A 288,358-nucleotide genomic window follows, 5' to 3' on the forward strand; every position below is an offset into this window, starting at 1 on the left:
CCCTGCGGTGGGGGATAGTGTTGTGGCCCCGCCCTCTGAGCCTGTCCCATCGGAGGAAGAAAGCTCCGAGCATGAGGAAGAGGAGTCAGCCAGGCCTCCCTCTCCAGGCCCCTCCCCTCTGGCATTGTTTCAAGTGCCGGCTGAGGGAGAGGAAACAGCTGATTCGAGTCAAAGTGATAATGAAACATCATTCCTGGACGCACGCCTCCGAAGGCGTGATAAACGTTTGCAGCAGCTTGGGAGGCGTGCTAGGGATTAGAACTGAGTCACTGGACCACACCCCAGAGACTATATAATAGAGGGTAGTGGTCAAAGGATCCTTGTGACGAACAAAGCAAAACCTTGGAGTCACTAAAGCCTCGTCCGGAACTGCTGGGAGGAATATTATTTCTGTTTGGACTTTCTTGAACGTTCGTATCTTATCTGTCTGTTTGTGAAAATAAAGACCCTTGGCAGACGGTGTGTCTATCGCTGCCAAGTCGGAGATAAGACCTGGGTGCGTTCCAAAGTGTTTCCTTAACCCTCGACTGGCTGTGTGGGTGTGTGTGTGGGTACGGGGACAGATCAGCCTCTGGCACCACATCTTCTCCAGCCTCCTCATTGTCTGACTTGAGTGCCAGCTGCACAGGCTGCTGGTGCAGCACCACACCAGCCTCCTCACTGTCTGAATCAGCTACTAGCTGCACAGGCTGCATACGGGCCACAACAATACCAGAGAATTTAAGAAGAAAAAATAACTTTTTAAAATAAATAGAAATTTGGATTCTCAAAGTTAAAAGACATGGTATCAAAAAGACTTTTTAAAAAATGCTGGAATTATAGTCCCAAATTCTTCTTTATTAATATTGCTTACTTACTGGATTTACAATTTAAAATAATTGAAATCGGACTTGTCAACAACATTACAGAGAGGCTGAAGCAGACTGAAGCAAGAGCGCCATCTGCTGATGAAAGGGGAACTATGCAAACTTGGAAATAATCATTTAAAAAGACTGGAAATATTTGCTGGACATGTATCCACTCTAAGACCACTAGAGATTTGAATATTAAATAAGAACTTCAGTTAAGAGACCCCTGAATATTACTGAATATATAAAAGTGACTTGAAGAGGTGTGGATAATCCCCTGGTGTATTTCAATTGATTGGACTGATTATTGATAAGACATTTAAAATTGTGATCTGGAAGCTTTGTTTTGAATCAACGATTCCTGGACAACTGGCCAAAAAGGAGACCTATTAAATACAGACACAATGCAAGACAGAAGTGAGGGGAAGCTAAACTGAATGGAGCTGTTTCAAAGCATTGAGGAAATATTTGATCGCATAGACCAAAAACTGGAATATATAATACAGATAATGGGCAAAGACCAAGACAATGAGGAAAGAATGGAGCCATCAGAAGGAATGGAGGGGAAAGCAGAACTGAGAAACCAGCAAGAAGAAGACAACAAGGAGGAGATATTACTAAAATTAATAGTGATTAAGGAACTAAAAGAGGAGGAAAATACTGTAAAAGACTTAAAAAGGGAATGGGAGAAGCAGGAGGAGAACGGGGGGAAAGAGATGGGGCCTGGAACAGATAGTTCTGAAACTAGACAGTGGGAAAGGGTAGAGAGGGGAGAAAAAGTTAGATTGCATAGTCAGAATATAGAAGTAGATGGAATAAGAGATTTAAAAGAAGAATATGGGTGGCAAGCCAAAAAGAAAATAAGATCAAAAGTTCGGATGTGGGCAAGAGATGATGGATGGGGGGGGGGGAATTAGAATTAGAATTATATAGGTATGATAATTAAGAGAACACCTGTCCACCCCAGACAAGTTCAAATCACCAGGACCTGACGGATTACATCCCAGAGTTGTGAAGGAGCTGGCAAATGTGATCTCGCAACCATTGAACCATATCTTTCAAAGTTCTTGGAGCATCCCAATCAAGGAACTGCCAAACAAACCAACAGTAAACAGCCCAACCAAAGAACCTCTAAGAACACCCCCACCAACACTGACAGGGCAAGCCACTATAATATAAACTGAGAACAAACCTCACTCCTTACTAGTACTGATGATGTTACCTAGTTTGGGTAATGAAACATCTGCAAGAAAACAACCAAGCTCAGAGAGCACCAAGGACCCCTTTCTAGAGTGTCAACTTATTTTTTTATATCGTGGCAACCAAAAGTGGATACAATATTCCAAGTATGGTCTTTGTTGCTTTTGTTGTTGTTAGTTGCAAAGTCGTGTCCGACCCATCGCAACCCCATGGACAATGTTCCTCCAGGAGCCTTTCTGTTCTCTACCATCCCCCAGAGTCCATTTAAGGTCACGCCTACTACTTCAGTGACTCCATCCAGCCACCTCATTCTCTGTCGTTCCCTTCTTCTTTTGCCCTCAATCTTTCCCAGCATTAGGCTCTTCTCCACTGAGTCCTTCCTTCTCATTAGGTGTCCAAAGTATTTGAGTTTCATCTTCAGGATCTGGCCTTCTAAAGAGCAGTCAGGTTTGATCTCCTCTAGGACTGACAGGTTTGATCGCCTTGCAGTCCAAGGGACTTGCAGGAGTCTTCTCCAGCACCATAGTTCAAAGGCCTCAATTCTTTGGCACTCAGCCTTCCTTATGGTCCAACTTTCACAGCCAGTGGTGGGATTCTACCGGTTCGCACCGGTTCGGTAGAACCGGTTGTTAAGTAGTTAAGTAGTTAAGCAGTTCGGAGAACCGGTTGTTAAAAGAAATCTCCTTTTGTGAAATGAGTGACATGGTTGTTAAGAATGCTGCAATGGGCATAAATGTGAGGATGGTCATAAGTGTGAGGACCAGTCAAAAGTGTGAGGACCGGTCAGAAATGACTTTTTACAGCCCTCTGAGTAGTCCCTATACACATAGCCACGCCCACCCGGTCACATGACCACCAAGCCACGCCCACAGAAATAAGCCACACCCACAGAACCTGTTGTTAAAAATTTGAATCCCACCACTGTGCTTATCCCTTTGTAGGGCTTCTGCAATAATCTCTGTCATTACTTGTCCAAGGTCTTCCTCTTTTGCCTCAGTCACATTTTGGAATTGTAAATAAAATGCTGCCGTATCCATTTCGAGTTGGATTACTGAATCTTCGAGATCCTTGTTCCATGCCATCATCTTTTGGTCTACCTGTTCCAATTTTCTTTCGTTTTGCTCCGCCTTGGCCTCTACAATTTTTATCTTTTGTTCGTTCTTCTGGATTGCTTCTTGTATCCCATTCATTTTGCTGTCTAAATTCTGGATTTCTCAACTTTCATCTCACTATGGTTACTAGACATCATTTCCTGCATTTTAATCATTGTCTCTTGTATTAGTGTTAGGGCGGCCTGCATAGTCTGCATAGTTGGGGCTGTGGTGGATTTTTCCATCTTTAAAGACCCTTCAATCGATCTTTGATTCAAGGGAGACGCCATTGTTATTGTTGGGTTCGAAGCAGTTTTCTTCCCTGCTTTTAGGGTTGTAGTAGTGAGACTAGTAATTTCTTTCAATAGTTTCCTCTGCTCTCCCAAGATCTTATAGATATTTTTCCACACTATCATCCACTGTTAATTTCTTGTTAATTTGTTGTTTTTCCTTGTTATTGTTTCTCATGATTGTTTTTGATATCACATTAAGGAAGTGCCAATACAATAAAAAAAGGAAAAACAGGTATCTATACTCTATATATTCTATATTAATATATTAAATTAATCATGATGTCTTAAGTCACTAAACAGATCCATCTGTATCACAAACTCAAAATCACTGCTGACAATATTAAAATTCCTATTAACAATCACATAAATCTGTATCTCAAATTAACTCAATCCTCTGAATCTCAATTAATACTGTAATAGATCTGATAGATAACAATTAACAATCTCTATTATCTAATTTTTATGTCTGATTATTGTTACCTAATATGAAATTATTTGTTAAATCCTCTTGATTACTTCTTAATTATTTCACAATCAATTACTTAATCACTAAAACATTAGAAAGAGAATACACAATTAACAATCACATAAATCTGTATCTCGAGTTAATTCAATCAATCACTAAGGCATTAAAAGAAAAAAGTACACTATTAACAAACCTATAAATCTGTATCTCAAATTAGCTCAATCCTCTGGACCTCAATTAATACTATAATAGGTCTGATAGTTAACAATTAACAATCTCTATTGTCCAATTTTTATGTCTAATTATTGTTATCTAATATAAAATTATTTAGTAAATTCTCTAAATTACTTCTTAATTATTTCACTATTAAATGCTTAGTCACTAAGGCATTAAAAGGGGAATACACAAAATACACGTTAGGATTTAAACAGCCATTTCTTAGAGGTGTGAGTCGTGTATCCTCTCCAGAGCCTTCTTTCGGATGTAACTTTTAACTCTTAACTCCTTCCAAGTCTCTTATGTCTCAACGATCTTTAAATCCTCTATTCAAAAGGTCAATTTAATTTAATTTAATTTAATTTAATTTAATTTAATTTAATTTAATTTATCACATTTCTATGCTGCCCAACTCCTGAGGGACTCTGGGTGGCTAGATTAAAGCAATTAAAGCAATTAAATTAAATTAGATTAAAGCAATTAAAGCAAAGAGAAGGATCTTTCCTGTCCTTTACAAATCAAGCAGTCTTCCTGTCTGCTTCTCTCATTGTTGAGTCATGGCAGTGCCAGTCCTCACTCCTTCTTCTCCTTTCAATCCTGTTCCTCTCCCCTTCTGTCTCTCTGCAATGTCGACTCTCTCACCTTCTTCGCCTTTGATTTCTTTTTAATTCTCAGTTTAACAAGGAATTGTTCTTGTTTTGTGGGTTTGTCTTCCCATAGGTATGCATGCCATCCCATTATCAAGTCGAAACCTTCCAATGTTAATGTTTGTCTGTTCTTCAATCCAATCCAATCCTTTATCCATGTTAATGCTGATGCTTTATAATAAATCTGCCAATCAGGAAGTCTCATTCCTCCTCTATCTCATTTATCCTGTAAGTGCTTTAATTTGATTCTTGCCTTTTTTTTCTGCCATATGTATTTTAATATCATCCTGTCCAAATCTTTAAAGTACGTTCTGCCCGGGTTTACTGGAATCACCCTGAATAGGTACAGCACTCTTGGTAAAATATTCATTTTGATAGTGGCAATTTTACCTAAAAAAGATAACTGCAGTTTTGTCCACTTTTCCACGTCTTTTTCTACTTGTTTAGCCAGTTTAGTATAATTGTCTTCCTTCAGCGTCAATATTTTGTTGGTGAGCCACACTCCTAGGTATTTGACCTCTTTTGTTGTTTGCATTCCTAGCATATTTTCCAACTCTTTTTCTTGATGTTTGGTGAGATTCTTTGTTAAAATTTTAGTTTTTTGTTTGTTGATTTTCAAGCCCGCCACTTCTCCATATTGCTGTATTTTAGTCAGTAATTTTAGTCCTGATTGTAGTGGTTTTTCTAAGATAAGTACTATGTCATCGGCGAAGGCTTGCAATTTATATTCCTGATTTTTTATTTTTAATCCCGTTATTTCTGTATCCTTTCTGATTTCTTCTAATAGTATTTCCAAGGTTAATATAAACAATATGGGGGATAGGGGGCATCCTTGTCTCACCCCTCTTTTTATGTCAAATTGTCCTGTTGTCTCACCATTAATTAATATTTTTGCGGTTTGGGTACTGTATATCCTTTTAATCATCTTTACAAATCTTTCTCCAAATTTCATCTTTTCCAGTTGTGCAATGAGGAATGTCCAATTAAGGTTATCAAACGCTTTTTGTGCATCCAGGAAGATTAAGGCTAGCTGTTTTTCCGGTCTTTGCTCATAGAATTCAAGGGTGTCCATAATTGTTCTTGTGTTATTTTGGATTTGTCGTCCGGGGATGAAGCCATTTTGGTCAGGATGTATATAGTGTTTGATAAAGGTTTTCAGTCTTTGTGTTATGATGGATGTATATAGTTTGTAATCTACATTGAGGAGGGAGATTGGTCTGTAATTTTTGATTTCAGCGGGGTCCGAATCTTGTTTTGGAATTAATGTGATTATTGTCTCGTTCCATGATTGCGGGTTGCAGCTTCCAAAAGTGCATCGTTGAATACTTGTAGTAGGATACCATCTAGCGATTGTTGAAATGTCTTGTAGAACTCCGCTGGTATGCCGTCTGTTCCCGGTGTCTTATTGGTTTTTTTTTTGTTTCTTCCTTGTTTCTATTAATTCTAACATAGAGATCGGTCTGTTCAGTAATTCAATGTGGTCTTCTTTTAATTCCTGTATTTTTAGTTTATTTAGATATTCTCTCGTATCCTTCTCTCGGATTTCTTCTTCTGCGTATAAGTTTTTGAAGAATTCCTTTGCAATTCGTTTTTTGTCTTCATTATTCTGGTATAAACATCCGTCCTTGTCTTTTAATTGCATTATTATCTTCTTTTCTTTTTCTGTCTTCAATTTGTAAGCTAACCACCGTCCAGTTTTGTTTGCGTGCTCGAATTGATTTTGTTTGGTCATTTTTATTTTCCTTGCTATCTCTGCATTTGTGGTCAAATTCAATTTGTGTCTTGTAAGGTTTATTTTCTCTTTAATTTCTTGGTTATGTGGGTGTTCCTGTAGTTCTAATTCATATTGTTGTAGTGTTGTCAATAAGCTTTGTTTTGTTCGTTGTTTGTCTTTGTTTTTTTGTGCAGTATAGGCAATTGTTAGGCCTCTAATGTATGCCTTAGTTGTGTCCCATAAGTTTTGCAGACTGGTGTGTTCTTTAACATTTGTTTGGAAAAATAATTTCAATTCCTTTTGGATCATTTCCACATATTGCTTATCATTCATAAGGTCTCTATCCATCATCCATCTTCTCAGCGGTTGGTGGCCCTTCCATATTATTTCAATCGGACTGTGGTCTGCCCATGTATTAGTTGCTATTTCTATTTTTTTGATGTCTGCTCTAAGTTCTGCTGTCATCCAGGCCATGTCAATTCTGGACCACGATTGGTGCGGGTTTGAGTAGAATGTAAATTGATGTTTATCATAGTTAATTTCCCTCCAGGCGTCCTTTAGTTGAAACTCTTTTGCCATATCGTAAAATGTCTCCGAGAGTAATTTTTTCCTAGATTTATTTCGTTTGCTGGTCCGATAGTCTTTCTCTGTATTTACAATTGTGTTGTAGTCTCCAATGAGACATATGTTTGAATAGTCCAGTTCTTTGATTCTGTTATGGTTCTTTTTGAAATAATCACTTTGCGTTCTGTTCGGTGCATAGAGTGACACTAGTAATATTTTTTTTGTTCCTGTTTTGATTTCAACCATCAATGTCCTGCCCTCCTCGTCAGCGTATATTTGCTTTGCTTGTATATGATTTTGAATGTACATTGCTATGCCTTTCTTTTTTTGTTCTGATAATGCTGTGTAAAGTGTTCCTAGCCGTTTGTTTTCTAATAATCTACGTTGTTGATTTTTGATATGAACTTCTTGTAGTGTGATAATATCCATGTTCAATTTTTGTAGATTCCTGAATGTGTGTGATCTCTTAGATGGAGTGTTAAGGCCATTTATGTTTATTGATATTAATCTTATTTCTTTCTCCATGCCACTCTTCTATCTCCTTGTTGTCCTGAGTTTCCTAGTGTTTTTTCCAGTAATTCGTATTTTTTCCCTTGCTCCCTCTCTTTCCATCCTTTCTTTCTCTCCCCTTGTTCTTCCTTCTCGTTGTACTTCTTCCAATTGGCCCTCTTGATTTACAGATTCTCGCTGTGTTTCGGATTCTTGTTCCTCTTCTAAGACGAAATTGCTGTCAAAAAACTGTTGTGCCTTCTGTAGCGTATCAAGTCTATGTTTTTTGTCTTGCCAAGATACAAGAATTCCCTCAGGTGTTAACCAGCGGAACATTATTTTATGGTTGTTTAATTCTGTTGTCAAAAAACTGTAATTTTTTCTTGTTTCTCTTATTCTTCTTGGTATTTGTTTTAGTATAATTATTTCTTTGCCCTTATAAGTGATTGGTTCCTCTCTCATTATTTTGTATATTTCCTCTTTCGCAGATTTTCTTGCAAACTGAATGTGAATCTCTTTAGGTAACTTATTCCTTCGGGCATAATTGGTAAATACCCTATAGACTTCATCAATTTCCTGATTTATTTCTTCCTTATTCTTTTGGGTCGCCTCCGCTAGAATTCCCACCATTAAATCTCTCAGATCTTCTTCTTTGGTCTCTGCGATATTTTGGAATCTTAGATAAAATGACGCCTTCTCCATCTCTAAGAATGAAATTGAGTCTTCCAGTTCTTTATTTGTTGTTATCTGGTCACATTCTAGATCCTCCAGTTTTTTCTCTGTTTGTTCCATCTTTACTTCAATGTTTTGGATTCGTTGTTCGTTCTTGGCGATGTTTTGCTGAATTTTCTCCATTTTATCGTCCATTTTTTTTAGGTTGTCCTTTATTTCTGTTACATCCAACTTCAATTCTTCATGGTTTTTCTTGCTTTCTTGATGGTTATTGGCAATTGATTCCTGTGTTCTGTTCATCCCCTCTTGTATCATTGCTAGTATTGAGTGTATATTTTGGATATTAATTGATGGGGGAGTTTTCTCTTTTTCTGCCAATAACATTGTATCTATCGTTTTCTGTTGTGCAGGTGATGCAATGGACGATGTTTGGCTGGTGACTATTCTTTTACTAGTTTTAGTCGTTGCGGATGGGCCAGTAGTTGTCATCTTGATTCTCTGGTTTAGCAGTTCCCAAATTTTCATTCACAGTCTATATTGTATAATGGAATTTCTCTTCTGTTAGTTGCAGGAGCCAATTTCTGTTATTCAAATTTCAAATCCACTCTAATTTCTCAAATTCGGCTAATATCGTTATATAAGGGATTAATTTAATCTTTAACAGGGAGTAGGGAAAAAATACGACGTTTCAGCAGGTCATTTGTCAATTTCTATGTTAAATATTCTATTTAAATATTCTATTAGCTCTATTTAATTCTATTAAATTCTTAATTATATCTCTATTCAATCTATTAACTCTTACCAACCTCAATTCCTCACTTAAATAATATAATTAATTATAAATAAGATAATAGGATAATATATCAATCACTTAAACTAATATTAAATTATAGCACAAAAACAATCAAATAAATACGAAGAAGGTACAAGTAAACTATTTGTTATAATATTATTCTTATTCAAAATCTATGTTTCAATCAAATTACTTTCTTAATTTATATTCCACTTCCTCTTACTTATGCTTAAATTTTGTATTTTAAATTTCAACTTGAAACGTTCCAAAACTATGTGTTATATATACTGTAATCTTCTATATAGTATACTATATATTAAAGTGTTAAGTATTGCTAGTAGAAAAATTTAAAACAAGTTAGAAAAGGTTTGATTGGATTAAGTCTCAAGCGTTATATTTAGCTCCGGGATTATAAACGTTGCAATCCACACTCAATGTTGCATCATTCAAACCATTCCTCCTGTGGTTCTTATCAGAATCCTTCTGTGTGCCTCCCAGGGATGCTGCTTCTATAACTCCAAAACTTCAGTGTCTTTTAAAATGTTATCTCTTTGCCGTCGATACAAAGTCTCAAAGTTCCTCCCGATCGCTCTCAAAGTTAATTACCATCTGTTCTCTGTCTCTCTCGCCTCAGCTCCACTTCTGTTTATAATAAATCCAACACTTGATCTTATATTCCTTCGCAAATCAATTAGTCCTTGCCAATTCCAAATCCAAATCCCAGTCAATTTTGTAACAATGTATTTGATATTCAATCCACAACTCTCCAGTATTTCTCTCAGTCCACCTTAATTCCGTTGTCTGTCAGCTCTGCTTAGTCACCCTCTGGTTGGTCTTGCTGATTCGCTCTGTTTGCTTTCACTTCGCTGCTTCCTTACAGCTCAGCCTTGCCGATCTGTTCGGAGTCTCTCTCTTAATTATATTTTCATCACTGTATGTATGTACCTTTCACAGTCTTATTCTTTGTTGATTTGGTGATGTCTTTATTCAATCTTCGCTTCCATTGCTGAGACGGCAGTCAGCGTTCCGGCCAGCCCAGAAAGGGCTGGGGTTTTTTCGGTCGGAATTAAGAGGTTTTCCCTGAACCTTCAGGGCGATTGCTGTCATCTCTGAGGTCCTTGGGATTTCCCCTTTAATCTATTGACCTCTTCGTGGTCAATAGTGCCAAAAAAGTGGCTCCCAGATCGAAAATTGGAACTTAGGGAATGGAGCGCAGTCCCCTTGGTCCCTGACACGCTGACGTCACCACAGGAAGTCCCAGCCTTCCATCCTTTCTAAGGTAGGTAAAATGAGGACCCGGTTTGTGGGGGCAATAAGCTGACTTTGTATAAAATATACAAAGGTATGAAGGCTATTGCTTAACGCCTTGTAAGCCGCCCTGAGTCTCCGGAGAAAGGTGGCATATAAATCAAAATAAATAATATATATATATATATGGATTTGACCTACACTGTTATGCAGTTTATGGGTAATGATCATAAGCACAAAAAGTCTTTTTGTCCTCTGGTATGAGATACAACAAATTGACTTTGTCTTCAGCCTTGCAAAATCAAAGGGGGAATGAAATGTACATATACTGGTGCCCTCTCCACTCAATTGCATAAGGAAGCTCTCATATAATTCAGGCAGAACCAATATCCACTTTCTAACCATTCACTGGACACACTGATGTTTGATATAACAATCTTCTTTGACAATGATCCTTAATTTGAATGTGGTATCATTTCTTGCAGTCCCCTGAAGGCTCTGAAATGAAGCCAAAACTTCACCCTGAGATATTATGTTTATGTTTGTTTATGTTTTATTTGATTTATATACCACCCTACTCCCGAAGGACTCAGGGCGGTGAACAGCCAAGCAATAAAATACATAAATACAAAAATTTAAAAACCAGTTAAAATCAAATTAAATCATTTTGGCCCAGACAAATTAAAACACCCCAATAATTTAAGAACAGATTTAAAATTTATATATTAAAAGAGGGAGGAGATTAGGCCAAGCCTGCTTGATGGAATAAAAGAGTCTTCACAGTGCGGCGGAAGGTGCGCAGATCCGGGATCCTCCGTATCTCTGGGGGGAGCTCATTCCAGACGGTAGGTGCCCCCACAGAGAAGGCTCTCCCCCTAGAGGTCGCCAGCCGACATTGTTTGGCTGACGGCACCCGGAGGAGTCCCTCTCTATGAGAGCGTACTGGCCGGTGGGAGGCTATTTATTTTATTTATTTATTTATTTTTATTTTATATTGGATTTCTATACCGCCCTTCTCCCTGAGGACTCAGGGCGGTGTACAGCCAGATTAAAAAACATGCAGAACAAATATTAAAAACAATTAAAAGATATATAAATTTGGCCCAATTAAAACTCATTTACCAATTAAAAACGTTTAAAACATTTAAAAAACAGTTAAAAATTTCATCTTAAGCCAGCCCGGCTTGTTTAAATAAATGGGTTTTAAGGGCGCGACGGAAGGCACTGAGGTCTTGGATTCTCCTTATCTCTGGGGGGAGCTGATTCCAGAGGGTAGGTGCCCCCACAGAGAAGGCTCTCCCCCTGGGGGTCACCAGCCTACACTGTCTGGCTGATGGCACCCCGTATTGGTGGTAGTAGGCGGTCCCGTAGATAACCAGGTCCTAAGCCATGGAGCGCTTTAAAGGTGGTAACCAAAACCTTGAAGCGCACCCGGAAGACCACCGGGAGCCAGTGCAGCTCGCGCAGGAGAGGTGCCACATGGGAGCGCCATGACGCTCCTATTACCACCCGCGCGGCCGCACTCTGCGCCAGTTGGAGCCTCCGGGTGCTCCTCAAGGGGAGCCCCATGTAGAGAGCATTACAATAGTCCAGGCGGGAGGTGACGAGGGCATGAGTGACTGTGCGTAACGAGTCCCGATCCAGAAAGGGACGCAACTGGCGAATCAGGCGAACCTGATAGAAAATCCTCCCGGTCACAGCCGTCAAGTGCTCTTCTAAAGACAGCCGTGAATCCAGGAGGACGCCCAAGTTGCGAGCCCTCTCCGTGGGGGCCAGTGATTCGCCCCCAATAGTCAGAGATGGCGTCAACTGACTATATCGGGACGTCGGAAACCACAGCCACTCGGTCTTGGATGGGTTGAGCCTGAGCCTGTTCCTCCCCATCCAGATCCGTACGGCCTCCAGGCACCGGGACATCACTTCAAGGGCATCGTTGGGGTGATCCGGGGTGGAGATGTACAGTTGGGTGTCGTCAGCGTACTGATGGTACTCCACCCCGAAACCACGGATGATCTCGCCCAGCGGCTTCACATAAATGTTGAACAGGAGAGGCGAGAGGACCGACCCTTGCGGCACCCCACATATGAGGGGCCTCGGGGTCGACCTCTGTCCCCCTGTCAACACAGACTGCGACCGGTCAGAGAGAAAGGAGGAGAACCACCGCAACACAGTGCCTCCCACCCCTAACTCTTCCAACCGGTGCAGCATGATACCATGGTCGATGGTATCAAAAGCCGCTGAGAGATCTAACAGGACCAGGACAGAGGAGCACCCCCTGTCCCGAGCCCTCCAGAGATCATCAACCAACGCGACCAATGCCGTTTCTGTGCTGTACCCGGGCCTGAAGCCCGACTGGAACGGATCCAGATACGTTGTTTCATCCAGGTGCTGGGGGAGCTGTTTCGCGACCACACTCTCAACAACCTTCGCCACAAAACGAAGGTTGGAGACCGGACGATAATTTACCAACATTGCCGGGTCCAGGGATGGCTTCTTGAGGAGAGGCCTCACCACCGCCTCTTTCAAGGCAGCAGGAAAGACACCCTCACCCAACGAAGCATTTATAATCCCCTGGAACCAGCCTCGTGTCACCTCCCGAGAAGCCAGCACTAACCAGGAGGGACACGGGTCCAATGAACAAGTGGTCGCGTTCAGTCTACCCAGAATCCTGTCCACATCCTCAGGGGTCACAGGATCAAACTCATCCCAGATAACATTCTCAAGACCTGCCCCTGTCCCTCCTCCTGAGACTACCCAGTCGGAGTCCAGATCTTCCCGAATCTGAGTGATTTTGTCATACAGATATTGAACAAAATCCTCGGCTCTACCCTCCAAGGGGTCCTCCCGCGCTTCCTGGTGGAGCAGGGAGCGGGTCACCCTAAACAGGGCGGCCGGGCGATTATCTGATGACGCAATAAGAGCAGCAAAATAGCTACATTTCGCTGCTTTTATCGCCACTAGGTAATTCCTAATATGAGATCTTACCAGTGTCTGGTCAGATTCAGAACGGCCACTAGGTCTCCAGTCGGGGCGTGTGCCAGAGCCTCAGGGAATGGCCCAAGCTCCATCTGGAACCTATCAGGTTCCATCAGGCGCCTGGGGCGGAACCATCTTACCGGCTCCGCCTCCCTGCAGCGGGGTGTAGCGGTTCGAAGGTCGAGACGAAGGAGAGAGTGATCAGACCATGACAAGGGCTCGGTGACTATATCCCCTATCTCGAGATCACTCAACCACTGTCCAGAGACAAAAACCAGATCCAGCGTGTTTCCCCCCGTGTGAGTAGGGCCATGAATTAACTGGGTCAGGTCCATAGCTGTCATGGAAGCCATGAACTCCCGAGCCACCTCAGACGCCTCGCCCACGGACGGTAGGTTGAAATCCCCCATGACCATAAGCCTGGGGCTATCAACCGCCACCGCGGCGATGACGTTGAGTAGCTCAGGCAGGGCTGCTGCCACGTGGCAGGGAGCCAGGTACGTGATCAGCAAACCCATCTGAACCCCGTGGCCCCATTTCACAAGGAGGGATTCACAGCCGGTCGTCTGAGGGACAGTGGCCTCCCTCGGTTTCAGACCTTCCTTAATGATAACCGCTACCCCCCCCGCCCCTCCCCTGTGACCTCGGCTGATGGAAGGCAAGGAAACCTGGAGGGCACATTTCAATGAGGGGAACCCCCCCCTCATGGCCCAACCAGGTCTCCGTAACACCTGCCAGGTCCGCACCCCCCTCCTGAATAAGATCACAAATGAGGGGGGCTTTATTTACTACGGACCTGGCATTGCACAGCATCAGCCGAAGGCCCGGGCCCTGAGGGTCTGTGCAACCTGGAAAACGGGTGGAGCTTTGGGGGCCGGAGCACGCCATCGCTCGTAAACAGCGAGTGCGCGCTCCCCTAACACGATATGGCCCCCTGCTCCCGCCATATCTACCCCTCCCACCCACAGTATTGATATTCAAAACACTATCCGGATGAGCTCTAATCCCCCCCTCGATCCCGGGCCCACCCCCCCCATCGTGCTTCGCAGCCAGACCCGACCCCGACCCTCCCCCTTGTGGGTTTTCCCCCAAACCCACAACCTGAGTTCTAATTTGACCCTCCCCCTCCCTGAGACCCCTTAAAAATTTAACTAAAAAATTTGATAAAAAAGCCCTCAACCCCCTAGTTTTCACATGCCACCTCTCTGGGTCCCAAAGCCCGTCATTGAGGTGGGCCCTCGATAACGATGAGGGCCACATCTGCGAGAGGGGGGAATCTCGCAGCGCAAGCAAATCCGCAGTCGTGTACATCTCCCAGTGCAGCGATGGAGGAAGGGAACTTAATCAGGGGTCTCAAGATGTACCATGGGGCCATATTGTTCAACGATGTACCATTGGTATCTCTACTGTCCTCCCACGACAGTAGGAGGGTTCTGACAATTTCAGCCAATGGGAAAGCGTCCAGTCCGCCCTCTCACGGTGGGACCCTCAAAGGGTCATAGATCGAAAAGTACTTCTCCCAGTGGCGAAAGTCCTGATGTGATAAAGAACCCCTCAGCAGTTGCATCAATTAACTGACCCATGGACAGAGGGAGATAGTTTATCAGTCAGTCAATCCGTGAGTCACGCCAGGGGCAAAGACAGAAATCCTTGGTAAAGTTTTATGCTCCAGATCGTATCCTAGTCAGTCCCGATGAAAGAGAAAAAAGAAGGGAAGGGGAAGGAGGGAAAACGGGGTGGAGAAGGGGGCGGACTTCTTCAGTCAGGGCGGATAACAGGCCCTTTATTTGGCAAACAAAGTCCCAGGAGGGGGTAGGAGGAAGGAGGTTGGTATGCATACAAAGGGGAAAAACCCCTCCGTTGCCCACCAACCCTATCTTCCTCAGATTCTTCCGGGATAACAAGCTGCTTCCGAGCTCCAGCCCCCATTAGATGCCATAGGGGGCCTCCAGGTCCTCTGCAGCCACCACAGTATCTTCCAGGAAGGAGTCTCTCATCTCCGGACTCAGCAGACCGCTTATGCCCGCTCCATTCTCAGTTCTCACCCCCCAGCAAGCCCCTTCCGCCGGCAATGGAGATGAAAAAACAGCGTCCAGTACTTCAGTGGGGTGTGCCACGGCCCAGTTTAATATCAATTATGTGATGTGATGTATATTATTCTATTCTATTCTATTCTATTCTATTCTATTCTATTCTATTCTATTCTATTCTATTCTATTCTATTCTATTCTATTCTACTCTACTCTACTCTACTCTACTCTACTCTACTCTACTAATATTATATACAAAAAGAAAAAAGAAATTTAGAGTTTTGTACAACTGTGGATTTGAGATTTGCGCAAACAAGCCAGGGTTCATTTTCTTTTTTTTTTCTAAATTTAATGTAATTTTCTTTTCTCTTAAATGTAGCAATAGCAATAGCACTTAGACTTATATACCACTTCACAGTGCTTTACAGCCCTCTCTAAGCGGTTTACAGACTCAGCATATTGCCCCCAACAATCTGGGTCCTCATTTTACCAACCTCAGAAGGAAGGAAGGCTGAGTTAACCTTGAGCCAGTGAGAATCAAACTGCCAAACTGCAAGCAATTAGCAGTCAGCAGAATTAGCCTGCAATACTGCATTCTAATCACTGCACCACCACAGCTGTAATTTGATTATACACTGTACGTAGTCTTTTAGTTACTGCATAGTATGTAATCTTTTAGGGACTGAACAGTATCCATGTAGGAAATCACCAGGCTGAGCCTGAGGGAGGGGTCATATGTGTCATCAGTCTCAAGTCACTTAGCGCCCACAAGAGACCTAAGTCCAGCCCACCTTGAATTTGATTGACTCTTATCTACCACCTATTTGCTTTGAACATTAGTAGCTCAGATTCTTGTAGAGAGCATACACTTGCAATAGACCTTTTTATTCATTTGAACTTGAACTACCATGTCAGCAATGGACAATCCTGAATAGGATTTGCATCTCACACAGTGTCTGCCAGGACTCTCTGTATAAATGGGGCATAGTATCTTCTCATCAGTGTGACTGCAAGGTCCCACGTCAAACTGTAGATCACATCCAGACTGGCTGTAAGCTAAGGGCATATACCAGTCCAGTATCTGATTTTTTAAATATAAACGATGCTGCGCTTCAATGGTTAGATGGCCTAGACACTGGTATTTGAACACAGTTCTTTTTAAAATTTATATTTTATTGTGTTTACTAATCTAGGTGAAATATTAATATATATTGCTAGTCCATGTACAATATGCCATACGCCAAATAAATAAATTCATTTGAACTGCCTGGACTTCCTGATTTTCCCACGCTTGACATTAATCTGAATTACACACTCTTCACCAAAATTTTCACAGACTCTGGAATACCCTAGTCATGGCTTCAGTTCCCTAACCCTAACCCTTGCTATTAAATCAGCTATCAACCGTCCCACTAGGTTTGACAGCAAAAGAAACTCCTGGTACATTTTTTTACCAAGAATATAATTTTACTGAAGATTCCATGTAGTTATAGAAGAAGAAAAGCCAATTTTAACATTTTCCCATCTAAACTTTCCCTTTGTCCCCTGGACCTCCCACTGTCCATTGTCCACCAATCATCTGCATTTACTTTGTTTTGGGAATGATCTGACCGCCTCAGACTTTTCCAGCCAAATGACCTTGTACTTTAGGGTCTGTCTCAGGCTTTCAGCTGACTAACTTGCATTCCTCATTTTCCCCCAAAACCTCCCTTACATTCCAATGCCTTCCCTTCCCCTTCCTGTTACATTTATCTGGTTGCAAGCAAAGCTGCGTAGCGAGCAAATGATGACATCAGCATTCCAACACTGGAGACACTTCCTAGAAGGTGCACACTTTCCTATAGAAGTCAACACAGACCACAAGAACCTACATACTCTGCAACAAACCAAACCACTTTCACCCAGACAAATCAGATGGAGCCAATTCTTCTCATGTTTTGATTTTTACATTAAATACTTCCCAGGCTCCAAGAACTTAATGCCAGTTGCATTCTCTCACAAACCAGAATATTCCCCTGTTCAACAGAATCCAGCACCAACAATAATTCTACAACCTTCAAATTTCTAGCTTCAAGAACCACCACCAGCCACTGAGAGGTTGGAAGCTACCCAACTGCACCAGAACTTGATCACCCGGATAAAGATGCATCAATGACTAGATTGCTTCTCATGGGCCAGGATAGATGACCTTAAGAGGCTTTTGGTGGCAGAGGATGGCAGCAGACATCAAGAATATGTGGCCTCTTGCCATACATGCAGGAAGGCCAAGCCCCTCCATCAAAAACCTGCAGGGCTTTTGCAGCCACTACCAACCCCCCACCCACCCACCCATGGCATATAGTTTCTCTGGATTTCATCACTGATATACCCCCTGTCCAATGCTTCACTACCATTCTGGTGGTGGTAGATCTTTTCACCAAGATGGCTCATTTCATATCCATGCCAAAGACACAGCCCAACCTTTTCTAGACCACTTCTTTCACCACCACAGCATGGTCTCAGCACTCATTTCGGACAGAGGTGCACAGTTCCAATCTAGGTTTTGGAAAGCACTTTTCCAGCTACTAAATGTCAAGGTCAACCTCTCCTCAGCTCATCACCCTGCCATGAATGGAGAAGCTGAAAAAATGAACTGGCTCCTCCAACAGTATTTGAGGTCCTATTGCACCTACAACCAGGACAATTGGCCATTGTTACTGCCACTGATTTTCTTACAACAATTCATTGCACTGATTGACTTCAATGACACCATTTCAAGCCATGTATGGCACACACCTAAAGTGTTGCCAGACCACCCTGCACTGGATTCAACTGTCCTAGGGCAGTTGACTTCCTACAGGAGCAACTTGCTGCCTAAGACCTTTTGAAACAGCAACTTGAGCAAGCAAAACAGGCTTACAAGAAGGCAGCAATTTGGGGGGGGAAATTTATCAGTATGATCAAGGCAATATACACCAAACAGACTGCAAAAGTGTTTGTGAATGGGGACATAACAGAAAATATAAATATTAAAAGAAACACAAGACAAGGATGTCCATTGTCCCTCCTGTTATTTATTTTGACTCTGGAAATGTTAAATAGAAATATCTGCCAAGATACAGAAATAAAAGGCATGGAGATTAAAAAAGAAAAATACAAACTACAAGCCTTTGCGGATGATCTAGTTTCCATCATAGAGGAACCGCAAGAAACGAGACCCAAACTAATAAAGAAAATAGAAGATTATGGCAATGTTGCAGGATTGAAAATAAATAAAGAGAAATCTTAGTCAAGAACCTAACGAAGGAACAAAAAAAAAGATTTAATGGAAAAAATAGACATTCAGATAGTTAAAAAAGTAAAATATTTGGGAATACATCTATCAGTGAGATGTGTAACCATAAAAGAAGACAATTACTCAAAATTAACACAGCAAATTAAATTGGATCTGGAAAAGTGGAAAAACATGCAATTATCACTATACCACTATCAAAATGAATATCTTACCGAGACTGTTGTACCTGTTCCAAACAATCCCAATAAAGCTAGAAAGGAAATATTTTGAGGAACTAAATAGAATGGTAACCAAATTTATATGGCAAGGCAAAAAGGCAAGAATTAGGCTAAAATTAATGCAAGACGCTACCAATAGAGGAGGTTTTGGGTTGCCAAATTGGGAATTATATTATCAAGCAGCTGCCCTTACCTGGCTAAAGGAATGGATAACTCTGAAACATAGACTACTTGTATTAGAGGGACATGATTTACAACTTGGATGGCATGCCTTTCTATGGTATGAGAAATACAAAGCACATAAATACTTTCAGGGACACTACATTAGAAATGCCCTACTTTCAGTATGGACAAAAATCAAGGAAAAACACTATTTGAAAATACCAGTCTGGCTCTCCACTATAGAGACACTAACATACCCAAATGTGATGGATATGGGAAAAATAGTGAGATACAAAGATATTTTAAATGAGAAGGGGGAATTGAAAATCAAACAGGAATTGAATAGCCAAGGGATAAATTTAGCATGGTGGCTGCATGCACAGATTCAATCTAGATATCATAAAAATGTTAAAACATATGGTTTCTATAAAGAACCAACAGAATTGGACCAAATCTTAACAAGACCAGAGGAGAAACTGATTTTAAAATTCTATAATTATTTACTGACTATTAGAATGGAAGAGGAGCAAGTAAAAGAAACTATGATAGCATGGGCTAAAAATTTTGGATACTCTATAGAATCGGACAAATGGCAAAAGTTGTGGGACAGAAACTATAAATTGACATTGTCTACTGCATATAAAAAAAACTTATACAAAATGTTTTATAGATGGCACTTCCCTCCAGCAAGATTAGCTAGAATGTTCACTTGTTCGCATGTGGTGGACATGCCCGAAAGCAAAAAAATACTGGACCAAAGTACACACCTGGCTAGAAAAAATGATAAAGGAACATATAGATTTTAAACTGGAAATATTTCTGTTGGGCATCATACCAGACAAATATAGTAAAAGAAATGCATACTTAATAACACATGTGTTAACAACAGCCAGAATCGTGTTTGCACAACATTGGAAGAGCGAGACGTTCCCCACAGAAGAAAAGATAATAACAAAAATTTTAGAATGTGCAGAAATGAATAAACTAACATTTGAAATTAAGGAAAAGGAAGACACTGAATATTTTTAGGTATGGGATCTGTTCTATCGATGGTTAAATAAGAGAAACGGGAGTTAGAACCTCAAAAACCATAAGTGAAAGACTAATCTTATTAGGATTGTTTACAGTAACTTATTAACTTTGATTAATTTTGATTAGTATTAACAATTAACATGTATTGATGTTATGAGGGAAAAGTAAGAGAATACTATTATCATTACTGTGATGCTTATTACTCAAAAGAACTGTAACCAGACAACACGCTGTCTATATGGATTTTGAATATGTTGCTCTTTTTTATTTATATTAATAAAAAGAAAAAGAAAAAAGAAGACAGCAGATGCCCATCAGTGGGAGGGATACCCATAGCAGTAGGAGACAAGGTTTGGCTCTCTACCAAGTTCTTAGAAACTCCCAGACCTTCCAAGAAGTTACATGCTAAATTTGTGGAACCATTCAAAGTTCTCTGACAAATCAACCCTGTAGCATTTAGCCTCCAATTATCCCCATCAATGAAGGTGCATCCAGTATTTCATCAAGTATTACTCTCCAAAGATGCTCCCCAGTCATAGTGGAGGGAGAACCAGAATACAAGGTGGAAGACATCCTAGTCTCTAGGAAAAGAGGAAAAGGCATCCAGTATTTGTTTCATTGGAAAGGCTAGCCTGTTGCAGATTGGGAAAATGCATGGTATGTTCATGCCCCTGATTTAGTTCATCAGTTTTACTAGCAATTCCCTGACAAGCCATGACCAACCAAGCTCCCAGACCCCTACCCCGTTTCCCCTGAGGAATCTGTCAAGGAAGATGTTAACCAGCCCCTCTGGAATGCTGCAGGAAGAGGCAGGACACTTGCCTATGATGGGCCTTCCAGATCTGGCCTTCAATTCCCAGGAAGGGGAGGGAAACTTTAAGAATGTTTTTGTGTTACAGCAACCACCACCTGGCTCACTAGCTACTTCAGATGAGGGGGAGGCAGATTCCTTTAAGACTGCTTCCCTTCTGCCCTTGCCAAGTTCCCATGAGAACTCAGACTTCAATGACACAATGCAGGAGGGGGAAAGCAGCATAGACGAACCCATGGAAGAAGATGGGCACCAGGGTGGAGGGGTGGGTGATGTAGGAGATGACCAGGCTGAGCCTGAGGGAGGGGTCATCAGTCTTGAGTTACTTCATGCCCACAAGAGATCTAAGTTCAGCCCACCTTGAACTCCATTGACTTTTATCTACTGCCTATTTGCTTTGACCGTTAGTAGTTCAAATTCTTGTAGAAAGCATATGCTTGCAATAGACCTTTATATTCATTTGAACTGCCTGGACTTCCTGATTTTCCCACACTTGACAATCCATTTTTATTAATTAATAGAATATTTCCTAATTAAGGAGAAAATCATGTGACCATGATGGGCTTATGACATGACTTCACATTTGGTCATTAAGTGAAACATCATGTGACCAAAAGTTATGATTTTACTTCTGTGTTCTCCATGAACTCTGATGTTGCAAGCCAGTTGGGAAGTATTGTATGTGAATGGTGATCATGACAGTCATAAATGGGAGTATTGGTTGCAAAGCTGTTTTTTACACCATTGTAACTTCGAATAGCTTTTGAGGCAGTAAGGGAGGACTACCTGTAATGTCTACTTCAGGCACCCAGCAGCTAAATATTCCTTTCCATGGATCCTGGTGGACCGCTGCAATGTTACTGGAGAGTCCCCTTGAATTGGAGTATTGTCCATCTCCAATTGGACAGAGCCTTGATGGCCATTTTGGTCGCCCATGAGTTGCGGCGGCTCTATGGTCTTTGGTACCTCCGTTTCTCCAGAGGTGGCCACGGGTGGTGTAGGCAGACTTGGAGGAAAACAGTTTTCTCTTGGGTGTGATAAAACCTTGGGATCCTCATCCAGGACTGGCTCAGCGTGCCGACGCTGTAACTGATCAATGTGGCATCTGATTGTACGATCATCCCCCAGAGTAACCTCATATGACAAAGGACCCGTTGGACTTCTGGTTGGTGACTTGCGGCGATATGGTGTCGAGTGAGTGATCGCTACTCCTCAACACCTTTTGTCACCGTGTTTTGGGGATCTCTTTGGGGGCGCAGGACCCGGAGAGCCCTGCGGACAAAAGAGAGAGCCAGGCGAGCGAGAAAGTGGGGCGCAACCACTTCTCGCAAGACCGGGTGGCTCTGTCGATCCAACGTGGTGAGCCGGTCATTTGATGGCAGGCCTGAAGCTGCAATAGCCAGCAAAAAAGACGGGAGCTAAGAAGAAGATCGGAGGTGCCGTGTCAGATCTGGAATCACATTTCCCATACCTTGGAGTGATTTAACATCGAGAGAGGAGGTCGGTGGAGTCGGGAGAGAAGTGCTCGGAGCGGTGAGAGGCGGCGACAGAGAGTGTAGAGCAGATCGTAAAGGCGGAGACCCGACAAGCTGACATGAAATACGGAGGGAGCAGATCGTTTGCATAAAGAGCTCTGGAGGGCACGGTGAGAGGGAAAAGAAAACGAATATTGGTGTGGCTGGTGCTGTGATTGATAAGCGAGGGGGAAAGCAAGCAGGAGATTGAACTATTGAACTATCTTTGAGTGCTTCAGCGAAACAGGAAGTGTGGCCATCATCGAATCGAAGAAGTGAGACAGCAGAGGACTGACAAGGAGACGATCTAGCAGCGAGATCCACCATAGAGTAGTGTCGGAACTCATTAGGAGCGGAGAGGAGAAGACTCACGACTTCGCGAACACTATCCTGTACATTTATATACTCATAATCAAAGGAAAAAAGAAAGAAAAAGAGAAGAAGAAGAGGATCTCTATACCCTTACTGTATATATAATTCTGATACTCTGATACTTATTCCTCCTCCCCTTCCTTTGAGTAACTGGGTTTCTAACACTCGAATTTTGGTTTCTTAAATACTATTATTAATAAGAACTGCTAATTGTTAAGGAATATAGAATATAGGAATATAGAAATTAAGTGCTGATTCTACCTTGTTGTCATCAGGCATATTTACATATAAGGATTTAGATTTATAATTAACCAATTAATTATTTTATCATATTTATTCATATCTATTTAGTCATATTTATTTATTTCAGAATATTTATTCTCACGGGCAGTATTTATTAACTTATTTATTTATATCAACTTTTCATATTAAGGTTCGAATTTAGCTATATAAGAATCATAATATTTATTGGAATATATAGGTATAAAAATCCTGGTTCTGTAATTATATGCGAGAATTAATTTGGAATCTGGTAACGTGATTTAACTTATAAGCTTTAAATTATTAAGGAAGTTTGAGAATCTTGGTGTGTTATAAGGATTTGATTTAAGAAAGAAACTTTGATGAATTGATCCCTTCTAGTTAAGATAGCAAATTTTTTAAATAGGAACTTAAGAAGTGGAACTAACAGAGGAAATAGGGGCAAAGCCATTGAATGATCATTTGGAAAAATATTGAGAATATTATAAGAGAACAAAAGCTAACTCTGAAAGAAATGGCAACAATAACCTCAACAATCTTGAAATCTGGCAAAAAGGCTCCATCTAACCCTACTTTAACAACGATGTCCCCTGTGATTCAGAAGTCCTTAGAAGGCATACAGAAATTAGACAAGCCACCAACAACTCCAACTCTCCAAACAGTACAATCTTCTTTGTCGTTAATCCAAGAGACCATGCTAGCAATGCAGGAGAAACTGCTAAACAGTCATTCTGAATTAAAAATGGACATTCATGTTTTGGATTCAAAGATGACTGAGATTCAAGCCTCTATTGTGAACAATGAGAGAATAATTCAAAATGTAGAACAAAGGATGGAACAAAGCGAGAAAAAATTAGATATGGTGGACCAGACCTTCGCGATACAGAATAAAGGAATCGAAGAGTCTCTGATACAATTGGAAATGGACAAGGCTTCATACTACCTTCGCTTCCAAAATATCTGCAAAGAAAAGGAAGAGGATTTAGGCGACAAAATAGCTGAGCTGATAGCGGACGTCCTTCAGCAAGATAAACAAGACATTATTAAAGAACTTGATGAGGTTTATAGGGTTCAAACGAATTACGTGAGAAGGAACAGGCTCCCTAGGGAGGTACACGTGAGGTTTGCCAGAAAGAAAGTGAGGGATATTCTATATAACATAGCGAGAGAAGATCAGATTGTATTCAAAGGAAAGGAGGTGAATATTCTGAAACAAATACCAAGAAGAGTGAGGGAAGTGAGGAAAAATTACAGGTTTCTGGCGAGCCAACTGAACAGAAGAAATATCATATTTAGATGGATCCTGCCGGAGGGGATGCTAGTCTCATGGCAGGGAAGAAAAATTAAAATTGATAGCTTAAGTGTAGCACAAGATTTTTTAGACCAATTAAGAGGAGGGGAAGAAGAGCAAATTAGCAAGGAAGAGATTGATACAGTAAATACAGAAGAAGAAACCTCACAAGAGCAAAGTACAAAGGAAGAAATAGAGAAGGAGAAGAAAAAAGAAGAAGCAGAAGAAAAAGGAAAGAAGACTAGACCAGTAAGAGCAGTAACGTTAAAGACAAACAAGAACTAGAAACCGAACATAACACTAGGAATGGACGGCTTAAAAATCTTATCTTTAAATGTTAATGGTCTAAATGACCACAAAAAAAGGAAGATAATTCTATCAAAACTGGTAAAACAGAACCCAGATATAATTTGTATACAGGAGGTTCATATAAAAAAATGTCACGAGTGTTTCCAGGATTGCTGTGGCTACTTGCCTACTCACAAACAGTATGGTTTTAATCAAGCCATCTCCTGTTTGTAATTACCTGCAAGCCTTCCCCGCCCTAGTTAATTGCAGGTTAACTCCCCATATAAGCAAGGACCTTTTCGCTTGCTACTCGGGCCTAGACTCCTGGTTTAGGCCTAAATGCACAGCTCCTGCAGGAAGCTTAGTGCAACGCCGCAGATGGGAGAAGAATGCAGATAAGGACTCCAGACGCCATTGCAGAGAAACTCCCACGGATGCTTGCCTTTTGCTGTTTTGTAGCATGCAAGCTATCATCGGGACTGCTGTTGCTGGACCTTTTTCCTCCCACAAGCTTCAAGCAATGTTTGCTGTTTGAACTGTTTTTACTTCAGGTGACTTTTAGCTGTGAAGTTTGTGCTGCCCCCACTTGGATTGCCTTGATGATGTATCGACGCCGAAGCTGCTTACCTTCATGCTAGCTTTATTCTCTTGTGAACTGTTTCGGTATTGTGGAGAGGGATCTAGGCAAATTGTCTAGAATTTACTAAATTTGGCAAAGTATTTATGTCATTAGCAGAGAAAAAGAAAAGGGGAGTGGCTATGTATGTGAAAAAAGGAACTGAGGCAGAATTAAAATATAAAGACACCAAAGGGAGAATTCTAATGGTAGAAATTAAGAGAGGTAACTCAAAAATGATGTTGGTGGGAGTATATGCCCCGAATAAAAAACAGGGACAATTTTACAAAAAATTACATGAACAATTAGGAAATTGGGCCCACGGGGAAATATGTATGTTAGGTGACTTTAATGGTATTGTTAACCCAGATAAAGATTATAAAAGTGGGGAAAGGAAAAAAAATAAAAGGTTACCTCTGCCAAAAAGTTTTTTCGATCTGGTGGATGAAATAAATTTAATTGATATGTGGCGTACTCTACACCCGTATGATTCCCAATATACTTTTTACTCAACTTCACAGAACTCTTGGTCTAGAATTGACATGGTATGGACCACTAGAAAATTAGGTTTAGAAATTAAGAAAGCGGATATATGTACAAATACCTGGGCAGATCATAAACTTCTTGAAATAAATTGGCATTATACAAATAAGAGAAAGCAACAGAGATGGAATCTAAGGACTAACCTTTTGAATGAAAAAGAATTTATACTAAAATTGAATGAAGAAGTCAAGCACTTCTTTATTGAAAATGGCAAACAAGGCACGGCGAAGGAAATTGTATGGGATACCATGAAAGCGTATGTGAGAGGAGTAGCGATATCGCATATGGCGTTCAAAAATAAGGAAAAAAGGAAAGCTAGGGAGGCTTATAATAGGAAGCTAGAAGAAGCGGATAGTAAATTACAACAAAACCCGGGAGACGAGGTGGCTAAACAAAAATGGATGATGGCAAAGCATAATCTTAATATCCTGGATCAGGAGGAGTTAGCACAAAAAATTAAAAGAATAAAACACTATCATTTTGAGAACGCTAATAAGTCTGGAAGGTGGCTGGTTTATAGATTAAAAAAAGAACAGGAAAAAAACCAAATTCTTACATTAGAAGATTTCAAAGGTGATATTTTGACAAAAGAAGAGGATAAATTAGAAAGAGCGAGAGAATTCTATGAAGCCCTATACAAAGAGGAAGGGATCGACCCAGACAAAACTGAACAATACTTGATGGAAGCTAACCTGCCACATATAACGGAAGAAGAGAAGGAAATGCTGAACAATAAAATTACAATAGAAGAACTCAAATCGGCCCTTACAAAAATTAAAAAAAATAAAACACCAGGCCCAGATGGTCTTCCGGGGGAAATATATACAAAATTTGATGAAGAATTACAATTAGAATTGTTAGAAATATTTAATGAGGTTTTAGTTGGCACAAGAATCCCAGACTCTTGGAAGGAAACATACATTACACTCAAATTGAAAGAAGGTGCTGACCCAAAACAAATAGCAAATTATAGGCCCATTTCTTTACTAAACTCAGATTACAAATTATTTACAAGCATAATAGCCGAAAGACTAAAAAAAATTCTAAATGGCTGGATTCATAACGATCAGAAGGGATTCCTCCCAGGGAGACAATTGAGAGATAATCTGAGGACTGTAATAAATGTCATAGAATACTATGAGCAGCACCCGGAAAAACAGCTGGCGTTAGTGTTTTTGGACGCCCAAAAGGCGTTCGATAACCTGAACTGGAATTTTATGGTCAACCAAATTAATCTAATGGGATTTGGAACAAATTTTAGAAAGATGATCGAAAATATCTATCATAAACAGAGGGCGAGCATTCTAATAAATGGGGACAAGACGCGGACATTTTGGATACAAAAGGGAGTTAGACAGGGATGCCCCTTGTCCCCTCTACTTTTTTTTTATTGAAAAAGTTTTTCAAATACAAGTTTCCCCCCCTTTTCCCCCCCTCCCCCCTCCTCCCTAACCCCCCCTCACCCTCCCCTCCCCCCATGGCTTCTTCAAAACAAAATCATTAATATCAAGTTGAATAATACTTTACCATCCTTTTGCACCACCCCCACATGCTGACCATTTCTTTCTAACATTGTTATTATATCCCCCTTATACTATACATTTCAAAGCAATCTTCAGCTATAAAATTTTATAATAATTCCTAATTTGGCATTTATTCAACTCATAATCTACCCATTTCCTCCACCCCCATAATTCAAATCTTTTACATATATTTATATCTAAACATAACATCCCTTTTACTAAGCTAAACAATCAGTAACCTAACCTATCTCCACCCAATTTGCTACAGGTCTACCATACATGATATTTTAATATCTTCGTTCTTCTGCCCACACCACACCACTAAAAATATTTCCATATATAAACAGAATCCTCAAATGACTTTAAATTTGTAATCCATATAATATCTTCTGTAATGTCTTTCAGCTAGATTGTTAATTCCATCGCCCATATTAGGGTAACATCCAGTTCTGTTTCCAACAGTATATTCAGTATCTTCGATTACCATCTGCCCCCATCAGTAATAAATGTTGTCGTATATAAAAAACCACCCGAGTGACTTTATATTTATATTCCATATAATATCTTCTGTAGTGTCTTTCATCTATATTATTAATTCCAACCACCGTGTTAGGGTAACAACCAGATCTTCTGCATGCCCCACCATAATTCTCGTGCCTTATAGCTCAACATATACGTAATCCGTTTTACAAAGAGTACAAAATAGAAAGTTCCAATCCACTCAGTTAGAGGCCTTCTTCCACATCCCTAAGGCACAGCACTGCAGAGATCTGTCATTCTTCTCAAAATAGTACAAGTCAATAATTTACCTCAGCTATATTTTCATTTTAATCGTCTCTTAAGTAACTGGCATTAGACTGTTGTTTAGTCTAAGATTTTTTAGTTTTGTAGAACCTGCTTCTTCTTTTCTTAACTTTTTGTGGTTTAGATCTCCATCCTGGATGCCTTTCTAGAACTTGTATATCAGCTGATTGATTTCCATGCTGGTCTGTAACTTGATGCAACATCGCATTAAAATCCAAAGCCGCCTCTCTTGTATTTGTAAGTAATCCAGCTATAACCTTTAAAGGAGAATCCAAAAGCGGCTCGTCCAAAGGAGCCTCTGTGACTTGTTGTTTTTCCATTATCTCCATCTCCATCTGCTTAGCCTGGGTTTCAGTCTCTTGTTCATTTTGCATTTCTTTATTCCCCTCCTGTGTTCCTAACACTGATGGCATACATGGAGATGTTAAATCCATTTTAAGAACCTTGTAGTAAAATTCTTCCGCTTTTTCAACAGTATTTAATTGATATCTTTCTCCTTGGTATCTCAATATTATACCAACTGGAGCATCCCACCTAAATGGGATGTTTTGTTTCTTTAGCTCAGTCACCAAAAATCCAAATTGCTTTCTATCTTTTAACATCTTGGACGGCAGCTCTTTATATATCCAAATCTTTCTTCCATTCAGTTCTAAAGTAGAGTTAAAAGATTTTTGCACAATATCATTTCTTGTTCCTTTATCTGTAAAGTAAATCACCACATCTCTAGGCAACTGCCTTTACTTTGCAATCCAAGAATTTACTCTGTAGGCCTTGTCAATCTTACAGGATACCTCTTCAGGACGAACCTTTAAAATTACAGCCAGAACTTCAGCAGACATCTTTCTCAAATTATCTCTATTATTATTTTCCTGTAATCCCCTCATTCTGACCACAAATTCCATGGACCTGTATTGCATCATTGTAACTTCTTTTTCAATCCTTTGTTTTATATTATCTGCATTGTAAGTCTCGTGATCAGCTTCCTTTTTAGACTTTACTTCTGAGCTATTGTCTTGAATATTTATCAAATCATTTTCAATTCTTTGTATTTTATTGTCCAAATTATAAATCTTATGATCAACTTCCTCCATTTTAGACTCTAGTTCTAAATTAGTATCTTTATCCATCTTTATAACTATTTCTGAAAAAGTTTTCAAAGCTGTTACAAACTGTTGTTTCAAATTGGCATATTTTTGTTGTACCAACTCTTTAATTTCCTGCCTGAATTTTTCAAGATTCTGGTTCACAATCTCATCATGTCTTGCCATCTCCTCCAAGACAAATTCTTTTAGGTTAAAACCATTCTTCTGAGTCTGCAAATTCAAAACTTGTTCATGTGGTTTGTAAATGGGGGAACCCCCCCCCCCGCTGCTTGTTTGTCTGGCTTTGTCAGTTTTAACGCCATCCTGCCACACAGACAGACTCTTTTTAAAGAAAAAGACTTCTCTCCAAACAATATCAATATCAAATCTCCAAGAAGAAAGAAGCATAAAGTAGAAATGTTTCTTTTCAATTCTAGCCAGCACTATTATTTCTGCTACTTTGTAGCTTGTTAAACTATTCAGGCGGAAGGACTTTCGCTTTCAGCTTTCTTCTTCTCAAGCCTCAGCCAGTCGCCATTTTAAACTTTTTTTCCTTCGCTTTTAAGATCGCTTATAAAATTGTTAGAAATACTTGCGATTTAGGGTCCAAAGTCCGGATCTCATCCTATTTGTTTAAACAATCTGTTGATTTTCATTGAATGGCTTGGTCCCGTCGCCTGGCTCTGCAAAAAGCAGAGTTCTCCCGAAGCCCAGAGCAGCGGCGAGCAGAATAGGGAACCTCATCCTGCTTCGTCCCCAAGAGTAAAACAAAAACTCTGGGGACTTCGCAGAGGGCTCTACCTGCCCTCGCCGGCTCTATCTCACATTTCCTTAAGGAAATGGAGTTTTTCGAGCCGCCTTTCAGCTGTAAAGGCGGCTCTTTACGGGCGACGGGGCTGGCGGTCTCGAAAGACCGTCTGACGGCCTCGAAAGACCGTCTGACAGCCTCGAAAGACCGTCTGACGGCCGTCCCCTCTACTTTTTATAATGGCACTGGAAATCTTACTTAGAAAGATCAGAGATAATAAAGTAATTAAAGGACTTCAAATCAAGAAAGAAACATTTAAAACACAAGCCTTTGCAGATGACGTGGCCTTAATAACAGAAGATCCCTTGCAATCTGGCCCTAAATTACTTCAGGAAGTACAACAGTATGGAGAAGTTGCTGGCTTTAAACTTAATAAAACAAAAACTAAAATATTAGTAAGAAATGTGACAGAGGCAAATAAGAAAGAGCTAGAAAAGTCCTTAGATCTTCAGATAGTGAAGAAAATAAAGTACTTGGGAATATGGATTACTTCAAGATATTCCTCTTTAAAGGAGGATAACTACATCCCATTACTACAAAAAATAAAACAGGATATAGATAGATGGAAGAAGTTAAAATTATCCTTTACAGGGAAGATTGCAGCAATTAAGATGAACATTCTCCCCAAAATTATTTTTTTATTCCAAACTATACCAGTGAATCTCGACAAAAAGTTTTTCTTGGATCTGAATAAGAAGGTGCGAGACTTTTTATGGGAAGGGAAGAAGGCGAGGATTGCATATAAGACACTGCAAGGGAAAAGAAACATGGGTGGCTTTGGATTACCTGATTGGGAAGTATATCAGAAGGCGGCTAAACTAGTATGGATTAAAGAATGGGTCACATTACAAAACAAGAGAATCTTGATGTTAGAAGGCCATGATCTACAGGAAGGCTGGCATGCCTATCTATGGGATTTAAAGAACAAAAAAAAATCATATTTTCATAAACACAAATTAAGGGAGACTCTTATTCAAACATGGGAAGAAATTAGGCAACGATTTTATGTGAAAGTACCAAATTGGCTTTCAATTATGGAGGCCCTGACCGCCTCAAATAAAAGAGATATTCTAAAATTTGGCACGTATAAAGACATATTAGATGATAACGGAATCCTTAAATCTCGGGAAACATTAAGAAACCAAGGTTTTAATTTAGACTGATGGAGCTAAAGAGATATCTTTAGCTCCATCAGATAAGCTCAAGATATCAAAAAGATAGGGACCAATTTGGTATAGAGGCGAAGCACAACAATTTGGATAAAATTATGTTGGGGATTGAAAAGAAAATGTTAGCGAAATTCTACAACTTTCTACTAGGCGAGGACAGGGCAGAAGGAATAGCAAGAAATCAATTAAATATTTGGGAAAAAAAACATTGGTTATAGGTTAAATTTCAATGACTGGGAGGAGGCCTGGAACAGAAATTACAATCTGACTAAATCAGCAACCTATAGGGAGAACCATTACAAAATTTTCCATAGATGGTATCTAGCGCCAGCTAGATTAGCAAAAATATTTCCCAGTGCTTCAGCAACATGTTGGAAGTGTGGAAAGGAGGTTGGCACCTTCTATCATATGTGCTGGTCCTGCCCCAAGACAAAAAAGTTTTGGACAAAAATACGAAACTGGTTACAAGAAATAGTGGAAGAAGAAATAGAATTATCCCCTGAAATCTTTTTATTAGGAATGATCGGAGATGGATTTTCTAAAGATAAGATACATCTTATAATACATGTTACAACAGCGGCCAGGTTAATTTTTGCTAAGTATTGGAATGACAAATCAACTCCTTCAGAGGTAATACTAATAAACAAAATTTTAGAATGTGCAGAAATGGCAAAATTAACAAGTGATCTTAATAATGATGTGAATTCAAAATTCAATGCAGTATGGGAAAGGTGGTACAAATGGTGGAATAATAGAATGAGATTGTAAGGTTACGTTTATCTTCAATAATGGTAGATTCGAATGTACTTGATATGTATATAATGTAAATATGTAAATACACGACACCTCAGATGTTAACAGAGATTTGATGTTTTTTAATATTTTAAAATCAATAAAGTATATTAAAAAAAAAAGGACCCGTTACCTTAGTTACTTTTGCTGCCACCCAAGGTGCCCCACTCCCATAATTCCTGGTCCAGACCAAGTCACCCAGCTGTAAGTACTTGGGGGGGTTTGGCTGAACCGTCTCTGCTGCTATTCTGTCTGGGTGAAGTCGGTCGAGCTTCGTTGTGAGTAAGCGGCCCAACCTCAGCTCCGCTGGGCTGTGACCTGTTGTACAGGGAGTCGTGTGTTGACACAGGAGGAAGATCACCAGGCGGTGATTCCAGTCCCCAGTCGTCATCCGCTTGACCGCCTCCTTTGTGGTCCTGACCATTTGTTCAGCCTGACCATTGGTCATGGGATGTAATAGAGCTGATGTTACATATCCCCTGCGCATGCTCCAAGATGGCGACCCGGCTCTAGGCTCGCTGTGATAGAGATGGGGTCTTGGCTTGTGAGGGTCTCCGAGGGGGTCGTTTGACCATCTGGGACCCCCTGCCCGGCAGGCGTGCTTCTAGCCGGTCGATTGAGAGCTTTTTGGGCTCTCTAAGGTGCCGATAACAGCGTGGCACTGACGCTCCAACGCTCCGACGAACAGCTGTTCCGAGGCCGCCATGAGAAGGGCGGCGTTTGTGATCCATGGGCGGCGGCGGCGGCGGCGGCGATGGAGGAACAGAAATGGCCAGCCTTCGGCTATGTTTGGATGGTTGGTGCGACGGCTGCGGTGGGGACGCTGGCGTCGTCGCGGACTGCACCCCCCCCGCGTCGGAGCAGTGGAGGTAGACGCCGGGGGGAAGGAAGTGGACGTCGAAGGAGGTGAGGGTGAATGGAAGATGTTGGTGGTGCCCGCGATGATGCCAGCGCCTCCGCCGACGCCGTTGTAGCAGCCATTGGGACGGCTGGAGTCGTGTAGCCGAAGAAGAACGCGAGGGGGGAGCCTCCATCTCTGAATTTTAAACCTTGGCAACTTCGGGCCGCCATGGGGCTCTGGGGTAATTCCCAAACTTTAGCTCCCATGGCGAGGCCTCCTTCATAACCATCTCGGGGGGCTAGGACTGGGCATATAGGATGGTTGGAAGACCTGGAAGACGCGAGGGGGGGTTAATGAGGGTGGAGGGGCTGTTGGAGTTACTGTGCAGCCCTGGTTAACCCTCTCTCCCCCCCCTCCCCCCCCCGTCCTAGTTGGGCCATTCTCAGGCCCTATGATTAACATGTTTGCCCTGCCGGTTTCTGCTCGATGGAGGTGGCTCCCACTTATTTTCCTCTATCTGCTTGCCTGTATTATCCATCTATACGCTACCTGTATGAATATTGTGGACAGCTTACTTTCTTCTGGAGACTTTGGACCTGGCTCTGTTTGTTATCTAGCACGCTGGCTGTATGAAAAATGGCAGCTTACAGGAGGACGAACGGAGCCGGTTTCTATCATTGTTTCACTACCGATGGGATGTACCATCTTCCCCATGGCTAGTTGGCTAACCATCGTGAGAGGCTGGTTGGACGATTACCCTCGAATTGGTTGGAACATTGGACTCCCCCACTGCCGTGAGAGGACAGTGGAGACTCTTCCGCTTATGGTCAACCTGCCTTTTTTCAGGACAATTTGGACTATCATGGAGCCCTGGGCCATACCTTATCACTACCTCAGAGCTTAGATGTACCGAAGGGCACAGCTTCTTGCATTGCGAGACTCCCCCCTCTCGCAAGCCTGGCCCTCCAAGTTATCGAGGGCCTACCTCAATGACGGGTCTTGGAACCCAGAGAGGTGGCATGCGGCGAAGAGGGGGTTGAGGGGTTTTTTAAGGGGTCCCGGGGGGGGAGGTAAAATTGGAACTAGGGTAGTGGGTTCGGGGGATAACCCACCAAGGGGTAGGTCAGGCCTGGCCACTATACGCGGCGGGGGGGGTGGGAGTTCCGGAGGAAATGGGGGGGGGTCGAGCTTGTCCAGATTGTGTTTTTACCATCGGTACTGTGAGGGGGAGGGGGAGATATGGCGGGAGCAGGGGGCCATATCATGTTAAGGGAGCGCGCACCCGCTGTCTCCATGCGGTAGCGTGCTCCGGCCCCCAAGGCTCCACTCGTTCTCCAGGTTGCACAGACCCTCAGGGCCCGGGCCTTCGGCTGATGTTGTGCAATGCCAGGTCCGCAGTAAATAAAGCCCCCCTCATTTGTGATCTTGTTCAGGAGGGGGGAGCGGACCTGGCAGGTATTACGGAGACCTGGTTGGGCCTGGAGGGAGGGGTCCCTCTGGTAGAAATGTGCCCACCAGGCTTCCACGCATTCCATCAACCGAGGTCTCAGGGGAGGGGCGGGGGAGTAGCGGTTATTATTAGAGAAGGTTTTAGGCCGAGGGAGGCCACTGTTCCTCAGACGGCTGGTTGTGAGACCCTCCTTGTGAAGTGGGGTCATGGGGTTCAGATGGGTTTGCTGATCACGTACCTGGCTCCCAGCCCTGCCTGAGCTACTCAACGTTATCGCCGCGGTGGCGGTTGATACCCCCAGACTTATGGTCATGGGGGATTTCAACCTGCCGTCCGTGGGTGAGACGTCTGAGGTGGCTCGGGAGTTCATGGCTTCCATGACGGCTATGGATCTGACCCAGCTAATTCATGGCCCTACGCACATGGGGGGAAACACACTGGACTTGATTTTTGTCTCTGGACAGTGGCTGAGTGATCTCGAGATAGGGGACATAGTCATCGAGCCCTTGTCATGGTCGGATCACTCTCTCCTTCGCCTTGATCTTCGAACCGCTGCTCCCCGCCGCAGGGAGGCGGAACCGATAAGATGGTACCGCCCCAGGCGCCTGATGGAACCTGATAGGTTCCAGACGGAGCTTGGGCCAATGCCTGAGGTCCTGGCTCACGCCTCGACTGGAGACTTAGTGGCCGCCTGGGATAGGGCGGCTGCTGGAGCTCTGGATCGAGTCGTGCCTTTGCGGCCTCTGACCCGGCGCCGATCTCTCCTGGCTCCTTGGTTTACTGAGGAGCTGAGGGAGATGAAGCCCCGGAAAAGATGCCTAGAGAGTAGTTGGAGGGCCAGTCGCACTGAATCTGACCGGACACTGGTAATATTAAGTAATATAATTCTCATATTAAGAATTACCTAGTGGCGATAAAAGCAGCGAAATGTACTCATCTTGCTGCTCTTATTGCATCATCAGATAACCGCCCGGCCGCCCTGTTTAGGGTGACCCGCTCCCTGCTCCACCAGGAAGCGAGGGAGGACCCCTTGGAGGGAAGAGCCGAGGACTTTGTTCAGTATCTGTATGACAAAATCACTCAGATTCGGGAAGATCTGGACTCCGACTGGGTAGATCCAGTGGGGATGACGGAGGCAGGTCCTGAGAATGTTATCTGGGATGAGTTTGACTCTGTGACCCCTGAGGACGTGGACAGGATTCTGGGTAGACTGAATGCGACCACATGTTTGTTGGACCCGTGCCCCTCCTGGTTAGTGCTGGCTTCCCGGGAGGTGACGCGAGGCTGGCTCCAGGGGATTATAAATGCTTCATTGAGTGAGGGTGTCTTTCCCGCCGCCTTGAAAGAGGCGGTGGTGAGACCTCTCCTCAAGAAGCCTTCCCTGGACCTGGCAATATTGGCTAATTATCGTCCAGTCTCCAACCTTCGCTTCGTGGCGAAGGTTGTTGAGAGTGTGGTGGCACGACAGTTTCCCCGGTACCTGGATGAAACGACGTATCTAGATCCGTTCCAGTCGGGCTTCAGGCCTGGGTACAGCACGGAAACGGCATTGGTCACGTTGGTGGATGATCTCTGGAGGGCTTGGAACAGAGGTTGTTCCTCTATCCTGGTCCTATTAGATCTCTCAGCGGCTTTTGATACTATCGACCATGGTATCATGCTGCACCGGTTGGAAGGGTTGGGGGTGGGAGGCACCGTATTATGGTGGTTCTCCTCCTTTCTCTCTGACCGGTCTCAGTCTGTGATGACAGGGGGGCAGAGGTCGACCCCGAGGCCCCTTATATGTGGGGTGCCACAAGGATCGGTCCTCTCGCCCCTTTTGTTCAACATTTATGTGAAACCGTTGGGCGAGATCATCCGTGGTTTCGGGGTGGAGTACCATCAGTACGCTGACGACACCCAGCTGTACATCTCCACCCCAGACCACCCCAACAATGCCCTTGAAGTAATGTCCCGGTGCCTGGAGGCCGTACGGATCTGGATGGGGAGAAACAGGCTCAGACTCAACCCATCCAAGACCGAGTGGCTGTGGTTTCCGACGTCCCGATATAGTCAGCTGGTGCCATCGCTGACTATTGGGGGCGAAGCATTGGCCCCCACGGAGAGGGCTCGCAACTTGGGTGTCCTCCTGGATTCACGGCTGTCTTTAGAAGAGCACTTGACGGCCGTGACCGGGAGGATTTTTCATCAGGTTCGCCTGATCCGCCAGTTGCGTCCCTTTCTGGATCGGGACTCGTTACGCACGGTCACTCATGCCCTCGTCACCTCCTGTCTGGACTATTGTAACGCTCTCTACATGGGGCTCCAGTTGAGGAGCACTCGGAGGCTCCAACTGGCGCAGAGTGCGGCCGCGCGGGTGGTGATGGGAGTGACGTGGCGCTCCCATGTAACGCCTCTCCTGCGCGAGCTGCACTGGCTCCCGGTGGTCTTCCGAGTGCGCTTCAAGGTTTTGGTCATCACCTTTAGAGCGCTCCATGGCTTAGGACCTGGTTATTTACGGGACCGCCTGCTACCACCAATAGCCTCCCACCAACCAGTATGCTCCCATAGAGAGTGGCTCCTCCGGGTGCCGTCGGCCAAACAATGTCGACTGGCGGCCCCCAGGGTGAGAGCCTTCTCTGTGGGGGCACCTACTATCTGGAACGAGCTCCCCCCCGAGATACGGAGGATTCCGGATCTGCGTACCTTCCGTCGCACACTTAAGACGTTCCTATTCCAGCAAGCCGGCCTGACCTAAACTTTTCCTCTTTTAAATGGGAATTTTAAATTTGGTTTTAAATTATTGGGGTTTTAAAATGGTTCAGCCAAATTTATTTAATTTGTTTTATCTCTATTTTAAATTTTGTATTTATATGTTTTATTTTATGGCTGTTCACTGCCCTGAGTCCTTCGGGAGTAGGGCGGTATACAAATTTAATAAAATAAAAATAAAATAAAAATAAATAATAAAAATGTCAAATCATGTTGGCATTGAGGAATGACTAAAACTCTTCTGCCATGAATTGTGCCCCATTGTCGGACACGATCACATCTGGCAGACCATGTGTGGTAAACAGCTAGCACAACTCTCAGATGACTCTGGTCATTGTCATCAATGAGACCGGTGCCACTTCCACCCACTTGGAATAACTGTCCACTACTATCAGGAACACCTGCCCCTGGAAAGGGCCCGCAAAGTCAATGTGCACGTGAGACCATGGGGCATGTGTGGTCTCCCAGTGGTGCACAGGTGCTTGTGGCATCTCCAGTCGGGGTTCTTGGCAGGCCTGGCAAGTCCTTACTTGATTCTCAATGTCTTTGTCCACCACAAGTAGCTCCTTGCTAGAGCCTTCATCCGAACAATTCCTGGGTGCACTTTGTGTAGGGAATCCAGGACCTTGGAGCGTAGGACCATTTTTACTTCACAGAAGCTAAGGGGAGGAGCTACTTCCTGTGAGGGGGGAGTCTGAGTGAGTACAGAGAAAAAGCAGAGTGAAACTTGCCCTCATTACATTTTCACTTCACAGAAGCGGGGGAGGAGCTACTTCCTGTGAGGGGGGGTCTGAGAGTGAGTACAGAGGAGAAAGGTATCTGCAAATCATATATCTATAAACCAAAAATAGCAATAATATATTCAGGGTTAATGAACTTGAGATTGTGATTTTATTCTATTTCAAAATGACCAGCTTAGTTCAGTGTAATACTTGTTTTGCAGCTGTCTTTCGCAGTACTCTTGGCACAAATGATCTGTCCCAAAAGGATGTACTTTCTGTGCAGAATGATTTCCAGAGCTTAGGGTATGAACTTAGTAGTATAGGTTGTAGGCTTATCTTTTCAGAGGTTTTACCGGTATATAAGGAACAAAAAGGGAAAGGCCAGCGTGTAGTGGAGTTTAATGTGTGGCTAAAGGAGTGGTGTAGAAGGGAAGGCTTTGGTTTTATTAGTCATGATGTCTGCAACTGGTCCAATGAAAAACTGTACAAAAGAGATGGATTGCATCCATCAAAGAAAGGGACTGAGTTACTTAGCAATAAATTCACAGATTTTCTGGATCAACATTTAAGCTGAACAGCGGGGACAGAGAATTAATTGATACAGAACATTTTTGTCCCCAGCAATCCAAAATTAATAGGGCTATCAGTGCATGTAACATAGATGTCTTTGCGAGTAAGATTATCACCCTTGCTGTCAACCAAAACCAAGCATTTAATAGTGAGTGCCATACCATGTGCATTAATCAAACAGGTGGTAAGAAAGTAGGGGCAGTCAGGCATAACACAGGTTATGTAGACAGTAAACACAGGGTCAATCAAAATGGGCTCAAATGTCTATACACCAATGCACAGAGTACGAGGAATAAACAGGGTGAATTAGAAATTCAAGTAAATGAGGGCAGATAAGATATTGTTGCCATTACGGAACCTTGGTGGGATGAAACCCATAAATGGAACATACAGCAAGAGGGATATAAATTATTTAAAAGAAATAGACCAAATAAAAGAGGAGGTGGAGTTGCACTATATATAAGAAATAACTACATCTCTACAGAAATAGAGCACAACAATGATGAAAATTATCTTGAATGCATTTGGGTCAATATTAAAGGGGGGGGGGGGAAATGACATTGCCATAGGTCTATATTATAGGCCACCCAACCAAACGGAGGAAGTAGATGAACTTTTTGCTAGTCAGCTAATTAAGGTATGTAGGAAGCACATCACAATAGTAATGGGGGACTTTAACTACCCTGACATCAACTGGGAGACAAACTCTGCACCAAGTGGAAGATCCAACAGGTTCCTAACAAACCTAGCAGACAACTTTGTTTCCCAAAAAGTAGAGAAGGGAACAAGGGGAACAGCCATATTGGACTTAATTCTCACTAACAGAGATGAAATGATAGAAGGTGTTGAAGCTACAGGAACCTTGGGGGCAATGATCACGCAATATTGGAATTCAACATTATGCAAACACAAGTAGTAGAACATAGTCAAACTAGTGTCTTGGACTTTAAGAGAGCTAATTTCAATGAACTTAGAGAGAGCTTGAGAAGGATTCCATGGATGAGAATTCTCAAGGGAAAAACAACTCAAGAAGCTTGGGAAATTTTGAAAAGTGAGATCATAAAAGCCCAGTCTAGCACAATACCAATGAAGAAGAAAAATAATAGACCTCAAAAGAAACCAGCATGGCTGCATAAAGAACTCTCTAACAAATTGAAAGACAAAAAGAACAAGTATAAAAAGTGGGAAAAGGGGCAAATAACTAAGGCAGAATATCAGCAAATAGCTCAAGCCTGTAAAGATGAAGTGAGGAAAGCTAAGGCTCACAATGAACAAAGGCTTGCGACTAAAGTAAAAAATAACAAAAAAAGCTTCTTCCAACATATTAAAAACAAGAAAAAAGTCAAGGAAACAACTGGCCCATTGCTGGGAGAAAGTGGCAAGAAGGTGACAAGCAACAGGGAGAAAGCAGAACTACTTAACTCATTTTTTGCATCTGTCTTTACACAAAAGGAAAAAAACAGTCCAACCTATCAAAAACAGCACCAAAAAAAAACAACAACCCCAGATTAGGAACAGAAGTTAAAATAGGGAAGAAAATGGTAAGTGAACACCTGTCTACCCTAGACGAGTTCAAATCACCAGGACCAGATGGATTACACCCTAAGGTTCTGAAGGAACTGGCAGACGAGATCTCAGAACCACTGAACTATATCTTTCTTTTTTTTTTTAATTTTTTTTATTGAATGTTAAACAAAGATATAAAGACAATACAAAAAATACAAAGACATTACAAAGACAAACAAATTCCCACCACCAACCTACCCACACCATACTTTACATATATGTTTTGATCATCATCAGAATATATAATGCTTTATAAGTTAATATATAAATGATACATTGTCAATTCAGGTGTTTTAAATTAGAAATAATCTTGCATCTCCTCTTTATTCATTTCCGGTTTTAATTTTTCTACCCTATTCTCTTTCATCTATATTTGTACTGATTTTCTTTTCCAGCCATTGATACCACTGGTGCCACACAAGATAGAATTCACTTTCTTCTTTATCCTGGAGTTCTAGTGTCAGTCTATCCATTTCGGCACATTCTGTTATCTTTGAGATTAGTTTGTCTTTGGTTGGGAGTTGGTCTGATTTCCAATTTTGCGCGAACAGTAACCGTGCTGCTGTCAAAATGTGTATGATGAGGTATTTTGTCTCTTTGTTGTGTTGTGTTGTTATCATTCCAAATAAAAAAAATTCTGGAGTGTTTTCTACTTGTTGATTTATTATTTCTTCAATAATTTCCTTTATGTCCTTCCAGTATTGTTGGGCCTTTGTACATTTCCACCAGGCATGGTAGTATGTCCCCTTTTTTGTTTTGCACTTCCAACAGTGTGGGGAGGCGTTCGGGTATATTTTGGCTAATCTGGCTGGTGCTAAGTGCCATCTGTAAAACATTTTTATGAGGTTTTCTTTGTAGGGTATGGCTCTTGTCATTTTGATGTTCTGTTTCCACAATTTCTCCCAGTTTGCCAATTGAATGTTGTGCCCTATGTCCCTGGCCCACCTTATCATATTTTCTTTTACTGTTTCTTCCAATAATTTATATCTAAGAAAGTAGTTATATAATTTGGTTATCATCTTTTGTTCTGGGCCTTGTAAAATCTTGTCCAATTCGTTCAAATTATTCGAGATTCCATATTGCTTTTTATCTGCTATGTGTCTTGAGTGTATTTGAGTATAGGGCCACCAATCGATATTTATGCCGGAGTTTTGGAGTTGCTGTCTTGGGATAAGTTCGCCTTCATGATTCAATAAGTCTTGGTACCGCATCATTTTTCCTATTTCGAGAGTGTTCGGGTATATCAATGCTTCCATCGGGGACCACCATTTTGGTATTTTAGTATAGTGAGTTCTCTTAATATCCTGCCAGATCTTGAATAATGAAGCTCGAATTATATGACGTTGGAAGTACATGTGTCGTTTATCCGATCTGTCCCATAGGAAAGCGTGCCATCCTCTTATTAAGTCAAAGCCTTCTAAATATAAAGTTCTTTTGTTGTCCAGTTCCATCCATTCTTTAATCCAGGTCAATCCTGATGCCTTGTAGTAGAGTTCCCAATCTGGTATTGCTAGGCCTCCTTTGTCTCGTGAATCCTGTAGGGCTTTGATTTTAATTCTGGCCTTCTTTCCCTGCCATATGTAATTCATTGTTGTTTTGTTGAGGTTCTTAAAGAAATCTCTTCCGGGGTGTATTGGTATCACTTGATATAAATATAGTACTCTTGGTAATATATTCATTTTTATTGAGGCAATTCTGCCCATCAATGACAGTTGTAATCTACTCCAAATTTCCAAGTCTTTTTTGATTTGTTTTAACAATTTGGTATAATTATCTTCTTTGATTGTAGTTGCTTTTGCTGTCAACCAAATACCTAGGTATTTTATTTTCTTTACTATTTGAAGTCCTAATTCTTGTTCTAATTTCAACTGCTGTGTTTGGGTCATATTTTTCGTCAATACTTTCGTCTTCTGCTTATTTATTTTGAGGCCCGCAACTTCCCCATATTCCTCTATCATTGTCATCAACCTGGTTCCAGATCGTATTGGGTTTTCCAGTATGAAAATCACATCGTCTGCAAAGGCAAGTAATTTATACTCCTCTCCCCGGATCTTAAGGCCTTCTACGTCTTCCTCCTTCCTGATTTCCGTTAATAAAACTTCCAGTGCGATTATAAATAATAGAGGTGACATGGGGCAACCTTGTCGTACTCCTTTCTGAATGTCAAAAGTTTGTGTCATGTCACCATTTATTGCAATTTTGGCTGTTTGACAGGAGTAAATCTTTCTTATCAATTTAAGGAATTTCTCTCCGCAATTCATTAATTCAAGTTGTGTTGTAAGAAAGGACCAATTTAAGTTGTCAAAGGCCTTCTGGGCATCGAGAGATATTAAAGCTATTTCCTTGTCTATCTTCTTATCGTAATATTCTAGTATATCTATAATCGTTCTCAAATTATTTTTAATCTGCCTCCTGGGTATAAAGCCGTTTTGGTCTGTATGTATGTATTTATGAATTATTGTTTTAAGTCTCTGCGCTAATATTGACATGAATAGTTTGTAGTCCACATTGAGTAATGAAATGGATCTATAATTTCTAACTTGGGTCGGATCTAAATCTTCTTTGTGTATTAACGTAATAATGGGTTCTGTCCATGATTTTGGGATTTCAGCTGTCAATAATGCTGCGTTGAAGACTTGTAGCAATATTTCGTCTATTTCTTGTTGGGAGTGTTTATAAAATTCAGTAGGAATTCCATCTGGTCCTGGAGTTTTATTGTTCTTTTGTTTTTTGCGAGCTTCAGTCAATTTCATCAGCCGAGGGCTCAGGGCAGGGGCGGGGGGGGGGGTGGCGGTTATTATAAAGGAAGGTCTGGATCCAAGGGAGACCACTGTTCCACAGATAGCCGGATGTGAGTCCCTCTTTGTGAAGTGGGGTCGTGGAGTACAGATGGGCTTGTTGGTCACGTACCTGGCTCCCTGCCACGTGGCAACGGCCCTGCCCGACCTGCTTAACGTTATAGCCGAGGTGGCGGTGGACACCCGCAGACTTGTCATCATGGGGGATTTCAACCTGCCATCTATCGGTGAAACGTCTGAGGTGGCTCGAGAGTTCATGGCTTCCATGACGGCCATGGACCTTACTCAGTTAATTCATGACCCCACTCACACAGGGGGACACACTCTGGACTTAGTTTTTGTCTCTGGTCAGTGCCTGGAGGCCGTGCGGGCCTGGATGGGGAGAAACAGGCTCCGACTCAACCCCTCCAAGACCGAGTGGCTGTGGCTTCCGGCGTCCCGATATAGCCAGCTGATGCCATCGCTGGCTATTGGGGGTGAATCACTCGCCCCCACGGAGAGGGCTCGTAACTTGGGCATCCTCCTGGACGCACGGCTGTCTTTAGAAGATCACTTGACGGCCGTGGCCAGGGGGGCTTTCTATCAGGTTCGCCTGATACGCCAGTTGCGCCCCTTTCTAGATCGGGACTCCCTACGCACAGTCACTCAGGCACTCGTCACTTCCCGCCTGGACTACTGCAACGCTCTCTACATGGGGCTCCCCCTGGGGTGCACCCGGAGGCTCCAGCTGGTCCAGAACGCGGCCGCGCGGGGGATTATGGGGGCGACGAGCCGCTCCCACGTGACACCTCTCCTGCGCGAGCTGCACTGGCTCCCGGTGGTCTTCCGGGTGCGCTTCAAGGTGTTGGTGACCACCTTTAAAGCGCTCCATGGCTTAGGGCCGGGGTACTTACGAGACCGCCTTCTGCCACCAATAGCCTCCCACCGGCCAGTACGCTCACACAGAGTGGGCCTCCTCAGGGTGCCGTCCGCCAGACAATGTCGGCTGGCGACCCCCAGGGGGAGAGCCTTCTCTGTGGTGGCGCCCACCCTCTGGAACAACCTCCCCCCAGAGTTACGTACAATAACAGACCTCCGGATTTTTCGTCGGGCCCTGAAAACCCATTTATTTCAACTAGCTGGGCTGGCTTGAGTCAAATTTTAAACTGATTTTAAATTGGAATTGTTTTAATTTACGGCCAAAATATTTAATTATTTTAATCAGTTTTTAGATTTTGTATGTTTTGTATGTATGTCTTGTTTTTACTTTGGCTGTTCACCGCCCTGAGTCCTATATTGGAGAAGGGCGGTATAGAAATTTAAACAAATAAATAAATAAATAAATAAATAAATTCAATCATTGTTATGGGGCGGTTCAGGGTCTCTCTATGCTCTTCTTCGAATTGTGTAATATTCACTTTACTAAGATATTTTCGAATTTGGTCTTCCGGGACATCTTCCTGCCGATAGAGATTCTGAAAGAATGTTTTGACTATGTTTTTCTTATCTACGTGTGTGTGGAATAAAGTTCCTGATTCGTCCTGGAGTTGGTGTATAATTCTTTTGTCTGTTTGCTTTTTTAATTTATGAGCTAACCAGCGTCCAGTTTTGTTTGCATGTTCGAAATTGGTCTGTTTTGCCATTTTTATTTTTTGTGCCAAATCAACTTTTGTAGTCAAATTCAATTTGTGTTTAGCCAAATTAAGTTTTTGCTGTGCTATCTTATTATTAGGGTGCTGTTGTAATTTAGTTTCCTCTATCTTGATTTCTTCCAATAAGTCATTCCTGATTCTTTGTTTCTCTTTTTTTCTTTTTGCCACGTATGCAATGGTTAAGCCCCTAATATATGCTTTCGTCGTGTCCCATAAATTTTGTAACGACGTTTGGTCCTTTGTGTTAATTTGGAAAAATATCTTAATCTCCTTTTATATCATTTGTAGATACTCTTTTTCCTTTATAATACTTGTGTCCATTTTCCATCTTTTTTGTTTTCGGGAGCCTTTCCAAATTATTTTAATGGGGTTGTGGTCGGCCCATATGTTAGGCATAATTTCTACGTCGTGTGTTTCTTTACTTAGTTGGGGTGTCATCCAAGCCATATCCAATCTTGACCACGATTGATGTGGGCCAGAAAAGTATGTGTACTGTTTGGTTGTAGTATTTAATTCTCACCAAGTGTCATGTAGACTCATTTCTTGTACCAAATTCTTGAATGTTTGTGGCAGTGTCTTCCTTTTGATCTTATTCTTCCTGTTACTGTAGTAGTCTTCTCGTGTGTTGACAATTGCATTAAAATCTCCGACAATGCAGATATTTTCATAATCCAACTCTTTTAATTTATCGTGTAATTTTTTATAAAAATCTATTTGGTTTTCATTTGGAGCGTAGATGGCTACTAACAGTATTATTTTTGTTTCCAGTTTTACTTCTATTATTAAGACTCGACCCTCTTTGTCCACATATATTGGCTTTGTTCTTATATGGTCTCTAACATATATTACCACTCCCCTTTTTTTACAGTCGCCTAAGGATGTGTACATTACTCCTAATTTTTTATTTTCAAGTAATTTTTTCTGTTGTTTTTTTATGTGTACCTCTTGTAACGTGATTATATCTGCTCCTAATTTTTGCAGTTTAGTGAATATCTGATGTCTTTTGCTTGGTGAGTTTAGACCATTTATATTTATAGAAATGAGTTTTAGTTCTTCTTCCATTCCTAGTGTTGTTTATTTGTCTGTTATTTTAAGTTTTGTTGTGTTTCTTGTGACTCTTTGTGTAATCCCCGTCATTTCCTCCTTCCCTGGTTTTCCCTTCTTCCATTCCTTGTCCTCCTTGTTTGTTGGTTGCTCTTCTTGGTCACTGGGGTTTGAATCTTCTCTGCCTCCTCTGCTCTCCTGTTCTCCTTCATATCCTAAATGTTGATCTGCGAAGTCCTGAGCTTTTTCTATGGTGTCGATTCGAAATTTTCTTCCTTCCCAAGAAATGAGTACTCCTTCTGGTATAAGCCATCTAAATTTTATCTTGAGTTTATTTAACTGTCGGGTTAAGAAGTTATATTCTCTTCTCCTATCCCTGGCCCTTCTCGGTACTTGTTTTAGCGTTAGAACTTCCCTCCCTTTGTACATAACTGTCTCCTCTCTCATCTTTCGGTATATTTCTTCTTTCATTGTTTTTTTCATAAATCTGATTTGTACTTCTTTAGGGAGTTTGTTTCTTCTGGCATAGTTTGTGAAGGCCCTGTAAATTTCATCGATACCACCTCTTATTTCATCTTTATCTTTATGTTTCGCCTCTGCCAAGATTCCAACCATAATTTCACCCAAGTCTTCATCTCTCTGTTCTTCTATATTTTGAAATCTTAAGTAGAAAGATGCCTTTTCCATTTCAAGAAATGTCAATGCATCTTCTGTGTCTCGACTCCTTGTCGCTTGTTGATTCTCCATCTGTTCCAACCTGGTAGCTGTGGCTTCCGCCTTTTCCTCAACTTTATGGATTCTCTGTTCGTTTTCGGTTATATTTTGTTGAATTTTCTCTATTTTCTCATCTATATTTCTAATCTCATCTTTAATTTCCCCTACATCCAATCGCATTTGTTCATGGTTCCTTTTGGTTTCATCATGATTCAGGGTCATCTTATCTTCCATCCTTTTCATTCCCTCCTGGATCATTGCAAGGGCAGCTTGGATGTTTTGGATACCTATGTTAGTCTTTTCTTTATCTGTTGTTTCCCCTGTCTTCTGCTGAACCGGGGAAGCCACCAATAGTGTTTGGGTTGGAGATATTTTCTTGGTTGATTTAATAGTAGTTGGTATGCTTGAGGTTGCCATATCTATTATGCTTATTATTTTTGCCCACAATTTCATAAAATTCTCACATATAGTGTTTATAACCTGGATGCAGGATTATTTTTACAAGGTTTTTTCAGAATATTTCTAATTAATAATACGATATTGGGAAAAGAGCAAAAAGGAAAGCGGGGGGGGAAGCAAGAGAAGGGGGGAACAACGGGGAAAATGTAAGCTTCTAACAATTCATTAATTACCTTATTCTTCAATTACTTACAGAATAAAATGTATTTTATTATAATAGTTCTAAAATAGTATCAATATCAGTTTAATTATTATAGTTCTATCTAATTATTTAAATTAATTTACTGTATATGAATAAATTGATTAAATATAATTAAAGATAATATGCTATAATTGTTTGATTAATTTCGAATAGACAAATTAGACAAACTGCTTAAGAGAAAAACTAATAAGTTATTAAAGGTTATTTTCCGGGTCTAGTATCTTATGATATATAGTAGAATAAACTTAAATCATACCAAGTATATATATATATTGTCCATTAACTATAGTCTTTTATCTTTCTTGGTGTTATGTAAACTTATCTTTCTTCCAACCAAATACGGTTCCAAAGGTCTGAATCACCCTGTTCACTTTGATTATTCCACCATCCAATTTAATCTATAATCCTCTGTGTTCCTATTATTTGAATCCACATCCGGTCCCAAGGGTGTAATGTTATATCCTCTATTTAAGTCCTTATTGTCTGGTTCATCAGCTATTAGTCAATATTTAAATTGTTCAATCCAAACAGTTCAGTCTCTGGTAGTCAAATAATCAAAGTCCCTCACACTTTGTATCAGTTTTGTATCCTAATCTTCGCAAGAAGTATCACTAAAAGATAGTTTGTATAAATCCACTCCAATCAATTTTACCGGAGTTTGTCCCAACTCTCCGCACTCTCCCACAAACTTTTTCTTTCTCGAATTATCTAGTTCAATCCACTCTGGCAACTCCTCATCAGTAAAATCCAATATGATCAGTATATAAAGATCCGTCCAGGTTCCTCTCCTCTCCTCCGATCTCCGGCACTCCACACTGCACACGCTCTCTCCGCTCACTCCGGTGCTGCACGGTCCGTTCTTATTTTATTTTTTATCCAACTCTCTCCGCTCAATCCAGTCCACACTTATAAAATCCAATAATAATATCCAAATCTTTTTAAATTATTCACTATTCTCGTCGCAGTATTCATAGGAATTACCTTCTTCCGTTCTTCCGCTCTCACTGTACACTCAGCTGTTCAGATTTTTGCGCTGTCACTTTGCTTTCAAAATGGCTCCGTTCCGATCTATCTTCCGTCGCCGCTTATCCTCTTTCTTTTTTTGGGTTTCTCCTCCACCAGCGCTGCTTCTTACTATCAGGTAGTTTTTTGGGTTTTTCTAGATAATAGTCTTCTGTTGATGACCTCTTATAGTTTTCAATCTTCGCTTCCCTCTTATACAGTTATCAGCGCCTCCGGCCAGCCCCGTAAGGCTGGTTTTTCCTCACTCTGGATTAAGGGCTTTATCTTGTACCTTCGGAGAAGTTGCGATCTCCTCCGAGGTCCTAAGATGTTCCCCTTTAAACTATTGATCACTACGAGATCAATAGCGCCTGTTTCGGCTCCAGATGCGGGATTGTTAGGGACTCAGGAGCGGAGCATCGCCCCTTTCGTCCCTAACACACTGAGATCACCGCCGGAAGTCTGAACTATATCTTTCAAAGATCCTGGAGCACAGGGGAACTGCCAGAGGACTGGAAAAGAGCTGATGTAGTTCCCATCTTCAAAAAAGGAAAAAAAACAGATCCAGGAAACTACAGACCTATCAGCCTGACCTCAATACCAGGGAAGATTCTGGAAAAGATAATCAAGCAATGAATCACCGAACACCTAGAAGCAAACCAAGTAATAACCAAAAGCCAACATGAGTTTGTCAAAAACAGATCATGCCAGACTAATCTTATTGCATTCTTTGACAAAGTGACAAAATTAGTGGACCAGAGGAATGCTGTCAATATAATTTACTTGGACTTCAGTAAAGCATTTGATAAAGTAGACCATAACCTACTACTAGATAAAGTAGAAAAATGTGTGTTAGACAGCATCACCACCAGATGGATTCGTAACTGGCTGACCAACCACACTCAACATGTAGTCCTCAATGGAACTGCATCTACATGGAGGGAAGTATGCAGTGGAGTACCCCAGGGCTCTGTTTTAGGCCCAGTGCTCTTCAACATCTTCATCAATGACTTGGATGAGGGGATAGATGGGGAACTCATCAAATTTACAGATGACACCAAGCTGGCAGGAATAGCCAACAATCCAGGAGATAGGCTCAAGATACAGAAGAATCTTGACAGACTTGACGCGGCTAAGTGTTTTGTCCGTGGTTGTTTCAGCTGCAATGTCCCCTGCATGTAGGGGTGCTTCAGACAGGTCCTGGATTGCCAGAATACAACAAGCTGGGGCCATATCCGGCTCAGTCTGCGTTAGAGGCAATCGGCTAAGAGCATCGGCATGGCCCATTTCCTTGCCTGGCTTGTGGACTAGCCGGTATGAGTATGCAGCCATGAAAATGGACCATCGTAGCATTCGCGGTGACAGGACCCGCTGTGTCTGTTTGTTGGCTGTGAAGAGACTGAGCAGAGATTTGTGGTCTGTAAAGATGGTGAATTTTTTTTTTTTTTGATTTATATGCCGCCCTTCTCCGGAGACTCAGGGCGGCTTACAATGCGCTAAGCAATAGCCTTCATTCTTTTGTATATTTATACAAAGTCAGCTTATTGCCCCCACAACTGGGTCCTCAATTTACCTACCTTAGAAAGGATGGAAGGTTGAGTCAACCTTGAGCCTTGGCGAGATTCGAACCTGCAGTAATTGCAGACAGCTGGTCTTAATAACATAGAATTAATATCTATGTTGTGACTCCGACCCCCGAGCCTGTCCTAACAGAGGGAGAGGACTCAGAAGGTGAAGGAGAGGATTTGGCAAGGCCTCCCTCTCCAGGACCCTCCTCTCTGGCAATGCCTCAGGTTTCCTCCGAAGGCCAAGAGATATGGCAGGAGCAAGGCACTTCGGAGCAGCCACAGATAGAGAGCGAGGGGGATGAGTTTTGGCTGGATCCCAGACAGCGTAGGAAGGATAAGTGTGCGCAGCAGAGAAAGAGGCGTGGGAGGGCCAGAGATTGAGCTGAGTCACTGGACCACACCCCACAAGGGATAAAAGGGGGTGTGTCAGCTGTTCAGGCCTTGTGACGGACAAATTGAAAAGCTCGGAAGTCATATCGTGTTTCTAGAACCCTGTTAGAATCTCTTTTTGGATTTCTTCAGACTGGACTTTGACAATTCTTTGCTTTGTGGAATTAATTTCGTATATCAGACTGCGGAGAAAAAACCTCCCTTAGTGAGGAAAATCTCTTGGCAGGCAGTTCATGGTTCGCTGCCAAGTCTGTTATCTTAAAGAAATTCCTAACTGTTTGATTCATTAACTCCTGGCTGTCTGTTTGTGTGTGTGCGTGCGACGGGGACAGAACAATCTAAAATACAAAAGTTTGATATAGAAACAAGCACATGGGCCAACCACAATCCAATAACAATGACATGGAAGGGACAGAAGGAAAAAAATGAGATGGACACTAAATCAAAAATTACTAAATGAAAAAAAATTCCAACAATATATGGAAAAAGAATTGACTTTTTTCTTCAAAGAGAATAGGAAAGAAGATACATCAATACAAAATGTGTGGGACACTAGCAAAGCATATATTAGAGGATTAACAATGACATATTTAGGAAAACAGAATAAACAAAATAGACAAATACAGAAGAAACTAGAGGAGGAGTATAAGAAGTTAGAGATGGGGGACTTCCGGTTTGGCGTTGCAGCGATGCAGTCGGGGAAATAGCAGGGCTCTGATGAGCCCCGCAAAAACCCCGACTGGCAAACCGCCGCTGACAGGTCTGAGGACTTACCCTGCCCTGAAGGGACAGGGGAAAGAGAGGGACCCCTTGAGCGGCCGAGAGGAACGGGCAAGTTCCTCAGAGGCCGGAGGCAACCCTCTAAGTCAGTGGCGGGGGATGGCAGCCATGGCAGCTGCCTCGAGACCGCGACAAATCGGGACAAACAATGTGCAGGAGGAAGGAAGAAAGGACGATGTGCTTTGGTGCCGGGTGAGTGACACCAACCCAGGCGAGAAACAATGTGTGAATAAGGATATTTACAAATAAGACCCCCAGCCTTACCTAGCGGCTGAAGATCTGAGGGGCTTGAAGATTTTGTAAAATAAGGAAAGGAATTGAAGACCCTTTAAGAATTTTACTTTAACACTTATTGATTGGAATGAATTGCTTATTAACCAAATAGAGTTGGATATTCGAATTTTCTTGTTAAAACTGAAATGGACTTGACTTTTGGAAAAGAGAAAAGCGTAATTAAGGATTTGTCATCTTTAAAAGCCAGACAAAGAGATTAAACGGATTGCTACATAAATGTTTCAAAATGGCGATTGAAGCTGTGACTAAGTGAAAGTGTTGATTGCGGAAACTTGTTTTTTTTCTGAAAAGAACCTATTTGACTCGTTACATATTGTGGATTACTTTGAAAAGAACTATGGTTTTTTGAATTTTGGAGATTCCTATTCTGTCTTCTAATGGCTCTATAAAGAAAGAAGAAACACAATGACTAATAAACTTTTAACTAACTGGCGCAGCAACAAAAGGCTTGGCGCAGGAACGGAAGTGGAGAAGCTGATGGATTTTACTGGAAACAGATTCTACAATAGAATTAAAAAGGATATGCAGAGTTTTAAGCGTGGAAGTATTGACTTTGAATTGAAATGCTTATAGACAGATAAGGAAATGAAGAAGCAAAATAGATAACTAGATAGCAATGTCTGAATGCTTAATTGTTTAAATGGTTCAAAGTTTAAGTGAGCTTTAAATAAAAACAAGATGTGCTTATGGTAAAATGAAGATAGAAAATTAAAAATAAAAGATAATTAAAATAGAAGTGGGAAGCTAAGGTGACTAAAAGTGATATTTTCATAAAAGCATAATTAGATGTAACATGTTTTAGTTTTAAGTTGATAAAGTGGTGGATGCTAATTATAATTAATTGTTAATGATTATAGATGATATACTAAGGTACACAGATGGAAGTCATAATTGAGATTGAATTTAACACATGTTGGAAATGATTAATATTAAGAAATAGATGGGGATACACCCTGGAAGAGTATAGTTGGAAACAGTGGACAACATATTGAAGAAGAAATTTTTAAAATAAGTTAGCAGAATAGTAGTTGGACTTAAGGAGGAGAATAAGCTGAAAACTCAGCCAGAATAATGTAATGCTGGAAATCAGCCAAAACAATGGAAAATACTGGTAATCAGCCAAATAATAGTTGGAGTTATGGAGGAGATTATGCTGAAAACTCAGCTAAAATAAGAAATGCTGGAAATCAGCCAAATAATAGGTGGAGCTATGGAGGAGAATGCTGGAAATCAGCCAAATAAAGCATGCTGGTAATCAGCCAAAATAAGAGAAAATGCTGGAAATCAGCCAAATAATAGTTGGAGTTATGGAGGAGATTATGCTGAAAACTCAGCTAAAATAAGTAATGCTGGAAATCAGCCAAATAATAGGTGGAGCTATGGAGGAGAATGCTGGAAATCAGCCAAATAAAGCATGCTGGTAATCAGCCAAAATAAGAGAAAATGCTGGAAATCAGCCAAATAATAGTTGGAGTTATGGAGGAGAATATGCTGAAAACTCAGCCAAAATATGTTATGCTGGAAATCAGCCAAACAACAGAGGGAGTGATGGAGGAGAATGAGGAGAATACATTGAAGAATAATTATTAATAAGGGGTGAAAAAGAAAATGTTGGGTGATAATTAAAATGAAATGGAAAATTTTGAGATGTCTGTGTAAAAGTTTAAGATTAAGATAGGATGAATTGGGTCTAGAAAATGAGAAAAATAGAAAGAAATTTTGATTAATAAATTGAAATAAAAATTGAGTTGCATACATTTGGAAATTAGGATTTGTGGTGATAAAATTGTAAGGTAAATATATAGAATAATAGATTAGACTGTTTTTGTGCTTAATGTTGATGTTAAAAGGAGCAATGGAAAAAAAATAGAGTGGTATTGAATTTTGATTTATAATTGAATTTATAATTGAATATAAAAATGAGCTTTGTTTTAGTAGGAGATTAAGATGTATGATGAGATAATAGAAAGATTTAAATTAAGATGTTGGAATTTATGTTAAAATTATCTGTTTTCATTTGTTAAATTAGTATACCCATTTGTGACCGGACCAAGACTTCGTTCTTGAGAAAATTTTTCTTTTTTATGTTTATGTTGGAAAAAATAAAAAAAAATTACAAAAAAAAGAAGAAGAAGAAGAAGAAGTTGTTAGAGGTGGATTTACAGAAAAATCCACAAAAAGATTAAGAATCTGATGGACTTGAAAAAACATAAGTTGAACTTAATGGAAAATGAAGAGCTGGCAAATAAAATAAAAGCTACAAAGCAAAACTTCTTTGAAAATGCAAACAAACCAGGACAGTGGTTAGCATATAGAATGAAAAAAGAGAAAGAAAGCAACTTAATAAGTCAACTAGTGGACCAAGATGGAAATTTATGTTATAAAAGTGAAGAAAAGAAAAGAATAATTGAGAAATATTATAATGGACTGTATCAACAAGAGAAAGTTGCAGAGGAAAAGATAGAACAATATTTAGAAAAAGCGGAGATACCTAAGTTTCCGGAAAATTTTTTAAAAATGTTGGAAGAAAGAATATCAATGATGGAACTAATGGAGGGAATTAAAAGACAAAAGAATGGGAAAACACCAGGTACAGATGGGTTACCAGCAGAGGTATATAAAACATTACAAGATGTATTAAGCAACATAATGCTGCAGGTATTTAATGATTTACTACTAAAAGCTAAGATTCCGGGGGGGGGGGGGGCATGTCCATGGCTGTGGCTTAGAAGACATTGTCTTCATCTCTCTGCGGCATATGGAAAATTGAAAGTGGATGAAAATAAAATAAACAGCATTTTTGAAGTCCGATAACAACTAGGTGCGTTATTGAAGAGTTCCTGTCTTGGTTGGATTAAGATTGATGTGGTCAGCCACCCTGAACTGCTTTTAATTGAGGTTTTCTTTTAAAGTGCTTTCCCTTCGGGGGATAAAAGTGAGCAGAGGGGGTGATGAAACGGCGAGACGATGATTTAAAGAGGTCTGAAAAACAATAAATTAGAATTTAATTGTGAGCTGGATCCGCAAAAAACGTCGGCAGGGCGAAGGGCAGCAAATTAAGTTTTATGGCTATGTTTGAATAAGATAAAAATAAGATATATGAGAGCTGCCTGAATGTTGGAGTCGACATAAACGTGGAGAACAGGAACCTTTTTTTGGAACAGCCGAATATTTAAATGGCTTGTTTGTGGGATCGTCTGAAAATTTGAAAGCAATTATCCTTTTTTTTGAAGACGCTGTGAAAATTGTGGACTAAAAGTTAAAAGTTTTAAAGTAATCTAAAGCATGTTTGCTGTTTGAAGTTCGCAGCGGGCAAAATGGCGCTGAGGAGTGTAACTGATCTTGATTAACGTGACTACAGGAATTTCACTGTTTGTATTTTACACTGCCTCTGGCGCAAGAAGCAATTGTAAGTAAGCCTTCAATGACTTGGACTTTCAACTTTTTTTAAATTTGGGACTCTTTAATGCTTTATTTGTCGTCTCTGGCTTTTTAAAGTGAAAGTAAAATATGCCCAAGTCCTTCTGAAAAGACCCTTCTGAGTATCTGTGGTACAGAATTGATGATTAAAGATTTTCCTCTACAATAATTTAACATCTTAAATACAAGTTGATGACCCATTGATTTTGAACTGTGAATAAGGTTATAGAAATATTTGGTCAAAAATTATAGGAGTTATTAAGATGGATCCATCTAAAGATGAATCGGTGTGATCTAAGGTCAAACAGATTTCTCAAGCTAGTATTGACTCAGCTCAAATTGTGTTGGCATTAAACAAATTAAGTGATAAAATTGAAATAATGGATACAGAATTTCAAAAAATACATTTAAAAATGGATGAAGAAAAGAAGGAAAGATCCAATCAGCTGGAACAAATTGTTCAAGAAATCAATGTTAATTTTGCTAAATACACAGCAGAAGTAACAGTGATAAAAGTTAATGTAGACCAACTACAAGTGCAAACAAAAAAAATTGATAAGCAAATAACTGAAATCTTTTTTAAAAATGAAAAACAGGATAGAAGAATATGTATTTTGGAAGAAGAAGTTAGGAAGTCCAACATTGTTATAAAAGGCATAGTGGAAGAAAAAGTGGACAATGTTAAACAACGTGTTTTGAAATGGCTTAATGAACTTGGATTGGATAAAAATTTTACAACTACAGATTTGATAAGTGTCTATCGAATTGGATTTAGAAGACAACGTGAAATAATAAGAAATGTTTTGGTGAGATTTGCAAGTGTTAATGATAAATTATAAGTAATGGCAAAAATTAGAGAAAATGGTGATGCTGTGCTGAAGCTTGAGGGAAAACAGGTCCAAGTCTTTCAAGATATCTCAAGAGAGGAAAGATCGTGGAGATATTATCTGAAGCCAATTACTAAAATATTAAGAGATAGAGGTATTAAGTATAATTGAAGACCACCACAGCGAATGAAATTTTTCTATAAAAATAGAATGCATATATTTACAATAGAAACGGATGTGGTCCAATACTTCCATGAGCTTGGCTTTTTGGAAAAAGAGGAAGAACAAAGTGAATTAAGATCACAATTACTCAAAATGGGTGGAATTGAAATATATACATCAACACCAGAGGAAGAAGGAGGGGCGGTCGGAGGTTTAGGTCCAAAACCAAAGAGGAAAAGAAAACCAACGAAAGATATTTCTCCATCTTTGGCGGAGGTACAGAAGAAAAGTCGAGATCTTACTGGTGAAGGAGTGGAAAGGATGATTACATTGGACTCTGAACATAAAAGGGAAGATGAGCCCGAGTGCGGGGATGAAGAACCTGTAGTTGTTCAATTGAAACCAGAATTATGCCAATGAAGAGACGACCCAGCTGATGGACGGGGTCCCCTCTCCCCAAATCTTGGAAATGAGGCGTGTCTTAATGAAGACGGTGGGAGATGAAGATTTTATGTGGTTGTGTGTTATGTTAGTTTTTGGTTTATGTTGTTTGTATGTTTTATATTATTATTATTTTTTTATTATTTTTTATGTTATGTGTTGTCTATATATATTTGTTTGGGTTTTGGGTCACGGAAAGGAAAAAGAGGGAATAGTTAAAATTAAAAATATTAATGGGGGTAATTAAGGTAATGACTTGGAATGTTAAAGGTACTGGGAATCAGATTAAGAGAAGACGTTTAGAATTTAAGATTAAAAAGAGATTCTCCTGACATACTTTTTATGCAAGAAACTCATCAGAAATCTGAGGATATAAACAGGATGTATTTAAAAGGGATGCAGGTTTATGAAAAAGCTTTTGGGTCCTCAAAATTAGAGGACATTGCTGAGCACATTGTAAGCCACCCTGAGTCTTCGGAGAAGGGCGGCATATAAATCAAATTAAAAAAAAAATAATAAAAAAAAAAAATCTAGAGGTGTTGCAACATTAATATCAAATAGAGTCCAATTTGAAAAAAACAAAGTAATAGCAGATATTGATGGACGATATTTGATGATAATAGGATGTATTAACGAGGAAAAAATAACATTAGTTAATTTATACGCACCAAATGTGAATCAAAAAGATTTTTTGAATAAGATTATCGATTTGTTGTAAACTGAAAGGGTAGGGAAGGTAATTATTGCTGGTGATTTTAATTTAATTAGAAACCAGATGGATAGTACCAATCCTACCCGATATGGTGGAATAAGAAAAATGGGGATACTTGATAATTGGATGTTGCAAATTGGTGTAGTAGATGTTTGGAGGGAGATTAAAGGTAATGAAAGAATGTATACTTTTCACTCAAAGGTATTTAATTCATATTCAAGAATTGACTATATTTTTGTATCCAAGAATCTGATGGATAACGTGGATAATATGGATGTTGGAATATTTAAAGACTCTGACCACGCAGAATTGTTACTAGAATTAGATATGTTTCTGGAGAAAAAAGAAAATTGTTGGAGATATGATGAAAAATTGTATAAAAACGAGGAAGATAAGAATCGTATTCTTAAGAAATGGGAAGAAAATTGGGATTGGAATGATAATGGGGAAGTTAATTATGGAACAGTTTGGGACACAATGAAAGCAATTTTTAGAGGAGAAAGTATTAAATTATCAAGTAGGAAGTATAAGAATTATAAAGGAAAAATAGAGGAAAAGAAGAAATTGATAAAAGAACTGGAATATAGATTTCTAGAGACTAAGGATAGGAAATTATGGGAGGAACTTAAAAAATTGAAAAATAAACAAATAGCAGAAGATACAGAAATAGTTAAAAAAAAATTAAGCCATTTAAAAAGAGAATTTTTTGAATATGGTAATAAAAATTCAAAATTATTAGCAAGAATGGCGAAAGATAAAAAAGAAAAAAGAGAAATAGGTGTCCTAATAGATGAAAAAGGTAAGAGATGTTATAAAAAATTAGAGAAATGTGAAATTGTTAAAAAGTTTTTTCAAGAATTATATCTTAAAAAAGAAATTGATAATTGTAAATTAAAAAATTTCTTAGAAAAATATGGTCAGAAGAAAATTGATAATAAATATAAAGAAAAAATGGAAAAGGATATTACCTCTGAGGAAATTAAAGATGTGATTCAGAAGCTAAAACTTGGAAAATCTCCAGGTGAGGATGGGTTACCAGCAGAATTTTATAAAGAGTTTAAAGAAACTTTGATCCCAAAATTACAGAAATTGTATAATAAGATATTACATGGAGATGATATTCCCATGTCCTGGAATAGAACAATTATATCCTTAATCCCGAAACCAGGTAAAGATTTAGAAAAAATTGAATCCTATTGGCCCATTTCCTTGATTAACCAAGATGCTAAGATATTTACTGCAATTGTAGCAAATAGATTGAACAATTTTATAGATAAATATATAAAACATAATCAAGTAGGTTTTGTTAAAGGGTGTTATATGTGTGATTTAGTTAGAAGAGTATTAAATGTTATTGATATTGCTGAGAATAATGGTGATAAGATAGGTATTCTTGCCTTGGATATTTTTAAAGCCTTTGATTCTATACAATGGGATACTATAAAAGAAATGATTTCTGCATTAGGATTTGGTAATAAATTTATTCATATTATTTCCAAATTGTACCAGAGGGGTACGGCAAGAGTGAAGGTAAATGGTATATTTACACAAGATATAAATTTGGAAGCAGGGACAAGACAGGGTTGTCCTCTGTCTCCGACCCTATTTTTATTAGCAATGGAAATTTTAACAACTTTGATTGAAGAGGATTCAGAATTAATAGGTTATAAAGGCGTCAAAGTTAATTTATATGCAGATGACACTCTTGTCATTTTAAATAATATTACAAATGATATAAAAAGAGTTCAAATACATTTGGAAGAATTTGAAGATATGACTGGTTTGAAAGTAAATTGGGCAAAATCAGAATTATTAATGGAAATTGATAGGGAAAATAAATTAGAAAAATTACAAAATCAATTTGGAATTAGGATAAAGGATAATTTAAGATATTTAGGTATTATACTTTCACTTAAAATTAAAAATTTAAAGAAACTAAATTATGACATAGTAACAAAAGAAATTGAAGAGAAAATTGGGAAATATAAAAAACTTAAGTTATCTTGGTTTGGTAGAGTAGCTTTATGTAAAATGATGTTACTTCCTAAATTTAACTTTTTATTCGAGATGCTTCCGATTTTTTTAACTGAGAAGGACATTGAAGTATATCAAAAAAAATTAGATAAATTTTGTAATGGGGATAAAAAACCAAGATTGATTAAGAAAATGTGGTATCAGAACCAAAAACAAGGTGGTTTAGGAAGTCCAAAATTATTAAACTATTATAGAGCATTTAATATAAAAACAGTAGTAAAAATTTTAAAAGGAGATGTTAAACTTTGGGGTAATTTGGAAATGAAGGAAATAAAGAAGTTTGGTTACAAATGGTTTTTGGAAAATTTTAAAGGTAAGGTTAAAATTTGTAATTATTGGTTAAATAGTTTGACTAAAAATTGGGACAGAGTAGCAAAAAAATTAATACCAGACGTATTGTATTTAGGTAAACTGAAAGAGAATTGCCCACTGAACTTAAATAGTAACAGAGAGAGGATTATAATAGAAGAGAAAGTGGAAACAATTAGTGAATGGTTGAAATTTATAGAAAATGAAATGAGGAAAGAGGAAATTTATGGAAAATTAAACATTAATTGGTTTGAAAGAATTCAAATGAATAAATGGAATAGGAAATGCAAAGAAAGGAACGATGAGAGTAGAAAGGAAACAGAATTTGAAAATTTGACATCTCGAATAATAAAAGATGAAATTGGGCCAAAGGGATTAGTTAGTAAAATTTATAAAATTATTAACTTTGATAATAATTCACAAAGGGTAATGAAAGAGAATTGGGTAAAAGAACTGGGTATTGAAATTTCTGATCAAAATTGGAATATGAATTGGGTTAGCAGAATAATGAGGACATTATCAATAAGGATTAAAGAACATAATTATAAAGTTATTTGGAAGTGGTATTTGACCCCAATAAGACTTTTTCACTGGCGGCCCCCAGGGGGAGAGCCTTCTCTGTGGGGGCACCTACTATCTGGAACGAGCTCCCCCCCGAGATACGGAGGATTCCGGATCTGCGTACCTTCCGTCGCACGCTTAAGACGTTCCTATTCCAGCAAGCCGGCCTGACCTAAACTTCTCCGCTTTTAAATGGGAATTTTAAATTTGGTTTTAAATTATTGGGGTTTTAAATATGGTTCAGCCAAATTTATTTAATTTGTTTTATCTCTATTTTAAGTTTTGTATTTCCATGTTTTATTTTTATGGCTGTTCACCGCCCTGAGTCCTTCGGGAGTAGGGCGGTATACAAATTCAATAAAAACAAAACAAAAACAAACAAAAACAAATGGATAATAAAGTGGATAAAATGTGTTGGAGATGTAAAGTGGAACTCGGGACATATGTTCATATGTGGTGTAAATGTAATGGGGTTGAACTTTTTTGGTCTAGGATAGAAAATGAAATATTTGAAATAATTAAGAAGAGGGTCAAATTGAAATTGGAAACCATATTATTATTAATATTGAATGAAACAACATTAACAACTGGAGAAAGAGAATTGGTGAGGATTTTGGTTATAATGGGGAGAATTATAATTGCTAGATATTGGAAATTAAATGTTGACTTAAAATTAGAAGAATGGTACAATGAAACATGGAAATTTGCATTAAATGATAAATTGACTTGTGATATTAAAATTAGAAATGGTATATATAAAGAAAATGTTTTTTGGAACACTTGGCAACCATTTGTGGACTTTGCACTTGGGAAATTGGATGAATCGGCACCAGTACCTTATCAAAGAGATTTCTGGAAGAATTGAAGACTTCAATTTCCTAAAACTTCCTTTCCGTTTGTATAGCACGTTGGGGGAAAAAATTTTTTCTTTCCTTACTATTGATTTTTTGTATTGATTTTTTTTCCTTTTTGTTATTCTTTAACAATAAAAATATAATGAAAAATTTAAAAAATAAATAAATAAAAGCTAAGATTCCGGACTCATGGATGGAGGCATATATAACTTTGATACCAAAATAAGAGGCAGATTTACAACAAGTAAAGAATTACATGCTGATATCTCTATTAAATGCAGATTATAAAATTTTTGCATCAATCATGGCTGAAAGATTGAAAAAACGTTTAAATGAATTCATACATATGGATCAAAATGGTTTTTTTACCGAAAAGGCAAATTAGAGACAATATGCGGATTATATTAAATACATTAGAATACTATGAAGCACATCCAGAGAAGCAAATAGCGTTGTTGTTTTTAGATGCACAGAAAACATTTGATAATGTGAATTGGCAATTTATGGTAACACAGTTAAAAATGATGGACTTTGGGGATAGATTCATAAATATGATTAAAACTATCTATAAAGACCAATCGGCAAAGGTGATGGTAAATGGTGAAATGACAGGAAAAGTGGACATTGGAAAAGAAACAAGACAAGGATGTCCATTATCTTCGTTGTTATTTATATTGACATTAGAGATTTTAAATAGAAAAGTGAGACAGGATAAGGATATAAAAGGAATGAAAATCAAAAAAGAGGAGTACAAATTGCAAGTATTTGTGGATGATTTGGTGTTTATTATGGAAGATCCAATAGAGACAGCGCCAAAACTGCTTGAGCAAATGCAAGGATATTGACGTTGGCGGGACATGATTTACAACTAGGTTGGCACGCTTTCCTATGGTACGGGAAACAAAGGATACATGGATATTTCCAGAGACATTATGTAAGAAATGGTTTGTTATTAGTGTGGGAGAGAGTGAAAGAAAAACACTATTTGGAAATACCAATGTGGCTTTCAACAATAGAAACCTTGACACATCCAAATATTGTGAATTTGGGGAATATTGTTAGATACAAAGATATTTTAACGGAACAAGGAGAATTGAAACAAAAGCAAGACTTAGAGAAGCAAGGGATTGAGATAGATTGGTATATGAGAGTACAAATACAATCAAGATTTGAAATAGATCGCAGACAGTATGGTTTTAATCTGGGGAAATCAGAAGTGGATGAGATATTGACAGGAACAGATGAAAAAATGATTAAGAAATTATATAATTATTTGTTACAAGTTAGATTAGAAGATGAAGAAGTAAAAGAAATAGAGCCAAGACCAGAGACATTTTTATTGGGAATATTATCGGAGAAATATAGTAAAGAAGATACATATCTGATTATTCATATAATAACTGCGGCTAGAATAGTATTTGCAAAAAATTGGAAAGCTGATAAAATCCCATTGGAAGGTGAGATAATAAAGAAAATTTTAGAATGTGCAGAAATGAACAGATTAACATTGAGGATAAAAGATAAAGAGGAATCGATGTATTTCAAGACATGGGGAAAATTTTATGATTGGTTAGGAAAAAAATATGAATAAAGGTATAGAGATAAAATGGATAGGGAAAAGACAAATAAGAGAAAAGATAATAAAAAGAATAGAAACCCAGATGATGCTTAGGTAAATGAAAAAGGGGGAAGGGGAGGAAGGGAAAAAGTGTTGCTATAAAAAATGTACATGAATGATGAAATAGTTGTAATTATTAAACAAATAATAAATTGAAATTAAGATGTATATAAATAGAAAATCAGGACTGCTTGATACCATTCTAGATTGAATTAAAAATGGAAACAAGGGAGTGGGAAAAGAGAGGAATAGAGAAAGGGTAGGAGGGGGGAAGAGAGGAAAGGAGAGAGAGGGATAGAAAAGAGAGAAAAGGAGGGGGACTTCCGGTTGACGTCGCAGCGGGAATGAACTGGAAAATAGCAGGCTCTGATGAGCCGCGCAAAATCCAGCCGGATGAACCGCTGCCGGGAGGCTTTCAAGCCATAGCCGTTTTGCAGGGACGGTGAAGAAAGGAGAGGCATTTCGTGGACTGCAAGGAATTGGCAATTTCCTCGCTGGAACAGAAACAGCTCTGCCGAAGCGGCAGCAGGGGCAGCGGCCACCTTATGGTGACCGTCTTGAAACTGGGACAACCGGACTGAAGAATTATGCAGGAGTGGCGATTGGACGGAGTGCTAGAACTGGGTGAGATAAATGCCAATTTATGCTTTAAAAAAGGTAGAAATCGAAGTTTTAAAAGCATTCCTGAGCTTGGACTAGCAGCTATCGGGCTTTTGGGGGGAAAAAAGCGCACACACACGGAACAAAGAGAAGGCGTGGATTGTGATATAAAAAATCTAAGAGAAAGTTTTGGATTTGGAAAATTGGGAAAAGCAAACAATGTTAAAAGAGCCTTGGTAGTACAGTGGTCTAAAGCACCCTGTTATTAAGACCAGCTGCCTGCAATTACCACAGGTTCAAATCTCGCCAGGCTCAAGGTTGACTCAGCCTTCCATCCTTTCTAAGGTAGGTAAATTGAGGACCCAGTTGTGGGGGCAATAAGCTGACTTCGTATAAAATATACAAAAGGATGAAGGCTATTGCTTAACACATTGTAAGCCGCCCTGAGTCTCCGGAGAAGGGCGGCATATAAATCACAAAAAAAAAAAAAAGGAAAGGAAAAGATTTTTGGAAGAAAATAATAATTTATAAGAGAAATTTGAAAAAATTATTGGACATTTTGACAAATAAATGGATAAAAGAGCCTGCTTTGTAACAGAGTAGAAACAGAGAGTGCCATCTGCTGGAGGAAAGAAATTGTAATATTCTATCTAAATAGACAAAACAGAAGAAATAGCAGCTGGAAATTTCGACCTTGGGGGTATAGAAGAAGAATTGTATACTGTATGAAAAATTAAGGAGTGACTGTGTTTTACATCTGGGTGGTTGTTTTACTTTCCTTCTTTTCTGGAAGATAGTTTTATATTTGGATTTGACTGTTGCTGAATTGAGATAACAATAATTGAGAAGAACATTTTAACTTTAAAGAATAAAAGAATAATTGAAGCATAAAAGAAGAAAAGAAGAGGAGAAATAAGAAAATTATACAGATTTAAAATTTTGACTAAGTGTATAGAGATATAATTGGGGGAGGTATTAGTAACCTTTTAAACTGTCACAAAATGGAGTTGCAGATGTATGGAGAGTTACTTTTGATGCTCAAGAGCATCTCAAATTCAGTTAAATATATAGAAAAAGAAAATGAAGAGAAGCTGGAAGAGGGAAATTTGAATGAGAAACAAGAAATTAATAATGGTGAAGAGAACATATTAAAAAATAGAAATCAGACAGAGAGCACCATAGAAAAGGTTGGGAATGTAAAAAGAGCAGAGAGGAAAGGGGGTAACTCCTCCTAAAAAAGAAACAGGCAAAAGGAAAGAAGGGGAAAATCTGGAAGAGACAAGGGAAAGCCTTGGGGAGGGAGGTTCAAACAACACAACAAAAAAAGAAAAATGGAAGCCAGAAGATGAAATGTAATATATATATATAAATAAAAAAGAAAATTGAGAAGTTAGAGCGAGATAAAGGGTCGTGCAAAAAATTATTAGAAAAGAGGATGCTAAAAAGATTCAGAGATGATGGTTAAAGATGAAGAATGATGGGGTAAAAATAGGCAAATATAAATGAGGTAGATTAATAAATGGGAAGGGGAAAGTAGACAATATAATAACAATAGTATTTTTGGTAGTTTTTAAAATTAGAATTGAATTTTAATTGTTATAGTAGTGGTAAGAGAGAAGAGTTTTAGGATATACTGTGATATTAGCTAGATGAAAGCATTGAAAATGAAATGACAAAGAAATATGTAAGAATAATATGGTAGAAGTGGAAAAAATAAGATATGGTGGAAAATGATTATAAGTGAATATATGATGAAGAGGAATTAATAGAGTTTGTCTACATTAAATTTTAATAGATGGAAACATGAAAATAAGTAATTTGATAATATTAATCTTGATATCAATGTAAAAAATGTTAATTGTAAAGAGAAAAATAAGGCTGAAATTATGAAAGTGACTATTTATGTAAAAAAAGAAGGAATAGAATATGTTTGTGACAAACCACAGCAGATGGAAAGGTGAAAATAAGTAATATAAGAATATCATTAACTTTGATAATAATGGAAATTAAGATGAATATTTTATTGTTTATGATTGGGTAGGGAATTAGAGAGACACTTCCGGAAATGAAGGAAGAAAGTAAACAATAGGAGTGATTGTAATAGAGAAGAAGCATAAGGCGTAAAGCAGGGGTGAAATCTAAAATTTCTTACTACCAGTTCTGTGGGCATGGCTTGGTGGTGGTGGGGGTAATGTGACTGGGTGGGCGTGGCCAATTGTTTTTTTTTTTACTTTTAAAACCATTTTTTCTACAACCTCTTTGGCTAAGAGGTTGTAAAAAATGTTTTCAAAAGGCTCTGATGATCCCAGCTGAGCTCCCTGATCGGCAGAGGCTTTTTTAAAAAGCCTCTGCCAATCAGGGAACTCAGCTTGGATTGTCAGAGCATTTAAAAGAAAAAAAGGGTTTTTTTCTTTTAAATGCCTTTGATGAGCTGCACAATAATCAGAGGCTTTTTTTTTACTTTTAAAAGCATTTTTTCGGCCGTAGTTGTAGAAAAAATGCTTTTAAAACTAAAAAAAAAGCTCTGATGATTGTGCGGCTCAGCTGGGCATGGGGGGAGGCGGGGATTTTTCCTACCAGTTCTCCGAACCACCCTCCTCCATCGCTACCGGATCGGGCGATCCGGTCCGAACTGGGAGCATTTCACCCCTGGCGTAAAGTGATGTTATTTAAAAATAAAATTGAAAAGGATAAAAAATGATGGAAAGAAAATAATATGGCAAAAGTTGAAATAAGAAGAGATGGAGAAAAATTATAAATTTGTAATAAAGGATGTATAAAAGAGATAAATATTGGAAAAACAGGAAGATTTATATATATATATATATATATATATATATATATATATATATATATATATATATATATATATATATATATATATATTGATGATTTTGATTAGATAGAGTTATATAAGACGTATAAGATGTGACCTGGTCAGCACTCTGTTCATAAAATATGTATGATGAAAAGAAATTTTTTTCAATAAAACTTGTCTAAAAAGAAAAAGAAAAGAGAGAAAAGGAGAGGAAGAAAGAGGAGGGGGAAAAAGAGTAGGAGAGAGGGTTAGAAAAGGAAGAAGAAGAGACGAGTGGGGGAAAGGAAGGGGAAGTAGGAAAGAGAAAGAGAGGAGGAATGAAGAAAGTAGAAAGGATCAGAAAAAGGAAGAGAAGGGAAGAAGAAGAGGGAAAGTTGTGGTAAAATAAAAGAGAGGAAATGGTAAAAGAGCAGTCCCGAAGAATTAATAATTAATAATTAAAAATAGTTAAAAGACGAGACGAATGATTAATGATGGATAAGAGACTGTACATTTAAATATGTTTATGAGAAATAAAAACAAAAACTTTTTTTTTTTAAAAAAAGATGGTGAAGGTTCGTCCATATAAGAAATTGTGGAACTTCTTAATGCCAGCCACTATGGCAAGGGCTTCCTTGTCTATCTGGGCATAATTCCTTTCAGACGATGATAATGTTCTAGAATAGTATGCAATGGGGTCCTCCCTACCATCTGGCATCCTTCAGTGTTCGTTCCATAATACTTTGGAACAACCCTGGTGCTACGCTTACCCCAAACTGCAAGCGGTGCACTCGGAATGCACCTCTGTGTGTGACTATTGTCTGGGCCTCTGCGGTAGCGTCGTCCACCAGCAGCTGCTGGTAGGCCTGGGCAAGGTCTAACTAACACCGGCCTGAAAGAGGAGGTGGTGAGACCCCTCCTCAAGAAACCTGCCTTGGATCCAACCATATTGGATAACTTTCGTCCGGTCTCCAACCTTCGCTTTGTAGCGAAGGTTGTTGAGAGCATGGTGGCACGGCAGCTTCCATTGGCCCTGGAGGATACAGACTACCTGGATCCGTACCAATCGGGTTTCAGGCCAGGGTACAGCACAGAGACAGCATTGGTCGCACTGGTGGATGATCTTTGGAGGGCTCGGGACAGGGGATATTCCTCTGTTCTGGTCCTCTTAGATCTTTCGGCGGCGTTTGATACCATCGACCATGGTATCTTGCTACAACGGCTCGAGGGGTTGGGAGTGGGAGGCACCATTTTACGGTGGTTCTCCTCCTATCTCTCGGGCCATACGCAAGCGGTGTTGGCAAAGGGGCAGAGGTTGGCTATGAGGCCCCTCACCTGTGGGGTGCCCCAGGGGTCAGTCCTCTCGCCTCTCCTGTTCAACATCTATATGAAGCCGCTTGGGAAGATCATCCATGGTTTTGGGGTGCGGTATCATCAGTACGCTGATGATACCCAGTTTTTTATATCCACCCCAAACCAGCCCAGTGATGCCCTCAACGTGATGTCCCATTGCCTGGAAGCGGTACGGACCTGGATGGGGAGGAACAGGCTTCGACTCAACCCTGCCAAGACCGAGTGGCTGTGGGTACCGGCATCTTGTTCCGATTGAGATATTCCACCGTTGACCATCGGGGGTGAGGTGTTACCCCCTGTGGATAGGGCCCGCAACTTGGGTGTCCTCCTGGATTCACGGTTGTCTCTGGAAGACCATGTGATGACCATGACCAGGGGGGCATTTGCCCAGGTTCGCCTTGTGCGACAGTTGCACCCTTACTTGGACCAAGATGCCCTACGCAGCATTACTCATGCGCTGGTCACCTCCCGTCTTGACTACTGCAACGCTCTCTACCTAGGGCTGCCCTTGAAAACCACTCGAAGGCTTCAGCTGGTGCAGAATGCGGCCACGCGGGTTGTGATGGGAGTGTCCCGACACTCCCATGTTACACCCCTCCTGCGCGGCTTGCATTGGTTACCGGTTGCCCTTCGGGTGAGGTTCAAGGTGCTGGTTATCACCTATAAAGCCCTTCATGGCCTAGGCCCGGGATATCTGTCTGACCCCCTGCAGCCAGCGACAATCCCCAATCGCCCGGTGCATTCCCACAGACAGGGCCTCCTCTGTTAGGGTTTTGATCGATCCCATTTTTGGCTCTGGGATAATCTCACCATTAATTAGAGGATGGACCGTGGCTTTCTCCAAGTTGCAATATTCTGAAATAAAACCCGAAGAAGTATTCTCTAATAAAACTCTTTTATTTGTAAAAGTAACAAAACATCTATCTATCTAATTAGCTACATCTTGGCAGCATTCCTCTGCCGGACCATTCCTGGCAGAGCGAACAAAGGAAAGAGTAGTAATGAAGGAATGGAATGTAGGACATGCGCAGTGAAAATACTGATAAGGAACTTGGCAAACTACAGCAAGTCTATTAGTCCAAAAATATGAAGCTCAGCTGGGAAATACAAGAACGCAGTGACAATCCCCTTCTTTGCCAGTTGAGTGAACATCAGGTACATCATCAAATAAGGCACATCTTCTTACGCAGATACTCGTGTTGAGCTGCTGGGAGTGGTTTGTTGAGCATATCAGCAATTTGATCATGTGTAGATACATATTGCATTTTGACAAAACCTTTTTTCACTAAATGTTTTATGTTTTGATAACGGATGTCAATGTGTCTGGACCTAGAATCTGTGAAATGAGATTCAGAAATATAAACCACCGATTCACTGTCTTCCATCACAGTGATCGGTCGGATCGGATGTGTCCAGATATCTGTGACTAAAGCATCAAACCAAGTTAGAGAATTACATGCATCTGAAACACAAGCATATTCAGCTTCAGTAGATGAACAAGAAACAAAATTCTGTTTACGCACTTGCCAATAAACAGGACATCCATTTAAGAACATCATATAACCTGAAGTACTTTTATGTGATTTCTTATCACTCGCCCAATCAGAATCTGCATAACAACATAATTCTGCATAATTAGTATGTGTTGGTTCTAACAATAACTTCAAATGTTTGGTGTATTGTAGGTATCTCAATAATTTCTTAACGCATGTCCAATGAAACTGTTTTGCCTTACCTACGTGTCGAGATAAGAGATTAACACTAAGTGCAATGTCGGGTCTGGTCCAACTACTAATATACAATAGTGACCCAATAACTGAACGATAAAGTGTTTGATCCTCGAACTCAGGACTTGCTTCTTGTGTCAAGTTATGAAAATCTGTTTGCATGGGTGTCTTTGTTGTGTTAGCATCTTTCATGTTGCAATGATGCAAAATTTGTTCAATTTTATCCTCTTGTGAAAGACTAAACCCCTTCTGTGTTTTTTCAACCTGAACACCTAAATAAGTGCTAATATGACCTAATGATTTCAATGTGAAGTATCTCTGCAAAGCTTTGGCAAAAATTTCACTCATCTGCTTATTTGGACCAATATAAACAATGTCATCGACATAAACAAGAACTATCTCATATGCATTGTTAGATCTTTTTGTGAACACGCACTCATCAGTTTCGGACTTAATAAAGCCCATTGAATTTAGTTTGTCAGTAAGACATAAGTACCACATTAAACCAGACTGTTTCAGACCATAAAGACTTTTGTTTAGAAACCAGGTATCCCCTTCTTGCTGTCGGAATCCTGGAGGACTTTTCACGTAGATCTCTTCATCTAGGTCTGTATGTAGATAAGCCGTGTCAACATCAAACTGGAAAACTTCTAAACCAAGGATAGTTGCAGTTGCTAAAGCAATTTTTACACTCTAAGTTCTGACTGTTGGTGAATAGGTATTTGTGTAGTCCTCAGGATAACGTTGAGCGAAACACTGAGCTACAAGTCTGGCCTTGTACAGTGACTCACCATTTGGTTTCTTTTTGATTCTGTAGACCCATCTAGTGCCAATGACCTTTTTGTTTGCTGGAGGTTTTGCAGGTGTAAACACTTTAAGTTTCTTTAGACTGTCCATTTCAACCTGCATTGCATCATACCATTTGTCTTGCTCTGAATCAGGAAGCTGCTTGATTTGTGTGAAATTATCAGGCGGAAGTGTAACATTGCAAATCAAAATGAAAGGGTGCTTTTGTCAGTTGCCAAGAATATTGTTGTGGAGGGATCCCTTTTGTGGCCCTGTTGGAACGTCTCGGGACAACTGTCCAGTCTTCTTCTGCTTCATCCTCGTCCTCACATTCGTCGCTAGCGTCAGCATCCGCAGCTTGCGAAGACGGAACATCAGGTTGAGAAGAACCAGTGGAATCTTGATCATCAATCTGCGTGGCATCAGCAGTATCATCTCTAGGAAAATAAACTCCAGGATCATTGGAATGAATCCTGGACCAGTCAATATCTTCCGCAAAATTAGCAGATTGGGAAATCACAATTACATGTTTAGAGTCAATAAATTTGCTCCATTTTGAGATACCCATAAATCTCAGTCTTTTTGCTGTTGGACCTCCTTTTCTTCTTTGAGCTAAGGGAATGTTCACCATAGCATATGAACCAAAAATATGGATGTTTTTAAGATCGGGCTTGTACCCATACAATATGAAGAAAGGAGTCTGATTTGTTACACTGCTCCAAGTACGGTTCACAATGTAATTTGCATACTTGATAGCTTCACCCCAGTATATCTTACCAAGGTTGGCGTCTTCCAGGAGACAACGTATCATGGTTTGCAGTACCCTTTGTCTTCTTTCTATGACCCCATTATGAACCGGTGTGTAAGGGGCCGACGTCTGATGAATAATTCCATTCTTACGCATCCAGTTCTGGAAACGCTGAGACATGAATTTGGCACCACGATCACTCTGGATTCTGGCGATGCGAACTTGGTGTTGGGTAGAAACAAGGGCTGCAAAGTCTTTAAAGATCTGAAAGGTCTCAGATATTTCTTTCATAGGATATACATATCCATATCTAGAGTAATTATCAACAATTGTTAGAAAATATTTTCTACCACCAAATGATGGCGGAAAAGGACCAACTATGTCAGTGTGAACCAAATCAAAAATGCGTGTTGACAGGCGTGTAGCGTGTTTGGGAATGGCTGCTGCTTTGGATTTGGCCTTTTTGCAGACAGCACAATCCAAAAACACCTTACACCCCTTTAGATCCAAACCTTTTGCGAACTCCGGCATCTTCATAAGAACATGGAAACTGCCATGTCCCAATCTTCTATGCCATTTATGGATACACCTAGAATGCAAAGGTTTACCAGTTAGTAAATTCTCAACATTAACAGTTTTATGAGGAACCTCAGGCTTGCTCTGAGCAACCTGTTTACCAATTCTATTTTTGTTGGCTTTAGGACCCTTTGGAATAGCAACAGGATCTCTCTCTGGAGCATCTCTCTCTGGGCCTGTGCTCTCCCTTTTTGGAGTTTGTATACTTGCCTGTGTTTGTGTTTTAGGCTTTGGCTTTAAGTAATAAACACCACCAATTAATATGGCTCCAGCAACAATATCTCCATCTTTAACTATGTAACTTGCATTTTCAAGGTGGTGAACCTGGAATTTTAACATTCTAGACAAGTGACTCTGACTAAGCAAATTACTGGTTGCTGTTGGTATATAATAAACATCAGGAATGAATGCATCGAGCTCTTCAACATAAACAGTTCCTTTTCCTTTGACCTGACAAGGATGATTGGAAAAAGAGTAAAGTTCACGTAGTTCTGGTTCAGGCTCGTGCATCTCTGTAAAAAGTTCCTTTCTGTAGGTAACATGCAATGCTGCACCACTGTCCAAAGTCCACAGGAGTTGTCTGTCGTACTCTGGTTGAAGTTGTGGATCATTGGTTAAAGCCAATGTGGCGAGTGGAGCTTGTGCATCATGCCGGGGACCACAACGACCTTGTCTTCCACCTCTGCCTCTGCCTCTGGAATCTGCTCCTCTGGGCTGGTATGAGACAGGAGCTGGAACTTGTTGGGGACAATCCCGGGTGGCATGTCCCACACGATTGCAGGTGTTGCACCTTGGCATCCTTGGAGCGTAGGCTCTTCCTCGGAAGGGGCACCTAGGTGGGGCTCTTGATGCGGGTGATCCTCTCAAATGTGGCGTGGCCAACATGAATGCCTCTTCTTCAATTAAAAGTCTACAGACATTGTCCACTGTGCGTTGAGCAATTGGGACTTGGTTAATTTTTGTAACAGCATCTTTCCATTCATAATTCAATGAGTTAACGATGATGCTGATCATTTGAATATCTTCAATATTATGGCCTCTTTCTCTCAATTCTGTTCTGATTCCTTTCAGTTTGGTCAAATGCCCTCCAATTTGTTCACCGGGTTTCAATCTCGAACCGTGGAGTTCAGACATGAGTAAACATGAAGATTCAATTGAGACAGGCCTGTAGCAATTTTCCAATTCAGCCCAAATTTGTCGGGCTGCTGTATTTGGTGGAAAAGTGACCTGCAGTTCAGTATCCATGGACATCAATAATGTTGTGCGAGCTCTAATCTCTAAGTCTCTTATTGCAAAAGTCCATGGCTGTGCAGGAGGATTAAAAATCATGCAGTGAGTGCCTTCTCTAAGAAGCAATAGTGTAATCTCACTGACCCAGGCTTTATAATTATGTCCTGACATTTTTAGTTTTGACTCACCAGTTAGTGGAGAGACAGAAAATGCCTGGTAAGGAGCCTGCATTTGGTATGCTGGCTATGCTGGCAGAAATGCCTGTGGTATTTGCTGTGCCTGTTGTGGACCTAAAAATGGTCTTGGTTGTGCCATTGGAGGTGGACCAGGAGCTGGCCCTGTTTGCACTTGTGGCTGTGGCACATATGCAGGCATTTGTGGCTGCTGTTTCATTGGAATCTGCTGTATTCCAGCTGCCATTTGTGCTTGAGCTTGCCTTTGCTGCATTAAGCTTTGTTGTGTTCCATCTAAAAGGACACCAGCACCACCAGGGGGTGTTGGAGATGGGGTCTGTGGAGACACTTGTGGCATTTCAGCTTGAATCTCTGAGTGAGTTAGAGACAGGTTTGCCAGGGTCTGGTGCAACAATTCAAAGTGCTCATCTAAGCTCCGTTCTCTTTCAGCTTCCTGTAGTAAATTACTTTCGCCAGCAGATGGTGCTGCACCTTTAGCTTCGGGCAGCCCAGTTACAAGAAATGACTGCGTGGCAGGTTTACATGTAACTTGATCAGGGAGACTTTTATGTGACGTGTGCACTGCTCTCTGTTTTAATTGGCCTGACACAGAATCCACCAGGGGGTGTGTCTTTGGCTCTGAGGAAGAAAGCAAGATGGCGCTTTTAGAGATTCTTAAGTCACGAGGCTCTGTCTTATCTTGCTCAAGCACAGACAAATCCGTCTTAAACCGAGACAGTTCATTTTCATAATATTTTACGTGCTCATGATAGGATTTGATGGCCATCTCATGCCGAGTGAGTTCAGGGCTTTGAGGAGGATAGTAAATTACTTCTCTCTCTATGTGGGAGGAAGAATGCTCGGCAGTTTGTGAAAACGTTCTTGGGCTAGCACCAAGCACATTGTAATCTGAGGGCTCCGGGAGGATAGATTTATAGCATGCAAATTGAGAAGAAAAAGCTACCGACCTCAGTCGCAATTCATTATCTTCAAAAGCAGCTGTTCTGTTATCTCTCCCTTGACGCATTTCCGAAAGCATTTTTTGATCTTCCTCACCCATGGCCCCTTCTTGTTCAAGTTGCGTGGCTGTAGCAAGGGGCTGGAAATCTGAAAATCTTCTTTCTGCCTCCTCTTCAGCAAAATACATCTTGTATTTGTTTTTCTTCTTCTTCTTTGGCATCTTAGCAGATAGATTAATTAACGTTCCTCAGTCATAAAATCAATCATCTAGCTAATTAGCCTAGGCGGTCTTATCAGAAATAACAAGCAAGGAAAAAACCATAATTTCAACCGTCCGACTGCTACCAGGTGTTAGGGTTTTGATCGATCCCATTTTTGATTTTGATAATCTCACCATTAATTAGAGGATGGACCGTGGCTTTCTCCAAGTTGCAATATTCTGAAATAAAACCCGAAGAAGTATTCTCTAATAAAACTCTTTTATTTGTAAAAGTAACAAAACATCTATCTATCTAATTAGCTACATCTTGGCAGCATTCCTCTGCCAGACCATTCCTGGCAGAGAGAACAAAGGAAAGAGTAGTAATGAAGGAATGGAATGTAGGACATGCGCAGTGAAAATACTGATAAGGAACTTGGCAAACTACAGCAAGTCTATTAGTCCAAAAATATGAAGCTCAGCTGGGAAATACAAGAACGCAGTGACAATCCCCTTCTTTGCCAGTTGAGTGAACATCAGGTACATCATCAAATAAGGCACATCTTCTTACGCAGATACTCGTGTTGAGCTGCTGGGAGTGGTTTGTTGAGCATATCAGCAATTTGATCATGTGTAGATACATATTGCATTTTGACAAAACCTTTTTTCACTAAATGTTTTATGTTTTGATAACGGATGTCAATGTGTCTGGACCTAGAATCTGTGAAATGAGAGGCCCGGGATATCTGTCTGACCCCCTGCAGCCAGCGACAATCCCCAATCGCCCGGTGCATTCCCACAGACAGGGCCTCCTCTGTTAGGGTTTTGATCGATCCCATTTTTGGCTCTGGGATAATCTCACCATTAATTAGAGGATGGACCGTGGCTTTCTCCAAGTTGCAATATTCTGAAATAAAACCCGAAGAAGTATTCTCTAATAAAACTCTTTTATTTGTAAAAGTAACAAAACATCTATCTATCTAATTAGCTACATCTTGGCAGCATTCCTCTGCCGGACCATTCCTGGCAGAGCGAACAAAGGAAAGAGTAGTAATGAAGGAATGGAATGTAGGACATGCGCAGTAAAAATACTGATAAGGAACTTGGCAAACTACAGCAAGTCTATTAGTCCAAAAATATGAAGCTCAGCTGGGAAATACAAGAACGCAGTGACATCCTCAGGGTGCCGTCGGCCAGACAGTGTCGGCTGGCGACCCCCAGGGGGAGAGCTTTCTCTGTGGGCACACCCACCCTCTGGAACCAACTTCCTTTGGAGCTCCGGATGGCCCCTGACCTTCGCTCGTTCCGCCTCGAGTTGAAGACCTGGTTGTTCCGTAGCCTGGACTGATGGGGGGTTTTTAATGAATTTTAAACTGTTTAAAATTGGGTTTTAATTTTATATTGTTTTAATAAGGAACTATGCATTTTACCGTTGTGAGCCACCCTGAGTCCTCAGGCCTCCGGCTAGAATATCGAAGATGTTCCCGGGAACCTCTCCGGTTTGTTGGAAATGCAACGCCGCTATGGGAACTTATTTTCATAGCTGGTGGACCTGTCCCCGAGCAAAAGAATATTGGGCTAGAATTCAAAAATGGATTTTAGAAATCACAGGATGTAGGATAGAATTGAACCCGGAAACGTTTTTACTAGGCATGAAACCAGAGAACTTAAACAAATCTAATTGGTATCTCGCTCTCCACATCATCATTGCAGCCAGGATCTCATTTGCGCAAGAATGGAAATCCAAAAATACACCATCGGAGGCTACGTTAACCGCAAAGATCTTGGACTGTGCAGAAGCAGACAAGCTTACTGGATGTTTGCGAGATAGAAAAGAATCGGGGTTATATAGGAGCTGGGATAGGTGGTATGCTTGGCTGCAAAAAAAGAAATCTTAAGAAGAATGGAAATATTAACCTTAGTGTGAACGTGGATAAATATTTATAGGAGCATTGTATAGCAATTGAGAATTTTTTTCTTCTGGATAAACTTTTCTTTCTTTTGATGAGTTGGTTTAATGGAGGTTTGTACTATCTCTAGGCGAAAATTGATACTTTAAAACTCTATATGTATTATATTACTCTCTGCAATTCTATCCATATTGCTATGTTTTTTTTTTCTGTAATTTTTAATAATTTTCAATAAAAAAAAAATTTTTTTTAAAAAGGAGATAGGGCGGCATATAAATTGCATAAAATAAAAATAAATAAATAAATAAATAAATAACTTAGTGAAGATTCGGCCTCCCTGAAGCGAGGCGAGGATGTGGCTTACCACTGGTACAGGGTAATCATGCTGTTGTAGTGCCTTATTTATGGTGCACTTGTAGTCTGCGCAGATGCGAACACCCCCATTAGGCTTAACTGGGGTCACTATGGGAGTCTCCCAATGGCTACAGTCCACAGGTTGTACACTCACTGCTGTACCAGCTTGTCTAGTTCCGCATCAATTTTAGGCTTCAATGCAAAGGGAACCCTGCACAGTTTTAATCAGATTGGAGTTACTGCTAGATCGAGGTTGAGTGAAATGGGTGCCCCTTTGTATTGTCCCAGCTCAGCGCTGAATACGTCAGCGTATTGTTGGCATACTGCTTCTAGGTCGGCTATTTGGGCTCAATGAATGCCCGTTACCTTGATGCCCAGGGCCTCGAACCAGTCCAGTCCTATGAGGCCCCTCTACGACCACTACATGGAGGGGACCCTCAAACTCTCTAAATTGTACTGTAATGATAGTTTCATCTCTTACAGGAACACAGCGACTCTGGAAGTCCATTAACACTAAACTTGATGATTTGAGCAGGACTCGCCATCAGCTACATTTGCAAATGTGTTCGAAAGTCGTGGACGATATAATGGACAGGGCCGATCCAATATCAAGCTCCATGGAGCATGGGACCCCTTGAAGTTTTAGTTGGAGTTTTATCTTTTCTTTGATGGAGCGTTGGGCCCCTGTGCGTTGGATGCTACGCCTTCCGGAGCAGTATTCAACTCAGTTCTGTCCTAGGGGCCTTTTCCACTTGTGCTGCTGTGTCGCAGGTTTCCTTTTCCCCTGACGACCTCTGCAAACTCTGGCAATGTGCCCTTGCTTCCCACAGGCCCAGCATACAGCTATGCAGAATCTGCACTCTACTCTTTCATGTTGTCCCCCGCAGCTTGCACAGCTCTGTGGGGGAGTTACTTGCTCTGTGGAGCGTGGCTGTCTGGGTGTCTCTCTCCGCAAGCAGTTGATTTTGTCACTCTCACTGACCTCCTCCGAGCCTTCTGCAGTCTCTTGGTGGATTGCTGTGGGGCTGGTGTGTGTTTTTGGTGGCCGGAGAGTCTTCATGGCTCCTCCGACAGCCTCATCTGCCATGACTTCCTTCAACACGTCTTGGAAAGTCAGTTTCTCCATGGCGAATAGGTGCTGCTGTAATTCACTATTACACAGGCCGCAAACGAGCCTGTCTTTGGGACAGTCTTCCAGATCAGGGAACTCACATTGGCATGAAGCTTGGCAAGGGGCTGCCAGAAACTCTGCTGCAGATTCCCCGGATCTCTCTTCTCATTGCTCGAATGCATGGCGCTGGGCGATGACCGAGAGTCTAGGCTCAAAATGTTCCCTTAATTTTTTTCTTGAGGTCTGCGTAGGCCACTGTCTCTATGCTTGCCGGTGCTACCAAGTTTTCAGCAATATCAAACGTGGCTTGTCCACAGACACATAACAGGGTTGCCGCCTTCAGGCCATTGTCCGTGATCTGGTTAGCTGGGAGATAGTTGTCTACTCGGGAGACGTATGAGCTCCACTGTTCCAGGTGAGTAATGTCAAACTTGTTGAGTTTTCCCAGTTTAGCCATTTTGAGAAGGCCCCTGTGGTGCTGGTTAATGCTGTTGTGACCCAAACCTAAGTAGGTAGTATTAGACACAAACAGCTCCAAAACAAACAGACTTTATTAGAACAGCTGAGAATTAATTCATTCTCAGCATAGTCCAAACTAAATTAAAACAAATTCTTCATAACACAAATTCTTCAGTCTAATCACCAACCTTGGTATAATTAGGCAAACTGCCAAAGGCTTCTCTTGGCAAAAGTTCAGAAGCAGAAGACGCCGACCAGAGATAAGTGCAGCAAGACAAGAACAAGTCTATCAACGTTGTTTTCCAACAAAGAGCCTGTCACAAGTAAATGCCTTATTCTTCATTATGTAAATAGTACATGACCAGGGTATCAGGGGTTAACTTATTCTTCACTACTTAATATATTCATATTTCACCACTCCCATATCTAGCTCCACCCCTTGTATATATAAGGAGCTGTATGCATTCCTTCTGTGCTTCTATCTGTGATTATTCAGTGAATATAGAATGCCTTCTGTAAATAAACAATGTTTTATTTGAACATCTAATTCTCAACTTATTTATTGAGTCTGATCCTGAAAATATCGTAACAATCTGGTAGCAGAGGATGGTTGAACTGACTCAATAAAATTTTAAATATGTCTGAGAGAGAAAACTCCAGAAACAAAAGAGAAAGGCCCAACACCAGGGCATACAGCAAAGAAATGGAAGCAGATCAAGAAATAATCGATGAGTCCACAAATGCAATATCGAGAGAATCTGAAGACTGCACTACTGACAACGAAGAAATAATGGATGAAACTGATGACCAAGAAGAAAACGAAATAGAAAACAACGAACTCAGGTCAGAGATACTAAAACTCTTAAAAAGCCAAAAGAACGATGAAAACCTCATCGCGAACCTCCAAGACATATTAAAAAACAACGGAGCAGCGAGAGAGAAGCACATCGTTCCGGATAAATCTAAAGATTCAAAAACGGTGAGCGATCTGCCTGCAGATAAAAATACAGCAAAGAAGAAAACTAACAGTCCCGCGCAAAATTTCGAATGGCAGCCATCTTGGTTTCAACAGACCCCTAAGATGAGCGAAGCAGAGCCAATCAGAAAGCAGGATTCAAAATATCTGGCGCGAAAAGCCTTACTCGATGCAAGAAATGAAAGAGAGAAAATTTACACCTCAGAAGTATCAGACACAGAGATCGAAGAAGCTTCAATAGATATGCGAGTAAAGTCAGCCATGAAAACGCTCTTTGCAGCATTTGGACCAAAATTGAAAATCACTAAAGAATCAACGAAAAGACAAGCAAGCAAGCAAACACCTCAAAATCTACCCGCTTCTATCCAAACGGCGAGAGCACCGACGCCTGAACCCAGAGAGCCCTGCAGATACCACCCCACGCCACAGACGATCCCAAGGACCAGCGTCCTCAACGAAAGAAAGCGAGCGCCCGCTATCACCAGGACTCCCAAGATCGAGCCGGAGACCGATTCCTCGGAAGAAGAGCAATGCGAGGGAGCTGCAGCAGCGAGAACCTCTCACGACGGCTTCAGGAACGAAATGAACAACGCGCATGTGCAAGACTACGCAGACAGCTTCGGAGGACATGAGGAACGGAGAGAACCATTCAGACTCATTGCAAGCATTCCCACGCCATTTTGCAACTTTCAACATTTACAAGATCACGGACTACCCCCAGTTGTAAGTAATGGATCCAACAATATTGGGAATTTGCCCAATGACTTCCCAAAACTGAGAATAGATGGTATTAATTTGCAAGAATGGTGTCAGCAGCTCCAGGTTGTCTTTCTAAAAGAAAACTTATTGTTTTTTATTACTAACCCCCCCAAAAAGACCTTGGACTCTAAAATTAGACTGCCTACACCATAGAGCATTTTTCTTATTAATTTCCAGTATATCTCCTGCCATGTATCACAGTATTAAGCAAAATCTGACTGTCTCAGAAATTATTCAATGCATGTTTAAATTGTTTCACAGTGAAAGTGTAGCCACTACAACAAGAATGTCTAAAGATTTCTTCTCATCTAGGATAAAGCCAGGGGTTACCATAAGTGAACATTTAATATCTTTAAACAAAATTAGAGCAGAACTGCATTTAAGGGGGGAGATAATTTCAGATCAAACAATGAAGAGTGTTATCATTAACTCACTAGACCCATCGTGGGATAACTATATATCACATTTAGACACAATCAATTTAGGATATTTATCCATAGAAAATCTTTCTAATAAGCTAATAGCTGAAGACAATTCAAGGAGGAGTCGTTGTAACAATCACATGGAACATAAACAATATAAGAAGGTAGCATTTCAAGAAAGATATCATGACCCAATTGGATGCCACAACTGTGGATCCAAGGAACATAATAGGAGAGATTGTCCTAAACTCCTAAGAGAAAGACAAAAATCAGACTATAGAAATAGATACCACAACAGACAGTCATCCATTGATAGACATAGATATAGAAGTCCACCCAACTATATAGAACATAGAGGGGGCAGGGATAATTCAAAGGATAGAAGGTCTGGTTCACTGAATGGGTTAAACAAACATGACAACACTAACATACAACAGCCAGAGAACAACGATTGGCTTATCGATTCTGGAGCAACTAATCACACTACAAATAATAAAAATATATTATCTTCATTTGTAGAAGATAAATTTGTAATTAAAGTAGCTAATCAAGAAAAGGTCCAAGTCATAGGTAGAGGGAATATAACCTTACCTGGCCTAGGAAAAATAGAGGGGGTATTGTTAATACCTGAAATACCTCATAACATACTTAGTGCAATAAAACTAAGCAGAGATTCTGACATAAATATTGTGTTCTCAAAAGGAAGAGCAACATTAGAGAAAAACAGAATAAGCATAGGTACTGTGGTTATCAAAGGAGGTCTACCTTATTTAATGACAAAAGAGATATGGTTACACAACATTGATTCCAACATGGAAGATAACAATGACATAGATAATGGAGACAATAGTAATAGTGACAATGAGGAACATGAGGTAATTCATAATCACAAAGACACACCCAATGACAAAAAACCTAAAATTGGTAAACCAATTCATGATGAGTGTGCTTATGTCTTACATAGGAAATTAGGACATGCCAGTTTTCCTGTAGTACAAAAGATGACTGAACATGCTGAAGGTGTTAAAATAAAAAATTGTGAAAACTATTTGGAATGCTCAGTATGTAAATCTACAAAACTCAAAACTAGTCCCAAACCCAGAAAGTCAACAAGATCAACCAACAAAATTTTTGACTTGGTACACATGGATCTAGTTGGTTCATTAACACCATCAATTACATATAGAAAACGTTATTTTCTAACCATTGTGGATGACTATAGTCGTTATGGGTTTGTCTATACATTAAAGCACAAAGATGAAACTTTTCAGAAATTTAAGGAGTTTTACAAACGTGTAGAAACGCAACATAATATTAGAATAAAACAAATTATGACAGATAGGGGATGTGAATTCATGTCAAAGGAATTCTCCCAATGGCTAAAAGACAAAGGAATGTTACATTACACATCTAGCCCTTTCTCTGCATTCCAAAATGGAGTGGTAGAGAGAAAGAACTCAACATTACAAACCATGATTAGATGCACATTAGAAGATGCTGGCTTAGGTAAACAATTCTGGTCAGAAGCTTTACAATATTCCAATTATACACAAAATAGAACTTGGTCCAGCATTGTAAACAAGACACCATATGAAGTAATGTATAGTAGGAAACCAAAAATAGCACACATGCACATATTTGGAGTCACTGCAGACGTACACATACCTAAGCAATTGAGACGTAAAGGTGAGAACGTATCCAGAAGACTTAGGTTCATGGGATACGAAACAGGCACAAAAGGATACAGATTTATCGATAATAACAAATTTATAGTTTCCAGAACGGCTGTGTTCCATGAACAGGCCAACTGGTCTAAAATACATCTTAATGAAATATTCCCAAACACTAATCCAGACACTAAACATCAAGAAAAAAAGACTAGAGAAGAATACAATCACAACTCACATAAAAACAAAATCAAAACATGGACAAACAGTCAACACAAAATAAAGACAGATTCATTAACTAAAAAGGAAGCAAGGTATTTGCATGACAATGATAGTAAACCAGAAAGAACGATCAGAAGTAACAGAAATCAAGTGCCAAACAAATACAAAGATTATGTAATGTATATGGATGGAGAAACATCAACACCAAACACATATGAGGAAGTGTTAAAGCTTCCCCCCGAAGAAAAGAAAAAGTGGGAATCAGCCATGACTAAAGAGATGGATAGTTTACGAGAACTAAATGTATTCACACCTACACCTGCACCTAAAGACAAAACTGTTATTGGCACTAGGTGGATATATAAAATTAAAAACTTAGAGGGAGGCAACACCTTATACAAAGCTAGACTAGTTGCACAAGGTTATGCACAAAAATATCCCGAGGATTATACAGACACATACTCTCCCACAGTAAGAACTGAGAGTGTTAAGACAGCTCTGGTTATAGCATCAGCACTCAACCTTGATGTATTCCAATACGACATACAGACTGCATATCTACATGCAAAATTAGATAAAGAAATATATGTAAGAGCACCTCATAGTCAATACACAAACAAAAATGAAACTTGGTTGCTAAACAAAAGTTTATACGGGTTGAAACAATCTGGCAAACGATGGTATGAATGTTTAGTAAAAGTACTCAAAACTATGAATTTCAATGCTATTACTGCTGATAACTGTTTCTTTGTCAAAAAAGAGGGTGATTCTCTAGAATTTGTATTAATTTATGTGGATGATATTTTGTATATAGGTAAACATAAAGGGAGGAGAGAGACATTTGTAACAAAACTAAATGAACATTTCTCTTTGAAATCATTAGGTAAGGTAAATAAGTATCTTGGAGTTCAAATCAGTAAAACAAAAAGGGGATTCAAACTTTCTCAAAGAGACAAGATTATAGAACTTCTGAACAAATGTAATTTAAATAATGCTAAGCCCTGTGACACTCCCATGCAAACTGATTTTTTGAAGAACACAGACGAGTCATCCCCTGAATTTAAAGATAATACACTTTACAGATCAGTCATAGGTTCCCTTCTATATATTTCCAATTGGACTAGACCTGATATTGCTTTGCCTCTCAACTTGTTGTCTAGGCACGTCAGCAAACCATTACTATATCATTGGGAAGCTGTCAAAAGAATATTAAGATATTTAAAGAATAGTTTAGACTTCTGTTTACTATTGGAACCTAATAATGTCAAAGAGCCCATCCTCACATGTTACGCCGATGCGGATTGGGCTGGCGATACCACATGTAGAAAAAGCACATCTGGCTATATATTTTTCCTTAACGATTGTCCAATTTACTGGTATACTGGTAAACAAGATTTAGTAGCCACCTCAACGACTGAGGCAGAATATGTTTGTCTGTCTAAGGCCTCAAATAACCTTATATGGTTTAATGACTTATTATCAAACACTTGGAAGAAACCTACATTACCATTTATCATGCATGAAGATAACAAGGCTGCTATTGAAATATCTAGATCTGATGCTATTGGACAAAGGTCCAGACATATAGATATAAAATTCAAACATGTGAGACAGTTATCTCAGGATGGATTTATTAAAGCAGTTCATTGCGAAACATCAGAGCAAATAGCTGACATATTAACAAAGCCTTTGCCTTCTAAGCAGCATAAATACTTGACTTCTAAGTTACAAGTTTTATATTGTTCTGAATCTGAATGTAATTGTTGTAATATATCGAATCGGCATTTAGAGGGGGATTTGTCACAAGTAAATGCCTTATTCTTCATTATGTAAATAGTACATGACCAGGGTATCAGGGGTTAACTTATTCTTCACTACTTAATATATTCATATTTCACCACTCCCATATCTAGCTCCACCCCTTGTATATATAAGGAGCTGTATGCATTCCTTCTGTGCTTCTATCTGTGATTATTCAGTGAATATAGAATGCCTTCTGTAAATAAACAATGTTTTATTTGAACATCTAATTCTCAACTTATTTATTGAGTCTGATCCTGAAAATATCGTAACAGAGTCCAAGAGCCGTTGCTGGTCTTTTAAGCCTTATGGGAGGGGCCATTCACATTTAATCCTATATCAATTAACAATTGTTTATAATATACTAATTCCGTACACATCAAGGATAAACATGAAAATTCGGCTTCCATAGTTGATAAACTAATATGCTTTTGCCTAATTGATTTCCATCCTATCAAAACATTACCCAACATTACCACTATACCTGATGGTGATTTACGAGTAGGTAGATCATTTGCAAAACTTGCATCAGCATATGCCGTTAGAACTAGGTCACTACTAGGCTCCAAATATAACGAATAATAAATTGTTTGCTTCAGATATCTAAGGATTCACTTAGCAGCTTGCCAGTGCCTTTCAATAGGTTCAGCATTGTATCTAGCTAGTTGGTTAACACTATAAGATATATCTGGCCTAGACCAATTACTCAAATATGATAGACTGCCTATTAAGGATTGATATATTTCCTTATCAAATACAGGACTTTGTATATTACTATGTTTAAAATCTATGTCATCTATTATGTCAGCGTTCCAGAAAAACCCCACTCCAAGTAAAGACGCGGAAGCAAGCATTTTCCAAAGTCCTCTTTACTAAAATAGGCAAACTGGCACATCTGGGAAAACCCGAATCTGAAAAGCCCGGGTTTTCCTTCAGTAAGTCAAAGCTCCCAAAACCATCCCCTTTTCCACCCAGTCAGTCACATGCTCCAATCAACGTCCATTCCATCCCGATCCAGCCCCCTGACCCTCCTTCTCCAGATGTGGGCTCGCCCTGACCTTGACCGACAGGAAGAATGCTATTATGTCTACTAACCCTCTCTCCTACTTTCCCACACATGAGAAGGTGGCAGCATTGGAGCTTCCGACCTAATATGGCTTCCAAAGCTGACAGGCGTCCCCCCTGCAAAAAGAACCACCTCCTCCAGACAAAACACAAAAGAAGGGGTTAACGCCTAGCACCAATCCCTTTAACCCCCTCTCCCCCCCAGGAGGACCTTTCAGTTTGTCAGGAAATTTGTCGTGAAACTGTTTCATGAGCGCATCAGCATTTACATCCCAACTCTTAACCCAAGTAGCTTCAGCCAAAGGGTAGCCTTTCCAATGCACCAAATATTGTAAATGACCTCTGTAGAGTCTCAGCGTGACTTTTAGCATGGCTTCACTTTCATTTACGCGGTCAGGGTCCTCAAATCGGGACTGGAGCAGTGTGATAAACCCATCGGCATCATCCAGTTCTACAGCACCCTCATTGTGCAGCTGGGCTATCCATTCAGAAGCCTCCCCCTCATTCATCCCATCTGAGATTGCCAACACTAAGTCCCGTTCTGATTCGTATTGGTCCCCATACTGATCCACGTGAGCCCAGACCCTGCTGAGGAAATAAGCTAACTTGCTTGGCGTCCCATCAAAGGTTGCTCTGAAATGGGGGGGAGGCATTGGCCTTGCGGGTGGAGGGGCTGTGGCCAGGGCTGGCTGCGATAGAACTTGCTGTGGGGCTGCTCTTGGTTGCTGTATTCCAACAGGCTGCTGTGAGAGTTGCTGGGCTGGAAAGGAGGGGGGCAATGTCGTCAGCTGCTGGGGGAGGGGGCCTGGCTGCTGAGCTGTTTGCTGCATTGGGGGGGCACTCTAGCCGGCTGCTGGATTAGTCCCCCCTGTGGTGCCAGGATCGTTTGGCCATAGGAGGGGGGCCAGGGGGATCCCTGGAAGCTTGGAACAGACGGCGCAGGATATCACTGGCAATGAATCCATCCCTGGCCGGGACAGAAACCCCATCCGGGCTGTATATTCTCAGCAGGAGGTAGGGCGAAGGCAGGCTGGTGAGGGGCCCCAAAAGGGGGGTTTTGCATTCCGTATGCCGGCTGAGCCTGATGCCCCACTGCTGCAGGATTGGAATGCTGTGCTAATCCTCTTGTTTGGCCTCTGGGTGGGTAAGGGGGGGGGTCTGTGTCCTACTAATCTGCCCTCCATGTCCCGGATCAGGGAGGGTGAATGTTGGTTTCGCTAGCCTCCAGCTCACCTCCAGGATTCGGGAGGGGGGGGAGCAATGCTCCCCACTTCCATCCACTCGAAACTCTCAGGGAGCCCAGTTAAGGACTGGCTCTGCTTTGGGTGCAGCTGGTCCCAGCCCCAGGAGTTCCTGTGTTGCGATCATCTGGTGGGCTCCTCATGAGGGGTCCAGATTAGAGAAGACACAGACACAGGTGTTTCTCGGGATGAGAGAGCCTCGAGCTCTCTCCAGACCTCTCTTTTATTAAACAAGTGTATTGGGCATATCAGAAGACATGATTACAGCTATACATTCTCATATTACATTCGTGATTAAAAGGAAACTATTCAGTTACTACATATTTACCCCATATATGGGCATAAATTTCATATCCTACAATCCCTACAGTAAATCACATGATTTCTAGGAAAGCAATACCTAAAGCAAAAACAAAACTTAAACAGTCTAATGATTCATGATCTCCAAATTATTTCGGTGCCAGGCTCCGCATATGTGTTCCAACCAACCAGTCTGATCTACACATACACCATGGCTACCTCATTCCCACATTTCCTCTGTTTTTGTTTTTTGCAACAGGGTTAAAGGGAATTTTTCAGTTTCGTCCCCGTTACTCTCTGTTCCGGGGATATTGAGTAGAGATCGTCATTCAAGGTTCAGCTGTGTTGTTGTTATGATGTTTTCTTTACGTTTGGCAAATATGTTTGTCATCATAGCAAATGAAGCAGGAATACATTGGATACTACAACATACAGAAATAAGCAAAGCAATGATCATGAATACAGTAGACAATATGTTCTTCAGCCATCCGGTTTCTGCAAATGTTTTTTGCTCACCCATCCTTTTACCACTGCGAACAAAGTTAGCGGAAAGGTGGCCAGGAGATGTCAAGCAAGGTAGGTTATCAAGTTTCTGAGTTGTATTCCAGTTATACATTTCCACAAACCGCTCGCACAAATTGCATTCCCATGCCGGTAGAATGAATGTATTCTCAGGGCGGGTGCCAGGCAGTGGAAGAATTTTTGTGCAGGGTCTGTAATGTCCGAGAGCTTCTTTGCGGCAGAATTATTCCGTTTGATGCATAATTCCACAGGAAATGGGATAGAAAGTGTCACTGAGTAAGTTTTGTTCATAGTGGGATAGTTTGTAAAGTCATTTATTATTTTTTCTTTATCTGTGACAATTGAGGGGTGACCTAGGAGCCTCTCTTCACCTCATCTACATCAAAGAAGGAATGTGCCCGCCTATGTGCTGAAGACTTTTACAAGCATAATTTCTTTGGTACAATATTATGAACAAAGAGGGAACAAAGAGAGCCCTTTAGTGATAGAAACTTTCACTACATTACTGAATAAACACGTTCCAATAAACAAATCTATAACATAAAAATCCCAACAAAATATAAGAAATAAAGGCACATAAAGGGTATATATGATTGTGTGTACTCTTTTGAGTCTCAGGAAGATTCTCTCCATTATTCCCCTGGTCCCATTACCACATATGGATCTGACTCAGTATCTGTAAATTCTTCCACAGGGTAGGGACCAAGTTGATTAAGAAAATGTTCTGTCAAAGCTAGTTCCTTCTCAACTTGAATCTCTTTTACAGCTCTGATTGATAATTGTCTAAGGATTGGTATCACACATGGGATGAATGTTAAGCCAGCTATTGTGCATATGAACAAAAATATCATTTGTTTAATCCATCCGGATCCAGGCACCCAAGAAAACCACATGTCAGAAGTTTGTAACCTCTGAGTTATTCTGGAAGCCCTATCCTGCAAGTCCCGAGCACCTTCTCTGACCACACCTAATTTGTTCATGTAGAAACAACAATCTTCACCTAAAAATATACATGTTCCTCCCTTTTCTGCTGTCAGGAGGTCTAAGGCACGTCGGTCTTGTAACACTACAGCAGCCAAGGAATCTATCTGATTTTGGACTTCAATTAAAGTGCCAGCAATTCGATTCAAACTTCCTTGCAGCTCCTCTGAGATTTGCTTAAATTGGATTACAGAGTGAGTTAGTCCTGCCACTCCTGTCCCTACAGCTGTACCCATCCCTATAAGCACTAATAGCGGGATGAGTATGGGGACCTTCTTCTGAACATGTCCCAGAAGGGGAACAGGGATAGAATGCTCTGCACTGACAACACCTACTTTAGGAAAAAGGTGGGCCAGTGTACACACTCCTGTCCAGTTTGCTGGCAAACACAGATATGCATTTGTTCCACACAAAAAAAACCACTCCTTTTTCTTCCACGCATATTCCGATGTTCATGGAGAAGGCATGGATTCTACGGTTGTTTTCATTAGTCCAGACTCCCAAAGTCCCTGCTACAAACATTGCCGCTAAAGGTTGTAATGAGACTTCTAGTGATGGGTCCTTCTGTTTATCTCTGAGAATTGGTCCTTCAAAAATATATCGCGAGGTAGTATTTCCCGGTGGAAAAAGGATACACAGACCTGCTTTGGACTTTAGATTGAACCAAATGGGAAATCCGGGAGGGTGAAATGGTCTTGGACAGCTTTCCAAGGACAGATTCCATCCACCCCACCTCTCCTTTATAAAGTGTAGTTCTGGTGGAGCTGAGAAAGTAACCTTTTGTTGAAATTTGCGGTAAGCAGAGGGAAAAACTCCCTTTGTTAATTTTATGTCCACCAAATTTATTTTTGGGCCAAAATATATTGCTGACCGACATTGTTCGTCTGTCAGGGATCCCACAGGCCTACCAAATTTCTGATGTCTCTTTACACACAAAGAAGGTGTTCCTATGAGGTCTACACCTGTAGCAATTGGGCCTGTGATAGGAAGACGACTTTTTCCCAATCGTTTGAATGCTTCATAAAAATCTCCTTGTATTGGTGAGACGGGTACTTTATCTCTACTATCCCTTTCAAGGAGAATTGTAGCCTTTGTTCTAACCCAGAGTTGTGATTTTACAGGGATAGCATGATAAGATGCAGGGTAAGCAGATAGGCATAACCAGCATTTCTGACCTAGGGTAGGGTTGTACTGATTAACAAGATCTTGACTTAATTCCAGAATCCGTGAGATATAATCTCCTCTATGCAATTGTTGCAGAGGCCCATTTTCCTTATCCACTCCCCCCTCAGCTGGGAATGTCAATATGGGAACCTTAGGTGGTGGAGTAGACTTAGGTAGAAAGTAAGGACCTCGTGCATAGACAATGCGTTTGTGGCAGGAGCGTACTTGACTTAAAGTGTATGTATGTGGGGATTTGATGTTCCTTACATGGGCACTTGAGAGTCCTAAAGCTAACAATGTCCAAAGCCATAAACAAATCATAATCACTGTGGTGTGAAGCTCACTACGTCAGGGGGAGGGTCAGTGGTGGGTGTGGTTTGGGAAATAGGAGTAGTGGAGTTTGTCCGATTAGCAGCTATTTGAATGTCTTTTATTACTGTCCCATTATGATTGAATGTAGAGGCTGCTGACATGAAGGATCATGAGATGTAGGGGCAATAGATGCAAGATTGTGACTGGTTTCTCCTTCTTTTTGTTGTAAATGAAATGGTCTTACGTGTCTTCCGGGGATCCAAATGGTGCGATCATTGTACTGGACAGCAGCGTATCCACGGCCCCAGGTAATAAGGTCAGCGGGCCCTTTCCATGTAGGATCGGGTGGTTGGCGGAAATAGACCTTCGGTTTTGGGGTAGCTGATGGGGAAGCAGAAAAATGACGGGTTGCAGCCGATGTGGGAGGCTGTCCAGTCAGGTTAAGAAAGTTCAAAGTATATAAGCAAAGATTGAGTTTGTTTTGCATGGCTGGGAGGCCGAGGCATTTTTCCTCTTTCAATTTATCCAGGGCGTTTTTGAGGGTCTGATTAGCCTGTTCTGCAATTGCCTGGCCTTGAGAATTGTAGGGTAAGCCAAATTTGTGTGTGATGTACCACTTGTTACAAAAGTCTGCAAAGGCAGTACTGGTGTACGCAGGTCCATTGTCAGTTTTAAGTTCAATTGGGCGTCCCATCGATGCAAAAGTCCGAATACAATGATTTATTACATGTTTGGTTGCTTCTCCCCTTTGTGGGGATGCCATGATGAATCCTGAATAAGTATCCATGGAAACGTGCAAATATTTCCATGGGGCAAAGGAAGGGTATTGAGTCACATCCATTTGCCAGATTTCACAAGCTTTGAGACCTCTAGGGTTTACACCCATAGGGATAGACTGAGCTTGTTGACTACAGGTAGGACATTGTTGTATGATGGCAGTCGCTTCGGCTGCCGTGAGACCAAATTGTTTCGCCAACGCTTTTTTATTTTGATGAAAATAAGCATGACTGTCCCATGGTGTGATGGGAGACATAACCATGAGTGCAGTTGCAGCAGCATCGGCTTTGTCATTTCCCTCCTGGAGGGGGCCCGGGAAGGGCTGATGACTTCTTATATGGGCCACAAAGAATGGCTGAGTTCTGTCAGAAATAAGTTTCTGTAAAGTGAGAAATAAAGCCATAAAGTTGGAGTCAATCCTGGGTGTGATATAAGCACCTGGAAGATTAAAAATAAATTGACACACATACTGAGAGTCAGAGGTCAGATTGAAAGGTTGTTGAGAAAAAGTGTGGAAAGCTAAGATAGCCACAGACAATTCTGAGTGTTGAGATGAAAACTGCACTGTAGTGTAAGATTCTTTCCAGATGTCGTCATGAGGATCTTTCTAAGCAATCGCTCCTCTTGTTCGTCCTCCATAAAAAACAAAGAGCTTGCGATAGTGAAGAAGAAGAAAATAATGAGTGAATAGGAAAGGAGGAAGTCATTAAGCAAGCAAACCTAGGATCTTTAGTCAGATGATATGAAATACAGCCTACATAGTCAGTTAGAGCACACTGAAGAGATAAATTATTCTGAAAATAAAAGTGAAAGTCAGATTTTGAGATAGAAAGAACAATATTTATTAAATCAGTTCCATTTCTTCGACAGGCTCGAATACGCCCCAAGGTTATAATTTCAGCCATGGCTTGAATAAAGGGTAAAACATGTTTAGATGGTAATGAGACAAATAAAGCCATTCAATACAATATACTTTTTGCTGTTCTAAAGCAGACAATACTCCTGTGGGCCGTTTACTAGTAGGAAATCTTAACAAAGATAACTGACAATCTCTATGAGGGATTCAATCCACAAACTGAATACTCAAGATGTTATTAATTTTCTCAACTGTAGCAAACACTACAGATGGAACTATAATTAAATCTCCTGGCTTTTTTCCTTTAGTCAATAACTCAAATAATGGATTAAGTAAATGCGTAGGTAAAGAAAAATATGGGCGGACCCAATTAATAGTACCCAGTAATTGTTGCAAATTTACTAAGGAAATAACTTTGGGTAACTAAGCCGGAGCAGAAAAAGATTGCAATAGTTTATGCCCTAAATACAGATAAGGAGCATGCAGCTGTATTTTTTCTGGGGCAATTTGCAACCCATAGACACATAAATCATTTTGTATTTCAGAAAGCCAATTAGGTTGTATTTTTTGCGCTCCAATTAAAATGTCATCCATACGATGATATACCAGGGTTTTGATCCCTGATGAAAGAGAGGGCAAGATGTTACAGACATGCCCCCCCTTGGATTTTTACACTCTCTTTTAAAATAACCAGGTTTTCCACAATCATAACACTTTCCTTGAGGTTTGCTGCCTGGTAATAAAGCAATTGCTAACAAATTAGTTTTATAAGAAGATGTTCCTATATCCTGACACACTTTAATCATATCTGCCAAATCAAGATCTTTTCCCAGCCCAACAATTGCTCTTCGGCATTCAGAAGTGGCGTTGTTTTTTGCCATTTGCCTCATGTTAGAGAAGGCTTGTTGACATTTGCCAGAAACAGGCACTTTTCTGAAGGCTTGATAAGCACATTCAGAAGAAGCTTGCAAAGTTGCAGCCAGTAGACAGACAGAAAGCATTTCAACAATTTCTTCTATATTCCACCCCCTTTTTCTGTTTCTTTAAATTCTGCCTAATGGGGGTGTAACTAGCTCCTTCAGAAGGAACTGGTGGTTCAATTAAAGATGGTTTTGAGGTGACAATTTTAACTTTATAATCAGGTGGAGGGCTTGTAGTTAATTGTTGCCCTTCCAAAGCATCAGAGCCATATTTTCTATTCTATTCAAGATGTAAAGTTTGCCCTATCTTTATTATAAAAGGGACAATGTTTCCCTGTCTCAACTATCAGTTTCCTTTTACTGACATTGAGACAGATTGCAGCCCATCACTTACCACGAGGGATCCCGAAGGATGAAAGGCATGCCAGAGGTCTATTCCAGACGATGATAAGGATGTTAAGGATGCTGCTCCCCATGGAGGGTGTCCCTGCTTTGGGCGCCAGATGTATTTTAGAAGGTAAATCAAATTCTTTTTTGATATCACGTGCAGGACTTTCCCATTATTTTTTAAAATAGTAATATTGGTCTTGGATATCTTGCCAAGCTCTTGCCTGCTGCTTGGAAAGATCTCCTCCCATACTCACGAGAGATTATCGTCGTGTTTCAGGCGAAATCGGGGTACAGCCTCTTCCAGGCAATGAGAACAGGAGTTCCAAGAGACGTATAGCCACAAGGGTTATCACGTCGGGGTCACGAGTTGTTGCGATCATCTGGTGGGCTCCTCATGAGGGGTCCAGATTAGAGAAGACACAGACACAGGTGTTTCTCGGGATGAGAGAGCCTCGAGCTGACTCCAGACCTCTCTTTTATTAAACAAGTGTATTGGGCGTATCAGAAGACATGATTACAGCTATACATTCTCATATTACATTCGTGATTAAAAGGAAACTATTCAGTTACTACATATTTACCCCATATATGGGCATAAATTTCATATCCTACAATCCCTACAGTAAATCACATGATTTCTAGGAAAGCAATACCTAAAGCAAAAACAAAACTTAAACAGTCTAATGATTCATGATCTCCAAATTATTTCGGTGCCAGGCTCCGCATATGTGTTCCAACCAACCAGTCTGATCTACACATACACCATGGCTACCTCATTCCCACATTCCTGGATTCCACAGCAGCCCCCATCCTCCAGTCTGGCTCATGGGGTGACTTCATTTCCCCTCCTGGAGCTGGGTCGGACTGGCAAGTCTTCTAGGAATCTGATGCCTCGGCCCAAGCCCCAAGCCAAAAGGCTTCCTCTGCAGCCTCCATGGCTCATCCCATCTCTTCAGAAAGAGCAAGCAAGGGATTGGCAATTTCTTGAGCATCCGGGGCCCTGGTGGGCCTCCCTCCAATTCCTACTTTCTCCTCCATCCTCACTGAGTCTTTGCATCACCCGGGGTTTAGGTAGATGCTGGGGCTCAGTACCCCTGACAGCCTCCTTACGGGGTGCTGTTAGGTTTTAGGCAGATTCGGGTTAATGTCAGCGTTCCAGAAAAAACCCCACTCCAAGTAAAGACGCGGAAGCAAGCATTTTCCAAAGTCCTCTTTACTAAAATAGGCAAACTGGCACATCTGGGAAAACCCGAATCTGAAAAGCCCAGGTTTTCCTTCAGTAAGTCAAAGCTCCCCAAACCATCCCCTTTTCCACCCAGTCGGTCACATGTTCCAATCAATGTCCGTTCCATTCCGATCCAGCCCCCTGACCCTCCTTCTCCAGATGCGGGATCGCCCTGACCTTGACCGACAGGAAGAATGCTATTATGTCTACTAACCCCCTCTCCTACTTTCCCATACATGAGAAGGTGGCAGCATTGGAGCTTCCAACCTAATATGGCTTCCAAAGCTGACATCATTGGTGTTTTAGCAGACTTACAGAGTTCCATGTTGTAACGTTTCAGTAATTGGCTAATTTTCTTGGCTTGCAAAATTTTGTAACCTTTACTAGTTTTAAGATAATGCTTAATTTCACCTAAATTCTTAATTTTGAACTTCTTTTGCAACATAGAAATAATTTTGGTTGCTTCTTGTAATAAGTGCTATATCGTCAGTAAATAGCAATAATAAAGAAACTAAACCAACTTTATCTTTCTTGAACAAACATGGATCAGCTATACTAGCTACAAAACCCATTGCAACTAACTCATTAACAATACATTTATTCCACTCATAACCTGACTGCTTTAAGCCATAAAGACTTTTCTTCAGTCTCTAGCAATCCGTCTTCCCATCAGTATTTAAACCTAGTGGCTTCTTCATATAGATCGTATGTTTTAATGGTGCAGGCAGATATGCAGTTTCAACATCTATATGGTTTATCCTGTATTTATTCTTAGCTGCCCATACTAATGCTGCTCGCAATGTAGTCACCCTCAAACTCAGTGCAAACACTTCATCATAGTCCTTATCTGACTGAGCAAATCCTTGAGCAACTAATCTTGCCTTATGGGTAACAGTCCCATCCACACCAGTTTTTAGTTTATAAACCCACTTGCAACCAATTGCATGCTCACCTGGTGGTAACCTAACGTTCTTATAAACATATAACTCCTTCAATGATGTCAGCTCTTTGTCCATTGCTTTCTTCCAAGCTACCTGATCCTTTTCAGGATACAGTTTAATTTCATTAAAGTTAGATGGCTCTATGTTCACCTGACATACAACACTGGCCTGATAACTATCAGGTGGACATATCTCTCGAGTTGAACGTCTAGGTAACTCAGGACTCAGTATAGGTATTTCCTCTTCTACCTCCCCTATAACCTCCTCCTCCTTTACAGTAATAGAAGGTTCTTCGACTATCTCATTATCAGGGTTATCAGCAAACACTTGAGTATCCACAATAACACTATCATTTACCTTGTAGGATTCCTGCTCAAGCTTACCCCAACCAACATGCTCCAGGAACTTAGCACTAGCACTGCAGTACACACTAGTGGTACCTGGCGCCCAAAATCTATATGACCTGTGGTTGGATTCATAACCAACAAAAAACAGCTTCTTTGTTCTATGTTGCCCCTTTCGCCTCAATTGCGAAGGAATATGAACCCATGCTGGGGCTCCAAATGTGTGCAAATAACTTAATTCTGGTCTTCTACCATGCCAACGTGTGAATGGTAATTCACCAGTTGTTGAATTGACTATGTTATTCAAGACATGGTTAGCACACATTATTGCCTCACCCCAAAGTGTCTCAGGCAAACCAGAATCAGATAACATGGTTCGAGCCATAGCCTGCAACGTTTGCCCTCTGCATTCAATATACGCATTATGTTGCAGTCTATAAGGGGCAGAACACTTGTGTTCAATGCCAGCTTTCTGTAACATAGTTACAAACCTGTTATTGGTAAACTCAGTACCATTGTCAGTTACCAGGCAAAGAACCTTGCGTTTCTTTTTCCTCTCAGCAAACTTCAGCCAGTTTGAAAAATGCTGGAATGTTTCTGCTTTGGTTTTCATAAGGTAACAGAAACCATAACGAGAAAAATGGTCTATTATGCTCAATATATAACAGGCTCCTCCTAAACTAGGTTTTTTAGGACCAATGATATCTGCAAACACTACCTCTAAAGGTTCATTGGTTGTAAACCCATTAACTCTGTTTGCAGGAGTTACCTTACTCTTTTCTTGACTGCAAGCATTACAGTTTAAATATTTTTTACAAGGTTTTAGTTTTATCCCATCAGATAATTCCACAGTTTTCTTTAATATTTTAAAGTTTACATGTCCCAAACGCCTATGAAGCAAGTGAATGCATTCATCATGTGGCTTCGTGTTATCGTAAACTGAGTTAGCATTAGCCATGATTAATGGATCATCATTCAGAACAAACAAATCATTCTCTGACTTTGCAGTAACACTTGTACCATCTTTTTCTATCAGACATTTATCTCCCCTAAATGCAGTGCACCCGGGTGGAGGAGCTCCTCCAGGATGACCAAAGAGCCAGTCCTGTGACTACTTCAGCTCTGGAATATGGGACCGGGCCATGGTGGGGCTGGAAATCTCTGCCATAGGGGGTGGCACGTGCAATGTGCAACTTTGCAGGTGGTGCAACATGCAAAAAGGAGTGCAGCCCTTGCTGGCCAGAATGAGATAATGGTACTGTTACAGAGGGGGGAGGCAAAGTGGTGGTGGCGATTGCTGGAAGGTGTGGGAGCGAAGTGCTACTTGCATTTGCATGGCATCAGCATTCCGCCTTCGCCGTGGTATATTTGCGCTAGCTGGTGGCACCAAGGCAGCCCTTGTCTCCTGCCGCTTGGGGATCAGAGTGGTAAACCGCATGCAGGAAGCTCTACAGCTTTTTGCCATTTTATCATTTCTTCCCTACATTACAGTACACTGTTCATAACTGTCCTATTTTAAATTTAATCAGCATCAACCTAGGATCTTAACTGGTGCACCATTATTAATTTTTGCGCAACATAATCAAAGCAATGCAGCAAAGAAAGCAAAGCTAACAAATCTCAGTTCCCCCACTTCATGCTAAATTTCTTTTAAGAATTTCTACTCATTCCCATTTTAAATGTATAGGCATATTCATGCCTGGGATTTATCCACCAATCCAATACAAAGAGAAGTCTTTAAAGCTCGGTGTTTCTAAATCTTTGTTTTTAAATCGCACAGGCAAAAGAAAGCAGGATGGAAGCAAATGGAGGACTTGGGAAAGTAATGGTTGGGGGAAAAAAATCAATGAGAAAAATGGAGATGTCCGGAAAGGGACGGCCAATGTAAATAATAATAATTTTTAAAAATCACAATCAAAGGGGATTTGGGCAGCTAACACTGGAAAAGCCAGCTTTGGAAAGTGCCAGCTGGGTACAAAAAGAGGAAGGGGTCTTTTTTTTTTTTTTCCAGAAAGAGCCACAGGGAAAGAAGGGGAAAGAGCCAGTTGGCTTTGTGCGGAAAAGTCAGGCAAAGATACCTCAAAGGTATCTCCAGGAGGAGGAGGAGTTTTTCTCCTCCTGGAACCACTGCTGCTCTTCTTCCTTTTCTTCCCAGCTGTAGCCACCCAACCTCTGAAGATCCAGTATTTCCACCTCATCCAAAAGGCTGGCTGGGGGCAGAAGGATGGAAGGGGTGGCAAGGGCTTTGTGGGGTCCCCCTGATGGGGGATGGCTTGAAGTAGACGAAGGGCTTGGCTTGGCATACGAGAGCCGGCGCTGGGCTCAACCTGCCAGCTCGAGGGGAGCTGCTGTGGGGGACTGATGAGGGGGCGTTTGGGGCTTGGAGCCCTTGGGGCTCGGAGCGGTAAACCGCACCCAGGAAGCACTACAGCAGAGAGAAGCAGCCAGAGTCAACCCTGGCTTTGCTGTCCATTGCAGATGCTAGATCTGCCTCCTGCAAACTCTCGTCTCTTGAGGAGCCCGGCCAAAGTTTCCTGTGCTGCTTCAGCGAGTGCTCCTTGAGAGACAAGAGTTTGCAGGGGGCCAATCTAGCGTCTGCAATGGACAGCAAAGCCAGGGTTGACTCCGGCTGCTTCTCTCTGCTAATAGGCGGCCAAGCTAACTGCCTGAAGGACCCCATCCTGTCTCTGGGAGTCAAAGCACTGAAGCATGAGCAGTGCAGGAAACCTTGGCTGGTCTTCTCGAGAGAAATACAACGATTTCTCTGCGGACCACCAAAATTTTCTCGTGGACCACCAGTGGTCCATGAACCACCAGTTGGTGACCACTGGTGTAGTAGGCTTCAGTAGGCAAGAACCAGACCAGCATAGCTGCAACAGTATTTATTGACTCAAAAAGGGAACTGAAGAACTGCAGGCAATTGCCTATTATTTATACTCTAGGTCCACAGGGCCTTAACCAATCATAGAATTAGAAAAAGTCTGCCAAAATATAAATGTTTTAAATTTCCCTCCAAAACAGTTGGGGTCATCTAAAGGTTAGTTTCATTTTAACACAACTATATACATTGATGTCTGCTAGTTTTTTCCTCGGATTAATGAGTTCTGTGTTTATATTCTCCCTTCATCCAATTTAACAATTATGGACTGAGGATGGCCTCATATTTTTTCACTTTAACCATCCCTAAGTATAGAAGAGTCTTCTCCCTTGCTCGTTTCAACGTCTTGCCCTCAGCATTGCTGGACGGACGATTTAAGAGGCTCCCGATAAGTGAGCGGTTATGACCCTGTGATAGAGCTGAGGTTGAAACTGTGGAGCATGGTGTATGTATAACGCAGGCAGGACTAAATTACTGTCTCTCCTAGAAACAGATGTCTCTGGATCCAATGCTAGTAATTTGACTTTATATTGTTTAGGGGATGGCTCCTCACACATTACTTTTCAGGTTTCTAAATTTTTTTTAAGAGCTATAACTATTAGAGGAGAACGCTGTAATCCCTCTTAGCCAAGGCTTCTGGTAGCCAACTGTTTATGATGTTACTTTCCCCACATTCTTTTGTAACTATATTTGTATTTTGGTCTGTGACCGCAAATAAAAGTTATTATATCCTCCCTTGAGGTTTGCTTAGCCCAGGGGTCAGCAACCGGCAGCTCTGGAGTCGCATGTGGCTCTTTCACCCCTCTGCTGTGGCTCCCTGTCACTCAAAATATGCGTCACAACCACCAATGTGTGACACCCACTGGCACGCGATTTATTGAGCTTTTCAACCCCCGGTAGGCCAACCATGGATAAATCCAAGAAAAGAAAAGTTTCAGAAGAAAACAGAACGTTTAATTCAACTACATATGCTAGTTTTGTGGCCGCTCAAGAAATAGCTGGGCGGAGGGCGGAGCTGATGTTGTGACAATATGACAGACGATCTTGGTGCTCCGAGATCACCGTCAATATCTCCGCCGCTGGACGGTCCAGTTTGGACCTCACTGTCCCGTAGAAATGGTAATAGTGGAGGGCACATCCTTCTGATCCAAGGGACACCGCAAAGTCCCTGGTCGATCCAGGAGAAGCCCTTTCTTCTGGCGGTGAAGAGGCAGCCATTAAGCTGCTGAAGTTGGGACATCTCTGGAATGGAAGAGAATGAGAGAAAGTGTGTCGGCTTGATGAGAGAGCTTTTAATTAGACTAATTGAAAGAACACCCTGAGGTGAAAAGATAATTAAAATTGAAGACAGAAGAAGTTAAGCGGCGGAATTGAGCCTGAGTCTAAGGTAGTTTTTCCTATTTTGCAATTTATTTTTATTTGAGGATGTTTATGGAGGATTCTATTTTTAAAAAAAATTGGACTGGAATGGATTGGATGGAAGATTTCCTTTTTATTTGCCTAAATGCTAAATTTTTAGTGCCTTTTTAGTTTAATACTATTTTGGTTCAATTTTGCTATTTTTCTCTTCTCTCCATTTTTTTATTTTGTTTTATCGTCTATGGGATATAGAGGGAAAGTGGAGGAAATAAGTAACACTGCCATCTAGTGGATTGGAACATTGTATCCTTTTTTTTATTGGCAAAAGAAAGTAGCAACTGTGTTACATTTCAAGGACTCTGAGCCTGCTCATAGATAAGATAGTGAGAAGAGCATTAAAGACTGTCTGCAGGATTGTTTACTCAGGTGCTCTTCTGGGAAACTATTATTGACAGGCGGCTGAGATTTGAAAGAAGAAGATTGCAGTGACTCTGGAAAGAGAGCTGTAAATATTTGGTGAGACCTACAAAAGAACTTTTGGATATTACACAGTTGTGGATTTTTCTTTTAGATAGAAAGTCTTTTCTTTTCTTGTTTTTGGGTATCATTTTTCTATTGCTCCACTTCTCCCCCTTTTAATTATTTTTAATCGGATTGTGTTTTCTTTTGGAAGACTTTACATTTTTTGGTATATATTTTTCTTTCTTTTTTTTCTTTCTTTTCTCCCCCTTTTGATGGGAGATTATTAATGTGTCCAATATCCCTTCGTTTAATTGGAATAAGGCATACAAGAGCCTGAAGAAATTTATTTTTATTTTATTTTTATTTTTATTTTTATTTTCTTTCTTCCTTTCTTTGATTGGAGATTGTTAATTTGGTTTATATCCTTTTATTCAATTGGATTAGGGCATACAAGAGCCTGAAGATTTTTCTTTCTTTGGATTTTCCTTTTTCTTATTGTTACTTGGGATAATATCTGTCCTCCATAAAAATGGATTAAGGTATAGAAGAACCTGAAGATTTTTTGATTGTTTGAATATTTTGTAACCATTTCATAGAAATTAGTAAAAAGGCAACAGCTATTAGTTCCTCTACATCGACTCCCTCTTCTTCACCATTGGGAGGACAACAGTCAATACAGACGATGTTGCAACAGGAAAAGGAGAGGGAACGTGAGAAGGAAAAGGATGTGACAATGCAGATGATTTTGCAAGGAATACAAAACATACCATCAAAAATAGTGATTATTGAACAGAGAGCAGAAAAGATTGAACAAAGAACAGAAAAAATTGAACAAAGAACAGGAAAAACAGATGAAAAAGTGGAGAATATACAACAAATGATGAAGAAATATGAGGACAGACTTCAAAAAATTGAAGAAAAGGAAGAACAAAGAGACACAAAAATTAGAGATATGGACAGTAGATTGGATGAGGTTGAACGTGATAAGAGTGGAATAGGATGGGAGATGGACGAATCAGAATTCTACTTAAAAATTCAAAATATAGAAGAAGAAAATTGAGAAAACTTGGCAGAAAAAATGATAGAAATTCTAGCAGAAGCATTAGAAATTACTAAAGAAAAGATGATGGATGGCATAGATGAGCTATTTCAAGTATATACAAGATATGCAATGAGAAATAAGCTACCAAGAGAAGTTCATATAAGATTCACCAAGAAATCAATTAAAACACAAATATTGCAGATTACAAAAGAGAAAACATTGAAATACAAGGGCAAGGAAATTGTGGTTCTGAAGCAAATACCGAGAAGAGTGAGGGAGACGAGAAGAGAATATCAATTCCTGACGAAAATATTGCTCCAGAAAGGTGTGAACTATAGATGGCTGATACCAGAAGGCCTGGTGTTTACATGGCAATTGCAAAGATTTAAAATAGACTCAATTGATAAAGCCAAAGCATTTTATGCTGAATATCTTAGAGACAAAGAAGTGGAGTCAAGAAGGGAAGAGTCACTGATCGAACTACAAGAGGAATGCCTAGCAACGATTGAAAAGGAAGAAGGTGCAGTAGGGGGCATCATAGAATATAAAGAACAATGTGAACCAAGATCTACTAGAGCAATAAACCCTTCATATAAAATATGAATATGGAAGAGAAAAAATTGATTACAATGAACATAAATGGACTTAATTTACCAATTAAAAGAAGAAAGGTATTTCATAAATTAGAGAAATTAAAGTTGGATATAATTTGCTTACAAGAAGTGCATATTAAAAAACAACATGAACAAATGTTGGTACAGCCAAAATTAGGGAAATTATTTGCTTCATTGCCGCAATGTAAGAAAAGAGGAGTCGTTTTATATATTAGAGACACAATACCAGCGGAGAAAATTTATACAGATGAAGAGGGAAGAATTCTGATGGTGGAAATAACAGATAATAATATGAAAATACTTTTAATAGCAATATATGCTCCAAATGACAATCAAGAAGATTTTTATAGAAAATTACATATGAAATTAATTGAATCGGACTATCATAATATTTGCATGATGGGAGACTTCAATGGCATAGTAGATGAGAAAATGGACTATAATTGTCAGCCTCCGCCTTTACTGCTTTGGCTGCCATAGTAACGGGAGGGGGGAGAACTAGGTAGCATGGGGGAGGAAGTGTGCTGGAGGAATCGAAAGCAATACTTAAGCCACCGGACTGTATCTTTAAAGCTGCTATCGGGTCAACGTTCGTGGCATTCCTGATTGATGACGCTGCCAGACGTGTGCTTCCACCTGACCCCTGGGAGACCTTTGGATTGGATGATTTACGGTGGACAGTGGGAGGGGATGCTTTCTATATGCAATTTTCGCGCTTTTTGCCTCAGATTCTGCTTTTCCTTGGTTGCGATCACTTCATTTTCTAGTAAAAGTACCTTTCTCTATAAACAATGGAGTTTGGGCCATTCTTTCCTGGACTTTGAAGGAAGCACATCTGACAATAATACACAGAAGGTAATAAAGCAAAGTAGAAAAATTCTGCCGAAATCTTTCTTTAAGATGATAGAGGAAACAAATTTAAAAGATGCATGGAGAGAAAGGAATGCAAAAAATAGACAATATACTTTTTATTCTAACAGACATTCATCATGGTCTAGAATAGATATGATATGGATGACAATGGAATTTATTTCTAATATAGAAGAAATTGACATAGAAGCAAATACCTGGGCAGACCATAATCCAATGACAATGAGATGGAAAGGACAAAGGAGAAGGTCTAGATGGACTTTAAATAATACAGTATTAAAAGAAAAGGACTTTGTACAGAAAATGTAGAAAGAATTGGCTTTCTTTTTCAAAGAAAATAGAAAAGAGGACACATCAATGCAAAATCTTTGGGACACTATGAAAGCTTATGCTAGAGGTCTGATAATTGACTATACAAGGAAAAGAAATATTAAGAAAAGGCAAGCTTATAAAACATTAGAGGATGATTATAAGAAATTTGAAAAAGAACTACAGAATGTCCCACAAAAAAAGGACATTAAAATGAAAATGGACATAACTAAACATAAAATGGGATTAATGGAAAAAGAAGACTTAGCACAAAAAATTAGAAGTGCTAAACAGAATTATTTTGAAGATTTCTAATAAACCAGGTAGATGGCTAGCATACAAACTGAAAAAAGAGAGCGAATCAAGGAAAATAATACAGTTAGTGGATGACCAAGGACAAATTAGATTTGGGAACGAAGAGAAGAAATACAAGATTATTATAAAAAGTTATATGAAAAAGAGAATATAGAGGAGGAAAGTGTTAAACAATACTTACACAAGGTGAATTTACCCCAGATCTCTAAAGATACTGAAAAGATGCTAGAAGGAAACATAACGATGATGGAATTAACTGAAGCATTTAAAAAACAAAAAAATGGGAAGGCACCAGGCCCGGACGGACTTCCAGTGGAATACTATAAGACTTTACAGGAATCATTGAGTCTTCCATTGTTAGAAGTTATGAACGAAGTAATGTCAAAGATGGAAACACCGAAATCATGGTCAGAAGCATATATCACACTTGTTCCAAAGGAGGATACTGACCCACAACAAGTCAAGAATTATAGGCCTATATCCCTGCTAAATTCAGACTATAAAATCTTTGCCTCAATACTGGAAGAAAGACTTAAAAGATATTTAAATAATTTTATACATTCTGATCAAAATGGGTTTCTGCCAAAAAGACAGATTAGAGATAATTTGAGAATAATTCTCGACACTTTGGAATACTATGAGGCACATCCAGAGAAGCAAATGGCTTTGATATTTCTAGATGCACAGAAAGCCTTTGACAATGTGAATTGGTGATTTATGCTATTACAGCTGAAACAGATGGGCTTTGGCAGAAAATGTATTCAAGCCATAGAAGCCATATACTATAAACAAACAACAAAAGTAATGATAAATGGAGAATTGACAGAGTCTATTGAAATACAAAAAGGAACGAGACAAGGTTGTCCACTGTCACCTCTGTTGTCCATGTTAACACTAGAAGTATTAAATAGAAATATTAGAGATGAAAAAGATATAAAAGGAATGAGAATTCAAAAAGAAGAATATAAACTGCAAGCATTTGCAGATGACCTGGTGTTTATTCTTGAAGGTCCACTTAAATCAATAAACATATTGATAGATAAAATAGGAGAATTTGGAAAGGTAGCAGGTTTGAAAATAAATAAAGATAAAACGAAGATTTTGACAAAAAATATGTTAAAAAAACAAAAAGAAGAATTGGTGGAAGTATTGAAGATGCAGGTCACAAACAAGGTTAAGTATTTGGGGATATATTTGACAGCAAGATGCAGCACACTCAAGGAGAATAATTATAATAAACTCAAACAACAGATAGTGACAGATTTGGCTAAATGGGAGAATTTGCAATTATCTTTTTTTAAAAAACAAACTTTATTAAGATAGATAAAAAAGATAAAATATCACATTAACTACATACATTATAAAATATGAAATAAAGAAAAGTAAAAGAACAGTAAAAAAGAGAAAGAAAAAAGAAAAAAGAGAAAAAGAAAAGAGAAAAAAGAAAAGAAAAAAAAAGAAGGTACACATAGTATAACCATGCAAACTACAATATATATATACATATACATATACGTTATTGACGGTGTCTATTTGTTAATTTTGTTATCTTACAAACTTTCACATTTATTCTTCTTTTTTTTATTTATTTATCCATTCATGCCATTTGTTCCATACCGTATAATATTTCGAGTCTACCTTATTCTTTAATTCCAGTGTTAACCTGTCAATTTCAACGCAATTGTAGATTTTTTGAATTACTAATTGTTCTGTTGGAATTTGGTCCGTTTTCCAAAGCTGAGCAAATGCCAGTCTGGCTGCCGTAATTATATGCAATATTAAATATTTTATTTCTTTCCTAATATTTTCTCTAATCATACCCAATAAGAAAATTTCTGGCTTAAATTCTATTTCTTCTGCCGTTATTTCCATTAACCAAGTTTTTATTTTTCCCCAATATTTTTTTTGTTTTTGGGCAAAGCCACCAGACGTGGAAGAAAGTCCCCTGTACCTGTTTACATTTCCAGCAAATTGGACTAAGGTTGGGATACATCTTCACCAATCTTGAAGGGGCCAAATACCACCTGTACCACATTTTGTACTGATTCTCTTTATAAACTACAGACCTTGTCATAATCTGATTGGTTTCCCACACCCTTTTCCAATTTCCAACTGTATATTATTTCCAATGTTTCTTGCCCAGGCTATCATTTGTCCTTTTACTATATCCTCTGCCAAATCAAATTCTAATAGATATTTATAAATTTTTGAAATTAATGTTTCTTCTTTAGCTTCAAATAATTTGTCTAATCGGTTGGGGTTTAATTCAATTCCTCCTTCCTCTTGATCTTTTTTATATCTTGTTTGTATTTGCAAATAGGGCCACCAGTCCATCTCTATACCTTGATCTCTAAGCTCTTGTCACGTTTTTAATATTCTCCGGGAGTCTAATAGTTCCTTATATCTTATTATCTTCTGTACTGTCAATGTGTTGGGGTGCATTGTTGCCTCCATTATGGATATCCAACTGGGAACTTTCATGTAGTGTTTATTTTTAATTACTTGCCAAGTGCCAATTAATGAATCTCTTATTATATGATTTTTAAAATGTTTATATGTTTTGTTCCCAGTGTTCCATATGAAGGCGTGCCACCCCTTCAATAAATCATGTCCTTCTAATTTTAATAATCTTTGGTTTTCCAAACTAACCCATTCTCTGATCCATGTCAGACTCGTCGCTTTGTAATATTTTTCCCATGCTGGTAATCCGAATCCTCCTCTGGTTCTGTCATCCTGTAAAATACTTAATTTTATCCTTGGCTTTTTCCCCTCCCATATAAATTTTGAAGTTATTTTATTCAAATTAGTAAAAAAATTCTTCTCCAATTTTACCGGAATGGTTTGAAATAAATAGAGGAGTCTCGGCAGTATGTTCATTTTTATCGCTGCAATTCTTCCTAAAAGTGATAATTTTAATTTCCCCCATTTTTCTAGATCTTTTTTAATTTGTTGTACTAAGGTTCCATAGTTGTTGTCCTTTATGTCTACATTTCTAGCTGTCAAATTAATACCTAAATATTTCACCTTTTTTACTGCCTGTAGTCCTGATTGATTTTCTAATTCTTCTGTTTGTTTTCCTGTTAAGTTTTTGATTAACATTTTGGTCTTGTCTTTGTTGATTTTTAAACCTTCTACTTTACCGAATTTCTCTATCTCATTTATTAGTATTGATTCTGTTTCTAATGGGTCCTCTACAAAGAATACAAGGTCGTCCGCAAATGCTTGGACCTAGTATTCTTCTCTTTTTACCTTTAGTCCTTTTATGTGTTTATTCGATCTAATTCTTATAAGTAAATTTTCCAGTGTTAAGATGAAAAGTAATGGTGAGAATTTGTAATTATCATTGATAGGGAGGATATCAACTATTAAGATGAATATATTGCCTAGAATTCTATATTTGTTCCAGACAATCCCAGTTAGGTTGGGAAAAGATTATTTTGAAGATTTGAATAAAATAGTGTTAAAATATATTTGGCAGGGTAAAAAGGCGAAGATAAAATTAAAATTGCTGCAAGATGCTAGAATAAGAGGAGGTTTTGGTTTGCCTGGGAACTATACTACCAAGCAACAAATTTGATGTGGATTAAAGAATGGATAATGTTAAGAAATACTAGATTGTTGACTTTAGAAGGACATGACTTGTTGTTGGGCTGGCACGCTTTTTTATGGTACAAGGGCACAAAAACACAGGGGTACTTTAGAAGACATTTTATACGAAAGTCTTTGCTATTAAATTGGGAGAAGATTAAAAGACAACATTATTTAAAAATTCCAGTCTGGTTATCTACTTTTTTTTTTGTTAGATATAGTGTTATAGTGTTATATTAGATATAGTGAATTATTGAATGAAAAGGGTGAACTTAAAACGAAGCAAGAATTAGAAGAACAGGATATAAAGATAGATTGGTTTTCGTATATGCAAATACATTCTAGATATGATAAAGACAGTGGTGGGATTCTGCTGGTTCTAGGCGGTTCGGCCGAACCGTTTGTTAAATTGCTGGCTCGCCCCGCCCCTTGCCCCGCCCCTCCGCACTACTATTTATTGCCAATAAATGGGGCGAGCGAGCCAGCAATTTAACAAACGGTTCGGTGTTTTTTTGTAATGTATTGGCCCCGCAGCACACCGAACCGTTTTTTAAATTGCTGGCTCGCCTGCCCCTCACCCCTCCCCACCACTATTTATTGGCCAGACAGCACACCAAACCGTTTGTTAAATTGCCTCCCTTGCTGTGTTGCAAAGCTTGCCTTTGTGGCACACCGAGGCATAGCTTCTTTTCGTCTTTGGCTCCTCTCAACCACGTGGCCCAGCCTGCTTTCCTACCTTTGCCCGCGGCGGCCTCTCACTTTGTTCCCGAACGCCCACCTCGGACTGCCCCGACCGCTCCAGCAGCAGAACAGGCAAGTACAGCCGAGTGCTGCCCTCAGGGAAGCGGGGCTGGGAAAGGTGGTCGACCTGCGGCCGCCAGCCTACCCTTTTTAAAAATGTAGAAGCAGAATCTTGGTGAACTGGACAGGATAATAAAATTATATTTTGGCTTTTTTTTGATTCGTGATCTCCATGGTGGGGGTAACCAGCGAGGCGCTTGGGTGGAGGTAGCCCCACCCAAGCCTCGTTGGCCATGCCAGCTTCCTCCACCCAAGCGCCTCGCCGGCTACCCCCACCCAAACGCCTCGCTGGTTACCTCCAACCAAGCTCCTCGCCGGCTACGTCCATCCAAGCGCCTCGCCGGCTACCTCCAACCAAGCGCCTCACCGGCTTCCTCCAACCAAGCGCCTCGCCGGCTTCCTCCAACCAAGCACCTCGCCGGCTACCCCCACCCAAGTGCCTCACCGTTTACCTCCACCCAAGCGCTTCGCCGGCTACGTCCACCCAAGCGCCTCGCTGGCTACGTCCACCCAAGCGCCTCGCCGGCTACCCCCACCCAAGCGCCTCGCTGTTTATCTCCAACCAAGTTCCTCACCGGCTTCCTCCACCCAAGTTCCTCGCCGGCTACCCCCACCCAAGCGCCTCGCCGTTTACCTCCAACCAAGCGCCTCGCCGGCTATGTCCACCCAAGCCGGCGAGGCGCTTGAGTGGGGGTAGCCAGTGAGACACTTGGGTGGAGGAAGCCGGTGAGGCGCTTGGGTGGACGGTGGGGGTAGCCGGCAAGGCACTTGGGTGGAGGAAGCCGGCGAGGCGCTTGGGTGGACGGTGGTGGTAGCCGGCGAGGCGCTTGGGTGGAGGAAGCCGGCGAGGCACTTGGGTGGACAGTGCGGGTAGCCGGCGAGGCGCTTGGGTGGAGGAAGCCGGCGAGGCACTTGGGTGGACAGTGGGGGTAGCCGGCGAGGCGCTTGGGTGGAGGAAGCCTGCAAGGCGCTTGGTTGGAGGCTTCCTCCACCCAAGCGCCTCGCCGGCTTCCTCCACCCAAGCACCTCGCCGGTTACCTCCAACCAAGCGCCTCGCCAGCTTCCTCCACCGAAGCGCCTCGCCGGCTTCCTCCACCCAAGCGCCTCACCGGCTACCTCCACCCAAGCCTCGTTGGCCACACGGCCGCCGGCTACCCTACCCCATCCAGTCGTGGAGGGGCCGATTGAACGCTTCTCTTGGGTCTTCTCAGCAAATTCTAATGCCGCCGAGATCAGCTCCCGAAAAAACTTACTGGCCGGTCCTGATTAGATGGCACGTGACGTTGAGGCCAAGCTCCGGGTGTGGGTCAAAGTGAAGTCGTGCAGGTGCGTCTCTTGCTGTGGTCGTGGGGAGGTTGCTCCCCTGTCACGGGTGGTACCAGTGCCAAGCACCAAACTCCCGGACGCCCTCGGGAAAGGAAGGGTCGTCAGCAGAAGCAGAGACTCGGCAAGGCGGAAGGGGCGGTGGTGGCAACTTGTTGCACGCTCTTAACACTGTTATGGTAATGTTGGCATTATATAGTTGTATATTGAGAACTGGTCATAGCTAGATTGAAGAAAAAAAGACATAACACTATTCCCTGTTTTGTCAGACACTGTGAACTAAAAGGCGTTTTCTACCTGTTGCCCATTTTGTCACCTAAAATATTGCCAGATACGTTCTAAAGAAGCTATTTGTAAGCTCCAGAGTTTTCTGTAAAAGCAAGGTTACCATGTTACCTATTTTTCTGAACAAATATTTTTCAAGGATAAACTTGGTAGGAATACATTCCACAGACAATATGCTTTTAAAAGCAAGACTGAGCTTGCGATGAATGTGTAGTTGATTTCCATTGCTTTAAATTATTCTAATTTTAGAGTATGTGGCAGTATTCTAAAAAATGGTGGATCTACCCTTTTTTTTCCTGCAGTTTATTTAAACCAAATCTACTGTCATCATAAGAGCTGCACTGTAGAACAGCTTCAATGCATTCCAGAACCTCTGGTTGCAGAGCTGTTCCATTGGAACAGCTGAATAGGGCAGATATACTGTATGGATTAAGTTAAAAGGCGGGATGAGTTTTTTGTTACTCTGAAAAGGGGCTACCAGATGACTCCTGAGTTTTGTCTACTGTTAAAAAGGACATTTTGAACAATAAGGGGACACTATTTACAAATTGTTTTTAACTTTACTCACATGAGAACTTGAAGCATTTTGCAAATCCTCACAGATACTCTATAGAGATGGTGCTTCAGGCACAAACAACACAAGAGCTTATTTTCTTTCAATACAGAATACATCATAAAAGTAAGCAAGGAAAGGTGAATATACAGGCAATCCTTGACTTACAACCAGCATTGGGACCATAATGTCTATGACTAAGCATTGTGGTTGTTAAGTTTGTTGCACTTGATTGTATGACTTTTTTTGCAGAAGTTGTTAAATAAATCACCATGGTCATTAAGCAAATCTGGCTTCTCCTATTGACTTTGCTTGCCACAGGTCTCCTGGGAAGGTTGTAAGTGGCAATCACATTACATGGGGACACTGTAAGGACAATTCATTCACATTCTTCAATGCCACCATAACTTTAAATGGTCATTAAATGAATGGTCATAAGTTGAGTACTTGAATAAGGTGCATAAGAAAACTGCATGGGTTGTTTATCACTTTTAAGCACCGGAATCATTTGAAACAAAAAAAGAAATCTAGGCAAAACGTTCATCTTAACTGCTGCTATCCTTCCAAGTAGCGACAGCTGCAGTTTTTTCCAGGTCTCCATATCCTTTTGTACCTCTCGCCACAACACCTCGTAATTATTTTGAAATAATTTTGAATTTGAATCTGCAACTTGAACTCCTAAATATTTAACCTTTGATACTATTTCAAAGCCTGCCTTGCTTTCAAGTTCCTGCTTTCGAACTTGTGTCATATTTTTAACTATCATCTTCGTTTTTTTCTGATTCAGTCTAAATCCTGATACCATACCATATTCTTCTATAATGTCTTTCATCTGGATTATTGATTCCATCGGCTGTGTTAGGGTAACAACCAGATCATCTGCAAATGCCCTAGTCCTATAATCTTCTTGCCTAATAACTATTCCACGTAAAGAATTTGAGTCCCGTATTGTATTCAACAAGACTTCTAGTGTTAAGGGACTTCTGGTTTCCTCGTCTTCGGCGGCGGCGGTGCCTTTTGAAGCTCCGCCAGCCCCGCCGCTTGTAGAGCCGCTTCGCGACTAAGAAGCGGCTCGAAAACTTCAAAAATCTCTAGGATTTTTGAAGAGAGATCGCAGGGCACAGGTTGAGCCCCTGCAACCCCCCCAGGGAATAGTTTCTGGGGAGGGAACAGGAGCGGTTCCCATTCAACCTGCTGGAACTCCGGGCGGCGTGGGACAAGTCTGCTTCTGCAGAACAAGCCGGCTACAGGAAACTTCAAATTGAAAGAAAAGGAACCAGCCTTAATAAGCAGCATACTGTCACTTGAACCCTGAAACTCGGAATCGCAAGTATTAGAGTTTTTTGGCTTTTTAAATTGAACGAAAAAATGCGGATGAGTGAAAGTGAACTGTAAAAACATGGCGCTTAGCCTTAGAGTTAATGAGCTGGCGAGTGTGGATTGCTGAACTCATCTTGCTTTGTTACAAAGTTTCTAAACTGCTACGAAGTTGCTTCGCTTGCAACAAGAGAAATAAGAGAGAAATTTCTCCTTTTTCAATACTGGACTTTGCTTTACTTTGGTTCTTATTTGATTAAATCTGGGGGACTTTTTCAGAAGTCTTTGTGGAGGTGGGAGAGGAAGAAGAACTTCCCTTTTTAGTAAAACCAGCCTACGTGGCAGGATGGCCTCAAAGAAGCAGGAAGCGAAGGCAACAGGAGGTGGATCTCCCACACATAAAGCACAGCCTCCCCCAGCACAACAGATACAGACTCAGAAAAAAGATTTTGATGTGGGAGATTTAAAAGAATTTATTTCTAAAATTTTGGATGATAAATTTCAAAAATCTCAACAGGAGATAGATGATAAACTTCAAAAATCACATCAGGAATTTATGCAGGAAATTAATGAAGTTAAAGATATGGTGAAACAGAATCAAAACAAGGTGACCAAAAAAATATCAGAAGTGGCGTCTGGCCTGGCAGAATTTATTATGAAAGTTGATTCTAAAGTTGAAGAACTTAAATCAGAAGTTAATGTTAAGATGAAAGACAATGTTTATAAAATTGCTGATGTGGACAATAAAATGCAAAGAGTTGAAAATGAGATTGTGATGGTACAATTCAGGGCAATGGAGTTTGCCATACGGCTTCGAGGAATTCGAGAAGAGGAAAGACAGGATTTGAGACAGGTTTGTTCTGAGGCCCTGGCCAAGATTCTACAAGTTAATCCTGATGTGGTTTTTCACAAAATAGATAAAATATACAGAGTGAATTCTTGGGTGGCCAGACAAAGACAATTGCCCAGAGATGTGGTCATATATTTTACAGATAGAGAAATAAGAAATGACATCCTGCAAAAATCCTTTTATACTTCTGTGCAAGTGGGGGGCTCACGAATTGGAATTTATAAAGAATTACCTCCTAAAATGCTGAAAACCAGAAAAGAATTTGGCTTTCTTGTTAAGGAATTGCAAAATCTACAGATACCATTTCGGTGGGACGCCCCAGTTGGTATAATTTTTAGATACAAGGGAGAAAGATATCGTTTGAATACCGTGGAGAAGGCAGAGCACTTTTACACTACTATTCTTAAGGAAAGAACACCATCCCCACGTACATCTACAGTTTTGGAGATTAAGGAGAGTGATGAGAAGCAACCTCAACGAGAACTGCAAGAACAGTCTAAGCAGGAACTAGAGGAAATGCAAGGTGCAGAAGGAGGTTTTCTGGATGAGCCTTTGCTGGAATCTTCTCCAATCTTGGACCTGGTTCGGATGATCGAAGTTAAGGATCAACGTATAACTCGAGCTCAATCTAAGTTACTTAAACAAAAGCAACAACAACAACAGGAAAGACAAGACAAGAACGCAGTTAAGAGTACTGCACAAGAGACTGGAGCCATGGGGGGAGCAAGATCGAAGCTTTCGGATGACATTCGATTATTCTGCTCTTTGCTCCAGAAAGATGAAGATGACGTTTAAGTGTTTATCTTGGAATGTGAATGGGTTGAATTCAGCACAGAAAAGGAAGAAATTATTTACATATTTGAAACAATTTAATAATGATATAATTTGTTTACAAGAAACGCATATTACAACTCAAGATCAAAAATATTTGATAAACTCTAAACTAGGAACACATTTTATATCTTCAACTTCGCAAAAAAAGAATGGTGTGGTTATTTATGTAAATAAAAAGCTAACAGCTAAAGTTATAGAAGCAGATGAAGATGGTAGGTTTGTAGCAACTGAATTGCTTACAGCAAATGGCCAAATTCTTCTAATTGGAATTTATGCTCCCAATCAACAACAGGACTATTTCTACAAGATGTTACATACTAAAATACTGCAATGGGACTACAGATCTATTTTAATTATGGGAGACTGGAATGGAGTAATTGATTCTAAATTAGATAAAAAGAGTTTGGCAAAGTCTAGGATCAGATTACCACAGACCTTTTTTGACATGAAAGAAGATATGGAACTAAAAGATGTTTGGAGAATACATAATCCAAAAGAATTGGACTACACTTTTTTTTCTGACAGACACAGATCCTTCTCTAGGATTGACTTCATTTTGTTATCAGATGATTTACTTGCCAAGACAAAAAGAACAAAGATTTTTCCAAGAACTTTGACTGACCATAGCCCAGTATGGATAGAAATTGAGATGGATAAGGTTGAGAGACGTTCTTGGAGATTAAATGAGAACTTGTTTAGATATGAAAAAAATACAACAGAACTTAAAAAGCATTTGAAAGAATTTTTTGAAATAAATTTGAATAAAGGTACCCCAATTGAAATTGTGTGGGACGCAAGTAAAGCTTATATGAGAGGGGTACTTATCTACATGAACTCTAAACATAGACTGTTTCGACAAAAGAAAAGATCTGAATTGGAAATAGAAATAAAGAATAAAGAACAGTTACTTATTAAAAATCCAACAGATGAAAGAATATGTGGTGCTATAAAACTTTTGAAAGACCAATTTCAAATGCTTATGGCGGAACAAGTTGCAACAAACTTACAATATGCGAAGCACAATACATTTTGTAACGCTAATAAACCGGGCAGATGGTTGGCTTACACATTGAGGAAAAAACAAAGTATACGGACTATTGATAGTATTGATATTGGAGGGAAAGAAATTTTTCAACAAAAATTAATTAAAGAAGCTTTTGTGGACTATTATACCAAACTATATGCCAAAGAGGAGGTGCAGAATGGACTTATAGAAAAATATCTAAACGATAAAAGAGTTACAAAAATTACTGATCAACAAAAGGAAAGAATGAATTATCCTATAACAGAGGAGGAGATAATAGTAGCAATTAAACAGCTAAAAACAGCCAAAGCTCCTGGTACGGATGGTTTGACCGCAGTGTATTACAAAACTTTGCAAGCTGAAATGGTGGAACAACTTAGAGATTTATTTTGCAATATTCAACAAGGGGGTAAAATACCCCCATCATGGACAACAGCTTACATATCTTTGATACCAAAAGAACAAGTCGGTCCTAAAAAACCAGAGAACTACAGACCAATATCTCTTTTGAATACAGATTATAAAATCTATGCGAAAGTATTAGCCAACAGGTTGATGCCAGTAATCCAAAAGGTGATTCATGATGATCAAGCGGGATTTATCGAGGGCAGACACATGAAGGATAATGTAAGGCAAGTAATAGATTTATTGGAATATCTTGAGAAGAATAAACAGATTCCTGCAGTGCTGGTCTTTTTGGATGCAGAGAAGGCCTTTGATAGAGTGGATTGGAATTTTCTACTAAAGACTTTAAAAAAGATGGATTTTGGGGATCAATTTATACAGGCGATTTCAGCAATTTACCAAGAGCAAAAGGCACAGATCATTATTAATGGAAGTTTGACAACAGAGTTTAAAATTGAAAAAGGAACAAGACAGGGATGTCCGTTGTCCCCACTTTTATTTATTCTAACACTAGAAGTCTTGCTAAATACAATACGGGACTCTAATATCTTGAAAGGTATAATGATTAGGCAAGAGGATTACAGAATAAAGGCATTTGCAGATGATCTGGTTGTTACCCTATCACAACCAATGGAATCAATAATCCTGATGAAGGACATTATACAAGACTATGGTAAAGTTTCAGGTTTTAGACTGAACGCAAAAAAGACTAAAATGATAGCTAAAAACATGACACAAGATCGTAAACATGAGCTTGAAAGGAGGGCAGGTTTTGAGACTGTACCTAAGGTAAAATATCTAGGAGTTCAGGTTGCAGAATCAAACATGAAATTGTTTCAAAATAACTATGAGGTGTTGTGGCGAGAGGTGCAGAAAGACATGGAGACTTGGAAAAAACTGCAGCTGTCTCTATTTGGAAGAATAGCAGCAGTTAAGATGAACATTTTGCCAAGATTTCTTTTTTTGTTTCAAATGATTCCGGTGCTTAAAAGTGATAAACAATTGAAAGTCTGGCAAACTGGACTCAATAAGTTTGTCTGGAACGAGAAAAAGCCGAGAGTGAAATTGAAAATTATGCAAGATGTTCCAGAAAGAGGAGGTCTTAAACTTCCAAACCTACAGTTATATTATGATGCAGCAGCTTTAATTTTAACAAGTGATTGGTTTGGAAGTAAAAAGGCTGGAATATTGAATGCAGAAAGTTTTGATCTTGAATTTGGATGGCATGCTTACTTGTTTTATGATGACAACGTTGATAAAGTATTTAAAAGTCATATACTTAGAGACTCTTTGATGAGAGTTTGGAAGAAGCACCGACTCAAATGGGATTATAAAATACCGCTATGGCTGGATCTTGGTCATACTTTGTGGAATACAAATATAATGTCACTCGGGGGGGGGTTTATACAAAGAGGTTCTTTTTACAGATGCGGGCAGATGGCAGCTGAAGACATTGCAGACACTGTTGGACGAAGGGATTAATTTAATTTGGTTACAATATAATCAATTACAATTGAGATGGAAAGAGGACCAAAAAACTGGTATTATGTTGCACGAGGAAGAATTGGTTAGACATATAAAAGAGAAAGGTCCAATGCATATCAAAAGGCTTTATAATGTTTTGCTAGAAAGGGATTCAGAAACTGAATTAGTTAAAGATTGTATGATTAAGTGGGCACAAAATTTTGAAAACCAGTGATGTTGGAAACATGGGAAAAAAATTGGGTTCAGAATGTTAAATTTACACAGTCGCAGAACCTGAGGGAAAATTTCTATAAAATGTTTTATAGATGGCATTTAGATCCCAAAAAGTTGTCATGTATGTACCCTAATGTTCAGCCAAAATGTTGGAGATGTGAATGTTTGGATGCTACGTATTATCATGTTTGGTGGACCTGTAGGAAAGTTAAGGCTTTTTGGATAAAAATTTGGTGGGTCATGCAGAATGTTTTGAAGAAAAAAATTCAATTCTCTCCACAATTGTTTTTATTGGGTATAGTTAAGGGTTTTACGGGTGAAACAAAATTGATATTGTATATGATAACAGCAGCAAGATTGTTGATAGGTAAATATTGGAAAAATGAAGCTTTGCCCACTATTGAGGAATGGACTTTGAAGATGGCCAGTTTTGCAGAGATGGCGAAGATTTCAGCATACTTAAAAGATTGTTCACAAGAGACTTATGAATGGGAGTGGAAAAAGTGGATAGATTATGTGCAGAATAAATATCAAACTAGGAAATATCAGATAGCTTTTAGCTGAATGTATTATGTAGGGATAGATTAACTGAGTTCTATGAAGATATAAATAGTACACAGGGGGTGGAGGGGTTTAAGTTCCAAAAAATGTAATTTTGATTTGGATTTTATTCTGAGGAAGTCATGGGGGAAGGGGAGGGTTAGGGAGGGTTTGTTCAAGATGTTCAAGAACAAATCGGAAAAGTGTTGGAAATGTCATCAGATACCAGGCTCATATTACCATATGTGGTGGACATGTGTAGAAGCTAAAAGATACTGGACTAAAATCCACACATGGCTGGAAAAAATGACAAGAAAACACATAGACTTTAAACCAGAGATTTATTTATTAGGGATTGTGCCAGAAATATACAATAGAGAATTGAAATATTTGATTGTGAATGTATTAACAGCGGCTAGAATTGTGTTTGCTAAAAATTGGAAAAATGAGAAAATACCAACACAAGATGAAGTTATTAAGAAAATCATGGAATGTGCTGAAATGAGTAAATTGACATTTGAAATTAGAGAACAAGAAGATAAACAATATTATAAGATATGGGATTTATTTTATCAATGGCTAGATAATAAAACATGGAAATGAAATATGAAATATAAAATGAATGTTATAATATAATATTTGAAAATAATTTTTATGAAATGATAAAGCCATAGTTAAATCAGATAATTTGTTAATTATGAATATGGGGAGGAAGCACAAAAGATTTGTAACCGACCGACACACTGTTTGCAATTGTAATGGATGATGGATTTATGTTTTATGTTTTGTTTAAAAATAAAAATAAAAATTTCAAAAAAAAGAAAAAGAAAAAAAAAGAAATAGCCAGGCACGGGAAGGGTTTTGTGCCTTCTTTTCTGTGGGAAACTGGTCCAAATGGCTCTTTGAGTGTTTAAGGTTGCAGACCCCTGGCTTAGCCTCTTGGCTCAGGACACGTCTGGCAGATTTACTACTTTTGGATCCTGTGTTTTTATGGTTCTTATCTGCAGAGTCATGACCATTTGTCACTTTCTTAGTGATGAGGTCATGGACTAACTTCAGTGATGGGTTGCTACCGGTTTGCCCCAGATCGAACGAACCAGTAGTGGCGGTGGCAGGAGGCTCCACCCACCTGCCCAGATTTTTCTGCGCATGCGCAGAAGCATTGCACATGAGCGCGCAAGCACCCACGAGCAAACCGGTAGCGACGGGTTTTGAAACCCGCCCCAGACTAACTTGTCAAAGACTCTGACAGTTTGGATGTGATGAGTCTGCCGTAGGAATTCACTCATTCATATGAGTCTGGGGGGAAGAGATGGTTCAGAAAAACTCAGAAAAATGCATTTAGTATTTCTTGAACTGGGTAGGTAGTGAAAATCTTTCAAATCAATTGTTCCACTATGGCAATTTAGGAGCTGAGATGGAGGGGGTGTCACCATAAGCTTGTGGTTGTTCCATTTATGGGCATTCTGATGGATTTCTAAGAAGTTTTTTTTTTTTTTTTTGTCTAGCACACGGGGGTGCTTGGCTAAATTAGCTACTTCCGGATGCCTGGAGGAGCAGGCTGCTGGAATGCCTACGTGGCCAGCTTCTGCTGCCATATTAACCTGCTAATTGGGGGATTTGCAGATCAAGGGCTTGTTGGAAGCTGTCCACCTGTCATGCCCCCATTGGAGTCTGAATCTGCGGGGGAAGATGAGCTGGAACAAGAGCCAACAGAGATCAAGAGGGTAGCTCTGTTGGCCTTGGAGGAGACTGAGGAAGGGCAGTCAGTCTGGGCAAGGCTTTTCAGGATTAGAAAGGCTTGCAGACAGGGAGGAGCTGGAGAGACAGAGCTCAGGCGAAGAGCAAGGACCACCCCCTCCTGATCCTAGAGCACAGAGAGAAGAGAGAAGGCGAAACCAACACAGACTGAGCTGGCTACAAGGAAGGAGAGTGCCCTGCCCCCCTTCACAAGGCACACCTGGGGACTGAGATGTAAGGAGGTGCCGGTGGGAGGGGCATTTGTTGGGAACAAGCGCTGAATCTGTGGAGCCTTGTGTGCACTTGCCAATGCCTGGAGATTACTGTGCTCTGTCTTGTGGGGCTTGCCCGGTTTGCCTGCTTTGCTGAACTTGCTCTGGTTACTGTTTGGCTAACTTGGCTTACTGGACTTCTTGCTCTGGTTACTGTTTGGCTAACCTGGCTTCCCAGTTGCAATGTATGACTGTGAAAGTTGGACCATAAGAAAGGCTGAGCGCCAAAGAATTGAGGCCTTTGAACTATGGTACTGGAGAAGACTCCTGCGAGTCCCTTGGACTGCAAGGCGATCAAACCAGTCAGTCCTAGAGGAGATCAACCCTGACTGCTCTTTAGAAGGTCAGATCCTGAAGATGAAACTTGATGGTACAGTGGTTAATGAACCCTGTTATTAACACAGCTGCCTGCAATTTCTGCTGGTTCGAATCTCTCCAAGGCTCAAGGTTGACTCAGCCTTCCATCCTTTCTAAGGTAGGTGAAATGAGGACCCAGTTTGTGGGGGCAATAAGCTGACTTTGTATAAAAAATATACAAAAAGAATGAAGGCTATTGCTTAATGCATTGTAAGCCGCCCTGAGTCTCCGGAGAAGGGCGGCATATAAATCAAATTAAAAAAAAAAAAATACTTTGGCCACATAATGAGAAGGAAGGACTCATTGGAGAAGAGTCTAATGCTGGGAAAGATTAAGGGCAAAAGAAGAAAGGGATGACAGAGAATGAGGTGGCTGGATGGAGTCACTGAAGCAGTAGGCGTGAGCTTAAATGGACTCCAGAGGATGGTAGAGGACAGGAAGGCCTGGAGTGTCACTGCGTTTTTGTATTTACCAGATGAGCTCATATTTTTGGACTCTAAGACTTTCCGTAGCTTGCCAAGTCCTTATCTCTGATCAACTACGCATGTCCGCATTCCTTCACTCTTGCTTCCTAACTTTCTTTGTTCTCTTGCCAAGAAGTCCGACCACAGAGAGGTGGCCGGCAGGAACGTTGCCAAAATGTAATTATTTAGATTAGTAAGATGTTTTATTTTCTTTATAACAAATAAATGAGTTTTTCCTTAGAAAAATATATCTTCGGGTTTTATTTTCTTAAAGTATGCACAAGGAAAATGCCACGATCCACGTCTCTAAATCAAGGTGCGATTACCCAAAAGCAGAATGGGATTAATTAGCGCCCTGACACCTGGTAGCAGAGGATGGTTGATTTATGGCCTTTTTCCTTGCTTGTTACTTTTGATGATAATCACACAGGCAATTAGTTTTTAGCTACTGAGGTAAGCTAATTATTTTTGCAAATATGCCGAACAAGAAGAAAAAGGGCAAAATGAAACTCAGAGCATTCCCTATTAATGATTTCAACCTCTCCTACAAAGAAGAGGCAGAAAGGAGGTTTTCAAATTTCCAGCCGCTTGTCTCAGCCACCCGGCTAGAGGGAGCCGTGGGAGGAGAAGAAACGGACGAAATGCTCTTACAAAGGGTTCAGAAGGAAGATAAAGGCAGAGCTGCTTTTGAAGGTAATGTGCTGTGACCGAGGTCGGTGACGCCCCCTTCCAATTATGCAGGCTCTCAAACAGTCGTCCCAGAACCTTCTGAATTTGTAACGCTTGGTGCAGGGCCAGATTTTCTACAAACGGCCGAGCATTTTCACTCCCACGCAGAGAGAGAAATAATTCATTATTCTCCTCGCAGTTCCGATCTCTCCTTTCGTGAGCTAGCTGTAAAAAGCTATAGTGATCTGATAAAAATTTTTGAACATGAGCTATCCCAGGCAAAAATGGCTTTATCTATGTTTGAGCAAGATAAGAGAAAGTCTAGTGCTTTTAAAATCTCTGAAAACGCCATTTTGCCTTCTTCTTCGGAGCCAAAGACACACCCCCTGGTGGATTTTGTGTCAGGCCAATCAGAACAGAGAGCTGTGCACACATCACATTTGTCACATGGTGTTCTCTCTGATCAAATTACATATCATGCCACGTATGCAGAAAGATTACCTGAGCTGCCCAAAACTAAAGTTGCAGCACCATCTGCTGGCAAAAGTAATTCACTAGAGAAAGCTGAAATGTACCGCATCTTGAGAGAGCAATTACAATTGTTGCAGAAGACTCTATTAGAGATGTCTTTAACTCACTCAGATATTCAGACTGCAATGCCACAAGTGTCTCCACAGGCTCAATTTCCAGCACCCCCTGGTGGTGCTGGTGTCCTTTTAGATGGAGCACAACAAAGCTTAATGCAGCAAAGGCAAATGACGGCGTCCCCAGCAGGTCATGTTAATATTGCAGCTCAAACGCAACAGCCTCAACCACAAATGCATGCACAGGTGCCTCCAGCTGTACAACCAGGACCAATTCCTAGTCTACCTCCAGCACAACAAGCACAGCAAATACTACAGGTATTTTTACCGGCACAGCCAGCATATCAAATGCATGTTCCTCACCAGGCATTTTCTGTTGCTCCACTAGCTGCTGAGTCAAAATTAAAGATGTCAGGACAGAATTATAAGGCCTGGGTCAGTGAGATTGGATTGTTACTTCGCAGAGAAGGTACTCACTATATGGTTTTTAATCCTCCTGCTCAGCCATGGACTCCTGCAATAAGAGACTTAGAGACTAAAGCTTGCACAACATTATTGATGTCCATGGATACTGAACTGCAGGTTACCTTTCCGCCTGATGCAACAGCCCAACAAATTTCGGCTGAATTGGAAAATTGCTACAGGCCTGTTTCAATTGAATCTTCATGTTTACTCATGTCTGAGTTCCATGGTTCAAGATTGAAACCTGGTGAACAAATTGGAGGACATTTAACCAAACTGAAAGGAATCAGAAGAGAACTGAGAGAAAGAGGCTATAATATTGATGATATTCAAATGATCAGCATTATTATTAACTCATTGAATTATGAATGGAAATATGCCATTACAAAGATTAATCTAGTGCCTATTGCTCAACGCACAGTGGACAATGTATGCAGACTCTTAATTGAAGAAGAAGCACTTATGTTAGCTACTCCACACTTGAGAGGACCACCCGCATCAAGAGGAAGGACCTATGCTCCAAGGATGCCAAGATGCAACATCTGTAATCGTGTGGGACATGCCACCCGGGATTGTCCCCAACGAGTTCCAGCTCCCGTCACGTACCAGCCCAGAGGAACAGACTCCAGAGGCAGAGGCAGAGGCGGAAGACAAGGTCGTCGTGGTCCCCGATGTGATCCACAAGGTCCACTCACCACATTGGCTTTAATCAATGATCCACAACCTCAACCAGAGTACGACAGATGACTCCTGTGGACTTTGGACAGTGGTGCAGCATTGCATGTTACTTACAGAAAGGAACTTATCACAGAGGTGCACGAGCCTGAACCTGAACTACATGAACTTTATTCTTTTTCAAATCATCCTTGTCAGGTCAAAGGAAAAGGAACTGTTTATGTTGAAGAGCTCGATGCATTCATTCCTGATGTTTATTACATACCAACAGCAACTAGTAATTTGCTTAGTCAAAGTCACTTGTCTAGAGCATTAAAGTTCCAGGTTCACCACCTTGAAAAAGCAAGTTACATAGTTAAAGATGGAGATATTGTTGCTGAAACCATGTTAATTGGTGGTGTTTATTACTTAAAGCCAAAGCCTAAACTGCAAACACAGGCAAGTATACAAACTCCAAAAAGGGAGAGCACAGGCCCAGAGAGAGATGCTCCAGTGAGAGATCCTGTTGCTACTCCAAAGGCTCCTAAAGCCAACAAAAAGAAAATTAGGAAACAGGCTGCTCAGAGCAAGCCTGAGGTTCCTCATAAAAATGTTAATGTTGAGAATTCACTAACTGGTAAACCTTTGCATTCCAGGTGTATCCATAAATGGCATAGAAGATTGGGGCATGCCAGTTTCCGTGTTCTTAGGAAGATGCCAGAGTTCGCAAAAGGTTTGGATCTAAAGGGGTGTAAGGTGTTTTTGGATTGTGCTGTCTGCAAAAAGGCCAAATCCAAAGCAGCAGCCATTCCCAAACGCGCTACACACCTGTCAACATGCATTTTTGATTTGGTTCACACTGACATAGTTGGTCCTTTTCCGCCAACACTTGGTGGTAGAGGGCTTCCGGTTTCCTTGTCTTCGGCGACGGCGGCGCTCTTTGAAGCTCCGCCAGCCCCGCCGCCTGTAGAGCCGCTTCGAGACGAAGAAGCGGCTCGAAAACTTCTAAATCCACAGGATTGAAGAAGGAGAGATCGCAGGGCACAGGTTGAGCCCCTGTAACCCCCCAGGGAAGTTTCTGGGGAGAGAACAGGCGTGGCTCCCTCCCAACCTGCTGAAACTCCGGGCGACGTGGGACGATTCTGCTTTTGCAGAACAAGCCGGCTGCAGGAAACTTAAAGCGAAAGAACCAGCTTTAATAAACAGCGAAACTATTGAATCCCGAAATTTGGAAACGCAAGTATTAGCACTTTGTTGACTTTTTAATCTGAGAAAATGCGAGTGAGTGAAAGTGCTTTGAAAAAACATGGCGCCTAGCTTCAGAGTTAACGAGCCAGCGAGTGTGGATTGGTGAAGTTACTTTGCTTTGTTACAAAGTTTCCAAGTTGCTACAAAGTTGCCTTGCTTGTTATAAGAGAAACAACTGGGAAATTTTTCCCTTTTCAATATTGGACTTTGCTTTATTTTAACCCTTATTTGATCAAATCTGGGGGACTTTTTTAGAAGTCTTTGTGCAGGAGGGAAAGGAAAAGGAACTTCCCTCTTTAGAAAAACTAGATCACGAGCCAGGATGGCTTCAAAGAAGCAGGAAGGGAAGGCATTAGGGGGGGGATCCCCCACACACAAACATGAAACGCAACTTCCCCCTGCTCAACAGCTACAAACTCAGAAAAAAGAATTTGATGTGGGAGATTTAAAAGAATTTATTTCTAAAACTTTGGATGATAAATTTCAAAAATCTCAACAGGAGATAGATGATAAACTTCAAAAATCACATCAGGAATTTATGCAGGAAATTAATGAAGTTAAAGACATGGTGAAACAGAATCAAAATAAGGTGACCAAAAAAATTTCAGAAGTGGCGTCTGGCCTGGCAGAATTTATTGGGACAGTTGATTTTAAAGTTGAAGAATTTAAATCAGAAGTTAATGTTAAGATGAAAGACAATGATTATAAAATTGATGAAGTTGACAATAAAATGCAGAGAATCGAAGATGAGATTGTTATGATACAATTCCGGGCAATGGAATTCGCCATACGGCTTCGGGGAATTCGAGAGGAGGAGAGACAGGATTTGAGACAAGTTTGCTCTGAAGCCCTGGCTAAGATTTTACAAGCTAATCCTGATTTGGTATTTCATAAAATAGATAAAATTTACAGAGTGAACTCTTGGGTGGCCAGACAAAGACAACTGCCCAGAGATGTGGTCATATACTTTACTGATAGAGAAATTAGAAATGATATCCTGCAAAAATCTTTTCACACTTCTGTACAAGTGGGGGGTTCACGACTTGAAATTTTTAAAGAATTACCTCCTAAAATGCTGAAAGCTAGAAAAGAATTTGGTTTTCTTGTTAAGGAATTGAAAAATTTACAGATACCCTTCCGGTGGGACGCACCAGCTGGGATAATTTTTAGATATAAGGGAGAAGGATATCGGTTGAATACCGTGGAGAAGGCACAACACTTTTACAGTACTATTCTTAAGGAAAGAACACCATCTCCACGTACATCTACAGTTTTGGAGAATAAGGAGAGTGAAGAGAGGCAATTGAAAGAACAGTCTAAGCAGGAATTAGAAATAGTGCAAGGTGCAGAAGGAGGTTTTCTGAGTGAGCCCTTGTTGGATTCTTCTCCAATTCTGGATTTGATTCAGTTGACTGAAGTTAAAGATCAACGTATAACTAGAGCTCAATCCAAGCTACTTAAACAAAAGCAACAACAACAACAGGAAAGACAAGACAAGAAGGCAGTTAAGAGTACCATACAAGAGAGTGGCGCTATGGGAGGAGCGAGATCGAAGCTCTCGGATGAACTTCAAATATTTTGCTCTGCGCTCCAGAAAGAGGCTGATGACCTTTAAGTGTCTATCTTGGAATGTCAATGGGTTGAATTCAGCACAGAAAAGGAAGAAATTATTTACATATTTGAAACAATTTAATAATGATATAATATGTTTACAAGAAACGCATATTACAACTCAAGATCAAAAATATTTGATAAACTCAAAACTAGGAGCACATTATATATCTTCAACTTCGCAGAAAAAGAATGGTGTGGTTATTTATGTAAATAAAAAATTAACAGCGAAAGTTATAGAAACAGATCAAGATGGTAGGTTTGTAGCAATTGAATTGCTCACAGCAAATGGTCAAATTCTTTTGATTGGAATTTATGCTCCCAACCAACAACAGGACTATTTTTATAAGATGTTACATACTAAAATATTGCAATGGGACTATAGATCTATTTTAATTATGGGAGACTGGAATGGAGTAATTGATTCTAAACTAGATAAAAAGAGCTTGGCAAAGTCTAGAATTAGACTACCACAGACTTTTTTTGATATGAAAGAAGATATGGAACTAAAAGATGTTTGGAGAATACATAATCCAAATGAATTGGATTACACTTTCTTTTCTGATAGACACAGATCTTTTTCTAGGATTGATTTTATCCTGTTGTCAAATGATCTACTTGTTAAAACAAAAAGAACAAAGATTTTTCCAAGAACTTTGACTGACCATAGCCCTATATGGATAGAAATTGAGATGGATAAGGTTGAGAGACATTCTTGGAGATTAAATGAGAACTTGTTTAGATATGAAAAAAATACAATAGAACTTAAAAAGCATTTGAAAGAATTTTTTGAAATAAATTTGAATAAAGGTACCCCAATTGAAATTGTTTGGGACGCAAGTAAAGCTTATATGAGAGGGGTACTTATCTACATGAATTCTAAACATAGACTGTTCCGACAAAAGAAAAGATCTGAGTTGGAAATGGAAATAAAGAATAAAGAACAGTTACTTATTAAAAACCCAACAGATGAAAGAATACGAAGTGCTATAAAACTTTTGAAAGACCAATTTCAAATGCTTATGGCGGAACAAGTTGCAACAAGCCTACAATACGCGAAGCATAATACATTTTGCAACGCTAACAAACCGGGCAGATGGTTGGCTTATACATTGAGGAAAAAACAAAGTACACGGACTATTGATAGTATTGATATTGGAGGGAAAGAAATTTTTCAACAAAAATTAATTAAAGAAGCTTTTGTGGACTATTATACTAAACTATATGCCAAAGAAGAGGTGCAGAATGGACTTATAGAAAAATATTTAAATGATAAGAGAGTTACAAAAATTACTGATCAACAAAAGGAAAGAATGAATTATCCTATAACAGAGGAGGAGATAACAGCAGCAATTAAACAGTTAAAAACAGCCAAAGCTCCTGGCACGGATGGTTTGACTGCAGTGTATTACAAAACTTTACAAGCTGAAATGGTGGGACAACTTAGAGATTTATTTTGCAATATTCAACAAGGGGGTAAAATACCCCCATCTTGGACAACTGCTTATATATCTTTGATACCAAAAGAACAAGTTGGTCCTAAAAAACCAGAGAATTACAGACCAATATCTCTTTTGAACACAGACTATAAAATTTATGCGAAGGTATTAGCCAACAGGTTGATGCCAGTAATTCAAAAGGTGATTCATGAGGACCAAGAGGGATTTATTGAGGGCAGATATATGAAGGACAATGTAAGGCAAGTAATAGACTTATTGGAATATCTTGATAAGAATAAACAGATTTCTGCAGTGCTGGTTTTTCTGGATGCAGAGAAGGCCTTTGATAGAGTGGATTGGAATTTTCTACTAAAGACTTTAAAAAAGATGGGCTTTGGGGACCAATTTATACAGGCGATCTCAGCAATTTATCAAGAGCAAAAAGCACAGATTATTATTAATGGAAGTCTGACAACAGAGTTTAAAATTGAAAAAGGAACAAGACAGGGATGTCCGTTGTCCCCACTTTTATTTATTTTAACATTGGAAGTCTTGCTAAATACAATACGGGACTCTAAAATTTTGAAAGGTATAATGATAAGGCAAGAGGATTATAGAATAAAGGCATTTGCAGATGATCTGGTTGTTACCCTATCACAACCAATGGAATCAATAATCTTGATGAACGACATTATACAAGACTATGGTAGAGTTTCAGGTTTTAGACTGAATTCAAAAAAGACTAAAATGATAGTTAAAAATATGACACAAGATCGTAAACATGAGCTTGAAAGGAGGGCAGGTTTTGAAATTGTACCTAAGGTAAAATATCTTGGAGTTCAGGTTGCAGAATCAAACATGAAATTGTTCCAAAATAATTATGAGGTGTTGTGGCGAGAGGTCCAGAAAGACATGGAGACTTGGAAAAAGCTGCAACTGTCTTTACTTGGAAGAATAGCAGCAGTTAAGATGAACATTTTGCCAAGATTTCTGTTTTTGTTTCAAATGATTCCGGTGCTTAAAAGTGACAAACAACTGAAAGTTTGGCAGTCTGGTGTGAATAAGTTTGTCTGGAACGAGAAGAAGCCGAGAGTGAAATTGAAAATTATGCAAGATGTTCCAGAAAGAGGAGGCCTTAAACTCCCAAACCTACAGTTATATTATGATGCAGCAGCTTTAACTTTAACAAGTGATTGGTTTGGAAGTAAAAAGACTGGAATACTGAATGCAGAAAGTTTTGATCTTGAATTTGGATGGCATGCTTATTTATTTTATGACGACAAAGTAGATAAAGTATTTAAAAGTCATATACTTAGAGAATCTTTGATGAGAGTTTGGAAGAAGCACCGACTCAAATGGGATTACAAAATACCGTTATGGCTGGATCTTGGTCATACTATGTGGAATACAAATATAATGTCACTCGGGGGGTTTTTATATAAAGAGGTTCTTTTCACAGATGCGGGCAGATGGCAGTTGAAGACATTACAGACACTGTTGGATGAAGGAATTAATTTAACTTGGTTACAATATAATCAACTACAATTGAGATGGAAAGAGGACCAAAAAACTGGTATTATGTTGCATGAGGAAGAATTGGTTAGACATATAAGAGAGAAAGGTCCAATGCATATTAAAAGGCTTTATAATGTTTTGCTAGAAAGGGATTCAGAAACTGAATTAGTTAAAGATTGTATGATTAAGTGGGCACAAAATTTCGAAGAACCAGTGATGTTGGAAACATGGGAAAAAATTTGGGTTCAGAATGTTAAATTTACACAGTCGCAGAACCTGAGGGAAAATTTTTATAAAATGTTTTATAGATGGCATTTAGATCCTAAAAAGTTGTCATGTATGTACCCTAATGTTCAGCCAAAATGTTGGAGATGCGAATGTTTGGATGCTACGTATTATCATGTTTGGTGGACCTGTAGGAAAGTTAAGGCTTTTTGGATAAAAATATGGTGGGTTATGCAGAATGTTTTGAAGAAAAAACTTCAATTCTCTCCACAATTGTTTTTATTGGGTATAGTTAAGGGTTTTACACGGAGTGAAATAAAACTAATATTGTATATGATAACAGCAGCAAGATTGTTGATAGGTAAATATTGGAAGAATGAAGCTTTGCCTACTATCGAGGAATGGACTTTGAAGATGGCTAGTTTTGCAGAGATGGCGAAGATTTCAGCATATTTAAAGGATTGTTCACAAGAGACTTATGAATGGGAATGGAAAAGGTGGATAGAATATGTTCAGAACAAATACCAAACTAGAAAGTATCAAATAGCTTTTATTTGAAAATAATGTATTAGAAATATCTTAATGTAAAGAGAAAAAGAGGAAAAATTATATAGGGGGAGGGATGGGTTCAGGTTTATATATCAGTGTTATTAGTTATGAGTACATAATAGGGAAGTCTGGGGGGGGAGGATTAGGGAGGGTTAGGGAGGACGGGAAGTTTGGGGAGGGAGGTGGGGGGGTGAAAAAAAAAGGGGTGAAAATGTAATTGTAAAACTTTTGCAATAAAAAAAAAAACACTTGGTGGTAGAAAATGTTTTCTAACAATTGTTGATAATTACTCTAGATATGGATATGTATATCCTATGAAAGAAAAATCTGAGACTTTTCAGATCTTTAAAGATTTTGCTGCTCTTGTTTCTACCCAACACCAAGTTCGCATCGCCAGAATCCAGAGTGATCGTGGTGCTGAATTCATGTCTCAGCGTTTCCAGGACTGGATGCGTAAGAATGGAATTCTTCATCAGATGTTGGCTCCTTACACACCGGCTCATAACGGGGTCGTAGAGTGACGACAAGGGGTACTGCAAACCATGATGCGTTGTCTCCTAGAAGACGCCAATCTCAGTAACCCGTACTGGGGTGAAGCTATCAAATATGCAAATTACATTGTGAACCGTACTTGGAGCAGTGTAATAAATCAGACTCCTTTCTTCATGCTGTATGGCTACAAGCCCAATCTCAAAAACATCCATATTTTTGGTTCATATGCTATGGTGAACATTCCCTTAGCTCAAAGAAGAAAAGGAGGTCCAGCAGCAAAGAGACTGAGATTTATGGGTATTGATGATAACTCAAAATGGAGCAAATTCATTGACTCTAAACATGTAATTGTGATTTCCCAATCTGCTAATTTTGAGGAAGATGTTGATTGGTCCAGGATTCATTCCAATGATCCTGGAGTTTATTTTCCTAGAGATGATACTGCTGATGCTGCGCAGATTGATGATCAAGATTCCACTGGTTCTTCTCAACCTGATGTTCCGTCTTCGCAAGCCACGGATGCTGACGCTAGCGACGAATGTGAGGATGAGGACGAACCAGAAGAAGACTGGACTGTTGTTCCGAGACGTTCCAAGAGAGTCACAAAGGGAATCCCTCCACAATGATATTCTTGGCAACTGACAAAAGCACCCTTGCCTTTGATTTGCAATGTTACACTTCCGCCTGATATGTTCACACAAATCAAACATCTTCTGGATTCAAAGCAAGACAAATGGTATGTGGCAATGCAGGTTGAAATGGACAGTCTAAAGAAACTTAAGGTGTTTACACCTGCAAAACCTCCAGCAAATAAAAAAGTCATTGGCACTCGATGGGTCTACAGAATCAAAAAGAAGCCAAATGGTGAGTCATTGTACAAGGCCAGACTTGTAGCTCAGGGTTTCGCTCAACGTTATCCTGAGGACTACACAAATACCTACTCACCGACAGTCAGAACTGAGAGTGTAAAAATTGCTTTACCAACAGCAACTATTCTTGGTTTAGAAGTTTTCCAGTTCGATGTTGACACAGCTTATCTACATGCAGACCTAGACGAAGAGATCTACGTGAGAGGTCCTCCAGGGTTCCGACAGCAAGAAGGGGATACCTGGTTTCTAAACAAAAGTCTTTATGGTCTGAAACAGTCTGGTTTAATGTGGTACTTATGTCTTACTGACAAACTAAATTCAATGGGCTTTATTAAGTCCAAAACTGATGAGTGCGTGTTCACAAAAAGATCTAACAATGCATATGAGATAGTTCTTGTTTATGTCGATGACATTGTTTATATTGGTCCAAATAAGAAAATGAGTGAAATTTTTGCCAAAGCTTTGCAGAGATATTTCACATTGAAATCATTGGGTCATATTAGCACTTATTTAGGTGTTCAGATTGAAAAAACACAGAAGGGGTTTAGCCTTTCACAAGAGGATAAAATTGAACAAATTTTGCATCATTGCAACATGAAAGATGCTAACACAACAAAGGCACCCATGCAAACAGATTTTCACAATTTAACACATGAAGCAAGTCCCGAGTTCGAGGATCAAACACTTTATCGTTCAGTTATTGGGTCACTGTTGTACATTAGTAGTTGGACCAGACCCGACATTGCACTTAGTATTAATCTCTTGTCTCGACACATAGGTAAGGCAAAACAGTTTCATTGGACATGTGTTAAGAAATTATTGAAATACCTAAAACACACTAAACACATGAAATTATTGTTAGAACCAACACATACTGATTATGCAGAATTATGTTGTTATGCAGATTCTGATTGGGCAAGTGATAAGAAATCACGTAAAAGTACTTCAGGTTATATGATGTTCTTAAATGGATGTCCTGTTTATTGGCAAGTGTGTAAACAGAATTTTGTTTCTTGTTCATCTACTGAAGCTGAATATGCTTGTGTTTCAGATGCATGTAATTCTCTAACGTGGTTTGATGCTTTGGTCACAGATATCTGGACACGTCCGATCAGACCGATCACCATGATGGAAGACAATGAATCGGTGGTTTATATTTCTGAATCACATTTCACAGGTTCTAGGTCCAGACACATTGACATCCGTTATCAAAACATAAAACAATTAGTGAAAAAAGGTTTTGTTAAAATGCAGTATGTACAGGTGAAACTCGAAAAATTAGAATATCATGCAAAAGTTCATTTATTTCAGTAATGCAACTTAAAAGGTGAAACTAATATATGAGATAGACTCATTACATGCAAAGCAAGATAGTTCAAGCCTTGATTTGTCATAATTTTGATGATTATGGCTTACAGCTCATGAAAACCCCAAATTCACAATCTCAGAAAATTAGAATATTACATGAAATCAATAAAACAAGGATTGTACATAGAACAATATCGGATCTCTGAAAAGTATAAGCATGCATATGTACTCAGTACTTGGTTTGGGCCTCTTTTGCATCAATTACTGCCTCAATGCGGCGTGGCATGGATGCTATCAGCCTGTGGCACTGCTGAGGTGTTATGGAAGACCAAGATCCTTCAATAGCGGCCTTCAGCTCTTCTGCATTGTTCAATCTCATGTCTCTCATCTTTCTCTTGGCAATGCCCCATAGATTCTCTATGGGGTTCAGGTCAGGCGAGTTTGCTGGCCAATCAAGCACAGTAATCCCATGGTCATTGAACCAGGTTTTGGTACTTTTGGCAGTGTGGGCAGGTGCCAAGTCCTGCTGGAAAATGAAGTCAGCATCCCCATAAAGCTCGTCTGTGGAAGGAAGCATGAAGTGCTCCAAAATCTCCTGGTAGACGGCTGCATTGACCCTGGACTTAATGAAGCACAGTGGACCAACACCAGCATATGACATGGCTCCCCAAATCAACACAGACTGTGGAAACTTCACACTGGACTTCAAGCATCTTGCAGTGTGTGCCTCTTCATTCTTCCTCCAGACTCTGGGTCCTTGGTTTCCAAATGAGATGCAAAAGTTGCTCTCATCAGAAAAGAGGACTTTGGACCACTGAGCAACAGACCAGTTCTTTTTTTCTTTAGCCCAGGTAAGATGCTTCTAACGTTGTTTGTTGTTCAGGAGCGGCTTGACAAAGAATACGACATTTGAAGCCCATGTCCAGGATCCGTCTGTGTGTGGTGGCTCTTGATGCACTGACTCCAGCCTCTGTCCACTCCTTGTGAAAGTCCCCAACACTTTTGAATGGCCTTTTCCTGACAATCCTCTCCAGGCTGCGGTCATCCCTGCTGCTTGTGCACCTTTTTCTTCCACACTTTTCCCTTCCACATAACTTTCTATTAATGTGCTTTGATACAGCACTTTGGGAACATCCAACTTCTTTTGCAATTACCTTTTGAGGCTTTCCCTCCTTATGGAGAGTGTCAATGATGGTTTTCTGCACAACTGTCAGGTCAGCAGTCTTTCCCATGATTGTGATTCCTACTGAACCAGACTGAGAGACCATTTAAAGGCTCAGGAACCCTTTGCAGGTGTTATGGCTTAATTAGCTGATTAGAGTGGGACACTTTGAGCCTAGAATATTGAACCTTTTCACAATATTCTAATTTTCTGAGATTGTGAATTTGGGGTTTTCATGAGCTGTAAGCCATAATCATCAAAACTATGACAAATCAAGGCTTGAACTATCTCGCTTTACATGTAATGAGTCTATCTCATATATTAGTTTCACCTTTTAAGTTGCATTACTGAAATAAATGAACTTTTGCACGATATTCTAATTTTTCGAGTTTTACCTGTATCTACACATGATCAGATTGCAGACATGCTCAACAAACCGCTTCCAGCAGCTCAACACGAGTATCTGCATAAGAAGTTGTGCCTGATTTGATGATGTACCTGATATTTGCTCAACTGGCAAAAGAAGGGGTTGTCACTGCGTTTTTGTATTTACCAGATGAGCTCATATTTCTGGACTGTAAGACTTTCCGTAGCTTGCCAAGTCCTTATCTCTGATCAACTACGCATGTCCGCATTCCTTCACTCTTGCTTCCTAACTTTCTTTGTTCTCTTGCCAAGAAGTCCGACCACGGAGAGGTGGCCAGCAGGAACGTTGCCAAAATGTAATTATTTAGATTAGTAAGATGTTTTATTTTCTTTATAACAAATAAATGAGTTTTTCCTTAGAAAAATATATCTTCGGGTTTTATTTTCTTAAAGTATGCACAAGGAAAATGCCACGATCCACGTCTCTAAATCAAGGTGCGATTACCCAAAAGCAGAATGGGATTAATTAGCACCCTGACATGGAGGAACTTTGTCCATGGGGTCGCAATGGGTCGGACACGACTTTGCAACTAACAACAACAAAACCTGGCTTACTGGACTGCTGGAGCTGGTTACTGTTTGGCTAACCTGGCTTACTGGACTAGTCGCAGCCAGAGGCTGCTGAAGGTATGTGTGAGAGCTTTGCTCGGGGACTTGTAGTAAACGTGGGGACATTTGGGGGCAAAGTTGGAGCAATAAAGGGGAGTTAGACCTGTTCTCTGGCTGTGTTGCTTTCATGCCACACCACCTTGGCTACAATATAATTTAGCCATTGCAATATAAGGGTCAATGTTTCTGCAGACAGAAGGCAGACCTCATGGAAAAGTTGAATGATGTAGTTGCAGGGGTACAGGAGGCTTATTCCAGGAGGATATTTCTGTTGTGGCCCGCCAGCTATCAGCAGAGCTGGCAGCAGACTCAGACAATGAGGAGGTTGGGGAGGAACTTGGGCCAATGCTGGAGTCTGGTGAAGGCTCTGATGGATGGTCTGCGTTGGACACAGAGATAGAGCCAGGGCCATCCAACGTTTCCCAGCCACTGGAGAGGCAGCTGCCTTCAGAAGCTGAGATAAGTGGGGAGGAAGAACAGCTGGGGCCTGTTCCAGATGTGTGTATGCACAGAGCTGTTAGGAGAGGACAACAACTGAGGACAAGGAGTCGACGCGGGAAGCAAGGCACACGTGGATGCTGAATGGCCCCTCCCTGGCTGGGGAATAAATAGAAGGAAAGGGGAGTGGTGGTTGTAGGAGATAACTGTTCAGATTTTGGAAGATTTGGCTCATCGTGTTTCGTGCCTCAGAGACTGCTTGCCAGAACTTAATTTACAGCTTTGCGGCTGGAAGCTCCCGGCCTGGCAATTATCTCAGGGAATTGATAAGGTCTGTTACTGCAGTTAACTCTTTGAAGGATTATTGCCTGGACTTTTCGGTGTGTGAATGCTATTAATTCACAGGAGATAATGAAGAGGGGTTTTTCAGGACAAGGAGTCTGTTTCTTGTTTCTGCTAAGGCTGGGTCAGAACAATCTCCACAGTAACAAGTGTAAAATGCTTTTTGCCATTCTAATGAAATTCTTCCCATTGCTTTCAGAGAATGAGTTACCCTCCATAAGCTTCAGAACAGGTGTAGATCTGGCTTTACCTGGGAGCATTCCTAAGAACCAGAAGGTACACCACATATTGTGGTGTACATATCCGCCGGTGGATGTTCCCCACCTAGTCACCGTGAGAGGGTGGCTGCGGCTGGTTCCGCAGGACTCATTCGTTGCAGCCTTGGATTCTCCACTGCTGTGAGAGAGCGGTGGTTATGCCGGCCTGGGTTAACTCCTATTTTACCATCATTATCCCTCTTGTTTATCATCTCGGTTTCCTGTTGCTATTTTCCATCCACTTCTCATATTTATTATGACTTACACTTCGGCGACCCTCCTTGCTCTGCGAGATGCCCCCCTCTCGCAGACATGGCCTTCGAATTTATCGAAGGCCTACCTCAAGGATGGGTTTTGGAACCCCGAGTGGTGGCATGCTTCTAAGCGTGGTTTGAGGGGTTTTTTAATTAATGTTTTTAATCAAATTTTAAGGGGACCCGGGAGGCGGGTGGTAAGGGTTGAGCCAGGGGCGGCTCCTACGGTTCAGCAATTGGGCCCGTCGGATGGTTGTGGGGGGAGGGAGGGAGGAGGAGGGAACAAAGAGGCTCAGCAGAGAGAGGGTCTTCCAATCCTTGTGACAGTTGGGAGAAGCAGAGGTCGGGAGAGGGGGGGGCTAGGAGGGCGCCGCCGCTTCGTTCAAGTGGTGGCGCCCTCCTGCCCCCTCAGCTCATCCTGCTCCCTCGACGGCGACAGAGTGCGGAGCCCTGGACTCCGACTGGTGTACTTAAATGCCAGGTCCGTGGTGAACAAGACACTCCTCGTCCGAGATCTTATAGACGAGGAGGACGCGGACCTGGCTTGTATCACTGAGACCTGGCTGGGGCCGGAGGGCGGTGTCCCTCTCGTGGATTTGTGTCTCCCAGGTTTCCGGATACTACACCAGCCACGACTCCAGGGGAGGGGCGGAGGAGTGGCGGTAGTTATTAAGGAAAGTCTTAGGCCTAGGGAGGTCACTGTTCCTCAGGTTGGCGGGTGTGAATCCCTCCTTTTGAAATGGGACCCTGGAGTTCAGTCTGGGCTGTTGATCACGTACCTCTCCCCCAGCTGCGTGGCCTCAGCCCTGCCCGCACTACTAGATGTCTTAGCCGAATTGACGGTGGAACTCCCCAACCTTTTGGTTGTGGGAGATTTCAATCTGCCATCGGCCGGTGAGTCATCTGAGTTGGTGCGGGAGTTTATGACCTCCATGACGGCCATGGACCTGACCCAGATTGTACAGGGCCCAACTCATATTGGAGGACACACACTCGACCTGATTTTTCTCTCTGGACAGTGGATAAATTATCGTGGGGAGAGGACTCTATCTATTGACCCTCTGTCATGGACCGATCATTCCCTCCTTAGACTCGACTTTTCCTCTGCCATCCCCCGTCGCAGGGGTGTGGAACCAGTAAGATGGTTCCGCCCCAGGCGCCTGATGGAACCCGAAAGTTTCCTGATGGAGCTTGGGTCATTTCCTGCCTCCTTAGCCCACGATTCATCTGAGACCCTTGTCGCGGCCTGGGAACAGGCTGCGGTAGGGGCCCTGGATCGAATCGCGCCTTTGCGGCCTCTGATCTGACGCAGATCCCGGGCGGCTCCTTGGTTTACCGCAGAGCTCAGGGAAATGAAGCGTCGGAAAAGACGCCTGGAGGGTGGTTGGAGATCCTCCCGATCCGAGTCCGACCGAACACAACTAAGAACCCATATTAGGTCTTATCTTGTGGCGATGGAAGTAGCGAAACGTAACTATTTTGCCACTCTCATTGCATCTGCAGAAAATCGCCCAGCAGCCCTGTTTAGAGTGACCCACTCCCTCCTTAATCAGGGAGCGAGGGAGGACCCCTTACAGGGCCATGCTGAGGACTTTGCACAGTTTCTGCAAGATAAAATCACTCAGATTCAGACCAGGTTGGACTCCGACTGGACAGAGTCCGTTGAGGTGACAGGGCCTAGTCTCGGTGGAGACATCTGGGTTGAGTTTGAGCCTGTTTCATTGGATGACGTGGACAGGATTATGAGTAGGGTGGGGTCTTCCACATGTTTACTGGACCCTTGTCCCTCCTGGCTTGTTTCGGCAGCCAGGGAGGTGACTGGAGACTGGATCCAGGCTATTGTCAATGCTTCACTAAAGGAAGGGGTCTTTCCCGCTGTGCTTAAAGAGGCAGTGGTTCGACCCCTCCTTAAGAAGCCTAACCTGGATCCTGACGTACTTAACAACTACCGTCCAGTCTCCAACCTTCGCTTTTTAGCGAAGGTTGTTGAGTCCGTGGTGGCACAGCAATTCCCTCAATTCCTGGAGGAAACTGACTACCTGGATCCTTACCAATCTGGTTTCAGGCGTGGCCACAGCACGGAAACGGCATTGGTCACCCTAGTAAATGATCTCTGGCGGGCCAGGGATGGGGGTTGCTCCTCCATCCTGGTCCTTCTTGATGTCTCAGCGGCGTTCGATACCATCGACCATGGTATCCTGCTGCAGCGGCTCAGGGGGATAGGGTTAGGAGGCACTGTTTTACAGTGGTTCTCCTCCTATCTCTCGGGCCGTCTGCAGTCTGTTTGGGCGGGGGGTCAGGGATCCTCCCAGAGGCCTCTCACTTGTGGGGTGCCTCAGGGCTCGGTTCTCTCTCCTCTGCTCTTTAATATCTATATGAAACCGCTGGGTGAGATCATCCGTGGTTTTGGGGTGAGGTATCATCAATATGCTGATGATACCCAGCTTTACATTTCCACCCCTGACCACCCTAGGGATGCCCTTTCCGTGATGTCCCACTGCCTGGAAGCGGTGCGGGTTTGGATGGGGAGGAACAGGCTTAGACTCAACCCTTCCAAGACTGAGTGGCATCCCGGGATCTGGAGGTTCCATCCTTAATGATCGGAGGTGAAACCCTTGCTCCCTCCGATAGGGTCCGCAACTTGGGTGTCCTCCTGGATTCTCGGCTGTCTTTAGATGACCATCTGACGGCCGTAACCAGGGGGGCCTTCGCACAGGTCCATCTTGTGCGCCAGTTGCGCCCGTTCCTAGACCGGGATGCCCTCGCCACGGTCACTCACGCCCTTGTTACCTCTAGGTTGGACTACTGTAACACCCTCTACATGGGGCTGCCCTTGGGATGTGTCCGGAGGCTTCAGCTAGTCCAAAATGCAGCCGCGCGGGTAGTTACGGGGGCGTCTAGATACTCCCGTGTAACACCTCTCCTGCGTGAGCTGCACTGGCTACCGGTGGCACTCCGGATACGTTTCAAGGTGCTGGTGCTCACCTATAAAGCCCTTCATGGCTTAGGCCCGGGGTACTTGCAGGACCATCTCCAGCCGTTCTCCCATCGTCCTGTACGCTCTCACAGAGTCGGCCTCCTCAGGGTGCCGTCGGCCAAACAATGTCAGCTGACGACCCCCAGGGGGAGGGCGTTCTCTGTGGGAGCCCCAACCCTCTGGAATGGATTGCCCACTGAGCTCAGGACAGCCCCCGACCTTCTTTCCTTCCGTCGCAAGCTGAAGACGTGGCTCTTCCGCCAATTAAACTGATCTGTTTGGGGGTACACTGGTATAATTTTAAATTGTTTTTTAATTGGGTTACTGATTTTAATTTGGTATTGTATTGTGATTTGTATTGAAGTTGTCATTTTGTAAGCCGCCTTGAGTCCCTAGGGAGAAAGGCGGCATATAAATCGCAATAAATAAATAAATAAATAAATAAATAAATAAATAAATAAATAAATAAATAAATAAATAAATATTTCTCTGGAATGCCTCCTTTTTCCTCTCCAACATTGAACTTCCAATCCTTCTAGTATTGGTAAAGCACTGGCAGTGAAGAACTCCACAGTGTCTAGTATCATTTTTCCCACACTGAGAGCAATTGTTTTAGCTAACATAAAAAAGAGCTAAAATTCTATCTGCTACAGAGTTCTGGGATGATTAAATAAGACCCCCAAAGTTCTGCAGCTCCCATAAAGTACAAGAAACAGGGTGATCTTTGTAATGGGAGGTCCCAATGTATTATGTCACTTTAATGCTATTGTAAATTATTATTTCTTCCAATATAACTTGTTTAACACAATATCAGATGTGGAAAACCAACAATGACATGAGTAAATGCTCAAAGTACTTTCTTTATTGCTGTTCAACTAATAGACAGAATCTTGCCAGACTAAAGTACTCTGCATAACTATCTGATAAATGCTGTGAAGAATTAGGGAGGAACCTTTCTGTGTCTCTTCCTGCATAGCAATGATTCAAGGCTGATCTGTCTCTTTGCTCATCCCTCCTGTAACCCAGCACCAGATTCCACCACATCAGCTCCTTCTCTAAACAACCCCCCTTCCTCCACTCCTCTTCATTGTCAGAGTTCTCAAGGGAACTGGGCAGTGTGGGTAGTGATGACATCACAGAAATGCCACTCTACTTCATATCTGAGGAATCTTCCCATCCAGGTGTTTCCTCCTGCAAGATATCTACACAGTTAGAAAAATACTCACCCCTTTCCCTTGGTAGTTCCAGTCAAAAGGCTACAGTGTGTCAGGGCTGCCTCCATCCAATTCCTAGGAAAGAAAAACCCTTTTACTAGGAGAGAACTGAATGCAACAAGTTTCAGGCAAGATCTGAGGCAAAAGCGCATGAAGCAGAAAATTGAAACAAACCATAGAGCCCAACCCCCCTGGTAGATAGGCAACCATAGGGCAAGCACCGGCCAGGACATATTTTTAGAAAGTCTTTGATTCAAACACATTGTCTCTGGCTGCTGCATACCAAAGCTAGAAGAAATGACCTTGGAGAGATAAGCAAAACCCAGACCGTAGTTGCAAAGCTGCAATGAAAAATTCTCCACTGACGCTCCCCCCACTCCCACCCCCCACCCCCAATTTCCATGGCAGCAAGCAGCAGGCTGGCTGACACAGTGTTTACCTGCCACAGGACCTTAAAAAGGCCCACAAACTTTGAATCCAGCTTCTTTGAGGGTCTGGTAGAAGCTAAAAATTTAGTCGAAAGCGAGACATTGTCTCCCTCTGAAATCTGCAGCCCCTCTTGACAATGGGAATCAGCTGATCTCTTGTAAGATAAATTTTGCTTGATCCATCTGTTGTTTCAACAGTGCCTGCGCAGCCTGTTGTTCTTGCAGGAAATGTACCATGACAGGAACCAAGCCTTGTTGTGAGGTTGCTGGTAAAACCCTTGGGTGTCTCCCATACAAAGCTTGGAAAGGAGTCATGGCAGTTGTGAAATGCACAGAATTATTACATGCAAATTCAGCGAACAGGAGAAGTGATGGCCAGTTGTCCTGGCTGTATGTACAAAAACACCATAAATACTGCTGCAGCATCTGGTTAGTCTTCTCTGCCTCTCAATTTGTCACAGGGTGGTGGGCTGATGATAAGCTGATTTGTACCTTCAAAAGATGGAATAGTGCCTTCCAAAACCTGGAAGTAAACTGACTTCCTCAATGAGAGATGACTCTAGAAACCATCCCTCTATATTGAAAAACATTATCCAAAAAGAGCTGAGCTGTATCCCTTGCCATTAGCAGCCCCCTGCAAGGTACAAAATCTTGGTGAAAGGTTCCACCACCACCACCATCACCATGATGGATGTATATCCTTACAGACCAAACAAAAGAGGAGGGTGAGTTGCATTATATATAAAAGATCACTACTTCTCTACAGAAATACACAAAACCAAGGATGAAAACCTCCTAGAATCCATATGGGTCAATATAAAAGGAAAAAACATGACATTGCTATAGGCATACACTATAGGCCAACCAACCAAGCAGAAGAAATACATGAACTCTTTGCTAATAAATTAACAAATGTGTGTAGGAAACATAGCACAGTAGTAATGGGAGACTTTAACTACCCTGATATCAACTGGAAGGACAAACTCTGCAGCAAGTGGGAGATCGAACAGATTCCTAACCAACTTAGCTGACAACTTTGTCATCCAAAAGGTAGAAGAGGGAACTAGAGGAAAAGCTATACTGGACCTAATTCTTATTAATAAAGAAGAAGTAAAAGAGGGAGTTGAAGTTGCCGGAACCTTGGGCGAGAGTGACCACGTAATATTGGAATTCCATATAATGCAAACACAAGCAATAGAATATTATCCAACTAGTGTCTAAACCAGTGCTTTTCAACCTGTGGTACATGTATCACTGGTGGTACTTCAGCACCTGGCAGGTGGTACACCATCATCCTCTACACCATCGACACAGACAACTCCACCATCGCCCTGGCCAAGGATAGGGTTGGAGGGGGGTGCATGGCCACGGTGAGCAAATGGGGTGCACCTGAGGGAAGGGGAAGGCCCATTGGGATGCCTTTTCCTTGGCCTCCTGCCCCCTCCCCCCCCAATCCAGGGGTGTGTGTGGGCCCCACCTGGGTCCGGTGATCCTGAGGGGCTGGGAGGGGAGAGCTGATGGCACAGGACAGCTGTGCAGCGGGATTTGGCTTTGCTTCCTTGCACGGCTCTTTCTTCTCTCGCTTGCCCCGAGGGGAGGGAGGGACATGCAAGCGCAGCTGGTGGTTCTTGTTGGGGATCCGACGTGGGAGGGCCACAGCTAGGTTGCAAACATAATAAAGTTTCTTTCAACATATAAATAACAAGAAAAAAGTCAAGGAAACAGCCAGTCCACTAAAGAGAGAAGATGGCAAGGAAATAACAGGCAGTAGAGAGAAAGCAGAGCTGCCTAACTCATTCTTTGCATCAGTCTTCATGCAAAAAGAAACTATAGCCCAACCTACCAAAAACATAACTGTAAAAGACAGACTAGAAATAAAAATTAAAATAAACAAGAAAATTGTAAGAGAACACCTGTCTGATCTTGATGAATATAAATCACTGGGACCTGATGGATTACCTCCCAGAGTTCTGAAGGAGCTGGCAGAAGTAATCTCAGAACCATTGTACCATATCTTTAAAAAATCCTGGAGCACCAGGGATCTACCAGAGGATTGAAAAAGAGCTGATGTGGTTCCCATCTTCAAAAAAAAAAAGAGGGGGGGGGACCAGACCCAGGAAACTACACACCAATCAGCCTAACATCAATACCTGGGAAGATACTGGAAAAAATAAAAAACAGATCTGTGAACATCTAGAAATAACTAGTAGCCAGCATAGGTTTATTAAAAACACATCATGCCAATCCAATCTTATTTCATTCTTTGACAGAGTGACTAAATTATTAGACCAGCGAAATGCTGTGGACATAGTATATTTAGACTTCAATAAGGTATTCAACAAGGTAGACCACAACTTACTTCTTGGTAAACTAGAAAAATGTGGATTAGACAACATCGCCACCAGATGGATTTGTAGCTGGCTGACAAAGCGTACTCAACAAGTAGTCCTTAATGGTACTACATCTACATGGAGGAAAGTAAGCAGTGGGGTACCACAAGGTTCTGCCTTAGGCACAGTACTCTTCAATATCTTCATAAATGACTTAGATGAGGGAATAGAAGGGGAACTCATCAAATTTGCAGATGACACTAAGCTAGCAGGAATAGCCAACACCCCAGAAGACAAGCTCAGGATAGCAGTATCCCAGTATTTGAGGGGCTGCTATAAAGAAGAAGGGGTCAATTTATTTTCCAAAGCACCAGAAGGCAAGACAAGAAGCAATGGCTGGAAACTACTCAAGGAGAGAAGCAACCTGGAATTAAGGAGAAATTTCTTAACAGTGAGGACAATTAACCAGTGGAACAGCTTGCCTTCAGACATTGTGGGTGCTTCATCACTGGAGGTTTTTAATAAGAGACTGAACAGCCACCTATCTGAAATAGTATAGGGCAATGGAGAAATCCACTTACCTTTGCTACCAGTTCGGGAATGGGAGTGTGCAGGAGTGTGCACGCACTATGCGTGCATGCTCCTTTTCTGCGCATGTGCAGATGGTAAAAAAACAGGACGTAATGACGTCCCGGCAGGTGGGCAGAGCTTCCCGCCGCAGGCGCTACCGGTTCGGCGAGCCGGATAGAACCGGGGGAATTTCACTGCTGGTATAGGGTCTCCTGCTTGAGCAGGGAGTTAGTCTAGAAGACCTCCAATGTCCCTTTCAGCTCTATTCTGATTGAACATATGGCCCTTATACTACAGATTCCCCTCTTCCACTGAAAACAGAGATACTGCACCTTGCTAGAGGTCATCAATCCAGGCCTACATGTATGATCTTGCTGCTGCTGTGTCTTGATTCTGGTGAATAGATCCTGAACCTGCTCTCTTGCTCTCAATGTTTCTTGATTAGTCCCTGCAAGGTGCTTCTGAAAGTTGTGAGGCTTGAAAATTGTTGTGTGGATTGGTGCCTGCTGTGCCTGATGATACTTGGGCTTGTGTGATAGAGCATCAGGTAATACATTTCAGGACCCTGGGACATATTAAATAATATAAAAGTCAAAATGGAAGAAAAACTGACTACATCTCACTTGCCTTTGGGAAAGAGATTGTGCTCTCTGCATCATTTCTAAATTTTTGTGGTCTGTGTAAACCTGTATCAGAAAAGTTGCCTCCTCCAACCATTGCTTCGAAAGGCAGCCTTGCTTGTTAACAACTCCTTGTTAAAGATGTCATAATTTCTTTCCAGCTGTGACAAAACTCTGGGGAAAAAAGGCACAAGGAAATAGCTGTCTCCCACTCTCTGTCACCAGTTGTAAAAGTACCACTCCCAGCACTGCATCTGATGCATCAGTCTGGATAACAAATTGCTTCAAGGGGTTGGGGTGATGAAGTAGTGACTGAGAAGCAAAGACCTGATTTAATTCTTTGAATGCTGACTGCTCCCATCCACTCCTTCCCATATCTCAGCTCCAGATTCCACCACACACACCATATTTTTTGGAGTATAAGAAGCACCGGACTATAAGACGCACCTACCTTTTTTGGTGAGGAAAACAAGAAAAAGAAATCTGCCTCTGCCTCCCAGCAATTTTGCCTCATTGCAGCAAAGAGCAAATAGCCTGCTTTACTTTCATTTTCGTTTTCAGCATAGCTTGATTAGCACAAGAAAAAAAAAATCTGCTCCCAGCAATTTACCTCCTTGCAGCAAGCAGCAGAGGCCCGCACAAAACAGCTGAGAGTCGGGAGGCCGATCCAACAATCAACTTGCACTAATTAGGCTGTGCTGAGGAGGTAAATTGCTGGGAGGCAGAGGCCAAAGGGTGGGGGCCAGTGAGTGGGCGGGGCTACATTCGGTGTATAAGATGCACCTAAATTTTCACCCCCTTGTAGGGGGGAAAAAGGTGCGTCTTATACTCCCAAAAATACAGTAATTCACCTTTGCTCAAGAGGATCTCAGCAGTATGGAGGTGCTATCCTATGGGAGGTTTCATTTGCCTACTACAACGACAAGCTTTTATCTTGTTACAGTACATCTCTCCTCTGTTAAAGGTACCATATTCTCAGAAAGGGTTCATTTCTTTGTAATTTTCTGGCCCTTGTAGGAAACACATGCTTTACTTTTATTCAGTTTTCCTTTTTTTTCTGTAGTAATTTTTTACTACAAGTCCACCACATATGGTAGTAAGATCCTGGTGTTTGATGACATTTGATGTTTGATGACATTTCCAGCAGGTAGCTGATTTATCTTTAAACATTTTTGCTAACTTCTCCAGTGGCATGTGCCATCTATAAAACATTTTATATTGATTTTCCTTATATGCTGTGGACATTGTTAATTTGTAGTTCCTTTCCCATAGTTGTTGCCATTTTTCAAACTCAATTGGATAACCAAAATTTCTACCCCAGGCTATCATTGTTTCTTTTACTTGCTCCTCCTCCAATTCAATATACAACAAAAAGTTATTAAAAATGTTTATTAAGTTTTCCTCTGTTCCCATGAGTATCTTATCCAGTTCAGTCTTTTCCATATAAAAACCATGTAATTTAGCATCTTTTTCATATCTTGATCTTATCTGCATGTACATGTACCAATCTATCTCAATTCCCTGTTGTTCCAATTCTTGTTTCTCTTTCAGTTCCCCCTTATCCATTAATAACTCATTATATCTGACAATATTTCCAGAATTAAAGACATTTGGGTGTATTAAAGCTTCCGTTATTGATAACCATGTTGGTATTTTCACATAAAATTTATCTCTAACCTTCTCCCATACCAATAACTGTGAGGGATCTCACAAAGATCGATGGTTTGTTGAGGGCACTTCCTGTTGTGGCCCCGCCCTCTGAGCCTGTCCCATCGGAGGAAGAAAGCTCCGAGCATGAGGAAGAGGAGTCAGCCAGGCCTCCCTCTCCAGGCCCCTCCCCTCTGGCATTGTTTCAAGTGCCGGCCGAGGGAGAGGAAACAGCTGCTTCGGATCAGAGTGATAATGACACATCATTCCTGGACGCACGCCTCCGAAGGCGTGATAAACGTTTGCAGCAGCTTGGGAGGCGTGCTAGGGATTAGAACTGAGTCACTGGACCACACCCCAGAGACCACACCCCAGAGACTATATAATAGAGAGTGGTGGTCAAGGATCTTTTGTGACGAACAAAGCAAAACCTTGGACAGTCACTAAAGCCTCGTCCGGAACTGCTGGGAGGAATATTATTTCTGTTTGGACTTTCTTGAACGTTCGTATCTTATCTGTCTGTTTGTGAAAATAAAGTAACTTGGCAGACGGTGTGTCTATCGCTGCCAAGTCGGAGATAAGAACTGGGTGCGTTCCAAAGTGTTTCCTTAACCCTCGACTGGCTGTGTGTGTGTGTGTGGGGACGGGGACAGATCATCTTGTTCGTCACCCCATACTCCATCGTTAACCCACGATGGACCAACAGCTGCAGCAGCAGATACAGCAGATGCTGGAGGCCAATCAGCTTCTGCAACAGCAAGTAGCACAGCTAACTGCCCAACTTGCTTTGGGAAATGCTCCTGCAGCTCCACCTCCTCCCCCTCCCCGTCCGAGATGCCCAGTGAACGTGCCAGATAGGTTTTCTGGGCAGCAGGAGATGTTTCCGGCCTTCTTGGGACAATGCCAACTGTTTATGGCATTGAGGCCGGAGGATTTTCCGGATGACCGGGCTCGGGTGGCATTTGTTATCAGCTCCCTCTCGGGCACTGCCGCCCGATGGGCCACGCCCCTGTTGTTGCAAGATAGCCCCTTGCTCCTGGACTTTCAGGGCTTTTTACAACACCTGCGCACCATGTTTGAGGACCCCCTCCGGGTGCAGACGGCAGCGAGGCGCATCAAGGACCTCCGCCAAGGCAAGCGCCCCCTGCAGGACTATATTGCAGAGTTCCGACTGCTAGGCCAGGATTCGGCTTGGAATGAGGTGGCGCTGATGGACGCCTTCCAGGACGGCCTTTCCGACGAGATGCAGGACGAGCTGGTTCGTGTGGAGGCGCCACCGACCCTCGACACGCTGGTGACCCAATGCCTGCGTATCGACGCCCGCTTGCAACGGCGATGGCCCCGTCGGGCTCTTCCGGAACCATCGACAGCGTCGGCACCCCCCGCGTTTCGCACCGACAGCGCTCCGGACCGCACAGCGTTTTGTGGCGACGGCTGAGGAGCCTATGGAGCTCGGAGCAGCCAGACTTCAACTGACGGCCCAGGAGCGGATGCGGAGACGTCAAGGGGGGTTGTGCCTCTATTGCGGTGAGGCGGGACATTTTGCCGCCTCGTGTCCCCGGAAGCGGAGTGGACCGCTCAGGCCTGTTCCGGAGTCTCGGCGTGACCTGCCGGGAAACGGGCCAGGCCTGGCCTAGGGGAAACTCTGGGTCAGGCACGTGACCATGCCCCGCCGGAGTCGGCGGCTGTGGACTGTGAGCCCCCTCGGCACCTGATTTTGAACACCCGGGTGTTGTTGGCTAACCGGTCGGAGGGGCTCCAAGCGCACGCGCTGGTGGACTCGGGGGCCACCACGAACTTTATGGACCAGGCCTTTGTGGCCCATTACAAAGTCCCCTTGGTTCCAGTGGACCCTCCGTTGAGGGTTGAAACTATAGATGGGCGGGAACTCGTGGCGGGGCCCATCAAAACCGCTACCCAGCCCTTGCGCCTCGCCATTGGAAACCACGAGGAGGCGATCCAGTTTTACGTAATGGCGGATCTGCACTTTCCCTTGGTCCTGGGGATGGCCTGGCTTCGGGCGCACGACCCTCAGGTGGCGTGGTCGAGAAACGCCATCTCGTTCCCAAGCCTGCAGTGTGTCGACCACCTTCGCCACACCTGCGCCGGCCAGGACGTCTCTGCCCCAAACGTCTCCTTGCCTCCGGAGCTGACGCCCTTCGCCGACGTGTTCAGCGAGAAGGAGGCGGACCGCTTGCCCCCGCACCGACCCTACGACTGTGCGGTGGACCTAATGCCCAACGCGCCCCTGCCATCGGGACGCCTGTACTCCATGTCGGAGCCCGAGCTGGCCGCCTTGCGGGACTTCCTGGAAAAGAACCTGGCCCGTGGGTTCATCCGGCCTTCGACCTCCCCGCTCTCGGCCCCGGTCCTCTTCATTAAAAAGAAGACGGGGGACTTGCACCTGTGTTGCGACTACCGGCGCTTGAATGCCATCACAGTGCGAAATCGCTACCCCCTGCCGCTGATCCCGGAGCTGATGGAGAGGTTGCGGGAGGCCTCGATCTTCACTAAGCTCGATCTCCGAGGGGCTTACAACCTGGTGCGCGTGAGAGAGGGGGACGAGTGGAAGACGGCGTTCGGCACGCGGTACGGACACTTCGAGTATACCGTCATGCCGTTCGGGTTGACCAACGCCCCCGCGGTCTTCCAGCACTTGATGAACGATGTGTTCCGGGACATGCTGGATCGGTTCGTGGTGATCTACTTGGATGACATTTTGATCTATTCCCGGACCCCGGAAAGTCACCTCCAGCATGTCCGCCAGGTCCTGCAGCGCCTGCGGGAGCACCAGCTCTATGCGAAGTTGGAGAAATGCTACTTCTTCCAGACTTCCATAGAGTTCCTTGGGCACATCATCACCCCCGAGGGCATCGCGATGGACCCGCACAAGGTGGAGGCCTTGCGCAGTTGGGAACCCCCGCGTCGGGTGAAGGACGTCCAGCGTCTGTTGGGATTCGCCAACTACTATCGGACCTTCATCCCGGGCTTCGCCACCCTGACCTTGCCGTTGACCCAGCTCCTTCGGAAGAAGGTCCCGTTCCAGTGGGGGCCCCCGCAGCAGCAGGCCTTCGAGGTCCTCAAGCAGGCCTTCCTCACGGAGCCAGTCCTGAGGCACCCCAATCCACACCGTCCGTTCGTGGTGGAGACGGATGCGTCCAACGTGGCGATTGGGGCGGTGCTGCTACAGGCTCCGGTGGATGGCGGCACTCTTTTTCCCTGCGCATACTACTCCCGGAAACTCAACCCTTCCGAGCGCAACTACACCATCTGGGAAAAGGAGTTGCTGGCCATCAAGGCCGCGTTCGAGGCTTGGCGACATCACCTCGAGGGGGCCCGACACCAGGTGGAGGTGCGGACGGACCATCGGAACCTGGAGCACCTCACCACGGCACGGAAGTTGAACCAGCGGCAGATCCGGTGGTCGTTGTTTTTCGCCCGGTTCAACTTCCACGTCACCTACATTCCGAGCAACCTCAACCAGAGGGCGGACGCGCTATCCCGTAAGCCGGAATACTTTTGCCCCAAGGACTCCCTTCCCCCCCAGACGGTGCTGCCAGCGGACTCCTTGGCCGCGGTCCAGGAACCGGTGGACCTGCGGGCTCAGGTGCTGGAAGCGCAGTGACGGGACGACTGGTCGCAGCAGCGGAGAGCGGACGTCGGCCCCGCGTCCCCATGGACTGTGGAGGAGGGCTTGCTCAGACATCGGGGTCGGCTGTACGTGCCCACGAGTCCGCTCTGAGCCCTCGTCATGAACCAGTGTCATGACAACCCCGCGGCGGGGCACTTCGGCTTCTTTAAGACTTTGAACCTGGTGACACGGACTTTTTGGTGGCCTCGGGTACGGCACGACGTGCACGCCTACGTGACGTCCTGTGTGACGTGCCGACAGGCCAAAGCCGTGTCCGGCCCCCCTCCTGGACTCCTCCAGCCGCTGCCGACACCGGAGAGACCGTGGGGAGCCATCTCCATGGACTTCCTGACAGACCTGCCCCTGTCCGCTACGTACACGACCGTCCTCGTGGTGGTGGATGCGCTCACGAAGATGGCACATTTCATCCCGTGCCGCGGCCTGCCCTCGGCCCGCACCACGGCTCGCCTGTTCCTGCAACATATCTTCCGCCTCCACGGCCTGCCGGACCGGGTGGTTTCGGACCGCGGGGCCCAGTTCACGGCTCGCTTCTGGAAAAGCCTGATGGCCGCGCTGGAGGTGCAGGTGTGCCTGTCATCGTCGCACCATCCGGAGACTGACGGGGGCACGGAGAAGGTCATCGGCATACTGGAGCAGTACCTCCGCTGTTTTGTCAACCAGCAGCAGGACAACTGGGCCGAGTACCTTCCCCTGGCGGAGTTCGCTTTTAATAACTCCCAACACACCTCCACCCAGATGACCCCGTTCCATGCCAACGTCGGATACCATCCACGGCTTTTCCCGTTGACCATCATGGACTCCCCTGTTCCCGAGACCCGGGACTTCCTCTCGGAGCTGCAGGCAGTGCAGCAACTGGTGCGGCGGCAGCTGATCCGGGCAAAAGAGGATTATAAACGGTTTGCCGATCGCGCCCGCCGGGCGACACCACCGCTGGAAGTAGGAGATCGGGTATGGTTGTCCACGAAACACCTCCCCACGGACCGGCCGGTGAGGAAACTGGCCCAACGCTTTATCGGTCCCTTCCCTATCGAGGCGGTCATCAATCCGGTGGCCTACCAGTTGACTCTACCCCGCTCCATGCGGCTCCACCCTGTTTTTCATCGGTCCCTCCTGGTCCCTGAGGCCCCCGCGAGCCATCTCCGCCGCCCGCCGACGCCTGCCCCCCCAGCCGCAGCCGACGAGGACGATGCCTCGATGTACGAGGTGGACAGTATCCGGGACTCCCGTTGGCTGAAGGGGCACTTCCAATACCTCATTGCCTGGAAGGGGTACGGGCCCGAGGATTTCATCTGGGTGGACGCGTCTGCCGTTCAGGCCCCTGACCTGGTGCGGGCTTTCCACGAACAGTTCCCGTCCCGACCCCATCCCGACCGTCAGACCCGGGGGAAGGGCCCTGCGGTGGGGGATAGTGTTGTGGCCCCGCCCTCTGAGCCTGTCCCATCGGAGGAAGAAAGCTCCGAGCATGAGGAAGAGGAGTCAGCCAGGCCTCCCTCTCCAGGCCCCTCCCCTCTGGCATTGTTTCAAGTGCCGGCCGAGGGAGAGGAAACAGCTGCTTCGGATCAGAGTGATAATGACACATCATTCCTGGACGCACGCCTCCGAAGGCGTGATAAACGTTTGCAGCAGCTTGGGAGGCGTGCTAGGGATTAGAACTGAGTCACTGGACCACACCCCAGAGACCACACCCCAGAGACTATATAATAGAGAGTGGTGGTCAAGGATCTTTTGTGACGAACAAAGCAAAACCTTGGACAGTCACTAAAGCCTCGTCCGGAACTGCTGGGAGGAATATTATTTCTGTTTGGACTTTCTTGAACGTTCGTATCTTATCTGTCTGTTTGTGAAAATAAAGTAACTTGGCAGACGGTGTGTCTATCGCTGCCAAGTCGGAGATAAGAACTGGGTGCGTTCCAAAGTGTTTCCTTAACCCTCGACTGGCTGTGTGTGTGTGTGGGGGGACGGGGACAGATCACTTCCAAGAAAAGTCAGCACGCAAGGATGCAATCAAATTAAGTCTTTATTTAGAAGTAAAGTAGAGTAAAATGAGTTCCCTGGCATGGAGGCATCCATGCCTGGATTGAGCCCATTATTCAGTCCTGCAGGAAGTTAGAACAAGAGCACAAAGAGCAGCCCCTGTGCAGGGGTTCTTATAGGGGCCCTTGGCCCCTCCCTTACCAATGTGTGAGGGGGCCGGAGGGCCATTAACTCTCCCCAATGGGGCTGCAGGGGCCGGAGCCCCTTGACCCACCAGTGGGATCAAAAGTCCCTCTTTGCTCCCATCTGGTGGCCTTTTAAGAAACTGCCATGGCTGGCACAAAACACCTAACAATAACAATGGATTTCTTATATAATGTCTATGAAAGTATGTACGTATCTTACTTCTACCATGCCATAAAAAGGTATGCCATCCCATTTGTAAATCATGCCCTTCCAGTGTTAACAACCTTGTACTTCTTAATTCAATCCATTCTTTCAACCATATCAATGCTGCTGCTTGGTAATATAATTCCCAATTTGGTAAACCAAATCCCCCTCGTAGTCTCATGTCTTGCAATATTCTTAAACTTATTCTTACTTTTTTCCTTTGCCATATAAATTTCCTCATGATCTTATTAAGATATTGAAAGTAAGTCTTTTCCATTTTTATTGGCACAGTTTGGAATAAAAATAATAGTCTTGGTAATATATTCATCTTTATCAATGCAATCCGACCCATAAGTGATAGTTGAAGATTCTTCCATTTTTCCAAGTCTTTTTCAATTTGTTGCTTTAACTTGTAGTAGTTTTCTTCTTTTATTGTTGCACATTTTGAAGTTAAGTATACTCCCAAGTATTTCACTTTTTTCACCACTTGTATGTCTAAATTTTCTTTTATCTCTCTATTTTGTTTTTCTGTTGTATTCTTCACCAGAATTTTTGTTTTGTCTTTGTTTATTTTCAAACCAGATACTTTTCCATAACCTTCTATCTGTTCTAGTAATTTAGGGCCTGTTATTTGCGGTTCCTCTATAATGAAAACCAAGTCATCGGCAAACGCTTGTAGTTTATATTCCTCTTTTTTGACTTTCATCCCTTTTATCTCATCACTCCATCTAATGTTCCTGTTTAGAACTTCTAGAGTCAAAATAAAGAATAATGGTGATAAAGGGCATCCTTGCCTGGTGCCCTTCATTATATTAATCTTTCCTGTCATTTCTCCGTTCATCATTATCTTAGCAAATTGTCTGTCATATATTGTTTTTATAGTATTTATGAATCTCTCCCCAAAATCCATTCTCTGTAATTGCTTTATCATAAACTGCCAGTTCACGTTATCAAAAGCTTTTTGTGCATCTAGGAACATCAACGCCATTTGTTTTTCTGGGTGAGTCTCATAATATTCCAAGGTATTCAAAATCATCCTCATGTTATCTCTAATTTGCCTTTTTGGTAAGAATCCATTTTGATCACTGTGGATATATTCATTTAATGGTTTTTTCAACCTGTTTGCCATTATTGAAGCAAAAATCTTATAATCTACATTTAATAGTGAGATTGGTCTATAATTTTTAATCAATTGTAAATCTGTATCTTCTTTAGGTATGAGTGTCACATATGCCTCTTTCCATGAATCTGGCATTTTAGCCTCTAATAATAATTCATTAAATAAGTCCAACATTACATTACTAATCACTTCTTCCAATGTTTTATACAACTCGGCTGGTAAGCCATCTGGTCCAGGCACTTTTCCATTCTTTTGTCTTTTTATTGTTTCTGTTAATTCCATCATTGGAATTGGTGTGGCCAATGTAACAGTGGCACGATGGACTCTTTAGGGGCTCCTAAAGAGTAGTCGATATCCCCAATGTCCGAGGGTCCTTTGTGATCTAAGTTGTCCTGTAGGGACAACCAACAAGAGGAGCACGTACTGGTCAATCCAGGGGGGCTGCAAACCCCCTAGGAAGACTAGAAGAAGCTCCTCAAATTGGACACAGTGGGAAAGTGACCAGGAAGTCGTTAAAAAGCTGTAGCGGCCATATCAGAAGAGAAAGTAAAGAATTAGCCTGTGACATCGAGGTGAGACTGACTTGATTTTATCACTTGAAAGTTTCTCTTAAATTAACTGGATGATCCAAAGGGTGGAGAAGAGAGGCTGAGAGTGAGGAGTGGGTGCGGGTGCGGGTGTGTGCTCGCAACCACATCTGGAAAACTGGGGCGGCAAGGAACGCGTGACTGAGAGCCCATTAAATTCTTTTTTTTCTATTAAACTTTTACTGGGGAAAAAAAAAAGAAGATTTGGAGACTTTAAAAACAATTGGATATTTGGACATTTGGATATTAAAGCTTTGAATGACTGAATGGATTACTTATTATTTTTTTCTTTTTCTTTGAATGGACTGTTACAATGTTGATTGCTTAAAAGATACTTTGTTTAAAGAAGTGAAAGTATTGGAAGCATTGTTTAAGGAGGAAAGTCAACCTGCAGTGCCATCTAGTGGCAGAAGAAAACAATAAAAAAGACACATATATTTTAAAGAAAACCTAACAAATACCTGACCTTGACATTTTAACTAAGAAGATAATAGAACAGCTGTGGAAAGTTGAGATTAGACTTTAAACATGTTATGGAACTTCTTTTTTCATATTGGCCTTGTGGAATGTAACTTTTTATTTTATTTTATTTTACTTTTTTCTTTCTGGGTTGTTTAGTTTTGCTTCGAGAACTTTAAAAAAAGTCTTTAAGTTTGTCTTTTTACCTTTCACTTTTGTCTCTTTTTTGGTTGGAGATTTTTATATGGAATTCAATAGAATTGGTTTCCTCTTTTTAAGTATTACCTTTTTGTGGATTGAGAATGGAAGAGTCAGAAGAAACTTTTGTTTTTTGTTTTTTAATTTTCACTTTTTTTCTTTATGGGCACTTGTTTTTGATTTTCATTTAAAAATTTTATTTTTTACTTTTTTTCCCTCTCTTTTAAAACAGTTGGATTACAATCTTTTTTCCCCTCCCTCTCTTCCAGCTTGTTTTTTTTTTCTTTCTTTCTTTTTTCTTATATTTTTGAAGGAAAGGGATGATTTGAGAATTTTTACTTTTCTTTATTTTCTATTTCTTTTTTAATTTTTTGCCTACTAATTCAATTATTGAATTAGACATTTGGATTATAATTAAACCATAAGTGGATTATCAATTATTTACATTAAGCTTTTGGAGAAGGGGAAATGAAGAAATGAAGAAATATGCACAGCCAGCACCAAGTCCCTCAGCGGCAGAAATGCAGAAAACTTCCAAGATGATGGAGTTGCGCAAATTTATGCAATCACTCCACAATGATATTAAACAGGAATTGCAAGAAATGAAAGAAATAATGAGGAAGAACAAGGAGAGAATTAAGAAAGTAGAAGAAAAAGTGGAAATGACAGAGAAAAAAGTTGAAAATCTGGCTTCCGTAGACAAAATCCACGAAAGGACAATTATTTTGTTGGAAATGGAACGCTCTGAATTTTACTTAAGATTCCAAAATATAGAAGAAGAAAAAGGAGAAAATTTACCAGAAATAATTGCAGAGATTTTCGCTGAAGCCTTGGAACAACCCAAAGAAAAGATTTTAAATGAGATTGATGAAGCCTTTAGAATCTATACTAGATATGCAGTAAGGAATAAACTACCAAGGGAAGTACATGTAAGATTTACAAAGAGAGCGATGAAATCAGAAATACTTCAAGCAATAAGGACCACAGCACTGAAACACAAGGATAAAGAACTTGTGGTTCTATGACAAATACCTAGAAGAGTTAGAGATTTGAGGAGAGAATACCAATTCTTAACAAGATTTTTAATATCCAAAGGAGTGAGTTTTAGATGGTTAATACCTGAAGGGATCATGGTGACATGGAGAGAACAAAGATACAGACTTGATTCAATTGAGAAAGCGAAGGTATTTTATCAACAACTTTGTGGAGCAATGGAAGAAGACTTGGGAGCTGTAGGCGTTGCAAAAGAGAAAGATGAAGAAAAGGATAAGGAGGAAAAAGTGAAAGAAGAGAGGGCCCAGAGAGAGGGGGCAAGAGCAAAAGACCCACTCGAACAAAGAGAGATGAGGGCAATGAAATTAAAACCTAGTAACAAGTAAACATGGAAGAAGAAATAAAAGCAATATCCTTAAATGTAAATTGATTAAACGCAGTGATAAAAAGAAACAGATTATTGACTAAATTAAATACTCTGAAGATGGACATTATATGTTTACAAGAAGTTCATAGTAGAAAACAACACATAAAACTATTACAATATCCCAAACTAGGAGTTTTATTTACATCACTGATACAACAAAGTAAAAGGGGTGTGGCATTATATATATATAAAAAATTAGAACCTAAATTAATTTTTGAAGATGAGGAAGGCAGGATTTTGATGGTGGAAATAAAAATGAATTTTAAAACAACTACTTTTGATAGCATTGAATGAATGAAAAGCAGGAAGAATTTTCTCATCGATTGCACAGAAAAATTATAGCATTGAACTATGAAAATGTATGTATAATGGGTGATTTTAATGCCGTTACAGACCCAGATTTGGACTATAAAACTCTGAAGACAAATAAAAAAACTAGAAGAACATTACCAAAATCCTTTTTTACAATGGCAGAAGAATTAAGTATCCAAGATATTTGAAGACAAAAACATTTGAAGGAGAGTCAATATACTTTTTATTCAAATAGACATCTATCATGGTCAAGGACAGATATGGTATGGATGTCAACTGGACTTATAGAACAGGTGCAAGAAGTGAATATTGGTTCAAACATATGGGCAGACCACAGCCCAATAACAATAACATAGAAAGGGGGGAAAAAAAAGATAAGATGGACTTTGAATACAACAATATTAAATGATAAAGGATTCCAGGAATTTGTGGGAAAGGAATTGGACATTTTTTAAAAATTAAATAAAAGGGAAGATACATCACTCCAAAATGTATGGGACACAATGAAAGCATATATTAGAGGACTGGCAATAACATATTTGGGGAAAAAGAATAAAAAGAAATGGCAGAAACAAGTAAGATTGGAAGAAGAATATAAAAGCCTGGAAAAAAAGTTCCGGAAAGATGTTCAAAATAAAAAAATTAAGAAATTGATGGAACTGTAGAAGCATGAAATAACCTTAAATGAACAAGAATCATTAACAAACCAATTGAGAGCATCGAAACAGAATTTTTTTGAAAACACAAACAAACCAGGAAGATGGCTAGCATATAAACTAAGAAAAGAGAAACAGAAAAAGGTTATAAAATATCTACAAGATGAAGGGAAATTACAATATAGAACTGAAGAAAAAAAGAAAAAATCCAAAAATATTATGAAAAACTCTATTCACAAGAGAAGATCCCCGAGGAGGAGATACAAAACTATCTGGAAACATCAGATTTAATTAAAATATCAGAACAATTTAAAGGAATGTTAGAGGAAAGAATAACAATGATGGAATTAACAGTTTTCCTGTTGAACTGTGAAATCATCCAGTTCTATAAAACCTGATCAGGTAATTTTTTTCCATTTGTCTTAGAGATCACATTGAGTGCGAAATGGGACAACTGGCTGCAGCCACCTTGCCCTGGCTGCCTATCATGGCCCCATCAGAGCCTGGGTGTCAGGTTTCGGTGTTATCTTAAATAAACTTCATTCTCAAATGCAAAGTCTCTGATGAATCTTTTCTTTATTTAAGAATAGAAACAACGTCATTCCTGAACTCTTTATGCAGCCAAAACTGGCACCTCCTTCCAAACCCCTCCCTTTCCGTTCTTCATCCCCAATGTCTCATTGGCCATCGTGCAGATCCATCTCTCCGTCCCAAGCACTTTCTATTCACAGGAATTCCCCCCTCCCTCTATCTCCTAAGCAACGTTATCTACCAAGGAGCAGAAACTAAGTGAAAGTTCATCTCAGCATTAAAGCAAGGCTTCTCCCTCTCTCATTCATGTCAGTGCTGGAGGAGATCATAAATTGGAACGCTGACATCTGGCCCCTCTCCCTTCACTTCTACAACGCGACCTGCCCCATAGGAAAAAGAAACACAACAAGTTAAGTATCATTATCCCCTCCTTGGATGCGACCCCCCCCCGGCTTGCCCGGGTGGTCTGCATGGAATTTTGATATAAGGCGGTCAGCTTGGATGTTTGAGCTCTTCACCCAGGAAGCCTCTGACAATGGGTAGCCCTTCCATTTAATTAAGTACTGGAAGCGCCCCCTGCGCCATCTTGAATCAAGAATTTGCTGCACTTCGTAGTGAGTTTGGCCCTCAACAACCAGGGGCCCAGGGGGGTCACTTGGCGTCGGCCTTAAAGTAGACCCCACTACAGGCTTCAGAAGGCTACTGTGGAAAACGGGGTGAATCTTCCCCAGGAGCCGGAGCAACTGCAGTTGTACTGTAACCGGGTTGATTATTTTTACTATAGGGAATGGTCCTATAAATTTCGGGCCCAATTTCTTGCTCAGGAGTCTAAGTCTCAAGTACTTGGTGGAAAGGTAGACTTTCTCTCCCAGTTGAAATGGTCTTTGGGGAGTTCAGTGCTTGTCTGCCTGTTTCTTATAAGATTGGGCCGTCTTGGCCAGCGCCCTCTTAACATTCTCCCAAGTTTCTCTCAACGTTGCCATCCAGTCGGTCAAGCTGACTGAGGAAGGGGGCTCCCTTGGGTACTCTGGCATGGGGACAAAGTCCATGCCACTCACTACTTTGAACGGGGTTAGCCCCGTGCTGCTGTGGACAGCATTATTATATGCGACCTCCGCAAAAGATAGGAGGTCTGCCCAATTGGACTGCTGGTAGTCGACGTAGCATCTTAAATACTGTTCTATCATAGCGTTCAGTCTTTCTGCCCCCCCATTGGTGCTCGGGTGAAATGCTGAGCTGAGCCCTTGGGATGACCCTATGGATCGTAGAAACTCCCTCCAGAACTTTGCTGTGAACTGGACCCCTCGGTCGAAGATGATTCTCCTGGGGACTCCATGCAGGCGGTAGATGTGTTTCAGGAACAGTTTGGATAACTGGCGGGCCGAGGGCAGTCCAGTACAAGGAATGAAGTGTGCCTGTTTGGAGAATAAGTCTATTACAGTCCAGATCACTGTATTCCCACTGCTCCTCGGTAGGTCTACTATGAAGTCCATCGCAATCTCCTCCCATGGTCTTGTCGGTTCAGCTACTGGTTGCAACAGTCCAGGCGGGCACCCTGGTCTTGTTTTCATCATGGCACAAATGGTGCAGCTTTTTACATAACTGTCCACGTCCTTTCTCATGTGGGGCCACCAGAACTGCCTTCGTACTAGGTGCAGAGTCTTTAGGAACCCGAAGTGTCCCGCTGGTTTAACGTCGTGGCTCCTCTTGAGAATCAGGGTGCATAAAGTCTGTGGGACATAGAGCTTTGTCCCCTTCCATGCTAGGTCATCTCTTTTTGTCAAGAGATGTTGATTGTCCCGATACCAGGGGTCTGTCAGTGTTTCATTTTTTAATCTTGCACTTAAGTCACTTGCAGGTTGGCCCTGCTGGTCACATTGTTGCCGTCTGGTGATCACTTGAGCTGCTGCTTGGGTGGAGGGGATGATGGCATTCACTACCTGCTCCCGCTCACTGTTGTATTGGGGTATCCAGGAGAGGGCGTCAGCCAGGAAATTCCTCCCTCCTGGGATGTGCTTAAACTCGAAATTGAAATGATTGAAGTATTGAGCCCACCGTACTTGCCTGGGCGTCAGTTTCCGTGGGGTTTTTAGGGCCTCCAGGTTTTTATGATCAGTCCAGACTTCAAACGGTTTCTGGCCTCCCTCTAGTAGGTGCCGCCAGGTCAACAACGCCCATCTTACTGCGAACACTTCCTTCTCCCACGCCGCCCATCGCCTCTCCGTGTCGGTGAGTTTGCGGGAGGTGTAGGCGCAGGGTTGTAGATCACCTTGGCTGTTCTTTTGGAGTAACACGGCCCCCACTGCCACATCACTTGTGTCTGCTTGGATGACGAAAGGCTGTTCAGGATCAGGGTGTTTTAAGACAGGTTCTTTCGCAAACATTCCTTTTAGCGTTTCGAATGCCTGTTGGCAGGTCAGATCCCACTGTAGGGGTTGTCCCGGGCGGGGTTTCGTCGTTGGGATTCCTGTCTTTAGGAGGTCCGTCAAAGGTTTGGCAATTCTCGCGAACGAAGGGATGAATTGTCTGTAAAAGTTTGCGAAGCCTAGGAAGCTTTGCAGTTGTCTGCGGGTGCGAGGGGGCTGCCATTGTAGAACTGATTGGACCTTGGCTGGGTCCATCTCTATCCCCTCGTTTGATACTCGGTAGCCTAGGTAGTCTAGCCGTGATTGGTGGAAATTGTATTTTAACAGTTTGACATACAGGTTTGCCCTCAGCAGTTTTTTCAGTACTTGGCGGACGAGGGGTATATGTTCGTCTATGGTCTCTGTGTAGATGAGAATATCGTCCAGGTAGACGAGGACCCCTTTGTAAAGGTGCTCATGTAGGACTTCATTTATCAACTGCATGAACACTGCCGGGGCTCCTTGCAATCCAAAGGGCATTACCTTGAACTGGAAACTCCCCAGGGGGCAGTTGAATGCTGTTTTCCATTCATCCCCTGCCTTGATGCGTACTCGGTAATAAGCTTCTCGAAGGTCTAGTTTGGTGAAAACTTTTCCTTTAGCTAGGTGAGCTAGCATGTCCTTCATGAGGGGGAGGGGGTACAAGTTTTGCACGCATACAGCGTTGATACTTCGAAAATCAACCACCAGTCTCATAGAGCCATCCTTTTTCTCTTTAAAAAGGACCGGCGCCGCTACCTTTGGTTTTACTGGCTCAATAAATCCCCTTCGTAAGTTCTTGTCTATGTATTCCCGCATTTCCTGCATTTCACGGGGCATCATGGCATACAGTTTGGGTTTGGGTAGTTTCGCTCCCGGGATAATCTCGATGGCACAATCAGTCTCATGGTGGGGGGGTAGAATGTCACACTCGGCCTCGCTGAATACCTCTGCAAGGTCTTGGTACTCCCCTGGGATCTGATCTGTGTCACAAGCGCTGTCGGGTGTGGCTGCCAGTTGCTTCGCTGTACCTTCTGGGAGGGGCCCTTGTGTTGGCGGTGTTTTCTTCTGCAGTGGCAGGCGGCTTTGGGGTCTCTGCGTGGGGGGGAATTCTCCTGGTCGGGGGGGTAGGGGTTGGGGCCCCTTTGCTATCCTCAGCCTGCGGGTCCCCTCTTGCCACCAAATGATTGGGCCCCATTTGTCCAACCACGAGAGTCCCAATATGACTGGGTCTGTCATCTTGGGGGCTATTATGAAGCGGATCGTTTCCCAGTTCCAGCCTCACAGGTTCAGTCAAGTGTGTGGCATAAGCTCCCCCCACTAGGGACCCATCAACTTGCTCAAAGCGAATTGGTTGTTTGAGCTTTTTAGCTCGGATCCCCAATTTTAGAACTGTGGGTAGGTTAATTAGGCACCTTGTGCTACCAGAGTCTATTAGGGCTTGGAAAGTCCCTTGGGTCCCTGTTTTGGGGGCTGTTAGGTGTATGGGGAAAAGAAAAGGATGGACAGGTCCACTCACCATCGGGTCGTCCTCGCCTTCGTCCTCGGTGTCATAGGGTTCGGGGGACTGATCTCCCTCATCTGGGATTCCTCTGGTTTCGATCAGGTGAGCGAAAAACTCTGGGCTTTGTGGAGCTTTCCGTGGCCCGTGGGTGGTGCGTTTGGGCCCTCGTTCTGGTCGTGCTTTGGGCGGTGGAGCTGGTCCCAGTCTAGGGGTTCCACATCTTGCTGCTACGTGGCCAATCCCCCCACATCTGTAGCATTTCAGTGGGTTCTGTGGTGCGGCTGGCCTCTGGGTGGGCTGTGATGCTGGGGTTTCTCGTCTGTTGGGTGGTCCCTGGTCCGGTTGGCCTCTCTCCTTTCTATCTGGTGGTTTCGACATGTTGTTTGCCTGTAGCCCTCTGTCGACTTTTATCGCTACCTGGAACCATTCGGAGAGTCGGTTTGGGATGTCCCGATAGGCAGTCACTTGGGAAATTCTCTTATCTAGGCTTGTCCTAAAAAAATACACCAGCAATCACTCTGGTAGGGGAGGCAGTGTCCCAATGACTCTCCTGAATTCACGGATATGCTCTCTGATGAGCTTCCCCTTCTGCATTAGGTTTCTGAGCTCGTCTTCCACATAGGGGTCCTCCTCCTCCTCCTCATAATGGGCTCTCAATAATTGCAAGAACCCATCTGCATCTTGCAGCTGGGGGGCCCTGTTTTTGTACAGGGATGCTGACCACCTCTTTGCTTCTCCCTCCAACCCTTCCGAGATAGCATTCACTAGAGCTCTGGGGAAAGGGTAGAGGTGTCCAAAACGCTCTATGTATATCTCAGCTGAATCGAGGAATTGGGCGAGATTGTCTGGGTCACCATCGAACTTCCCTCTGAACTGGGGTGGTTCCTCCCTCTCTGCTCTCTCCTCTCTGTGCTGAGCTCTGTAGGGCCGGCCTTGGTGTTGATAGTCCTCTGCCTCGTCTCTCATCCTGGGGTAGGGAGGTGCTGCCTCATCTAGGCTTCGCTGCTTGCTGGGAGGGGGGGGGACCCATGGATGCGTCATTGGGCTCCTCCTCCTTCTGCTGTGGAGGGGGGAAGGGCTGCGCTTCAGCCTACGGCCTCTTGGATCTACAGCCCAGACTGGTTCTCTCTTTTCTTTGGGTCTGCAAGATGGCCCCTCCCCCTGAAGGGTGGCACGGTCAAATTTCTCTTTCAACTCATCTATGGGGCTTTCGAGTGGCTTCTTTAGAATTTCTTGGTGCCTGGCTTGTTTCCTGGCTTGCTCCCATTCCCATAGCCAGGTCGCTCTCCCCAATTCACTTAGGGGTTTCCCTTTATCTTTCACGTTTGGAAAGGGAAATTCAGCCTCGGAGGCTTTTGGCACAATCCCCGGGTACTTATCTGGCTCCTGTTTCTTGGCTTGAAGTTCTGCCGAGGGGGAAGGCGGGGAGAGTTGAGCCTTTGTACTTTCCAAACTGGCTGGAATCATGGCCGGTTCTCCTCCCGTCACTTGAAGCAGACTTTCCTCTGAAAGCTTGGCTTCAGCCATAGTGTCCGGCGATAACCTCCAGTCCGCCCACACGTCTGGGAGGGAGCGAGATGATTTAAAATCAGCCACCCTGGCTTTGGAAGAGTTTTGGCTGTCTGTCAGGTTTCGGTGTTGTCTTAAATAAACTTCATTCTCAAACGCAAAGTCTCTGATGAATCTTTTCTTTATTTAAGAATAGAAACAACATCATTCCTGAACTCTTTATGCAGCCAAAACTGGCACCTCCTTCCAAACCCCTCCCTTTCCGTTCTTCATCCCCAATGTCTCATTGGCCATCGTGCAGATCCATCTCTCCGTCCCAAGCACTTTCTATTCACAGGAATTCCCCCCTCCCTCTATCTCCTAAGCAACGTTATCTACCAAGGAGCAGAAACTAAGTGAAAGTTCATCTCAGCATTAAAGCAAGGCTTCTCCCTCTCTCATTCATGTCAGCGCTGGAGGAGATCATAAATTGGAATGCTGACACTGGGTCTGAGGACGAGGATGAGACGTAGCTAGGACCAACGGAAGACCAACTGGAGGAGCAGGACGAAGCAGTCCCAGGTCCCTCAGGCCTGGGAAAGGTCACCAGCGAAGGAGAGAGGGTGCAGGATGACCAAGCAAGGGGGGAGGAGAGGGCAGGCAGTGGAGCAGAGGAGCAACAGAGCTCCAGTGATGAGCAATTACCTCCCCCCCAATCCCTGACCACAGAGAATGGAGAGGAAGTGCGATCAGTGCAGGGCGACCCAACGACTCAGGAGGAGGGTGCCCCACCCATCTTCACAAGGCTCACCTGGGGAATGAGATTTAAAGAGATGCCATTGGGAGGGACACTTGTCAGGAACAAGTGTTTCCTTTTCCAGTCTCATGTGCTGTTACCAATGTCTGGATGCTTTACTTGTCTTGCTTGCCTTGCCCTGCTTGCCTTGCTTGCCTGGCCTGTTGTGGTCCGCCAGCAGCCTGCGGAGCTGGCAGCGGAGTCGGACAGTGAGGAGGCTGAGGAAGAACATGGGCCAGTCCTGGAGGCTGGGGAAGGCCCGGATGAGGGCTCTGCGTCGGAGGCAGAGATGGGGCCAGGGCCATCGAGGAGTGATGTGCGGACTCCGGAGCCTCCAGAGGCTGACAGCAGAGAGGCAGAGGAACAGGAGGAGCCTGTTCCTAGTGCACGCATGAGAAGAGCTGCCAGAAGGCAAGAGCAGCTAAAGCAAAAAGGACGACTCGAGAGTAAGACCAAGAGATGATTGGCCCATCCCATAAGGCTTAAAAGACCAGCAACGGCTCTTGGGCTCTTTGTCGGAAAACAACGTTGATAGATTTGTTTCTTGTCTTGCTGCATTTATTTCTTGTCGGCGTCTTCTGCTTCTGAACTTTTGCCAAGAAAAGCCTTTGGCAGGTTGCCAAAGTAGACCAAGGTTGGTGATAAGGCTGAAGAATTATGTTATGAAGAATTTTGTTTTGAATTAGTTTGGACTATGCTGAGAATGAGTTAATTCTCAGCTGTTCTAATAAAATCTGTTTGTTTAGAACTGATTGCATCTGATAATACCTACTTGGGCTTAGGTCACAATATGGCCTGGCTATGTGCGAGTTCACAGTGACACAGTTCTGCTCCGGGTTGTGCTGCAGTCCCAGTGAACTCTTCCTGTGATGAGGACTCCTTGGAACCAAATTCCCTGAACTGTGACTGCTCTCAGAACTGTGTTGCTCCTCTGGACTAATAGCAGCCAGGAACTATTGCATGTTTAGAGCTTTGCTCCTGGACTTGCAGTGAACGGTGGGACTTTTGGGGGAAAGTTGGAGCAATAAAGGGGAGTTAAGCCTTTGTTCCAGTTGTTTTGCTTCCATACCCAGCCCCGGGTCATCACACTGCCTTGCCCCAGCACCCCCACCCCAGCCAACCCACAGTGGCCACCCCTCCCCAGTCGCCCCTCCCGGTCATCCTTCCCTGGCCACATACCCCTGGCTGCCTTGCCCTGGGTGATTCACCATAGAATAATGCACCAAATGCCAGAAACCTGCATGGGATAACTCACCAAATGCCAGATGTTATGTACCTAATTTTGGAGGGAAAATTAGAGCAGGAAAAAGCTTGATGATCATTGGCTAACACACTTGACAAGTAGCTATATAAGGAGAGCTGTTCTACTGTAAAATTGCTGGATTCTCACTCTACATTAAATAAAGAGTTGTTGTTCATTTAGACCTGGCTCCTGGCTCCTCACTCGCCTGATCTAACACTGGCGACGAGGATGGGATCGAGGTAGACAGGTTGCGCAAATAAGAGCTGACAACAGAATCCAGCCAGGCGGGAAAGTCAGCACAAGCCGAGCACAGCAGAGAAATGTCTGCCTTCGCACCGCCAACACCGTTCGATCCCACGAAAGAAAAGTGGGGATCGTACATGAAGTTTGAATGCTTCCTCGAAGCAAATGTCCTCCAAGGGCTGTCCGACAATCGGAAGCGAGCCCTCTTTTTGAGTCACTGCGGCCCCAAAGTGTTTGACACAGCCGAATCGCTGTCAGAGCCAACACTGGTGCAGTCTGTACCATGGCAGGTCCTGCAGACCACGTTGAGGACGCACTATGCCCCTGTGCCGTCCAAATTCGTTCAGCGCTATGAGTTCCGGCAAAGACTCCAGAAGGATGGCGAGCCGATAAACACATACATGGCAGTGCTACGCAAGGCCACCATGCACTGCGAGTACCGCGATCTAGATGATGTCCTCCTAGAGCAACTAATATGTGGAGTCTGGGACATTCACCTCCAGAGGCGACTGCTGGCCAAGACAAACCTCACCCTGCACATTGCCCTAGACGAAGCCAGAGCGCATGAATCGTCTAACAAGGCAGCAGAATCCCTGCAGCGGCCGGCACCACCCCAGGCGACACAGAAGTCTACCCCTGTCCACAGAGAATCAGCCCTGACTGATAGCGATGAAGAAGGCGATGAGGACGTCTTCAAAACGGACAGAAATAAGAGGGATGATAATGGCCGGAAAGAGAGTTGTGCTAGTTGTGGGGGATTCCATCAGAGACAGACATGCCGATTCAAAGATGCCATTTGCAAGCGCTGTGACAAAAAGGGACATTTGGCGTGGGTGTGCAGGGCGAGTCAACCGTCCAGTCACAAACAGAGCGCATTCGCTAATCAAGCCAGTCAGCCGCAACCGCATAAGAAGGACAGAAACATCCAACAAAAATGAGGCGCCTATTCCAAAACACCCGAGACATTTCAGACCCACATCGGCCATGCTACAACGTCCCTGAAGAAAAAGCTGCATGTAACCGTCAAAATTGAGGGATCCCCATGCCAAATGGAAATAGACACTGGCTCGTCCATTACTATCATGTCCTGGGCCGAGCTAAAAGCAGCAATTCTGGACATCAAGAAACATCAGCTGAGGGAAACATAACGATAATGGAATTAAATGAAGCAATTAAGAAACAAAAGAATGGAAAGGCACCAGGGCCAGATGGTTTGCCAGCGGTATATTATAGGACATTGCAGGAATCTCTAAGTCTCCCATTATTAGAAGTTATGAATGAGGTGATGACAAAGAAGGAAATACCCAAATCATGGTCTGAGGCATATATTACATTGATTCTGAAGGAGGATACAGACCCACAACAAATCAAAAATTACAGACCTATTTCCCTGCTAAATTCAGATTATAAAATTTTCACTTCAATATTGGCCAGAAAGACTTAAAAGATACTTAAATGATTTTATACATTCAGATCAAATTGGGTTTCTGCCTAAAAGACAAATTAGAGACAATATGAGAATAATTCTGGACACTGGAATACTCTGAAGCCCGTCCGGAAAAGCAAATGGCTTTGATATTTTTAGATGCACAGAAAGCTTTTGATAACGTAAATTGGTGTTTTATGCTGCTTCAAATGGAACAGATGGGTTTTGGCAGAAAATTTATTCAAGCAATAGATGCTATATATTATAAACAAACAGCAAAAGTAATGATAAATGGAGAATTGACAGAGTCTATTGAGATAAAAAAAGGCATTAGAGAAGGTTGTCCACTGTCCCCTCTGTTGTTTATATTAACTTTAGAAGTGCTAAATAGATGTATAAGAGAAGAAAAAGATATAAAAGGAATGAAAATTCGAAAAGAAGAATATAAACTGCAAGCATTTGCTGATGACCTGGTTTTTATTCTTGAAGATCCACTAATATCTATAACTACACTGATAGATAAAATAGGAGAATTTGGAAAAGTGGCTGGTTTGAAAATCAACAAAGAGAAAACGAAAATATTGACTAAAAATATGTTGGTAAAGCAAAAAGAAGAATTGGCGGATATATCAAAGATGCAGGTCACAAACAAAGTTAAATATTTGGGAATATATTTGACAGCAAGATGTAGCACGCTTAAAGAAAATAACTATAATAAGCTTAAACAACAGATAGGGACAGACTTGGCGAAATGGGAAAATTTACAGCTTTCTTTGATTGGAAGGATATCAACTATAAAGATGAATATTTTGCCCAGAATTTTATATTTGTTCCAGACAATTCCAATTAGATTGGGGAAAGACTTCTTTGAAGAATTGAATAAAATGGTGTTAAAATATATTTGGCAGGGAAAGAAGGCGCGGATAAGATTAAAGTTGCTACAAGATGCTAGAATGAGAGGGGGTTTTGGCCTACCTAACTGGGAACTTTACTATCAAGCGACAAGTTTGATGTGGATTAAAGAATGGATAATATTAAGGAATACTAGACTATTGAATCTAGAAGGTCATTATTTGTTGATGGGGTGGCATGCTTTTTTATGGTATAAGGGAACAAAAATAAAGGGGTATTTTAGGAGACATCATATACGTGAGGCTTTGTTATTGAATTGGGAGAAGATTAAAAAGCAACATTATTTGAAAATTCCAGTCTGGGTATCAACGATTGAAGCTTTTTCATATTCAGTAATATTTAGAAGAGAACAAATTGTTAGATATAGTGAATTAATGGATGAAAAGGGTGAACTTAAGTCGAAGCAAGAATTGGAAGAACAAGGTTTTAAGATGGATTGGTTTTCTTATTTGCAAATACATTCTAGATATGAAGAAGATTCTAAACAAGAAGGTTTTTACAATGTTTTGACTAATTTAGATAAGATATTGACAGGGTCTGATGATTATGTCATTAAAAAACTGTATGGTTATTTATTAGAGGTAAAATTGGAAGAGGAACAAGTTAAAGAGACAATGATAGCATGGGGGAAAAATTTTGGTCACGGGATTGATTTAGAGAAATGGCAGAAATTGTGTTTGCAAAATTATAAAATGACAATGTCTACAGCATATAAGGACAATTTGTATAAGATGTTTTACAGGTGGCATCTACCCCCGATGAGAATAGCCAGAATGTTCAAGAATAAATCGGAGAAATGTTGGAAATGCCATCAGACTCCAGGATCATATTATCATATGTGGTGGACATGCGCAGAAGCTAAAAGATATTGGACTAAAATCCATACATGGTTGGAAAAAGTGACAAAGAAACACATTGACTTTAAACCAGAGATATTTTTATTAGGGATTTTACCAGAAATATATAACAAAGAACTGAGATATTTAATTGTGAATGTTTTAACAGCGGCTAGAATTGTTTTTGCTAAAAATTGGAAAGGTGAGAAGATACCTACTGAGGATGAAGTTATTAAGAAAATTATGGATTGTGCTGAAATGAGTAAATTGACATTTGAAATTAGAGAACAGGAAGATAAACAATACTATTTGATCTGGGACTTGCTTTATCAATTGCTAGATAATAAAGCATGGAGATGAAATATGAAATATGAAATTAATGTAATGATAAAATATATGAAATGTTTTCTTTTGTTAAACAATGGCTAAATGAGTATAACTTATAAAACTGTTAAATAAGAGAAATTAAATAATTGGTATTTTGGGATAAGGGATTGAGCACAAAAGAATTTTAACCGATCGACACACTGTTTGTAATTGTATTTGAATGATGGTGATTTTATGTTTTGTTTTTTGTTTTAAATTTCAAAAAAAAAAATTTCAAAAAAAAAAAAGAAACATCAGCTGAAGCACCAGTGCCTAAGACTGAACGACTACCAAGGAAATTGCATTCCCATTGAAGGCTGTGGGACGTTCCAGGTGAAATTCGGCCATTTCAACAAGTGGCTGCCTATCACCGTGGTCAGCGGATGTCTACCGAGCCTCCTAGGACTCGACTGGTTCAAAGCCCTGGGCATGGGGGTCACCGGGATCCACTCTACCAGCGGCGGCCTGACAGACGACCTGCTCTGTGAATTCCAGGAAGTTTTTGACAACCGCCTTGGCAAGTATGTAATAGGGGACCCCTATTTCTTTTAACCTGGACCCTAATATAGCCCCCATTAGAATGAAGGCAAGGAGAGTGCCATTTGCGCTTAAGCCTAAAATAGACCAGGAGCTGGATAAACTCATACGGCAGGGCATTCTAATACCAGTCGACCATGCAAAATGGGAGACCCCAATAGTCACCCCTCTCAAATCTGATGGGTCAGTGCGCATCTGCACTGACTATAAGCCCCTAAACAAAGCCCTCCAGCAAAGTGCCTATCCTGTCCCCATTGTGCAGCACCTACTCCATTCCTTGGGCCCCGGCAAGGTTTTCGCTAAACTCGACCTTCCGCAGGCGTACCAGCAACTGCCAGTAGATGGTGCTACTGCAGAAGCACAGTCTATAGCAGTGATGGCAAACCTTTTTGGCATTGCATGCCAAAAGTCTGAGCGGGCAAGCGCTGTCGTGCTCCCGCGTGCCGGAACCCATAATGCAATGCGCGCTCCCATTTACGCATGCGTGCACGACACCCCCCCATGCTCCCTCTACACATGCGCCCACACTGTGCATGCGTGCCCCCCCATGCGCCCCCCCACTTTTTCCAAGTGGGCCGGCATACCTCTTACCAGAGGACAACTAAGTACCGGCCCGTTCCCTGGTGAGACAGCTGTTCCCTGCCCGGCGCATGGCGCTGCCAAGATGGCGGGGCCGAGACTGCCCCCAAGGAAGCTCCGAATGCACGGCTTGCCTGGGCTCCTTCCCACTGGGAGCTGCAGGTCGAGCAGGTGGTGGACGGGGACTGGCTGCACCTATCGCCACCTAAGTGGAAAGCCCAAAGAGGGGCATCCCAGATGCATATGCTGCCCTCAGTGCTTCCCCGACACCTGCCTGCTGCCACCGCCGCTGCGCCTTGCCTGTTTCCCCAGCTCCTCTTCTCTAAATGAGCAATCAGCAGCTGGGAAAAACAGGAGCCGCCACATTCGCCGAGCTCGGCCCCGCAATTCTGCTCAGCTCAAGTTCATGGAAATCATGTGGTGGCCCTTGAAACTTTAGGAGGGAACTGGCTCCGAGACCGGGAGGCAGCCTTTGGCGGAGCCAGCCCGATGGGGAACTGAAAAGAGAGGGGCTTTTCCCTTCTTCTGCCTCGCTCGTGGGCTGTGGGGTTTGGGGTGGCTCTAGAGCCGGAATTCACTTGGCTGATGATCAGGCAACTCCAGAGCTTCCTGCTACACGTGTTCATTCTCTTGCCTGTCTTCTTTCCCTGTTTAAAAGAGCCACGCTTGTAGGGGGGAGAGATCTGACTAAAGAGCTGTGCTTTAGCTGTGCTAAAGAGCTGCCTCCTGCCTTCCATGATCTCCAAAATTCCTCCCCCATCGAATCCTAGCTTTCTCCTGCCTTCCACGATCTCCAAAGTTCCTCCTCCATCGAATCCTAGCTTTCTCCTGCCTTCCACGATCTCCAAAGTTCCTTCCCCATTGAATCATAGCTTTCTCTGTCATATAAAATGTCTAACTCCAAGTACTGATCCCCATACCATGGTTCAGCAAGAGTTAACTCATCCAGACCCATCATCCCCATAACCCCACCTTACCTTTGACCCCTCCCTTTGGGTATAAGTGTCCATCCACCAGGGCACCATGCTCAGATCCAGTTGAACATCTGTAAGGTATAGATGTAAGGTCAGATACATTTATGCTTGTACCTATATCATACCTTCATTTTTGAATAAATGAGCTATACCAACTATTATGTTGTATAGAGAGTTACTGGGCTAGATCCATCTATCTAACAAATTGGTAGCAGAGTCGGTTGCCCATAACTCCAAATCATGTCAACTGAGCACTCAGCAGAAAAAAATAGAATGAATACTAGAGCTTTTGCAAGACAGATGGCAGCACAGCTATCACCCACCGAAGCCATTCCAAAAACTACTCCAGCTGGAAGCAAGCAGACACCCGATCCATGCACCCCACCAAAAGGTGAGGAGCAATGGGAAGAAGAAAAGGAGAACTCCAAAACCAAAGCACAAGGAGACTATGACCTCAGGCTAGCAGTATTAAAAATACTAGGATTGCGACTTCCTGTTGGATCCACCGGCGTCGTGGACGGTCTCTCCGGACCGCCAGCCCCGTGATTTTGTAAAAGCCGCTTTGACAGCGTTAAGCAGCTGTCTGGCAGCTTGAAAACCTCTCCATCGGGAGAAGAAGGAGAGGAGAGCCGGTGGGTGCGGGTAGAGCTCCCCGAAAGTCCTCTGGAATAATTCCAGAGGCTTGGAGGGTGAGAGCTCCCCGATCAGCCCACTGAAGCTCCGGATCCGGGACAACTCTGTTTTAAACAGAGCCAGATGTCGCGACCAATTCTGCAAGCAAAAGTGAGTTTAACTGAATACAAGCGCAGACAGAGCGGAAACAGGAGAACAAGCATTTACAAGTAACATTGCTTAACTCTGGGTTTACATTGTTTCTAATTGAATCTCTTTGAGTTGGAGGCTGAAGATGGCGCCTTTGTTGTGGGCGTGAAAGTGAGAGTTAGAAACGAAAGTGTTTATTGAGAACTTTGTACTTTGAGAGTGGATTAAAGCTGCTGGGAATTGAGAGCCTGTGGAGAAAAGACTATTTTGTTTGACAAGCTTTTAAAAAATTGATCAAGGGATTTTGTGGCTGTGAAAAGAAAACAGACTTTTAAAATAAAGATGGCTTCTAAACAAGTTAAGCCAGGAGTTTCTAAAGCACAACTTCCGGCTGATTCACAGAGCCAGGAGGCTTCTTTTAATGAACTTAAAGAATTTATAAAAGAAGCCATGAATAATCAAACTGCAGCTATGAATAACCTAGCAATAACTATGGAAGGGAAATTTAAAAAAATTAAGGAGGATATAAAGTCAATTAAAGAAATTGTTGAAGAAAAGCATGATGAAATAAGAGATGATATTGTTCTAGCAGTTTCAGGATTGGCAAAACTTATTATTCAGGTGGATGAGAGAGTAGAAGAAATCAATGAAGCCAATCTGAATTTGGAAAATAAAGTAGGAGACATTATGACTAAAACTGAGAAGGTGGATGATGAATTGGTTATGTTACAATACAGATCTATGGAATTTGCCCTGAGACTGAGAGGGCTAAAAGAAAATGGCCGGGAAAATTTAAAGGATATTTGTGTAGAAGCTATAGCAGGGTTAATCAAAGAAAGTCCAGAAGATGTGGCAAGCCGAATTGATAAAATTTACAGGGTTAACTCCTGGGTGGCAAGACAAAGGCAGTTACCAAGAGATGTGGTGATCTATTTTACAACCAGGAGGATCAGAAATGACATCTTACAAGCTTCCTACAAGAATAAGGTTCAAGTGGCTGGACAAGAAGTGGTGGTTCTGAAAGAGATCCCTCCAAGAATGTTAAGAAGTAGAAAGGACTTTGGCTTTTTGGTAAATGAACTGAGAAACCAACAAGTGCAGTACAGATGGGATGTTCCAACTGGTCTAATAGTGAATTATGGTGGAGAAAGATACCGGTTAAACACAGTTTGGAAGGCAAAAGATTTTTATGTTAATGTTTTAAAGGCTGGATATCCACCTTCACCGGGGGGGGGGGGGGGGCAGAAAGAAAATGGAGATGTTACAACAAGAGAAAGATGGAAAGCAGATACAAACTTATGCTGAAGCTGCAGCTGGAGGAGTTATCATGGAAGAAGATTTAGAGCTTGGGGGCCCACCCCCAACTTTGGAACCACTCAAGAAGACAGAGGAACCAAGAGAACAACGACTGACACGAGCAACCTACAAACGCCAAGAACAACAACTAAAAGTGCAACAATCTCAAGATCCATCTCAAAAAGTCAAAAAAACAGAAGCAGTGGGAGGGGCGAGGCTGAAGAGTAAGATGGAGGAGGCTATTCAGCTGATGCTTTTGAAGCTTCAAAAGGCCAAAGATGGCAACTAAATTCTTATCCTGGAATGTTAATGGTTTAAATTCACCACAAAAGAGAAAGAAAGTATTTCACTACTTGAAACAATTTAAGAACGAAGTTATTTGTTTGCAAGAGACACATTATATTCCCTGTGCATGCGCTAGATGGCGGACCTCCAAGGGGCTCGCTGGTGAGGCTGATGAGGGAACAGAGGACTTTGGGGAACGTTGGAGGCCGATTTAACCATCTTGGGCCCCACGTTCAGCATGCCGAAGGTCTGGCGGTTCGGATGAGCCATCCCCTGGCGGGATCGGCTCATGGATGGCAGAGCTGCGATGAGGATTGCGATCAGAGCGCCGTGAGGAGGGCGGCGGTGGCCTCCAGGATGACTCAGCAGCCGTGATGCCCCGGAGATCGGGTGATTACTCTGCGGCCTGGAAGTTCTCAGGCCGCATCAAACGGACATTTAGCCCAGACCTGAGGATTGGGGGGGGGGTGTATGGCCCAGCCGCTGCTGAGGCTTAAAATCCCCCCCAAATGGACCTGGACCTGGGAAGAGCGTGGCAGAGTCTGCCTGAGAAGATGGGTAGGACTTCGGGGGGGAATTGGCCCGGAAAAGCTAAAGGAGGTGAGGTGATAGAGGGGGATTGATGAATAGCCAGCTGGTCTCCCCCTTGGATTCACTCCCCCCCATGTGAAATGGCCTTCCCCTGTTACTGCCCGGACTCTCTGTTTGTGGTCGGGTCATTTTTTTCCATCACCTCTGACTCTGGGACTTTACTATCACCCTCTTGGAACTTAGTGTCGTTTGATCTCTATCTCCTCGTTGCTGCTGTCTCGGCCTCCCCTGAATGTGGGTCACCGATGCACAAGAAACACACTCGACCAGGAATCGGAGTATCTTGGTTTAATCGGTAACAACAGCTCTCGGTGGAAACCGGATTGCAAGCAAAACAAAGACGCGGCTGCTGGGAGCCTGTTACAGAGTTCTTTTATAGAGCGAGTGCTGAGTGCTCTCAGCTGGGGAGATTCAAAGTTCCCGCAGCTGTTATTCCGGACGCGCAGGGGTGACGTCATCCATCTCGGTCTTCGACGGAGCCGTGTTGCTCGCAGGTACTCTACTCCTCTATGCCCACGCATCCCCATCAAACCCCCGTGCACAAGAACGCCTAGTCGTTATTCTAACCCCTCCACCATCACCCGGTGGCCCATATCCACCCCCCCCATCGGGCACGCCACCCATGCCGCAGCGGTTGGAATCGAGTGCGTCGCAGCGGTTGGTGTCGAGCGCTTCGTGCCGCTCGACATGCGCTCCCCCTACCAGGTGTCTGCCTGTAGGGGAAGAAGAGGAGAAACATCCATTAGTAATCTCATTTTAGGCGTACCCTATGGGGATTGTTTCTGTGGAATCGTCTTAGGAGTCGTGGGGCATTTATATCACCCACCGGAACCCATGAGGACTCTGTATCTGGGTACCCTGTCCACTTTACTAGGTATTGCAGTTGGCCTCTATGGTACCGAGAGTCAACAATGTCTCTAATCTCGTAGTGGGACCCCGTCACCGGGCCTGGGGCTTTGTACGATGGGTCGGAGTCTATGACAGCTGGTTTCAATAGGCTAGAATGGAATATTGGATGAATTTTCCCCAGTAAAGGAGGTAATTTCAACATGAACGTAACCGGATTTATCACTTTTATGATGGGAAAGGGGCCTATGTATTTGGGTCCTAATTTTTTACTTGGTAGCCGTAATTTCAAATACTTAGTAGAGAGGTACACTTGGTCCCCGATCTGAAACGATGGACAGGCGGTTCGTTTTTTGTCCGTATGGATTTTATATTCATCGGACGCCTTCCTCAAAGCTTCCTTTACCAAAGGCCACACTTTCTGCAGGTTGCAGGACCAATCGTTTGGAGTGGTGGGTTTCGGAGGGTGGAGATCTAGTTCGGGGATAGCCGGGAAGTCTCGTCCCATGACAATCTGGAAGGGAGTATACCCGGTACTGCGATGTACAGAGTTATTGTATGCTGTTTCAGCGAAGGGTAAGTAGTCCACCCAGTCGTTTTGTTGGTATGAAACATAGGACCGCAGATAACGTTCCACCATGGCATTGGCCCATTCTACAGCTCTATTCGTACTCGGGTGGTAAGCGGAACTCAAACCTTGTGTTGCGCCTATGTCATGGAGGAACCCTCTCCAGAACTTAGCTGTAAATTGTACTCCTCTATCCGATATGATCCGTTGGGGTACCCCGTGTAAGCAATAGACATGTTGAATGAATAGTCAGACTAATCGTTGTGCCGACGGTAGCCCTTTACAGGGAACAAAGTGGGCCTGCTTTGAGAAGAGATCAAGCACTGTCCATATCACAGTATACCCCTTACTACTCGGAAGTTCTACAATGAAATCCATGGAGATTTCATCCCATGGTCTATTCAGTTCAGCTACGGTTTGTAGTAAGCCCAGGGGTTTCCCGGGTCTTGGTTTGGAGATCGCGCAGATGTGACAGCCCCCGACATATTGGTCAACATCCTTTCGCATCTTCGGCCACCAGAATTGCCTTCTGACTAAATGCAGGGTTTTCAGAAACCCAAAGTGTCCTGCGGTTTTCTGGTCATGACAACGCTGTAGGACCTGTTGTCGTAACGCACCGGGTATATATAGTTTATCCCCCCACCAAGCTAGCCCATCCCGGTGGGTTACAAGCAGGCGGTTGTCACGCAACCACTCATTGGTGGATAGGGCCTGTTGCAGTGCCAATATCCAACTACAGGTTTGCCGTGTTCCCAGAGCACATGCCTCGACATCTATGGGAGGGAATAGAGACTGTAACCCCTCTGCTCTTTTGCTGTGATACTGGGGCATGCGAGATAAGGTGTCGGCCAGAAACAACTTCCCTGCTGGCTTGTACTTCAGAGAGAACCGGAACCGTTGGAAGTATTGCGCCCACCTGACCTGTTTCGGAGACAACTTGCGAGGCGTCTGGAGTGCCTCTAGGTTTTTGTGGTCTGTCCAGACCTCAAACGGCCGTGTGCTGCCCTCCAAAAGGTGCCTCCAGGTTTTTAGTGCCCATTTAACTGCGAAGGCCTCCTTTTCCCATATAGCCCAATTTCTTTCCGTTGTTGTGAATTTCCATGAGGTGTAGGCACAGGGCTTTAGGACACCGGTATTGTCTTCCTGCAGAAGGACAGCTCCAACGGCCACGTCACTTGCGTCGGCTTGTACCACGAATGCCTGTGACATGTCCGGATGTTTTAGGACAGGCTCTTTGGCGAATAGGCGTTTGAGCTCCTCAAACGCTTTTTGGCACTGGGAGGTCCACGGTAATATGTATCCTGGTTTGGGCTTTGTCCCAGGCTTTATAAGTCCTTTTGTACGTAACAAGTCCGTGAGGGGTAACACCGTTTTAGCAAAACATGGGATAAACCGGCAATAAAAATTTGCGAAACCCAAGAAGCTCTGTAACTGCTTTCGTGTTCGTGGGGCTTGCCACTCCAACACTGCTTCCACTTTTTTTGGATCCATTTGTATCCCAGTTTCATTAATACGGAATCCAAGATAGTCTATCTCTTTTTGATGGAACTCGCACTTTGAGAGCTTAACAAACAAACGGGCTTCCAATAATCGGGTTAGTACCAGTCTAACTAGTTAAATGTGTTCTTCCATTGTCTTCGAATAAATGAGGATGTCATCCAGGTACACCAAGACCCCACGATACAAATAATCATGCAACACCCCGTTTATAAGCTGCATGAAGACGGCGGGGGCACCTTGCAGACCAAAGGGCATCACCAGAAAGTGGTAGCTGCCGAGGGGACTGTTAAACGTGGTTTTCCATTCGTCCCCCGGGTGTATCCGCACCCGATAGTAGGCTTCACGGAGGTCTAACTTCGTGAAGATCTTTCCTGTAGATAGGGTCGTGAGCAAGTCAGCCATCAAGGGTAGGGGATACAATGGTTCGACACAAACAGCGTTCAGCTCTCGGTAGTCCACGCATAAGCGTAAACCCCCATCTTTTTTCTCACGAAAGAGAACCGGGGCGGCTAGATGTGACCGGCTGGGGCGAATAAAACCCTTCGCTAGGTTTTTATCGATATAGGCGCGTAGTTCTTTTAGCTCTGCTGAGGTCATTGAATACATCCGGGGTTTGGGTAGCCGAGCCCCGGGTTTTAGTTCTATTCCACAATCCGTGTCCCGATGCGGTGGTAATGTGTTACATTCCTCTTCACTAAATACCTGGGCGAGGTCGCTATACACCTGGGGGTACCGGGGCTCTGGTATTACCTCAGCATGCAACCCAACACAAGAATCTGCTGTTATCGGAATTCTCACTTTGCGATACCCTCCCTCCCACCAGATATGAGGTTTCCATTTGTCCAACCATGCAAGACCAAGGATGATTGGCTCTATCATTTGTGTTATCACTATAAAACGAATCCATTCCTGATGATCCCCTATGCGCAGAACCACTGGTTCGGTTATGCTAGCGGTTGGCATACCCCCTAGTAACGTTCCATCTACCTGTTCAAATCTGATGGGGGTCTGTAGGCCTATTATCTGAAGGCCCAGTGCCTCTGCAATGGACTGTCGTATGAGGCATCGGGTGCACCCAGTATCAATCAATGCCTCCAGAGTGCACTCCTTAGCGGTTGTGGGATGCTGTAAGGTTACTGGTATCAAGAAAGGATGGATGGGGTCACTTACCATCGGATCTTGCGCTTCATCGTCATCACCACTGTGGTCCGAGGGGTCAGGAACATGGGCCGTTCTAGGCGAACCGCTCACAGTGGCATGTGCTGTTGTATCCAATAGGGAGGTATGGGTCGCCGCTCTGGACCATTCCGGTGTTCGTATGGAGCGGTCCCGCGGAGTAGAACTCGGTCCTGGTGGTCGCGGGGTGGACATTCGTGGTGGCGGTAGGGGGCATTCGGCTGCCCGATGCCCCTCCTGGTTACATCTGAAACACTGGAACGGCCGTCTACTTGACTCACCGGGGCCAGTCTCCAGCACTGGGGGTGGCCTGACAAAACCCCGGTCGCCGAATCGCCCACCCGGCCCTCGTTTTGGTTGGTTCTGGATTGTGGTCCGGGGTCTGAACTCACGCAACCCTACATCTAGGCTGACAGCCGCTTTGTACCAGTCCGACAGGCGAGACCCCAGTCCTCGATACACACAGGCCTGGCGTATTTCTCTATCCAATCCCGATTGAAACTGATGAATAAGGAGGCGTTCTGGCCAAGACCGTAATTTCCCGGCCAGACTGCGGAACTCTCTGACATAGTCCTTGGCCGGACGGCCCCGCTGTCTGAGGTTTACCAGTGCTCCCTCTATAACTTGCGTTCGAGTCTCGTCCTCAAAGCGACTTCTTAACGCCTCTAGGAACAGTCCCAAGTCTGTTAGTTCACGGGCGTGTTCGCTATGCAGGTCGGCCACCCAGTCGGCTGCTTCCCCTGTAAGAACAGCTGTCACCGCAACCACCATTGACCATTGTGAGGGGTACAGCCTCCCGTACAGATCCATGTGGCTAATTATTTGGCTGAGGAATAATGCCACCTTTTCTGCTGACCCGTCAAATGTAGCCTGTACGGGGGGTAGTCCCCAGGGGGTCTGAGGGGTCCACACCTCGGGTCCCCACATCGGCAACGGATCCGGCTGGCGGGGTTGGGCTGGTCTTTGCCCCGCATCGCTTTGATCACTCTGACTATCCGTGGCGTGAACCACCATCCTGTCCCTACCGGGTCGTGGAGGAACTCTAGTGGGTGCACGGAGACCCTCCCCCCCAGCGGGCTGGATGGTACCGCTCCTTCCCGGGGGTTGGTGCTCCCCGCTCACCCGTCTCGTGCGATGTTCTAGTTTAAATTTTGGACTGGTGAGGTGGGGTCTGATGGCCCCAGAGCCACTGCTCATGGCCCCGCCCCCCTGCCATGTCTCAGAGGGTTCTCCACTGGGGGCCCATGGCTGCCAGGAGGGTGCGTCCCGGAAGCTAGCCTCCCCGAACCTGTCTCATAGAACATCCATGGTAGTTGCTCCTGGGCCAGTGGAGTAGCTCCATTCCCCTTCCTCATCTTCAATCCACTGCCGCTCCCTCCAACCCTGGAACTGAGCGCCAGTGTGGGGCGGCGTTTGCACTCGCGTCCCAGGTAAGGCGGAACTATGCCACCAATGCCCCGCACTAGCCTGAGTGGTCGTTTCAAAGCCTTGTGACTCCTGACCCTCCTTCCGTGGGGCCGCTCCGGTGCCCTCCTTCCGCGGCCCCTGTTGCTTTGGTCTGACCACCGGCTGCTCGCTGGTCTCCGTCGGGTCGGCGGCGGCAGCCCCTTCTTCCTCTTCCTCCTTCTCTTCAGTCAACGTCTCCTCGGGCAGGGCGTCCGCCTGGGGGGGACGGGGGGGGTAATCCACCAAGGTCGGGGCCGAGCCCGGCATGGGGTAACGGTTTGGAGGGTGCAGGATGAGGGATTGGGGAGGGGAAGGCGGGCTATCTTAATGAGGGATGTACCATCAGCACGGTGGATGGGAGGGGCAGATATGGCGGGAGCAGGGGACCATATCATGTGTCGGGGGTGCGCACTCGCTACTTGAGAGCAATTGCGCGCCCCGGTCCCCCAAGGCTCCTCTCGGATACTAGGTGGCACAGTTACTCAGGACCTGGGCCTCCGGCTGATGCTGTGCAATGCCAGGTCCGTGGTAAATAAGCCCCCCTCATTTACGATCTTATTCAAGTAGGGGAGCGGACCTGGCGGGTATTACGGAGACCTGGTTGGGCCCGGAGGGAGGGGTCCCTCTGGTTGAGATGTGCCCACCAGGCTTCAGAGCATTCCATCAGCCGAGGGCCCAGGGGAGGGGAGGGGGGGTGGCGGTTATTATTAAAGAAGGTCTTGATCCGAGGGAGACCACTGTGTCACAGATTGCCGGATGTGAGTCCCTCTTTGTGAGATGGGGTCATGGGGTTCAGATGGGCTTGCTGCTTACCTACCTGGCTCCCTGCTGCGTAGCAACGGCCCTGCCTGAGCTACTCGACGTGATAGCCACGGTGGCAGTTGATACACCCAGGCTTATGGTCATGGGTGATTTCAACTTGCCGTCCATTGGTGAAACGTCGGAGATGGCTCGGGAGTTCATGGCTTCCATGACGGCCATGGACCTGACCCAGTTAGTTCATGGCCCCACTCACAGGGGGGGACACACTCTGGACTTGATTTTTGTCTCTGGCCAGTGGTTGAGTGGTCTTATTATAGGGGATATAGACATGAAACCGTTGTCATGGTCAGATCACTCACTCCTTCATCTGGACCTTCGAACTGCTACACCCCGCTGCAGGGAGGCGGAGCCAATTAGGTGGGTCCGCCCCAGGCGCCTGATGGATCCTGATAGATTCCAGATGGAGCTTGGGCCATTTCCTGAAGATCTGGCACACGACTCAGCCGAGGACCTGGTGGCTGCCTGGGATCGGGCGGCTGGTGGGGCCTTGGATCGAATCGTGCCTTTGCGGCCTCTGACCCGGTGTCGATCGTACGCGGCTCCTTGGTTCACCGAGGAGCTGAGGGAGATGAAACGCCGGAAAAGATGCCTAGAGAGCGGTTGGAGGGCCAGTCTTGCTGAATCTGACTGAACACTGGTAAGGTCGCATATTAAGACCTACTTAGTGGCGATAAAGACGGCAAAGTTTAATTACTTTTCCGCTCTTATTGCGTCATCAGAGAATCGTCCGGCCGCCCTGTTCATGGTGACCCGCTCCCTGCTCCACCCGGGAGTGTGGGAGGACCCCTTGGAAGGCAGGGCCGAGGATTTCGGACAATATCTGTATGACAAAATCGCTCAGATCCGGGGGGATTTGGACTCTGACTGGGTAGATTCGGGCAGGGTGGCGAGGAATAGTCTTGAGAACGTTATCTGGGAAGAGTTTGACTCTGTGACCCCTGATGATGTGGACAGGATTCTGGGGAGACTTAGTGTGGCCACATGTTTACTGGATCCGTGTCCCTCCTGGTTAGTACTGGCTTCCCGGGTGGTTACACGAGGCTGGCTCCAGGGAATTTTTAACGCTTCGTTGAGTGAGGGTTACTTCCCCATGGCCTTGAAAGAGGAAGTGGTGAGGCCTCTCCTCAAGAAGCCTTCCCTGGACCCGGCAGTATTAGCCAACTATCGTCCTGTCTCCAACCTTCGCTTTGTGGCAAAGGTTGTCGAGAGTGTGGTCGCACGACAGTTTCCGCAGTACCTGGAGGAAACGTCTTATCTAGATCCGTTCCAGTCGGGTTTCAGGCCCGGGCACAGCACGGAAACGGCATTGGTCGTGTTGGTAGATGATCTCTGGAGGGCTCGGGACAGGGGTTGCTCCTCTGTTTTGGCCCTGTTAGAAGAGTTGGGGATGGGGGCCACCATGTTATGGTGGTTGTCCTCCTTTCTCTCAGACCGGTCGTAGTTCGTGTTGGCAGGGGAGCAAAGGTCGACCTCGAGGCCTCTTATATGTGGAGTGCCTCAGGGGTCGGTCCTCTCGCCCCTTCTGTTCAACATTTATGTGAAGCTGCTGGGCGAGATCATCCGTGGCTTTGGGGTGAAGTACCTTCAGTACGCTGATGACACCCAGCTGTACATCTCCACCCCAGACCACCCCAACGATGCCCTTGAAGTGATGTCCCAGTGCCTGGAGGCTGTGCGGATCTGGATGGGGAGGAACAGGCTCAAGGTCAACCCTTCCAAGACTGAGTGGCTGTGGTTCCCGGCATCCCAATATAGTCAGTTGACTCCATCACTGACTATCAGGGGCGAGTCTTTGGCCCCTGCGGAGAGAGCGCACAATCTGGGAGTCCTCCTGGATATGCAGCTGTCCTTGGAGGAACATCTGATGGCTGTAGCCAGGGGGACCTTCTGTCAGGTTCGCCTGATTCACCAGTTGCGGCCCTTTCTTGATCGGGATTCCCTGTGCACAGTCACTCATGCCCTCGTCACCTCTCGCCTGGACTACTGCAACGCTCTCTACATGGGGCTCCCCTTGAAGAGCACCCGGAGGCTCCAACTGGTCCAGAATGCGGCCGCACGGGTAGTCACGGGAGCCGCATGGTGCTCCCATACAACACCTCTCCTGCGTGAGCTGCACTGGCTCCCAGTGGTCTTCCGGGTGCGCTTCAAGGTGTTGGTTATCACCTTTAAAGCGCTCCATGGCATAGGACCTAGTTATCTTCGAGACCGCCTGCTGCTACCGATGGCCTCCCATCGACCTGTGCGCCCCCACAGAGAGGGCCTCCTCGGGGTGCTATCAGCCAAACAATGTAGGCTGGTGACCCCCAGGGGGAGGCCCTTCTCTGTGGGGTCACGTACCGTCTGGAATCAGCTGCCCCCAGAGATAAGGAGAATCCAAGACCTCGGTGCCTTCCGCCGTGCCGTTAAAACCTTCTTTTTCCAGCAAGCCGGGCTGGCCTAACACTTTTTAAAATGTTTTTAATTGTCTGTTATTGTTTTTAATCATGGGGCCAAATTTATATATATCTTTTCAATTGTATTTTAATGTTTGTAGTTTATGTTTTTACTTGGCTGTTCACTGCCCTGAGTCCTCAGGGAGAAGGGCGGTATACAAATTTAAAAATAAATAAATAAATAAATAAATAAATAAATAAATAAATAAATAAATAAATATTAGATTATTAGACCAAAAATACTTGATAAATTCAATATTAGGTACACATTTTGTGGCATCAACACCAGAGAAGAAAAATGGGCTAGTTATATATGTAAAGAAAGGACTATCAGCTAATTTAATTGAGGTAGATACTGAAGGAAGATATATTGCAATTGAACTATTAACTCAGTCTGGAAAGATGCTTTTAATTGGAATATATGCACCTAATCAACAACAGGACAAATTTTATAAATTTTTACACACTAAAATAATACAATGGGATTATAAATCTTTTATCCTAATGGGTAATTGGAATGGAGTAATAGACACACAGAAAGATAAAAAAAGTTTATCAAAGATCTCAACACGTGCGAAATTACCTAAATCTTTTTTTGATATGATGGAAGATATGGAGCTGAGAGATATTTGGAGAGAGCGGAATGCTGAGGAGAGAGATTTTACATTTTTTTCTGATAGACATCAATCCTTTTCCAGGATTGATTTTATACTAATTACAAATGATTTTTTTCCTAGGGTGAAGAAGACGAAGATATGTCCAAGAATCTTAACTGATCATAGTCCGGTCTGGGTGGAATTGGAACAGGAGAGGGGGGAAAGGAGGTCTTGGAGGTTAAATGAAAATTTATTTAGATATGAAGAAAATGTGAATGAGCTTAAAAAACAAATGAAAGAATTTTTTGTTATTAACATGCATAAGGGTACCTCTATGGAAATGGTATGGGATGCAAGTAAGGCCTACATGAGGGGAGCTTTAATACATATGAATAATAAACATAGATTAAAACAACAGAAGAAGCAGAAAGAGATAGAGGAAGAAATAAAAAAGAAAGAACAATTACTTATAATTAATCCAGGAGATAAGAAAGTAAAAGAAACAATAAATATATTATGAGAGCAATTCAATATGTTAATGGCTGATCAAGTGGCAACTAGTTTACAATATGCTAAACACAATACATTTTGTAATGCTAATAAACCAGGCAGGTGGTTGACTTATATGTTGAGGAAAAAACAGAAATCACGAGTTATTGGTAAGATAGAATTTAGAGGTAAGGAAGTTTACCAACAGAATATGATCAAAAAAGCCTTTTTAGAATTTTACACAAAGCTATATGCCAGTGATTCAATACAAGGTATAGATATAGATAGATACCTAACAGAAGAGAATATTTCTGAATTAACGTTAGAACAGAGGGAAGGATTGAATCAGCCAATAACCTCTGAAGAGATTATTGCAGCAATTAAACAGTTAAAAACAGGTAAAGCTCCGGGAACAGATGGAATAACAGCTGCTTATTACAAGAACTTACAGTCTGAAATGGTAGAACCGCTCAGAGTTTTATTTTGTAAAATTCAATCAGGGGGAGGAGTCCCACCCTCTTGGAGAACAGCTTTTGTTTCATTGATCCCGAAGGAAGATCAAAACTGTGCCAAACCTGAAAATTTTAGCCCAATATCACTTTTGAATACTGATTACAAAATCTTTGCCAAGATATTAGCGAATAGATTAATGCCAGTTATGCAACAAACAATTCATAATGACCAATCAGGGTTTATAAAAGGGAGGCAAATGAAATATAATGTTAGACAAATTGTAAACCTACTGGAATATTTTAAAAAAAACAACCAAGTCCCTGCAGCGTTCATATTTTTGGATGCAGAGAAGGCATTTGATCGATTGAATTGGCAATTTTTGTTTAAGATAATAGAAAAAATGCATTTTGGACAGTATTTTATACAATCAATTAGAGCAATATATCAGGAACAAACAGCACAAATAATAGTTAATGGAGGTTTAACAGATGTGTTTAAAATTGAGAAAGGAACTTTGTCTCCATTGCTGTTTATTTTAACTTTAGAAGTTTTGTTGAATAAGATACGTGATTCTGACAAAATAAAAGGAATTGTAATTAGACAGCAAGATTATAGATTAAGAGCGTTTGCAGACGACTTGGTTGTTACTTTATCTCAACCTATAGAAACAGCTCCACACATGTTGGATATAATAAGTCAATATGGTAGGGTATCTGGATTTAAAGTAAATCAACATAAGACAAAGATGATAACTAAAAATATGTCTATATCTCAAAGAGAAGACTTAGGAAGAATAACGGGGTTTGAAATAGTTAAAAAGGTTAAATATCTAGGAGTATATATTGCAGCCTCAAATACAAAATTATTTAAAAACAATTATGAAGTTCTCTGGCAAAAAGTGCAGAAAGAAATGGAGAATTGGAAAAAGTTACAACTATCTCTACTGGGAAGGATAGCAGTAATAAAAATGAATGTATTACCCAGGTTTTTATTTTTGTTTCAAATGATATCAGTGCTTAAGAAAGATGGAAATTTGAGGGAGTGGCAGCAAGGGGTTAATACCTTTATTTGGGGTGGGAAGAAACCAAGAGTGAAATTGAAAATTATACAGGATGTACGTGAGAGGGGAGGTCTTAAAATGCCTAATTTAAGATTGTACTATGAAGCAGCTGTTTTATCACAAATTAGTGATTGGTTTAACTTAACTGAAGAGAGAATGCTAAACATAGAAGGTTATGATTTGTTATATGGATGGCATGCTTATCTGTTATATGAAAAAAAAGTGGATAAAGTGTTTAAGGGTCATATACTTAGAAATGCGTTGTTGAGGGTTTGGAAAAAGTATCAATATAAGCTAAACTACAAGATACCTATATGGGCAAATCCCAGACATGCAATAGAAAATATAAGTATAGAACAAAAACAGGAGGTGATTACTTATAAAGAACTTCTTTTTATGGAAAGGGGTAAATAGCAATTGAAATCTTTAAATGTATTGAAAGAAGAAGGGATAATCTATACTTGGTTTCAGTATGGTCAGCTTCAAGCTAGATGGAGGGAAGATAAAAAAAATTGGTGTTATGCAAAATGAGGAAAACCTGGTAAAACAGATTAGAGATCAAAGTCAGATGCATATTAAAAGGTTGTATAACGCTTTACTGGAAATAGATTCAGAAACGGAATTGGTTAAGGATTGTATGATAAAATGGGCACAAAACTTTCAGGAACCAGTGATGATAGAAACATGGGAAAAGATTTGGGTCAGAAATGTTAAGTTTACGCAAGCACAAAACCTGAGAGAGAACTTTTATAAAATGTTTTATAGATGGCATTTAGATCCTAAAAAATTATCATGTATGTACCTGAATTTGCAAGCTAAATGTTGGAGATGTGAATGTGATGATGCAACTTATTATCATAGATGGTGGACTTGTAAGAAAATTAAGGCATTTTGGATAAAAATTTGGTGGGTGATGCAGAACATTTTGAAAAAAAGGTTGAAATTTACTCCTCAATTGTTTTTATTGGGTATAACGATGGATTGTACAGCATTAGAGACTAAACTGATTTTGAACTTAATATCAGCAGCTAGGCTGTTGGTAGCGCAATACTGGAAGAAGGACTCATTGCCTACTATTGAAGAATGGACATTGAAAGTAGCGAATTTAGCAGAAATGGTGAAAATTTCAGTGTATCTGAAGGACTATACACAAGAAAGATACATATCGGAATGGAGAAGATGGATTGATTATATTCAAAAATAAGTATCAGACAAGAAAATATCAAATAGCTTATGAATGAATGTTAAATTCTAGCCATAGTGGAGTTAAGGTTTCAGGGGGGGATTTGGTAGTCTAAGAATAAGTTAGGTTAATTTAGCTTATGATTGTTAATTGAAATGCCCTGTATTTTGCTCTGGGAAGTCTGGGGGGGAGGGGGGGGATGGGAAGGGGGGTGGGAGTGGTGGGATTGGGGGGGGGAATTTTCTTTGTAAAACTTTTCAATAAAAAAAAAATACTAGGATTGCCTGCCACCAGCAAGGACCTCATCGCGGACCTCCAGAGCCTACTCAAAAGCCATGGAGCAGTGACCAAAGGACAAGGACAAACCCATGTGGACACCAGACCAGTAAGGGAGACACCACCTTACCCTAACACACCAGAGGCAGCAGAATCCAATTTCGCGCCCTTTTCCCGGTGGCCATCTTTAAATGACCAGCCACAAAAAATGGCCAACCAGCAGCCAATGAGAGACCTGGATTCAAATTTTTCGGCATGAACTAGCACTAACCCAAAAACAGACAAGGGGTTCCCCAAAAATAATAACGAAAAACAAAATCAAGACATCAAGAGCCCACCTACCGAGCTCGAAATAGAGAATGCTATAGAGACCCTCACAGCAGTGTTTGGCTCCGCTTTCAAGCCGCCAGCATCCCTACCAAACACACAAAAGGCATTCAAGGGCCGAGAAAATGCCCAGGCAACCACCATCACCGAAGCGCCGACCGCAGCCCACCTGGGGAACACGACACCCGCCACCAGCATGCTTCAGCCACCCGCAGCCCTGATACCAGCTCCGCAACCCGTTTTGAATCTCCTGCCTGCCTCGCTACCACCACAAGCCCCGAGACCCAGAAGCCAAGCAAACTACTTACTGGCGCCACAGCCTCCACCGGGCTTCCTGACCCGCTCCACGACCGATGCTTCTGGCCCAGAACCGAACGCCATGCCGACAGCCCAGCCGATCTTCTGGGAACCTCATTCGGCGACCGCGAGCTTCCCGGGCTTCCTGTCTATGTCCAGCGAGAACCCAGCGACCCAGGCTCAGTTCCAGACCTCCACTGCCCAGTTCCGAGACCCCAGGGGTGAGTCCAACCTTCCCCTGGCAGGGCTGGGCCTAGCTTCAGGAGCCACAGCTGCGAGCTCCTCATTCAACGGCGTCCAATGAAGAATGAGCTCCGCGCATGCTCAGTACCTTCCTATTGAAAGTGAAGAAAAAAAAATAGCAGCCTGCTTTTTTAACCTGACTGCTAGTATACCAGTCCCTTACTGCGAATTTCCTCACATTCAGGACCACGGACAGCTGCCATTTGTGAGTGGCAGCTCTCATAACTCTGGAACTTTACCAAATGGATTTCCAAAGCTACAGCTGGATGGGAGGAATCTTCTGGAGTGGAACCAACAACTTCAGATCATATTTATGAGGAAGAACATACTGTTCCTGATCTCAAGACCTCCAAAGAAACCATGGTCTTTTGAGACTGACTGCATACATCACAAAGCCTACTGCCTGTTATTGGCAAGTATCACACCTGCCATATACCCTAGCATTGGTAATCACATGACTGTATCTGAAATAATGCAAAAACTTTATGGTTTGTTTTATGGTAAGAGCAGGGCCACCACTACCAGGATCTCAAGGGATTTTCACTCTGCCAGGTTTAGGCCTGGGATGTCCATGAGTGAACATCTATTAAAACTAAATGCCACTAGAGCTGAACTGTTACAGAGGGGTGAGATCATTACAGAAGAGAGTATGATGAGCATCATCATCAACTCATTAGACTCCAGCTGGGACAATTTTGTCACCCAACTAGATAGCCTGAGGATAGAAAATATCTCACTAGATAGCCTCACCAATCGGTTGATCGCTGAGGACAACCTAAGAAGAGACCGCAGCCTGTCCTGCAAAGACCATAGGCCAGCCAAGAGGGTGGAATTTCAGGATAGAGTAAACAGCATACCCGAATGCTTCTTATGTGGCTCTAGGAACCACTTCAGAAGAGACTGCCCTAGAAACACCAGAGATAGAGGGTACAGCCAATGCAGGGAAAGACTAGATTCCAGACAAAGGTACCAAGGGCGACATTCACCAGACCATAGACCCACAAGTAGATGAGGACGCAGAGGGTCCCCCAGCCCCAGACAGGGAAGAGAACGCAGGGACAACTCCTGGGATAGCAACATGGATTTCATAAACAGCTTTAGGAACGGAGAGTTTATTTTCAGCCGGGGGGAGAGAGAAAACATCTGGCTCATAGATTCAGGAGCTACCAACCATACCACATACAATGCTAAACTATTCACTTCCTTTACTAAAGTGGATTTCATGATAAAGGTAGCAAACCAGAACAACGCCAGGGTAGTAGGTAAAGGGAACGTATTCATACCAGGGATAGGCGAAATAGAGGGGGTACTGTTCATACCCGAAATACCCTACAATGTATTGGCCACCATAAAACTAAGCCGGGACACCACAGTTGAGGTTGTGTTTAGAGATGGCAAGGCGTTCATGTCCAATAATGGGGAAAGCATCGGAGAAGTCATAGTGAGCGGTGGCCTGTCATATTTTATACCAAACAAGGGTGACCAACAATGTATAAATGCTAACCTAACCAACGAAAGGAGCACAGCAGCCCCCGAGGATGAGAGAAAGGAAAATGGGGAAACAGAGGGGGTCAATCAGGAAACTAATAAGGATATTGATAATAGTTGTGAATCGCCTAGGGATGATAAGTTCTCCATTGGGAAACCCATTCATGACAATTGCGCCCACCTCCTCCACAGAAGGTTGGGTCACATTGGTTTCCCAGTTGTCAAAAAAATGGTTGATTGTACAGAAGGTTTAAAAGTAAAAAATTGTGAAAATTATCTCGAATGTTCTGTCTGTAAATGTTCAAAACTTAAAGTTAGGCCAAGACCAAGGAAATCAGGACGCACCACTAACTCCATTTTCCAGCTAATACATATGAACCTAGTGGGACCACTGAAGCCCTCTATCAGATACAAAGACAGGTTCTTTTTAACCATTGTAGATGATTTTAGCCGTTATGGTTTTGTATACACCCTTAAGCAGAAAAACAAAGCATTCCAGAAATTCAAAGAGTTTTATAAGAAGGTAGAAGTTCAACACAACACCAGGGTCAAGCAAATAATGACAGACCGCGGCTCTGAGTTCATGTCCAAAGATTTCTCAAAATGGCTAAAGGAGCGTGGTGCACCACTTCGCTGTTTTCGGCCTTTCAGAACGGGGTAGTAGAATGTAGAAATGGAGTCCTCCAAACCATGATGAGATGCGTTTTAGAAGATGCAGGGATGAGTCAGTTTTTTTGGTCAGAAGCCCTCCTTTACTCCAACTACATGCTAAACAGACTATGGTCCAGCATAATTAACAAGACACCATATGAGGTGGTGTACAAGAGGAAACCCAACCTGGCCCATTTACATGTATTCGGCGTCGCCGCCGATGTCCACATACCTAAGCAATTAAGACGAAAGGGGACAAGGTCTCCAAGACAATAAGGTTCATGGGGTACGAATCAGGGACAAAGGGCTTTAAGTTCATAGACAACAATAATAGATTCATAGTATCACGATCAGCAGATTTTCATGAGCACTCCAACTGGTCAAAAATACACTCAAACAATATTTTCTTAGGGCGAGTCCAATCCAAATACAGACAGGAAGAGAGGGACCAGGACATAGATAAAGCAAGAGAACACAAAACACGTAGAGCGAGACATCACGAAATTAAGATTAAGGAGTGGAAGGAAGAGCACCCAACATTAAGGCTCGACAAGTTCTCCGATAAGGAAGCAAAATGCCTACATGATGCAGACACACCACCAGACAGGCCAGTCAGAGCAAATAGAAACAAGACACCCAAAAGATTCAAAGACTATATTATTTCCATACAGACAGACAACATCACTCCTAATTCATATGAGGAAGTACTCAAACTACCCCAGGAGAAAAAGAAAAAATGGGAACAAGCTATGGCAAGGGAGATGAGTAGCCTCAGGGACTTACAAGTATATACACCAGCCAGAGCACTGAAGTACAAAACACCAATTGGGACAAGGTGGGTTTACAAAATCAAACCTCTAGAAGATGACAAGGTGCTATATAAGGCGAGATTAGTAGCCCAAGGTTTTGCACAGAAATACCCAGATGATTACACTGACACATATTCTCCCATGGTCAGGGTCGAGAGCGTAAAGAGCACCTTGGTGATAGCTTCCATCTTAGGACTTGGGGTATACCAATTTGATGTCCAAACAGCGTACCTACATGCTGAATTAGATAAAAAGATCTATGTTAAGGCCCCACCAGGATTTGAGGACAGGGACGGCAAGATATGGCTCCTAAACAAGAGCCTGTATGGACTTAGACAGTCCGGCAAGAGGTGGTATGACTGCCTAGCTAGGACCCTTAAGTCGATAGGTTTTATGGCTACCTCAGCAGATAAATGTTTTATTGTAAAGAGGGAAAACGGTTCAATTGAAAGTGTTCTTGTTTATGTGGATGACATACTGTAGATTGGGAAACAGAAATCCAAATGTGATGATTTTACTGCTGAACTAAAGAAACATTTTTCACTCAAGTCTCTGGGAACAATTGACAAATATTTGGGAGTCCATATCACCAAGACGGACAAAGGCTTCTGACTCTCCCAAAAAGAGAAGATCTTAGAACTGTTACATAGATGCAACATGTCAGACGCCAAACCCAGTGAGATCCCCATGCAGCCGGACTTCCTAAAAAACATGTATAATGATGTGGAACCGTTCACGGACAACAAACTGTACAGATCCACCATAGGTTCCCTGCTATACATAGCAAACTGGACAAGGCCTGATATTGCTCTACCAGTCAACCTTTTATCCAGACATGTCAGCCAACCCACCACCTACCATTGGGATGCCGTCAAGAAACTACTCAAATATTTAAAATACAGTTCTGATGCGTACTTATGTCTCGAACCCAACGCCTCTAAAGAACCAAAATTATCATGCTACGCAGATGCTGACTGGGCAGGAGACATCAAAAGCAGAAAGAGCACATCTGGATATGTTTTCTTCCTCAACAATAGTCCTATACACTGGTATACGGGCAAACAAAAGCTAGTGGCCACTTCCACCACCGAGGCGGAGTTTGTGTGTTTGTCCAAAGCAGCTAACAACCTAACCTGGTCCGACGATCTACTCTATGACATCTGGACAGAACCATCATATCCCATTGTCATCCACAAAGATAACAAAGCCGCCATCGAAATATCCAAGGCCGATGCTGTTGGGCAAAGGTCACACCATATAGACATTAAGTACAAACACGTCAGGCAACTTTCAGAAATTGGTTTCATCAAGGCCACCCATTGTGAAACCGAGGAACAAACGGCGGACATTCTCACCAAATCACTGCAACACAAACAACATACCTACCTAATGTCGAAATTATGTGTCTATATGTGAAATTTATATATGTAGACATATGGATGCTCAAGGTTACCATCAGTTAGACATTTAGAGGGGGTTTTGTCATATAAAATGTCTAACTCCAAGTACTGATCCCCATACCATGGTTCAGCAAGGGTTAACTCATCCAGACCCATCATCCCCATAACCCCACCTTACCTTTGACTCCTCCCTTCGGGTATAAGTGTCCATCCACCAGGGCACCATGCCCGGATCCAGTTGAACATCTGTAAGGTATAGATGTAAGGTCAGATACATTTATGCTTGTACCTATATCATACCTTCATTTTTGAATAAATGAGCTATACCAACTATTATGTTGTATAGAGTTATTGGGCTAGATCCATCTATCTAACATTCTCCTGCCTTCCACGATCTCCAAAGTTCCTCCCCCATCGAATCCTAGCTTTCTCCTGCCTTCCACGATCTCCAAAGTTCCTCCCCCATCAAATCCTAGCTTTCTCCTGCCTTCCACGATCTCCAAAGCTCCTCCCCCATCGAATCCTAGCTTTCTCCTACCTTCCACGATCTCCAAAGTTCCTCCCCATCGAATCCTAGATTTCTCCTGCCTTCCACAATCTCCAAAGTTCCTCCCCCATCGAATCCTAGCTTTCTCCTGCTTTCCATGCCTCCTCAGATCTTTGCAGTTTCTCCCCCCATTGCGTGTTAGCTTTCTCCTGCTTTCCTGCCACCAAGAGGCATCTGCAGAGGGTAGAACCTGCAGAGATCGGGGAAGGCTCTGCCTCCATGCATGCGCGGCAGAGACCAGAAGACCAGCTGGCCGATGGGAGGTGCGCGCATGTGTGGTGGACCTGGGCTGGTGTGCCGGCTGGTGTGCCGGCAGAAAGGGCTCTGCGTGCCACCTGTGGCACGCGTGCCATAGGTTCGCCATCATGGGACTATAGTAACACATAGAGGTGCCTTCAAATGCACAAGACTACAGTTCGGGGTTAGTGTTGCCCCCGGACTATTCCAAAGCGTGATGGAACGTCTGCTGCAAGGACTACCGGGGTCGTCCCCTATTTTGATGACATTCTTGTCACCGCAGCAGACGAGCAACAACTAGGGGACCATCTAAGGAGGGTGCTGACTATTTTTAGGAACGCGGGGCTGCGAGTTAAAAGAGACAAATGACAAATAGCAGTGCCTGCTGTTGAATTTTTAGGGTACAAGATTGATGGGGCAGGCATACACCGCACTGAAAGTAAAATCAGAGCTATCCACAATGCGCCAACCCCAAAGAACAGGGTGGAGCTACAGGCGTTCCTGGGACCTTTAAACTTTTATTCGATTTTCTTAAAGGACAAAGCCACAGTGGCTGAACCACTTCACAAACTGTTAGCGAAAAAATCCCTGTGGGTTTGGGGTAGGGCGGAAGCCGAGGCGAGGCGTTTGCAGCTGTCAAAAGACTCCTCTCAGCTGACAGCCTCCTCATCCAACACAATGAACTGCTTCCTCTTGTCTTAGTCTGCGATGCCTCCCCTTTTGGCATCACCTATTTCTCCCGTACCCTGTCCAGCACTGAGAAAAATTACAGCCACCTGGACAGGGAGGCCCTGGCAGCTGTTGCCGGAGTTTAAAAGTTTCATGAGTATCTGTTTGGGAGGACTTTTGAACTCGTTACTGATCACCAACCCCTGCTAGGACTTTTGGCTGGGGATTGCCCCACTCCGGCAGCCATGTCCCCCCCGTCTGACTAGGTGGGCTATTTTTCTGGCTGCCTACTCTTATAGACTCATCCATCGCCCGGGAGTCTTGGGCATGCTGATGCCCTCAGTCGGTGCCCGCTGCCGGACTTGCTGGAGGACCCGACTCCAGGCATTCCTATTCTGCTTATTGACTCTATGGACTCTGGCCCTATCACTTCTGTTGAAGTTGCAAGGGCCTCTGCTAAAGACTCTGTGTTGCGAACTGTTATTGGCTGGGTGCATAGGGGGTGGCCGAAAGGCCCTGTTGGCAGGGAATTTAAACCATTTATCTGTAAACAACATGCAAGGGGGTTGTTTGCTATGGGGTGACCGGGTGGTTGTTCCACTGCATCTAAGGGAACAAGTATTGACCACATTGCATATTGGTCACCCGGGAATTGTGAGGTTGAAGGGATTGGCGAGGAGCTATGTATGGTGGTCCAATATGGACGACAGCATTGCTGAATGGGTGGCCAAGTGGAGTGGTGTCAAGAATCTTGCCCCGCTCCCCTGATGGCCCCATCCAAAGAGTGGGAAAGGCCCCAGGGACCATGGTCCTGCATTCATATAGATTTTGCTGGCCCATTCCATGGTCAAACCTTTCTAATCGTGGTGGACGCTTATTCTAAGTGGCTGGCGATCATATTAATGCACTCCACCACTGCGGAGGCTGTAATTAAAGCGCTCCAGAAACTATTCGCCACGCATGGGCTACCGGACACCCTGGTGTCAGATAATGGGCCTCAACTTACGGCTACTCAATTCGAGGGGTACCTAGTGGAGATAGGGGTCCGTTACGGACTCACAGCACCTTTTCATCTGGCCAGTAATGGTCAAGCTGAAAGATTTGTGAGATCAGCCAAAGAAGCATTGGCCAGACTCAGATGGGGGGACTGGCAAGCCAGGATTGATACTTTCCTGGCAGCACAACATGTTACCCCATGCATGGCAACGGGACGAAGTCCCGCAGAGCTCTTAATGGGCTGGAGACTCCGCTGCACCCTAGATAGTCTGCACCCCAATTACTCCCCTGAGGGGTACATGGAAGCCGAAAGTAAGACTAGAAGTTTCTCTATTGGGTCCCCGGTCTTCGCAAGAAATTACGCGGATGGTCCCCTCTGGGTGGCTGGGCAGATCTCTGACATTACCGGGCCCAGGTAATATATTGTTGAAGTCAGTAATGGAAGGGTATGGCGCAGACATATTGACCAGTTAAGGAAACGTCTGGGCCAAACAATGCCCGATGAGCCAGGCTACGAAACAGACAAACCAGTCCCTGACTCACCAATCGTTCATCCAACAGCTAACTCAACCCCGAAGTGGCCGGAGGACTTACCTGATGACTTTGGTGTCCAGCGCCGCCCCCTCGAGAAGCCAGGCCCATCCAAAGAGTGCAACGCCCATAAAAAAATCCAGGAGGTTCCATTGGCTGGGCTGGGAGAGACAAAGGGTCCCTCCAACCAGCCCAAATCCCCGCCTCAGACTGAATTGCGCAGGTCAACTAGAATCAGGGAACGCCCTAGTCACCTGCGTGATTATGTATGTAAATAGTTGGTTAAATGCCTTCTGGGAGGGGAGAAGTGTTATGTATCTAATTTTGGAGGGAAAATTAGAGTGGGAAAAAGCTCAATGATCATTGGCTAACACACTTGGCAAGTAGCTATATAAGGAGAGCTGTTCTACTGTAAAATTGCTGGATTCTCACTGTACATTAAAGAGTTGTTGTTCACTTAGACCTGGCTCCTGGCTCCTCACTCGCCGGTTCTAACACCAGAGGCAAGGGAGAACCTCCTCCTCCGCTCTCTCCCTGTCTCTCCCGCCCTCCCTCCCTCTAGAATATATACTATTCTAGTGGCTTGCCCTATTGGTTTAGGTGGGGGTGGTCTTAGAACTTCTTTGGTTGGGCTGTTTACTTTGATTTGCCTCCCCCACTTCCCTTTAGCAACCTGTGCTACAGTGGTGGGTTTCAAAAATTTTTGCTACAGGTTCTGTGGCTGTGGCTTGGTGGCCGTGGCATGGCTTGGTGGGCGTGGCAGGGGAAGGATACTGTAAAATCTCCATTCCCTCCCCAATCCAGGGGAAGGTTACTGCCAAATCCCCATTTCCTCCTGATCAGCTGGGACTTGGCAGGCAGAGAATAGATGGGAGCGGGGCCAGTCAGAATTTTTATTACCGGTTCTCCGAACTACTCTAAATTTCTGCTACCAGTTCTCCAGAACTGGTTAGAACCTGCTGAAACCCACCTCTGCTGTGCTCCCTGAATAAACATACAATCCTAACACATAGACTAGCACTTCTAGATAAGTGAAGACACCAGATCCCCTCCTAATAATCCACACCTAGGAAGGATCTTCCTTCCTGGATTTAACACATCCTCAGTTAATCAACCAAACCCAAAGCCTAGGGCAGGAACTTCAATCTGCATATCTTAATAAAAAAGGCCACTTGTCATATACCTCTAGTAGTACATCTCTAACATTGCAGACTACCTTCAACCATTGTATGTGGTTGGTTGGATGAATAAACTATACTTCTAGCAGCTGCTCATTCATGTTTATTGTGCATTTGTGTGTTTTGGAGAACAGGGAAAGGAAGCCTAATCAGGCACCTAGGCAATGTGGAAGCAGCTCTGCATGCAGGCTGTGGGCTGGCAAGGGGGCAGTTGAGCAACACTGGGTCTTTTTCTCCACCTGGATCCCATGCCTGCTCCTGATGTTCTTTGCCACACACAGCCTCTTCCCCCCTCCCATTGCTAACAAAAAAGGGCCAGATATAAACATTTTGGAGGAGCTAGGCAAGTTTAAAATTGGGGAAGAGATCCAGTGGATAAAGGAAGGAAAGGGCAAAGAGCCCCCCTCCACTTAGAGAAGAAGGTTCTTCTCCCGTGCTCAACCACGTTTCAGTGATACAGGCCAGGTCAGCATTCTCATCTACAATTAAAATGATGGAGGCTTTATTATATATTTACCTGGCATTCAGCAGCAGTAGCCAGAGTCCAGAGCCACCAAATCTCCAGAAACCAGGTCTCAGGGATGAACACTGGGGGCCAGAACAATATATTGGTCTTAAGCACCAAAACTGTTACAAGTGAAAATACCTAACTATTTGTATGTACATATATTGAACTAGGTAAGGGTTAAATCCTGCCATACTAATTGACCCTCCCATTGACTCCTCCTTACCTTTGCTCCGCCTCCTGTGTATATATTCTGATGCATCGTGAGCAGAGTTGCCTTTTTCTCCTGATGATAACCTGTAATGGAAATAGAAAAATGTAAATAAATATTATTAAACCTTCAATGAGTTGCACTCTGATTATTGGGCCTGTAAAGAAAAATTAGCAACAGATTGGTAGCAGAGGATGGTTTGAAGGCCCAACTAACCCTAAAAATGCAAGAAACACCAAAACCAACCAAAGTAGAAAGGAGACCGGTCACCCGATCGCTTAAGAAGAGAATGGCGGCTCAATTATCACCTGCAGGAATCACACCGAAAGAAAAAGACGAGCAACTTTTCAATACTGATATCCTGCCAGACATCAAGAAACAACAAACCGAAAAGGAACACACATCCACAGTCATCAAAAAAGGAGATGACATGAAAAAGAAAATAATTGAGCTAATCGAAACGACCCCGAGTGACACAAACCTCTTCGCGAAAATCCGTGACCTCATAGAAGACTACGGAACAGAGACAGATGAGAAAGAAACAGAATGCAGCCAAGATGAAGGCAGTATGGTAGGGAAGCCAAATACAAACTATATACCTACCGATGAAACTGGCAACGATTTCACGCCTTTTTCATGGTGGCCATCTTGGATGGCCAACCAACAACCAATGGGATCCTGAGATTCGAATCCCAAGGCGAGAAGTGGGGCCTTCGAAAATAAAGCCAACCCAATACCAAAAACAAACGAAAAACAACTAAGGGGCGATCCATCTAGCCCACCTTCCACGCTAGAGATAGATAATGCCATGCGAGTGCTAACCGCAGCATTCGGAAAAACGTTCAAGCTACCGGGCCCACAACCGGACGATCTGGAGGGACCCGTAAAGTCTACCCACAACAAAGACAACCCAGAATTAAACTACCTAGAGGAAGAGACCACCACCCGCAGAAAGACGTACAGACCGCCCCCCGCTGAATGCCACTACCCGACGCTCACACGAACAGGTCAAGAACTTAGAGAGAAAGAGTCTTACTCACCAATTAGAGGACAGCGCGCTGAAGGGCCCATGCATTCCGATGGCAACGATCCAGACCAAGCTCCATTTTCCAGTCGCGCAGAGGAGCAGAGCCGCCGGATCTTCCGAGAGAACTTCGCAGATCTCCGAGGCTGCAGAGACGTCCCGATGATTTGGATGGCTTCTCGGGCACACATCGACTACCTGAGGCCTCCCAAAATCGAGGAATGGGACCATCCCGTCGACTGGGGCCTTCACCCGAGAGCCGCGAGCACCAGATCCTCCCTCGGCGGCTGCTGGAGAAAAATAAACTACGAGTATGCGCAGAACACGTCCACAGGAAAAAGAGAAGAGAACATAGAGACAAGTCAATACAGATATACATCAATCATTCCAATACCATACTGTGAGTTCACTAACGACCTAAACCATGGACAGCGACAGACAGTGAGTAATTTTTCACACAACACAGGGGCTTTTCCAGCAGACTTCACAAAATTAAAATTAGACGGATCAAATTTATTGGAATGGAGTCAGCAACTCCAAGTTATATACTTGAGAGAAAACATGTTATTTTTAATCAATGACCCTCCTAACAAACCCTGGACTTTTGAACTGGACTGTTTGCATCATAAGGCCTATTACCTTCTTATTGCCACCATATCACCTAGCATTTATCCTAGCCTTGACCACCATCTGACTGTTTCTGAAATATTTCAAAAATTGTTTAACTTATTTTACAGTAAGAGTGGGGTTGAGGGGTTTTTTATCGGGTTTTTTAAGGAAAATTTTAAGGGGACCCGGGATGATGGGTCGCTTGGGCGCAGCAGAGGGATCACGGAAGAAAATTGGTCTGGGGAACAACGAGGTGTCGGGAAGGGCAGTGTAATCGAAATAGTGAGTGGGAGGGGCAGATATGACGGGCGCAGGGGACCACATCATGTTCCGGGGGTGCGCATACACTGTCTACGAGCGATTGCACACTCCGGCCCCCAATGCGCAACTTGGGTCCTGGGTTGCACAGAGCCTCAGGCCCTGGGTCCGCGGCTGATGTTATGTAATGTCAGGTCAGTTGTTAATAAAGCCCCCCTCATTTGTGATCTTATTTTGGAGTGGGGTGCATGCCTGGCAGGTATTACAGAGACCTGGCTGGGCCGCGAGGGCAGGGTTCCCCTCGTTGAAATGTGCCCACCAGGTTTCTGTGCATTTCACCAGCCAAGGGCCCAGGGGAGGGGTGGGGGAGTGGCGGTGATTATTCAGGAAAGTCTTAGTCCGAGGGAGACCACTGTTCCTCAGATAGCCGGATGTGAGTCCCTCCTCATGAAGTGGGGCCGTGGGAGGCAGATGGGTTTGCTGACTACGTACCTGGCTCCCTGCCACGTGGTAGCGACCCTGCCTGAGCTGCTCGACATTATTGCCAGGGTGGCGGTTGATACCCCCAGACTTATTGTCATGGGGGATTTCAACCTGCCATCTGCAGGTGAGGCGTCAGAAGTGGCTCGGGAGTTCATGGCTTCCATGGCAGCCATGGACCTGACCCAATTAGTTCAAGGCCCTACTCACACAGGGGGACACACTCTGGACTTGATTTTTGTCTCTGGTCAGTGGTTGAATGATCTTGGTAGAGGGGACTTAGACATTAAACCCTTGTCATGGACAGATCATTCTCTTCTTCGCTTGGACTTTCCTGCCGTTTCCCCACGCCGCAGGGAGACGGAACCGGTTAAATGGTTCCGTCCCAGGCGCCTGATGGATCCTGAAAGGTTCCTGATGGAGCTTGGGCCATTTCCTGAGACCTTGGCACACAATTCGACTGAAGACTTGGTGGCCGCCTGGGAGAGGGCGGCCACCGGGGCTTTGGACCGCGTCGTGCCTTTGTGGCCTCTGACCCGATGCCAATCTCAATTGGCTCCTTGGTTCTCTGAGGAGCTGAGAGAGATGAAGCGTCGGAAAAGACGCCTAGAGAGCATTTGGAGGACTAGTCAATCCGATTCCGACCGGACACTGGTGAGGTCTTATATCAAGACCTACCTAGTGGCGATAAAAGTGGCGAAATCTAACTATTTTTCTGCTCTTATCGCATCTGCAGAGAACCGCCCAGCAGCTTTGTTTAGGGTGACCCACTCCCTTCTTTGGGGGGGAGTGCGGGAAGATCCCTTGCAGGGTCGAGCTGAGGATTTTGTGCTATTCCTGCATGATAAAGTCGCTCAGATTCGGGAAGGCTTGCACTCCGACTGGGTGAGTCCAGGGGAAGAGACGAGGGCAGGTCTTGAGAATATTATCTGGGAGGAGTTTGATCCTGTGGCTCCTGAGGATGTGGACAGGGTTCTGGGTAGGATTAGTGCCGCCACATGTTTATTGGACCCGTGTCCCTCCTGGTTGGTACTGGCCTCCCGGGAGGTTACACGAGGCTGGCTCCAGGGGATTATAAGTGTTTCTCTGAGTGAGGGTGCCTTTCCCACTGCCTTGAAAGAGGCGGTGGTGAGGCCCCTCCTCAAGAAGCCTTCCCTGGACCCGGCTGAATTAGCCAACTACCGTCCAGTCTCCAACCTTCGTTTTGTGGTGAAGGTTGTTGAGAGTGTGGTGGCACGACAACTGCCCGGGCACCTGGATGAAGCTATCTATCTGGACCCGTACCAGTCGGGCTTCAGGCAGGGGTACAGCACAGAAATGGCATTGGTCGCATTGGTGGATGATCTCTGGAGGGCTCAGGACAGGGGTTGCTCCTCTGTCCTGGTCCTGTTAGATCTCTCAGCGGCTTTTGATACCATCGACCATGGTATCATGCTGCAGCGGTTGAGGGGGTTAGGAATAGGGGGCACCATTTTGCGGTGGTTCTCCTCCTTCCTCTCCAACCGCTCGCAGTTCGTGTTGACAGGGGGGCAGAGGTTGACTTCGAGGCGCCTTGCATGGGGAGTGCCGCAGGGGTCGGTCCTCTCGCCATTTATGTGAAGCCGCTGGGTGAGATCATCCGTGGTTTTGGGGTGAGAGTCCATCTGTACGCTGATGATACTCAGCTGTACATCTCCACCCCAGACCACCCCAACGATGCCCTTGATGTGATGTCTCACTGCCTGGAGGCCGTGCGGGTCTGGATGGGGAGAAATAGGCTCAGACTCAACCCCTCCAAGACCGAGTGGCTGTGGCTTCTGGCGCCACGATATAGTCAGCTGGTACCATCGCTGACTATTGGGGGTGAGTCTTTACCCCCCACAGAGAGGGCCCGCAATCTGGGCATCCTCCTGGACGCACGGCTGTCTTTAGAAGAACATATGACGGCCGTGGCCAGGGGGGCTTTTTATCAGGTTCGCCTGATCCACCAGTTGCAGTCCTTTCTGGACCGTGACACCTTGCACACAGTCACTCACGCCCTTGTCACCTCCTGACTGGACTACTGCAATGCTCTCTACATGAGGCTCCCCTTGAAAAGCACCCGGAGGCTCCAGCTGGTCCAGAATGCGGCCGCGCGGGTGGTTATGGGCGCAACTCATTGTGCCCACGTGACACCCCTCCTGCGCGAGCTGCACTGGCTCCCAGTGGTCTTCCGGGTGCGATTCAAGGTGTTGGTTACCACCTTTAAAGCGCTCCATGGCATTGGACCTGGGTACCTTCGAGACCGTCTTCTGCCACCAGTAGCCTCCCACCGGCCAGTCCACTTCCACAGAGAGGGTCTCCTCAGGGTGCCATCGGCCAAATTATGTCGGCTGGCGACGCCCAGGGGGAGGGCCTTCTCTGTGGGAGCCCCTGCCCTTTGGAATGAACTCCCCCCAGAAATTTGCAAAATCTCTGATCTCCGTGTATTTCGCTGTGCCCTCAAAACCATGTTGTTCTGCCAGGCTGGGCTATCAATATAAAGATTTTAATTGGTTTTAAATTGGGTTTTTAAATTCAGGGTTTTATAAATTGGGCGTACTATCTAATAATTTTAATTATTTTTAAATATTGTCTGTCTTTGTGTTTTTAATTAGGCTGTACGCTGCCCTGAGTCCTTCGGGAGAAGGGCGGTATAGAAATAAAATAAATAAATAAATAAAATAAATAGCTACAACAACCAGGATTTCTAGGGAATTTCACTCTGCTAGGCTTAAAAGTGGAACTCCCATGAGTGAACACATCCTAAATTTAAACGCTACCAGGGCTGAACTTATCCAAAGAGGGGAAATTATCTCTGAAGGAAGCATGAAGAGTATAATAATTAATTTACTGGACTCTAGTTGGGATAATTACATAACACTACTAGACAGTCTCAGTCTAGAGCATCTCACATTAGAAACACTCACAAACAGACTCATAGCAGAGGATAACCTAAGGAGAGAGCGTTCCATATGTCATAGAGAAAGTAGAACCACAAAGAAGGTAGAATTCCAAACCAGAAGTCGCTACACACCAGAATGTCACACATGCGGTTCCAGGAACCATTACAGGAGAGACTGCCCCAAAAATACAAGGAATAGAGATCAATCATATCACAGAGATACGTCAGATAGGAAATCAAATTTCTCAGACAGACATTCACCGGATTATAGACACAGATGTAGGGACTCTCCCAATCCAAAGGATAGAAAAGGATACAGGGACAGTTCTAGGGAGAGTAGATCTGGATCATTATATGGACTAGGAGACAACAAACACACCCAGACAAACTTAAGCAACGCATGGCTCATTGACTCTGGAGCCACCAACCATACCACTTATGATAGAGAACTCCTCAATGCTTTCACAGAAAAGAATTACCATATCAAGGTAGCAAATCAAGATAAAGCCCTAGTAAAAGGAAAAGGTGATACATACATTAAAGGCATAGGAAAAATAGAGGGAGTATTGTTTATCCCTGAAATCCCACACAACATATTAGCCACACTCAAATTAAGTGAAGAAAAGGGAATAGAGACCACATTCAAGAATGGAAAAGTACATATGACAAAAAACAAAAGGAACATAGGCAAAATCATTATCAAAGGAGGACTAACGTACCTCCAACCAGAGGGTGACGAATTAGCATACGCAATCACACAATTAGAGAACAAAAAATGTAAGACAGATATTCACAAGAAGATTGAGAGTAACGTGAGGGATGACCATGCTAGTGACACAACTCCTAATGAAAAAATCTCCAATGGTAAACCAATGCATGATGAATGCACCCATTTACTCCACAGGAAACTGGGTCATGCAAGTTTCCCCGTTATTCAAAAAATGTTAAATTGTTCTGATGATATAAAAGTAAAAGGTTGCAAAAATTACCTTGAATGCTCCGTGTGCAAATCTTCCAAACTAAAAAACAAACCTAGACCAAGGAAAGCTACACGCACCACACACTCAATCTTCCAACTAGTACACATGGACTTGGTTGGTCCCATGAAGCCATCAATAAAATATAGAAAAAGGTACTTCTTAACCATAGTAGACGATTTCAGTAGATATGGCTTCGTATACACACTTAACCATAAACACGAAGTGTTCAAAAAATTCAAAGAATTCCATAAACGAGTAGAAACACAACATAATGTAAAAATTAAACAAATCATGACAGACAGGGTGTCTGAATTTCTATCAAAAGAATTCTCCAATTGGCTAAAGATGCAGGGAATACTACATTTTAAGTCTTCACCGTTTTCCGCATTCCAAAAGGGAATTGTAGAACGAAAAAATGGCATGTTACAAACCATGGTTAGATGTGTACTAGATGATGCAGGATTAGGACAAACTTTCTGGGCCGAAGCACTCACTTACTCAAATTATACTTTAAACAGGTTATGGTCTAGCGTGATTGGCAAAACACCTTATGAGATCATGTATAATAGAAAACCGAAAATAGGCCATCTTCACATATTTGGGGTCACTGCAGATGTATATGTCCCAAAACAATTAAGACGCAAAGGTGACAAAGTGTCAAAAAGATTAAGATTCATGGGATATGAATCCGGGACCAAGGGATACCGATTCATAGACAAAAATAATAAATTCATCATATCTAGAACAGCAGTATTCCATGAGCATGCAAATTGGTCTAAAATACACCTCAATGAATTATCTCCCAGAATAGAAAACACAATAGATGTGAAAGATGTACACAAACCATATGTGACCGAGTCCAAAACACAAAAAATTCACAAACCCAGACACCAAGAGATAACAGCTAGGGAATGGAAAAAGGATCACCCCATCATACAAATAGATACACTGACAGAAAAAGAAGCCAAATACATGCATGATGCAGAAACACCTCCCGACAGACCTATCAGATCCAATAGAAATATAGCTCCCAAAAAATTTGAAGACTATGTCCTATCTATCAACGCAAATAAGAAAACTCCCAGCTCATATGAAGAAATACTTAAATTACCACAGGAAGAAAAAGTCAAGTGGGAGCAAGCAATGGAAAAGGAGATGGCTATCTTAAGAGAATTAAATGTATATACACCCACTAAACCCCCAATAGATAAAACACCCATTGGAACTAAATGGATATTCAAAATTAAGGAATTAGAGGATGACAACTTTTTATATAAAGCTAGGTTAGTAGCTCAAGGGTTCGCGCAGAGATTTCCTGATGATTATACAGACACATATTCACCTACAGTTAGATCAGAAAGTGTCAAGAGCGCACTGGTGATAGCATCCATCCTAAACTTAGATGTATATCATTTTGACGTGCAGACTGCCTATTTACATGCTAACCTTGACAAAGAAATATATGTGAGGGCACCCCCTGGAAAAAACACACAAAGAGGAGATACATGGTTGTTAAATAAGAGTTTATATGGGTTGAAACAGTCTGGAAAAAGATGGTATGAATGTTTAGCAAAGATTCTTAAAGAAATGGGTTTCTCAGCAACTTCCGCAGATTTATGTTTTTTCACTAGAAAAACGGGCAATTCCTTAGAGTACATGCTCATTTATGTAGACGACATTTTATATTTTGGGCAACACAAGCACAAATGTGATGAATTCGCTGAGAGGTTAAGCAAGCATTTCACATTAAAGACTTTGGGTAAAGTGAATAAATATCTGGGAGTCCAAATTGATAAAACCAAAAGAGGATTCAAAATTTCTCAAAAAGAAAAGATATTAGAACTTCTCCACAAATGTAATATGATGGACTCAAAACCATGTGAGACTCCCATGCAAACTGATTTTTCAAGAAACATGAATGACAAAGGAGAACCATTTAAAGACAATACATTATACAGATCAGTCATTGGGTCATTATTATATATCTCTAATTGGACCAGGCCAGACATTACCCTCGCTGTCAATCTTCTGTCTAGACATGTAAGCAACCCAAACTCTTATTACTGGGAAGGAATAAAAAGGATACTCAGATATCTAAAGTTCAGTGCTGACGCTTGCTTATACTTGGAACCAGACTGTTCCAATAAACCTATTTTAACGTGTTATGCTGATGCCGATTGGGCTGGGGATACAAAAAGTAGAAAAAGCACCTCTGGCTATGTTTTTCTCATAAATAATTGTCCTGTACACTGGTACACGGGCAAACAAAATTTGGTCGCAACATCAACAGCAGAAGCCGAATATATTTGCCTATCAAAAGCAGCCAATAATTTAACATGGTTTGATGACCTACTATCTAACATCTGGACTGAACCTGATTATCCAATAATTATCCATGAAGATAATAAAGCAGCTATAGACATCTCAACAGCTGAAGCAATAGGTCAAAGGTCATGCCACATAGATATCAAATATAAACATGTCAGACAGTTATCTAATATAGGGTTTATCGAAGCTGTACATTGTGATACTATCGAACAAACTGCTGATATTTTAACCAAACCTTTACCAACCAAACAACATGCTTATTTGACTTCAAAGTTAAATGTACATATACAACACCCGAAGAATCAATAACAGTTAGGCATTTTAGAGGGGGATTTGTTACAAGTGAAAATACCTAACTATTTGTATGTACATATATTGAACTAGGTAAGGGTTAAATCCTGCCATACTAATTGACCCTCCCATTGACTCCTCCTTACCTTTGCTCCGCCTCCTGTGTATATATTCTGATGCATCGTGAGCAGAGTTGCCTTTTTCTCTTGATGATAACCTGTAATGGAAATAGAAACATGTAAATAAATATTATTAAACCTTCAATGACTTGCACTCTGATTATTGGGCCTGTAAAGAAAAATTAGCAACAAAAACTGCCTTCCCCAAGCGTAGCCTGCCCTGTCTCCCACTATATCTACTCATACCTGTTGCCACTGTAGTGCCTTTCCCTCCCTTTCACCAATCAGCCTCCCCCGCCTTCCTCCTCCTCCAAGGCAAAGGAACCCATTTTGACATTCACCCACAAACAGGGGTAGAGAGACATAGACCTGGTCAGAGGCATTTGCCTAGCATTTAGCTCCCCTGCATGGACAGACTTTCCCTCACCCTCATCCAAACCAACCACCTTCCTAACTCCATTCAACTTAACACACACACACACACACACCAAGCACCTGACTGTCACTCAGGTGATTAGGGGAGGGTCATCCCTCATGAGCTCTGCAAGTAAACCCCCCCCCCCCATCTCTCTGAGAGTGGCAGGAAGGCCCAATCCTACTTAGTCCATTTCCCAATCAATCCATAAGCTGGTCCAAGCCATTCCAGACCTTATCCCACTGGGACCCAGCAGCCAAAAACACTGTTCAGTCCAACTGCCTTGGGATCTCCACTCCACTGCAAACCCCAGGCAACCACAGTCTAAGATCTCAAATAAAGAGAGAGGCTCCAAGAGCCAGGAGCCTCTCTCTTCATTTGAGACTAGATGAGATGTCAAGTCAAAAACACAAATTTAGAGAAAAGACAGCATTTACATTTATTGCTGTCTGGAAACCCCTTATGGACCTTTTGCATAAACAATTTATGGTTTATGGTTTTGATTATTAGAAACGATAGATTATACAAAGAAGAGTCAAGATGTAACTTTAACAAAAGAGGGCAATTTATAATTGTACTTATAACTGCTGTAAAGAAGATTTGAAGCTACTTCTTTATATTTTTTTCTTTTTTCTTGCACTTTTAGCTCTTTTTTATTTCTTTTTTCTTTTTCTCTTCCTTACTCTACATTAAATTGCATTAGTTTTTATCTTTGCTTCTTAAACTTTATACACACACACATATTTCCCAGTCTTATTTTAACCTAGCACTTCTTCCTCAAACCAGTGTTATATCCAGTACCTATCCAATGCCTATGTATTTAGGGGTCAGTTTTATTGAAACTATTGAAACTGACTTCTGAATAAACATGCACCATAGGGTCAGTTTCTAGCACTGAGAAAATCTATATGCCATTGTATATATATTCGCACCTTCCCAGGGGAATGTGGTGATTTCTTACGCAGATACTGACCAGACTATTGCCATGTCAGATCCGTACGGCCTCCAGGCACCGGGACATCACTTCAAGGGCATCGTTGGGGTGATCCGGGGTGGAGATGTACAGCTGGGTGTCATCAGCGTACTGATGGTACTCCACCCCGAAACCACGGATGATCTCGCCCAGCGGCTTCACATAAATGTTGAACAGGAGAGGTGAGAGGACCGACCCTTGCGGCACCCCACATATGAGGGGCCTCGGGGTCGACCTCTGTCCCCCTGTCAACACAGACTGCGACCGGTCAGAGAGAAAGGAGGAGAACCACCGCAACACAGTGCCTCCCACCCCTAACTCCTCCAACCGGTGCAGCATGATACCATGGTCGATGGTATCAAAAGCCGCTGAGAGATCTAACAGGACCAGGACAGAGGAGCACCCCCTGTCCCGAGCCCTCCAGAGATCATCGACCAACGCGACCAATGCCGTTTCCGTGCTGTACCCGGGCCTGAAGCTCGACTGGAACGGATCCAGATACGTCGTTTCATCCAGGTGCTGGGGAAGCTGTTGCGCAACCACACTCTCAACAACCTTCGCCACAAAACGAAGGTTGGAGACCGGACGATAATTTACCAACATTGCCGGGTCCAGGGAAGGCTTCTTGAGGAGAGGCCTCACCACCGCCTCTTTCAAGGCGGCAGGAAAGACACCCTCACCCAGCGAAGCATTTATAATCCCCTGGAACCAGCCTCATGTCACCTCCCGAGAAGCCAGCACTAACCAGGAGGGACACAGGTCCAATAAACAAGTGGTCGCGTTCAGTCTACCCAGAATCCTGTCCACATCCTCAGGGGTCACAGGATCAAACTCATCCCAGATAACATTCTCAAGACCTGCCCCAGTCCCTCCCCCTGAGACCATCCAGTCGGAGTCCAGATCTTCCCGAATCTGAGCGATTTTGTCATACAGATATTGGACAAAATCCTCAGCTCTACCCTCCAAGGGGTCCTCCCGCGCTTCCTGGTGGAGCAGGGAGCGGGTCACCCTAAACAGGGCGGCCGGGCGATTATCTGATGATGCAATAAGAGCAGCAAAATAGCTACATTTCGCTGCTTTTATCGCCACTAGGTAATTCCTAATATGAGCTCTTACCAGTGTCCGGTCAGATTCAGAAAGACTGGCCCTCCAACTACTCTCTAGGCGTCTTTTCCGGCGCTTCAACTCCCTCAGCTCCTCAGTGAACCAAGGAGCTAAATGAGATCGGCGCCGGGTCAGAGGCCGCAAAGGCACGACCCGATCCAGAGCTCCAGCGGCCGCCCTATCCCAGGCGGCCACTAGGTCTCCAGTCGAGGCATGTGCCAGAGCCTCAGGGAATGGCCCAAGCTCCATCTGGAACCTATCCGGTTCCATCAGGCGCCTGGGGCGGAACCATCTTACCGGCTCCGCCTCCCTGCGGCGGGGTGTAGCGGTTCGAAGGTCGAGACGAAGGAGAGAGTGATCAGACCATGACAAGGGCTCGGTGACTATATCCCCTATCTCGAGATCACTCAACCACTGTCCAGAGACAAAAACCAGATCCAGCGTGTTTCCCCCCGTGTGGGTAGGGCCATGAATTAACTGGGTCAGGTCCATGGCTGTCATGGAAGCCATGAACTCCCGAGCCACCTCAGATGCCTCACCAACGGACGGCAAGTTGAAATCCCCCATGACCATAAGCCTAGGGGTCTCAACCGCCACCGTGGCGATGACACTGAGTAGCTCGGGCAGGGCTGCTGCCACATGGCAGGGAGCCAGGTATGTGATCAGCAAACCCATCTGAACTCCGTGGCCCCATTTCACAAGGAGGGATTCACAGCCGGCCGTCTGAGGAACAGTGGCCTCCCTCGGTCTCAGACCTTCGTTAATAATAACCGCTACCCCCCCCGCCCCTACCCTGCAACCTCGGCTGATGGAATGCGCGGAAACCTGGTGGGCACATTTCAACAAGAGGGACCCCCCCCCTCTTGGCCCAACCAGGTTTCCGTAATACCTGCCAGGTCCGCTCCCCCCTCCTGAACAAGATCACAAATGAGGGGGGCTTTATTTACTACAGACCTGGCATTGCATAACATCAGACAGAGGCCAGGGCCCTGAGGATCTGCGCCACCTGGAAAACGAGTGGAGCTTTGGGGGCCGGAGCGCGCCACCGCTCGAAGACAGCGGGCGCGCGCTCCCCTAACATGATATGTGTTATGTGTTGCCTTCCTGTACACAGATGTTAGAAGTTGGCCATTTGTGGTTCTGGTTAAAAGGACGTCAAGAAATGGCAGTTTGTTGTCATTCTCTGTTTCTATTGTAAATCGGATCAGTGAAGACGTTGATCATTTGGTAGGTTTGATCGACCTGATTGCGCTTGATTATCACAAAGGTGTCATTGACGTTATCCCATAGTTTGGGATTTATTTGTGGAAGTACAATTTCCTCAATCTTTTACATGATAACTTCTGCAACTAGGCCTGATATAGGCGATCGCATTGGTGATCCCTTCAGTTGTTCATAGATCTCTCTGTCAAATCTGAAGTTGGTAGTTAAGCATAGTTGGAGGAGTTCGCATGTGCTTTCTGTTGTGAGTGGTCCTCTTGGTGGCTGTGCATTGTCCAGTAGTTCTTTAATTAGGTCGATTGCTAGTTTCAAATCTACAGATGTGAATAATGCAGTAATGTCGAATGATATACTGTAATTGTTTTGTCTTCGTCAATATGTAGGTGTTTGAGCTTGTCCAGGAATTGTGTGGCATTGTTTATGGAATATTGGGAATCACCAATTAGGTACTTGAGGTGTTTCCACATTTCTTTCACAAGGTTGTAAGTGGGTGTGCCAGGGAGTGAGACAATCGGTCTGAGTGGGGTGTTTTCTTTGTGCACTTTCGGAAGTCTGTAGAACTGTGCTATGTTTGAGTCAGTTGCTTTCTTTCTCCAGTATTCTTTGGTGATTTGATTTGATTCTTGCAACTTTTTTAGGGTTTTGTTGATCTTGTTGGTCAGCTTCACAGTTGGGTCAGTGCTGACGCACCTGTAGGTGGATGTGTCCTGTAGGAGTTCCTTGGCCTTTTGTATGTAGTCAGCCTTGTCTAGTAAGACTGCCATTCTACTTTTGTTGGCTGGTAGGATGACAATATTGTTGTCAGTTTTGAGGGACTTCATTGCTTGTTGTTCCTGTTTTGTAAAGATGCTGGAGTTTTGTTTGCATCTCAGCATCGGGATGATGGTCTGGCATATTTGTTGTTGGGCTTCTTCGCTGAGGTCATTCAATTTTAGGGCATTTTCTAGGCTTGCTACGAATTCTGTGTTTGACGCATCTTTGTGGTTGAAGTTGAGTCTCTTTTGTCAGGTTCTGAACAGGCGCTTGGAAAAAACCAAAACCAGGTTCCTGGGTATGGTAATCTTTATCCTGTGCTCCGCCACGTTCCAACAATCCATTACAGTGAAGAAGAAGTAGTCAGCGCTACTGCGCAGTGCTCCCCTCCACCTTTTATTGTCTTCAATGCGTGCACTTATTCTTCTGTTGGAAGAACATTGGACAAACCAACAGAAGAATAAGTGCACGCATTGAAGAACACAAGAACTCAGTCAGAAAAGAGGAACCAACTTCTTCCCTGGTCCAACACCTTAAAGCCACAGGACATGATATTGACTTTAAAAAGACCAGAACTATTGCCAAAACTGAACTTTAACAACAGAATAATCAGAGAAGCCACCGAGATAGAAAAATGCCCACACAGCATGAATAAACGAGATGATACCTCCCACCTACCAGCCATTTGGAAACCCGCCCTCATTGACAAATGAGTCCCTAACACAAAGAATGACACCAGACCCACATTCACGAAAAAGATATATACACATATATCTTTTTTTTTCCCATTTGCCACTAGATGGCACTGCAGGTTAACTTTTAACATTAACACAGCACTTTCACTTCTTTAAGATTTGCTGATTCAAGATTCTTGTAGCAATCATCCCCATTCTATAATAATTCATTCAAGTGGGATTTCCATCTTCAATTCAATTCATTGTCCCAATTCTTATTATCAATTTTAAAAAGGTTCTAAATTCCCCAAGTTCTCCTTTTTTTTTCCAATAGCAAAATAGTAAAAAAGCTTCCGGTTTCGCTTTCCTCGCCACCAAATTACTGGATGTGAGAGTGCATATACACCCACTTCTCACTCCTCTCTTTCAGCTAGTCTTTTCCACCCTGTGAATTTTCCAGGTGGATTTGAAGAGAAACTCTTGGTAAAAAAAATCAAAACACTCTCACCTCCATGTCACATGCTGTCTTTCTTCATCCACTTTTGTTGTAGCCGCCCCAGCTTCCTAGCGACATCTAGATCGCTTTCTGTACTGTCCGATTTGAGGAGCTTCTTCCGGTCCTACCAGGGAGTTTGCGGACTCCCTGTGTTGACCAGTACGTGCTCCTCTTGTTTGTCGTCCCTACAAGACAACTTAGGTCCCTGGGGACCCTTGGACAGCGGAGATATTGACAGGTCCTTGAGAGCCCTCAAAGAGCCCGTCGTTCCACCGTGATGCTGGCCATGCCTCTCATCTTTTTGTCAGCATATTTGTATGTTTCCCTTGCTTTAAGTAGGGCCTTTCTGACTGCTTCCCACACGCTTTGCATACGGGATAGCCATTCCTGTAATCCTAGACCTTTGGCTGTTGGTTGGGGACATTCTGGTATAGGTACAAACTCCATTCCAGTGGCTACTTGGAATGGGGTATATCCAGTGCTACTATGAACGGCGTTGTTATACACTACTTCCACAGAGGGAAGTTTTTGAAACAGGTTGCTTACCATCCAAATTACTGTGTTTCCCTGACTGGGTGGCAAGTCCACAATAAAGTCCATGGCTATCTCCTCCCACGGCCTATTAGGAGACACCACAAGCTGTAACAGGCCGGTAGGCTTGCCTGGTTGTTTCTTCATTGTGGCACAGGTTACACAACTATGGACGTATTCTTTGACGTCCTTCTTGAGCTGAGGCCACCAAAACTGACGATTGGTCAGATGGAAAGTTTTGAGGAAACCAAAGTGTCCCACAGCTCAGACGTCGTGACATCATCAAAGGACTTCCATCCTGAGGCTACTTGGTATGTATATTTTTGACCCTTTCCAAGCCAATCCAGCCCTCCAGCTGAGAGTGTTTTGGTGTGCTTGGAACCACTCATTCTTGAGGAGGGCCTCCTGAATGTCCTTGGTTAGCTTGGACATCTGGGGTTTTGAGCGAGAGGCAGCCGCTCATTGTGTTACATTGCCCTCCTGCGGCTGTGACAACACCAGTATTATGGCTTGGACTACTTCCTCACAGTTACTGGCATACTGTGGTATGCGAGATAAGGCATCCGCCAAGAGGTTTTTCCCCCCAAGGAATATAATTAAAGCGTCTGAAATATAACGCCCATCATACTTGTTTAGGTGAGAGCTTACATGGGGTCTGGAGGGCTTCCAAGTTCTTATGATCCATCCAAACCTCGAATGGTAAGCTGCTGCCCTCCAAAAGGTGTCACCAGGTCATCAAAGCCCACCGAACCGCAAATGCCTCCTTCTCCCATATGGCCCATTTACGTTCGGTTTCGTTTAATTTGCGGGAGGTATATGCACATGGTTGCAGCCAGCCATCCGCATTTGATTGCAAAAGAACCACCGCTATCGCAACATTGCTGGCATCTGCCTGCACCACGAATGGCTCAGCAGGGTCTGGGTGTTTTAGGACCAGTTCTTTGGCAAACAATGTCTTTAGATGTTCGAAGGCCTGCTGACACGCCAATGACCAATGCACTGGCTGCCCTGGACGTGGTTTTTGGGATAAGTGTTTGGTTTTCAAGAGATCCTGTCAGCCTCCACTTTTTCATTGCTTGCTTGCTCAGCTGCCAGGAAACGGGGGGAGGGGGGAGCTATTGGAATGCCTGGGAGGGGGGAAGTGAGCTAGTGGAGAAGAGAAGAGAAAGTTTTCTTCACCATTTTCTTTGAAGCTGATAAGAACTCAAGGTCGACTGTCGTGGCATATCAGAAGGATGGCACCATCGGACGTTGCACCCCACATGACCCCTGGGGGGAATGTGGATTGGATAATTTTCACTGGACGGTTGGGGGAAGGATTTTGGGGATGCTTTCTATATGTATTTTTTGCACCTTTTGCCTCAGACCTTGCTTTCCTTTGGTTGCATTCAGTTCATACTCAGTAAAAGTACTTTTCTCTATGATAACGGAGTCGGGGGTTTTCTTTCTTGGGTATTGAAAGGAGGCATGCCTGACAGATCCGTTAATGGGAGAGCTACTCGAGCAAAGGATGGGATAAACTGTCTATAAAAATTTGCAAACCCCAAGAAGCTTTGCAGCTGTTTTCGCGTTCTTGGGGCTTGCCAGTCCAACACGGCCTTTACTTTCGCGGGGTTCATCTCTACACCCTTTGGAGAAATGCGGAATCCCAAATAGTCCAATTGCAACTTGTGGAACTTGCATTTTGACATCTTGATGTATAGCTTGGCGGCCAACAACTTGCTTAAGACCTGGCGTACAAGGGTGACGTGTTCTTCCAAAGTTTTTGTATACAGGTGAAACTCGAAAAATTAGAATATCGTGCAAAAGTTCATTTATTTCAGTAATGCAACTTAAAAGGTGAAACTAATATATGAGATAGACTCATTACATGCAAAGCAAGATAGTTCAAGCCTTGATTTGTCATACTTTTGATGATTATGGCTTACAGCTCATGAAAACCCCAAATTCACAATCTCAGAAAATTAAAATATTGTCAAAAGGTTCCATATTCTAGGCTCAAAGTGTCCCACTCTAATCAGCTAATTAAGCCATAACACCTGCAAAGGGTTCCTGAGCCTTTAAATGGTCTCTCAGTCTGGTTCAGTAGGAATCACAATCATGGGAAAGACTGCTGACCTGACAGTTGTGCAGAAAACCATCATTGACACCCTCCATAAGGAGGGAAAGCCTCAAAAGGTAATTGCAAAAGAAGTTGGATGTTCCCAAAGTGCTGTATCAAAGCACATTAATAGAAAGTTATGTGGAAGGGAAAAGTGTGGGAGAAAAAGGTGCACAAGCAGCAGGGATGGAGAGGATTGCCAGGAAAAGGCCATTCAAAAGTGTTGGGGACTTTCACAAGGAGTGGACTGAGGCTGGAGTCAGTGCATCAAGAGCCACCACACAGAGACAGATCCTGGACATGGGCTTCAAATGTCGTATTCCTCTTGTCAAGCCGCTCCTGAACAACAAACAACGTCAGAAGCATCTTACCTGGGCTAAAGAAAAAAAGTCATCTTTTCTGATGAGAGCAACTTTTGCATCTCATTTGGAAACCAAGGACCCAGAGTCTGGAGGAAGAATGGAGAGGCACACACTGCAAGATGCTTGAAGTCCAGTGTGAAGTTTCCACAGTCTGTGTTGATTTGGGGAGCCATGTCATCTGCTGGTGTTGGTCCACTGTGCTTCATTAAGTCCAGGGTCAACGCAGCTGTTTACCAGGAGATTTTGGAGCACTTCATGCTTCCTTCTGCAGACGAGCTTTATGGGGATGCTGACTTCATTTTCCAGCAGGACTTGGCACCTGCCCACACTGCCAAAAGTACCAAAACCTGGTTCAATGACCATGGGATTACTGTGCTTGATTGGCCAGCAAACTCGCCTGACCTGAACCCCATAGAGAATCTATGGGGCATTGCCAGGAGAAAGATGAGAGACATGAGACCGAACAATGCAGAAGAGCTGAAGGCCGCTATTGAAGCATCCTGGTCTTCCATAACACCTCAGCAGTGCCACAGTCTGATAGCATCCATGCCACGCCGCATTGAGGCAGTAATTGATGCAAAAGGGGCCCAAACCAAGTACTGAGTACATATGCATGCTTATACTTTTCAGAGGTCCGATATTGTTCTATGTACAATCCTTGTTTTATTGATTTCATGTAATATTCTAATTTTCTGAGATTGTGAATTTGGGGTTTTCATGAGCTGTAAGCCATAATCATCAAAATTATGACAAATCAAGGCTTGAACTCTCACTTTGCATGTAATGAGTCTATCTCATATATTAGTTTCACCTTTTAAGTTGCATTACTGAAATAAATAAACTTTTGCACGATATTCTAATTTTTCGAGTTTCACCTGTATATCAATATATCACGATACACAAGCACCCCGTTGTATAGATGTTCCTGCAAAACCTCATTGATTAGTTGCATAAATACAGCAGGTGCTCCCTGTAAGCCGAATGGCATCACCCAGAACTGATAACTTCCCAGCAGGCAGTTGAACGCTGTCTTCCATTCATCGCCAGGTCTTATGCGCACTCTGTAATATGCCTCACGGAGATCTAATTTAGTAAAGACCCTACCCTCCGCCAAGCGAGCTAACATGTCTTTCATTAACGGTAGGGGGTACGTATTCTCCACACAAACAGCATTGATTTCCCTAAAATCAACACACAGTCGTAACCCTCCATCCTTTTCCCAGAAAAGAACAGGAGCGGCTACCCTAGACCGATCCAGCTGTATAAACCCCGTTTTCAAATCTTTTTCTATATAAGCTCTCATTTCTGTTAGTTCCTGGGGGGGTCATCAAATACATCTTAGGTTTTGGTAGGGTTGCCCCTGGCAGAATTTCGATAGCGCAATCTGTAGCGCGGTGTGGAGGTAAATGATCGCACTCCTGTTCACTACAAACTTCGCTTAGATCACTATATTCTTTAGGAGGTTTCATCTGTTCCCAGGAGGGATGGTTCTGTGTGTCGGCCTTTCCTACCACCTGGGGGTTCTTCACCTGCTCATGCGGGGGTGGATCAGGGCCTATACCAATCCGAAGATGTTGACAACCCCCTCTCCACCAGATTGTTGGAACCCATTTATTGAGCCATGCAAGGCCCAGTACTATCTCTTCTGTTATCTTGGGGACTACCACAAAACATATGCATTCCTGGTGGGGCCCTATCTCCAACGTTAGTTGCTCCGTGATGTGTGTCGCTGGTTGGCCCCCTAATAACGACCCATCCATTTAATAATAATAATAATAATAATTTTATTTCTATACCGCCCTTCTCCCGAAGGACTCAGGGCGGTGTACAGCCTATTTAAAAACACAGACAAAACAATGATATAAAATTTAAAATAATTAAATAAGTGGCTCAAATTTAAAACCCCAATAAATTTAAATACCTCAATTTAAAACTATTGTGTTGATAGTCCGGCCTGGCGGAACAACAGGGTCTTCAATGCGCAGCAAAACACCCGGAGGTCGGAGATCTTACGAATTTCCGGGGGCAGTTTGTTCCACAGGGCTGGGGCTCCCACAGAGAAGGCCCTCCCCCTGGGCGTCGCCAGCCGACATAGCTTGGCAGATGGCACCCTGAGGAGACCCTCTCTGTGGGAACGAACTGGTCGGTGGGAGGCTATTGGTGGCAGAAGACGGTCTCGGAGGTACCCGGGTCCTATGCCATGGAGCGCTTTAAAGGTGGTAACCAACACCTTGAATCGCACCCGGAAGACCACCGGGAGCCAGTGCAGCTCGCGCAGGAGGGGTGTCACATGGGCATAACGGGTTGCGCCCATAACCACCCGCGCGGCCGCATTCTGGACCAGCTGGAGCCTCCGAGTGCTCTTCAAGGGGAGCCCCATGTAGAGAGCATTACAATAGTCCAACCGGGAAGTAACAAGGGCATGAGTGACTGTGCGCAGGGCGTCCCGATCCAGAAAGGGCTGCAACTGGCGAATCAGGCAAACCTGATAAAAGGCCCCCCTGGCCACGGCCGTCATATGCTCTTCTAAAGACAGCCGCGCGTCCAGGAGGACACCCAGATTGCGAGCCCTCTCCGTGGGGGGCAAAGATTCACCCCCAATAGTCAGCGATGGCACCTGCTGACTATATCGGGGTGCCGGAAGCCACAGCCACTCGGTCTTGGAGGGGTTGAGTCTGAGCCTGTTCCTCCCCATCCAGACCCGCACGGCCTCCAGGCAGCGGGACATCTCATCAAGGGCATCGTTGGGGTGGTCTGGGGTGGAGATGTACAGCTGAGTATCATCAGCGTACAGATGGCACTTCACCCCAAAACCACGGATGATCTCACCCAGCGGCTTCACATAAATGTTGAACAGGAGGGGCGAGAGGACCGACCCTTGCGGCACTCCCCATTTGTTCAAAACGGATGGGGTGTTTTACGTTATGTACCCCAACCCCCAATCTCTGTGCTGTAGCCTTACTTATGAGACAGCAGGTGCAACCTGAATCAACCAGTGCCTTGCATTTTAGCCTGCATTTGGCGGTAAGCACCACCGAAATGAGGAATGGTCTAATCGGTTTGCTCACCATGGGGTCCGCCTCCCCCTCATCATCGCTTCCGCTGGTGCCCTCCTCCTCGGTCGGTTTTGCGCTGTTTTCAGCAGGGCCTGGATGGGCGATTTGTTGTGTTGCCCTCACCAGGGTCTTCCATATAATTTTCCTGGCAGTGCTCTGCCATGGCCCTGGAGTTCCGGTCGGCGCTTTGGGTCCTGCCCCTGGGCAATTTACCATCCGGTGGCCCGGCTTTCCACACTGGAAACAGAGCATCGGTACTCGGGTGGAGCTGGTCTTTCCTGGCGAAGGTGTGGATTATACCGATGGTATTAGTTCAAGTGGTCTCAATGACTGGACAGGGCGGGTGGGTCGGTCTGGTGACCTCCGGCTCCATGCAGACCAATCCATTTTCACCCTCTTGTCTCTACGAAATTCCACATCCAGTTCGGTAGCTGCTTGAACCCACGCCACCATCCTGGGTGGCAGGCAGCATGTGACACATGCCTTCCGTCCAGTCCAGTTTTAAAGTGATGAATTAGCAGTCTCTCTGGCCATTGCCTCACTTTTCCTGCTCACCTATGGAAATCTTTAATGTAGTCACTCACTGGCCTACCCCATTGCCTACTCGCTAATAGTTCCCCCTCAGCCCATTGCATCCTTGTATTATCTTCAAATTGCTCTTGTATAGCTGAAAGGAACAGGCCTATGTCTCCTAGCTCTGTGGCATGGTCGCTATATAGGTCTGCAAGCCAGTCAGCTGCCTCACCCTCCATAACTGCGGCTACTGCCATCACCATTGACCACTGGGAGGAGTATAAGTGTCCGTATTTGTCCAGGTGGTCAATCACTTGTCCCAAAAATAGTGCCACCCTGTCTGAGCTGCCATCGAAGGTAGCTCTTACAGCCGGAGGCTCCCACCTGCCTACTGGTCCTTGTTCTGGGCCGACCAACGGCCAGGTTGGGGTAGTGAATCGACTATCCTGGCCAACAGGGTGTTCAGGGTGGCCTCTGAGAGGTGGAGGGGTATTTCTGATTTGCCTCTGGTCTCCTGGGCTGATTCTCTCCCCCCACCCCCCATCAACTCCTGGGTAGCGAACCGAACCCTCTGTCGGTGGTTGGGCATCTTGTGCCAGGGTGGGTCCTACCTGTCTTCCCCAACCTCCTCCAGAACTCGGGCCTTTAACCCCACTTGGGCCAAACATTTCCCTCAAAACATCTAGAGTTTGGCTTCCCAATGCTGTGGGGTAGCTCCACTCATCCTCGGAAATATGTCTCTCCCACCATTGAGTGAAATGACCTCTAGAGGGGGTGAGCATTGGTGGGGGTGGGGGTACCACGTAACCCCCCCGTCTCACAGGACCTAACCACCGTTCCCCATAACCCCTGTATTTGGTATCACCCTCTGGTCAGAAGTCACCTGCTCCCGTTCCAAATGTGGTAGCCTTTGTGAGGTGGCATGCTGTTTAGGTCTAACATCTGGTTGTAGCTGCTGCTGCACAGGCTCTAACTGCTGCTGCACAGGTTGGTCTACAGGGATATCAGGCTCAACTGGCACCACTGACTCTGCTAAGTCCTCCGGTTCCAGTCCTTGCTGCGTTCCCCCTCCCATGCGTGCTTGATTGAAATATATGGAGTAGCGCTGACTACATGTCAGGTTCTGAACAGGCGCTTGGAAAAAACCAAAACCAGGTTCCTGGGTATGGTAATCTTTATCCTGCACTCTGGCACATTCCAACAATCAATTACAGTGAAGAAGAAATAGTCAGCGCTACTGCACAGTGCTCCCCTCCACCTTTTATTGTCTCCCGTGCTCCACCCGTGACTCCATCCCCTAGCCGTGCCTCCAGCACAACCCCAGCCTATCACACAATCAATACGCCGCCCTTAATCCATGCTAGGCAGTCTGGCTGGCTAGTTCCTTAGCCAAGCCAAGATGCAGCAACTCCTCCGCGGTTTGGCTCTTTGGGCTGTTCATTGGCCCCGCCTCCCAGTTGTGGTGCGAGGACACCAGCATCGGCTTCCAGGAACCAGGCGGCAGCCGCAGCAGTGGTGAGAGCTTCGTATCTCATCTGATATGGCGACAACAGCCTCAGTGACAGCGTGACGCGGGTGCAGGTACGATCGGCGTTGGACCTGCATGTGAGTCTCCTGGCCCCGCCTGAATGACAGCCCCGAGTATCATCGAGTCAGGGCTGACACCTTTAATAGAACTTGTTCCTCATCTTTGAGTTGTTGATTGGATAGGTTCTTGATCCAAGTTTGTTCGTTGTTTTGAGAGTTGTTAGCCGTTAGTTTGGATAGCTTGCTTTGCTGGGCAGTGTGTTTCTTTTCTCTTGTATTTGTTGTTCTGTGCTTGGTTGCTGTGTTCAAACTTTGCATGAGTTGTGGTCCATTGATATTATTGCATAAGAGCTTTTGCTCAGTGAGGCATTTTGTGTATTTGTTAAGACGATTGTGAGTTTCTGTTATCATCAGTCGGATCATGCGTTTACCATTCTGTCTTGCTATTGTCCATGCTGCTGGAGGATTGATTGGTGGTCTGTGATTGACGCTTCAAGGAAGTATGTTTCGTTGTAGGCATTCATGAAGGAAGAATAGTTGCTCACATGTGGAAGCTTCTCTGCAAGTGAAGGTCTCTCAACGATGAGAAGTATTAAGCATTGGACACCCGAAGGTGGTTGAAATGTATTTGAATACAAGAAGCTCAGGTTGGTAGTTGGGCTGTTGGGCTGAGCTCCGAGCTTGGCAATTTGGTTGCAAACGTTTCATCACCATTTGAGGAGTGTTAAGTTCGGGCGATGGAAGAGGCAGGACACAGCTTGTGTAACAGAAACAGCTCTTTATTCAAATAGATCGGTACAACCCAGAGGCTGGCTCGTCTGACAGCTTGCCCTTTTATAGGGAGCTGTCAGACGGCTCAGCCAATCAGATTCAACTATTTTCACACCGTTCTGGAGGACCTGAGTGAAGCCTATGCTCACTCCTAATTAAGTATTCAACACCCCTCCCCACCAGGATGGAGCAATGACCAATCAGATTGTTGTTTACAGTACGTAGTCATGCAGGTAAGCGGGGCATTATCATGCCCTACTTGACCAGCGCAATTCAGTTGGCTCTGCGGTGGTTCCCTGGTCGGTCAGGCCTGCCTCTGCTCCTGCATCTACCAATAGAAGCTTCTGGAGTTCATCATGGGGCATGGTTGGCTTAACCAGGCCCAGCCTCTCGAGAGTTCCCTACTGGATTTCCAGTTCCTCAGGTGGGTAATCCCATAGCCTAATCGGGTTTGAGTTTGCTTTAGATGTAATGTTTTCTTGGTTAGGGTCTTTAGGGGTGTGGCTCTTGTCAGTTTGAGTTATTTCTGGTTGCCTTAGAGTTGTTTTTTTTCTAATCAGCCCCAGAGTTGGTCCAAGTACTGTTGCCAAAATCTGCCATCTTCCAGCTCTAGTTTGTATGAGCGAGGGCCAGTAATTTCAACTACCTTACCAGGAACCCAGAGAGCACCCTTGGCATAATTGTGGGCGTATACTTGGTCACCAACATTAAAGGCTCTAATTCCCTGTTGAATCGTGTGTGTGTGTGACTGTCTGCAGTATAATTTGGGTGTAGGCAGTCTAAGTGAGATTGAATTCGCCAGCCCATTAACAGTCCTGATGGGCTTCTATTTGTAGCGGCGCTAGGGGTGATGTGTTGGACAAGTACAAATTTGTCAATCCGGGTGTCAGGTTCCGGTGTATAAAGAAAACGCCACACACACAAATGATGTTTTGAATCCTTTACCAGCATGAACTAACATCCATAAAGCAATACAGGAAGATTTTGTTGGAGCGAATGCTTTGTGCTCCCCACCACCTTATAATGTTTTATCACCCAGGTGACCCTTAACCCGGCTCCTCCCTACTCATTAATCATTGTTCCATTAGATACCGCAATAAGGCATTACTCCCATGGACTGAGCCATCAGATTTGATCGGCGAAACTAACTGCAGGTTGGCAAAGGAATGAGACAAGCCTCCTGCCCAATGCCTATGATAGCTAAAAATGGAAAGGATCTGAACCTCTAGTAATAAAAGTCAAGAACACCAAACTAATGACAAGAGGTACAGCAATCAGCCTTAGAAGTGACAATGAAGATATTGAAGCAATGGATACCTTCTGTCTTTTAGGATCAACCATCAACAGTAAAGGAACAAGCAGTCAAGAAATATGCTGCAGACTAGCATTTGATAGAGCATCCATGAGAACTTTGGAAAAGGTATTCAGATTCCATGATTGGAGAAAGAGTGCTAACAACCAGATGACTGGAAGGAATATAAAACCTTCCATTCTACACCATTCAATCAGAAGTGAAGAAGCTTCTTAGATGAGAAGTGAAACATCTTCAAGGAAAAACAAAGAAAGTCCAGTTGCCTTTTGAAAAAGCACCTTTGAGACAACCATGACCTGGATGACTGAGAATCTCCATAGACAGATTCTGTCAGAGTGTGCACAGTGTGACTATGTGAGACAACCCAGGAGCAAATACAGTAAACAGAGGTTTGTATTTAAATAGTGGTTTTATCTACAAAGAATATATACATACACGTACTTTAGTCAGACCTCAAACAAACAGCAACCAGCAATTACAGCATGGAAGCACACATGGAGAGAGAGATACATCCCAACAGAGCCTCTCCTTACAGGCTCTTAAAGTGATATCAGCCCAAAAACCTTGCTGATTCATTCCTAGCAGTACATCGTTATAGCAGCTGGTCAGCTCTTAAATCATTACCCTGACAGATTCCATAATTTGTCTATGCCTACAAACATCAGAACAGAGGAAGCAATGGTATTCTGTGTGGCATTCTATGGAAGGGAAAATTGGACTTTGTGTCAGGTGTGCTTCCTTCAAAGTCCAGGAAAGAATGACCCAAACTCCATTGTTTATAGAGAAAGGTACTTTTACTAGAAGATGAAGTGAACGCAACCAAAGGAAAGCAGAATCTAAGGCAATACACGCGAAAATTGCATATAGAAAGCATCCCCTCCCACTGTCCACCGTAAATCATCCAATCCAAAGGTCTCCCAGGGGTCAGGTGGAAGCACACGTCTGGCAGCGTCATCAATCAGGAATGCCACGACCGTTGGCCCAATGGCAGCTTCAAAGATACAGTCCGGTGGCTTAACTATCGGTTTCGTTTTCCTCCAGCACGCTTCCCCCCCCATGCTACCTGCTCTCCCCCCTCCCGTTACTATGGCAGCCAAAGCAGAAAAAGTGGAGGTTGACATTCGGCCCCTCTGCAGAAGAGATGTTAGTCCTAAATAGGGAAAGAGAAAACAACACAACACAGAAATTAGGGTTTATCAGGATATTTGGTGTGAAAGAACTGAACTTTCTTTGGCGCCCGGACATCACATTTATTCACCCATTCAGCTTGAGATAATGGGAAATGCTTCCAAGCCAGCAAATACTGCACTTTACCGTGATGCTTCCTAGAATCCAAGATTTCCTTAACTTCAAAATGTTGTTCCCCTTCTATCAGTATGGGGACCGGAGGAGAGTCCTGGTTCAGACACAAAGGGGACGAATGTTCCGGTTTCAGCAAGCTAACATGAAACACAGGGTGGATTCGTCTCAATTTTTTTGCCAATTCCAATTCAACTGTGACTGGGTTGATGAGTCTAGTGATTGGGAAAGGCCCCACATACTTTGGTCCGAGCTTTTTTGATTTCTGGGAGGTCTGTAAATATTTGGTGGAAAGATAAACCATATCACCCACTTTGTAAACGTGTGCCGGGCACCTCTTTTTGTCAGCTTGGGCTTTATGTGCTCGGTGTGCGTCATCTAAAGCTTTTCGAGTTACTGCCCAAGTACCCCATAGTTGTTCGATCCACTCAATTAAAGAGGGGTTCTGTGGGTTATCCTGTGGTAGCTCTGGGATTGGCACAAACTCTTGGCCAGAGGCCACCTTAAATGGATTGAAACCGGTGCTGCTATGTATGGAGTTATTATATGCCACCTCCGCAAATGGCAATAAGTCCACACAGTTATCTTGCTGGTAATTTATGTAACATCTTAGGTACTGTTCTAACACGGCATTGGTTCTCTCACAAGCCCCATTTGTCTGGGGGTGGTGGGTGGAGCTTAACCCCTGGGCAGAGCCTATTAACCCTAAAAACTCCTTCCAAAAGTTGGAGGTAAATTGCACACCCCTGTCCGAGATTATACATTTTGGAGCCCCATGTAATCAATAAACATGTTGAATAAACAATTTTGCAAGGATTTTAGCTGAAGGGATTTTAGAACAAGGGATGAAATGCACTTGTTTGGAAAACAAATCCGTTACTGCCCAAATGACTGTGCACCCCCCACTCTCCGGCAGGTCTACAATAAAATCCATGGATATCTCTTTCCAAGGAGCATTTGGCCTTGCCACACTCTGAAGTAAACCAGGTGGCTTCCCCGGAGGTCTCTTAGCTGAGGCACACACCAGACAGCTAGCTACATATGCCTCTATGTCCTTTTTGAGTACAGGCCACCAGAATTGTCTTTTAACCAGATGTAGAATTTTAACAAATCCAAAGTGTCCCGCCGTCTTGGCGTCATGAGCGTGCTGCAACACCGCTACCCTTAAACTGGCTGGAACATACAATTTGGTCCCAATCCAAGCTAGTCCATCACGGAGTGTACATTCATTCGAGTGGGTTTGAAACCACTCGTCAGTCTTCAGAGCTTCTTGTAGTTTCTGAAGCAAATCGCCCGAGAGGGCTGGCTCGGCCCTCGTCTGTGCTCTGGTAGTTACTGGCGCTGCTAGTTGTGTCACAGGTATGATAGGCCGAACCAGTTCCTCCTTGGTACTGTTGTACTGAGGCAATCTGGAAAGTGCATCCGCCATGAAGTTCTTGTTCTGTCCCCGTCCCCACACACACACACAAACAGCCAGCCGGGGGTTAAAGAAGTACTCGGCACACACAAGGTTCGTTATCAGGAACTTGGCAGCAATATGATAACCGTCTGCCAAGTGCTTTACTTCAAGAAGAGGGAGTGTTCCTCCACCAGATAACACCAACTAATACACACAGTTTTCAAAACAGTCCAGCTCAAACATGAAACCTTCAGCAGATCAGGCGTTGTACAAAGTCACTAGCCAGAAGTTAGCTTTGTCCGTCACAGAGTCTAAATGGCCACCACACTCTCTTATATAGCCTGTGGGGTATGGTCCAGTGACTCAGCTTAATCCCTGGCACGCCTCCTCATCTGCTGCAAACGTTTATCTCGCCTTCGTTGGCGTGGATCCAGGAACGACTTATCACCCACATCGCTGTCATCGGAGACACCTGGCTCCTGGTCAATCTCCTCTCCCTCGGCAGTCACCTGAGGCATTGCCAGAGACGAGGGGCCTGGAGAGGGAGGCCTGGCCATCTCCTCTCCTTCATGTTCGGAGCCTTCTTCCTCCGATAAGATGGGCTCGGGGATCGGAGCCACAACAGTTCTTTCCACCAGGAAGGTAGCATAAAGTGAAATTAAAACGGTTGAAGTGTTGAGCCCAGCAAGCTTTCTTTGGTGACAGCTTACGTGGTGTTTTCAAAGCCTCCAAGTTTTTATGGCCAGTCCAAACTTCAAAAGGATGCTTAGCTCCTTCAAGAAATTGTCTCCACGTTAACAATGCCCATCACACTGCAAAAGCTTCCTTCTCCCATATGGCCCATCTCCTTTCGGTCTCTGACAATTTGCGGGACGTATATGCACAGGGTTGTAATTTCCCTTCTGCATTCTTCTGCAGAAGTACTGCTCCTACTGCCACGTCACTCGCGTCTGCCTGTACTACAAAAGGCTCTTCCATGTCCGGATGTTTGAGGACTGGTTCAGCAGCAAACAACCGTTTCAACTTTTCAAATGCCGCCTGACCGTCCATAGTCCATTCAAGGGCTCATGAGGGCTTTGGTCTTACTTCACCTTTTGTTTTCAGAAGATTTGTTATTGGCAGCACGATTTTGGCGAACGAGGGGATAAACTGTCTATAGAAGTTAGCAAATCCGAGGAAACTTTGTAGTTGTTTGCGGGTGCGTGGCGCAGCCCATTCCAATACTGCCCAAACTTTTCCAGGGTCCATCTCTATTCCCTCATGCGATATGCGATATCCAAGATAGTCAATTTTGCTTTGGTGGAACTCGCATTTAGAGAGCTTGGCATATAGTTCAGCAGCCCTGAGTTTTTTCAGGACCGTTCGCACCAATTTCACATGGTCATCCATGCTCTCAGAGTAGATAAGAATGTCATCCAAGTAAACCAGCACCCCCTTATACAGGTGCTCATGCAGTACTTCATTAATCAATTGCATGAACACAGCAGGGGCTCCTTGTAGTCCAAAAGGGAGCACTCAAAACTGGAAACATCCCAGTGGGCAGTTAAACGCGGTTTTTCATTCATCTCCCTCCTTAATTCTCACTCTGTAGTATGCCTCTCATAAGTCCAGTTTAGTGAAAATTTTCCCCTTTCCTAAATGTGCTAGCATGTCCTTCATGAGTGGCAGGGGGTAAACGTTTTCCATGCAAATAGCGTTGATATTCCTATAATCAACTACCAAACGAAAGGAGCCATCTTTCTTTTCTCGGAACATTACAGGCGCCGCCACCCTTGGTCTGGCTGTTTGGATAAAACCCCGTTCTAGGTTTTTATCAATGAAGTTTTGCAATTCCCCTAGTTCTCGAGGGGTCATGAGGTAGATCTTTGGCTTAGGAAGCTTCACCCCGGGGAGTATTTCAATGGTACAGTCCGTAGCTCTGTGGGGGGTAGCACATCCGAGGCCTTTTCACTAAAAACTTCTCGGAGATCCCAATACTCCTTTGGAATCTTTTCCTCCCCTTCGATGTGGCCTATTGCCACTTCCGCCCTTTCGTGTTCTACTCCGTCCTCCAGGGGGTTTTCTTCCCTCTCTAGTCTCGGTTTTCCAGTGCGAATGTGCAAAACCCCCATTTTCCAGTTAACCCGTGGGTTCCATCTACGGAGCCAGGGCAGTCCAAGTATGAGGGGTTATTCCATGCTAAGGGCCACAATAAACCTGAGGGTCTCTACGTGATCCCCCAATTGGATTTCAATGGGTTTGGTCACAAAGCTGGCTGGGCCCCCTCCTGCAATCGATCCATCCAACTGACAGAACGCAATGGGTCTTTTTAACGTTTTTAGCCTCAGGCCCATTTTCTCCACCACTTTCGGGCTGATTATGCACCTGGTGCACCCAGAGTCTAATAGGGCTAACATCTGCGCATGTGCCCCTGTGGACGGCACCCTTATTTCTATGGGGATGAGCATGGGGCCCTCAGTGTGACTCACCAGATCATCGGAGTTGGAGTCCGTCCTGCTGTCGTCCACGGTGGTCGGAGTTACCAACTCATCCTGGTTTCGGGGAGCGAACTCAACGACTTCTCCTTTCAGGGCGGTTTCGCGAGCTTTTGCGGGTGCTTTGTCAGCCTTCTTTGGTCCCGAGCCAGTAGATTTTGGCACTGGCTTGGAGAAACATTCAGCGGCCCGATGGCCTTCCTTTCCACATTTGAAACACGTGAAGGGCTTCAATTTTGGTTTGAATTCCGCTCTCCCCGTGCCCGCCTTTGGCGCTCCTTTGTGGTAGAAGGGGGATGACGGGTCCCCTGCATGGCCCCCTCGGAGTTGGCTTCGGGCCAGCTCGATTTCCACATCCTCAGCTACTACGTACCAACTCTGCAAGTCTTCGGGGACCCCCCGTGCTCTACAGACTTTGTATATGTCTTCATTCAGTCCGTCCTTGAAACTCTCCAGTAGGGCCGCTTCTGACCACCCTGTCATGTAGGGTGCCAGTTCGCGAAACCCCCTTGGTCTTGGTCTTCAAACCGCCTCCTCAGAGCCCCCATGAACAGGTTGTAATTTCTCAGCAAGGGAGAGTTATTATTGTGGAGGACCACCATCCATTCAGGTGCCACTCCCTCTAAGACATTCGTGACGCATCTCACTCGTGCTGCATCTGATAAGTAATCCTCCCCCCAGTCCTGCATGTGTTTCCACACTTGGGTCAAGAAAAGCCCCAAGGTCTTCGGGTTCCCATCATATTTTCCGGTTAGGGGGGGAATTTTTGGCTTTTTGCATCTGCAGGGTGGGGCCTGCAAGGCTGGGGGTCCCTGGGCTGCTGCCTCCCTCACTTGAGCTCCAGAAGTCTGAGATGTTTCTTCCCCAGCTTCCTCTTCCTCTCCCCCACAGGCTGTCTCTTCTGGATCCAGTCTGGGGTAGTCTCCTCCCTTCCCCACAGGGAATACATAAGACTCACGGTTTTTCCGGCTTTCCTCGGCATCGCGGAGGAGTTGCATTGCCTGAGCAATCATGAGGCTCTCCTTTTGCTCTTGCAGCCACACCGCCTCACCCTTACGAGGTCTGGAGCTGGTTACTCCTTGGGGGGGTCCTCCCCAGGTCCGGCAACCTTCCTACTCCCCTCGACCATCTAGCTTCCTCTGGCTCCTCTCTGAGCCGAATTTTTTCCATCCATTCTGCAGCTTCCTTCTCCACTTGAAGTGAAGTTATAGTAGAGCCAGTGTCGAGTCCTGCCGGAGCTCACCATCGATGGGGGGTGTGGGAGACGAAGGAGTGGAGATAAGCAGCCGCAGTGAACACACAAACAGTTCCTGGATAGCAGCATTCAGGGCGATGATTGATGACGTTGCTGGGCCTCTCCGATTCTGCTGTCCTCGCTGCTCGCAGCTGTTACTATTAAGGGAGTGGGGGGTGCTTGATTGATAATCACCGGATGTATGTTTAAGGGGCTGAGTTTTTGTTAAATAGCGCTGTGGTGTAATTACACCCAGCGCTGACTTTGAACCAAAACACCGACTTGTACTTTACTTTTGACTGCAAGCTTATCATTGCCAAGTAAACCCTGATTCTCTGTGTGTTACTGGTGATTATTTCCTATCGCAGTTCTGAACGAACGATAAGCCGAGAGAAAGTCAGCGCTTGGTTCCTTTTCGCAAGAGGTGAGGAGTCCCTGTGGCTTTGCAGCAAAGGGGGATATGGCAGAAGGGACGGCCTTGGAAGAGCAGGAGTGTGGTGGAGATGTGGAGGGGGAGGAACCACTGATAGAGGAGGTGAAGGAGAGTGTGGAACAGTTGGCAGTGAAACCAAAAGTCAAGCAACCCAAGAGCGCCCCGCCCCGACCGGAGGAGGAGAGTTTTCCAGGACAACGGGCTTGGACGGGGGATTGGTGGCACAGCTCTGTTCTCCTCGGGCCACGGATGCCAACACCCCCTTGCTTGGGAGCGTCTTTCCAGGGCTGGAGGGAAAGACGATGGACTGAGGAGGATGAAGGGGATTGGGGGTATCCTGCCTCATCCGGTCCCAGCACCATGGATACGCTACGTGAGCGTTTTGGGGAATCTGGATTTCGTGACGCCCCATCCTGGCAGCCCTGGGTTGCAGGGCTGGAGCCTCCAGGTTCTTCTTGGCAGGATACAGGGGTGACCACTTCGGAGACCCAATTCCGGCTCACAAGTCCTAAATTGAGGATGGAGCGGACCTCTAGACGATCCATGGACCAACCCCCTCCAGAACAAGACCAAGGTGCCTCGTCGGGAGACCTTGGAGCCGGTCCTGAGCCCCAACCAACGCAATTGGCAGGGGGCTTACCTGTTGGGGGTTGCGGGGCGACGAGGGACCAACCTAGGCAGGACAGGAGAGCGACTGGAGCAGCGAGGACCCCAGGCCCCATGCCTTGGACTCCGGGGGCCCCGCCGGGGCTGTGGGTCCCGCAGGCCGTTTGGGGACCACCTGCCCTGCAGACTTCCTTTGACGGAAACCCTGAACGAGTGGCTATTTTCTTAAGCCAGGTGATAAGCCATATGGACCAATATGGACAGTGGTATCCCTCCCAGTGGGCTATGGTGGTTGCTGTTACGGGGGTCCTGACGGGAGAAGTGGCCCTCCATGCTAAACATGCAAGGGAACTCGTGGACCTGGGACGATTTCTGGAGGCTCTTCGTGCCAGATTTGAAGACGAAACAAGCGCCCAGGTTGCAGAGGGGGATTTGTTTGCGCTTAAGCAACGGGGCGTACCAGCAAAGGAATATGTACAGGAGTTCCGAAAGATTGCGGCTCGGTTGGTGGGGTGGCCGAACGTCTTCTGGTGCACCAATTCCATAAAGGACTAGACCGTGATTTACGGCAAGCCTGCGTGTACCGGGGCTTGCCCCCCAAGTTGAGTGTGTGGTACAAGGCAGCCATCGAATTGGACGTCGGTCTCCGAGAATTCCGTATACGGGGTGAAGGGGTTGCAAGTCAAGGAAAACGACCAGCAGAACGCACACAAACACCCAAGGAGACTAAACCGAATGCTGGCTCCGGCTTGGGGGAAAGGATCCAGCGGCCTGCGTTTCGTTGCTTCAGATGTAATCGCCTTGGACATCGAGCAGCCGACTGTCCTCATCCCATGCCCCGCAACTTGGACCAAAACCCCCCTCCTAGAGCTGTGTTGAGAGGCCGACCAACATCCGAACGGTCCCAAATGACTCGAACATCCTGTATGGAGAGGGATCCCCTGGCTACAGATACTAAGAAAGTGGTGGCGGAAAAGTTCCCGATTGTGGCTGGGGATAGTGATGACGACGATGAGGACCCACACGACCCGATGGTGAGCGACCCCATCCGACCTTTTGTGGTACCAGTCGTACTCCGAAACCCACGGGCCACCACTGGACGCCGATATGAGGCATTGATTGATTCAGGGTGTACTCGTTGTTTAATTCGTAGGGCGATAGTTGACGAACTTGGGCTGCGGGTTGTGCGGTTGAGAACCCCTATTACCTTTGAACAAATGGATGGTTCATTGCTGGGAGGGGCACCAGTGACTCATATAACAGAAAAGGTGCACCTCGATATTGGGGAGCACACCGAAACTATTTGGTTTATTATAGTGGAGAAAATGTTAGAACCAGTGATTTTAGGATTAGCATGGTTGGACAAGTGGGCTCCTACGATATGGTGGGAAGGGGTTTTTTGCAAACTTCGATTACCGTTGGGACCTCCCCCTACCAAGGAGGAAAAGGAGCCAGCAGGGGGAATAGAAGCAGAGAGCCCACCAGTAGACACGACGTATCCTGATGTGTATAGGGATCTCGCCAGAGTCTTTAGTGAGGAGGAATGTGAGACCCTGCCCCCTCACCGGCCTACGGATTGCAGTATTGAGTTAATACCCGGGGCGAAGCTACCCAAGCCCCGGATGTATTCAATGACACAACCCGAACTAAAAGAATTACGAAAATATATAGACAAGAACTTGGCCCGGGGTTTTATCACACCTAGTCGATCAAAGATGGCTGCCCCTGTCCTGTTTCGTGGGAAGAAAGACGGGGGTTTACGCTTATGCGTTGACTTCAGAGGTCTCAATGCAGTGTGTGTGGAGCCCCTCTATCCACTTCCCTTAATGAAGGACCTGTTAGCTGCCCTAGCCACCGGTCGTATCTTTACGAAACTCGACCTACGCGAAGCGTATTATAGGATACGAATCAAACCAGGGGATGAGTGGAAAACAACATTCAATTGTCCCTTGGGAAGCTATCAGTTCCAGGTCATGCCGTTCGGACTACAGGGCGCCCCTGCGGTGTTCATGCAGTTCATCAATGAAGTGCTGCATGAACATCTGTACAGGGGTGTCCTTGTATATTTGGATGACATCTTAATTTACACGCAAACTGAAGAGGAACATATATCTCTGGTCCGACAGGTCTTAGACAAATTATTAGCTGCTAAGCTGTACGTGAAACTATCCAAATGGGAGTTTCACAAAAAGAGGATAGATTATCTAGGCTATAGAATATCAGAGAGCGGGGTAGAGATGGATCCCAGAAAAGTCCAGGCAGTACTTGAATGGCAGGCCCCGAGAACCAGAAAGCAATTACAGAGCTTTCTAGGCTTTGCAAACTTCTATCGGCAGTTCATTCCCAGATTTGCTGAAATAGCCCTACCACTAACGGATCTGTTACGGACCAAACCGGCCACGGCTAAACCAAAGCCGGGACAAGCGTTGACGTGGTCGTCAGCGTGTCAAATGGCTTTCGAGCAGTTAAAAACACTCTTTGCTCAAGAACCAGTACTCAAGCATCCAGACCCAACGCAGGCATTCGTAGTCCAAGCAGATGCTAGCGACGTGGCTGTAGGAGCAGTACTCCTACAAAGAACACAGCAGGGAGGGTTACAACCTTGTGCCTATACGTCTAAAAAGTTAACCACGACAGAGCGGGCATGGGCGATCTGGGAAAAAGAGGCATTCGCGGTCCGTTGGGCGTTGATGACATGGCGACATCTCTTGGAGGGGGCGTCTCATCCTTTTGAGGTATGGACGGACCATAAAAACTTAGAAGCCTTACAAACGCCCAGGCGACTATCTCCCAAACAGATAAGGTGGGCACAATATTTTCAGCGTTTCTCTTTCCGGTTGCGGTATGTTCCTGCTGGGAAAAACTTCCTGGCTGATGCGCTGTCCCGGATGCCACAGTATAATAGCAAGCGAGAGGAAGTGATAGAACCTCTAATTGCACCTTCCCAAACCCTATTAAGACTTACAGAAGTAGATGGTCACTTACGTACCGAGTTTAAAACAGCTTTACAACAGGATCAATGGGTAATCCAAAACCCCTCTATGGTTAGCTATAATGATGAAATAGCGTGGAGGGAGAATAGAATATATGTTCCAGAACGTTTACGGAACGTAGTGTTATGCAGGTGCCATGATGCCAAATCAGCAGGCCATTTTGGGTATTTAAAAACTCTACACCTTGTGAGGAGGCAATTCTGGTGGCCACGAATGCGTAAGGACATAGAAACATACATAAAAGGTTGCACAACCTGTGCAACCGCCAAACCCTGGTCTGGACGACCGTTAGGACTATTACAGACAGTCGCGAATCCTAGCAGGCCTTGGGAAGAGATCGCTATGGATTTCATAGTCGATCTCCCCCCTAGCCATGGCCACACTGTAATTTGGACGGTGGTAGATCTGTTTTCGAAACAGGCCCACTTTGTGCCATGTAAAAGCATACCATCCACGCGACAATTAACCGAACTCTTTTTGCAACATATCTATCGTCTCCATGGAGCACCTAAGAGGATTATATCCGACCGCGGTGTTCAATTCACCTCTAAGTTTTGGAGACGATTTGTCCGTTTAATTGGGTCCTCTCAAGGGTTAAGTTCAGCATTCCACCCGAGCACTAACGGGGCGGCTGAACGGGCCAATGCCATGGTCGAAAGATATATCAGATGCTACGTTTCATACCAGCAGACGAATTGGTCAGGACTCCTGCCTTTCGCTGAAGTGGCATATAACAACATACCCCACCGCAGTACTGGGTTCTCCCCTTTCCAAGTAATATATGGCCGAGAGTTTTCAGCCATTCCAGAGTTAGATCCCCCTATGACAGACGGTGACACGCCACGCAGTTGGGCCGATAAAATTAGTAATGTATGGCCAAGTGTAAAAACAGCATTACAAAAGGCAGCAGACGAGTACAAAAAATATGCAGACAAGAAAAGAGCTGATCCAAAACCATTCCGGATAGGAGACAAAGTATACTTATCTACGAAATACCTTAAACTCCGACTGCCCAGTAAAAAATTAGGACCTAAATATATAGGACCATTTCCCATAACACAAGTCATCAATCCTGTAACCGTAGCTCTTAAACTTCCCCCTCTGTTCAGTAGGATACATCCCGTATTCCATAGCAGTTTGGTGAAACCGGTGACGATAGAAAGGCCAGGTACCTCAACTACTCCACCGGGTCCCGTGCATACCAACCAATATGAGATAGACCGAATATTGGACTCCAGGGTTCGTAGGGGGATGTTACAATATCTTGTGCGGTGGAAAGGATACCCTGTAACACAGGCCTCGTGGGTGGCAGCACCCGATGTTCACGCTGCCCGATTGATACAACGGTTCCATCGGAAATACCCAGACAAACCTAATGCAGGATCGTAACAGTGACTAACATCTGTATGCTTTCTATTTATAGGTGAGCTCCTGGTAGGGGGGGCCGCCTGTCGAGTCCTGCCGGAGCTCGCCATCGATGGGGGGTGTGGGAGACGAAGGAGTGGAGATAAGCAGCCGCAGTGAACACACAAACAGTTCCTGGATAGCAGCATTCAGGGCGATGATTGATGACGTTGCTGGACCTCTCCGATTCTGCTGTCCTCGCTGCTCGCAGCTGTTACTATTAAGGGAGTGGGGGGTGCTTGATTGATAATCACCGGATGTATGTTTAAGGGGCTGAGTTTTTGTTAAATAGCGCTGTGGTGTGATTACACCCAGCGCTGACTTTGAACCAAAACACCGACTTGTACTTTACTTTTGACTGCAAGCTTATCATTGCCAAGTAAACCCTGATTCTCTGTGTGTTACTGGTGATTATTTCCTATCGCAGTTCTGAACGAACGACAAGCCGAGAGCCAGCAGCTCCCATCTGGTCTCCTTCACTCTCTTGGTCAGACATATCTTGGGTTCAGCCCCCTCAGTGTTTATCCGGGATGGCTGGAGCTGAGATTCTGCTTAATGTCAGGTGTGCTTCCTTCAAAGTCCAGGAAAGAATGACCCAAACTCCATTGTTTATAAAGAAAGGTACTTTTACTAGAAGATGAAGTGAACGCAACCAAAGGAAAGCAGAATCTAAGGCAATGCGCGTGAAAATTGCATTAGAAAGCATCCCCTCCCACTGTCCACCGTAAATCATCCAATCCAAAGGTCTCCCAGGGGTCAGGTGGAAGCACACGTCTGGCAGCGTCATCAATCAGGAATGCCATGACTGTTGGCCCGACGGCAGCTTCAAAGATACAGTCCGGTGGCTTAACTATCGGTTTTGTTTTCCTCCAGCACGCTTCCCCCCCCATGCTACCTGCTCTCCCCCCTCCCGTTACTATGGCAGCCAAAGCAGAAAAAGCAGAGGCTGACACTTTGAAGAAGCAGTATAGAAAGAGTATTGACATGAGGGTACCTTGGTGCTCTCTGAGCTTAGGTGTTTTCTTGCAGACATTTCATTACCCAAGCTAGGTAACATCATCAGTTCTAGCACTAGTTTGGTAATGAAATGTCTGCAAGAAAACAACCAAGCTAAGAGAGCACCAAGGACCCCTAATTTCAATCCTGAGCTACAAATATTCTCCTTTAGAGTATTGACACTTTAGAACTTTGGTCCTCCCAAGGAAGCTCCTGAGAATATCATGGACAGCCAGGAACCGGTAGTGGTAAATTGCCCTGGGTTGCCGAACCGGTAGCAACTGCTGGCTGGCCACGCCCCCAAACCAGTCCCCCCGCTCGCTCGCCCTGGCCGCCCGATGCTCGCTTGCCCTGCCCCCCGCTCCACCCAGTCACTCCTCACTTCTACTGTGTGGGTCCTCGTGTCAGGTTCCGTAAAGACTGGAAAAATAAACCTCAGCATGCAAAAGCAGTAACCAAGTTTGTTTATCCTGATATCAGTACTAGCTGACCACCTTAAAGTGTTACAGAAAGGAATCTTTGTTGGAGCTGATGCTCCGTGCTCCCCATCACCTTTTTAAGCAGCATACAGCTCCACCCCAGTGCAATCACTCAATTATCCCACTAACCCATATCTTCCCTTTCCCTCCCCAATCCATCAAAAGCCACTTCAGTTGTTCCGTGCTGCTCCGTCTTTCCTTAAAGTGATAAAGGTTGATAAACTGCTTCAGTGCATGACCCTGACGTCATCTAGCATGCGGCTGGGAAGTCGAAGTGAGAGGCATGCCTCGGGACTGATGACCCAGGAGAGCAGGCACACAGGAAGGGTTGTCGGTGAAAGTGTGCAGCAGCAGAATGGCGATCCCCACACGAATGGCAGCCCCAAGTACCGTCGCAGGGCTGGGGCTGACATGCGGTCCCCTCTATCATGGAGATGGTGTCTAAAACATACGAACAATAGTGAGCACTTTAAGACGATAGAGGCCCAACTTCCAGTTGGCGCCACGGGGATACAGACAGGGAAATGGCGAGCTCCGCGGAGCTCTGCCAAAACCCCGTCTGCCAAGCTGCCTCTGACAGGTCTTCGGACCTCAAGACCTTCAAGACAGGGGGACAAGAAGGGACCCCTTGGGCGGCCGAGAGGAACGGGCAGGTTCCTCGGGGCCAGAGGCTTTCCCTTCACGCCAGCGGCAGTGGAACGACAGCCATGGAGGCTCTCCCGAAACCGCGGCAACTGGGAACAAAGATCGTGCTGGAGGAGAGGAGGAGAAGTGAGAAGCGGAGAGAGGAGCAGGGAGTTTGAAAGCCGGGTGAGTTGACTTCTGCCCAGGTGAGAACTGCCCGTAAATGCTGGATTACAAAAAGCATGCCCTAGCCTTAACAGCGGCTGAGAAACATTGGGGCAAAAAGACTCAAATGAATGGTGGAGAAAAGACCTGTTGATAGATAGCGTTAATTATGGACTTTTTGGAAATGATTTTATTACAGATTTGGTTTTCTTGTTTTATTTTTCTGGCTATTTTTTGTGGCTAAATGAGATTGGATTATGTTTGAGAGAGAGGAAGGAGAAGAGGAAATAAATATGGTTTTAAAAGTAAAGATAAAAGACGGAGATGGAAAAGATGGCTGCCAGCTGAAAAGTGAAAGTCTAAATTCCAGACTGCTTGCTACTTGAAAGAGAAACTTTGTTGCTTGTTACTTAAAGTGGATTATTTCGAGAAAAATTTCAAGAGGCTTGACTTTGGACATATAATCTGTGTATTGGAGGATATTGGAGACCAGAAAGAAGAAACTAAATGGAATAATGAAAGCTGATTTATTAAGCATGACAATAAGAAAAAAAAGGGCGTGGCAACAAAAGAAGAACATGATGATACCATATATGGAATAGTCAATTCAGAATTAACTTTATAGAACTTATAACTTTGAGGACATTGAAATGGAAAATAAATATACTCAGATAGATTGGAGAAGGGGAAAAAATGGAAAATAAAGTAACAAAATAACAAAATACCATAGTTTGAATTAAATGGATGTAATGGTGTCTGGGAGTTTGATCGTTGAATAATTTTAGGAGATACCTTCCTTCTTCTCTGGGCTCTCTCTCAATTCTATTTTTTTTATTTATTTTTTTCTTTCCTTTTTTTTTTCTTTTGTCTTTTTCCCCCTCTCTATTTTTTCTAATTCTCTTTTCAATTTCTTTTGTTATATTTCTATTCTCTTTCCTATTTTTATTCTTGTTTTTTTCTTTTGTTTTTATTTTAACTATTATTAATATTGTTACTATTCTCTCTCTTTTTTCACTATTATTTTTATCTAAGTTGATTTTATGAATATACAACAATTTGACTTGGAAAAAATGAGTATAAATGATTGAAAATTATGATATTTGGATGTTTTAATACTTTTTTAAACTTGGAATTTTTAAGCTCTATTTACAGACCTAATAATTTAGAAGAAAATGTTCTCTAAGGTGCTGGATATTAAGAAGAATTAATTACAGATTTAATAATTATAGAAAATTGATTTTAAAGTGATTTAAAATGTTGATATTCACTGGAAATAAATATGGCATGGGAGAAAGCCTAGGAGAGAATAGGAGCTAAGATATTTGTCGATATACTTTTTTATTTTTAATCAGTTAAAGACATGGAGGAGAATGGATTTAAAAATGAATAATAAAATGTTATGAATTAGTTAAATAAATGAAGTTAGGAGTGGAGGGAAGCATGATTCTGGAGAACAGTGAAAGTAAAGCTGTGATCTAGTCTTACAAATAAGGTAGGAGTGGAGGAAAGCATCATACTGGAGAACAGTTAAGGCAAAACTGGGAACCAGTTAAAAATAAAAATAAGAGTTAGGAGTGGAGGAAAGCATGGGCTGGAAAACAACCAAAGTAAAGCTGTGAACCAGCCATTAGAGTTAGGAGTGGAGGGAAGCATACGCTAGGTAACAGTTAAAGCAAAACTGTGAAATAGCCAAAAAATAAAAAGTTAGGAGTGGAGGAAAATATATCTGGAGAGCAACTTAAATATAGTTGTGAACCAGTTAAAAGTAGAGGTTGGAGCGGAGGAAAGCATTGCTGGGAAGCAACTATTTGAGTTGCGAACCAGTTTCATGATAGATTTAGGAGGATTGAAGGAGATAACGTTGGTATGCAGTTAAAATTATACTGTGAACCAGCTCAAATAAGTAAGGTTAGGAGTGGAGGAAAGCATTGCTGGAAAGCAACTGATTAAGTTGCGAACCAGCCAAAAAATAAACTCAGGAGGAAGTGGAAGAGACAATACTGTAGAATAGTTAAGCCAAACTGTGAACCAGTTAAATAAATAGAGATAGAAGTGGCGGAGAACACTGTTGGGAAATAGCTATTTAAATTATGAATCAGTTAAATATTAGACTTTAAAATAAAGTATTTTGGGAGTGACAAATTTTAGATGGAAATGTTGATTGACTTAGAAATAATTAAGAGAGGAGGGAAATACTCTTTGTCAAGATTATGGATACTAATTGCCATTTAAAAGAGGTACAATATAGACTCGATGTAATGGGTCTTAGAAATGAGGAATATATATGAAATATTGATTGTTAAAATGACAAAGATTTGGAATGATGTCTATTTGGAAATAATTGTTTAGAATTTAGGGTGACATAGTAGAATGTTCAAAATCTAAATGTTTAGAATAAGATTTCTTTTTCTTTTCTTTTTTTTTTTAAAGAGGAAAATGGATAAAATTTGGAACAAAATTGGTTGAGGGAATGTGAGTAATTGTATTTACTTAATACCGGATCAAATCCTTGCTCTAAAAAGATGTATTTTATGTTTCATGTTTTTTTTAAAAAAAAAAAACTTTTCAAAAAAAAAAAAAAAGACGATAGAGGCCCCGGCTTGTCTGGGTACTGACGGTGGTACTTGGCAACAAGCCATGGGGCAGTTACATCACCCTCCCAAACCCATGAAGCCTCGGACCAGGGATACCCTTTCCACAAAATGAGGTATTGTAGGACCCCCCTATGCAGTCTGGTGTCTAATATTTCTTCTACCTCATATTGTAGGCCACCGTCCACAGGAGGCGGTGGTACATCTGGGACCCCTCTGATCTGAGCTGATTTTACAGGTCTCAGCGGGCTACAATGAAAAACAGGATGGGTTTTCCCTAATAATTGGGGTAGCCCTAGCCTGACAGTTACTGGATTTATAATCCGTTCAATGGTAAATGGGCCTATATAGTTGGGTCCCAGTTTCTTACTGGGAAGGCCTAAATTCAAGTATTTGGTCGATAGGTAGACCCTCTGACCAACTTGGAAGGGTGGATGAGGTTGTCGTTTCCTATCCGCTTGTTGCTTATATTTTCTAGCAGACCACTGGAGCGCTTCCTGTACGATTGGCCAGACACTCTGGGTTTGCTCCACCCACTTTTGAATTCCCACATCTGTAGGATCCACCTGGGGACATTCGAGTATTGGAACGAACTCCCTTACCTGTAGCCACCTGGAAGGGAGTAAACCCTGTACTACTATGTATGGCATTGTTATAGGCGACCTCGGCATACGGAAGGTCGACCCAATCACCCTGTCTATGTCTTACGTAACAGCGCAAGTATCTTGTAATCATGGCATTCATCCATTTTACAGCCCCATTGGTTGCTGTATGGAAAGCCAAATTCAACCCTTGCATTGACCCAACTCTGGTTAAGAAGTCCCGCCAAAACCGGGCAGTAAATTGAATGCCTCGATCTGATATAACCCTTTTTGGTATATCATGCAGTCAATATATATGGACTATGAATAACCTAGCAAACTTTCTAGCGGAACGGAGACCGGAGCAGGCTACAAAATGAGCTTGCTTCGAAAATAGATCTATGACAGTCCATATTACCTTGTCACCGCGACTGTCTAGTAATCCCACAATGAAATCCATCGCGACCTGCTCCCACAGTTGTGTGGGGTTAGCTACTGGTTGTATCAATCCAACAGGCTTGCCAGGTCAGCTTTTCTTGGTAGCGCAGATAGTACAGCTTCCTATATAGTTTTTGATATCCCGCTTCATAGAAGGCCACCAAAATTGGTGGTTAATTAGGTGCAACGTTTTTACAAAACCAAAATGGCCTGCTGAACGGACATCATGGCACTGGCATAAAACCTCTAATCGTACTGCCTGGGGTACATATAGTTTGGTATCCTTCCAAACAAATCCATCCCGATGTGTGAACAGAGCACGGTTCTTCTGGTAGAACTCATCTTTGACTAGAGCAACCTGAACTGTCTGGGCTAATGCCCATCAGATGGCAAATGTCTCCTTTTCCCAAATAGGCCAATTTCTCTCAGTTTCTGTTAATTTTCGTGATGTGTAAGTGCAGGGTTGGAGGGTCCCTTCTTTGCTGGTTTGAAGGAGGACTGCGGCCACCGCCACATCGCTGGTGTCAGCCTTGACTACAAAAGGGATAGCTGGATCGGGATGATGCAACACCAGCTCCCTCGCAAATAGAGCTTTCAACTTCTTGTTCTGCGAGACTCCCTCCTCTCACAGGATTGGCCCTCCACTTTATCGAGGGCCTACCTCGATGACGGGTTTTGGAACCCCAAGAGGTGGCATGCGGCGAAGAGGGGGTTGAGGGGTTTTTTAAAATTGTCATTTGCCAATCTTTTAAGGGGTTTTGGGAGGGGGGAGGGTTGTTTGGCAAAGGATAGGGAGGGTGATTTGTTGGGGAGGGGGCCAGGCCCAGCACAGGGTCGCGTTAGGGGAGGTGCGGAGCGGGGATCGGAGGGGGTTGGTGTTGGTAGAGAAGAGGGCGATGTCATCAGGACCGTGGGTGGGAGGGGCAGGTATGGTGGGAGCAGGGGGCCATATCATGTTGTGGGGGCATGAACCCGCTGTCTCCAAGCGGTGACGTGCTCCAGCTCCCAATGCTCTCCTGGTTCCCTGGGTTGTCCAGAGCCTCAGAGCCTGGGTCTTAGGCTGATGTTGTGCAATGCCAGGTCCGTGGTTAATAAAGCCCCCCTCATTTGTGAGCTGATTCAGGAGGGGGAAGCGGACCTGGTGGGTATTACAGAGACCTGGTTGGGCCTGGAGGGGGGGTCCCCCTCGTAGAAATGTGCCCACCAGGTTTCCGCGCATTTCATCAGCCGAGAGCCCAGGGTAGGGTTGGGGGGGGGGGGTTATTGTAAAGGAAGGTCTTGATCCTAGGGAGGCCACTGTACCTCAGATAGCCGGATGTGAGTCTCTCCTTGTGAAGTGGGGCCATGGGAGGCAGATGGGCCTGCTGGTTGCGTACCTGGCTCCTTGCTGCGTGGCAGCGACCCTGCCTGAGCTCCTCAATGTTATAGCCGGGGTGGCGGTTGATACCCCCAGGCTTTTAGTCATGGGGGATTTCAACCTGCCGTCCATCGGTGAAGCATCTGAGGTGGCTCGGGAGTTCATGGCTTCCATGACGGCCATGGACCTGACCCAGTTAATTCAGGGCCCCACTCACACAGGAGGAAACACGCTGGACCTGGTTTTCGTCTTTGGTCAGTGGTTGAATGGCCTAGATACAGGGGATATAGTTATTGAACCCTTGTCATGGTCAGACCATTCTCTCCTTAGACTTGACTTCCTGACTGCTACACCCCACCGCAGGGAGGTGGAACCGACTAGGTGGTTCCGCCCCAGGCGCCTGATGGATCCTGATAGGTTCCAAATGGAGCTTGGGCCATTTCCTGAGACTCTGGCTCGTGACTCGATGGAAGACCTGGTGGCCGCCTGGGATAGGGCGGCCACTGGTGCTTTAGATCGGGTCGTGCCTTTGCGGCCTCTGACCCGGCACCGAATCTGCCCAGCTCCTTGGTTCTCCGAGGAGCTGAGGGGGTTGAAGCGCCGGAAAAGACGTCTAGAGAGCAGTTGGAGGGCTAGTCGTTCCGAACCTGACCGTACACTAGTGAGGTCTTATATCAAGACCTACTTAGTGGCGATAAAAGCGGCAAAGTGTAACTACTTTTCCGCTCTTATCGCGTCAGCAGATAATCGCCCAGCTGCCTTGTTTAGGGTGACCCGCTCCCTTCTCCATCTGGGAGCGTGGGAAGACCCCTTTCAAGGACGTGCTGAGGATTTTGCGCATTATCTGCACGATAAAGTCGCTCAAATTCGGGAAGGTCTGGACTCTGACTGGGTGGATTCAGGCAGGTTGTCCGAGGTGTGTCTTGAGAATGTTATCTGGGATGAGTTCGACCCTGTGACCCCCGAGGATGTGTACATGATGCTGGGGAGGTTGAATGCAACCACATGTTTATTGGACCCGTGTCCCTCCTGGTTGGTGCTGGCTACCTGGGAGGTTACACGAGGCTGGCTCCAGAGGATTATAAACGCTTCCTTGACCGAGGGTTTCTTGCCTCCTGCCTTGAAAGAGGCAGTGGTGAGGCCCCTCCTCAAGAAGCCCTCTCTGGACCCAGCTGTTTTGGCAAACTATCGTCCAGTTTCCAACCTTCGCTTTCTGGCGAAGGTTGTTGAGAGTGTGGTGGCACGACAGCTCCCGCAGTAACTGGATGAAACCGTCTATCTAGATCCGTTCCAGTCCGGTTTCAGGCCTGGGTACAGCACGGAAACGGCATTGGTCGTGTTGGTTCATGATCTCTGGAGGGCTCAGGACAGGGGTTGCTCCTCTGTTCTGGTTCTATTAGACCTCTCAGCGGCTTTTGATACCATCGACCATGGTATCATGCTGCGCCGGTTGGAGGGGTTGGGAGTGGGAGGCACCGTTTTATGGTGGTTCTCCTCCTATCTCTCCGACCGGTCACAGTCCGTGTTGGCTGGGGGGCAGAGGTCGACCTCAAGGCACCTGGTTTGTGGGGTGCCGCAAGGGTCGGTCCTCTCGCCTCTCCTGTTCAACATTTATGTGAAGCCACTGGGTGAGATCATCCATGGTTTTGGGTTGCAGTGCCATCTGTACGCTGATGACACTCAGCTGTACATTTCCACCTCAGACCACCCCAACAATGCCCTTGAAGTGATGTCCCGGTGTCTGGAGGCTGTGCGAGTCTGGATGGGGAGGAACAGGCTCTGCCTCAACCCCTCCAAGACTGAGTGGCTGTGGTTGCCAGCGTCCCGATATAGCCAGCTGGTGCCATCGCTGGCTATTGGGGGCGAGACATTGGCCCCCACGGAGAGGGCGCGTAACTTGGGTGTCCTCCTGGACGCACGGCTGTCTTTAGAAGAGCATATGACGGCCGTGGCCAGCGGGGATTTCTATCAGGTTCGCCTGATATGCCAGTTGCGCCCCTTTCTGGATCGGGACTTCTTATGCACGGTCACTCATGCCCTCGTCACTTCCCGCCTGGACTACTGCAATGCTCTCTACATGGGGCTCCCCTTGAGGAGCACCCGGAGGCTCCAACTGGTGCAGAATGCAGCCGCGTGGGTACTTATGGGGGCGACATGGCGCTCCCATGTAACACCTCTCCTGCGCGAGCTGCATTGGCTTCCAGTGGTCTTCTGGGTGCGCTTCAAGGTACTGGTTCTCATCTTCAAAGCGCTCCATGGCTTAGGGCCCGGTTATTTACGAGACCACCTTCTGCCACCGATAACCTCCCACCGGCCAACACGCTCCCACAGAGAGGGTCTCCTCAGGGAGCTGTCGGTCAGGCAATGTCGACTGGTGACCCCCCGGGGAAGAGCCTTCTCTGTGGGGGCACCCGCCCTCTGGAATGAGCTACCCCCAGGGATACGACTGATCCCAGACCTCTGAACCTTTCGCCGGGCTCTGAAAACATTTTTATTTCAGCAAGCCGGGCTGGCTTAGAATTTTTATTGGTGAATTTTATGGGTAAGGGGTTTTAAATTGGGGAAAGCCATTGGATTTAATTTTGTTTTAAATGCATTTTAATGTTTGTATCGGGACTTCCTGTTTGCTGCTGGCCGCCGCCAGACGTTCCTTTGGGATCGTCAGCTTCCACTGCCTGTCAGAGCCGCCTTCACAACGGAACGGCGGCTCGAAAAAACTCCGTTTCCATGAGGAAACGGAGATAGAGCCGGCAGGGGTGGGTAGAACTCTCTGCAGAGTCCCAAAAGTTTTTCTTTTTCTTTTGGGACAGAGCGGATGAGATGCCCCATATCCCCAGCCGTCGCTCCGGGCTTTGGGAGACCTCTGCTAATGCAGAGCCAGGCGTCAAGAGCAAGCCTGTGAATCTAACAGATTACTTAAAGAAAATGTGAGCTGGATCTGTAATACTGAACCGCAAGTATTTTACTTATCTTTTAAAAATAAAAAATAACTTAAGAGAAAAGAGGAAAGGAAAGGAGGGGAAAAAAGTTTTTTAAAATGGCGCTTGCAGCAGCTGGAGAAGAGGCAGAAAGGAAAAGTCTTTCCGTTTTCTATTATTACAATGTAGCGGAATAAATACCACTGGCTACATTTGTAGACAAAACCTCGCTCCTGTGTTTTTCTTTCTTTTTTTTTTCTGGAGACTTGATATTGTTGTTGACTGGAAAGAAGTCTTTTTTCTTGTTTTTTTTTTCTTTTTTTTTCTTTTTAACAAAGCCTGCCTGGGCGGAAACATGGCACTGAGACTTACAAAGTCAGATAAACAAGAAGGGGGGGGGGGGAATTCCCTCACCCACAATTTAAAGGAACAAGTTTTAACTCTTCAGTCTCAGAAACCTGATTTTAATATAATAGAATTTCTCTTAGAGGAGATTGAAAGAAGGGATGAGATTGTGAATCAGCATCTTGAAGAATTTAAGCAGGAAATTAAAGAACTGGTAAAATCTAAGTTTGACTTTTTGGAGCAAAAAATTTTAAAAGTGGTTAATGGTTTTTCAGAATTTATGATACAGTTGGATACAAATACTAATTTACTAGAGTCTAAAATGGATGAAATTCAAGATAAATTGGACAATAGAATTCAAAAAATTGAAAATGATTTGATAAACATTCAGGATAATAGCTCAGAAGAAAAACCTAAAATGGATGCTGACCAAAAGTCTGGTAATGTAGAAAATCTGCAACAGAGGATTGAAAAAGAGGTTCTAATGGTTCAACATAATTTTACAGAATATGCGATAAGACTGAGAGGTTTGCAGGAAAATAATAGAGATGATTTAAGGAAAATATCTTCTGAAATTCTAGCTGGGATTTTAAAGGTTCAACCTGACGAAGTGTTTTGTAGGATTGACAGAGTTTTCAGAATAAATTCCTGGATTGCTAAGCAAAGGCAACTGCCTAGAGATGTGGTGATTTATTTTACGGACAAGGAAATTAGGAATAATATTGTGCAAAATTCCTTTAATTCTAATTTGCAATTGTATGGAAGAAAAATATGGATCTACAAGGAATTCCCACCTAAGATATTAGCAGAAAGGAAGAAATTTGGTTTTCTGGTGTCTGAGTTAAAAAAGAGAAATATCTCATATAGGTGGAATGCCCCAGTTGGTATTATACTGAGACATCAAGGAGAAAGATATCAGTTAGATACTATTGAAAGAGCGGAAGAATTTTATCAAAATAGGTTGAACATGAATTTAACATCTTCAGGAATGATACAGGATAAGCAGAAGGAGCTGGAAATAAAGGGAAAATATCGAATTACAGAGACTGTACCAGATAAATTGCCTTTGGATTTACCGGACACCCCAGCTGGATTATCTATAAATTTGAGAGAAGTGCCATCTGATTTTAATGTGATGACTTATCAAGGCAAGCATGGAAACCAATTAGGGGATATACAAGGGATAAAAAAGAAACATGAGACACCAAAACAAAATCAACACGACCAATCTACAAAGCAGAATGAAAACCGACCAGTTGACACACAATCTGTAGAAAGGAAACCAGGATGGAAGTCAAACCCACAAAAAGAAAACAAAAAAAGAAATAGGTTGTATAAAAATAGAAATTTCTAACTCAAGCAACAGTGAAGCCAGTGACTTTAAAATATGAATAATTATGTGAAAACATAGAGGAGGCGACATATTGGTCAATATCATCCTGAGGATAGTGGCAGATCTCTGCATTGCCGTAATTTTGGGACGTGGAAAGAGCCTCAAACTAATGGATTTGAATTATCTACTTTGAAATTTCTTTTTGTGTTGATAAATATATTATAATTATCTTGAATCATAAGGCAAGAGAATCATGCTGGGGCATGCAGAAGATCCGGTTGTTACCCACTACGATGATGGAAATCAATAATCCTGATGAAACCCACAATTATTATTATATGGAATATAATTATAATGTCACTCGGGTGGTTGTTTTTACTTTTATACATATAAGAAGATATTTATTACTGATGGGGGCAGATATGATTGAAGATCTTGAATAAACTGTTGCATCAGTAAGCTATGTTACCCTATTATGGATGTTGGTTTTAACAATCCAGCGGAAAGACCTCAAAGAAGATATTATATGGACTATAAATTTAAAGTTATTGTCTTTTCTTTTTTTTTATTTAGATATAATGGAATATATATATATATATATTTAAGTAGTGTGGGCAGTGAATTAAAGATATTAAGAATTGTTGTGTATGGTAAATTTGCAGGACAGTGGGTGAATAAGCTAACTACAGACTGATTAGTTTAAGAAAAGGGATTTTTAAGTGATATATTTAGGGGAGTGGAGGAAATGGATAGAGTGGAATAAATGTTAAATTAGATTTTAAGGGGAGGCCGCTTTGAAATGTTATAGTAATATATATAGAAGATTAAATATTAAAGTAGGATTTATCGTATAGTTTTAAAGTGGAAGGTGGTCTTGAATTGTTGTAATAATATATAGATATAAAACACTATTATGTTAAATTAGAAGTTATTTTATAATAGTTATAGTATAATGTTTTTTTTGTTTTTTTTTTTGTTCTCTTCTTTTCTGAAACGTATGGATAAAGGGGGATGTTATGATATTTATAATATTTTTAGTAAGTAAAGGTCAGTATTTTGAGGAGGGAGTAAGTAATCTGTTATGAATTAGGGGTTTTTTTGTTACGAAGAAGTCACAGGGGGGGATGGGTGGGGAGGGGGGGTTAGGGAGGGGGAGGGAGAGGGGGGGGAAAAAGGGGGAAAAAATTTGTATTTGAAAACTTTTTCAATAAAAAAAAATGTTTGTATCGGATGTTTCTTAATCTTGGCTGTTCACCGCCCTGAGTTCTTCGGGAGAGGGGGCGGTATAAAAATTTAAAAAATAAATAAATAAATAAATAAATAAATAAATAAATAAATAAACAAACTGCTCAAAAGCCTTCTGGCACTGAATAGTCCAGCACAATGAACTACCAGGTCGAGGTTTCCCAGCTATGCCTTTTGTTCTGAGATCGGTCAGGGGAAGGGCCACCTGTGCAAATACAGGAATAAATTGACGGTAGAAATTGGTGAACCCTAAAAAGCTCTGCAATTGTTTCCCAGTTCTGGGTGCCTGCCAATCTAGTACTGCCTTTACTTTGGCGGGATCCATTTCAATTCCTGCATGGGAGATACGAAACCCCAGGTAGTCCAATCGCTTTCTGTGAAATTTGCATTTAGACCGTTTTACTAATAACTGGGCTTCCAAGAGTTTTGTGGTCAAGGTATGATGTGGCCCAATGTCCTGGACACCACCAGGGGACCAGGCACCTCTATCTACACCTCCCAGTTGGTGTGGTCGAGGCGAAAGCAGGAGGGGTATCATGCCAATCATCCCTTGGCCCCGGACCCCAAAACCCAGCAGCCCCATACATTTCTTGCAGGACCTCAATGGTCTGGTGACCCACAGCTGTGGAGTAGCTCCAGTTTTCCTCCTCCGAGATTCTCCACTCCCTCCATTGGGAAAAATGTGTGCCTGATGGCGTCAGGTCAGGACCTGCAGCAGTTGAGATCCGGGGCTTGCCATGCTCCAGAGAGCCCAACCACCATGTCCCAGTGACCCTGCGGCCTTCAGGTAGCCTCTCTGATGCCTCCAACGGCCCCTGGGCCACAGCTGGCCGTTTCTTTGGTCGCACATCCATCATAGCCTCTGCCCCATCATCTGGCATGCCCACCACAGTTACCTCTGTTGCTGCAACAGACTCCTCCAGGTCTGCTGCTTCTAGGCCTGGAATAGTTCCCTCAGCCATTGCTGTTTGAAGTGAGCTCCAACAATCTGTCAGGTTCCGTAAAGACTGGAAAAATAAACCTCAGCACACAAAAGTAGTAACCAAGTTTGTTTATCCTGATATCGGTACTAGCTGACCACCTTAAAGTGTTACAGAAAGGAATCTTTGTTGGAGCTGATGCTCCGTGCTCCCCATCACCTTTTTAAGCAGCATACAGCTCCACCCCAGTGCAATCACTCAATTATCCCACTAACCCATATCCTCCCTTTCCCTCCCCAATCCATCACAAGCCACTTCAGTTGTTCCGTGCTGCTCCGTCTTTCCTTAAAGTGATAAAGGTTGATAAACTGCTTCAGTGCATGACCCTGACGTCATCTAGCATGCGGCTGAGAAGTCGAAGTGAGAGGCATGCCTCGGGACTGATGACCCAGGAGAGCAGGCACACAGGAAGGGTTGTCGGCGAAAGTGTGCAGCAGCAGAATGGCGATCCCCACACGAATGGCAGCCCCAAGTACTGCCGCAGAGCTGTGGCTGACACCTCGCTTGCAGCTTGCCTGCCTGAAGCACTGTGCCCCAACTGAGCGGCCCTGATCTGCCTGCCAGGTAAGCCTGTGAGTTGCGGCCTAGCTAGCTGCCTCTTCCCCCCCCCATCCCAGCCTGTCTCCCCTACTCCCTTCCCCATGGCCTGTAGCCCTGCCGTGCTTCCCTGTCTTACACCGGCGGTCCCCATGGCCAAGCCCACTTGCAAAGGCCTTCCTTACTCCCTTCTCCATGGTCCGCAGCCAGGTGGCCCTGAGAAGCTTGCTTGCCTTCCACATGGCCTTCCCGGTGTCCCCATGGCCAGCTTGCAAAGGCAGGCAAGTGGGCCTGGCCATGGGGACCACCGGGAAGGCAGGCAAGCATGGCCGGGCTGCCCGGCTGTGGGGAAGGGAGCTAGCAGCCTACTCCCTTCCCTGCGGCCCTGCCATGCTTGCCTGCCTTCCACACGGCCTTCCCAGTGTCCCCATGTCCCCATGTCCCCGTGGCCAGTTTGCCACCCACCCACCCCACCCCACTTCCCTTTTACCTTTCTTTAATGGGTCCCGCTTCACTCCCCAAACCTCGGGAGATGTCTGCTCACAGTCTGTGGAGGAAGAGGCCTCCCGCAAAGCCCTTGAGGTGGTGGCAGGAGGGGGGAAAGAAAAAAGAAAGGCTCGGCCTCTGAAGCCTCTCGAGGGAGACCTCCTTGTGTGTGTGTGTGTGGCGGCACTGTGAGGCGAGCCAGGCGAAGGGAGCCCGGGTAACCACGCCGGCTGTGATTAGCCCCTTTCCTTCTGCTGTCACTGCCTCTGCCTCTTCCTTCTCTCTGCTAACAGAAGTCGGAGAGGAAAAGGCAGTTGCTTCACTGGGCGCTTCTCCGTGTTTCCATCCCAAGTCAGCCGCAGCCGCAGCCGCCACCTCCCATCTGCTGTTGGGAAGGCGATGCTTGTGGCTTTTTTCCACTTTGCGGGAGGCCTTTTCCTGCACAGGCCATGAGCGGCTGCCTCCCGAGGTTTGGGGAGGGAAGTGGGGCGCGTTAAAGAAAGGTAAAAGGGAAGCGGGGTGGGTGGTGGGTGGGGTGGGAGAGAGAGGCGGGCCACCTTTAATTTGCTTCAAGTGACACTGGTGGGGCAGGAATGAGCCACCGCTTAGCGCAGTCCTGGGGAGGAGAAGGAGAAAGCATCCCGGAGCGAACGTGGTATTTTGGCGAGACCTTGCTGGACCTCTGTGGGGTAAGGGTAGCAGCAGCAGCCAAGGCGATGGGCGCTGTTTGTTGTTCCTCGCCATGCTGTAAAAAGCAACCCTTGCCCCAAAGAGGTAGCAGTCTGACAAAAATAAGAGGCGTACCCAGCATCCAGCACCAGGAATGGCCGCTTCAGCATCTGTCGGAGGCTGGAGGCTCCCAAAAGTGCTTTTTCAAGAGGCAACTGGACTTTCTGGTTTTGTTTTGTTTTTTGAAGACCTTTCGTTTCTCATCCAATGAGCTTCTTCAGAACTGAAGAAGCTTGGATGAGAAGTGAAACATCTTCAAAGATATAAAGAGCAGATTATATTCAGTATTTAAATATAAGTGAAGCTTTTGATCTGCAAAGCAAAGTCTTATGATTCAGGCTGTTGGAAGTCTTATGATGCAGATTGTGGGAAATACTTTCTGTTCTCCCTCCTTCCTTCTCTTTCAGGCCTATTTTAAAGCACTGTCCTTCATTCAGTTACTATTTTAGCTTTTTTTTTAAAAAAAAAAGAAAAGAAAAGCTCTATACTTAAAAGACTGAATCCAGGTAATTCGTATATAACTGCATAATTAACCTTCATGAACATGCAACTCACAGATCAGTAAATCAAATTTTTATTACAGTCCTAGACTAGTATAAGAAGGGTGGGATGTAAATAATTTTAAAAGCTAAAAAATATAAAATACACAAAGTTAAAAACATTTTAAAAAGCAAATGTTTAAATCTAAAAAAGAAACTTATTAGAAAGGTAAAACATTAAATACAAACAAAACAAAAGTATATGGCTGACTAAATCTATCATAATACAGAACGATCTTAACTGACAAGTTAAAACTATTTTTTAAAAAAAAAATAGGATTAATTTAAAGCTCATAAATGCTTAAATTTTCCTGGTAAGGATAAATTTGTCAAAATGAAGATACTGACCAGGTTATTGTATTTTTTAAAAAGTGTTTTAAAATCTGAAGCCATCCATTTGTGGTGGGTGGAGTCTAGGGCTCATATAGGGTATTAAGAAAGAGAAAGAGAGAGAGAGAGAAGAAAGAAAGAAAGAAAGAAAGAAAGAAAGAAAGAAAGAAAGAAAGAAAGAAAGAAAGAGAAAAAGGAAGGGAGGAAGGAAAGAAGGAAGGGAGAGAGAGATAAGAAAGAAAGAGAAAGAGAAAGAAAGAAAGAAAGAGAAAGAAAGAAAGAAAGAAAGAAAGAAAGAAAGAAAGAAAGAAAGAAAGAAAGAGGAAGGAAGGAAGGAAGGAAGGAAGGAAGGAAGGAAGGAAGGAAGGAAGGAAGGGATAGAGAGAGACAAGAAAGAAAGAAAGAGAAAGAGACTAAGAAAGAAAGAAAGAAAAAGAAGGAAAGAAAGAGGAAGGAAGGAAGGGAGAGAGAGAGAGAGAGAAAAAACCACAAACCCTGGCACTAGACGTGGCTTCAGAAGACGCTTTGAAACAGCATAGCAATCTAGGGCTGGAAGGGATCTCAGCAGTGGTGGTTAGCACCGGTTCTCAAGAACTGGTAGTAAAAATTTTTAATAGTTTGGAGAAACGGTAATAAGATTGGCTGGCCACGCCACCGAACCGGTTCCCCGGCCGGTGGCCGTTCGCTTACCTCGCCCACTCCCAATCTATTGCTGCCTCCTGAGTCCCAGCTGATGGCTAGAGGGAAAAAAATTGTTTAAACTCTTGCCGTGGGGCTTCAAAGAGCTGCCCTACAGCTGATCAGTGTTAAAAGAAAACAAATGAGTAGACCGGTGCCTGCAAAAATAGAAAAAACAGCCCCTTTCAGCTTCAGCATAGGTTAATTAACACAATTTGATTAGATCGGCCTCCCAACTCTCAGCTGATTTGCTCTCAGCTGTTTTGCACAGGGTTCTGCAAAGAGTGCTGGAACAGATTTTTTTTCCCCTAGCTATGCTGAAAAAACGAAACTGAAAGTAAAGCAGGGTCTTTGCTGCAACGTGACAAAATGAGTCAGAGAGAGATTTCTTTTTCTTTTTCCTCACCAAAAAAGGTAGGTGCAAAACTGCAAACAATGGGAAATTTAGGGCAAAAGAGGAGAGTTCAAGATTTTAAAACACAAAAGAAAAAAAGCTCTATTTAACTAGGGAATTGTAATAATTGAGATACTATTAATTGTATATTGTGTTGAAAGCAGAAATGGTTAAGTTGTGGTTTGGAGGAATATATGGGGGAAATTATTTGGTTTATTATTATTGGTAAATATAATTAATTGATTTGTAAGAAATTGGATTGCATGGAAATAATTGGAATATTCATGTTCATATTGATTAATATACAAAAAAGATAGTTATATAACTAATTGATTTATATTAAAATGTTGAATTTGTATTAAACAACTGTAATATTACATAATTAACCAATGTGAGGATGGATATAAAAATAGATGACAATGGGAAGGGGTATAATATAGAATAGAAGGGAAAAATTGAATTTGATTAAGATTAGAGATGAGGATGAAGAGTAATATTGGTTTTTTAAAAAAAATAGATGAGGAATAAATATGGCAAAAAGGAAATATAGAAATTGTAAATTTAATTGAAATGACTAAACACTGTTTAAATTTGTGAACCGGCCAAATACTCTGTTCAAAGAAAATACATTGTATGTTTGTATGTGTGTTTCTAATTATTGCTATTTATTCATATTTGTTCTCTTTTATTCTTTAAAGTTTAACAATTCATTCTTTATCTTAATATCTTTATATTTGTTTGGGGTTGGCTTTCTTCTCTTTCATCTTTTTTATTGTACAGCAATCTTTCTCCTCAAACCTACCACCTCTCTCTTTTCTTTCCTTCTTACTTTCTCTCCCCCTCTTCTTCTCCTCCCTACTTCCTCTTCCTTTCTCCTTCTCCTCCTCTCTTCCTCCCTCTCTTACCCTCACTCCTACTCTAATTTCCCTTCCCTTCCGTCATCCCTCTCTATTGCTGTATCCTTTTATGCATATGGACTACTCAGAGGGCTGAAAAAGTTATTTTTGACTGGTCCTCGCACTTTTGACCAGTCCTCGAACTTACGACTGTCTTCACATTTTACGTTTTTACCCTATCTTGTCACTATGGTGAAGAGAAGCAGTTGTGAAATGAGTGACATGGTTGTTAAGAATGCTGAACGGGCATAAATGTGAGGATGGTCATAAGTGTGAGGACCAGTCAAAAGTGCGAGGACCTGTCAGAAATGACTTTTTTCAGCCCTCTGAGTAGTCCCTATACACATAGCCATGGCCACCCGGTCACATGACCAGCTAGCCATGCCCACCCAGTCACATGACCTCCAAGCCACACCCACAAAATAAGCCACGCCCACAGAACCGGTAGTAAAAAAATTTAGAACCCACCCCTGGATCTCAGAGGTCATCTAGTCCAACCCCCTGCTGCAGCAGGAAACCTTACATCGTCTGGATTATTTTGGTGCCTCTAACAGAGAGGAAAATTGCCAGAAAGGAGAAGGAGTTTACTAGGACAAGGCTGCTATGCAGAGGTAGGCAGAGATAGTCCTTGATTTATGACCACAATTGAGCCCAAAATTTTGGTGTTTGTGTGTGTGTGTACATACACATACAGTATATATAGTAGATAATGTATCTTTTTGTGTGCCTATACACACTCTATACTATGTAATATGTATGTACGCATATGGCATATATACATAGGATTAAATAGTATATTTTGGATGTTCAGTAGTAGTAAATAAATAGACAGGGAAATTGTATCTCTTTTTTTTTTTTTTTTTTATTGCAAAAGTTTTACAATTACATTTTCACCCCTTTTTTTTCACCCCCCCACCTCCCTCCCCAAACTTCCCGTCCTCCCTAACCCTCCCTAATCCTCCCCCCCCCAGACTTCCCTATTATGTACTCATAACTAATAACACTGATATATAAACCTGAACCCATCCCTCCCCCTATATAATTTTTCCTCTTTTTCTCTTTACATTAAGATATTTCTAATACATTATTTTCAAATAAAAGCTATTTGATACTTTCTAGTTTGGTATTTGTTCTGAACATATTCTATCCAGCTTTTCCATTCCCATTCATAAGTCTCTTGTGAACAATCCTTTAAGTATGCTGAAATCTTCGCCATCTCTGCAAAACTAGCCATCTTCAAAGTCCATTCCTCGATAGTAGGCAAAGCTTCATTCTTCCAATATTTACCTATCAACAATCTTGCTGCAGTTATCATATACAATATTAGTTTTATTTCACCCCGTGTAAAACCCTTAACTATACCCAATAAAAACAATTGTGGAGAGAATTGAATTTTTTTCTTCAAAACATTCTGCATAACCCACCAAATTTTTATCCAAAAAGCCTTAACTTTCTTGCAAGTCCACCAAACATGATAATATGTAGCATCTAAACAATCACATCTCCAACATTTTGGCTGAACATTAGGGTACATACACGACAATTTTTTGGGGTCTAAATGCCATCTATAAAACATTTTATAGAAATTTTCCCTCAAATTCTGTGACTGTGTGAATTTAACATTCTGAACCCAAATTTTTTCCCATGTTTCCAACATCACTGGTTCTTCAAAATTTTGTGCCCACTTAATCATACAATCTTTAACTAATTCAGTTTCTGAATCCCTTTCTAGCAAAACATTATAAAGCCTTTTAATATGCATTGGACCTTTCTCTCTTATATGTCTAACCAATTCTTCCTCATGCAACATAATACCAGTTTTTTGGTCCTCTTTCCATCTCAATTGTAGTTGATTATATTGTAACCAAGTTAAATTAATTCCTTCATCCAACAGTGTCTGTAATGTCTTCAGCTGCCATCTGCCCGCATCTGTAAAAAGAACCTCTTTATATAAAAACCCCCCGAGTGACATTATATTTGTATTCCACATAGTATGACCAAGATCCAGCCATAACGGTATTTTGTAATCCCATTTGAGTCGGTGCTTCTTCCAAACTCTCATCAAAGATTCTCTAAGTATATGACTTTTAAATACTTTGTCTACTTTGTCATCATAGAATAAATAAGCATGCCATCCAAATTCAAGATCAAAACTTTCTGCATTCAGTATTCCAATCTTTTTACTTCCAAACCAATCACTTATTAAAGTTAAAGCTGCTGCATCATAATATAACTGTAGGTTTGGGAGTTTAAGACCTCCTCTTTCTGGAACATCTTGCATAATTTTCAATTTCACTCTCGGCTTCTTCTCATTCCAGACAAACTTATTCACACCAGACTGCCAAACTTTCAGTTGTTTGTCACTTTTAAGCACCGGAATCATTTGAAACAAAAACAGAAATCTTGGCAAAATGTTCATCTTAACTGCTGCTATTCTTCCAAGTAAAGACAGTTGCAGCTTTTTCCAAGTCTCCATGTCTTTCTGAACCTCTCGCCACAACACCTCATAATTATTTTGGAACAATTTCATGTTTGATTCTGCAACCTGAACTCCAAGATATTTTACCTTAGGTACAATTTCAAAACCTGCCCTCCTTTCAAGCTCATGTTTACGATCTTGTGTCATATTTTTAACTATCATTTTAGTCTTTTTTGAATTCAGTCTGAAACCTGAAACTCTACCATAGTCTTGTATAATGTCGTTCATCAAGATTATTGATTCCATTGGTTGTAATAGGGTAACCACCAGATCATCTGCAAATGCCTTTATTCTATAATCCTCTTGCCTTATCATTATACCTTTCAAAATTTTAGAGTCCCGTATTGTATTTAGCAAGACTTCCAATGTTAAAATAAATAAAAGTGGGGACAACGGACATCCCTGTCTTGTTCCTTTTTCAATTTTAAACTCAGTCGTCAGACTTCCATTAATAATAATCTGTGCTTTTTGCTCTTGATAAATTGCTGAAATCGAAATTGTATCTCGTTGAGGCCTTTGAGGCGAGGAGAGGCCAGGCACCCTAACCCTAACCCTAACCCTTAACGTGAGTGATGTCAAGTTGGCCACGCCCACCCAGTCACATGATCACCCAGCTATGCCCACCCAGTCACATGACCACCAAGGCACACACCCCAGTCACATGATCACCAAGCCACACCCACCCAGTCACATGATCACCAAGCCACGCCCATCAAACAAGTCATGCCCACAGAACCGGTAGTAAAAAATTTTGAAACCCACCACTGGTGGATGGCACTCAATTACAGTGGCAATAGGTGCATGGTTGGAAAACCTAAAGGACCAGGTTAGGAACAGATTGTCATGGAGAAAATTTGTTTATGTGGTCACTAAAAGTTGATACCAATTAAATGGCGCATAACAGTGGACAACAAATTTTTTCAAAAGTTTTGCTTCCTGAAAAACTTTTGGTGATTATGATAGACCCCTTCAAATGTAGGAAGCTTGAAAAATATGAAATTAACTTTTAATGACTACTGTAAAATATATTTAAACACATAATGTTTCTGACATGCTGCATGAGTTCAACACTGCTACAAGTGTTTTGTTGCTGATTTTCATTTGTACTCAGTGTCTGATGGATCTCGCTGCAGTGTCCAACAATAGTCAGCCAACACTGATGGATTCCAGTTGCCCTAATACCATTTTTCCATTGTGGCGATGTGCTGGTTCAACCTTTAATCATGTTTGTCACTACTGCACCTAGATTTTTGGGAAAGAAGTCCAAATGTAAATGCAGAAAATGAATCTTCAGTGACATGTTACACTTCATGGTCTTGTATGCTGTGAGAAGTTTGTCAACCAGCTGAATGTAGTTTGGTGCTCTGTAGTTGCCAAGAAAATTCTCAATGTCACCCTTGAATGCTTTCCAGGCCATTTTCTCTGGCTCCACTAACAGATATTCAAACCATTTGTCATTGATGATGTATCTGATCTGTGGACCAACAGCAATGTCTTCCTTAATTGTGGCATCAGTAATTCTTGGAAACATCTGTTGAATGACAAAAACCTTCACCTTCCTTATTGCCGTCACAAAATTTTTCATCAGTCCAGGATTTGTTTGAAGTGGGGGCAAAAGTAGCTTTGTCAGGTCAACAAATGGTTCATGTGTCATGTTTTTCTGCCCTGGAACCAAATTACTTCAGAGTGGCCATTTATTTTTAATGTAATGTGACTCTCTTGCACGGCTGTCCCATTTACATATGTAACAAAAGTACTTGATATACCCAAGCTGCATTCCAAGCAGAAGAGCCACTACTTTTAGATCTCCACAGATATTCCAGTTGTATTTGGTATACTGGATGTGCTTGAACAGTTCTATGTTTTTGTATGCTTCTTTCATGTGTGAAATATAGCCAAAAGGTACTGAAGGGTGTACATTGCTATTGTATAAAATCAGAAGATTTGTATAAAATGGTACATGGTAGGTTAAATTATAGGTTATTTTTGTGATTAGCAACCAAAAATCTGTAAGATATACCCAAAAATGTTCAGGAAGCAAAATCTTTGTTGTCCAGTGCAATCAATCAATCAATCAATCAATCAAAAAGTTTTTGCCCTTCTTACTTCCAAAAGATATGCTAGTATTCTAGGGATCAACAGAGTCCAGACTTGATTGCCTCCAAAATGCTGCCACTAGGATCTAGAGATTCAGCTGTCTAGGCAAGACATTTCAGCTGTTTCAGTAGGAGAGTACATTTTCAGATACCCCCCAAACCCATAATGACATTTTCACAAATTGCTTTAGTCTAGAACCTCCTCATGCTCACAGTAGTAATTTTACGGTTGTATACTAGATTTTATTTGGTGGCGTCCATTAAGCAGGAGTGCTTTTTATCAGTAAAAATGAAAGGGTTAATGGTACACAGCCTTGTGTTTTGCCAAGTGTCAGGACAGTGATCAGGTGCCCAGGCAACAGGTTCTTTTGGATCCAGAGACAATAAGCAGTCCAGTAAATAAAGGGACTTCAAGCTTTATTATTAGCTCAAGCAAACAGATTTAAAAGCATAACATAAAAACTGTATATATCAAGCAAGATGATGCCTGAATTTCTTACAAGCTGTCAGGAGCTTCTTAATATCAACAGCAGAGATACCACAAGGGCGGCCAATTTCCACAGTACCTAATGCTAGGTTCTGTGCAGAAGTTCTCAACAAACAACAACAACCCCAGTTTTTTTATCAAAACCTGGCACTATGACTTTATGCCCTTGCTATGGTCAGGAGACTGAAAGACCTGACCTTGGATGGCTGGCACATGACTCTGGGATGGGAATAAAAAATGTGAGAGTTTCACAGCAAGAAAAGCTTTACAGCTATGTGAAGATCCCCCCTCTTCTCCTGCACTGGCTCCCAGTGGTCTTCCGGGTGCGATTCAAGGTGTTGGTCACCACCTTTAAAGCGCTCCATGGCTTAGGACCGGGGTATATACGAGACCGCCTTCTGCCATCAACAACCTCCCACCGGCCAATACGCTCCCACAGAGAGGAAGGGGCTCCTCAGGGTGCCGTCGGCCAAACAGTGCCGACTGGCGACACCCAGGGGGAGAGCCTTCTCTGTGGGGGCACCAGCCCTCTGGAATGAGCTGCCCCTAGGGCTCCGTCTTAGCCCCGACCTGCGTACTTTTCGCCGCGCCCTTAAGACCCTCCTGTTCCAGCAAGCTGGACTGGCCTAATATGAATTTTATTATGGGTATATGTGTGTTTTAAATCTGCGGGCCAATTTTATATATTGATTTTAATTTGGTTTTAAATTTTATAAATCTATGTGTTTTAATATGGCTGTACACTGCCCTGAGTCCTTCGGGAGAAGGGCGGTATAGAAATCTAATAAACTTGAAACTTGAAACTTTATCCAGGAAGCAAAGGTGAAAAACAAGCAAGTTAGCTCATAATGAGCTCTAAACCTCTAGACTTTTCTTAATATGAAGGAGAATCAAAATATGTCACTAATCTCCTTGAAATAACAATGGTCTTCCACATTGCCACTACAGCTTGATACCTCAAGAGTAATGGCTCTGCTGATTCCCAGTGGGTTCACTGTGGGTTCCCATTGGAGGAAGAAGTGAGAAATCTAGGGGTGTTCCTAGTAAGTGTAGCTGGTATATCTATTTTTCTTTTTCTTTTCTTTTTTTTTTTTGCATTTATTTATTTATGTATTTATTTAATTATTTAATTATATAAAATACAAACAAAAAATTGATATAGGAAATTAAGGGTAGGAAAAGGAACAGGGGAAAAAGGTGTAAGATACAAGGGGAAAAAAGAAAAAAAGGCATTGACTTCCAACTCTTTTTAGCACAATGCAAGATAAAAACATTCCAGCCTGAACTTTTTGCTTTTACGCATTAATATATAACTTTTCTATAACGACAAATCTATCTGATCAACAAAACCTAAGTCAAAGTTTCATTTTTTTTTATCACAAGCACAAAATCCAGAAGTGATATCCAAGTGAAAAATGTACTTAAATATATTTTCCTCTTTGAATAAAATAATCAATTTAACCATTCCTGCTTTATCTTCCTTTCTATGGGAATAGTACTGTATGTATTTCTATTTGCACCTAGTAATCTTTGTGAACTATCGGCATTTTTATTAACAAGATTCATTGTATTCTTTCAAATTCTTTGATCTTACTGGGGGAAAAAAAAATCTTTTTTTCACCTTTTTTTAAAATGCTAAACTTTCTTTAAATACTTTTCTAAAATCAAAAGTTTCTAATGTAACTTTTTCTTTAACTTCTTAACTTACAGGCTTTGAACTTCAGTATTAAATTTAGATCACTCCCTCCAAACTACCCTTATAGAATAATATTTTTTTTCTTTTATAAACATCCTTTTTAAAACACAAAATGTCTTTAAACTAGTACATCATTTTCTTTAACTTTCTCTTAATACAGGTACTCTCAAATACATTTTCAATAACATTTGCATTCTTTAAGAATTACTTAAACATTATATATATATATATATATATATATATATATATATATATATATATATATATATATATATATATATATTCTCAGGTTTTCGCGGGTGTTTGTATGTAGGTCTTTGGTTATTCGGGTCTTCTCCCACGTAAAATTGGAAGTGTCTTGGCGACGTTTCGACGAAGTCTCATTTGTCATCTTCAGGCTGGTGTTCTCGGCTTCGTGCTTCCAGGAGCAATGTGAGATCGCAGCTGTTTCTTCCTTTTAACTGCCAGTGGGGGAGTGAACTGATTGGGTGGGAGCTTGGCTGTGTTCTGATTGGGTGGAGGTGTGTTCTGATTGGTTGAGGGCTTGGCTGTGCTCTGATTGGATGGGGGGGTTGGCTGTGCTCTGATTGGATGGGGGTGTGTTCTGTTTGGGTGGGGGCTTGGTTGTGCTCGGGTTAGTCTGAGTTGCAGGGGGATTTGAGCTGGTGAGCTGCGTTGCTGTTGTTTGGCTTCATGTTCGTGGTTGTGCCACCTCTTCATGGTGGGTGTCAGTTTGCTTCATGTATGGATTGGAGGGATTTAAAGTGGCTAATGATGCAGCTGTGGTCTGGCTTCTGGTTTGTGGTCGTGACTCATCATCGGTGTGGGTTTGAGTTTGTTTTTTGCGTGGATGTGTGGTGGTGACATCCTGTGTGGTTTTCGTGAGTGTGGGTCTGGTGTCATTCTTTGTGTTAGGGACTCGTTTGTCAATAAGGGCGGGTTTCCAAATGGCTGGTAGGCGGGAGGTATCATCTCGTTTATTCATGCTGTGTGGGTGTTTTTCTATCTTGATGGCTTCTCTGATTATTCTGTTGTTAAAGTGTTCAGTTTTGGCGATAGTTCTGGTCTTTTTAAAGTCAATATCATGTCCTGTGGCTTTAAGGTGTTGGACCAGGGAAGAAGTTGGTTCCTCTTTTCTGACTGAGTTCTTGTGTTCTTCAATGCGTGCACTTATTCTTCTGTTGGTTTGTCCGATGTATGTGGTGGGGCAGGCGGTGCATGGGATTTCATATACTCCTTGATTTTCTAACTCAATTTTGTCTTTGGGGTTTCTTAGGATGGTGGATATTTTTCGGTTTGTGCAGAATGCTGTCTTGATGTTGTGCTTGTGGAGAATCTTGCTGATTCTGTCTGTGGTGCCTTTTATGTATGGGAGGAGGGCTTTGCCGTTTTCTTGTTCTTTGTCTTAGATTTTAGTGGGCGTTTCTTTTTGGATTAGGTTGGTAATCTTATTTCTTTGGAATCCATTGGATGTTAGTACGTTAGTGAGAGTGTGTAGTTCGGTTTTTAGGTGTTGTTCGTCAGCTAAGCGTTTTGTTCTGGAGATGAGTGTCTTGGCTACGGAGTTGATCTGTGCTGGGTGGTGGTGTGAGAGTGCGTGCAGATAGCGGTTTGTGTGTGTTTTCTTCTGGTAGATGGTGTGTCCTAGGGAGCCATTGGATTTCTTGTAGACTAAGACATCCAGGAAGGGAAGTTGGTTGTTCACTTCTGTTTCCATGGTGAACTGTATTTTGGGGTGTAGGCTGTTGAGGTGTGTGAGGAAGTTGTCCAGTTTTTCTTTCCCGTGTGGCCAGATTATGAAGGTGTCGTCTACGTATCTGAGCCAGAGTTTGGGTTTGTGATCAGATTTTTCTAGAGCTTGGGTTTCAAAGTGTTCCATGTAGAGGTTTGCAATGACAGGTGAGAGGGGTGATTGTGTAGTTCAGTTTTTAGGTGTTGTTCGTCAGCTAAGCATTTTGTTCTGGAGATGAATGTCTTGGCTACGGAGTTGATCTGTGCTGGGTGGTGGTGTGAGAGTGCGTGCAGATAGTGGTTTGTGTGTGTTTTCTTCTGGTAGATGGTGTGTCCTAGGGAGCCATTGGATTTCTTGTAGACTAAGACATCCTTCTCACCTGTCATTATATATATATGTAAAAAGTTAAAATCTCGGGTGTTTTCCCGCGTCATTAAAAGTCTGTTAGTTAAAATGCTTAAAATCCTGGCTAAAATCCCAGCTTAAGATCCTCCAAAATCCCAACAAAACACTTTGTAAGGTCTTTTGAAACTCTGGCTAAAATCCTAACCAACACTTTAAAAGTTTTCTTTTTGGCAATGTTTCGACAAGCTCTCTAACTTGTCATCATCGGGCCCCTACTTTCAGTTTAGAAGTTGTGGGTATGCTGCGAGATCAGAGTTGTCGCTTTTCCATGTTTGCTGCTGCTGACGTATGCTGGTTAGCCTGCAACTCTGTGTCCTGATTGGAGGGCAGCAGTTTTTTCTCCTGCTTCATTATCCTAGCTGCAGCCTGACTGCGTGTTAAAGGCTCAGCTTTCTCTGGTTCCCTATTACTAACTGTCAACTGCAAAGAAGGAAGGATTCTGGTAGGCATCACAACACCGCTGATTGCGGTGACTGGGGCTCGCCATCGCTTTTGGACTCCAGGGGGCCCCAGGGGTCTTCATGCAACTGATCAACAAAGTTTTGCATGAGCACTTATATCAGGGGGTTATTGTTTATCTCGATGACATTCTTATATTCAGCGAAAACATGGAAGACCACATCAAAGTGGTCAGACAAGTGCTGAAAACCTCCTAGCAGCCAAACTTTATGCAAAATTGTCCAAATGCGAGTTCCATAAGGAGGCCCTTGACTACTTGGGATACAGGGTCTCGAACAAGGGGATCGAAATGGACCCAGAAAAGGTGAGGGGAGTACTGGACTGGCAGCCCCCAAGCAACCGTAAGCAACTCCAGAGCTTCCTGGGGTTTGCAAACTTTTACAGACAATTCATCCCTTCCTTCGCTGAGGTCGCACTCCGTTTGACAGAACTGCTAAAAAACGGCCTGTCTCCCACCAAGCCAAAACCTAGCTAGCCTTTAGCTTGGACAATGGACTGCCAAAAATCCTTTGAACGGTTAAAACGCCTATTTGCGGTGGAGCCAATCCTACAGCATCCTGACCCGAATAAGTCCTTCATGGTTCAGGCTGATGCAAGTGATGTGGTGGTGGTGGCTGTTCTACTACAAATGGACCCCCGTAACAATCTAATGCTGTGTGCTTATGTATCAAGGAAGTTAACTGACACTGAGCGCAGATGGGCGGTATGGGAAAAAGAGGCATTTGCAGTGCGATGGGCTCTCCTGTCCTGGAGACCCTTCCTGGAGGGGGTGGAGGAGCCTTTTGAGGTTTGGACTGACCACAAGAAACTCGAGGCACTGAAGACCCCGAGGAAGCTTTCTCCAAAGCAGGTTCGTTGGGCTCAATATTTCAAATGCTTTAACTTTAACCTGAAATATATCCCGGGGGGTAAGAACCTTCTCGCTGACGCTCTCTCCCGCAAACCCCAATTTGACAACCGACGGGAAGAGATAGTCCACGCCATGATTTCAGAGTCTCAGCCAGCCTCCCAAGCCCGCACCAGAGCACAAATGTGCCAGGGTTCCAACCTCCCTGAAAACAAGTTGACAGCGGAGCTAAAAGCGGCGCTGTCTAATGATTCCTAGTTCAAAGAACACCAGGCGGACCTCGCCCTAAGGGACGGGTTGGCATGGAAGGGGAATAAACTTTACGTGCCCCACAGCCTGTGGCTCCTGGTACTGAAGAGAAGTCATGATTCTCACCTAGGGGGCCACTTTGGGTTTTTAAAAACCCTCCATTTGACTAGGAGGCAATTCTGGTGGCCAAAAATGAAAACTGAAGTGGAAGACTATGTGAGGAGCTGTGCCACCTGCGCCACCATGAAATACTGACCAGGAAAGCCCCCTGGCCTTCTCCAGACTGTGGCCGAACCCACCAAGCCCTGGGAAGAGATTGCAATGGACTTCATATTTGAGCTCCCCGACAGTGGGGGCAACCGAGTCATTTGGACTGTCATTGATTTATTCTCCAAGCAAGCCCACTTCATTGCCTGCAGCCGACTACCCTCGGGTAAAAAACTGGCAAAGCTGTTTGTGAAACACATCTACAGGCTACATGGAGTCACAAGAAGAATAATATCGGACCCCGGGGTCCAGTTCACCGCTAAGTTCTGGAGGGAATTTTTACGATCCATTGGGTCATCCCAGGGACTTAGGTCGGCTTTTCGCCCGTCGACTAATGGATCGGCTGAAAAATTGAACGCAATGGTGGAACAGTACATTAGGTATTATGTGAATTATCAACAGGAGAACTGGGTGGACTTGCTAACATTCGCAGAAGTTGCTTGTAATAATGCAGTACACAGCAGTACTGGGTTGACCCCTTTTCAAATAACTACGGGCATGGATTTTGTGCCAATGCCTGAGTTGCCTAGAGAGCCACCCACTTCCATGTCCTTAACGGACTGGATGACATCATTGAAAAAGGGTTGGGAGAATACAAAAAAAGCTTTAGCGGAGTCAGCGGAAAAATATAAGGCTCAGGCTGACAAACATCGGGGTCTCCAACCACCTTTCCGAATAGGTGATAAGGTGTATTTGTCAACCAAGTACCTAAGATTGACAGTGCCCAGCAAGAAGTTTGGACCCATAACTATACCCAATAAAAACAGTTGTGGAGAAAATTGAATTTTTTTCTTCAAAACATTCTGCATAACCCACCAAATTTTTATCCAAAAAGCCTTAACTTTCTTGCAAGTCCACCAAACATGATAATATGTAGCATCTAAACAATCACATCTCCAACATTTTGGCTGAACATTAGGGTACATACACGACAATTTTTTGGGGTCTAAATGCCATCTATAAAACATTTTATAGAAATTTTCCCTCAAATTCTGTGACTGTGTGAATTTAACATTCTGAACCCAAATTTTTTCCCATGTTTCCAACATCACTGGTTCTTCAAAATTTTGTGCCCACTTAATCATACAATCTTTAACTAATTCAGTTTCTGAATCCCTTTCTAACAAAACATTATAAAGCCTTTTAATATGCATTGGACCTTTCTCTTTTATATGTCTAACCAATTCTTCCTCTTGCAACATAATACCAGTTTTTTGGTCCTCTTTCCATCTCAGTTGAAGTTGATTGTATTGTAACCAAGTTAAGTTAATCCCTTCGTCCAACAGTGTCTCTAATGTCTTCAACTGCCATCTGCCCGCATCTGTAAAAAGAACCTCTTTATATAAAACCCCCCCGAGTGACATTATATTTGTATTCCACATAATATGACCAAGATCCAGCCATAGCAGTATTTTGTAATCCCATTTGAATTGGTACTTCTTCCAAACCCTCATCAAAGAGTCTCTAAGTATATGGTTTTTAAATACTTTATCCACTTTGTTCTCATAAAATAATTAGGCATGCCATCCAAATTAAAGATCAAAACTTTCTATATTCAATATTCCAGTCTTTTTCCTTCCAAACCAGTCACTTGCTTGAGTCAAAGCTGCTGCTTCATAATATGCAGAATGGGTTATGCAGAATGTTTTGAAGAAAAAAATTCAATTTTCTCCACAACTGTTTTTATTGGGTATAGTTAAGGGTTTTACATTGGGTGAAACAAAGTTGATATTGTATATGATAACAGCAGCGAGATTATTGATAGGTAAATACTGGAAAAATGAAGCTTTGCCCACTATTGAGGAATGGACTTTGAAGATGGCCAGTTTTGCAGAGATGGCGAAGATTTCAGCATATTTAAAAGACTGTTCACAAGAGACTTATGAATGGGAATGGAAAAAGTGGATAGATTATGTTCAGAACAAATATCAAACCAGGAAGTATCAAATAGTTTTTATTTGAAAATGTTATATTAAGATAGAAATATTTTAATGTAATGAAGATGAAAAACTATAAGGGGGAAGGAGGGGTTCAAGTTTTATACAAAGGGGGGGTTTTCTCTTGATCTGAGTATATTGTGTGGAAGTCCGGGGGGAGGGGAGGGTTAGGGAGGGTTAGGGAGGATGAGGTTGGGAAGTTTGGGGTGGGTTGAGGGGGGGGGGAAAGGGGTGAAAATGTAATTGTAAAACTTTTGCAATTAAAAAAAAAAAAAAGAAGAAGTTTGGACCCAAATTCATAGGTCCCTTTCCCATAGTGAAAGTGATTAACCCGGTGACTGTCCAACTTAGGCTCCCTCACATATTGGGGAAAATACACCCCGTTTTCCACAGCAGCTTATTGAGACTGGTCAAAGAATCTACCCTCAGACCTTTTCCAGCTGCTCCGCCCCCTCCTTTAGTAATACAAGGGGAGACTCATTATGAGGTGAAGAAAATCCTGGACTCTAGACTCTACAGGGGTTGATTACAATATTTGGTGCACTGGAAAGGTTACCCTTTGGCTGAAGCTACTTGGGTTAAGAGTTGGGATGTGAAGGCTGATGCGCTCGTGAAACAGTTTCATGACAAATTTCCTGACAAACCGAAAGGTCCTCCTGGGGGGGAGGGGGGTTAAAGGGATTGGTGCTAAGTGGTAACCCCTTCTTTTGCGGTTTGTCTGTTTTATTTTTCAGGATGTGGTTCTTTCTGCAGGGGGGGACGCCTGTCAACCTTGGAAGCCATATTAGGCCGGAAGCTTCAATGCTGCCACCTCCTCATGTGTGGGAAAGTAGGAGGGGGGATTTAGGAGAGAGGAATTAGTAGACATAATAGCATTCTTCCTATCGGTCAAGGTCAGGGTGATCCAGCATCTGGAGGAGGAGTGGTCAGGGGCTGGGCCGAGGTGGAACGGACGTTGATTGGAGCATGTGATCGATTGAGGAGAAAGGGGGTGGTTTTGGGAGCTTTGAATTACTGAAGGAAAGCCCAGGCTTTTCAGATTCGGGTTTTCCCAGTTGTGCCAGTATACCTATTCTAGTAAAAGGAACTTTGGAAAATGCCTGCTTCTGCATTTTTACTGGGAGTTGGGGTTTTTCTGGAACTCTGACAGTAAGCCTGCCAAACTGGCTTACTTCCTCAGCCGAGTCTGGGCTCATATAGATCAGTATGGAGAGCAATACGAAACAGATTGAGACTTAGTATTGGCGATTTCTGATGGGATGAATGAAGCTGCTGAACTAAATGATGCCGATGGTTTTGTTGGGCTGCTCCAGGCCAGATTTGAAGATCCAGACCGAATCAATGAAAATGAAGCCACAATAAAGGTGATGAAGCAAGGTAATCGACCCATAAAAGACTTTGTATGGGACTTTAGACGGGTCGCAGGGAATCTTGGGCATTGGCTGGACCGCATACTCCTACACTATTTTAAAGAAGCCATTGATCAGGAAGTCAGAACATCCTGTGGAGTCCAAGGAGTGCCTGAGCAACTGCACGACTGGTATACCATGTCCATAGCTCTGGATAGAGAAATTCACCCACACCGTAAAGCCCCAGCAGAGAAGCTGCCTCAGAGAACTTTGGCTAGACTTCTGTTAAGTAATTTGCAGAGCAACCCTTGAGTAGCAAGGGTGTGCACATGAAAGCAATTGAGAGTAGTTATGAAATAAACACAGCCAACACACAGATACACTGAGTTGTGTTTACTAGGAAATAGTAATAAGGCACAGTCCAATAAACAGTCCAGGTCATACACGTATAAAGCAGTAGATAGTAAAACAATAGTCCAGGGATAATCCAATAATAAAATCTTCTTACCAGTCGTCGTAGTCATATACAATAATCAGTTCTTCTGTATTTGCAAACAGTAGCAAAACACAGCAAAAAACAGTAAAGATCAGTAACGATTAGCAAAGAGAAACAAACCATGTTTCAAGCTTCCTCTTAAGGACATTGGCTACAGAGCTAACCAATCAGGACACAGTATGATGCAATACAGCAATACAGTCTTAAAGCTATATTGATGGTTTATATATTGCCAACCCAACAAGTTAGGTAATTATCATTTCCTAACAACTTCCACTTTCAAAGCCTACTGAAGTCCCTCCCACTCAACCTGCTGGGGTGATTCAATGCTATTGTTTTGGACAAGCGGGTCATCGAGCTTCTGAGTGTCTGGCCCCTGCGCCAGTTCCACAACGTCTGGCCACAGCCGCCCGAGGCAGAAGGGCTCCACAAAAGCCCCCAGATACCAGTCGATTTGCCCAACAAGCCATAGAGGTTCCCCTCTCCAATGAAGAGAGTGAGGAACCTCCAGCCAAAGAAGCCCCTCCCAACGAGGCTAGCAGAGAAGACAACCCGATGGTGAGTTCACCCATCCCCTCTTTTTCAATTAAAGTGAACCTGGTGGTGCCAGAGACTGGGGAGCAAGGAGAAGTACCACCAATAATAGATACAGGTTGTACCAGATGTTTAATTGGGCTTCCAATTGTTGAACAATTAAGGATCAAAACAAGAGCCTTAAAGCATCCAATTAAGTTTGAACAGGTGGATGGGACATTAATTGGAGGAGTCCCAGCCACCCAAATTACTGAACTGGTTAGATTGGAATTTGGGAGACATCATGAACTTATATGATTTATAGTAGCATCAAAGATGTCAGAATCTGTCATATTGGGCCTTGCTTGGCTTGACAAATGGGCCCCCACCATTAAATGGGAAGATGGATACAGGAAAATCATAATTGGCGTCAGCCCCCTGCCCCCTGTCCCTCCTCCCAAGAGACTGCCAACCCATAGGGCTCAGCAGCCAGAAACAGCAGCCGCTGGTTCAGACAGGCCTCCAGGCGAACCCCAGATTCCTAAAGTATATACAGACTTAGCTGAAACGTTTAGCAAGGAGGAGTGTAACATCCTCCCCACTCATCGAGCCACGGATTGTACCATTGAATTAGAACCTGGAGCCAAGTTACCAAAGCCCAGGATGTACTCCATGATGCCTGCTGAAATGACCGAGTTGAGGAAGTACATCGACACCAACTTAGCCAGAGGGTTCATCGAGCCAGCAAAATCTAGATTGGCCGCTCCCCTATGGTTTAAAGAGAAGAAAGATGGGGGGCTGAGATTATGTGTTGACTTTAGAGGCGTGAACTGCATTTGCATACAAAATACCTACCCCCTACCCCTAATGAAGGACTTGCTGTACCACTTGTCAAAAAGCAAGATTTACACCAAGCTAGATCTAAGGAAAGCCTATTACTGGGTTCGCATAAAAGAGGGAGACGAATGGAAAACTGCTTTTAACTGCCCGCTGGGCAGTTTTCAATTCCGGGTCATGCCTTTTGGACTTCAAGGGGCCCCCGCAGTCTTCATGCAACTGATCAGTGAAGTGTTACATGAACACCTGTATAAGGGGGTCCTTGTTTACCTTGATGACATTCTTATATTCAGCGAAAATATGGAAGAGCATGTCAAACTAGTCAGACAAGTGCTGAAAAAACTCCTAGCAGCTAAACTCTATGCGAAGTTGTCCAAATGCGAATTCCACAAGGAATCTTTGGATATTGAGTGTCTAACCAAGGGATCGAAATGGACCCGGAAAAAGTGAAGGCGGCATTAGACTGGCAGCCCCCATGCACCCGAAAGCAACTTCAAAGCTTCCTGGGGTTTGCAAATTTTTATAGACAATTCATCCCTTCCTTTGCAGAGGTCACGCTCATGTTAACCAAGCTTCTAAAAACTGGTCCGTCTCCTACCAAGCCAAAACCCAGCCAACCCCTCGCTTGGACAATGGACTGTCAGAAATCCTTTGAACATCTAAAACGTCTATTCGCAGTGGAGCCGATCTTCCAGCACCCTGACCCAATTAAACCCTTTATAGTCCAAGTCGACGCTAGTGACGTGGCAGTAGCGGCTGTTCTACTGCAAAGGAACGCTCAAGACAAATTAATGCCTTGTGCTTACATGTCAAAAAAGTTAACAGACACTGAACGCAGATGGGCAGTATGGAAGAAAGAGGCTTTTGCGGTGCGATGGGCTCTCTTATCCTGGAGACACTTCCTAGAGGGAGTAAAGAAGCCTTTCAAAGTGTGGACTGACCACAAAAACCTCGAGGCATTGATGACTGCTCAGAAGCTTACCCCCAAACAAGTTCACTGTGCTCAATATTTTAAGCGCTTTAACTTCAACCTAAAATACATTCCGGGGGGGGGGGACCTATTGGCTGATGCCTTGTCCAGAAAGCCCCAGTTTGACAGCTGGCGAGAAGAGGTAGTACATGCCATGATCTCTGATACCCAACCAGCAGCCCAAGCACACACTAGAGCACAAACATGGTGAGGTTCTGCCCTCCCTGAAGACAAGTTGACAGCAGAGCTAAAAGCGGCGCTCTCAAACGATATGTGGTTTGAGGAAAACCAGACGGACTTAACTTTAAGGGAGGGATTGGCTTGGAAAGGAAGTAAGATTTATGTGCCCAGCTGCTTGCGGCTCCTGGTGCTAAAGTGTAGTCATTATTCTCGACTAGGGGGCCACTTTGGATTTTTAAAAACCCTCCATTTGACTAGAAGACAATTCTGGTGGCCAAGGATGAAAGCCGATGTAGAGGACTATGTAAAGAGCTGCACAATCTGTGCCACCATGAAGTCCAGACCAGGGAAACCCCCTGGGCTTCTCCAGCCCATGGCCGAACCCACAAAACCCTGGGAAGAGATTGCAATGGACTGTATTGTTGAACTCCCGGACAGCGGAGGAAATACAGTGATTTGGACTGTCATTGATTTATTCTCCAAGCAAGCACACTTTACTGCCTGCAGCAGATTACCTTCTGCCAAAAAGCTGGCAAAACCTTTCGTGAAGCACATCTACAGGCTTCATGGTGTCCCACAATGTATAATATCAGATTGGGGGGTCCAATTTACTGCTAAGTTCTGGAAAGCGTTCCTGAGGTCCATTGGGTCGTCCCAGGGACTTAACTCGGCTTTCCATCCATCTACCAATGGATCTGTGGAACGATCCAATGCCATGGTGGAACAATACATCAGATGTTATGTAAACTATCAACAAGAGAACTGGGCGAAATTGTTACCATTCGCAGAGGTGGCTTATAATAATGCAGTGCATAGTAGTACAGGGTTGACCCCTTTTCAAATAACTACTGGCATGGATTTTGTGCTGAAGCCTGAGTTGCCTAGAGAGCCAACCACTTCTATGTCCCTAACAACCTATTCTACCAGAGAACCGGTAGTAAAAAAATGCTTAAAAAGTAAAAAAAACATAAGTTCCGACGATTGCATATTGCTCAGCTGATCGTCGGAACTTTTTTTTTTTACATTTTGTAGCCTTTTTTACTACTGGTTCAGGCAAACCAGACCAAACCGGGAGCATTTCACCCCTGCAGTATACCTACTCTAATAAATGGAACTTTGAGAAAATGCTGGACTCGGAGGTTTTAATTGGAGGTGGGGTTTTCTGGAACGCTGACAAGCAGACAACTACAAAGCTTCCTAGGATTCACAAACTTTTACACGCAATTCATTTCCTCCTTCGCAAGGATTGCCAAACCCATGACAGACCACCTAAAGACAGGGGGCCCAGGGATGAAGCCCCGCCCAGGACAAACCCTAAAGTGGGACCTAACCTGCCAAAAGGCTATCAGGAATTGCACTGCGTGTCTGGGTATGTCGGAAAGAAGGACGCTACAGTCAGGTCTCGGTTGCTGTACTCGTTTAATCCAATCAATCTCCAGCACAACCAGCAACAAATCTGACATTCAATGCGAGGATACACAAAGTCGGCGTTGGGAGCGGCTGCCTCCCAACGCTGTTTAAATAAGCACGCCGGCAATTACAGCTTGTCAGCATGCCCTTCCGGGTATCGCAGCTACTGCCCATGCGCGAGTCAGCAACCTCTTCATTCCCGGCGTCGGGCGGAAGGGCGTCAGGAACATAATGCCTCTCCCGGCCGCAGCGTGACCGACCGCCTATCACTACACCTATCACCCCCACCACCGGTGTGAATGTGACACCCAAACCAACCCCCACAAGCCCCTCGCTGCTGAAGCCAGGTATTCTTTATAGCGTCAGGATCCACAGTCGCCACTACAAGTCGGGGTGTCGAGGGGATCTCGACAGGCAGCTCCCCCTACCAGGAATTCTCCTGGAAAACATAAACGTACATGTTAACACCATATTAGGGTTCTATAGATGTACCCCAGGGACCAGGCTTATGTGGATATTGTTTGTGGAACCGCTTAAGCAGTCGATTGGCTCTTATATCTGTATTTATTTATTTATTTATTTATTTATTTATTTATTTATTTATTATTTAAATTTGTATACCGCCCTTCTCCCGAAGGACTCAGGGTGGTGAACAGCCAAAATTAAAATACATACAATATAAAATTTAAAATAATTTAAAAAACAGAATTAAATCGAATTGGCTTCCCAAAAATTAAAACCCATTACCCTTAAAATAACCCATTAAAATTTTAAGCCAGCCCAGCTTGCTGAAATAGGAAGGTCTTCAAAGCTCGACGGAAGGTCTGGAGGTCCGGGATCAGTCGTATTCCTGGGGGTAGCTCATTCCAGAGGGCGAGTGCCCCCACAGAGAAGGCTCTCCCCCTGGGGGCCACCAGTTGACATTGCTTGACCGACGGCATCCTGAGGAGGCCCTCTCTGTGGGAGCAAATTGGCTGGTGGGAGGTTATCGGTGGCAGAAGGTGGTCTCGTAAATAACCGGGCCCTAAGCCATGGAGCGCTTTAAAGGTGAGAACCAATACCTTGAAGCGCACCCGGAAGGCCACCGGAAGCCAGTGCAGCTCACGCAGGCAAGGTGTCACATGGGAGCGCCATGTCGCCCCCATAATTACCCACGCAGCCACATTCTGGACCAGCTGGAGCCTCCGAGTGCTCCTCAAAGGGAGCCCCATGTAGAGAGCGTTGCAGTAGTCCAGGCGAGAGGTGACGAGGATGTGAGTGACCGTGCATAGGGAGTCCCGATCCAGAAAGGGACTCAACTGGCATATCAGGCGGACCTGATAGAAAGCCCCCCTGGCCACGGCCGTCATATGCTCTTCTAAAGACAGCCGTGCATCCAGGAGGACACCCAAGTTACGAGCCCTCTCCGTGGGGGCCAATGACTCACCCCCAATAGCCAGCGATGGCACCAGCTGGCTATATCGGGATGCCGGCATCCACAGCCACTCGGTCTTGGAAGGGTTGAGCTGAAGCCTGTTCCTCCCCATCCAGACCCGCACGGCCTTCAGGCACTGGGACATCACTTCAAGGGCATCGTTGGGGTGGTCTGGGGTGGAAATGTACAGCTGAGTATCATCAGCGTACAGATGGCATCGCACCCCAAATCCACAGATGATCTCACCCAGCGGCTTCACATAAATGTTGAACAGGAGAGGCGAGAGGACCGACCCTTGTGGCACCCCACAGACAAGGTGCTTCGAGGTCAACCTCTGCCCCCCAGCCAACACGGACTGCGACCGGTCGGAGAGATAAGAGGAGAACCACCGTAGAACGGTGCCTCCCACTCCCAACCCCTCCAGCCGGCGCAGCATGATACCATGGTCGATGGTATCAAAAGCTGCTGAGAGATCTAATAGGACCAGAACAGAGGAACATCCCCTGTCCCGAGCCCTCCAGAGATCATCGACCAACGCGACCAATGCCGTTTCCGTGCTGTACCCAGGCCTGAAGCCGGACTGGAATGGATCCAGATAGACAGTTTCATCCAGGTACTGTGGGAGCTGTCGCGCAACCACACTCTTGACAACCTCCGCCACGAAGCGAAGATTGGAGACAGGACGGTAGTTTGCCAAAACAGCCGGATCCAGAGAGGGCTTCTTGAGGAGGGGCCTCACCACCGCCTTTTTCAAGGCGGGAGGTAAGATGCCCTCACTCAGAGAAGCGTTAATAATCCTCTGGAGCCAGCCTCATGTAACCTCCCGGGTAGCCAGCACCAGCCAGGAGGGACATGGGTCCAATAAACATGTGGTTGCGTTCAATCTCCCCAGCATCCTGTCCACGTCCTCGGGGGTCACAGGATCGAACTCCTCTCAGATGACATTCTCAAGACCAGCCTCAGACACATCGCCTGAACCCACCCAGTTTAGGCAGCAGGTCACCCTAAACAAGGCGGCTGGCCGATTATCTGCCGACGCGATAAGAGCAGAGAAGTAGTTACACTTCGCCGCTTTTATCGCCACTAAGTAGGTCTTGATATAAGACCTCACTAGTGCTCGGTCAGATCCAGAACGACTAGCTCTCCAACTACTCTCTAGACGTCTTTTCCGGCACTTCATCTCCCTCAGCTCCTCGGAGAACCAAGGCGCTGGGCAGATTCGGCGCTGGGTCAGAGGCCGTAAAGGCACAACCCGATCTAAAGCACCAGTGGCCGCCCTATCCCAGGCAGCCACCAGGTCTTCCGTCGAGTCGTGAGCCAGAGTCTCAGGGAATGGCCCAAGCTCCATTTGGAATCTATTGGGATCCATCAGGTGCCTGGGGCGGAACCACCTAGTCGGTTCCGCCTCCCTGCGGTGGGGTGTAGCGGTCAGAAAGTCAAGTCTAAGGAGAGAATGGTCTGACCATGACAGGGGTTCAATGACTATATCCCCTGTATCTAGACCATTCGACCACTGACCAGAGATAAAAACCAAGTCCAGAGTGTGTCCTCCTATATGAGTAGGGCCATGAATTAACTGGGTCAGGTCCATGGCTGTCATGGAAGCCATGAACTCCCGAGCTGCCTCAGACGTTTCACCGATGGACGGCAGGTTGAAATCCCCCATGACCATAAGCCTGGGGGTCTCAACCACCACCCCGGCTATGACATTGAGGAGCTCGGGCAGGCCCGCTGCCATGCAGCAGGGAGCCAGGTACGCAATCAGCAAGCGCACCTGCATCCCATGGCCCCACTTCACAAGGAGAGACTCACATCTGGCAATCTGAGGTACAGTGGCCTCCCTAGGATCGAGACCTTCCTTTACAATAACCGCCACTCCTCCACCCCTACCCTGAGCCCTCGGCTGATGAAATGCACGGAAACCCGGTGGGCACATCTCAACGAGGGGGACTCCCCCCTCCTGGCCCAACCAGGTCTCTGTAATACCCGCCAGGTCCGCTCCCCCCTCCTGAATCAGCTCACAAATGAGGGGGGCTTTATTAACCACGGACCTGGCATTGCACAACATCAGCCTAAGACCCAGGCTCTGAGGCTCTGGACAACCCAGGGAACGAGGAGAGCATTGGGAGCCGGAGCATGTCACCGCTTGGATACAGCGGGCGCATGCCCCCACAAAACGATATGGCCCCCTGCTCCCACCATACCTGCCCCTCCCACCCACGGTCCTGGTGACATCGCCCTCTTCCCTACCAACACCAACCCCTTCCACTCCCCGCTCCGCACCTCCTCGGACACAATCCCGTGCCGGGCCTGGCTCCCCCCCCTACCAAAACACCCTCCCTCACCCTCACCCGACAATCCTCCCCCCCCCAAAACCCCTTAAAAGATTAAATAATGACAATTTTAAAAAACCCCTCAACCCCCTCTTCGCTGCGTGCCACCTCTCGGGGTTCCAAAGCCCATCATCGAGGTAGGCCCTCAATAAAGTAGACGGCCAATCCTGCGAGAGGGGGGAATCTCGCAGAACAAGAAGCTCAGCTGCCAAGTACATTTTGCTACAAGAGGATAAGTGGCCATGCCCAAAGGTCCAGATGCAAAAAAGGTCCAGGGGAGAGGAAGTAAATAAAATGGGAGGGTCCAAAATCCAAGATCCAAAGTCCACTGTCCCCTCACAACAGTGGGCAAAGTCTCCTGCCAAGTCGACACAGTTCAAGGGGGATATGATCCAACCACCCTCTCACGGTGATTGGTCTGATGGTCAATCCCCTCTGCTGGTGAGATGGAAGTAATGAACCAAATACAGTATCCACACAGCCCAAGGGGGTTAAAGTCCACACCACTGTAGCGGTAACCCAAGAGGCATCCTCGAATGGATATCCTTTCCACCTGATTAAATATTGTAATTTCCCCCTACTGATTTTTGAATCTAAAACCCCATCTATCTCGTAGTGGTCTCCGTCTACTGGCCCGGGTTTATCCAGTTTCTCTCGAACATAGTCCACTGGTTTTAACAAGCTACTATGGAACACGGGATGGACTTTACCCAGTAACGGTGGCAGTTTTAGTTCTACTGTAACTGGATTAATCACCTTCACAATAGGGAAAGGTCCGAGGTATTTGGGGCCCAATTTATGACTAGGCATTCGCAATTTTAGGTATTTCGTAGACAGGTATACCCGATCCCCAATTGCGAACGGTTTGTGGTCTACTCTTTTTTTGTCTGCTTGGTATTTGTATGTTTCGGTTGCTTTGTCCAACGCCTCTTTTATCTGTGGCCATATCCTCCCAATGCGTGCAGCCCAAGTGCCAGGAGACACATATTCTTGGTTTTGTAATTCTAGCTCAGGGATTGCAGAAAATTCTTTACCTGACACGACCTGAAATGGCTTGACCCCCGTACTTCCATGGACAGCGTTATTATATGCTATCTCGGCAAAAGGGAGTAGTTCCGACCAGTCAGATTGTTGGTATGACACATAACAATGCAAGTACCGCTCTATCATAGCGTTTGTCCTTTCTGCTGTCCCATTGGTGCTTGGATGAAAGCCTGAACTTAACCCTTGTGATGAGCCTATCATTTTTATGAAATTGCGCCAGAATTTTGACGTAAATTGAACACCCCTATCCGAAATAATACATCAAGGCGCACCATATAATCGATATATATGCAATATGAGCAATTTTGATAATTTCCGGGCTGACGGTAAACCATGGCAAGGGATGAAATGGGCTTGCTTGGAGAAAAGATCAACCACAGTCCATATCATGGTATTACAGTTGCTTTCTGGAAGATCTACAATAAAGTCCATGGTGATTTCCTTCCAGGGCCTACTTGGTTCCGCTACGGATTGCAAAAGCCCGAGAGGTTTTCCCAGCCGAGGCTTAGCCATTGCACACACTTTACAACTCTTCACATAATGCTCAATATCTTTTCTCATGCGTGGCCACCAAAATTGGCGTCTTACTAGGTGTAATGTTTTGAGAAAGCCAAAGTGACCAGCCGTTTTCGCATCGTGACACCTATGTAGCACTAACTGCCACAGTGACCCGGGAATGTACAACTTGTCTCCCATCCAAGCAAAACCGTCTCGGTGAGTTAAAGTGGTCCTGTGTTCTATCAACCAAGCGTCTACAGCCAGTTCCCACCGTAGATCATCATCCCACGAGGAAGATGGTCCGGTGTGAGACATTCGGGCCACCGGTTGGTTTCCTGGCATCATCGCCTGCACAACCTCCTCTCTTCTACTATCAAATTGAGGTAATCGTGACAGGGCATCTGCTAAAAAATTCTTCCCTCCTGGGACATATTTTAACTCAAAGTTGAATCTTTGAAAATATTGCGCCCAACGTACCTGTTTAGGCGACAACCGCCTGGGGCTTTGGAGCGCTTCTAGATTCTTGTGGTCTGTCCATACCTCGAATTTAGTACCACTGCCCTCCAACAAATACCGCCACGTGAGCAGTGCCCACCTCACTGTGAATGCTTCCTTCTCCCATATGGCCCAATGTCTCTCTGTGACTGTTAACTTGCGAGAAGTGTATGCACACGGGTACAGCTCCCCCTCTGTGGTTCTTTGCAACAACACAGCACCCACAGCGACATCGCTAGCGTCTGCTTGCACAATGAACGGTAATGCTGGATCAGGATGTCGCAGTATTGGTGCTTGCGAAAACAGGGTTTTCAAACCCTGAAAAGCCCTTTGGCAGTCCGGAGTCCATACCAATAACTGTCCTGGTCTCGCTTTCAGCCCTGATGATTTCGTGCGGAGTAAGTCAGTTAATGGGAGAGCTATCTGAGCAAATGCTGGAATAAACTGCTGATAAAAGTTCGCAAAGCCAAGGAAACTCTGTAATTGTTTCCGTGTTGTAGGTGCCTGCCATTCCAGCACCGTGCTCACTTTCTTCAGGTCCATTTCCACCCCGTCCCCTGAGATGCGATACCCTAAATAATCCAACTTCGTGCAGTGGAATTCGCACTTCGACAGCTTAACGAAAAGTTTTGCTCGCAGTAATTTAGATAACACCTGTCGCACCAATTTCGTATGTTCTTCCATTGTCCTGGTGTAGATTAGGATATCATCCAGATAAACAAGGACACCCCGATATAGGTGCTCATGCAATACCTCGTTTATTACTTGCATGAATACAGCCAGAGCACCCTGTAGGCCGAATGGCATCACCCGGAATTTGTAACTACCTAATGGGCAGTTAAATGTGGTCTTCCACTCGTCGCCTGGTTTTATGCGTACCCTGTAATAGGCCTCTCGTAGGTCCAATTTGGTGAACACTCTCCCGGTTGACAATGTGGCCAGTAGGTCTTTCATTAAAGGAAGGGTTTATAAGTGTTCGACGCATACAGTATTTAAGCTGCAGAAATCCACACACAGCCGTAACCCCCCATCCTTCTTTTCTCGGAACAATACAGGAGCGGCCATGTGTGACCTGCTAGGTTGGATGAAACCTCTAGCCAAGTTCTTATCGATGTATCGTCTGAGTTCCTCCAACTCTGGCTTAGTCATGGCATACATGTGTGGCTTTGGCAATTTGACACCTGGTTTCAGCTCTATAGCGCAATTGGTCGCTCTATGAGGGGGTAGTACCTCACACTCCTCCTCGTTAAACACAGCCGCTAAATCTCTATATATGTCAGGGTACCCTGTCTGTGGCAGTTCGGCCAGACCATTACTCTGCACTCCCACTTGTCCAGCCCGGTCCTCCAGCTCCGGCTCTGGCCCTACACTCAATCGAAGCTTCCGGAAACCGCCCTCCCACCAAATGTTGGGCCTCCACCCTGGACGTTTTATGGGAAAAGTTTGGAGAGGCCAGCTTCAGGGACACTCCTTCCTGTCAGCCATGGATACTGGGGCAGGATGCTTGGCAGGGACAACGCCGGCTTTCTGTCAGGAATTGCGCTGCGTGTCTGGGTATGTCGGAAAGAAGGACGCTACAGTCAGGTCTCGGTTGCTGTACTCGTTTAATCCAATCAATCTCCAGCACGACCAGCAACGAATCTGACATTCAATGCGAGGATACACAAAGTCGGCGTTGGGAGCGGCTGCCTCCCAACGCCATTTAAATAAGCACACCGGCAATTACAGCTTGTCAACACGTCCTTCCGGGTATCGCAGCTACCGCCCATGCGCGAGTCAGCAACCTCTTCATTCCCGGCGGGGTACCCCAGACTGTGAACCAGCTCATGAGCAAACACACTAGGACTGAAATAAATCTGACAGAGGCGTCTTGTGTAAAAATATAATTTACTTTAAAACATTTAAAAAGCACTATGTCTTTAAAAAATCACATTAGTAACGAAGTCTTATATTGGTTATGTGAAGCCAGGCTATCTCCCTAGATTCCTCTCCACAATACCGAAACAGTTTACAAGAGAAAAAGGTTAACATGACAATAAGCAGCTTTGGTGTCGATACATCATCGAGGTAGTAGAAGGGCAGCAGCATAAACTTCACAGCTAAAAAAGTCACCTGAAGAAAAAACAATTTCAATCAGCAAACGTAGCTTGAAGCTTGTGGGAGGAAGAATGTCCAGCAGCAGCAGTTCTGATGATGGCTTGCGTGCTTCAAAACAGCAAAAGGCAAGCATCCGTAGGAGTATCTCTGCAACAGCGTCTGGAGTCCTTATCTGTGTTCTCCTCCCTTCTGTAACGTTGCACTGAGCTCTGCATCCAGCTTCCAGCAGGAGCGTTTAGGCCCGAGTAGCAAGCGAAAAGGTCCTTGCTCATATGGGGAGTTAACCTGCAATTAACTAGGGCGGGGAAGGCTTGCAGGTAATTGCAAACAGGAGATGGCTTGATTGAAACCATACTGTTTGTGACTGATCAAGTAGCCTCAGCAATCCTGAAAACACTCGTGACACTATCACTACACCTATCACCCCCACCACCGGTGTGAATGTGACACCCAAACCAACCCCCACAAGCCCCTCGCTGCTGAAGCCAGGTATTCTTTATAGCGTCAGGATCCACAGTCACCACTACAAGTCGGGGTGTCGAGGGGATCTCGACAAAGGCATTCGAAACCCTAAAATAACTCTTTGCAAAGGAACCAGTGCTGAATCATCCTGACCCCAAACAAACCTTTGTTATCCAAGCAGATGCCAGTGATGTGGCAGTGAGAGCAGTGCTACTCCAAAGAAATAACCAAGGAAAACTACAGCCCTGCGCCTACACTTCCCGCAAACTCACGGACACAGAGAGGCCTTGGGCCACATGGGAAAAAGTGGCTTTTGTGGTAAGATGGGCACTGCTAACCTGGCGCCACCGGCTGGATGGGAGGGGGGAGAGAGAAACCATTTGAAGTCTGGACTGACCACAAAAATCTGGAGGCCCTTAGGACCCCACAGAAACGATCGCCCAAACAATTTTGCTGGGCTCAATACTTCAACCAATTCAATTTTGTGCTGAAACACATTCCACGGGGGGGAGGAATTTCCTAGCTGATGCCCTCTCCAGCATACCACAGTACAAATGTGAACGGGAGGAGGTAGTAGACACCATCATCCCCCCTACCCAAACAGCCACCCAAGTGACCACCAGACGACAACGCTGCGACCAGCAAGACTGACCCGCAAGCGATCTAACCATGAAACTCAAAACCGAACTGCTAGCAGACCCATGGTTCCGAGATAACCAACATATCTTGACAAAAAGGAATTACCTACCGTGGAAGGTGACAAAATTCTACGTCCCAGAGTCCCTACATACCTTAATCCTCCAGAGGAGCCACGACGTCAAATCGGCAGGCCACTTCGGGTTCCTAAAGACCTTACATTTAGCACGGAGGCAATTCTGGTGGCCCAGCATAAAGAAAGATGTGGACAGTTATGTGAAAAGTTGCACCATCTGCGCCACGCTGAAAAAGCTACCAGGAAACACCCCCCCCCCCCGGACTGCTGCAACTAGTGGCAAAGCCATGTGATAGACTTATTCTCCAAGTAGGCACACTTCATACCCTGCAGCGGACTACCCTCAGCCCACCAGCTAGCCAAACTGTTCCTGAAGCACATCTACCACCATGGTGTGCCACAAAGAATTATCTCAGACAGAGGGGTCCAGTTCATGGCTAAGTTCTGGAGGGAATTCCTGCGGTCCATTGGGTCATCCCAGGGCCTTAGCTTGGCCTTTCATCCGAGCACCAATGGGGGGGTAGAGAGACTGAATGCCATGGTAGAATAGTACCTGAGGTGTTATGTGAACTATCAGCAGTCCAATTGGGTGGACCTCCTGCCTTTCGCTGAGGTCGCGTACAATAATGCTGTTCACAGTAGCACGGGACTAACTCCGTTCAAAGTAGTGAGTGGCATAGATTTTGTCCCAATATCCAAGGGATCCCCCTTCCTCAGTCAGCTTGACAGACTGTCTGTCAACAGTGAAAGCAGCATGGGAAAATGTCAAGAAAGTGCTAGCTAAAGCGGCACAGATCTATAAGAAACAGGCAGACAAACACCGAGCCCCACAATGGCCATTCCAGCTGGGGAAAAAGGTCTACCTCTCCACAAAATACTTGAGGTTAAAGCTCCCCAGTAAGAAGCTGAGACCCAAGTTCATGGGGCCATTCCCCATAGTGAAGATCATCAACCCGGTCATGGTGCAATTAAAATTGCTCCAACTGCTAGGGAAGATACACCCAGTATTCCATAGCAGCCTCTTAAAACCCAGACCACCCCAATGATGCCCTTGAAGTGATGTCCCGGTGCCTGGAGGCTGTGTGGATCTGGATGGGGAGAAACAGACTCAGGCTCAACCCATCCAAGACCAAGTGGCTGTGGTTTCCGACATCCCGATATAGCCAGCTGGTGCCATCACTGACTATTGGGGGCGAGTCATTGGCCCCCACGGAGAGGGCTCGCAACTTGGGTGTCCTCCTGGACTCACGGCTGTCCTTGGAAGAGCACTTGACGGCCGTGGCCAGGGGGACTTTTTATCAGGTCCGCCTGATTCACCAGTTGCATCACTTTCTGGATCGGGACTCGTCATGCTCTCGTTACTTCCCGCCTGGACTACTGCAATGCTCTCTACATGGGGCTCCCCTTGAGGAGCACCCGGAGGCTCCAACTGGTCCAGAATGCGGCCGCGCGGGTGGTTATGAGAGCGGTGTGGCGCTCCCATGTGACCCCCCTCCTGCGCGAGCTGCACTGGCTCCCGGTGGTCTTCCAGGTGCGCTTCAAGGCATTGGTTACCACCTTTAGAGCGCTCCATGGCATCGGACCGGGGTATTTACGAGACCGCCTTCTGCTACCAATAGCCTCTCACCGACCAGTACGCTCCCATAGAGAGGGGCTTCTCAGGGTGCCGTTGGCCAAACAGTGTCGACTGGCGGCCCCCAGGGGGAGAGCCTTCTCTGTGGGGGCACCTACCATCTGGAACAAGATCCCCCCAGAGATACGGAGGATCCCGGATCTGTGCACATTTCGTTGTGCTCTCAAAACATTTTTATTTCAGCAGGCTGGCCTGGCCTAACTCTCCCTTTTAAATTTTTAAATCATTTAATTTGTTTTATAAATTGGGTGTTTTAAATTTGTTTTCGGCCAAAATATCTAATAATTTTAATGGATTTTTAATGTTTGTATTATCTGTATTTTATCTTGGCTGTTCACCGCCCTGAGTCCTCCGGGAGTAGGGCGGTATAGAAATTTGATAAATAAATAAATAAATAAATAAATAAAATAAAATAAATAAAACCTGTGGTCGAGTTGACCCTGAGGCCACTACCCCGTGAGCCCCCAAACCCCGTGGTCATAGAGGGCCAAATCCATTATGAGGTGCAACGAATCCTCAACTCGAGGTGCCACAGGAGACAGCTCCAATACCTAATCAAGTGGAAGAGCTACCCCTTATCAGAGGCATTTTGGGTAAAGAGCAGAAACATCCAAGCTGACTGCCTCATAGCTAAATTCCATGAAGACAACCCAACAAAGCCAAATGTCAACTCGCAAAGCATCCCTGGCCTGCTCTCGAGTTGTCATAGGCAAGGGGGATGGGAAAACGAACTTCGCAGCTGTATCAAGGAGCTGGTATCTCAGTCATAACAAAGCACATTCCAACTGATAAGCCGAGGTCATCTCTACGGAAACCCACAGGGGCTGGAGGGAAGCGATCTCTACAACCCGTGAAATTGCTTCGTTGGAGATTGTGGCTGATGACACACCTTGGGGGGTGGGGGTAAGCAGGGTCAGAGCCAGGAGGTAAATTAAGCGAGGTCAGAGTTGGCTTCATTTGGTCCGTACCAACAGGAAGCTCCTAATACAGTAAATAACTGGATTTCTTTTTTTTAAATGTTTTATTTATTTTATATGAATAACATATAAAAATTCCATTTCAATCAAACAGTGTGTTGTCTGGGTACAGATGTTTTTAGGCAATCGTAATCAAAATGTTTACATTAACATTCATCACAATAACATTGATGCTATAATAACAATTATATTTTGTTTGTCTATTTTATCAAATTTCCGTTTTAACATTTATCCTTTTTATGTCCCTGCATTTCTAACTTCTGTTTGTCGAGCCTAGCAACCTGCTCGACATCGCTAACGTGTGCTGAAAGCATCGAGGGACATATACATACTTGGTGGTGGTGGCACTGGGTGAAGGCGGCCGTATGCGGGATGTGGGGTGGTGGTATCGGGTGCGACGGGATTAGGGCTGTTCCGGAGGACACAGCGGCAGCACTTTCCAGAACACGCTGAAGACCAATTACGCCCCTAAAAGAGGGGCATGGTAATAAACAAGGGCGCGGTCTATGCCCCTAAACGAGGGGCATGGTAACAAACAAGGGTGCGGTCCTAATGAGTTAATGGAAAGATGGGCTATATAAACGCCCCATTCTTGGTGTAACGTAGCGCCGATTTCAATCATGTTTACGAATCACAGTGTGTAGCCGGATGCGGATGCGAATAAACCAGCGTGCCAAAAGAGCTGAATAAGGCTGTAGCTGTGTTTTGATTGCATCTCGCACGGCATTCCTGAGAGGAAATCGGTGCTACGTTACACCAAGAATGGGGCGTTTATATAGCCCATCTTTCCATTAACTCATTAGGACCGCGCCCTTGTTTGTTACCATGCCCCTCGTTTAGGGGCGTAGACCGCGCCCTTGTTTATTACCACGCCCCTCTTTTAGGGGCGTAATTGGTCTTCAGCGTGTTCTGGAAGGTGCTGCTGCTGTGTCCTCCGGAACAGCCCTAATCCCGTCGCACCCGATACCACCACCCCACACCCCGCATACGGCTGCCTTCACCCAGTGCCACCACCACCAAGTATGTATATGTCCCTCGATGCTTTCAGCACGCGTTAGCGATGTCGAGCAGGTTGCTAGGCTTGACAGGCAAAAGTAAATACTGTGTTGGAATGGCTGGCCCCTACAACAAGGAAACAGTTACAAAGCTTCCTTGGGTTCACTAACTTCTATCGTCAGTTCATCCCAACATTCGCACATATTGCTCTGCCGTTAACAAACCTGCTACGCACAAAAGGGGAGGGGCCTCCGCGACCTGGACAGCGCTTGGATTGGACGATGGAGTGCCAGACAGCTTTTGAAACCCTGAAACGTTGTTTTGCTGAGGCACCCGTACTACAACATCCTGATCAATCGAAACCATTCATAGTACAAGTGGATGCAAGTGACGTTGCGGTAGGGGCCGTGTTGTTACAAACCGATGTCCAAGGTCAGTTACACCCGTGTGCGTACACCTCCAAAAAATTCAGTCCCACGGAAAGGGGTTGGGCTATCTGGGAAAAGGAGGCGTTTGCTGTTCGTTGGGCTCTTCTCACCTGGAGGCATCTTTTGGAAGGAGCACAGGTACCATTTGAGGTGTGGACGGATCACCGCAACCTTATAGCATTACAAACTCCCAGACGACTGTCTCCTAAACAAGTCCAGTGGGCACATTATTTTCAGCGTTTCCGGATCATGCTAAAACACATGCCCGGTGGCAAGAACTTCTTGGCCGACGCTCTCTCTCGGATGCCTCAATTCCAGAGCAAACGGGATGAGATAGTACAAGCTATGGTGCCCAACGGTGGTAGGACTGCAGCAGCCGTAACCACAGAGACTACAATAGACTGGAAAGAGCAGGTGCAAAGGGAGTTAGACACTGATAGCTGGTTTAAGGAAAACAAACACCTGCTCATGCATAGGGATGGGTTTTCGTGGAAAGGGGACAAAATGTATGTACCGGAAGGGGTCCGGGGCCTGGTGTTACACCGATGCCATGATAATAAATTGGCTGGGCATTACGGTTTCCTTAAAACCCTGCATTTAACACGGCGTCAGTTTTGGTGGCCACATATGAGGAAAGATATAGAAACATACACACAAGACTGTTCCATATGCGCCAAGGCCAAATCCCGCCCTGGAAAACCTTTGGGAGTACTACAGACTGTAGCCACACCTACCCAACCGTGGGAGGAGATAGGGATGGACTTTATAGTTGATTTGCCAGACAGCAATGGGAACACGGTTATTTGGACTATTATCGATTTATTTTCTAAACAAGCTCATTTCATTCCGTGCCGACGATTACCCTCAGCTCGTAAACTATCTAAGCTATTTATACAACACATTTATAGATTACACGGGGTACCCCGTCGTATTATTTCTGATAGAGGGGTGCAATTTACAGCCCGATTTTGGAGAAACTTCTTCTCGGCTATTGGATCAATGCAAGGCCTCAGTTCGGCATTCCACCCTAGTACCAATGAGGCTGCAGAGAGAGCAAATGCAATGATAGAGCGATACCTTCGTTGCTATGTTTCATATCAACAGACCGATTGGTCTTCACTGCTACCATTTGCGGAGGTCGCCTATAACAATGCAGTTCATAGCAGTACGGGTCTCACTCAACCACCGACAACGTCGCCAATGCCCCATGAGTGGGCCGATAAGATGAATACGGTATGGCCCCAGGTCAGAGAGGCATTAGATAAAGCAACTCTCGCATATAAAAGCCAGGCAAATAAGAAACGAGCACCGTTTCAACCATTCAAGGTAGGGGACATGGTATTTCTCTCTACCAAATACATCAAATTAAGGCTTCCTAGTAGGAAACTAGGACCGAAATATCTGGGCCCATTTCCAGTGATACGAATAATAAATCCTGTGACTGTAGTACTAAAGTTACCTCCGTTATTGGGGAAGATCCACCCCGTATTTCATAGTAGTCTTCTCAAACCCGCCAAAAATATCCAAGTATTCGACCGTCCCAGTCCAGTCACGGAGGGCCATTACGAGATTGATGAAGTCCTAGATTCTAGATGGACAAGGGGGGTCCTCTCTTACCTTGTTAAATAGAAGGGTTATCCAGTAGAAGAGGCTTCTTGGATACCGCATAGTAATGTAAAAGCAAACCGACTGATTCGACGGTTTCATAGAATGTATCCTCACAAACCACGGTTATCTACTAATACGTGTAACTTATCTCTTACAGAAGGACACGTGGTGAAAGGGGAGCCGCCTGTCGAGCCTAGCAACCTGCTCGACATCGCTAACGCGTGCTGAAAGCATCGAGGGACATATACATACTTGGTGGTGGTGGCACTGGGTGAAGGCGGCCGTATGCGGGGTGTGGGGTGGTGGTATCAGGTGCGACGGGATTAGGGCTGTTCCGGAGGACACAGCGGTAGCACCTTCCAGAACACGCTGAAGACCAATTACGCCCCTAAAAGAGGGGCGTGGTAATAAACAAGGGCGCGGTCTACGCCCCTAAACGAGGGGCGTGGTAACAAACAAGGGCGCGGTCCTAATGAGTTAATGGAAAGATGGGCTATATAAACGCCCCATTCTTGGTTTAACGTAGCGCCGATTTCAATCGTGTTTACGAATCACAGTGTGTAGCCGGATGCGGATGCGAATAAACCAGCGTGCCAAAAGAGCTGAATAAGGCTGTAGCTGTGTTTTGATTGCATCTCGCACGGCATTCCTGAGACTGTTTTTATTGTCTAACCATTAGTAAAGTAAGTCCCATGTCAAAAAGTATTCAGTTTGTTCTTTGTCCGTCATAGTAAGCATTAGTCTATCCATTTCTGCACATTCTATTGTTGAGCATATACAATTCTAGCTGCAGTTAATACAAGTAAAATCAAGTATATAGTCCCTTTGTCATATCTTTCCGGCAGAATGCCCAATAGAAATATTTCTGGTTTCATATCTATATGCTGTTTTATCATTTTTTCCAACCAAGCATGCATTTTCATCCAGTATTTTTTGGCTTTTGGACATGTCCACCACATATGGACACATATTGTAATATGAACCAGGTATTTGGTTGCATTTCCAACATTTAGCATACATCCTTACACATTTTTGCCATTCTTGTTGGTGCAAAATGCCATCTATAGAACATTTTATACAAATTTTCTTTATATGCCGTTGACATAGTCAATTTAACATTTCTATCCCACAATTTCTGCCATTTGTCTAGTTTTATTGCATAGCCAAAATTTTTAGCTCAGACAATCATTGTCTCCTTTACCTGCTCACTTTCAAGTTTGATCCCTAATAAGTAACAATATATTTTTCTTTATCAGTTTTTCATCCGTTCCGGTTAATATCTGGTCCAATTCTGTTAACTCTTTATTGAAACCATACATTTTAGCAACTTTCTCATATCAAGATTGTATCTGAATTTGTGGCCACCATGCAATGTCCATCCCTTGACTGCTAAGTTCCTGCTTAGTTTTTAATTCCCCTTTTTCATTCAAAATATCTTTATATCTTACAATTTTTTCCATGTTAATAACATTAGGATGTATCAATGCTTCCAGTGTGGAAAGCCAGACTGGTATTTTCAAGTAGTGTTGTTCTTTAATTTTAAGCCATACTGATAACTGTATTTCTAACATAATGACTTTGAAAGTAACTATGTATCTTACTCTTCCCATATCATAAAAAAGCATGCCAACCTAGTTGAAGGTCATGTCCTTCTAAAGTTAATAGTCTTTTATGCCTCAAATTGATCCATTCTTTCACCCATGTAAGTACCGAGGCCTGATAGTACAATTCCCAATCTGGCAACCCAAAGCCGTCTCTTTTTTTTGGAGTCTTGCAACATTTTCAAACCTATTCTTGCTTTTTTCCAAAGCCAAATGTATCTTGATATTATTTTATTTAGTTCTTCAAAATATTTTCCCCCAATTTTATTGGAATTGTTTGGAATAGATATAATAGTCTTGGTAAAATATTCATTTTTATAGTAGCTATTCTTCCAGTTAATGACAGTTGCAGATCTTTCCATTTCTCCAAATCTAGTTTAATTTGTTGCATCAGTTTCATATAATTGTCCTCTTTAATTGTTACACATTTTGCTGTTAATTGTATTCCTAGGTACTTCACTTTTTAAACTATCTGTATATCAATTCTTTCCATCAACACTCATTTTTGTGTATCTGTGAGATTTTTAACTAAAATCTTTGTCTTGTCTTTATTTATGTTCAATCCTGCGACTTCTCCATATTCTTCTATCTTTCTAATTAACTTCGGTCCAGTTTCTAATGGGTCTTCCAATATAAAGACCAAGTCATCTGCAAACGCCTGTAGCTTATATTTCTCTTTTTTTATTTCCATTCTTTTTATTTCTTCATCTTGTTGGATATTTCTAGCTAAGACTTCCAGAGTCAATATAAATAACAAAGGGGACAGTGGAAATCCCTGTCTGGTACCTTTTTAAATATCAAAGTCCTCCGTCAGGTCCCCATTTACCATCACTCTAGCAGATAGTTTGTGGTATATTGTTGTGGTCTGCCAGCAGCCTGCGGAGCTGGGGAGGAACATATGCTTTAATCATATTAATAAATCTCTCTCCAAAGTCCATATATTTTAATTGTAATAGCATAAATTGCCAATTAACGTTGTCAAATGCTTTCTGTGCATCTAGGAAAATCAGCACCATTTGTTTTCCTGGGTGTGTTTCATAATACTCCAATGTATTTAAAATCATTCTCATGTTATTTTTAATCTGCCTCTTTGCCAAAAATCCATTCTGATCTAAATGTATAAATTCATTCAAACCCCTTTTTAATCTCTCAGCTTTATCGAAGCATATATTTTGTTTGCAAGGAAGTCTCTTCTTTCCTGTTCTCTTTGAAAAAAAGTCCATTTCTTTTTCCATATTTTGTATGAATTCTTTATCTTGCAATATCGCTTGGTTCAATGTCTATCTCAGTTTTCTTTTTTGTCCTTTCCATACAACTTTTATTGGATTGTGATCTGCCCAAACATTGGGTTCTATTTCTATCTCTTGTACACATGCTTTCTGTCAGGGCATTGATTAATCCCATGTTTGGCTCTGGGACAAATCACCCTGGTTAATTAGAGGATGGATCGTGGCTCCTCCTTGTTGCAATATTCTGAAAAGAAACGCGAAGAAAAGTTCTCTAATAAAACTCATTTATTTGTTATAAAGAAAATAAAACACCTCACTTACTAAGAAAGATAATTGCTACATTTTGAAAGTAAATCGGGCCGGCTGCTTTCCAGCAGTCGACACCCCCGTGGCAAGAGAACAAAGGAAAGGAGTGTGTGAAGGAATGTGAAAGAATGCGGACATGCGTAGTAAAATACTGATAAGGAACTTGGCAAACTACAGTAAGTCTATTAGTCCAAAAATAATGAAGCTCAGCTGGGAAATAAAAAAACACAGTGACAATCCCCTTCTTTGCCAGTTGAGCGAATATCAGTACATCATCAAATAAGGCACATCTTCTTACGCAGATACTCGTGTTGAGCTGCTGGGAGTGGTTTGTTGAGCATATCAGCAATTTGATCATGTGTAGATACATATTGCATTTTGACAAAACCTTTTTTTCACTAAATGTTTTATGTTTTGGTAACGAATGTCAATGTGTCTGGACCTAGAACCTGTGAAATGAGATTCAGAAATATAAACCACCGATTCATTGTCTTCCATCACGGTGATCGGTCGGATCGGGTGTGTCCAGATATCTGTGACTAAAGCATCAAACCAAGTTAGAGAATTACATGCATCTGAAACACAAGCATATTCAGCTTCAGTAGATGAACAAGAAACAAAATTCTGTTTACGTACTTGCCAATAAACAGGACATCCATTTAAGAACATCATATAACCTGAAATACTTTTACGTGATTTCTTATCACTTGCCCAATCAGAATCTGCATAACAACATAATTCTGCATAATCAGTATGTGTTGGTTCTAACAATAATTTCAAATGTTTGGTGTATTTTAGGTATCTCAATAATTTCTTAATACATGTCCAATGAAACTGTTTTGCCTTACCTACGTGTCGTGATAAAAGATTAACACTAAGTGCAATGTCAGGTCTGGTCCAACTACTAATGTATAACTGTTAGATCAGGCGCAGGAAATGAAGACGTGACCAGCTCGATACATTTAGTAACTTTATTAGCTACAAAAGTAACAAGACAAGACTGAGGGCGCGCTGCTGGAGCTCTCCTTATATTCGCTCCGGCAGTCGCACCGCCCCTGACAGAGATTCAAATTTTCCCGCCCGATGGCTGGCAGCCAATCCGGGCGGATGTCCTTATAAGGACATAACACTCCTCCCCTCTTAGTCCGGGAACTGTCAATCCTCGTCAATAAAAGTCACGTAATCACGCAGGTACGTAGGACGCCTCGGCACCCTAGTTGACCTGCGCAGTCTCACTTCTTCCTCGTCCCCGACCTGGACGGACGGGGCTCCTGTGTCTCCTGGTTCCCTCCCCGGAACCGGGCTCGGTTCGGCTGGCGAGTGTGCGGGGTCACCCTCAGCGCCTCCGGCCGGACCGCAGACCTTGGATGGCTGGTTCTGGTGGTCTTCCTCCTGGCCTGTGGATCTACAGTCTCGTAGCGGTTGCTCGGTTCCGACCCGGGAAGAGCGTCTGAGTCTCGGTAAGTCTGTCGCTTGCTCCTCCCTGGTCTCCCGGGCGCTGCGGTTCGGTTGCGGTCCGGCTTGCTGCCGTCTGGGTGGTGGTTCCGCTCGGTGCCCTCGGGTCCGGTCCACCGGCTGCGGGTGGTGCTGGCTTGCGTTGTGCAGTTTGACCTCGCAGGGGTGGCGTCGGTCCCCTCGGTTGGGCTGTCGTTGGTCTACCCCGTCGGGTTGGCGGTGGTCGACCTGGTCGGGATGTTGTTGCGGGACTACCTCTGCGGGGCGGTGGAGGTCTCCCCTGCCGGGGTGGTGCAGGTCTCCCTGGCCGGGTTGTTGTCGGCTTTCCCTTCCCCCTAGTCCCTGGTCTACCGCCGGTTGGTGCCTGGGGACATCCGGGTCGGGTTGTTGTTTCCTGGCTGTCTTCTGAGATGGGCGGGGGTCCCCCTCGCCGGGGAGTCGTGTGCCACCCTCGCCCATGGGTAGTGGGGTGCCCGTCTTGGCTGGGTCCTGGTCTACTCACCTGGAACTGCGGTCTCCCTGGCCGGGCTGGCGTAGGGTGCCATCACTGGTGGGGTGCGCTGCTCCTCCTCTGCGCAGGTCCCGGTCTACTTGTGGGCTGGGTTGGTGGTCCCTGGCCCTGTTGTGCCGGGTGCCCACCTGGCTGGGTTGGTGTTGCCATCCCCCGTGCGGCTGGCCCCGGTCTACCTCGCTGGACTGCCGACGTGACAGTACCTGGTAGTGTGCTGGGCCGACCTTGTCGGGATGGCGTTGCTCTGCCTCACAGGGGTGTGGTAGGCCTACCTCGTCAGGGTGTCGTAGGCCTACCTCGCCGGGGTGTTGTAGGCCTACCTCGTCTGGATGTGGTAGGCCCACCTCGCCAGGGTGTTGGAGGCCTACCTCGTCTGGGTGTTGTAGGCCTCCCTCATCAGGCTGGTTTTCGTGTGTTCCCCCCCCACCTTTTCCGGAGTTGGTCGATGTGACGTCTACAGACCTGTCCATCTTCCAACTCGACAGTGTAGGATTTGGGGCCGGTTGTGCTGTCAATCTTCCCCTTCAGCCACTTAGGAGAGCCATTGAAATTCAGCGCGAAAACTGAATCTCCCTTGCTGAAGGCGCGAAGCGGGCGGCTGGCGGTTGCGGTCACTTCAGGGCTGTATTGGGGGTGCAGCCGGTCCAAGGGTGACCTCAACCTTCTGCCCATCAGCATTTCGGCCGGGCTCTTGTGGGTGGTGGCATGCGGCATGATGTGCTGGGTGAGGAGGAAGTTGTCTATCCGTTCCTGCCAGTCTCCCGGGCCCATCTTGGTGAGTGCCTCCTTGGTGAGCCTCACCATGCGTTCAGCTTGTCCGTTTCCGGCCGGCCTGTACGGGGCGGACAGGGCGTGGCGGATGCCCAGTCCTGCCAGGAAAGACTCCATGGCCAGGGATGTGAGCTGGGGGCCGTTGTCGGAGACCAGCACGTCCGGTAGTCCATGTGTGGCGAAAAGACGGCGCAGGGCTCGGATCGTCGCTTCTGTTGTGGTAGATGCCATGGGTACCACCTCGAGCCACTTGGAGAAGGCATCTACCACGATGAGGAGGTGTCGCCCTTGCATCGGGCCCGCGAAGTCGATGTGTATCCTTGACCAGGGGTTGCTGGGGGTCTCCCACTTCACGACTTCGGCTTGCGGCGGCGCTGGGCGAACTTCTTGGCACGGGTCACATCTGGAGACCCATTGTTCAATGTCTCTGTCCAGGGAGGGCCACCAGACGTAACTCCGTGCCAGGGCCTTCATGCGGACGATGCCCGGATGCCCTTTGTGCAAAGTCTCTAACGTCCGCCGTTGCAGAGTGCTTGGAATCAGCACCCTGTCTCCCCATAGCAGACAGCCCTTTATGGTGGACAGCTCCTTCTGCTTCCTGGCGAACGGGCTGAACCTCTCTTCCATCTTTTCTGATGGCCACCCTCTGAGGATCCAAGACTTCACTTGGCGGAGTGTGGGATCCTTTTGGGTGTGGACGGCCACATCTGCAGATGAGACTGGACAGCTGGCGTCGTCATCTATGTGGAATAGGTGGAGCGTGGGGGCTGGGTCTTCAAACGGATTCTTCGATGGGCATCTGCTGAGTGCGTCTGCGTTTCCTATGGCTGTGCCTGGCTGGTGCACGAGCCTATAGGAGTAGCCGGAAGATGGCCCATCTCGTCATCCGCGGGGACATGAAGGTCGGGGTGGGTTGGTCGCCTGCGAGGAGTCCCAGGAGTGGCTTGTGATTGGTGATTATGGTGAAACGTCTTCCGTAGAGGTATTCATGGAAGCGCTTCACTCCTGCACGATGGCCAGGGCTTCTTTGTCCAGCTGACTGTAGTTCCTTTCTGCGCCGGACATGGTCTTAGAGAAGTAAGCGATCGGGGCTTCCGTGCCGTTGGGCAGTTCGTGGCTGAGAACTGCCCCCACCCCGTAAGGCGACGCATCACAGGTCAGCTTGATGGGGAGCGTCTCGCTGTATTGGATGAGGACGCTCTTGGACGTCAATAGTCCTTTTATGGCCCGGAATGCTGCTTCCTCTTCCTGGCCCCACTTCCAGGAAGCCGATTTCCCCAGCAGGCGGTGGAGTGGCTCAGCAACTGTGGCTTTCTGTTTTAGAAAAATTGCGTAGAAGTTGAGCAACCCAAGGAATGCCTGAAGCTCCGTTTTGTTTTTTGGGCTTGGAGCTTCATGGATTGCTTCCACTTTTGATTTGGTGGGGTGGATGCCAGTGCTATCAAT

The 288,358-nt window shown here is 43.8% G+C and overlaps 1 pseudogene; it reads right to left on the minus strand.

Annotated features, from left to right (window-relative positions):
• Positions 1 to 70,861: 70,861 nt before the first annotated feature.
• On the minus strand, positions 70,862 to 72,697 carry LOC139317449 (uncharacterized; annotated as a pseudogene).
• Between the last annotated feature and the right edge of the window lie 215,661 nt (positions 72,698 to 288,358).

This window comes from Pituophis catenifer, unplaced genomic scaffold (genome assembly GCF_029215685.1).
Source record: "Pituophis catenifer annectens isolate HBS135680 unplaced genomic scaffold, rPitCat1.0.hap2 SCAF_5, whole genome shotgun sequence".
NCBI classification, from domain to species: domain Eukaryota; kingdom Metazoa; phylum Chordata; class Lepidosauria; order Squamata; family Colubridae; genus Pituophis; species Pituophis catenifer.